Source organism: Pimephales promelas, chromosome 21 (genome assembly GCF_988280905.1).
Source record: "Pimephales promelas chromosome 21, fPimPro1.hap1.1, whole genome shotgun sequence".
Classification (NCBI taxonomy): Eukaryota; Metazoa; Chordata; class Actinopteri; order Cypriniformes; family Leuciscidae; genus Pimephales; species Pimephales promelas.
The window spans coordinates 1,332,876-1,598,772 of NC_142789.1; the positions used below are offsets into that span (position 1 = coordinate 1,332,876).

At 37.6% G+C, this 265,897-nt stretch overlaps 10 protein-coding genes, 2 long non-coding RNA genes and 1 other non-coding gene across 22 annotated transcripts; 7 read left to right on the forward strand and 6 right to left on the reverse strand.

Annotated features, from left to right (window-relative positions):
• Window positions 1-16,687: 16,687 nt before the first annotated feature.
• On the forward strand, window positions 16,688-29,196 carry LOC120467872 (actin-associated protein FAM107A). Its single transcript, XM_039656431.2, has 4 exons — window positions 16,688-16,884; window positions 22,932-23,163; window positions 28,664-28,820; window positions 28,945-29,196. The coding sequence occupies exons 1-4, from the start codon at window positions 16,818-16,820 to the stop codon at window positions 29,050-29,052; spliced, it is 564 nt and encodes a 187-aa protein (XP_039512365.1). The 5' UTR covers window positions 16,688-16,817; the 3' UTR covers window positions 29,053-29,196.
• A 6,931-nt stretch (window positions 29,197-36,127) lies between these two features.
• On the forward strand, window positions 36,128-42,346 carry LOC148969657 (uncharacterized). Of its 2 annotated transcripts, none has more exons than XM_089125225.1 (4): window positions 36,128-36,375; window positions 39,564-39,697; window positions 39,965-40,021; window positions 41,401-42,346. In XM_089125225.1, the coding sequence occupies exons 1-4, from the start codon at window positions 36,306-36,308 to the stop codon at window positions 41,440-41,442; spliced, it is 303 nt and encodes a 100-aa protein (XP_088981351.1). In that variant the 5' UTR covers window positions 36,128-36,305; the 3' UTR covers window positions 41,443-42,346. The 2 variants fall into 2 exon arrangements, with proteins under 2 accessions (XP_088981351.1, XP_088981352.1); XM_089125226.1 differs by having other exon boundaries at window positions 39,971-40,021.
• A 10,733-nt stretch (window positions 42,347-53,079) lies between these two features.
• ccdc3b (coiled-coil domain containing 3b) lies at window positions 53,080-68,323 on the forward strand. The gene is made up of 3 exons (XM_039656146.2): window positions 53,080-53,780; window positions 62,903-63,077; window positions 66,750-68,323. The coding sequence occupies exons 1-3, from the start codon at window positions 53,401-53,403 to the stop codon at window positions 67,032-67,034; spliced, it is 840 nt and encodes a 279-aa protein (XP_039512080.2). The 5' UTR covers window positions 53,080-53,400; the 3' UTR covers window positions 67,035-68,323.
• Window positions 68,324-72,913: 4,590 nt separating this feature from the next.
• Window positions 72,914-74,395, reverse strand: LOC120484840 (uncharacterized). The gene is made up of 4 exons (XR_016148599.1): window positions 74,286-74,395; window positions 74,046-74,117; window positions 73,598-73,839; window positions 72,914-73,435 (listed from the first exon to the last, which is right to left on the reverse strand). It is a non-coding gene; the product is annotated as an uncharacterized LOC120484840 (long non-coding RNA).
• A 12,265-nt stretch (window positions 74,396-86,660) lies between these two features.
• camk1b (calcium/calmodulin dependent protein kinase Ib) lies at window positions 86,661-146,412 on the reverse strand. Of its 2 annotated transcripts, XM_039656237.2 has the most exons (13): window positions 146,303-146,374; window positions 137,708-137,720; window positions 130,769-130,879; window positions 108,824-108,955; window positions 104,227-104,301; window positions 98,205-98,343; window positions 95,870-95,996; window positions 94,188-94,263; window positions 93,988-94,100; window positions 93,781-93,859; window positions 91,711-91,798; window positions 91,483-91,624; window positions 86,661-89,275 (listed from the first exon to the last, which is right to left on the reverse strand). In XM_039656237.2, the coding sequence occupies exons 2-13, from the start codon at window positions 137,716-137,718 to the stop codon at window positions 89,178-89,180; spliced, it is 1,191 nt and encodes a 396-aa protein (XP_039512171.1). In that variant the 5' UTR covers window positions 137,719-137,720; window positions 146,303-146,374; the 3' UTR covers window positions 86,661-89,177. The 2 variants fall into 2 exon arrangements, with proteins under 2 accessions (XP_039512171.1, XP_039512172.1); XM_039656238.2 differs by lacking the exon at window positions 137,708-137,720 and having other exon boundaries at window positions 146,303-146,412.
• A 1,335-nt stretch (window positions 146,413-147,747) lies between these two features.
• nek4 (NIMA-related kinase 4) lies at window positions 147,748-167,999 on the forward strand. 2 transcript variants are annotated; one of them, XM_039656396.2, is made up of 16 exons: window positions 147,748-148,020; window positions 150,701-150,967; window positions 151,047-151,244; window positions 152,746-152,853; window positions 152,982-153,136; window positions 155,772-155,901; window positions 155,983-156,504; window positions 157,843-157,896; window positions 159,677-159,823; window positions 159,956-160,090; window positions 160,925-160,991; window positions 161,629-161,738; window positions 164,161-164,237; window positions 165,443-165,624; window positions 165,795-165,928; window positions 167,573-167,999. In XM_039656396.2, the coding sequence occupies exons 1-16, from the start codon at window positions 147,934-147,936 to the stop codon at window positions 167,669-167,671; spliced, it is 2,472 nt and encodes an 823-aa protein (XP_039512330.2). In that variant the 5' UTR covers window positions 147,748-147,933; the 3' UTR covers window positions 167,672-167,999. The 2 variants fall into 2 exon arrangements, with proteins under 2 accessions (XP_039512330.2, XP_039512331.2); XM_039656397.2 differs by having other exon boundaries at window positions 161,632-161,738.
• A 626-nt stretch (window positions 168,000-168,625) lies between these two features.
• spcs1 (signal peptidase complex subunit 1) lies at window positions 168,626-170,129 on the reverse strand. 2 transcript variants are annotated; one of them, XM_039656399.2, is made up of 4 exons: window positions 169,968-170,129; window positions 169,131-169,190; window positions 168,966-169,052; window positions 168,626-168,889 (listed from the first exon to the last, which is right to left on the reverse strand). In XM_039656399.2, the coding sequence occupies exons 1-4, from the start codon at window positions 170,001-170,003 to the stop codon at window positions 168,758-168,760; spliced, it is 315 nt and encodes a 104-aa protein (XP_039512333.1). In that variant the 5' UTR covers window positions 170,004-170,129; the 3' UTR covers window positions 168,626-168,757. The 2 variants fall into 2 exon arrangements, with proteins under 2 accessions (XP_039512333.1, XP_039512332.2); XM_039656398.2 differs by having other exon boundaries at window positions 169,950-170,107.
• Window positions 170,130-171,034: 905 nt separating this feature from the next.
• On the forward strand, window positions 171,035-179,336 carry glt8d1 (glycosyltransferase 8 domain containing 1). The gene is made up of 10 exons (XM_039656173.2): window positions 171,035-171,187; window positions 171,415-171,462; window positions 173,476-173,574; window positions 173,661-173,871; window positions 174,599-174,707; window positions 174,792-174,876; window positions 176,439-176,551; window positions 176,762-176,928; window positions 177,049-177,161; window positions 178,656-179,336. The coding sequence occupies exons 2-10, from the start codon at window positions 171,447-171,449 to the stop codon at window positions 178,838-178,840; spliced, it is 1,098 nt and encodes a 365-aa protein (XP_039512107.1). The 5' UTR covers window positions 171,035-171,187; window positions 171,415-171,446; the 3' UTR covers window positions 178,841-179,336.
• Window positions 179,337-179,338: 2 nt separating this feature from the next.
• gnl3 (G protein nucleolar 3) lies at window positions 179,339-193,138 on the reverse strand. Of its 2 annotated transcripts, none has more exons than XM_039656172.2 (15): window positions 193,057-193,138; window positions 192,843-192,901; window positions 191,934-192,074; window positions 191,625-191,744; window positions 191,460-191,540; window positions 191,250-191,385; window positions 190,768-190,871; window positions 188,729-188,873; window positions 185,737-185,824; window positions 185,368-185,545; window positions 182,632-182,774; window positions 181,465-181,601; window positions 181,236-181,381; window positions 179,649-179,733; window positions 179,339-179,562 (listed from the first exon to the last, which is right to left on the reverse strand). In XM_039656172.2, exons 1-15 carry the CDS (start codon window positions 193,067-193,069, stop codon window positions 179,456-179,458), a joined length of 1,683 nt encoding a protein of 560 aa, XP_039512106.2. In that variant the 5' UTR covers window positions 193,070-193,138; the 3' UTR covers window positions 179,339-179,455. The 2 variants fall into 2 exon arrangements, with proteins under 2 accessions (XP_039512106.2, XP_039512105.2); XM_039656171.2 differs by having other exon boundaries at window positions 179,339-179,565.
• On the reverse strand, window positions 182,915-185,350 carry LOC148969658 (uncharacterized). The gene is made up of 2 exons (XR_016148416.1): window positions 184,881-185,350; window positions 182,915-183,508 (listed from the first exon to the last, which is right to left on the reverse strand). It is a non-coding gene; the product is annotated as an uncharacterized LOC148969658 (long non-coding RNA).
• pbrm1 (polybromo 1) lies at window positions 193,127-228,761 on the forward strand. Of its 5 annotated transcripts, none has more exons than XM_089124931.1 (31): window positions 193,127-193,265; window positions 193,456-193,559; window positions 195,347-195,492; window positions 195,611-195,708; window positions 196,680-196,827; window positions 198,262-198,408; window positions 198,507-198,620; window positions 198,698-198,766; window positions 198,854-198,952; window positions 199,051-199,136; window positions 199,576-199,667; window positions 201,904-202,120; window positions 202,200-202,341; window positions 203,712-203,806; window positions 204,491-204,770; window positions 206,368-206,473; window positions 208,801-209,440; window positions 209,532-209,743; window positions 211,768-211,953; window positions 212,461-212,618; window positions 212,734-212,988; window positions 215,346-215,491; window positions 216,287-216,444; window positions 217,768-217,951; window positions 218,087-218,291; window positions 220,337-220,538; window positions 222,064-222,213; window positions 224,094-224,234; window positions 225,909-225,958; window positions 226,670-226,883; window positions 228,156-228,761. In XM_089124931.1, the coding sequence occupies exons 2-31, from the start codon at window positions 193,544-193,546 to the stop codon at window positions 228,326-228,328; spliced, it is 4,929 nt and encodes a 1,642-aa protein (XP_088981057.1). In that variant the 5' UTR covers window positions 193,127-193,265; window positions 193,456-193,543; the 3' UTR covers window positions 228,329-228,761. The 5 variants fall into 5 exon arrangements, with proteins under 5 accessions (XP_088981057.1, XP_088981058.1, XP_088981060.1 ...); XM_089124932.1 differs by having other exon boundaries at window positions 198,507-198,617; XM_089124934.1 differs by lacking the exon at window positions 224,094-224,234.
• Window positions 225,547-225,628, reverse strand: trnal-uag (transfer RNA leucine (anticodon UAG)). The gene has a single exon. It is a non-coding gene; the product is annotated as a tRNA-Leu (tRNA).
• Window positions 228,762-229,836: 1,075 nt separating the features above from the next.
• On the forward strand, window positions 229,837-242,972 carry rpn1 (ribophorin I). Its single transcript, XM_039656239.2, has 10 exons — window positions 229,837-230,220; window positions 230,968-231,032; window positions 233,195-233,501; window positions 234,802-235,011; window positions 237,462-237,654; window positions 237,738-237,837; window positions 237,929-238,067; window positions 240,457-240,576; window positions 240,663-240,908; window positions 242,269-242,972. Exons 1-10 carry the CDS (start codon window positions 229,987-229,989, stop codon window positions 242,449-242,451), a joined length of 1,797 nt encoding a protein of 598 aa, XP_039512173.2. The 5' UTR covers window positions 229,837-229,986; the 3' UTR covers window positions 242,452-242,972.
• The last annotated feature ends 22,925 nt before the right edge of the window (window positions 242,973-265,897 follow it).

Here is a 265,897-nt window from a genome sequence, read left to right on the forward strand (position 1 = left end):
ATTTTTTGAGACTGTCTTGGGATGACATTCTCATCCCAAGGCGTCATATACGACGCTTTTGCCAAAGCATAGACATCCAGCGCACATGGCACCCTTTAGCATCAATATAACACGCTTCGGTTATGGTAGGTTTAGGTCTGGTGTAGGGTTAGGGTTAGACCACTAGGAGGCGCCTTCTGCCCCATATGTGTGTTGGATGTCTACGCATTGGCAAAAGCGTCGTCATCCCAACACATCTTGGGATGAGATGTGTTGACTTATGAATTTGCACATGGTTTTTGTTAAAGCACATTGAGAAAAGCACACAGACAACAACATTAAAAGCTTTATTTTCACCACAGGGGGACTTTAATATAACCTCATGCAGCGACATGCACTGTTTTGTTGTGTCTGTTAAGCGCTATTGATTTCATTAAAACTTTGCTCTGTGTTCATCCTGTTACAAGCTTTATTCCACTGGAGCGTGTGTCTCCACTGTGGCATTTCATGCATGAGTGAGATGAGACGCACCTGCACAAAGCTCACTCAATCACGAGTGAATATGCAGTCATTTGGGATACTGGTTAAAAAAATAAGTGGACCTATACTTTTTTGGTGTATAAAAGTATACTTTTAAGAATACCAGTAGCAAACTTTGAGCACTACTAGTTTACAGCTATGTTTATCGTTTGTACTGCACTTGCACTATACAAGTGCATAGTGATAGTTTACTAGTCAAATACTTTTGCAAAGTTTTTGGCTTATGAAAGTACACTTTGTAGTATACTCTCACAGTAAACTACCCCAAGTAGCCTACACTAAGTTTTCTTTGAAGGAACATGCCAACTTTTTAAGACTTTAGCTTATTCACCGTATCCCCCAGAGTTAGATTAGTCCACTCTCAGTCCTTCTCATCTCCGTACGTTTCGTAACTCTGTCTGATGCTCTCACCGCTAGCCTAGCTTAGCACAAAGACTGGAGGTAAACGGCTCCATACTGCTCCCAATAAGACACAAAATAACGCCAATATTTTCCAATTTACATGTTGTGATTTGTATAGTCACAGTGTGTACAAATAACAAGGTCACATGAGACACAAACAACCGTTTACATGCTGGGAACTATATTCTCAGAAGGCAAAGCACTGCTACTTGGGCGGAGGGATTTGCACCTGAAAAGCACCGTTGTTACGTCTGTCAACAAAACCAATGTGACTAGCTATAGCTAGTAGCGAATGTGATTGGTGATTTCGGCACTGCAAGCAAATCACACCGAAGAAGTAGTAATGACTTTGGAATATTGGCTATTTATTTATATGGTTTTTCAATTGGAAACATGAAATCTGTTTAAATAAAAGGTTACCATATGACATAACAACAGCACACTTAAAGGGATAGTTCAAACAAAAATTATCCTCCTTAACCCTTTTCTGCCGGAACTAGACGCGAAGTTGGCCGTTACCAGAAGCCAGTGATTATAGTTTATAAAGTTATAAATATGGATACTTTTCTTTAAAAAATGCATCCTTTCACTTCAGAAGGCTTTTATTAGGATGGATGGATGGATGGATGGATGGATGGATGGATGGATGGATGGATAGGTGGGTGGGTTTATGGATGGATGGGTGGGATGGATGGTTGGGTGGAGGGGGGTGAGATGGATGGGTGGATGGATGCATGGATGGATGGATGGATTGGTGGGTTTTTGGATGGATGGATGGATGGATGGATGGATGGATGGATGGGATGGGATGGGATGGGATGGGATGGATGGATGGATCGATGATGGGTGGATGGATGGATGGATGGATGGAGTGATGGATGGAGTGATGGATTGGTGGGTTTTTGGATGGATGGATGATGGATGGGTGGGTTTATGGATGGATGGATGGATGATGGATGGAGGGATGGAAGGATGGGTGGGTGGGTTTATGGATAGATGGGTGGGTGGGATAGATGGATGGATGGATGGATGGATGAATGGATGGATAGATGGGTGGGTGGGATGGATGGAGGCATGGATGCATGGATGGATAGATGGATGATTGATGAAGGGATGGATGGGTGAGTTTATGGATAGATGGGTGGGATGGATGGATGGATGGATGATGGATGGATGGATGGATGGATGGATGGATGGGTGGGTTTATGGATGGATGGATGGATGGATGATGGATGGATGGGTGGGTGGGTTTATGGATGGATGGATGGATGGATGATGGATGGATGGGTGGATGGATGGATGGGTGGGTTTATGGATGGATGGATGGATGGATGGATGATGGATGGATGGGTGGGTGGGTTTATGGATGGATGGATGGATGGATGGATAGACGGACGGACACGTTTTTTTGGGCTTCAAAATCTCAGGCTCTACTCACTCCCATTATCAAGCGTGGAAGAGCCAGGGTATTTTTAATTTAACTCAGATTGTGTTAGGCTGATAAAAGAAAGTCATATACTCATAGGATGGCTTGGGGGTGAGCACATTTCATTTTTTGGTGAACTATCGCTTTAAAATAAACACTTACATTGGTGTTTGATGTGAATGGGCCTTTATTCTATACTGGACACTGTTTGTATTATATACAGAGCATAACGCAGTAAACAGCACACTCGGTTCCAGTCCAATCGTCGCCTCTGTTTCGGCATTTTACGTGCTTTGGGTGGAAACTATTTAGCAACAATAAAGCTCGGACTGATCTTGGATGTGCATCTCTGCTCCTAAATTATAATGAGTAACAACAAAGCTGGTCTAGGATCAGGATTAATACGGCTACATCAGCCAACTCCTGAGCAGAGCACTTGCATGCGATTTCCCCACTGCTAAATGGGATGTCAAGTTGTGCTAATTCTTCCTGTGCCAGAGACCTACTGAGGAAGATTAGACCGATCAGACAAATCCTTTCCAAACGAACCAACAGTCAAGCTAAAAATAATTACACGCTCGGGGACGGTATTTAACTCTGAAATTACAGGTGTTTATATAGAAGTTATCTGAGACAGCACTGATGTTTAATACGTTCACGATTTAATAAATGGACTAAAGTAGCTTTAGTAAATGTGCACATGGTATTTATTTGCCTGTCTGTCTTCCACTCACTCAGTCATCAGTGATGTTGGACTTCTGACATCTAGTGGTGTGGATGAAGTATCACGCAAAAGCAAGTTCAGCTTCCATTGCCATCGTAATTCAATGACGGTCGTATTTGTCACCCATGATTCATTTATTCCACAATGTGATGTCATGTGATCTCAACATAACAGCCACCATGATGAGGCGACCTGCTTTATGTGATACTTTTATTGGCTACTGATATCACTAGTCTTTGATTCTTATAGCAAGTATAATTAGCCATATAAAGATTCTATTGTATTCTATTCTACTATATTCTCTGGTGTTATTGTACAAGACAGCTTGAAATCTTTTGTGAGAAGCTGTTTAAAAGTTGTATTTGTTGTGTTATTTTCCTGCTATACACCAAATATGAGCTTTTATTAATAACGGAAAGCATCAACATTACGGTAGGTTTTTGTTTTAATGTAATGTTAATTGGATCACGTGTGCGTTTGAGCATCTGTATCGATTTTGTTGTTTTGAAAAAAGAGGAATCGTAAATAGTTAACTGCTTCCGGTCGGCTGATGTCAGACCGTGAGTGTGTAGGAGAAAAGTGGGTCAGATTGGAAGTAAGATGTGTCCAGAACCCAGGAGACGAGTAACTGAACCTGTTCGGCCTCTCAAAGAAGAAGTCTCTCTCTTTCAGCATTAGCACAGGGGTCAATTCACTCCATTAAGAGAAGAAATAAGAAACAACACTTCAATTTAAAGGCTAAATTGTGGGTTGCAGGCGGAGATAGAGACTCTGGAATGCTGACGTTTGGATGAAAATGACTGCTCGGATGATTACCTTTACATTCGATTTCGGTTTCACTGAATTACATTTAGTTCTCCTTGGTTTTAATTTAATTTCCTTTCAGTTTGCTGTATGTTCTTGAGACCGAATGTATGATCAGGCATGTCAACATGCCCATTAAACTCGGTCAAATGATGGAATTTATACAAATTACATATTATAACAAATCAACTTATAAATAGTGTGGCACAGTTTAAAACATGAAATATTCTCTAGACTGTCAATTTATGGGTTATGAACATGGTATCATTTATGTTCTTTTATTGTGTTTAAAAAATCTAGACAGACGCTGAATCTAAACGTTGGTTTGACCATCTAAACATGAAAAATTCCTGCCTACAAATCAATTTTCTCTTTCATTATTTTAGTTTGACCTTAATTATTAATACTAATGTTTTCCTCCAGCACAGTTTCCTCCAACAAAGCATTGCAGCCTAGAACAAATTCTTGTTTCAAATAGTTTTTTGAGGGATATTTTTCTCATTTGCTGGAAAGAATCACTTATGGGAATCATACATTTGGCCCAGTGCAGCTGATCAAAATCCATGCTTGCATTGCACGAAAATTAGTGGTCATTAATTAAAAACTCTTTAATTGAGCTTTGTAACGGACACGTTGTGATTCATTGAGAGCTTAAAAAGCACAGCCGGATATGGCTGATTTGCTCTTTGGCATATGAAACTAAATATCTGTGTTGTACACAAATATTTGATGACACTTGACGCAGTTCAGGTTTTATTTATAACCTTTTTACATTGCATGTATGTATTGGTTTGGGCATGACGTAGGCTGTGCGTATGCACGGATCTAGTACTGTATTCCCCACCAGGTGGCACAATCGCTCCAAATGTTAAAATGCCTTTAAGTATTCCGGATCAGCATAAGACATTTAAAACTGTGGTTTACTATAAAACAACATAAGGCAAATATCTTACAAAAAAAACTTTTTAGCATATTTGTTTCACATTTAGCATTATACAGTTACACACTGTAAAAAAATATTGATGGTTTAACCTAAAAAAGTAAGTAACCTGGTTGCCTTAAAATTTTAAGTCGATTGAACTGGAAAAAGTGAGTTAATACAATGAATTAGATTAATTTAACCATCAGAAACTCAAAATAATAAGTTATCTCAACTAAATAAATTATTATAAAGTTGATTTGACAAAATAAAATATGTTGTGATAACAAATCTTGAAAATATTTTTTACAGTGTAGTATATTTATGCTCTGTCAGCATGATGTCAAGCATTTTACAAATATATGACCAGGATATTAATACGAGAAATGAGTTTAGTTTGTGAGTTGACTAGTTGATTGAAGAGTTGTCTAAAAGAGTTGACTCAAACCGTATTCACTTTATAGCCACATTTGTAATTGTGGACAAATGTGGGCACTCAGGTGCGATCCTAATTTTTATTTATTATAAATGTTATATCACTGTCTTCGATAAAGTTTTGTCTATCCATGTATGTTTTGTTTTTTTTTTTATTTATGGGAGTATTTTTGAATTTATTTACTTCAAAAAGTACCACATTTTCTATGTAAATTATGCTTATTTTTATGTTTTATTTTATTTTTTTAACTACATTAAAATATCATTCCAATAAGTTCTTAGAGCTAAAACCTAAAGATGAAGTGACTTTGCTGTCACCTGGTGTCTTATTTTGGCTTATTTTAGAATGCTCTAAATTACAATTAGTTTTTCCCATTCATTTCTATGGGTGCCCATTTTTGACCCAAATACAAGATTAAGGATTTAGTTGTTTTTTTTCACCCACTTAACATTGTAGAATTGAGTAAAAAAAAAAATGTGTGTGTTCAGGAGGCAAACTTAGGAAAAGTAGTCAAGTCTTGTACCGCTCAGATCAAGGGAAGTATTTTTAAAAAATAAATCAAAACTATTTTGCCCACATTTGTCCAGAAAACGGTTTTAGGGTTAAGGCCTGTATAATATAGATCAAACCGTTCTGGATACTGACCTCACTAATTCAGAAAGTCTCTTGTTGGTCTGCTTTTACAGTACAGATATTTTCTATATATTAGATGAACTTAATTGTTAAATTTTTTTTTTTTTTTTGTGAGTGATTGACTTGTTGTTTGTGATGTAAATTTGAGTCTTTCCATAGTCAAGTAGATAAAAGATATATTTGCATTGTTGAAAAATTCCTGCTTGGGGACATTATGGGTTGGTGTGCACAAGGACAAGTGTATGCTAGTTATATGTTAGCTGTTTAATAGAGTGGCTTCAAGCAGCCCAAGATTTATCACCAACTTGCTTTCATCTCAACGGGAAACCAGAAGATGGACTCTGATCTTGTGTAGTTTAGCAGGTCTGAGCTCCCATTAAAACACATAATGACCATTAGGGGAAGGGAAACTGTTTAACTGCGTCAGGAAAGGTCTTTAGGGATCTCTAATGTCTGTTTTATTGCAACATTTAGATTCATACAGCAGATCGGGACCATGGGAATCGCATGTCACAAACAATATTTTATCGTACATGAAATCGTTCCTTATCAGCGTTTGTCTGTGTGCGCCACCGCAGCGGGTCCCTGCAGAAGACTGGAGCGTTGATCCGTGCCCATGTTCTCCAGTAGGTCCTGTGGATAATTAGCAGGCTGTCTCTCCCCTCCGCGGCCTCCGCTAATTGTTTGTGTTGTCTGGGAAACCTGAGAAACCCTCAGCTTGAAACCAGAGCAGCAAAGCAGGGCCAAAATCTATCAAAAACACCCTTTTTGTTTTGTGGCTTATATGCGCGAGGATGCAATATCACTTTGCAGGATAAATAAAACATGAGAGATCAGAACGGGCCACAAGCAGAAAGGTCAAGCGATCACTTCGGCCAGTAACTGGACACTACAGGTGAGGCGCTGTGGCGTCCAGCCCATCTTACAGGACAATGGTGCATTCTTCAAGAGGTCACGCTTGGCTCTCCTCGAGGTTTGGTGATGCCAGATTGCTTTGGCTGTGGCCTATATTCTGTCCCTTGTGATAGACGAGAGGACAACTTTGATTTCAGAGAGGTTGATGTTTTCTTTTAGGCTACTAGATCATACTGCAGATGACTGTAAAAAATGATCATGATTTTAACGGTAAAAAAATGCTACGGGGGAAAAACTGTTAATTGGGGAACAGAAAGTTTCCATACCATGTACGGTGAATAACTGTGATCTAACCGTACATTTAATGTCATTTTACAGTTAAATACCATTAAATTTACAGTTTTGGGAAGTGAAAAAGAACAAGGAGTCACACTTCAGTTCTTAGATCAGTTATGTACATGTACGCTGATGGTGTAAATATTAGTATTAACTTTCTCGGCTTGTGGAAAAGCGGTTTATGATGAGCTTTGGTTCATCGTCATCACCACTGTGATATGTGGTTGTGATTGTATTACAATGGGACAGAACAGATATTAGTACTTCAATAGATTGGTAAATCAATATTATATCAGATTATGAAATATGTTTTTAAATGTAAATTTAAGTTAAGTCTGTAAAAGTCTGTTGTTTGTTTTTAAAGCCGTTAATGGACTAGCCCCAGCCTATATTGCTGATCTGTTGAAGCCACATATTCCCTCAAGGTCATTACGGTCTGCAAATCAGCTATTACTTGTTGTCCCTAAAACACGGCTCAAGAATGAACTGCCCCTCCATGTCAGACTAGCCTCTAGCCTTACAGTTTTAGGCCATGTCCACACTAATACGTTTTCGTTTGAAAACGTATATTTTTCTCTCCGTTTTGGCCTTCCGTCCACACTGAAACGCCGCTTTAAGTCACCAAAAACGTACGCTCTCCAAAGTGGATACATTTGAAAACGCCGTTTTCGCGTTGTAGTGTGGACAGTGAAACCGGAGGTATTTCAAAACGATGACGCAAGTTTAGTCATGTGATCCATGTAGTACCAATGTTTATCGGTATTGTGCCTATTATTCATTTTTACACTGTTGCTACAATATGTTACTTTCTATGTTACTTAATATGTGCTATTCTTCATAGCACAGTACTGCAAAGATGACAGATAATGTACTCACATTTGCAGTCCTGCGGCAAAACAGGAGAGCAGTTGCGTTTTAGACCAAATATGGTGACTGAATGCGACCTGGACGCATCCGTGATGGTGAGATATTTTGCTAAATAAAATGATCCCGTTAGAAGAATTGCGCGATAACTTTATTATTTATTTCCCCCTCTCTCAGAGCTTTTGTGAAGTTTCACGCATGCGCAGTAAAGTGAATTTAGAAGTTTCTCATCCACACTGAAACGTCAGAAAACGCCTGAAAACACTAGTGTGGACGGAGAGCGTTTTTAAACGAAAACCCCGTTTTCAAATGTATCCGGATTAATGTGGACGTAGCCTTAAATCACGTTTAAAAACACATTTCTTTTCTTTGGCTTTTAAACCATCATGAGAGCATGATGTCTTCTGTATGTTGAAACTGTATTGTTTCTAATTATTTGTATTTATTGTATTTTATTTATTTACCCTTTGTAATTGTACAGCACTTTGGTCAACCTTGTTGTATTTTTAAATGTGCTAAAGAAATAAAGCTTGATTGATTAATTAAACCTAAAAAGTTGCTACCGTATTTTTTATCATTGTAAAATATATAATATTCCAGACATAGGCTCAACCACAACTGAAACAAACAAACACACACGTAACATCCATCAAGTGAAACACAGACAAAGAATATGGGAAACACAGGGGTTTAAATACACAAGATAACAAGGACTGGAACAAGGAACAGGTGAAAGTGATTAGTAGCTATGGAGATTAATGAGGGTAACTATGGAAACAAACCAGGGACTAATGCTGAGTTCAAGTTATCTCGTATAGATCGTAATTACGAGTTGAACGCCACCACAATGTCGTAAATAGTGGGGAGCTCGGGATTTTCTTTAAGCCCCGATCTGTACGAGTCAGTGAGAAACGTTCATTCAACGTCTGTTGACGGTAAATATTTAATTGAATTTCAATGTTTACTCATTGAAATTGTAAGGCTTTTTCATTCATAAAGCAAGCTCTCTGCACAAAATATGATTGTAATATAAAAATTATACCTAATGATAAGAGTTTACATTGGCTTCAAGCTAATAAAAAAAAACATAAAAAGAAAAACACACCTGATGCGCATTCTTTGTTCTTCATTTTTTTTTTATTTGCAGAGTTAATAAACCTGTATGCTGTATTTGCGTGTAATTCATTTAAAGTAGGTACACCGCCATTTTGCTCCGACGAAACTGACTTGAATGCACCTCACGTCGTAAACACGACTTCCCACCTCGTACGTACGAACTCCCCGGGAGGACTTGAACGCAGCATAATGCTATCGGAGTGACCATAACTACATATTAAGAGTCCTCAACAAAACAGGGAAACACAAAACAGGAATTGTAACAGATATATTGTTAATACCGAAACTTGAACTATCATAATCTGCTTTTTACCCCTTAAAATGTACGTATAGCCACCATAATAATACAATAGGCACAATAGAGACTTTAAAACTAAACAACATAAAATGCACTGCAAACAATATAATTCCCAGTATGCATCACTGACAACAAAAATTAGAAGAAAAAAAGTTGTATGTCGTGTTTGCACATGGGAATGTCCTTGTACTGTTTTTTTATCATAAAATAATATGGTATTCATCATTTTTGCTTCTATAAAACATCGATTTGACTGTATTATACAGTGAAATTACATATATTGCAATGATGAATAAAATGTATTGTTTTGTTGATTCCCATTGTGTCACGTTTTGAGTTTATTTTTGTTCTGTTCTGTTCATGTCTGTGTTTCAAGGTTGTTTTAGCTTGTTCAGTCTTCCTCTGCATGTGTTCATGGTTACGGATTGGTTTATTCCTGTTCAGGTGTGTTTAGTGTTTAATTGGCCCTGCGTTTCTTTCAGTTTCTATTATTATGTTGTTCTGTTCCAAGTTCCAGAGATTCTTTAGTCCTTTGTAAAGTTTTGAGATGGTTTAATAAAAGGGGTGATGATGGCGCAGTATTTTACCGTTTTTTTTTTTTACAGGATTATATTTGCTATTTGTTCATTCACAATTTTAAAGATGGCCTGTATTGTTTAACGTTTAATTTGTTAATTTGTGTCTGAATAATCACAGTCCTACTGACACACATCGACTGGCTTAAGAACCATTTCAGCAGAGAATCAAGATATATGAAAACCAATTCCACACTTAATGGACTGAGGGGCAGTCCATAATTAAAGGAGAGCATTCAATGCCGAATAAATCCAATTCAGATCTCATTCATGCTATTAAACGGCACTCTAGCATTCACGGAACGCTGCTCCAAATATGGATTGACTCTTAGTGAGCGTATAAGCTTATTTCAACCTGATTCCATTGTTACTTGAGGAGGCTTTGCATCTTTCAGCCTCTTAGTGAGTCTTTGTTGATTATAATACTGTGTAAAGCCTCTCTCCCGATGAGAGGACACAAATCCCCTTTAAATACAAGCAAATTAATTACATCTCAATAAAGCTTCCTTCGTTTTTATATATCAGGCCCGAGAGCTCACTCAGGGGAAACACATACATGGTATTTGTGCAGGTGAATTAAAATCCTCTTTTGGTTAAGTTTGCACAGGGTGTGTAATAGACAGCTAAACAGAAATTATTGCACTGAATTTTCCCTCTAGGATGTAAGCCTGAAATGAAAGACATTTGTTCTTTGCTCAGAATGTCACTCTCTTTTATTTCACAATTTCCATGTCCTTGCTGTGAGTGATAAGACAGTGAGGCCCTTGTGAAGACACCGAGCCTGAGCAGGCTTCTCCTAGCAACTGCAGCGACAGTATCCATTCACTCGGCTCCAGGGTTCTGCTCAGGAAAGAGCCGGAAAAGAGTCCTCAGGCATTATTTGTAACTTCGGGCTGTAGAAAAGCTCGGTCAACTCAAAATTAGAAGGGGTAAATGCTACAAAACTTTTCCTTCTCAGACCAAGTGGTTTTATTGAGTATAAATACTGGGGTTGAATATGAATAGGGGAGAGCGGGGCACAACCTAACGCTTTTTGGTTTTGGCTCAATTAATTAAAAAATACTTTTTTTACACAAGCAACATACACATCTCTGCTACAAATGAACACTTAAAGTTTTTTTCTAGGACCTACCATTTTCGTACAGTTGCACTGAAAGTGACAGAAGTGCAAATGTTACAACTTGCCCCATATGCGGGGTTAATTGTAACAGACAGAGGGGTTAGTTGTAACACTTGTGTGTAACATACTACTTTATTTGTATAGTTTGATATTGTTTGTGCATCTGTATAGACAACACATTCTCATCCCAAAAAGTCATATAACTGACGTTTTGGGACGTCTTTTGACCATACGTCAATATTCGCCTTTTTAGGGCTCCCTTAAACGTCGCTAGATGGCGATCCCGGGCCGTCATACAACTGACGCTTTACCTTTAACGTCAGTTAGGTGACGGGTTAGGTTTAGGGTTAGGTTTAGGTATGGGGTAGAGTTAGGATCCCATAACCTCATCTACCAACGTTTAAGGGGGCTCTAAAAAGGCGAATATTGACGTATGGTCAAAAGACGTCCCAAAACGTCAGTTATATGACTTTTTGGGTGAGACTGTGCTGATATAGACAGATATCCATACATCCATCCCTCATCCAATCATCCTTCTATTATGGATCAATATCATGGATAGAGACATAGAAAAGGGCTGCATAGTTTTCCAATAAATAACAATAAATAAAATTATAAATATTGTAATTGCAATTAAATTACATTTGTGTGTGGCAGCTGCATGTACAATTATTATTATTATTATTATTAATAACAGTAATAATAATACAAATGAGCTTAAAATAAAAATTTAAAGGGTTTATTGCATTAATAACAGGCCATATTTTTAATAAATAAACAAGTTATCATTCATGGTACACTAAATTTGAAACATTTTAAATTCCAACATTGTTTGTGAAAGTCTAACAAAGTTAAATGTATACTCAAACCTGAAAAGTTGTGTGGCTCCGTTTTCATTTGATTATCATTGTACACTTGGAGGCTTGATTGTAACACTCTGTTACAACTAAACCTCGCTGTGCATTATTTTAAACTTAGCTAACAGTCGCTAGGAATTGCTGACATGTTTCAAAACGGTGCTATGTTTGAGCCAACAAGACAGTGATTAAGGCAATATAAAGTTAGATTTGGAAACGTATACACCCAACTCAGAAACCGAAAAAACCTATGATGAAAAAAATTACTTTCATGGTGTCAAAACACTCTTTGTCCAGTATCTTCACGAAATATAATCAAAACTTTCCGCAAATTCGCGGGAGATCGTCTTCTGGCAGCAAGAGAAAAAGAGCGGAAAGACGGCCGGCTTGATCCTGACGAACTGTGTAAACGGTCCGTGTTACATTTAACCCCGCGTTAGGTTGTGCCCCGCGCTCCCCTACTTGGTTTGGTTCTGTTTCTGTTTACCTGTTTCTTGTCATTGTAAGTTGACCTGTGTCTGAAATCCGCCCTTAAATAGGAACATTTGGTAATGCATCACAACCTGTCAGTGTCTTTGTCATGACAACTTGACATTAAATGAAGTTAAACTGTCATGTGGTTGGCTTTGACATTGGCTGTCATGAGGCATTATAACTGTCATGAATATTTTTCGTGACATCAACTAGAGTGGTACTAATTGAATTTGTCATTAAAAAGTTATACGTAATGGCTTCATGTCAAAACCAACCACCTGACAGTTTAATGTAATGTTACCCTACACTAGAACTAAACCTACCATAACCGAACAAAGCTCTGTGTGTGTTATATTGACGCTAAAAGGTGCCATGTGTGTTGAATTTAGACGAAATTTCAAAAGTGTCACTATATGACGCCCTAGGATGAGAACGCATTGGAATAAGGCAGGTGGGCTAAACAAAAAAAACTTAAAATGTTGGCATTCTCATGGCGTTCCAAAATCTGTAACATTAAATGAAAATAGATTTAGCATCGATACTTTCAAATGGCATCATTGAATTCTGGCGCATGCCAAATTTTAATGAGATGTGAGAAGAGGAAAGGTTTCAGGCTACGTTTACACAAAGCCGGGTATTTAGTGAAACGAATATTTTCCCCCTCTCCGTTTTCATCGTTCACACACCGGCATAAATACGCCGTCGACCGCCATCAGTGTCGGGATAAGGATAAAGCCATGCAAGCCAATCAGAATCCTCAGAATCGACAAGAGAGAACCTAAAACGCTGTTTCTCCCAGTTCACATGACAACACTAACCGGCGTTTTCAGAAATCTCCACTTTGGCCTGAGTTTTATCTGTGATAAAAACGGGGTTTTCGTGCCAAACCGCAGGGAAATATAAGTAAACGGGGCCTCAGTCTAAAGTCCCTTTCATGACTACTTTTAGAGGATTATGGCGTTTTTGGTGCAGCATTAACATTCTACTAAACATCTAATTTTTGTGTTCTACAGAAGGAAGAAAAAACATAAAAGTTTGGAACGACATGAGGATAAGTAAATGTTTTTTTTTTTTTGGATTAACTATTAACTATACAAAAATGATTAAACCCAGAAACCTGTGAAAACTTGTTCTGAACTTCTGCATCATTGAGCTCGGACTACAAAATCGGAGAGAGAAATAATAATGGCGGATTGCTGGAAGTGTTGGGCCGGTAGTCGATGTCCTTGTTTGGCAGTTCCGCTGCAAATACGGTGACGTTATAGTTCTGAAAAATCTGAAAAATCTGAACAGGTTGAAAAATATGACCAAAACAGAATATAAAGTAGGGATGCACCGAAATGAAAATTCTTGGCCGAAACCGAAAACCGAAAAAGAGGAAACCAAGGCCGAACACCGAAAACCGAAACACCGAAAGAAATTATGCCAATTATTAGTATCATTGCATTTATGGCTATGACTGTGTACAAACTTTACTAAAATCAAGGCATTGCAATTGCATAAATTAATATAACATTTTCAAAAAATAAATCAATTACAAATTATGCAAATATTTATTTAGCACAATGCACAGTATAAAATAAAATTCAAACTAAAATGTTTAATTTGACCCCGCTCATGTGTACACTAAATAATAATCTACTGGCCTGCAGAAAGGTTTTAAAATGAAATGTTCTCTCAAAAACAAAGCCGAGCGCAAACTTCTTCTCATCACACTAGCACCCAGTTTGCATGTCTAAATTAGTTACATTTTAAAAATTTTGCATAAAATAGCATAAAAAGCCTTTTTAAATGAACAATGGTCCATGTTTAATACAAATGTACATGAAACTTAATGAACCATGTTTAGTGAATGTAGAAAATATTTAAGAGAGCATTAATTTAGTTCTATACATGTTCCCATATACATATTTTTTTGTAATGTCACAAGTAATAATCTCAGGGTTTACTGGGTTTTACATGATTATTTTTGTATTGGTGGAGGAATACTAAAAAATAAACATTGTCATGTGTTTATCTGTCTTCTTCTCACCGATTCCTGATGGTTAGAGGAGAGTTACTTGAGTCGTCGTTTCAAGGAATAGTACAACGGAGAGCGCGTCAAGTATAAACGCCTCGACCGTTTGGAGCGGTGCACGCGCTGTTTGTGGAGACTCGCGCTGCCTTGTTTACTTTCGCCTGCCTCCGCAGTGCGAGTCTTATTTATAATTTTTAATTGTGTCATCCACCTGCACGCATTGTTTAGAGCAGATATAGGTGGATAAACAAGGTTTCCGTCTCATCGCGGGTTCAGATACACTGAAATACGTCCACACCACAGACATGTTGCTTCAGACAAGCACGTGCAGGTTGCGGTTTCTGTTTGCGTCATCACAACATTTCGGCCGTATTGTTTCGGTGATAAAAGTCTTTCGGCCGAAAACCGAAAATGCATTTTTGGGCAATTTTCGGCCGAAAATTTTCGGCGGCCGAATATTCGGTGCATCCCTAATATAAAGATATAAACGAAGCACCTGAAGAGAATAATTTCATCTCTTCTGTACTTATAAACACTCCAAATATACAACAAAATGCATTTAAGGGCTAAAAAAGTGGATTTTGCATGACATGTCCCCTTTAAGACCCGCATAGAAATGTTACTCCTTGCTAGAATTGCACGGCAAGAGAAAAGGACTGGAACAGCCGGCTTCATGTTACAAGAGCAGAAGCGCTTCCACCTTTCCTGGACTCCCATAATATATCCTAAATCAATTGGAGAAAGGAGCAAGAGAGCCAGTAATGCTGTGATTGATGAGAGCGATGTGAATATTTGTAAGCTGATAAGCCTCTTTTTTCTCTCTCTTCTCTGTCTCTCTGTCTCTCTCGCCCGACGCACGCATCAGAAGGGATACAACATTGAGCAGCAGAGTGTGAAAAGCGGAAAACACCTGAATGGAGTGGGTAAGTCTACACTCACGCGTCCTCGAGAACAATGAAAGCCCTGCAGAGGAACAATGCAATGTTGCCACGGCTCCTTCTGTTCCACACAAACGTCTTTGACCTTGTTTCTTGACACGTCACGGCTGAGTCAAAAAAGACTTCCCATGATCCATGCCTCCTGACCTAAAATAATAATAAAGGCTTTTAAATGTGTCATGTGGCCTGGAAAAGTTTGATCTAGGAGCGAAGAAAAGAAAGCACTTTACTTGAAGGGCTAAGACTAACATGACACCTTCATAATCATGACATGACATTTTTTTTTTTTTGTTGAGGTTTTGCTACGCTATCTCACGACCAATTCGTACAAGTGATTCAAAAGGGGCTAATTCGTACTAATTCATACGACCTCACTCGTACAAATTTGTACGATTTGTCTAAACCCACGTGACGGTTATGTTTAGGGGCGTGGTCAGGGGTAGGTCATTCGTACGAATTCATACGAATTGGCAAATTCGTAAAATATGTGCGATTTAGCAAATTCGTACGAGTGAGGTCGTACGAATTGTTACGAATTAGCCACCTCGTAAAATTCGTACGAATTCCCGTGAGATCGGGTTGGGTTTTATGCATGTTTCTGACAACCGTCATTAAGTGTCATATAATATATACTTAGTAGTTATTCTTTAGTAATTATTAAGTTGTTAATTAATCTGATCACAAGTATGATTATATCTGATGATTTGCAACGGCTTTGAATGACTTACCAACGAGTTAACAACACAACAAAAACAAGCCACAACAAAACAAACTAAGTACTAAGCTCATCCAATCAGAATTTAGAGTCAGAACTACAGTGTCTGTTTTTATAATATTAGTTTTGAGTCTTTTATTTTTAATAAAAATAAATCAGGGAGCGTGAAGCAGTCGCAATAGCAAAATCACAAAATATCATTTTCTTTTGGTGTGCACCAATAACACATGGCTATTTAATAGCCTATATTAAACTTCCTCATACCTCGTTTAACCATCACATATTCAAAAAATTAGTTTTAATATTATATAACTAACAAATCTCCCACAGAAGCCCTATTTCCAGTGTGAAAAAAAAACATCCCATGGATTATCAAGTTAAGATGAGCCTGATTTATGTAATCTTGAACATTGCGTGATCGTAAGATGATTCACTCTGTATGTGTGTGTGTTTTTTTACTGCCCAGTGAATGAGTTTGTGAAGTAGTTTTTGGTAGTCTAATGGTTAATGTGAGATTTAACAGAAGCGCGAGAGAGATTAAGCCCTCCACTAATCCCATTGGACTCCTCAGAGAGAGAGAGAGAGAGAGAGAGAGAGCATGTGTGTGTGAAAACTAAAGTTGGGAGGAGCAGGAGGGGCGTGTCTTTGATGCCCAGTGGTCACATGACTGTTTACACTGTGAGAGAGGACGCATGTATGTGAAGAACTGCAGAAACTCAAAAGAAACGGCCCTCACGTAAACATGTAGGATATCACACACACACACACACACACAAAGGCAACAGCAGGATGGACCAGAGAGTTGAACACAGTTTGGGCCAGCCCAGCAGACCCAGAGATGTACTTGTTAAGTCAGGTAAGACTGTGGCTGAGATTACAGGATGCTGAACTGATGATGCTGTATTCTGCAACTTTATGGGTCTATAAGATTTGCAGTATTATTACTATGTTACAACGTAGTAATACCAGATTACTTTTATATCACTGATGCATTTGTTATAATTTGAAAAAATAAAGATCTCTGCCTGCTTTAAACTAAAAATTTCTGTTTTGGGGGTTAAATGTATAATGTTTTTAAGAACAAGCTGGTGTAGTATATAAAAGACAAACTAAGAATGACACTTAAAGAAATCAACAACTTCAAAAACTCTATTAGAAATGCATCATTTGACATTTTCTGAATTGTACTTTTGTCAGCTGGTATCAGTAACATAGTTTAAGTGACAAGAAGGATCATCTTTCACAATTTTGTTGTTGTAATGTTTTACCAGCAGTATCTATCTTCCTTTATGTTTGTTTTAGCTGAAAAGCGCAAGGTCCACCGTGTATTTCTGCCTGACCGTATTCGACACCAATAAACCCAGCTTTGTGTATTTGAACAGTTATCTTAAATCATCCAGAATATCCAGCTTTTAAACAAACACGCCTTTCACCAACATATCTGGGAGGTCTATTAAGCAATTTCTATGTGAATTAAACCTCATCTTTTACACACCATAATGCCGTTCCAAATCCGTATGCTTTCTTTTCCAAATCCTTTAACATAAAAGAATATATTTTGAATACTGTTTAACTACACTAAAAAAAAATGCTGGGTTGTTTTAACTAGAGCCAGACCGATATTATCGGCCGATATTAGGCATTTTCTAAAATATCGGTATCGGCAGTTATAATGGCCGATAAATGAATATTTCAAAAATAAAATAAAAACTGACGAATCATGCTTCAACCATGTCATGAGTGTTGTCAAAAAGTGCAGGTAAAGGGGTAAGCAAGCTGACATTGCAATTATAAGGTAGCTTATAACTATAAGGCAATGTAGGGACTAATTATTAATTTATTTATCAGAACTTGTTCCTCTGTTCTGTTGTGACAATGGAAACAAGTTTATTTTTAAAATGAATATATAACTCATAAATAACTACAAATAACTAATGTTAGGGAAATCTGTTAATATTTTGTTGCGCGTTTCTGAAATAAAAAAAAATAATAATATCGGCCGATATATCGGAATATCGGATTTTAAAACCAACAAATATTTGTATCGGTATCGGCCTTCAAAATCCTTTATCGGTCTGGCTCTAGTTTTAACCCAATTTTGGGTCAAATATGGACAAACTCAAACATTGGGTTAAAAATGTAATTAAAAAATGTAACCCAATGGCTGGTTTTGTCTGTATTTGAGCCAAAATTGGGTTAAAATAACCCAGCATTTTTAGAGTGTCAGTGAGGTCCAAAACATCATTGCACCCTGATTTTTATCCAAATAAATGTTTCTGTGTTTTCTACGGAATAAAGAAATGCATGCTGAATGATCATTTTTGAGTGAACTATCCCATTCAGCTTAGCAAAAAGAGAATGATCCTTAGTCATAGAAACTCATTTTATTTACTAGATGCTTGAAATAGGTTATATTGTGCCATTGTGCTGCGGTGTTTCTTGCTGGGCACCTTTATAATGCTAATTCCCTGTCTGAGAGCTGTGCCTAAATTTTATGGCTTGCCAAGGACTAGTATTCAGCAGGGATTATGGGAAATGGCACAAACACACCCACCCATGGGAGAATGGGATCCCAGGGCATCCTCTGAGAATGCTCACGTCGCCATGACAACTGTCAGCTTTCTATTTGTATACAACCCAATGTGGGAACCAACTAACGTCTTATGTAACAGGAGATGGGATAAACAAAAATGGTATTTTGGGTGATCAACAAAGACAATACACTGAATTTGATGTGATGCAGAGGAATCTAAACTGTGCCACCAGCATTGCCTTCACGCAAAAATGAAAATTGTCCTATAATGTACTCACCCTCAAGCCATCCTGGGTGTCTATGATTTTCTTCTTTTAGCCTAACACAATCTACGTTAAATTGTAAAATATGCTCTTCTTAGCTCTATAATGGGAGTGAATAGTAACTGACGTATCCAAAAAAATTATTTTTTCCCCGAGAGCAACATAGTGTCGGCTCAGATCCGGCCCACATCTGGTACACATGGATTACTCACACATGGATTAGCACCTAAAATGTAAATACTGGCAACTAAAATGTACATATTGGCAACTGAAATGTACATCTTAGCACCTAAAATTTGCATATTAGTACCTAAAATGTACATATTAGCACCTGAAATGTACATATTAGCACCTAAAATGTACATATTAGCAGTTGAAATGTAAATATTGGCCCTTAAAATGTACATATTAGCACCTGAAATGGACATATTAGCACCTAAAATTTAAATATTGGCCCTTAAAATGTACATATTAGCCCTTAAAATGTAAATACTGGCACCTAAAATGTGCATATTAGTACCTAAAATGTACATATTAGCACCTGAAATGTACATATTAGCACCTAAAATGTACATATTAACACATAAAATGTACATGTTAGCACTTAAAATGTAAATATTAGCACGTGAAATGGACAAAAGTTTACCTTTTGAAAAGGTACAGCCCCAGTGACAGCTTTTGAACCTTTTTTCTGAGAGTGAAGGGGTTAGCATATTAGCACACATTTAATTTTAGTCGTCCTACTGAGTCACTTTTGGTTATGTTGGGTATATAAGGAAACACCTGCTAGCCACACAAACAGACACCACACAAAATCCAATTAAGCCCACAATGTATCATGCAATTCTTGGAAATAGACTCCGATCTGATCAGCAGAAGCCCTTGCCTTTCCTATGTGTGTGACTCCAGGGTTTGTGGGGGATGTTGATAAATACATTATGCCCGTAATAGAGGGATATTCACTTTCAGAGCAGACGCAGTCCACCGTCTGTTGCTCTTCACCATGTTACTGATCCCTAATCGATGAGATCAAGGACAGGCTTCCAGAGGCACAGATTATAGCAATACATTTATAGAGCTTGTGTATATGCACTTTTATCCCGACTTCTGTAAGCTCTGGATAAATACACGGAAATCATTTGTATTTCATAACCGTGAATTATGACGCAACATATCATTGAAGTGGGCCACACATATTTACTCAGTTTACTCAGTTAACGGCAGACATTGCAACACATTCATTAGCAAAAAAAGCAATATTTGCAAACACAAAACATGAAAGGAAACAAAATGAAACATATTCTGGTGAAGTTACAGGCTTTAACTCTTTAACAGATCACAAGAACTCTCACAAGACATATTTTTTGGTAACACTTTACTATAAGGTTCATTAGTTAATATTAGTTAACGTTTTATCCAACATGAACTCACAATGAGCAATACATTTGTCACTGCATTTATCTTTGTTACTGTTAGTTCATAAAAATACAGCTGTTCATTTATAAACATGTTAAAAATAGATTAATATTCATTCTTAGTTCATGTTGACTAAAGTTGTAAATGAAACCTTATTGTAAAGCGTTACCAACCCGATCTCACGACCAAGTCGTACGAATTCGACGAATGATTAAAAAGTGGCTAAATCGTAACAATTCATACGACCTCACTCGTACGAATTAGTACTATTTTGCTAAATCGTACATATTTTACGAATTGGCCGACTCATGAATTCATACGAATGACCTACCCCTGACCCCGCCCCTAAACCTAACCATCACGTGGGTTTAGACAAATCGTACAAATTTGTACGAGTGAGGTCGTACGAATTAGACACTTTTCAATCATTCGTCGAATTCGTACGAATTGGTCGTGAGATAGTGTTGGTGTTACTGATATTTTTGAGCAATAATTATGTAAATATTTACTTTTTTATTATTCCGACATAAGTCCATGTACTGTGTAGACTGTGCCAACACACTCTCTGACCAACCAGTGCTTATGGATTCATAATCCTCATAAACACAAAATATCTCTCTTAATGGATCCACATCATTCAGGATGAACAAAATAAGGTCCATATCAGTGATGTTATTCCAATGGACTGTGTGAGATTTACTTTTGGCATATTTTTAAATCATATTTTAGCCAAATTTAGTTTATCTTTTGCCATTAGGGGAAGTGAAAACAACAAATTTGAGAGCAGTTGTCAACTGTGCAATATATAAAGCTTATGCAGATCTAAACGTAGATTTTTTTTTCATTTTCTGAAAGTGTTATCATGAATGCCTGCCATGTCATAGTTTATACATGCTTATCATGCTTATCATTTATCTGAAGTGCTATGAAGTAAAGTGAAACGTATAGCACTTGGATGGTTTGTTCCCTTACAGAGAGTATGAGCAATAACAGTAGTGATAAAATAAACTGAGAATATAAGAAATAGAACACAAGAGACACAATAGTCTTAATTTACATCTTAAAGGAGTAGTTCACTTTAAAAAAAAACCTTTGCTGATAATTTACTCACCCCCGTGTCATCCAAGATGTCCATGTCTTTCTTTCTTCAGTCGAAAAGAAATTAAGGTTTTTGATGAAAACATTCCAGGATTTTCTCCATATAATGGACTTCAATGGGGACCAAACGGTTCAAGGTCCTAATGAGAGTTTCATTGCAAACTGTTCAAAGGGCACCAGACGATGAATAAGGATCTTATCGAGGGAAACGATCGCTCATTTAATAAATAAATAACAAAGTTTAAGTTTTATAAGCTCAAATGCTCGCCTTGCTCTGTTCTGTGATGCGCGTTCGTGACTCTCCTGTTCGAACTTGTTCATCAAAATGAACAAATCTCTTCCAGAGTACAGTCGTTCATTTCGTTCGTTCAATGAACCAAATGACACGAAAAAAGATTCGTTCGTTTTGATGAACGAGTTCGGACAGGAGAGTCACGAACGCGCATCACAGAACAGAACAAGGCGAGCATTTGAGCTTATAAAACTTAAACTTTGTTATTTATTTATTAAATGAGTGATAACTGAAAGTGTCTTTTGGACCTCGAACCGTTTGGTTCCCATTGAAGTCCATTATATGGAGAAAAATCCTGGAATATTTTCATCAAAAACCTTAATTTCTTTTCGACTGAAGAAAGAAAGACATGGACATCTTGGATGAAACGGGGGTGAGTAAATTATCAGCAAAAGTTGTTTTAAAAAAAAGTGAACTACTCCTTTAATTCTTATAATATAGGTTTTAAAAAAGGACGGAAAGCTTTATTTACTTGTTTGAAATAAATCTTTGGTGTAAAACTTGCTAACCTCTGAATTCCCTTCATCATCATCATCATCATCATCATCATCAGTTCACCCCGTCCTCTTCTCATGCACTCTGATTGAGAAGTGCTAAGAATTGAGCTCAGCTTTTTTAATATTGAATGGTGGAGACTGTCTCTGGTTCCTCCTCCAAGAGTAGCATTGTCCTGAGCAAGCTTCAATGCATATGACACCTGATCTGCTGTCACTTTAGCACGGATCACTGCACTTTTAATCTGTCCTATCCTGAGAGGAGTGTCTTTATGCAGGCGAGCTGGCTTGCATTATGGATCTGGGCACAAGTTTGTTCTTTACTGGTGGTGATGGATTACAAACTTGTCTGAACCAGTACCATTTAATAACCTCATACTACTCAATTTTCTTTAAGCAAAATATTTCTTTCTTTCAATATCAGGGGAACAAGAACAAAAAAAGTTTTGCATCTTTGGGGTCATTCGCATCAGTGCGTCGTCTGTGTGTGTTAGACGTCTGGTGGTGTAAAAATTCTCCAAATAGCTGGAGGAAATGAAGGTAAGGAATTTCCTCCCAAACCCAAAGGAACGAATGTCCACCTGCTACTTTCAGGAAACCTGCTTCGGCTCACATGAAGCAGAGACCAGTAGTGAATGTAAATGCTGGGTTGTGTATGCTCCACCACCCCACTTACTGCGGTTTATTATGTTCTTCTTTTGCGTCAATCTCTGCCTTTCTTCTCACAGTTAAAAGAAGTCAGGAAGGAAAACATAACTTCCTTTCAATAAAATCCTTCCTCTCCCATTGTTTTCTCTCTGTCCTCAGCCTCAGCGTACGCCGATATTCAATGGGAACAGCCTCATCAGCCGAGAACCCCGGACAGGGATCCATTCGGTTACCCTCATCGCGAGATCCCCCCATTGGCCAGTTACGCTCCTCAGCCTGATTACATGACAGTGGATGATGATCTCATCAAGCCCAAAAAGCTGATTAATCCCGTGAAAGCCTCTAAAAGCCACCAGGAGCTTCATCGGGAGTTGCTTATGAACCAAAAACGGTATGAGGATACACTAGTGTACAGTATATACACACTCATCTGCAAAATGACAAGTTATACTCATGAGGAAACAAACGTTTCTGGGGGTATACAGTAGGCAGTGTTGGGAGTAACGCATTACAAAAGTAATACATTACAGTCACATATTACTTTTTGCTGTAACGCAGTAGTGTAAGGCATTACTAATCAATTTTCAGTAATATTTTATTCGTTACATGTTCAGTGAGGCTTGTATTACAGTTGTATTACAGTGTATTGTCTGCTTTTACTTCTTAAAGGCAACAGACTATGTGAAAGTTTTAAAGCAGTCTTTTAGTGCCAGTTCAGAGCGGTCGCGTCTGTAACATTGTTTTTTCCTCATAAATGCGAACACGAAAACTAAAATAAAATGAATATTTTAAGTTCTATGGTTACTGCAGAGCCAGCCCTTCCTCGTGCGTTCCTTTGCGCAGTGTAATTACAAAAAATATATTTTGCCTCCTATTTTTTTTTGTCACGCATGAATGTGTGTCTTTTCCCTAATATTAAAAATAAAACATAGACTGATATTTGTCTAATGTCTGGAGTCCTTTAAGGAAGTAGCCTATATACGTTTCAATACATGCATTTTCTGAGAATTTTTATTTCAGGTTTTGACTGCAAATGTCATGTCCATAATGCTGGACTTCCCCAATTTTAAATAATTTATCCTCAACTAGTTTTGTGGTGTAGGTCTACATATTTTATAATGTTAACTTCAAATAATACTAATAGCCTAATTTAAAGATAAGGCAGCATTGGATCTGGACGGTAAGGAGAATAACGCTGGAGTTGGAAGAGGTGTGTCGCGATTCTGTAGGTTCGTGGATCTGAGTCGTGTGGCGAATCGCGATTTCGGTTTCATATTGCATATCGTTACAGCCCAAAAGTTAAGTTCTACTTAGTTATTTTGGTGAAAGTAACTCAAAAGTAATACATGAGTAATGTAACGCATTACAATTCTGGGACAGTAACTTTACTATTACTATTACTATTACTTTTGAGTTACTTTCACCAAAATAACTAAGTAGTACTTAACTTTTGGGCTGTAACGATATGCAATATGAAACCGAAATCGCGATTCGCCACACGATCCACGAACCTACAGAATCGCGACACACCTCTTCCAACTCCAGCGTTATTCTCCTTACCGTCCATATCCAATGCTGCCTTATCTTTAAATTAGGCTATTAGTATTATTTGAAGTTAACATTATAAAATACGTAGACCTACACCACAAAACTAGTTGAGGATAAATTACTTACAATTGGGGAAGTCCAGCATTATGGACATGACATTTGCAGTCAAAACTTGAAATAAAAATTCTCAGAAAATACATGTATTGAAACGTATATAGGCTACTTCCTTAAAGGACTCCAGACATTAGACAAATATCAGTCTATGTTTTATTTTTAATATTAGGGAAAAGACACACATTCATGCGTGACAAAAAAAAATAGGAGGCAAAATATATTTTTTGTAATTACACTGCGCAAAGGAACGCACGAGGAAGGGCTGGCTCTGCAGTAACCATAGAACTTAAAATATTCATTTTATTTTAGTTTTCGTGTTCGCATTTATGAGGAAAAAACAATGTTACAGACGCGACCGCTCTGAACTGGCACTAAAAGACTGCTTTAAAACTTTCACATAGTCTGTTGCCTTTAAGAAGTAAAAGCAGACTGTAATACAACTGTAATACAAGCCTCACTGAACATGTAACGAGTAAAATATTACTGAAAATTGATTAGTAATGCCTTACACTACTGCGTTACAGCAAAAAGTAATATGTGACTGTAATGTATTACTTTTGTAATGCGTTACTCCCAACACTGTACATAAGAACGAGCCTATGATTGAATCTGGAAATAAATTAAATTAAATCAAACAGCGTGATTTATGATTGCAAACCGCATCAAAAGTCAGATTGTGGATTGATATCGAAAAGTTCCTGAGCTGTATTCTGTCCAGCAGGTTGAATCACTGAGGCTATTTTCAATTAGCTTTTCAGGCTATCGTTTTAAAAATAGCTTCCCCAACACTTTAATAATGGAGGAGCTAAAATTCTCCAGAAGGTGGCCCTCGGGACCAGGATTGACTTTGACCAACATGTAGTACCAGTACTAATCCAGCTATCTCGTGTGCTAAGACTAATAGGAACCGATGGAGTTGCAGACAGCATGAATGGATGGCCGATTTATTGGAGGCTTTCATTACAGAGAAAAAGTCAGTGTTTGTGTGGGTACATTCATTAGTGTGTGCACTCTCTTCCACAACCAAACACTTGAAGCCACAGAGGGCTTTCTGGCACAGTGCCGTGTCGGCCATTAAGCAAGTATCTCTTAGTTACTGTTGGCACTTTTGCCTCTTTGGTGCTGAGAGACGGTCACTGTAGAGGACATGAGAAGAGAGAGAAAGGGATGGGGATCTCACATCCACACAGATAACAGTGGGCATCAAAGGTGGCACAGTGAGCGCAAGGGTGGCAGAGGAAACAGAACAGCGTCTTTTCTCAAGCCTTCTCCGGATAAGCCTTTTTATGTGCAGAGCTCTTTCCGATAAGTTAAACTAAACACTGAAATGAATCACTCAGGAGAAGTGACGCTAAAACACTAAAAGGGGAGAGAGAGATTTGGCTCGTATGTCACTAGCCATGTTTCCATCCACTTGTCAATCGAATTATCTGAAATTCGGTTAAAAAACTCATGCGGATAAAGCTGGTGAAAGTGTGTTTCCATCCAACGACTTTAAAGCGAATAAAAACCTGTACGTAATGACGTCACATGCTGTTTTGCGATCATCAAATTGGTATATCGAATTGATTTGAGACATTTTAAGGTGTTTCCATTTATTGTCGCACTGAATCGAACAACATTCAAGCAAACTTTTGCGAACTTAGACAAAACGGATCGCGCCATCTACCAAAAATGATCAATATTTCACAAGTTGAAGGCTAATAATGCTTATGTGCCAGCTGATTTCGACATATGAATGGGATAACAACCGCCTCACAATATATTATCCTGCACATATAAATCAACCAAATAAATAAATAAATCAATAATTTGACACAAAATATTGACTTAAAAACGAGTTTATTGATTTAAAAACGAGTATTGCTTCTGCTAAAGAAAATAGTCTGTTCGGTCTCTGAACTGCGTCCATGGCAACGGTGTGTTATACTAGCAGCGCCGCAGTCTGTTAGCAGCTAACTAGAAATAACAGACCAGTCAGGAGAAGTGACGCTAAAAGGGGAGAGAGAGATTTGGCTCGTATGTCACTGATAGGAAAAAAGACACCATGTATGGATCATTTCAGGAACAGGTCGATGCCAACGACCCGAGCAAAGGTTGAGCGAGTGAGTATTCCCAGCCGAGAGCCGAGACAGGGCTAAAGAGCAGCGCGAGCCGTCCGGGGGCCTGGTGTCTCTCTTGTTCTCTTCATTAAACGTCCCTTGTGTTTATTTGTTGTTGTCTTGCTGTCTCTTCAGCTTGAAGGACACCATCTAAATGAACTGGGATGCTAATTGGAACTCCCACATCTGCTGAACTCCACACACACACACACTTCCATATCCTCCTCTCAGCACCCGTGGCGCCACCTCCCTGCGGAGAGAACAAGTTCACACGTAATTTAATTATCGGTCTGTCTGTACGTGCGAGTGTGAGTGTGGCTGTGCATATGTCTGTCCTGGCACTACAGTTAATAACTATCATGTGTGTTAACAGCAGCTTGGCACCTTGAAGAAACGCTTGTGAGAGCTTAGGCCGCATTGGTCAGAAGTGATGGAAGAATCGTATTCAGCCAAGCTGCACAAACAAGCACACAGTTCTGAGGTCAGGTCAGTCAGGATGAGCTCGCTGTGAGTGGTGTTAGCCGTGACTGTGACTGAGATGGAGCGTCACTCACAACACTGGCAGCATGGAGTGTAAAACAGCAGGAAACTAATGGGTTTTCATCTGCTGTATACAGTCAAACAGCTCTACATATTTTCAAAGGCCACATTATAACAGATTTGCATAATACATTTTTTGTCCATTCACACCTTTTCTTTTATTTAAAAAGCAAACAAGTTTTTTTTAGTTGTTTATTTTAGCAAACAAGTTTTACAAAGCACACTTCTCTGATTAGTGACACTAACACATGACGATACTGCCACCTGCTGGATTACATGTGGACTGCATTAGCTAATCTATTCCATTCTCATTTTTTCCAACCTTTTTCTATTCTGTTTCTATTCGTTTTCTACTCTGTTCTTTCTTATTCTGTTTGCTCTTCTATGATCATGCATATTTGCTATATTTTTATTGTGATATTTTATGCTTATTGTAATTGTTAGTTGCTGTTTTCTATTGCTTTCTATTCTATTCCTTTCCTTTGCTCTGTTTGTTGTATTCTAATATTTGTTATTTACATTCTACTGTTGTCTATTGCTTTCTATTCTATTCTATTCTATTCCTTTCAATTGCTCTGTTTGTTGTATTCTAATCTTTGCTATTTACATTCTATGGTCTATTGCTTTCTATTCTATTCTATCTATCTATTTTATTCTATTCCTTTCAATTGCTCTGTTTGTTGTATTATAATCTTTGTTATTTACATTCTATGGTATATTGCTTTCTATTCTATTCTATTCCTTTCAATTGCTCTGTTTGCTGTATTCTTTTTTACATTCTACTGTGGTATATTGCTTTCTATTCTGTTCTATTCTATTCTATTCTATTCCTTTCGTCTGTTTGTTGCATTCTAATCTTTGTTTTTTTTTTAATATTCTTCTGTGGTATATTCCTTTCTATTATATTCTATTCCTTTCCTTTGCTCTGTTTGCTGTATTCTAATCTTTGTTTTTTACATTCTACTGTGGTATATTGTTTTTTATTCTATTCTATTATTTTCCACTCCTTTCCTTTCATCGGTTTGTTTTATTCTAATCTTTGTTTTTTATGTTCTAATGTGGACTACTTTTTTATTCTATTCCTCTGTTTGTTGTATTCTAAACTTTGTTTTCACATTCTAATTATATTCTATTTCTTTCCTCTGTTTGTTGTATTCTAATCTCTGTTTTTTTACATTCTAATGTGGTATATTTTTCTATTCTATTCATTTCTATTCTATTCTACTATTTCTTCTGTTTGTTGTATTCAAAACTTTGTTTTCACATTCTAATGCAGTCTATTCTATTCTATTCTATTCCTCTGTTTGTTGTATTCTAATCTTTGTTTTTCACATTCTACCATGTCGTTTTCTATTCTATTTTAATTTTTACTTACTTTAAAATAGTTATTATTATTATTATTTAAAATATTATTTACATTCAAAAATTATTTTATTTTATCTAATCTACTTTCCTCTGATTTCTACTGTATTATTTTCTCTTTTTTGTTCTCTTTTCGAATGTGCTCTATATTCTATTATGTTCTATTAATAATTTTTCTGTTCCGTTCTCTCTCTTTTTGTTTCTATTTTCTTCGCCACTCCTCAGAGGAATCAGTGTGGAGAGCAAGCCCGAGCTGCAGCGTGTGTTGGAGCAAAGGAAGCGAGAGCAGATGATAAAACAGAGAAAGCGGGAGGAGGAGGCCCGGAGGAAGATCTCCCCACTGGAACAGGAGCTTCTCAAGAGACAGCAGAAACTGGAGGAGGTACATCAGTTCATTCGGCTTCCTGTATATCAGAGATCTATACTAAACCCTCTTTTACAGTATATCATATTTAGCTGCAAAAATGCGCTAAATATCTGACAGATATATGTGTTTTGTGCTTTAGCTGGAGAAGGAGCAAGCAAGTGTGGAGGACAGCGCCCCAGAGTTCATCAAAGTTAAGGAGAACCTGAGACGAACGTCCTTCACAAGTTCTGGAGAGAAGGAGGTGTAGCGACACAGACTGGATCCAGATGTGTGTGTTTGTGCACAGCCAGTAACATAGAGACCTAAACACTGAGCTTCTCTACCGCCTGTCTCACACCAACAACACCTTCAGCGCTCTCTGGAGCAGGAGACCCAGACGGGACCCAGAGGACCTCCACATCTTCACTTCACGAAGAGCTCCAGAGGTTTAGAGAGACTGCGACGAGGACGAGCGTGTTGTTTTCTGCTCTGGATTGGACACCATGGGTTAAAGATGAACTGTCCAGGCTGCTTGTGTGCGTGTGTGCATGGATGGACAGCTGTGTTCTGGTTCTGTCACATTAGATAAAAAAGTGAAAACAAGATAGCCTACAAGGAGTAGTTTCAGAGTGAATAAACAGTCTATTTCTCTCTAACCGAAAGGCTGAACATTTATAAGGCGACAATTAGACGGACACATCAGTATTACTGCCAAATATTTGTTCATCGCCTCCTTTTAAACGTTGTCTCTTACACTTAACAATCAGCACTTGTCACTTTTAAATGAAAATATAACAACTACTAGTGTTTCAGCCTTCATCACTCTTGATTTTAAGCTGAGAAAAGAAACAGTTACTACAACGCTGGCTAAACTAATGATGCACCATTACATGAAGCTAACTAATTAACTGGACACACACGTCAGAGAGTTAAATGTGTGTAAAATAGAGTTGTCTTGTTTGTGCTTATTCCAGTGCCTTTGATTGAGTAATGCAATGGCCTGTCTGACTGTATGTTGCGCAGAATTTAGTTCATAATCTGGTAAGACTTTAGAATACGGTTCCTTCGTTAATGAATAACTACACAAGAACCAATGAGTAACACAATATTAACAATCTAGTAACTATTATTAACTAACCAGAAACTCTGATTAACGAACTAGTAAGTAATAGCGCACAGACAAAAGTGGTAGTTCACTATTAACTAATCAATAACTACTATTTTTTTAATACTTCCCAGAGAACTACTGAAAAAGTTTATTAACAATCTAGTAACTACTATTAACTAAAAGAAACTCTTATTAATGAATTAGTAAGTAATAGCTCACAGATGAAAGTGTTACTAGATACTTCTGTGGGAATTACTAATTATTTGGATTCGTATTATAAAGTGAAGATCATTGGAACTAACTAGTAATTACTCAAGTGTTACTAAAGGCATTTTCTAAAAGTATACTAAAGTTCACCAAAAATCTCAAACGTTTGCACAAATCATGACTAGATCATGTAGTAACACTTGAGTAATTACTAGTTAGTTCCAATGATCTTCACTTTATAATACGAATCCAAATAATTAGTAATTGCCACAGAAGTATCTACACTCTAAAAAATGCTGGGTTGTTTTAACCCAACTTTGGGTCAAATATGGACTAACCCAGCTGTTGGGTTAAATTTTTACATTACATTTTTAACCCAACATTTCAGGTTTGTCCATATTTGACCCAAAATTGGGTTAAAACAACCCAGCATTTTTTAGAGTGTAGTAACACTTTCATCTGTGAGCTATTACTTACTAATTTGTGAATAAGAGTTTCTTTTAGTTAATAGTAGTTACTAGTTATTATTAATAAACTTTTTCAGTAGTTCTCTGGGAAGTATTAAAAAAATAGTAGTTATTGATTACTTAATAGTGAACTACCACATTCGTCTGTGCGCTATTACTTACTAGTTCGTTAATCAGAGTTTCTTGTTAGTTAATAATAGTTACTAGATTGTTAATATTGTGTTACTCATTAGTTCTTGTGTAGTTATTCATTAACGAAGGAACCGTATTCTAAAGTGTTACCCATTATCTTTACAAATCATCGTTTCTTTCAAATCATCATTTACAAATGAGAAACACAAAGCACTAATGGCTGAAACATGTTCAAAGTGCTATATGTTCACTCTCAGACCACTTATTTTCTTATTTTATTTAACATAAGTCATGTTTCCATTTTATTTTAAAGTAAATTTGAAATAATATGTAATTGCTGCCTTTTCTGGCCCCTAAAGCCATTGGATAATACAACAATCAGTGTGTTGCGTTTATTTACTTCTGGAAATATACGAGTAGGCTTAATTTTCTGTAGCTTTAGCCATGACCGTTTGATTGTTATAAACAGAGAACTTACACAACAAATACAAGGTACACATGCTTTGTATAAAAACAATAAAAAACTATATATAATAATAATAAACGTACATTTTGATTTTGTGCCCCTTATTTCCTGACATTAAATAATTAGTTGGTATTCTTCCCAGCTAACAGGGAACGTTCCCAGAACATTCACTAACGTTCTTTAAAAGTTGTGTAAATGTTAGGACAAAACGTTATTAAAATAATGTTTTCGGAACGTTCATATAACGTTATTAACGTTCTTGTGAGAAAACGTTCTTAATCTTGGAACGTCTTTATCACGTTATTTGTATTTGATGAACGTTCTCATTACGTTGATAAAAAACGTTCTTAGAACAACGTTATCGGAACGTCTTTATCACGTTATTTGTGTTTGATAAACGTTCTCATAACATTCCAGCAACATTATGCTAACCTTAGGATAACGTTCTAACAACATTATGCTAACGTTCCAGCAACGTTCTGCAAACATTAAGACACCGTTCCAGCAACGTTAAGCAAACTGGACATTTCCACGTTTTTAGAACATTTTAAATTAACGTTCCCACAACCAAAATGGAACGTTAGAAAAACGTTCTCAGAACCTAACTTTGTTAGCTGGGTTGTTGGTGTTTTTGCAAAACACGTACTTGCAAAGAAAACCAATTTACATGCACCAACAAGTTAACAATAAGCTATCAAGTTCAACTCTGTTCTATTTAGATAATGCCAGCTCCGTGTGTGTGTGTGTGTGTGTGTGTTTGAACGAGCTGCTGTAAAAGTGAAGTGTCTTGATGCTACAGGAGGTCACAGGGCCCGGTTCAGGGTTATCATGCTCGGTTTCACTTTAATGGGTCCTCGGAGGAGCTCTTTTTTTTCCACTGATGGAAATTCTCCATCCAGCTTCTCGATAGCTTCTTAATTAGAGGGACAGGTAACACTATATCCCGAATCACAAGACCCTTTGTCCACAAAAACACGCTATCCCTCTCTAATCTGTTTAATCCCTAAGAATCTTCAGGATCCGATTTGTTGTGCTCTAGTAAACAAGGGCTAAATTGTTTGACGCGAGGCGGTTGTGAACCTGAACTGAACGATGGCACACCTGAACTACATGCGCCACAACATGAACTGTGTTTGAGGTGCAAATGCAAACCAGGCCGACACACAACGAATCAGTAATAAAACTGATCTGAATCCAATATATAAGCTACACATTTAGCCATTACATGTAAAAAAGGAGGAGAGCTGGTATCACACTTTCAGTGAATCTCTCAGTTTTACTTTTGAAGGATAGTTTGTTCACGCAAATCCTTAAAGTTACACAACCATTCAAAAGTTTGAGGTTTGAAGACTCTCATGCTCACCAAATTACTGTAAATATAATTACAATTTCTATTTTAATATAAGCTATATTAAAATGTAATTTATTCCTGTGAGCAAAGCTGAATTTTCAGCATCATTACGCCAATCTACAGTGTCACATGATCCTTCAGAAATCACTCTAATATGATAATCTGATCCTCAAGAAAATTTATTTGTTTTATATTGTTTGTTTGTTTTTTTAATTCTTTGATGAATTGAAAATTCAAAAGAACAGCATTTATTTGAAATATATATTTTTGTAACCATATAAATGTCTTTACTGGCACTTTTGGTCGATTTAATGCACACTTGCTGAATAAAATATACATTTCTAAAAAGAAATCTTACTGACCTACATTTTTGAAGAATATTCTGCAATTCGGCACAGCGTTTAATATGATGATTGCAATAGATGTATTAATGATTTGTTATATTAATGGTACGGAAGGAAAAAATATATATAATTTTAATTATCAGGAGAATAATCAGCGAAAAAGATTTTTCTGAATTTTTTATACAGTAGAATGAATCCCTATTTATAGTTTCTTCCCTCATGGATCATTGTGAACAGTAACAACTGGCAAAATCCATGACATTATTGCTCAGGAAAAGGATAAAGTTTTATGAACGTAATGTAATTTGTCACAAAGAATCCTTTTATTAAACAGCTTAATATCAGCGAAATATACACAATTCAAACCCAAAATGATCTATGAAACACCAAAAATGTAAAAGTTAGCATACATAAATATCACATTTTGATCAAAGGATATAATAATTGAGGAACACAAAATTCTAACATCTAAAACACGTAACGACATACACCACAATTTAGTTCAAAAATCACTCAATGGTTTTATTGTATTCATATTTGCCCAGTGGCTGTAACAAAATTTGTACTATTTAAAAACAAGCATAGGCAGAGACATTTTGAGTATAAATTTCTCTCACGTCTCACGTCTAAAATGGATGTAAAGTAGTGTAACATTCAGTGACACGTCTGAGGACAAGCTTCTTGTGTTTCTTGCCCTGTGTCCGGCAGGGACGTGCACAGGAATTTTGAGGGGCAGTTGCTCTGACCTGAAAAAAGGGTTTTTTTAAATTATTATTATTTATTTATTTATTTGAAAAGAAATAATCTGGATTGAATGGAAAAACTCGAAAAAATAAAAAACGCTTAGATTTCGGGAAAAAATACAATCCTTTTTTGCCAATCCTGACCTCCCCCTGGGGCCCTAAGCAAAATTCTGCTATGGGGCCCTCTACCTGATCTGTGATGCCGTGAGCCATGTAAACCATTTGCCATTGCCACTCAATACCGCCCAATAACAATCCTCCCTCCTTTAAACAAAACAGTCAAAGAATAAGTACAACAATATAGAACAGAATGAGGTTCAAACAAATAATATTTACTGAATAAAGCATTTTTATAGAATGTTAAGATAACAAGTGAATATTAACGTAAACATAAATAAGAAGAAAATAATAAAGCACAACCCTGAACTTTGGCTTTTGGGATTAATTTTGGGTCACTCTACAGCCTGGGTATTTTTCGGAATCAGTAGCCTATGATTTTTATTTATTTATTTATTTATTTATGCATGTTGAAGCAAATCTTGATTTATTGTTATTTACTGAGGGATTTGCATTCATATTGACCAGAATGTCCAGCTAATCATCATTTTAAATTCAATATAGCCTATAAATCAATAGTCAATCAATGTCAAATTGCCAATACATTGGTTTCTATCTTGCATAATTAGTGCAGTTGTTTAGAGTTTTTAACTACACTGAGACTAGATAATCAGTGTCTTTATAATGTGTACTTTGATTGGGAGTGCCATCATTCATGTATTGTACAGTATTTCTGGTCTCCACATTTCTGCTTGAAAAATGCGAGTTCGTGCACGCGCATATGAACGCAACACACGCGACGCGGTTATGTTTTCCGAGCTGCAGTAAACAAACACTGTTGTTGCACTTTGTCGTTTATAAAAAACAAACCGTAATAAATAATGGTATTTTACTCTCACTTTTGTCAGGCAAAAAGTGATGCAAGAGATGCACTGCCTACCCAGATAGGTTAGCAAGACCAAAAACCTTCAAACTTTGCTGACATCAAACTAGAGAGGAGAGAACACAAGTTTACCTGACTGCTGTTCCCGCAATTCACTCTCATGTTTTTCTTCTTCCTCTTTTCGTGACGAGAAGGATAGTTTCGCTTCATTTTGTCATGGACTTCGTACACATTAATTAGCGCGCGACACGAGATGGAGGCGCGGCCTGAGTAATTTGCGGTGCCTTACCATACACACCGGTCGCGTGCAGTCTATGGTCGCGTGCGGCACTGCAGCCACGTAAACAGTTTGACTTTCCCTTTCAGTGCCCGAATGGAAGTGAATGAGGCTTTGCGATTTTTATATTATTTTTTTGTCTAGGCCTACGTGAAATTCTACATCCATTGTACGATTTTTTTTTTCCTCGGAAGGGCAACCTGAGTCGAGAAGGGCATATGGGCAGTTGCCCGGGCAACCTGAGCAACCCCCCTGTGCACGTCCCTGGTGTCCGGTGTTTACCTGATAACATCTTGAGATGCAGTATTTGCCCAGTGTTGGCTAAACTGCGCTCTGGTTTATGTAAATGTCCATTCCTGCTGTGGGACGGGTTGAAGGTCGCCACCCTCTGCTGTGGGATGGGCTGAAGGTCGCCCCGACGGGCTGAAGGTCGCCCCCTCTGCTGAGGGATGGGCTGAAGGTCGCCCCCCTCTGCTGTGGGATGGGCTGAAGGTCGCCCCGACGGGCTGAAGGTCGCCCCCTCTGCTGAGGGATGGGCTGAAGGTCGCCCCGACGGGCTGAAGGTCGCCCCCTCTGCTGAGGGATGGGCTGAAGGTCGCCCCCGACGGCTGAAGGTCGCCCCCTCTGCTGAGGGATGGGCTGAAGGTCGCCCCGACGGGCTGAAGGTCGCCCCCTCTGCTGAGGGATGGGCTGAAGGTCGCCCCGACGGGCTGAAGGTCGCCCCCTCTGCTGAGGGATGGGCTGAAGGTCGCCCCGACGGGCTGAAGGTCGCCCCCTCTGCTGAGGGATGGGCTGAAGGTCGCCCCGACGGGCTGAAGGTCGCCCCCTCTGCTGAGGGATGGGCTGAAGGTCGCCCCCGACGGCTGAAGGTCGCCCCCTCTGCTGAGGGATGGGCGGAAGGTCGCCCCGACGGGCTGAAGGTCGCCCCCCTCTGCTGTGGGATGGGCTGAAGGTCGCCCCGACGGGCTGAAGGTCGCCCCCTCTGCTGAGGGATGGGCTGAAGGTCGCCCCGACGGGCTGAAGGTCGCCCCCTCTGCTGAGGGATGGGCTGAAGGTCGCCCCCGACGGCTGAAGGTCGCCCCCTCTGCTGAGGGATGGGCGGAAGGTCGCCCCGACGGGCTGAAGGTCGCCCCCTCTGCTGAGGGATGGGCGGAAGGTCGCCCCGACGGGCTGAAGGTCGCCCCCTCTGCTGAGGGATGGGCTGAAGGTCGCCCCCGACGGGCTGAAGGTCGCCCCCTCTGCTGAGGGATGGGCGGAAGGTCGCCCCGACGGGCTGAAGGTCGCCCCCTCTGCTGAGGGATGGGCGGAAGGTCGCCCCGACGGGCTGAAGGTCGCCCCCTCTGCTGTGGGATGGGCTGAAGGTCGCCCCCCTCTGCTGTGGGATGCTCTGCTGTGGGATGGGCTGAAGGTCACCCCCCTCTGCTGTGGGACGGGCTGAGTCTCAGGTAAAAGCTGCAGGATTCTGAAGCCGGAGCTGAGATGAGACATGGAGCCACACGGACAGCTGATCCCAACGCTGCTCGTCCTGATGCTTGTGACCTACATCTGCGAGGCAGGTATGGGGAACTCTTCCTTTTTATGTTTTTCATATTTTACTCTTTTTTAAGTGTTTGTTTATGAATGATAATTATCTGATGAAGAGCCACTTTGCTCAAACTTTGGTGAGAACATGAAATAAATATTTTATTTATTTTTATTTTTGGAGCTATGGTGAGCCAACTTTCCCTTTCTTTTTATTGACAGGTTTTTTATCATTAATAAAAGGTAGTTTATATATATACACTACCAGTCAAAGGTTTTGGAACAGTAATATTTGTAATGTTTTTAAAAGAAAAGGCTGCACTTACTAAAAATACAACAAATAATTATACATAATTAAATTGTAAAAAATATTTTGTAATATATAAATGTCTTTACTGTAAATATAATAAATGTCTTTACAGTAAAAATAATACATTTGTAATATATAAATGTCTTTACTGTGTTTTGATAATTTAATTCATCCTTGATGAATAAATGTATTGATTTATTTTATTTATTTACCCCCAAAAAATTAAATAAATATTCTTACTGACCCCAAACTTTTGAACGGTAGCGTTTATTGTTACAAAAACTTTCTATTTCAGATAAATGCTGTTCTTTTGAACTTTTTATTCATCAAAAAATCATGAAATAACTGTTTTCAACATCGGTAATAATGAGAAACGTTATAATGAGACATTAGAGTGATTTCTGAAGGATCATGTGACACTGAAGACTGGAGTAATGATGCCAAAAATTCAGCTTTGTTCACAGGAATAAATTACACTTTACAATGTATTCACATAGAAAACGTCTCGGTTATGGATGTAACCCCCGTTCCGTCGGATGACGACGAATGGGGTTTCGCTTAGAAAGCCTATCGACTTCGATCAATATAAAATGAGCCAATGGCAAAGAAATGCCACGGGTCTGCGGAATTTGCCTAGCGTATCTCCGCCTTAATTCGTGAGTATAGTGGAGGACGCTGGCAGCAATGCAGACAGGTTTCTTCACTGAGGAGCCAAGACTGAGGTCAGGCGATTCCTGCGAAACGTGCCCTGCGTAAATCTGAGATCCTTGTCGTGAGATTGGCATGGATGAAGGACTCCTATTTAGCACAGGAATACCAAGGTACACTGGGGACCATATCTCATAGCTTTGGAGGAAATATGCAATTATTGCCAACCCAGATGGAGAGACTTAGAGAATACACATATGACCTGAAGGATGCATATGGGGAATCACTGGGGTGTCCAGCCGCAGGTGGAAAATTTCAACCCCAGGGGTGGCAAGGTGGCTTGCCGAGGGAAAAACGCATGCTCAGAGAGGCTTACAGTGGAAAAACACATGTGGGGGTCGCTCAGGGGAGGGATCATGCACACGGGAGACACCTAGCCTAGCTCTGCAGATGTCTGTTAGCGAGGTGCCATGCGCTAGAGCCCAAGAGGATGCCACACTTCGGGTGGAGTGGGCAGTCACACCAAGGGGGCACGGTCGACTTTGCTGTTGGTATGCCAAAGCAATGGCGTCCACTATCCAGAAGGACAACCTTGCCTTTCCCTTCAGCTTCCAACCATAACAGACAAAGAGCTGGTCTGAGGTCCTGAAAAAATGCGTTCTGTCTACATAGATGCAGAGAGCAAGTACTGGACAGAGCCGTTCCAAGGCTGGGTCTGCCTCGTCCAGGGGCAGGGTTTGCAGGTTCACCACCTGGTCCCGGAAGGGAGTGGTAGGAACCTTGGGCACATATCCAGGCCGGGCTCTTGATGGAGGCCAATGCAATCAGAAGCACTGTCTTCATTGACAGGAACTTAAGCTCGACTGATTACAAAGGCTCAAAGGGAGCACTCTGCAGGGCAGTTAAGACCACTGAGAGGTCCCAAGAGGGCACGAGAGGAGGCCAAGGAGGATTCAGTCTCCTGGCTCCTCTCAGGAACCTGACGATAAGGATGTGCTTCCCTGCCGACTTACCTTCAATAAGGTCATGGTGTGCGGCGATAGTGGTGACATAGATCTTGAGGGTGGAGACTCAAGGTCCAACCCATCTTGAAGGAAGGAAAGCATGACACTGATCAAACATCTTCGGGGGTCTTCTCAATGAGAAGAGCACCAGTTGACGAAGAGGTTCCACTTTAACGCGTAGACGTGTCTCGTTGAAGACACTCTAGCAGAAGTGATGGTAGCCACCAACGCAGGTGGTACAGTACTCAAACCTGCCTCATCCCATCCAGGAGCCACACGTGGAGGTTCCAACGATCTGGACGAGGGTGCCACAGGGTGCCCCGTCCCTGAGAAAGGAGGTCCTTCCTCAGAGGAATGGGCCAAGGAGGTGCTGTCGTGAGGAGAATGTGTTCGGAGAACCAGGTCCTGGTGGGCAAATACGGCGCAACCAGAATGACTTGCTCCTCGTCCTCCCTGAACTTGTGCAGGGTCTGCGTAACAAGGCTCACTGGGGGAAATGCATATTTGCGGCCCCGAGGCCAGCTGTGCACCAGTGCATCTGTGCCGAGCGTGCCCTTTATTCAGGGAATGATACTGGCGACAGAGGAGGATGAGTGCAGTAGAGTCCGGTGACAGCGCACACTGTCATCTGGCTCTGGGACAGAGGAGAACAAGGGGTGCTCGGCTCGGAGGCGGTGCACTGTGTCGTTCGAGAACTCTGTGTGCTCAGAGATGGGAGAGTCAGTTCTTTCTGAATTAGGATTCTCCCTTAGCCCTCCACCATTTGGAAGGAGTGGCCCTGCTACCAACTCCTGAAAAGAACTGAGTCCCATTTCTAAGCGGCCCAGCTCAAGAGTGCCGCTTAACCCGGCGTATATAAGGCGTCCCCTGCGGCCTCCAGAGCCGGCCTGGGTGAACGAACGGGCGGGGTGGGAGCCACAGGAGGGCTCAGTCTGCTCATGGATGTTTGAGAACTGTTGGGCAAAGCACTCAACCGTATTTATATACAGTATTTATATTATATATATATATATATATATATATATATACCCAATACCAAGAAACTGTCCCAGACCTCACCCGTACCCCTGTCTTTTGAAATACAACATGAAAAGAAAAGTCAAGTTTTTTACTTTGTAGTACATTATAGTTAAACACACATATTTTAAAAAGTGATCTGAACTTTTGTAAGGTTTGAAAAGGAGCAGGTTGAGATGCGCCGAGTGTGTAAGACTCCCTGTGATGACCTGGTGACGTCAGTGTGTTGCTCTTTGTGTTTCAGCGCTGCTCCGGAAGTCTTCTGCTGTGGATTTCCTGAGGTCTGGGAGAGAGAAGCGTGCGGTGAGATGTCAACATGGAGGCTGTAGCTCTGAAGACAGCGAGGCAGAAGAACTACTGGAGGCCAACTCAGATTACGTGAGTGGACCACAAATGCATGGAAGAAATATCAGCCCTTTTTTTACATTATCGCCACTAAAATGTAGATATCATGTTGAATACCAGCCATTCCAAACCTTTTTATTTATATGATATTGGTGGTTAAGTGAGACAATCTTAAGAGTTTAAACCCTGTTTTACTGACAGATGTATTATGTGATGTAAGATCTGTTTAGTTGATTTTAGTTGAGAGTTGAAACTGAAAGTATACCTCATTAAAACTGCTAATCTATTTTCACTCATCAGGAGCAGGACAACTCAAAGATGTTCTCTAATGGTGGATCTCAAGTAGGGGTGCACATGGTAAGACTCCAACACTGGATGACTGGATGACTGGATGGATGGATGGATGGATGGATGGATGGATGGATGGATGGATGGATGGATGGATGGGTGCACATGGTAAGACTCCAACACCGGATGGATGGATGGGTGGATGGATGGATGGATGGATGGATGGGTGCACAAGGTAAGACTCCAACACCGGATGGATGGATGGATGGATGGATGGATGGGTGCACATGGTAAGACTCCAACACCGGATGGATGGATGGGTGGATGGATGGATGGATGGATGGATGGGTGCACATGGTAAGACTCCAACGCTGGATGGATGGAGAGAAAGAGAGGGAGGAGGGATGGAGGAATGGAGAGGGTGACATAGATATAGATGGATGGATGGATGGATGCACATGGTAAGACTCCAACACTGGATGGATGGATGGATGGTTGCACATGGTAAGACTCCAACACTGGATGACTGGATGACTGGATGGATGGATGGATGGATGGGTGCACATGGTAAGACTCCAACACCGGATAGATGGATGGGTGGATGGATGGATGGATGGATGGGTGCACATGGTAAGACTCCAACACTGGATGGATGGAGAGAAAGAGAGGGAGGAGGGATGGAGGAATTGAGAGGGTGACATAGATATAGATGGATGGATGGATGGATGCACATGGTAAGACTCCAACACTGGATGGATGGATGGATGGATGGATGGATGGATGGATGGATGGTTGCACATGGTAAGACTCCAATACTGAATGGATTGATGGATGGATGGATGGATGGATGGATGGATGGAAGAATGGAGAGAGTGACATAGATATAGATGGATGGATGGATGGATGGATGGATGGATGGATGGATGGATGCACATGGTAAGACTCCAACACTGGATGGATGGATGGATGGATGGATGGTTGCACATGGTAAGACTCCAATACTGAATGGATTGATGGATGGATGGATGGATGGATGGATGCACATGGTAAGACTCCAATACTGAATGGATTGATGGATGGATGGATGGATGGATGCACATGGTAAGACTCCAACACTGGATGGATGGATGGATGGTTGCACATGGTAAGACTCCAATACTGAATGGATTGATGGATGGATGGATGGATGGATGGATGGATGGATGAAGAGAAAGAGAGGAAGGGAGGTATGGAAAGAGTGAGACAGACAGTCTAGATGGATAGATGGATGAAAACACCACAATTCCACATACTTCATGTACTGTTCAGTATATAGGGATGATGTTCCCTGGATAAGAAACTGTTCTGTATATCCAGTGCTTGCTCACATGTCTCAGTCACTAACATGTAAAGTGAATGTAACTCAATCCATCCAGTGGAGCGTCTCAGAACTTCTCCTTTTCTCTCAGAGGCCTGACGGTGAGCCACAAGGAGAGGGATCAGGAATGTAGCCCTGCGGCTCATGGCTTCACCGGGGAAACTCATGATCGGAGACAAGCACAGGTGATTCAATGTGGAACAAAGTCAGATACTATAATAACAGCTTAGAGTGAATCGTTGTAAAAATGAGAATAGACTCCTAAAGTGTTTTTGGATGTTAGAAAGTCACGAATATTATGATTTAGTCTGAGATGGATACGTTTCTCATGTGATTCTAACATAGATGTGGCGATGCCAACTTTGGTGCTTTTTAAAGAATGCTGCTGTACAACCTGTTATTACACTATATCATGGTGCTAAATTGACATTATTCGTTCTAGAGGACAGTATTTATACGCTATACAAACATTATGATGAACCTAACACAATATAACTTCACTAAAATAATCTAAATGTTACCATGTTACTTATTAGATTACTACTTTTTTTTTCTGCTGGCCAATGGGTGGATATATTCAGTAGACTCAGATGTAAAGATTCAAAACAAGTCATGTTTCATTTCCTTTACAAAAAGGTTGCCATAATAAAAAAAATCCTCGGACTGCATAACAATTAAATGTAAATGCAATGGTATATGAATATGCTAATCATTCAGAACCATGGTATATGGGTACCAGCAGGGCATTGCCATCTAACACTATCTTGCTTAGGCCTGTGTCTCTGTTTATGTCAACTTGTCAAAACACATACAGTACTATACAATCTATATTTTTAGCCATACTGCATTTCATTTACAGTGTACTGTTGATCATAAAATCAACAAGGCTATATTTTTACCAATTTATTTTCTTAAAACTGCATCCTATTGATTTTCTCAGTGCAAATGCTATTAGACTGATAAACTGATTTATAAATATGACATATTTCCCTTTTCTGCTTTGTATTCTGGTTTTGATGTCTATCTTGCTGACATGCTAACATGAATAAAGAGCATTATCTGCATTCTTCCTGGAACATTTCATTCAGAAAAAAAATGTTAAATTAAAATATTGTTGTTGTTTTTGGGCAGGGTGATCTTCACATCATTTTTACTAAAAACCCTCAAACCCTAGGCTACAACATCCAGCTCTCAAAAGTCTAGTGAACAAATAGAGTTACTAAAATAGTTAGTAAACTAGAGTTACTAACCATGCATAACCTCATTTTATATATATACAAAATGCAAACACATACATCCATATTGTTTGCATATTATTGTGGCAAAGAATACATAATCTGACTTAAGTGAGCGAAATAAATTCTAAATTTTAGTTATTTATTTTTAATTTAATTTTTTGTAAATTAATAAAATCTGTCTAAATGAGCACTTCTACTTTGCCGAGATAATCCATACACCTCACAGGTATATATAGGCACATATCAAGATACTGATAGGACAGCAGAATTATTACACAGGTGTGCCTTAGGCTATCCACAATAAAAGGGCCCGTCCACACGAAGACGAGTTTCACTGTATACGTATAAAGTTTTTATCGTATTGATGCTTCGTCCACATGGATCCGATGTTTTGGGAGAGTGAAAGCGTTATTTTTTTTAAACCGGGTCCCAAAGTGGATTAATCTGAAAACAACACCCTTGTGGTTTTGTGTGTACAGCCAATCCGTATATTTTGTGAAACGATGACCAGAGTTGTAGTACTCGAGACTCGGACTCGTCTCGGACTCGGTCTCGAGACCATATTTTAATGGTCTTGGTCTTGTCATGGACTCGTGTCCATTTGGACTCGGAATTGACTCGTACTCGAACATTTTTTTTTTAGGACTCGGAATTATTCCCGAGTCCACTCGAGTTCAATTAAAAATATTTTTCAGGATTATTAATGTATGTTAATAAAATATTTCTTTAAATTGATTGAAACGCCCAGTGATTGGTGATTTTCTAGTGCGCAACTGCGCATGACAAATTGTAATAAAATTACTTTCAACACCACCTACTATGTGGCCTTTTTACCCTACACTGATCATATTTTTTAAAGTCTAAGTAAATTCAGTAAAAAAAAAGGATTTCTTTAAGGAAATAAGAGTAAATTAGGTAATCAACCCTCACTGGTCTCGGTCTCGACTCGGACTCGACCGTCTCTGGTCTCGGTATCGACTCGGACTCGAGTGAGGTGGTCTCGACTACAACACTGACGATGACATCACGTGTCGGACACATCATCTTTGTCTTCTTCTTCTTGGTTCGTATACAGCACACAAGGTTATGCGTATGCTCAAAGTCTTCTTCTCCATGTATAGTGTATCTCTGTGGAAGAATTACAGCGCCCCATACTGGTCTGGCATATATACTATCTCCTTCGCATAGAGTTGATCAGGTTGTTGATTGCGGCCCACTCCTCTTCAATAGAGTGACACTTGAATTCCACAGGTTGTGCAACATGCAGAGAAAAAGGGAGAAAATGGTGTAGAGGGAAGCAATATTTTCAGTTTCGATGTCTACACCTGCTCTATGGGACAAACAAGGACACTTTCTTCTACCTGAGCAGGAATGTTTAAGAACGCTGAGAGGTACACCAGAGAACCTCGGCCCACCTGACACCGCTCCTTGCGACTGTGTGTGGCGTCCCTGGTGGCAGGTTGCTAGGCGATGCCAGACATGTACACATGGTGAGGTGTCAGCTATACCGTGGGAGACCGAATGCTTCAATGATTCGAGGAACCAGAAGGCAGGAGGGCAAGCCGGGGCCACATGAACAAATTTCAGGAGGAAATGGAACACCCTGGCGCCCCACAATGAAAGAGCAATACAAACTCAGCAGAGACCATTCTATATAGCCTTCTGCCAAATCACACACATGCTGAAATGCGAGTATATCGAGTATATACTATAACAGATGGCTTATGTGAAGAAACAGAAAATATAAATGGTTTGCAAGAGTAGTTCTATGAGACAAAAAGCAATAGTCTGACATGTTAAAATAAGCCTTAAATTAAAAAAAAAAAAAAGCAAAACCTGAAATAAAAATATAATCCACCTGGATGCGATTTGCTCCTATAAATGTGTCATGAAAACATAGCTTTCCAACACACAGCTGTAAACATGTTTAAATGCTTGACAGATGTTTGTAAATCCAGCAGGCTAAAGTTCTACACTACTGTAGCATTTGTCCCTCATCTAGATTATTGCTCTTATAAATATAAAAGGTATTCTACATGCAGTCAAATTTTCGACATTTTGGAAAGTTCATACTTCACATGATTTCTGTATGGTTTGCAAGGAAAAAAAGTTTTTAAAAAAGTTAACGTTCCTGCCGCAGTGCTTAGGTCAATTGTTTCCAAGCTGAGGTCGATAGTTCACCAATAAAGTAATTTGCAGATCGTGTCAAGAAGTTGTTAGACTATATAAATAGCTGTATTCTGAACGTTTGACTCATGTACAATAATTTTCTAAATTATCTAAACAATAGATAAACAGCACATTCCTCACATTCTTTCAACTTTATTTCAGATGAACTCACAATTTCATGCATAATCCACAATCAGATCAAAATATCTTACATAGGGGTGTTTTTGCCGACCTCTTGTGGAAAAAAATAATATAACATGACATTTCATGACTCTAGCCACTAGAGGGCCTTATAGCGGCCTTACAGCTCTATATGGAGCAAATGAGCTGTTCCACTGGGCCCTGAAGTCGTTTTTTTCTTCAGTATGTATTCAAATACACAAGTTTTAGCATTTTTAGTTTGAATTTTGGGCGTTTTTAGGTTTTTCTATGTGTACTGAAGCATTCCTCGCATTCCATTCATTTCTAAGGGGGTCAAATTGAATTTAAACCACAAAACTCCTCGAACCCATTCAATGGGCTATATGCACGCATAAGTTCCGCATTTGACGTAAGGATGCTCGTCCATTTCCGGTTGTGTAGATTAAAGCGGAGGAAAACCGGAGAAAACGGGATTATGGCAGAGTCTTCAATATTTACTGTCCTCCCGTCTTTGAAACGAAACGTACATACGTTTAGATGTAATTTTATATATAGTTATGTTTATTTAATATAATTTTAAAAAGAAGCATAAACACAACGAGGGGTGTCTGTTTTATCTGTTTTTGTGACTAACGTTTCATTAGTATAACCATGGAGTATAAAATTCAATATAAATTCTCGGTATTGCATTGGACTCTATGATCGGCGGAAGTTATCGAGCATCCTTAATCCTTCACCGGAAATAACGCCGTGCATAGAGCCCATTATTTTTTTTTTTTTTTTTTTAATTTTTTTTTTTATTTTTTTTATTTTTTTTTTTTTATTGCCATATAGAATTCAAGTACAAACAATTAAGGCATAGATCAACAATCATACAGTTACATTCGTGCTGATACATCACTTAGAGAAGAAAAAATACATAGAAGAGAGAAAAGAAAAAAAGAAAAAAAAATTAATAATAAAAATAAAAAAAGGGTGAGGGTCTTATTCCAATAACCTAAACATTTCCAAAACAGAGAGAAATTTCAGGGCTTTTGAGTCCGTCATCCAAAGAAGAGATTTTACAAATAACTTCAAGTCATTCTTCCAACCATTGAAATGGGGTTTGATCTTTACAAATTTACATCTGTGAATGAAGTGTTTACCCAAAACAATCAGATTGTTTATCAAAAAATCTAAGTTTTTATCATTCAAAAGCACTCCAACTTTAATTGAGCTTACATTCAAAGGGAGAAGCGAAATCTCCTTGGATTGTATCCAACTCTGAAATGCAAGCCAAAATTCTTGTACAACTTCGCATTGAAAGAAAATATGTTCAACAGTCTCAATTTCCTTTTCACAAAATCCACACGAATTGTTTTCCCAATTGAATCTTTCATGTAAAAAGGAATTAGATGGATAAATGTCATTCAATATTTTAAATGTCACTTCTTTTGCCTTAGGAAAGATTGGGTATGATAAATACCGCCTCCGTATCCTTTTTGCCTCTTCATCACTGAAATCTTTTAGAACATATTTTCTTTTCAGTTGACCAGGGAAATAATGTTTGGATAACACATTTCTAATAAACTTATTTGTAAACTGTTTACTCTTTAACATAACTCCTTCAATACAAAGAGGTCTCATTTCTGAATGAGAGTTCGAGTACATCACAAACTGTTTAATCATCATTTTCAGGGGTGCTGGGATGGCCTTTAACACTTTATTATACTCTCTCATTGGGCACTGGAAATTGAATTTATCACAAAAATCTCTATGATTCAACAAATCACCAAAATTATCCAACAAATGTGTTAAAGCCCATATTCCTTTTTCCATCCAAGTTCCTAAAAACAAGGATTTTCTATTACACAGAATATACCTGTTGTTCCACAGAGGTGTATTATGTGGAGTAAAATTGTGTTTAAAGATTAGGTTCCAGTACAAAAGAACTTGCTGATGGAAATCAGATAATTTTACAGGGAGTTTGCTTAGATCATAGTCACACCGCAAAATAAAATCAATTCCCCCCATTTTTTGAAAAATTGCATTTGGGATGCTAAACCAAAAGGAATCATTATGACACAAAAAAGAATTTAACCATTTTAGTTTTAGTACACCATTCATCACAGAAAAATCTATGGCATTTATGCCACCCTCTTCGATACTCTTAATCATGTCATTTTTGCGGATATAATGGCATTTACTCTTCCAAATAAAATTGAAATTTATCTTATTTATTAATTTAATCATGTTATTTGAAATTTCTAGAGAAAAGGCAGGGTAAATGGCTCTTGATATACTCTCCATCTTGGCTAGAAGACCCCTGCCAAAAATTGTTAGATCCCTTTGCCGCCACGAATCCAATATTACTTTACATTTATCAATATTTTTAAGAATGTTTTCTTTTTCCCTTATATCTTTATTTCTGGTGATCATGATGCCCAAATATTTGACTTCTGATTTAACCTGTATGTTATCAATTAAGCGAGCAGGTTGGTCATGTAAAGCTAAGATTTCACATTTACTAGTGTTCAATTTAACACCTGATGCCTTTGAGAACTGACTGACTGAATCAAGCGCTCTGGAAATTTGCCTTATATCTTTTAGAAAAAGAGTCGTATCGTCCGCAAATTGACTTATTATGATGTGCTTTCCCAGGATGTTAAAGCCATCAGAATGGTTCATTTTAATCCTAATAGACAATAGTTCAGCAACCAATATAAATAATAAAGGAGAACAGTTGCAGCCTTGTCTAATTCCCCTCTTAACTGCAAACCGTGAGCATGTGCCATGCTCCAGAGATACACAGCTGTTAATATCATTGTATAGTAGACTAATTAAATTAGAGAATTTAAGTCCAAAACCAAAATGCTTTAAAGTTTCTAAAATAAAGGGGTGTTCAACTGAATCAAAAGCTTTGTAAAAATCTAAAAACACAATAAAACCATTTTCTACAAATAAATGACTGTACTCGATCAAGTCTAGTACCAATCGTATGTTATTATGGATAGATCGTCCAGCCAGAAAGCCAGACTGAGTTTCGCTTATTATTTGTGGTAGGCATTTTTTCATCCTATCTGCAATAATTCCTGATAACAACTTATAATCAATGTTAAGGAGTGTAATTGGTCTTAAATTATCTAATAATCTTTTATCTTTGCCCTGTTTAGGAATAAGTATTATTAGGCCTTGTTTCATGCTTGTCATTAAATCGTTCTTCAATATGCATTCTTGAATTGCCATAAATAATAAATGCCTGATTTCTTTCCAAAAAAATCGATAAAACTCGGCAGTGAGCCCGTCAGTACCCGGTGATTTATTCAATTTCAATTTCAAGCTCACATCATCCAATTCTTCTATTTTTAAATCAGACTCACAAAAATATTTAGACGAAACATTAATTTTGGGTATAAAGTCTTTTATTTCATTTAAAAATTTTGACGAATCTAATTGTGAATATGCAGAGGCATAAAGATTATTATAAAATGCAAAAACTGTATTTTCCATGGTTTTATTGTCCTTGCACTCTACTCCATTTATCAATAAACTTGATATTGCCTTATTTTCCTGTCTTCTCTTCTCTAAATTACTGAAATACGAGGTATTCTTTTCTCCTTCCTCGATCCACTTTGCTCGTGATCTCACAAACGCACCTTGAGCTCTTTTGCTAAACATGTCATCTAATTTACCTTGCAATAGCAATAATTTGCTTCTTTCTTCATCGTTTAATTCTGTCTTATCACAGTATTTACTGATTTCCTGAAACAGATTCACTTCCTCTCTTCTTTTCTCCCTGGCCATCTCCTTGCTAACCCTAATAGAACATTCACGAATTCTATATTTTACAAATTCCCATTTATTGCAAAAACTATCAATTGTCTCATTGTTTTCAGTTTCACTTATTAGTTCTTTTATCCTTGTACAATAATCTTTATTTCTCAACAGACTGGAATTAAATTTCCAGTAGCCTTTCTTTTTACTTATTTTATCAACTGGATTTAATTTAATTTCTACAATACAATGATCCGTTAATGGGGCTTTGGAAATCAAGATGTCTGAGACAAATTCATTAAGCGACTGATCAACGAGCCAGTAGTCAATTCTGGATTTACAGGTGTTATTAGGTTTAAACCAGGAGTATTGCTTAACTCCTGAATTTAAACTTCTCCAAATATCTATCAGGTGGTTATTATTCATAAAATCCCCAATTGTATGATTAAAGTGGTGACTGTCAAATTTAGTGGGCCATCTATCTTCCCATTCATCAGGTGACATATTCCAGTCACCCCCCATTAAAATAAAGTCTGTTGGATAAATAATTTTGAGCTCTGATAGAGTATTAGTGATATCTTCAAGCATCTGTTTATTTTGAGCAATGGTTCTATAACCATATATGTTAGCTAAAATGAAAAAATAGCCATCAATTTTTAAGACCACCATCAGCCAATGCCCTTGATTATCTGTCCTGTTTGCAATTATGTCCCCTGGAAACCTATTAAAACAAACTGCAACACCAGCAGACTTGTTGGTCCCATGACTAAACAGTATTCGATCACCCCATTGGTTAGACCAAAACTTCACATCTTCTTGGGAAGAATGAGTTTCTTGTAGTAATAGACATTGTGGTTTTCTCCCTTTACAAAATAAAAATAGTGCCTTTCGTTTGACCAAATCCTTTAGACCCCTCACGTTTAGTGAAGCAAATGAAACTGAACAATTGAACATTGCTCAAGATACTGAGAATAACTAAAAACTGTAAACAGAAAAAAAAGTAAGAACTTGCTTCAAAGCTTAAACAAAACAGTAAGAACTTACTTCAAGCTTATTAACGCTGGTTTGTAATACAAAAAAGTCCCTTGACCTTTTAACACACTCCATCTACATTTAGTGCAAGTAGATCAAACCTTCCTTTGCTTAACCAATTTGCCGACCCTCAATGAATCCGTGCGGCCCGCGGAAATAAGCACGCTTTCCATCCCGGCGAGCCTGTTCAATCTGCGGCCACAGTTTCTTCCTTGCCTCCCTGTCCTCAAGCGGAAGCATTTCGGCGAGGCGGACGCCCTTCTCTCTGCACACCAGGGAATCCTTGCATCGTCGCCATAACTCCTCTTTGACAAGTCTCCGGATAAATAAAACAACAATGTGCCTACTTCTGTTATCTTCTTTACGGCCGACTCTGTGAACAATGTCGATTGCTTCTTCGAGCTGCCGCCGTTCCATGTCGGGAGCGATCTCACTGAAGAGTTGAATGACGTCTGCTCTAACGTTCTCGTCTCTTCTTTCCGACAAACCTCTCAGTTTCAGACACCACCTCATCTTGTATCTCTCTTGTTCTCGGATTCTTTCTTTAAGTTCATCATTTTCTTTGGACAAACGCTCGTTGAACTTTTCCAGCTCGTTTATTTTCCCCTTGCATTCTTTTACCTCTTCGGCATTGAACTGCACCGCTTTAGCTAGGCTAGCAACCATGCTGCTACTCTGTTTGGCTTGCTCACGAAGTTGTGACAGTTGCTCATTAAAGTTCTTTTCCAAACTTTGAATGGCTTCCAAAATGGCCAAGTTAGATACCTCACCTTCCCGTCCCAGAGTTTTACTCTTCTTCCCGGCTGGAATCTTACTTGGAGTTGATGGCATGGAGTCTTTTCTTTTGCTGATTGTGCCAACTTCCATTGCATAGACATGGTCGGTAGACTGCTCTAGAATCTTTGCGTCCTTAGCACTCATCGTAACTTGTTTGTTTCCACTGTCTCCGTCTTTAAATATCAGTCTAGCTGGTTTGATCATACTACATTAAACTTTTAACAAATATTTGGAGTGTCTTTTATAAGATTAAAGTTAAAATTCGGGACAATTTCCTTCTGACTCTCAAAGGAGTGACTGATCAGCACGCCATCTTGCCCGGAAGTCATCCATAGAGCCCATTATTTGTGTATTCGTGGTTCATGTGCGACATGGGGGGGGGGGGGGGGGGCCTCTGATGAACACTCATTTCTCAAAATGACCCGATAAGACGAGTGGGTGGATTTTTACCATTATAGGGTGGTTACACACACTGCTGACACACATTTATGTTCAAACACCATGTAAAAGTGAATAGGTCCCATTTAAATGTTTATCTTTGCATATTGCATTATGTTTCAAATAACTTTCCTACTTAAATAATAGTTAGTAAGCCGTATAGCCTACTTGTGCAGTGAGCACAATGCTAGATTTCTAATTAAAACACAGCTACTGCTATTTTGATGAACACATGCATTTTAATAAATCAGACTTTTGGTAAAAAAGCTTTTATGAAATATTCCATGTGTTACGACGATATTTGGCTTCATTAGCATTTGGATATTTCAGAGAAGTGTGTGTAACGGTGACACACCAGCAGGTGGCAGTAAAGCTCAGGATAAACACATACACTGAAAATCATTTTATAGACACAATGAGTCATTTTCTAAATTAGATTTCTTTGCAACTGAAAACAAATGTGCTGAAACTTTGTGCACAAAATGTGAGATGACACTGATCGCTCCAGCCTGGAGCCAGAAATAAAGGCATCACAGCAGTGTGTGTATCTGCAGCTAGATCCGATGAATGAGCCGTGTGGCTGATCAAAGTCGGAGAGTCTTGGTCCAGCGTGAAAGTTAGATCTGAGCTTCAGGAATCCAAATCTCTCTTGAAGCCAACACAGACTGGATTAAACATGAACAAACGATGGACTTTATCATCTTGACACAAGAGTTACCAGTGGATTATCCAAAAACTGTTCTTTGTTTTAGTCTTTAAGCTCAATTTTTCATTTTTAGCACAAAGATTTCTTTCCATTGAAACTTTATTTCATTTAAATATGCAAGAAAGTGACTGATGGTCATCTTACCAAACATGTTCCTTTAAAGTTCAAGATGATGTCTGAAAACATAGTGAGCAGACTGTACCTTGACATTACTGCAAGAACAAGTCATTTTGACCAAACATCGCATGCATTCCTGTTAAATTAGTCATTCTATCGCTATAATCCTGTCAGTCCTCCAAGTAAAGCAACAAGAATATTTTTGGTCTAATTAGCTAAAGTGCATAATTTCGTCCAATGTTTGAGTGATTTGTTTAGTCATTATCGAGCTATGTGAATTTAATAACACCTATTTAGCGTGAAAATCGTTTGTAATGGATTTACATTTGGTAAAATGTGTTAAATTAATAGTATACTGATATTGTAATCTTACTGACTGTATGATCTGATTAGTAAATAATGACTATCTGACTATCTATCTATCTATCTATCTATCTATCTATCTATCTATCTATCTATCTACCTATCTACCTATCTATCTATCTATCTATCTATCTATCTATCTATCTATCTATCTATCTATCTATCTATATAGGCTATAGTATATAATATATATAGTAACATTTTCAGTAATTTTACTTAAATGACAATTAATAATAGGTAATCTTCATTGCAATTTTAGTGAAATTACTGAACTTAAATATACAAGCTTGATTAAAAATTTCATTCTAGAAAAAAATTTCAAACAAGCTTTTGCATCTGAACTCTTCATATATATATATCTTCAAAAAAGAATTTTTTTTTTTAATTGGTCAAATCCTTATCTGTACACACACAAAAACAGACTCAAAAGTGCCTTTTACATTAGCAGTTGTATGTAAAATTAGTATTACCCATTAAAGAAATATATTACTGATTACAAAACACCATAAACTACATTTAAAGACAACACATTTTTGCAATATGGACTTTTTGCAAATGTTTGCATGAGGAGCCATTTGATAAGACAGATGATGCAATAATGTTGGAACAAAATACACTTTAATCATCCAAATGTTCATGATTATTTGCCAATGAGGATAATCCAAAAATATTGGAGGATTATTGGCTTGGCATACACATCAGTCTGTCACTCTTTGTTTCCTCACAGCAGAGCCAAACTGGAAACAAAATGAGTTAAAGATGTGGCAACTTCATATGCATGACATACGAGCTGAGAATGTGTTTAGTCTGGTAACATTTTATAATAACTTTAACATTTAATGAATGGTTTCATGACATTTCATGGCATTACTTTTTAATCCCCAAATCATTAACATATTGAACAATTTTGAAAACATTTTCACTCTATAGCCTTGCTTGGCATTATATAATGTATAATGTGACATCAGCAGTTTATCCTGTTTCTACTGAAAAACTCAGACGACATTATGTTAATAAAACGTTTGCATTGCTTTATGCCCGCATTGCTCAGGCGCGAGATGAAAGCTGAAGTGAGTTTTCTTCTGAGCGTCACTGAAAGGCTCTCCACTAACCGCTGCGCGCAATGCACACGGCGCACATGGAAGAATGGAGAGCGATAAGACCTATAGATCAATCTAAAATCACAGAGATGCATTATTCCTACAGCAGATAAAAAACAACCCTCAAACTGTCTTTTTTATCCTTCAGTGCATTGGAGAGTTTGGATATTATTGCGTGCGTTTTACGCGGATCTGGATAAGTCTGTTTTAGAGGGGATATCCGCGCGGGATTACTATTATTATTAGAGGCAGTTTGCATGAGTAAGTTAAAGTTGCATGTCATGGGTTCTCTTCCGGCACTAATATTAGTGCTCTCCCTGAGCGCATCATGGGGATGCCAGCTGCCCCACGACTGGAGACCTCAGACGGAAGCGTGCCGCGCTGAGCTCGCGGAGATCATAGTTTTTGCCAAAGTGCTCGCCCTTCATAAGGAGTCTTACAGCGTGTACAACTACCTGCCGTGGCAGTACGACACGGATCTGTTCTTCTCCGCGGAGATCGAGCTGCTGTGCGATCAGGCATGGGGGAGCATGCTGGAGGTGCCCGCCGGCTCCAGGTTCAATGTCAGCGGGCTGGGATATTTCCCCTGCTACTCGTACAGCGTCATGGAGAACAACTCCTACTATTTCTTTTTGAGGTGAGAATGATTCAATTACGAATTTTAAATGTCAATACTGGCTCGCTTTAAAGATGCACTGACTAATGTTTTGCTAAATGAAAAAAAGAAACATTAAAAACGAAAAAAATTAAGATGACTAATATTAAGAGATAAAGACTTAAAACAAATCAGTGTTTTACATTGAGGGTCGCCCCCTCATGGGCACTGCCATACTGAGATCACATGACTAGTCATGTCATGCAACTGACTAACAATACTGATAATATGATATAGTATACAGTAATTAATTACTGTGCTAAAAGCATAAACAACAGGAATATCTAAGCAGAAAAAGTAAACAAAAAAATATGATTATATATAGCGCCAGCCCGGTCTCATCCCAAGACGTCATATAACTGACGTTTTGGGACGTCTTTTGACCATACGTCAATATTCGCCTTTTTAGGGCCCCCTTAAACGTCGGTAGATGAGGTTATGGGATCCTAACTCTACCCCATACCTAAACCTAACCCGTCACCTAACTGACGTTAAAGGTAAAGCGTCAGTTGTATGACGGCCCGGGATCGCCATCTACCGACGTTTAAGGGGGCCCTAAAAAGGCGGATATTGACGTATGGTCAAAATACGTCCCAAAACGTCAGTTATATGACTTTTTGGGATGAGACTGTGTTAATAGCGCAGTCTCATCCCAAGACGTCGTATAACTGACGTCTTGGGACGTGTTTTGACCATACGTCAACATCCGCCTTTTTAGGGTACCCTTAAACGTCGGTTAGATGAGGTTATCGGATCCTAACCCTACCCCAGACCTAAACCTACCCCGTCACCTAACCCACGTTAAAGGTAAAGCGTCAGTTGTATGACGGCCCGGGATCGTCAGTTATATGACTTTTTGGGATGAGACTGTGTTAGATTATATCAACTGTACAACAGGACTAAAGGCACTCTGGGATAAAAAGGCACATTTGATTTTTTTTCTTTTTTAAAGGGGTCATACATGCACTTTTTCAAGTTGATTGTACTGAAATGTGTGTTGGCAGTGCCTGTACACAACCATCATATAATGATAAAAATCTATCCAGTGTTTATGTTTAAATCTCCTTATATATTTTCTTCTGCCTCAAATTGAGCCGTTTGATTTCATGAAGTCACACGGTCGGAAGCCCCTCCCACGATTGTTGATTGACAGCAGCGTTTCAACACTGACCCGCCCTGAGCGAGCGGTCATCATAGTCCGTCATAAGTTTATTATTATTTCATTATTATTATTATTTCATTATTATTTCATTTGGGTGTATGTAAATGTAACTATTGTGGGAATGTGTGTAATGAGTCATCGCACATCACATCACCATCTTTATATCATTTAATGTTTGCGGCATTCAGCGTTGCGTGACAAATAAGAGTAAACAAACTAAATGAACAAAAGTTTGCATGAGCTTCAAACCCACATCTCGCTCGCTCTCAGAGCACTGGTTCTTCTGGGACACATCATGAATACTGTCTGACAGCTGTGCTCATTGTTACCCAAGAACTTGTGAATGTGTTTGCTCTTGGTTGGGTTATGTCAATGCATGGTCCACCAGACATAATCAACAAAGAATGAATATGTGCCTAACAACCCAAATGTCCCTCTATTTTCTTTCGTAATGAATGGAAAATGACTAACATTGTGTATAATGATCAAAACTTTTGTCAGACTTAATTAGCTCTGGCTTTTCTTTGTTTCTGTGTTTATAGTGAGAATGAAGTCACTCTGGCAGATGAACTTACAAAGGATGAGGTTTCTAGAACAGAAGTGGATATCCCATTCGGATAGAGAGAGATATAATATGATTATATGATTCACTATTATTGTGATTTCACTTTTTCGCAAAGACAAACACTTCAGAAGTGATTTATGTAGTAATAGCATAAGGCTTGAATCTTTTGATGACTTTTTTGCTTGCATAGATCACGCACTCAGCACGACTCGTTCACTGTGATTGCACCTCATATGCTGAATATAAACTGGTATCTCAGGATGGTAGGGGAAGACTCATAAATGCTATTAACCCCAGTGACGGGTAGGTTTAGGGACGGGGTTAGGTCATATATTATTATATACAGTAATAACGTTAAGTCAACGGCGTAAATAAACACGCTGAAAAGCGATTATGCATGTTGATAGCACGCCAAAAATGGAAATACGAATTGGCGTGTCATACACACGCAATTTCATGACAGCTGGTAATATAACCTGTTTTACCAAAGTAATCTTGCTTGTTGGGTCTATGACACTTTTTTGACACTCAGTTGTTTCTTTAATATTATTGTTTTTTAATGTGCACTTTTCATAGTATTTTATTTACCCTAAATACTAAACTTTAAATAATAATTCACACTTTTTAGATAATTTAAAAGGGAGATATAATGCCCTTTTTACAAGATGTAAAATAAATCTCTAATGTCCCCAGAGTGAGTATCTGAAGGTTTAGATCAAAATACACCACATATATTTTTATATAGCATGTTAAAAATGTCACTTTTTGAGGGTGAGCAAAAACACACCGTTTTGTGTCTGCCCCTTTAAATGCAAATGAGCTGCAGCTCCCGACACAGTGGGCGGAGCTTCAAGAGTGTGTTTGTTAGCAGCTCGGATTACCTCAGGCAGACACAGGCTAAAATGTCAGAAACTGTTTTGCCTTTTATGTTTAAACCGGAGTGAATCAAAGATGGAGAGACTAAGAAGAAGAGACAACATGTAGGACGTCTCTGAATGGTTAGTTGATGAATTTATGTTGCTGATGTGGAGTTAGCTATTTTCAATTAGCATATTCTGTCAGGAAAATCTTTAAATCGCTTGTATAAGAACTGTTGTGAGATGCACACAGAGTGACTACAACAGCTCTTCCTCTTCTCAACATGGACTGTGTTCCCGGGGGCGGGAATGTCAATTTTAGGGTTAGTGATGTCACTAAAGCGCATGTAGTTCCTACCAGCCATTTTTGTAGTCCTTAAAAAATGATTTCTTTAAAAGCAAATATCTCTCTTTGCTTTGAACTTTGAGCGTTGCAACTTTGCAGATATGCTCAAACAGCAACATTACACACGACAGTTAGAAAAGTGAAATCATGATCAACCACCCCTATTTACTGTAATGGATTAATTCATAATTTTCGTCATTTAAATTTGAAAATACACAGGTAATATGATTACATTTATACATATACAATAAATACATTACAATATGGTTCTGTATATGTATTTATTTTATATTATTTTCAAAACAGGTCACTGTGTATGAAGTCATAACCATTAACAGAAAGAGAGAGTAGCAGGTTTTCACGTTATTCTAAAATGACCTGACATTAGTTCTCTGAAAAGATTCCAACATGCATTACAACAGATGATTGCAAGTATGATCCATGTTTGTAATTATTAAAAATTACTAACATTCTTAAAACATATGTCAGCCAGTCTCAGAGACGGAGCATTTAAAACAGCCCTGAATTCCTCACACTCGACTTCAGTCCACAAAACACAGTGTCGAACTGCCTCTTCTGACCCGAGGCCAGCAGGTTATTGGTCTAATGGAGTGATAACAGGCTGTTTTGGCATTTCGTCTGGTGTTTGGGAGATCACGTTTACAGTTGTTTGTCTCCTGTTATCTGACAGAATGTTCATCAGAAAAGTATTTTTTTACTGACCTCACCCTTACATTGATTTCATTTCTCTATAACGAGTTGAGCTTGTGGAGACAGCAAGATTTCAAAAACTTAAGTTAGCCCTCAATGTCCCTCATTTCTCTTTGAGTTCACGGTAAAACCATTGGAGACATGCCCTGATGTCATTCAGTGAACAAACTCACTTAGAGTTCATTCATGAGGTCATGTTACTCTCCTGTTTCACTTCGAGTAATGCTGAAAGATTCTGTCATGCATTTGTGCTGCAGGAGAACACTGAGAACAGTCTAAATTTAAGCAATTATTCATGTAATGAACTCGCACACGCATCTCACCCATTCTGCATATTCAAACCGGCACATCATGTTTTGTTCTGACACAGAAAAAACCAATACCAGCAAATGAGGTCAAACTGAGAAGCCAAGACATTTCCAATTGTACTGTCTGATTTAAAATAGTTCAATTAGGAGTCGTTAAATTCTTAATATAGGCCATGTCACATGTCCTGCTTCCAGAACGCGGAGTAATCCAACGGTATTTCTCGATTTTCAGTATTTCAGTATTCTAAACCATCCGGGGTAGACTGACCACAGCCTATGAGGTTGTGAAACGAAGGTTTTTGCTCCCGTTGAAGCTATAAGTGTGTATGAAATCAACTTTGTTTTAAAAAAAACATGTTTTATCGAGCCCGATCTCATGAAAGTTCATATCTATAGCACGAATGTCATTTCTCGTGGCATTTATACGCCAAAAACAGTTTTCGCGTCCATATTATACGCACTTTTTGGCGTAAAATATGCACGAACTCACCCCCCCTCCCCCTAAACCTACCCCATGGTTTTTTAGTGTGTAGCATGCATGCAAAAAACATTTTTTGGCATATAAATAAAGGTATAGATGCGCATCTTCATGAGACTGTGTGGTTTTATCCGTGATCTTATGAAAGAAACTACACTATCCACAATCCTTAGCGTAGCAGCAACGTCTGCTGATTGGTGTAACTCGCTGTTACCATAGAAACGTTTACCTTACTGGAGAACGGCTAGAGCTACAGTAACCACGGCTGTTGTTGTAGTGTCCCGGGTTGCTATTGACATAGATTAAACTCTATATTGAGTTGAGAGGACCATGTTTATACTTTTATGTGCTTTTTAAAAAATATTCAGAGCTCACTATAGCATCTTAGTTTAGTTTCATTGAATGAATAAGAGCATTCAGGACAGTCTGCTTTCTTTTGGCGATCCACTTCAAAAACAACAATGTATGGTTGGAATGGCATAAGGTTAATAATGGCAATTTATTTATTTTTGGGGGAGGGCTGATCCTTTCGATCTAATGGAAAACGTCTGGTTCTGTGTTTCCCGTTACCTTGACTTGTATTCTATGTTATGGGTGTTGAAGCAGTGAACATTTCCATTCTGCTCTCTGTCGACTTCCATATTTCCATTGAAATGTTTCGAACAAGAGTCCCCATAGCCACCCTCAATTCAACTTGCCATTCAGACTTAATTCCAGAGAAACACAACTTCAAAATGGCCCACTTGTTGAGCAGACTTGGACTTTGCCTCTGTGTACATGCTCAACTTTTCTTCCCTCTCGTTTAATGTACCATATGTCATGAATCTGAGCCGTGAACCAATCAGACAGCTGGTTCCAGTTTGGCAAGACAATTCTCACCAGTCAAACCATCAAAGCCGGAGAAACTGGAGACGCTCTGCATGGAAACAATAATTAATGCAATATGGTGCACTGAACAACTACATTCAGGTTTCCTTGAGAGGCTCTCTCTTTTAATAATGGGTGGCCAGTGAATTATAAAGGTTATATCCTGAAGATGTATGAACGAAACCATCAGGAGGAACCATCTGAATGTTATTTAGGATTGGTTGTTAGCATTATGGTAGAATTTTCTGTACTGTAGGAAGAAATTTGTACATGCTTACCTTAAATGTATTTAAAAATTGAATTGCGTTGCAGCACAAACTATGCAAATTGATATGCCGTCACATGTTCACTGTAATCCACACTTTATCTAAACATTTGTAGCTCAAAACCTTTACAATAAACAGGCACTGTTATAAAGCAAGTATTCAACGCCTTGCCAGAAAAAGCATGTTTACTAAATATTTATTTCTCGCACTCATAGAGCCTCTTTTTGGATTCTCAGGAGAGCAACTCTCCGTCCTTTGGAATGTACAGAAGACCAACAGCATAAGTGTTTGCTAAAGCTGAGACTCAAGACTTAGGCATTTAGTAAAAAAAAAAAGATTCTGGAGCCCAGTGGAAATCCATCAGAGAACTCTAGTTGGATCTAGATGTTCCCAGTCTAGCAATGAGCACAGAGTTTGTAAAAGCCCCTGAGCTTCTGATGCCCCTCTAAAGAGATCCAGATGGAGGGACTCTCTGCTGTCAAGGTCCAAAGCCAATGTTTCCGTCAGGGAAAATGGGCTATAGAAGCCAGGTGGAAAACTATTCACCTCAAACCCATTTCCCTCATTGACAGCAATGGCGTTTGAAGCCAACAAACGTATGAACAAAGCTTTCATATGATTGTATATGCCTAATCATATTGCACCCCGGGGTAATGAGACGGTTCAATAAACCATTCAAAACTCTCTAACACATGCACATGCATTAACTTGTCATTTGTTTTGAGCAACTGTGTTTTCCTTTTTCCAAATGACTCCAATGGAAAAATATACATTGAAGATGATTACGTGTGCGTGCTGCAAAGCATTCACTCTTAGAAGAAAAGGTTCTATGTAGAACCTTAAAAGGTTCTATCAGCGCTATGTATTTGGAACCCCTGAAAGGTTCTATACACTCTTAAAAAAGGGTTCCTCTGGGTTCTATATAGAACCCTGGGGTTCCGTACTTGGCCAATAGAACCTTTTACCAAAAAAAATGGAGTTCCATATATGAAGCGGGGGATGGAACCATTTCTGGTTCTAAATAGAACCATTTCTTCTAAGAGTGTTGGCTTTAATTTGGATGTCTTAAAGGAGTACAAACAAAGGTCAAAAGGAGAGAAATATTCCTGTAAGCTAATGGTGGCCAAATTACACACTGCATGAAGGAGAACAAACGTTGTGAAGAGTCTGTAAAGTGAAATGTCTCATTTCCCCACATTGTGCCAATGTAACCATGTTTTTTTCATTAATATTTCTAAAAACCACACTTTGATAACAGACTGTCCTCATTTCCTCACCGCTGGGAGGTGTGTGTGTGTGTGTGTGTGTGTGTATGTGTGAAAGTTTGCTAGACTGCGGGGCGAAACAGCAAGAGACCAGCCAAAAAGCAAATCCCAAGCGCTTTAAACGCCAATCACAAGTAATGAATTCTTCACTCACATAGATAGAGATGCAAGAGAAAGAACAAAGAGGAAAGAATAGTCCACCCTATGCATACAATTACTGGGACACTTGCGCTGTATAATTAACCTCTAATTTTACTATATGTGTTTTCACTATTCACTATAGCTTTAAAGGTGATACTTTTGCTAATGCTTTAGGAAAAACAAATACAAAGGCAGCTTTAATACAAACACACACACGTAAAGAACACAAACAGAGCTGTCCCAGCATGCCCTTGCCTCCCCTATCCTCTCCTCTCCTTGGCTGTTTCCCTCTGTAAAAATATATGGGTCATTGACATTAAGTGTCCCAAGTGGTGGTGAACTATTACAACACTGAGGCCCACACAGGAGAAACAAAAATACACAAAGATTGTGCGACTTTTGTAGTATGGCATGCTTTTCTTGTTCCTTATGTTTGATACACCCTATATGGTATGAACATTGTAACAGGCCGAAAACATACATTATAAAGCCAGATTTAACATTGTTTCCCACAATGTGTGTTGCTATGTTATTGATGAGTATTCCAAGTGGTTTTGAGCATGTAGGTATTCACTAAAGTGGATGGTTACTGACTCAAATTAGTCAAAAGACTACTCTAAAGCTCCATGGTCTAACAAATGTTGGCAAGATACCAAAAAAAACATTAGGGCTATACACAAAAGACTAATGACCTAACAAGAAACACATTGAAACAATGAATCAAATGTGACACAAAAGACAAGTAACCAATAAGAAAAAAAAATGTTTATATACACTCACCTACAGTAAAGGATTCTTAGGAACACCTGTTCAATTTTGCATTAATGCAATTATCTAATCAACCAATCACATGGCAGTTGCTTCAGTGCATTTAGGGGTGTGGTCCTGGTCAAGACAATCTCCTGAACTCCAAACTGAATGTCAGAATGGGAAAGAAAGGGGATTTAAGCAATGGTTGTTGGTGTCTGAGTATTTCCCAATCTGCTCAGTTACTGGGATTTTCACACACAACCATTTCTAGGGTTTACAAAGAATGGAGTGAAAAGGGAAAAACATCCAGTATGGGTCAGTCCTGTGGGCCAAAACGCCTTGTTGATGCGAGAGGTCAGAGGAGAATGGGCCGACTGATTCAAGCTGATAGAAGAGCAACTTTGACTGAAATAACCACTCGTTACAACCGAGGTATGCAGCAAAGACACAACACACACAACCTTGAGGCGGATGGGCTACAACAGCAGAAGACCCCACCGGGTACCACTCATCTCCACTACAAATAGGAAAAAGAGGCCACAATTTGCAAGAGCTCACCAAAACTGGACAGTTGAAGACTGGAGAAATGTTGATGAGTCTCGATTTCTGATGGTAGAGTCAGAATTTGGCGTAAACAGAATGAGAACATGGATCATCATGCCTTGTTCCCACTGTGCAGGCTGGTGGTGGTGGTGTAATGGTTTTCTTGGCACACTTTAGGCCCCTTAGTGCCAATTGGGCATCGTTTAAATGCCACGGTCTACCTGAGCATTGTTTCTGACCATGTCCATCCCTTTATGGCCACCATGTCCCCATCCTCTGATGGCTACTTCCAGCAGGATAATGCACCATGTCACAAAGCTGGAATCATCTCAAATTGGTTTCTTGAACATTTCTATGAGTTGACTGTACTAAAATGGCCGCCACAGTCACCAGATCTCAACCCAATAGAGCATCTTTGGGATGTGGTGGAACGGGAGCTTCGTGCCCTGGATGTGCATCCCACAAATCTCCATCAACTGCAAGATGCTATCCTATCAATATGGGCCAACATTTCCAAAGAATGCTTTCAGCACCTTGTTGAATCAATGCCACGGAGAATTAAGGCGAAAGGGGGTCAAACACAGTATTAGGTGTTCCTAATAATCCTTTAGGTGAGTGTATATAATTGATCATTCACCCTGTAAAATCGTAAGTCAAAATGCTTGGAATACCCTTCTCAATAAACCTGAAAATGTATCATTAATTTCCATAGTACAGATTGTGTGGGAAGAATTTAACATTTAGGGTGAGCAGTTCAAATCATTTGTTCAAATCATATTTTAATCATATTCCACGCATGATGATTATTTGTCATATGATGTTGTGTGTGTTGCGTTTCTTCTCAGGATGGACGAAAACTACAGTATCATTCCTCACGGAGTCAACTTCCAGGACCCCATCTTCCCTGACACGCCGGACAACCACCGCATGTTTGCCAGCTTGTTCCAGTTCTCCAACTGCACCGCTGGCACACAGGTTCACACGTACACCCCGGACTGGGAGGTCCAGGAAGACAACCGAGTGAGCTACTTTTAATATATTAAAATAATAAGAGAATCTAACAAGTAAAAGATTCATTTATGCCAAAGTATTGTAGAGGTCCATTGGACGCACAGACTATTACTTCAATAACAAAAGATTTGCAACCAACCCATGAAAAACCTGTTATAGACAGAAAATTACACTTTATTTTGATAGTACAGTTTAGACATTCTTGTACTAACTATAAGTAACTTTGCAGCTACCAGTCTTTAGCGTATTAGACTATCTGCTTAATATCTGAAAATAGCCCTTTATTTTGATGCTTGTATATTGCTTATTCAGGTCTTTTGCATGTCTGTTTGTGGTTCTCTTGGCTTGTGAAAGGATCAGGGTCTCAGTTTTTGTGGTTATTGTATTCTGAAATTATAATTCAACATTTCAGTGGAAGATGTGCCTAAACATCAGCTATAGTCTGCCAGAGGATCCAGCAAGAATTAGTAGGCAACTTATCCGACAAAACCTATATTTTTGGTCCAAGTCTCAAGGGAAGTAAGATAAATGATTGCTGGGATATTAACATTCCTCTCTGGACATCCTTTCTTCTTTAGTTTTTCACTTGGGAGAACATGTCTTGTATAATGTTGATGGGATGTTTAAACTCTAAACCAGAGGTTCTCAGGCTTAAATTGCAACTCCACATTGGGTTGTGGGAGATTTCTACATGTTATTAATGGCATATTGTTTAAAGTTGAGCATAATCTTTATAGAGAATCTTTAAAAGAGTTTTGAAGCTGTTTACTAGTTTGCACAAGTTTAATAGACAAACATAAATGCACGATAATCCGAAAACAATGGCGACATCGACAAAGAGAACAGCAACAAAGACCGACAAACAAAAACTGAAGCACAGAGGTTTAAATGGACTGGTTAACAAGGGGCTAATGAGGGACAGGTGTTGGTGACTGATGTCATGGGAGCTAATGAGGGTAACTATGGAGACAAAGGTATAAGCAGAGCCCGTCTAACAAAGAGCCTTGGCACTTCCGATTAGCCCCGTTGTGTATCACTTTGGTTGCAGTTCCATTAGAATTCCACTGGAGGTGATCGCGGGCGAGAGCAGAATGAATGGGAGTCTATGGGGCTAAACGGCTAAATGTGTCTCTTTCACCTGATTTCACAGATTTGAACAGATTTTTAGAACAGATAAGTGAACTTAAAAATGCAATTTTCAGCTGAGTGTAATTTCTTGGCCCTCCCTTTTGAATAGGGGTGTCACGATTCTCCAAATCCTCGATTTTTATCAATCGGCCAATCAGGATGCTCTCTTCATTATGTGCTTTATGCCCATTTCACACATACTCTGTGTGCAGTGCGTATGTTGCGGTGTGTACGGTACAGGAGCAGCACGCGCTATAGTGCTTTCACATAAGCTGCATCTGCTGTGCGTAACTGATTACTTAGGTAACATTGTTAATGTTGAATGTTGCGAGATTCGACTATTTATTATTGCAACATGGCATCATGACTTTTGCGTAAACATACACGCCACTTTCAAGTCAAGTGGCGTGTTATCTATACGCATTTTGAGCTATACGCGGCGTGTATGTCTACGCCGTTAAATGTCTGAGTGAAACGAAGCAAAATCGCGATATTTTTTGTTCCTAGGATAGTAGGGGAAGACTCATAAATGCAATTAACCCCAGTGACGGCGGGTAAGTTTAGGGATGGGGTTGGGCTAGGTCAGAGATTTACATAAACAGTACTGTAACATTAAGTCAACGGCGTTCATAAACACGATAGCACGCCAAAAATGGAAATACGAATCGGCGTGTCATACATACACCATTTCATGAGAACAGTCGGATTATAAAACTAAGTCCAATCAGCAATAAAACAGCTCTGCAGTAAACAGTGTCTTCTTCATTCATGGTTTGTTCTCGTCCGATAGCGTCAGTGCAATATTAATATACTGTGGAACACAACAGGGGAAATTTAAAAGAATATTCTGGCCTCTTTTTCAATACAATTAAGTACATTCATTCTACTATTTTATTTTAAATAATTTTTTTCCTTTTACATTAGAATGGCATGCATGTTGTGTGTAATCATCCAAGCAGTCCTGGCTGCATTTTATGTCCTGGATCATTCCCCATATGTCTGTGAGAGCAGTCAACAAAAGATTGATCCCCATAGGAACTGAACGTAGCACCCAATGGAAATCAACCCTGTCTTTTTTAGTTCACAATCATGTAAAGAAACGGTTTTTTTTAGACAACATTTACATTGGCCAATGACCTCAGTACTTTCATATGACCTCTATTTAGTTTCCTAAATATATTCCACATTGACGACAGTCTTTACATGTTTATATCAAGCAAATCTACGATCACATCTGACCTACACGCAGGTTCAGATCCAAGCATGATGGTTAGATCTATCCAGGAAATCCACACTTACAGAAAAGGCCCAGCTGTGACTAATTTTCAGATGTAAAATCTTTTTCAGGACTCAAGACTCAGGAACACATGTGAGAGGCAAGAATCAAATGCTTTGCTTTCCCCATGGATTATGAAGTTACCGTTGCGTATCAAGAACAACAAATGTTACCAAAATGAGTTTCAGCTGCTTTGATTTCCAACAAATAGTCAGAGCCTGATTAAAATACAGCCAAATTAATCATATTTTGCATTGCATGCTCATCCCAAGGCGTCATATTCTGACGCTTTTGCCAGTGCGTAGACATCCAGCGCACATGGCACCCTTTAGAGTCAATATGAAGCTCAGAGGTTTAAATAGACTGGTTAACAAGGGGCTAACGAGTGACAGGTGTTGGTGACTGATGTCATGGGCACTAATGAAGGTAACTATGGTGACAAACAAGGTATAATGGTGCGTTCTATTATACCCAACGAACCGACTCGGACCTCGGATTTCACGTCACGTCCACACTTATTATGTTTTGCGTGTCCGAGTCAGAGAAAAAAATGGACGCCACCCGGAAAGGTAGCACTGGCCGAGTAACAGGCACTAACATTAAATAAAATATATATTATGACTACACCTTATCAAAACGCAGACATTTGAACTCGAAAATGTTCACTTTATTTAATGTTTTTCATGTTAATCTTCTGTTAGCAATGCTAGCAACGTTAGTAATTGCACTCACAACAACCGATTCCCATACCTACAGGGGACGCAGTAATGCGAGTGATTATAATTGTCATTTAAAATACCAAAGCGGTTCAAAAACAATGAAAACAATTCATTCTTACGAGTCACAGGGCGATATAACACGCTTTGGTTATGGTAGGTTTAGGTCTGGTGTAGGGTTAGGGTTAGACCACTAGGAGGCGCCTTCTGGCCCATATATACCTGCGTCTCATGTTGACGCTAAAGGGTGCCATCCATGTGTGTCGGATGTAGACGCATTGGCAAGTATATGACGCCTTGGGATGAGAACGGGCTGGATGTACAGTAAGGACTTTACGCCAAGCTGTACTTAAAAAAGAGCACCAAATGGCTGTAAATGAAATATTAAATAGCTGTTCTGAATGGTTGTGATTTTGATTAGTGCAACACTTGCTTGAGTTTTCCACAAAAGACTCGATCTGCTTTTGAAGTTTATTTTAGACCATGTTTATAAGTATAGGAGCCAAACAGATGCTTTATGTATTTTGTACTGTTTACTTCAATCTGTTTACTTTCCTTTAGCTATGGTGCTCCAATGTGCAGAAGGCCTTATTTGAGGAGGAAGAGAAAGTCAAAAACCTCTCTCAAAAAGTGAAAATCCTGGAAAAGGCCAACAATCACCTGAGAGACAAGGTGAAGAACATGAAACGTCTCTTGAGGCAGGCCAAACGAGAGACCAAAGAGCCCGTTCAAAGCTTCAAACAGCTTCACGAAGCCGAACCAGAGTCGGCCCATCCACAGCAGGACACCGCCCAGGACCAGAAGCCCACTCTCGGGAAAATCCTGACCAGAAAACTGAAGAATTAAGAGCCGTTCCTGCACTGAAGGAACGTTGATTGAAAGGATGGTGTATTGGCAGACCTAGGCTAATGAAAGGGATCTATGAAGATAGCATAGCCTTCAAAACGTTCTCATCTGCAACGAACTGTGGATTATCCTTCAAAATGGAAAAACAAATAAATCCATCTTGCAAAGAGGCTAGTTAAATTGTTCGGTATCACTTTACTTGAAGGGGTGTGCATAAGACTAACATGACACCATCATGACATGACATATGTTATGAATATGAAGGAAGTTTTATGCACAACTGTCATTAAGTGTCATTCGCTCAGTTATGACATTTTGAGTGCAAATATGACGTTGTTTGAGATGTCTTTGTTATGAACCAATACATCATAACCTGTCAGTGTCTTTGTCATGAACCTCACAAACCCTACTTCATATTCAATACATCGTGAAGGTGTCATGTCAGTCTTATGAACACCCCTTCAAGGTAAGTGTCACCAATTGTTCTTTAATGACTTCAGAAGGTTTAAAACAACTTTCTTCATATAATAAGGCTACGTTCACTGCAGGCAAAAGTGCCAATATCCATTTTTTTTGGTTTTGTTGCTCATATGCCACTCAGATCTGATTTCTCTCTCTCTCTCTCTCTCAATATATAAACCACCACTGATCTTTTCAATTCTGATTTGTCTGAACACATCACCTTAAACATGAACATATAAACGTCGACTTTTGTACCTCTGTGTTGACTTGAGCATGATAGTGTGCTGTGCGCCGTCTTTATCCTTCTTTTGCACATGCGGGTCAGGACCGTACGAGGTTTAGGCCAGTTATCATCCAATCATAATCGAAAATAATGTTTTTGTGAAAGCAAATTTGGTCTTCCTCATGCCTAGATGCAGATGTCATCGTGAATCGGGCAGAGCGAATCTTGTGAATTTATTTGGCCAAGTGTTTGTATGGAAATTATTTTTGGTATAGTGAAGCAGCATCGACTTTCAGTTCACAAAACGTCACCCTTACGCATTACTCTACAAGTCTTTCCGCTGAGAAACATCCATCTAGACACAAAATCTGGTTGTGTTCAGAAGTTCCATATTTGACCATTTATGTCTAAAATATAATCCTAAGAGTCAACACACATCACAAATCTCCTTGTTTAGGATCAGCTTTCCATTTTCCACATAAGTTTTTATTTTTTATGAGTTTACTAATTGCAAACAGGGTGCTGAGCACCTGATATATATAACCTTTAGGCTACTCAGTGAAGCTAAAGTCCGAATGTTCTCCATTTAAGGAACCGTTTACTTTTTAAAAATGGTGTTTTAGTAAAATAATACCACATTCACATGTATTCCAATGAGTAATTCAATAAACGTCACATTTCCCTAAATGTTAGTCCTTTTTTTATGTTTCTTTTATATGCAATGAATCTTGTGGTGAGCAGGACTTCTCGCATCTCTCACGGAGAAGCGGAAGCATAAAAGGGAGCGACGGAGTGGATGATCGAGAGAGGAAAAGGCCTGCTTTTGTTTGTATTTTATATTTTATTTTGGTAAGCCAGCAGTCGTCCGCGAGGGTCTGCTGGCCGATATGTTTTATTTGGGTATAGCCAGGAGTGCCTCATCGTACTTTGTTTGTTTATTTCATTTAAATAAAGCTTTATTTTGATTGATATCCGGTTCCTGCCTCCTTCTTCCCAGAACCTTGTTACACTAATGATATCATAAAAAGCAATGTTTGTGTTTGTCTTTAAAGGAGTAGTTCACTTTAAAAAAAACAACTTTTGCTGATGTCAAGATGTCCATGTCTTTCTTTCTTCAGTCGAAAAGAAATTAAGGTTTTTGATAAAAAACATTCCAGGATTTTTCTCCATATAATGGACTTCAATGGGGACCAAACAGTTCAAGGTCCAAAAGAGAGTTTCATTGCAAACTGTTCAAAGGGCTTTAAATGATTCCAGACGATGAGGAAGGGTCTCGTCAAGTGAAACGACCCCTCATTTAAAAAAACAAAAAAAACAACAAAGTTTAAGTTTTATAAGCTCAAATGCTCGCCTTGCTCTGTTCTGTGATGCGCGTTCGTGACTCTCCTGTTCGAACTCGTTTATCAAAATGAACGAATCTTTTCCTGGGTCAATTTGTTCATTTCGTTCATTGAATGAAACAAATGACACAAAAAAGGATTCGGTCATTTTGATAAACGAGTTCGAACAGGAGAGTCACGAACGCGCATCACAGAACAGAGCAAGGCGAGCATTTGAGCTTATAAAACTTAAGCTTTGTTGTTGGTTTTTTGTAATGAGCGATCGTTTCACTAGATAAGACCCTTATTCATCGTCTGGTGTCGTATAAAGTCCTTTGAACAGTTTGCACTGAAAGTGTCTTTTGGACCTTGAACCGTTTGGTTCCCATTGAAGTCCATTTTATGGAGAAAATCCTGGAATGTTTTCATCAAAAACCTTAATTTCTTTTCGACTGAAGAAAGAAAGACATGGACATCTTGGATGACATGGGGGTGAGTGAGTAAATTATCAGCAAAAGTTTATTGAAAAGTGAACTACTCCTTTTGGTGTAGTTTTTGTTCCAATGAAGCGCTCTCGAATTCAAACATCTCCAGGGCCCGACTGGGACCAAAATTCGGCCCTGGCGTTTGTGGTTTTCTCCGGCCCAACTAATTGATGACGTTAAAAAAACGTCCCCAGAATCTGAACATTTTTCCCACTGAGACACACCATACAAGCAGCAATGACTTTCACACTGTAGTCTAGGCATACACGACACGTCATGATATAAGACTGAGGCGCATAGACTCAGTGGTGGAATGTAACTAAGTACAAATACTTTGTTACTTTACTTAAGAACATTTTTCACTTTACTTAAGTAGAATAAATAGTGCATAGTTTTTCACTTTTACTTCGTTACATTTTGCAGAAATTATTATACTTTCTACTCCACTACATTTCTACAACTTCTGTTACATTTTCATTACATTTTCTGATCAGTTTTTCCCCTGCCAAAACGTACAGACAGTCCGTTCGTCTCACCAGTGACGTTTGGTTGCCATCTATATTTAAATAAATAATATATATATATATATATATATATATATATATATATATATGAAGAGTTCAGATGCAAAAGCCTCTAAATGCCATTTGAAATTTTCTTCTAAAATGACCATTTTTATCAAGCTTGTATATTTAAGTTCAGTAATTTCACTTAAATGACAATTAATAGGTAATCTTCATTGCCATTTAAGTGAAATTACTGAACTTATACAAGCTTGATAAAAATGATCATTTTAGAAGAAAATTTCAAATGGTACTTAGAGGCTTTTGCATCTGAACTCTTCATATATATATATATATATATCATTTATTTATTTACATTTTATTTATTTAATATACAAAAAATACATTTCATTGGTACAGAACTATTTTCATAGGCGCGACAACAAAAATATTATTTTAATGTGTGTAAATCGTGTAATATGCGTGTATATAAAAGTAAGAATGGAAAATAATAGACCAGAAATATAATGACAAAAATGTTTAAATATAGCCTATACCTATAAATTAATGTATGTGACACAAAAAGGCTGTTTATTATTTTGGCCAGTAAAAAAATATGCTTGGCTGGTGGATTTTTTCATCTACCAGTCCCCGTGGCAGGTGAGCCAAAAAGTTTATTTTGGACCCTCACAGCACACACAGCATGGCACAGCGGCCAAAAACACGTGCACACGAGCATGGCACAGAGGCCAAAAACACGCGCACACGAGCATGGCACAGCGGCCAAAAACACGCGTACACGAGCATGGCACAGCGGCCCGACCCACACAACACAACTGTTTAATAAAGAAAAAAAGACCATGACCAAACCACAATAGAATACAGTATTTTTCGCACTATAATCCGGTGTGCCCTATATGAAAAATGTTCTAAAATAAATAAAAATATAATCCGCATCGGATTATAATGCGCACCTTCAACGAATGGCCTAATTTATAACATTTTTTCGCCTTATAGTGCGGAAAATACGGGTATGATAAAAAAAAAAGCATGACCTACCTTATTGCATCAGCGCGCTCTTCTCCGCTAACGTTACCCTTTCAATGACGCAATCCGTGTCCAAAGAAACCAGAATCTCTTTTTCGATTGCCATCAACATAAAGGCTTCAAGATGCTCCTGTGACGCTGTGCTCCTTAATCGATTCTTGTTTAATTTTAACGTGGAAAAGCTTAGCTCACATGCAACTTGTGTCACAGACAGCTTTAACAGAAACTTGTATCCAAGTCCGATTAGATGGTAAGACTCAGTGCAGGTACCTTTGTAGGACATAATAACAACAGATGGGACATTTTCTGCAAGATTGGCAGGTTTTGTTCACAACATCCCATTCTTCATCTGGAGTCGGCTCATCATCTCCATCCTCAGTACTCATCTTGGTCAGATACTCTTCGCGCACAGACACCTTCAGCTTGTCCCAGTGCATACAGCCAGGTTTAGTAGTTCACCCTGTAAGGCCTCAGGAGTTGCTCTGCTATCGTCTCTGATCAGTTTGGCGCTCAGGGCATTGAGTGCGCCTGCAGGTACACCGTTACATTTCAAGTCATTGAAATTCTGGGGATCAAGCAGGGCGAAATCTGTGTATAGTTCTCAGTTTTTAGCAAAACGTCGGGAAATAGTCTACTTTCAATGATGGTATCCAGAATGACATTGTGCACTTGTACCTCATACTTGCTGTCAGCATCTGATATGGCTGTGTCATCACATAACTCGCCTGGCATCTTTTTTCTCTTCTTTAGTCTCCGGTTTGGCAGCGCATGTTCCAACTCTGCGTCTGTCTCACGCATTTAATTCCCCATTGGCCCATTTCACAAATGCGTCTGTTGCTGTCTTTACCCTCTTAAAATCCCTTGCATATTTTTTCAGATTGTCTTGTGTGCTTGTGACAAAGCGATGGGCCGTGAGTAAATCCATTCCAATAGTTTGCAAATACTTGGAAAGTGGAGTTGTTTGTTGGAAGATGCGTAAAAAACGTCTGAGCAGTGAGGATGGTTTGGTATTTCAGCAGAGCCTCTGCATAACCGTCGGCCTTCGCACAGTCGGCTTCATGTTGTCTTTCTCGCTCAGGGCCTTGAGTGTAACAACAAGATCAATGTAAAGACGTCCTTCTGGATCCCCAAACTTCCTAAACACTTTTGTAAGCGCAGAATCTTTGGCCCACCATCGGGTTTCAACCATGTTCAACCCTGATTCGGCGGAGCACTCCACTAGGTGAAACACTTGCTTCGTTTAGCCGTAGTCACGTGACGCAGCAGGTGTTTTGAATCACGCTTCGGATCAGTGTTTCGAATCATCTGAGCTTCGGGATCTCGCAAAGCTTCGAAACGTGTTTCGCGTCAGCCATCCCTAAAAATATCCCGTATTTTTATGCTCTGACTCAAAACACGCAACTGTGTCTCGGCCCAAAACAATAGAAAATCACACCGACCCTTCCCAGATAGCAAATTGGCCTTGGGCCGGATCTGGCTTAATTTCGGCTGAGATTTTGGCCCACATACCGCATGGAATTACGGGCCAAGGTTGGCCCAAGTGCTGTTTGCCGTAAGTCAACCAGATCAAAGCCGTGAGCAAACCAAAACTTGCCCAGAGCTTTGCAGTGTACCCAGATATTACCCAGAACTGGGCCAAAACAACGCCGTACTCCCCATATGTCAGCCAGACAAAAGCCAAACTGCCACCACCTTTAGGCCAGAACTCAGCCACATCTTATCCAGAAGCTGCAGAAAACAGCCATAACTGGGCCAATATTATACCAGAGTCCCCAAAACTGAACCAGAAATTATTCCTGTGTAAAACAAGGTATAATAAAAAAAAATGACACTACAGAAATGCAAAGAACAATATTTTATTGAGAAGGGAAGAAAATCTCAGCCAGATAAAAGGATAAACAACAAAATACAAGCCAATACTAGAGTAAGACAAAACAAAATATAACTATAATTCACATTACAAGAATAATAAAAAGACAGCAATAAATTAAAATGTTACAAAAATGTGTATGTGGCATTCTTAAATAATGAGATACAAAAATTAACAAAAATATGTTGGCCGAGAGATCTCAAAGTCCTGCAACAGAAGAAAACATGCAAACAAGAAAAACACCAGCAAGTCAAGACATCAGTTTCACAACACACATGCTGCAAATACAATGCAAACAATAAATAATAATAAAAATAAAACAATGAACACCATTGTCGAGTAGATATTTGTTGGTCGGACATTTGGAGAGCATTTATGTATTTGGTTGTGTTTTAGCACATGTGATAAAGATGTTCTTATTTTACAGGGTTTTTTTTCTGTTTGCATCCATTTTCTTCTGTTGCAGAATGTTGAGACCTCTCAGCCACCGTACTAAAAAGCAACAGAAACCAAGCAATACATTAAATTCATACAAACAGTAAAGCAAAAGTGTAAATGTGTCATGCATGCCACACCACCACTGCTATGACACATGCTATAGTATCCTTACACTAACAGTAAATATATGATGAAAAATACTAAATGAAATCTTACATCTTATTAAAAATACTAAATGAAATCTTAGATCTTATTAATCGGTCATCACTTGAGAGGCTTTTTCTCTGTGGTCTGGGTGTTTCATGATGCCATGGTGACTGTATTGCCTGTCTGTGAGACTGTAAAGTTAAATCCTGTTGCCTGCGATGTTCTGTGAGGTCTTGTGAACTTCTCTACTTGCCATGGCTGCAGTAGCCTCCTCATCGGGGTCATTTTCATCCATTAGTCGCCTGTTTCATCTTTAGGAAAGGTAAATTTTTTTAATGATTACTAAATTTGATTAAGAAAGTGTGGTATGGTCATGTAAAGACTATTCAGTGACAAATTCCCTTTTTGCAATTCAAAAAGAAATGTGCATTATAATGTGTTAAACTGCACAAATATATAAGGACCTGTAAGAAAGGTCTATGTTAATGAATTAACGTTAAAAAATAATCAATCTTACTTTATTTTCCGTTTTGGTGGCCTCAGAAAGATCAGCTGTTGTTCAGCAAGAAGCAGCTTCCGATGTTCTTCACTATAATGTTAATTTTCAATGAAAAACAGAATTCAAACATCAATTCTATTTCCTCTCCAACATAAAAGCAAATAAAATCCAACCACACAAACCCCCCAAAAATCGTATCTAGTAATGCGCTATAGATTAAAATCCACGTGTTAAGATAGTAAAAAACTATAAACTTACCTTGATCATGTATTAAAACTTCAAAAGATAAAACCAACACAGCGTGATTGTCGAAGTTAGAACAACTAACTTAGTTATTTGAATTTTACCGCGACTGCGTTGAGTTGCTAAATAGCTGCTACGCAACTTCCGGATCCTCTGGTAGGCGGGATGGTGTCACTGGGTGCATTCTGGGAAAAGTAGTCTTTTTTGCAAAGCGGATTTAACACTGTACATGTAAATCAACTACAATTTCCATGATGCTTTGCAAACCAGATTGTGTCAGCAGCCACAGACGTCGCATCGACTGCCGCGTGGTTTGCTCACACTGCTCTAAAAACACGCAAGTTTCCCGGAGATTTTTAAAAACAGAACCACGTTTTATTTAACCGATTTCAATGGTTTACGTGGAGAACATAAATGTTTCTTCTCCAAATACTTACTATAGGCTATGTATAGGCTATTTTATGGAGATTATATAATTTTTTTATTGAGGAATTGTGAAAACTCAAAGCATGGGTGGTTTTTGCTTCAAAAAATCATAGTTTAACCATGGGTTTTTGTAGTACATCTGTAGGCTACCTAATAAATTCCCCAAAAAGTGAATGTGTGTGTGTGTGTGTGTGTGTGTGTGTGTGTGTGTGTGTGTGTGTGTGTGTGTGTGTGTGTGTGGCATATTGATTACCATTTGGATAACCACAAAGTACTCTTTCAGTTCCATTCAATCTTTTGTCTATGCTGCAGACTGAACCCTTTGTCTTCAGTCATTTTGCAAACATCTTTTTTTTCCATTCTGCAATCTGCACATTATCACCTCCTTAACCCCCCCATTAAAATAATCTTGCCAATAGAATAATCAAGGCTTCTTTCCTTAAAACCTGCCTACTTATGTGTAAAAGAGAACTATTTGAATACATATCTATATGTATTTTTAACTAGGTCTATAACAAACTTATTTCATTTTATTATTTTTAACAAAATTAACCCTATTTATGAGGTTGGCTGCATTATAATTATGTCTAAAATATGAACCAATTTAACACCACATCTTACACGGCTATTTTACAGTACAGCACTTTCATGAGGTCTGTTATTTGCTCAGCCAACCAAAACCCAACCAGATCTCAGCCAAAAATTTCCTTATTCTGGCAGACCGAACTCAAGCCAAAGCTTAGCCAAACAGATACAATTTGATTTGTTTCTTTTGGTTAGCCAGACTCCAGCCAGAGCTTAGCCTAGTACTGTTTGACACAAGAGTGTGAAAAAAACAGTGCCAGAATTAAGCCAGAAGTGCCGAATATAAGCCAGACTCGGCCCAGACTTTGTTGCTATCTGGGTTCTGGCATGTGCCAGAATTGCCAGATGGCCAATCCGGGCCTGAACATCTCCCCACCTTAAATGTAAAATATCATAAAAATCATAATTTGATCACTTTGCCATTTAGGCTACATTAATAATGATGACCATTGGCATCTTTAGCAGAATCCGCAGCGTCTGGTTTTCTGATTCTTGTATTCTGGTCGGCAGTCCAAGGTGAATGTAAACAGTAAAGTGTTTTTATAGCGTTCACTCATAGTACAAGCGGTCAAGTATGGGCTATAACATGAACTACAGGCAGAAAGTACATACATTAATGCAGGTTGTGTTTGAGATTAGAAAGTTTAATTGGTTAGAAGAAGGGATGATATATTGCATCCAGAGTAGAAAATTGAATTCAGTCTTGGCGTACGCCGCTCTCTAGTTGGTATTTATAAAAAGCAAACTTGACGGTAAAATGTGCGGTCCTTCACGCAAGCTCTGACCCAGGTGTACTTGCACAAAAACGGGTGAAATGAGAAATGGCAACACCGTCGGCAGTTGGAAAAAAACAAGTGAAAGTGTGTTAAACTGTTGACGGTTGTGTAAAATAAATGGCAATACTGCCTCTCATAAATAACACGAAGACTTCACAAAGCAAGTCTTACAATTAACAGCCTACACGAACACCTGTTTGATCGATCTACAGAAATGCAAATTAACACATATTTCCAAAAAGAAAGAAATATGTTCTTCAATAATATTGGCATACAATTCATCCTCATAAATACGATGGTAAACAGAACGAAATAATGTACAAAACTGATATTCTCGCCAATATGTCCGTCTAACGGAGCAGATAGCAATTAGATAGTCAGTCAGATAGATAATTAGGGAGATATATAGATAGATCGATAGATAGATGTAGGCCTATTATTTGTCCACTGCGAAAGTTGTTTTCATCGTAAAAATATCTTCATCAGCTACGGAATCATGGTATTCATGCATATGCCTTTAGTTTGTTTTATTTTTGATAAAATAACGTATGACGTATGTCTCAACCATTGAGAAAGCTGCAAGAAATTACATTTGCGCTTAACTAGGCTATTTCCCATTTAGATTATAACCGACATCCGTTGCTTGTCAGATGCTGAATTAAATGGATGTAGAAAATGCCCCATCACAATGCATATTGACGCACAATGGCTATCGCGCTCTTAACAGATGTGGCGATTAAATGGAATGGATTCGGAGTGAACGCGTCATCCTCACAACAAAATGTGTGGAAAAATATATTATTTATTCAAGAATTCCCTCATTGTGCAGTTTATTTCAGGACAGTCTTGATTTCGCCCAACTCCTTGGCCACCTCTCTACTTGAATTAATGACTAGACGCTTTTTTGCCTCGACTTTGATCTTTTTTATTTCAGCCACAGTCCGAGGTTGTGAGGCGACAGCATTTACGGCGTCTGCAACCTTCTGCCACTCAAGTGCCTTTTTGGCATTAGTAATGCCCACACTGTGCCCTCCAAACAACATTTTTCTCCTCTTTTCCACCTCGCCAACGATAACTTCTACTTCACATTGAGTGAAGTTACGTGTTTTTTTTATTTCCTCTCTGTGTTTAACATGATTTCGCAATCGATGAATATTAACTTGTGGGCATTTCACGGACTATTTATGGGCAACTATGGGCGTGACGGGAATTCGTACGAATTTTACGAGGTGGCTAATTCGTAACAATTCATACGACCTCAGTCGTACAAATTAGTACGATTTTTGCTAAATCGTACATATTTTACGAATTGGCCAATTCGTATGAATTCGTACGAATGACCTACCCCTGACCCCGCCCCTAAACATAACCGTCACGTGGGTTTAGACAAATCGCATGAATTCGCACGAGTGAGGTCGTACGAATTAGTACGAATTAGCCACTTTTTAATCACTCGTACGAATTCGTACGAATTGGTCGTGAGATAGGGTAGGCGTGACATGAAGCCGCAAAAGCTGCGCTACATTTAGGATTGTGATTTATGAAGGGGAAAATGCGTAGGATGTGCGTGCGCACGGGTTTTATAAATCCGAATATTTCTGTGCGTACGCCAATTCTGACGCAAATCCTACGCAAAGTTTTATAAGGCTCTGAGGCCTGAGAAATACATCCTTCTTCCCCTCATGTCACGTCGGAGGAATGTGAAGCCCTTGGAGGAACAATGTTTCCAAACACGTACACACATTAGCCAAATCCCTGACTCAGACATGCAATAAAAATCAGTTTTAGACCTTAAAATAGGCAGAACTCTACTGAGGATATATACCCGAAGGGATCATAAAGGCAGTCTGGGTTTCTCCTCGAGCTTGACCTAGTGATCATTTACGACTTATGCAAAGTATAAAGTACAAAGCGAAAATGTTCCTCAGATCCCAATCTCTTCTCTTAAAATTTTTCCAAACATATTCGACAAAAAATCGTACACTTTATCGTGGAATTTTCTTGGCAGACCAATTGCTTGAGTCATTTTTCTCAATACAATTTACAAGAGATTCAAACTCAATCATTTCCACATGCGTGTGACTGTTCCTGATTGGGGGAGAAGGTAAGGTTGTGAATTTAACATTGAGCAACTGAGCCGTAATTAACTGTAGTGTGTTCTTTTTATATTTAAAAGTGATATTGTGGTGAAGTGCGACAGACATTTATAGTTTTTTATGTGCGTTCAAACCAACAAGACAGAACTGGCATTATTTACCAGAGGCAGAAATTGACTCTTTCCAAAGCATGTTCATCTACATACTACATCACAGTAGTGCCTCACCCTGCAAGAATCTGTCATTACTCCATGAACACACTCCAGAGAAGATATACATACACTGCGTTTTAAACATAAATCATTTTCTCGGCCAAGCTGCAGACCAGATGTCTAGACAATATGCTGTGCTGCAGTGATTTTCACACTACGTGACTTTACTTTCGTTGATATTTTCAGCACAATGCTTTACATTTGATTCAGAAATTTGAGATTTCCTTGATTTCACTAGAACGCCACATGATATCAGATTTCCAACATGGAACCTTTCATAGAAATATACAAATTTCTGCTGAGATTGTGTTACAGTAAATTGCAAATGTGCAAGCAATGTCTCCGCCATAAGAATAGCAATGTACAGTGAGACATTAGTTTGCATACATTGTTTACTGCATATCTATTTTGACATGCCATATTTTTATCCTGTGCTAATGAGTGACAGCTGTAAATACGCTGTAAAAAATATTGATGGTTTAACTTAAGTAAGTAACCTGGTTGCCTTAAAATTTTAAATTCATTGAATTGGAAAAAGTGAGTTAATGCAATGCAGCATGCAGGAGATTAATTTAACCATCAGAAACGCAAAATTATATGTTATCTGAACTAAATAAATTATTTAAGTTGATTTTACAAAAGAAAAAATGTTATGATTACTACACTGTAAAAAAATATTGTTGGTTTAACTTAAAAAAGTAAGTAACTTTTAAGTCGATTAAACTGGAAAAAGTGAGTTAATATAATGAAGGATATTAATTTAACCATCAGAAACTCAAAATAATAAGTTATCTCAACTAAATAAATGATTATAAAGTTGATTTGACAAAAGAAAATATGTTGTGATAACAAATCTTGAAAATATGTTTTAACATTCGATCTTCTCCAGAGCGCATAAACAAATAGAATTATATATCATACTCATTAAATTATTAAAATACAACCACATGGAGTACAATAATTGTACTATAGTAAAATAAAAAATAGTAACATTGACAACATACCACTTGGCATGTTTTATGTGACGTGATAGTTTCCACACTAATGCTGGGTTATTTTAACCCAATTTTGGGTCATACTGTATATGGACAAACCCAATTGTTGGATTAAAAAAATGCAATTTATAAATTAACCCAAGAGCTGGGTTTTTCCATATTTGACCCAAAATTGTGTTCAAATAACCCAGCATTTTTGAAATGCAACTACATGGAGTACAATAATCGTACTATAGTAAAATAACAAATAGTAACATTGACAACACTTGGCATGTTTTATGTGACGTGTAGACCAATTTAGCAAGTTTCCACACTGATATACTCTAAAAAAAATTCTGGGTTGGTTTAACCCAATTTTGGGTCAAATATGGACAGACCCAGCCATTGGGTTACATTTAAATTAAATTAAAATTTGTTAATAAATACAATAAATTGCATTTTTAATCAAATGTTTGGGTTTTTCCATATTTGACCCAAAATTGAGTTAAAACAACCCAGCATTTTTTAGAGTGTAGCTCAGTCTTCTACAAATAGAAGGTTACTTGCCTTGCATTTTTCACAAGGTCACAATTTTGCAGATTTTGCAGACAATTCAGAGCCACCGAATGACAAATACGAAAAACGCATAGGAAAATCCCGGACTCGGCGCGCGAGGGCCTCAAGTCAAACGCCATTTAACCCACATATCAGACGATTTTGAAGTTGAAGGAAATAGTTTTTCACCGTACTCTACCTTTTATTAACCAGAACACACGTGACCTTTAAACGTGATTAAGTAACGCGTGGCACATCACATAGCTAGTGCAAGATGAGCATTTGTGGTTAAAAAGTATATAAATGTTTAGATGAGACTGGGATCGTGTAGAGTCTGCAATTTGGACCTTCAAATCGTTGGACCCCATTGAACTCCACCATATACAAATCCTGGAACGTTTCCTCAAACCGTAACTTTTTTTCGACTGAAGAAAGAAAGAAAGACATGAACATCTTATTCTTAGATGACGTGGGGTAAATAAATTATCAGAAAATTTTTATTTCCGAAGTGAACTACTCCTTTAAGCAGAAGTTTAATTGTTATTTTTTTTTTAAGAAGTTGTTGAAGTTTTGCGCCTTGACTATACAGAGACTGAAATACCACACAGAGCAAGACTTCATCTGGGTAGTTAAAGTTAAAAAAAGAAATCCCTCAACCCAAGAGAAAACAAAACAACACGACTGCCAAGAAAAGCAGTGGAAAAGGATGCATTTTAAACACAGAGCCACGGGCATAACAAAGGAAGAGACGGCACTCGCATAATTAAAGAGTAAATGAAGGGGTGGACCAGTGCCAGGACATTCTGCCCAGTTGCCGATGGAAAAAGAGCAAACCCGCTAGATTAGCCTGTTGCACATGTGATTAGCCAATGGTATGTGGGTGTTTGCAAAATCCAGTTTATAGACACAGCCTTCCAAGCATGTTTTATGGCCCACAACATCTCAGACATGCTGGCAATCATACAGGCTCTGAGAGCTGATGTGTTCAACAGTTCAGTCGTAGGTTTCTCATCCCAGAATTTCCCCAGAGATTATTCAGTTCATCTATTTAACAGAAGCAAATGTAAATTGAACAATTCTATCTCAAACCAGCGACAGGCAGACTTAATGAACTTAATGAACTTAATGAACAGAACTGCTGACGTGAAGTCATCTGTTGATACAGCGAATGTGTGCGTCACCAGGTTTCTTCATTAACCGGACACCAGGATGATTTAGAAAACCATCGAAAAAAACAAAACAAAAAACACAATCTATGTCATTGGTCTGCCAAAAAATGCTTAAGATCCCAACCCGATCTTGTTTCTTCAGTCATGACTGACTGAGCTTCTCGGTTTGGAAACCAAATCGGGTATGGTGCAAAAAATGTTGGATTTAAAATATTAAAATTCGATCTTTTTAACCCACAAAATTGATTCTTTGGTTTATTGTTGGAGATATATGAGCCAAAGTGACCCACTGTCTGTTCAACTTTCTCAAAATTGGTATTGCCAGCAGCCATGCCTCTCTGCTGGGGAAGGGAAAATTCATAGACAGTATAAGAAGTGGACAGAGGCATCTCATTGGATCTCCACTGAGACAAGTGAAGCCCGTTTTTTGGCGATTTTTTAGCACTTCCGTCCCTGACGCGCAGACTCAAACAGACTCAAACAGAGCTTGACGACGTAGATGTGACGTGAGCGACCCTTCTGTCTTCTAGTGGCTGTGGCATGAGAAATCTGAATCATTCCCTTCCGAAACATGCAGAGGTGGAGAGTGTGAGTAGGATCTGTCCATGAGATAGGAGAAGGATAGGTATTCTGATTAATTATTTAGTCATTTTGCCTCCACGTTTCCCCGATTGCGCGCGAGCTTCTCCTCCTGTCCATACGGTAATCTCTCTACTGTGCGACAGAGAGTCGCGTGGGTATGACGCAATCGTTAGCCTACTTTCACTAAAACTGCTTCTACGGGGCCATAACACAAGCTAGGTAATGTAGCATTATATACATTGTCGTGTTTCTTTAGAAATAAATAAAGGACAAATGGGGTCTTCAAACGCCTCAGATGTAAAGTTATTCGCTGTCAAAGTGACGCCAAAATGAATGGGAGTCAATGGAAATGCTAACGCAAGTGAAGTTGGACGGACGGATGGATGGATGGCATATTTTTGAGTAAAAATACAAAATATCTGGAATCACCAATCACCACAACACCACTGATAACAGTCCAGCAAGGTTTCTCTTATCCTCGAAAGGATCTCACTGCTAACAGAAACAAGAAATTCAGAGATTTTCCCGAGTCTGGTGAGCTGTAACCTCTGAATCGAGGCCACTGGTCTTTTGTGTTAGACAACTATCACCTCCATGCTGATGGATTTGGTAACCACACAGACTCTTGATGACTGACGCACACACAATGTGCTGCTGTTGAAAGGTAAGTCCGCTATTAATTCTGGAAACATTCATTACATTGTAGTCTCTGACACGGCTGCATGTTTCTCTATGATACACACAGTGAAGACAGAGGACTATGGAAACTATCCAGAAATACCCGTATACTCCTTTATTCGGTGATGAACATCTGCGAAATGTAGTTACAACATATTCATATCTGAATACAGTCTTTTGGTTGGTGGTGGGGGTGGCTGTATATGTTGCTTAGAAGTTGCTAAGATTATCTCAATGGTTGCTAGGGTGCTGATGGCACCATTGCTAGGGTGAACGGTTTAGCCAAATGAACGGTGTTTGCTCCCCTGATCACAACAGACGTGACGTGTGGAATACTGTCCCAGTTCTGCTTTTCACAGCTTCAAGCCCTTGCACACTTCCTCCGCTAAGTGCACTTTCAACAAGTGTCCACTTCGAGGAAGGCCTTAGGGCGTGGTGTGGGGCCAATGAGGAGCACCCCCAGTTCAGTTCATAGAGCTCTCCACAGTTCCCACAGCTCTCGGCCCACCCTAATCACACCACAGTAATGTTACTAAAACTTCCTCGAACTCGATTTCTGCCAGAGTCCGTCAGATTCGTTTCCATCGGCTGTGGAGGTGCAGATGACAACTCCCATGAATCCACAATCAATCACGGCGTCATCAAACTACGCCTTTGTTTTGATTAAGTGACTCTAAAACGTATTTATTGTGCCTTTTGCTCATTAGCATGCATTACTAGGATGCTGGCTGTTTATAAGTACTTATAAAGCACATATTAGACTATATTCTACATCCCCTAATCCTTCTTGATACCTATACTTTTGCTGATAATTTACTCACCCGCATGTCATCCAAGATGTCCATGTCTTTCTTTCTTCAGTTGAAAAGATATTGAGGTTTTTGATGAAAACATTCCAGGATTTTTCTCCATATAATGGACTTCAATGGGGTCCAAACGGTTCAAGGTCCAAGTGACACTTTCAGTGCAAACTGTTCAAAGGGCTTTAAACGATTCCAGACGATGAATAAGGGTCTTATCAAGCGAAACGATCGCTTATTTAATAAATAAATAACAAAGTTTAAGTTTTATAAGCTTAAATGCTCACCTTGCTCTGTTCTGTGATGAGCGTTCGTGACTCTCCTGTTCGAACTCGTTCATCAAAATGTTAGTCAATTCATTCATTTCGTTCGTTGAATCAACCAAATGACACGAAAAAAGAGAGTCACAAACGCGCATCACAGAACAGAGCAAGGTGAGCATTTGAGCTTATAAAACTTAATTTAATTATTAAATGAGCGATGGTTTCGCTTGATAAGACCCTTATTCATCGTCTGGAATCGTTTAAAGCTCTTTGAACAGTTTGCACTGAAAGTGTCACTTGGACCTTAAACCGTCACCGTGTGGTTCCCATTGAAGTTCATTATATGGAGAAAAATGCTGGAATGTTTTCATCAAAAACCTTAATTTCTTTTCGACTGAAGAAAGAAAGACATGGACATCTTGGATGACATGGGGGTGAGTAAATTATCAGCAAAAGTTTTTTTTAAAAGTGAACTACTCCTTTAACAACTTACCAACTACCGTACTAAGTAAAATTAAGCAGAAACTAGGAGTTTCTTGAGGCAAAAGTGGTAGTTGGACCTTGATCTAAAATGTGACCATACATATTTATTTATAATAATCTTTATTTATACTCTTTGATGACAATAGTTGTTTCTTGCCGAGGAAGAATAAAACCACGTGTTCCTGTGCAGTGGTTGGAGAGATGGAAGAAGTGTCTCCAGTTCTTAGTTTGGCCATCAGCTTAATCACACAACAGTTTAGTGGTCAGGTCGAACAGGAAAATGAGGCTTCATTGCTTTAAAAAGCAGCGTAGGGAATTTGGGCGCAAAACAAGGGGAAACTGCATGAGGGGGTTTTTGTTGAATAACTTGGTTTGCTTTTGATAAGAAAGGCGATGCAATGGGGAAAGGTCCCAAAATCTGACAACAAAAATATAGAACAAAGAGGATGGCAATCTTTTCCATAGCTCTTGAAAAAGCGTGTGATATACGACCATTACAGGGTGGTCTCCATTCAGACAACGAGGGCCCCTCTTGCCTTTGTAAAAAAAAAAATGAAGATAAGCGTTTACGCAGAGGTCTGATAGCCTGTCAGAAAACACTGGTTGCAGTCTCTGGGGTCGACACCAAGCAGGGAGCGGGAATGAGTAGACTGGAAGAAATGAGGCAGAACGGTTTTCATCACCCTCCAGCAGGAGGTGTTGGCAGACACGAGCTGGAACAGACCCGCTGGTGTGAGGCGGTGAACTCTGTGTCCTAACTTTCTATCATATATTTTAGGGGGGGAAAAAACAAATACTGAACTGATTGATCCTTGAATCTCATTGCTACTGTAGAGGGTCACTACACAGTGGCCGGATGTCATTGAAAACCTGTTTTGTTTTTCTTCATTGAGTGCCCCTTTATTTGATTTAGTTTCCCAGTGTGTCTCATTGGTTTATTCCCGTCACCTGCGACTCAATTAATTTGTTAAAGCCCGTACACACCACCGAATAGGCTTTATGCACAACTTACTTCCGCATTCTCTGTAAAACAGGTCGCATCGCTTCCGGTCCAGGTCTTTTGTATGTGCTTCATGAAATTTTTTGCGGTTTATTTACTCAAGATAACTTAAAAGGACGGAGCGAGCAAAGATTAGCATAACAAATATCCCTCACATGTGCAGATTGATATTTTTGTTTTATATTTTTTATTCTTCACACAGTAACGTTTAGATATTTAAACGGAATAAAACGCCAATAACAAAGTGAACTAGTTAGGTTAGCTGATTACCTTAAATATCCATCGTAGTCAGTTCTTACGGCCGTTAACACTTTCTCTGACAAGCGGATGCGATGATACCCGGTTTCCGGTTTGGTCACGTGACGCACGGCATAAAGCCTATTCGCGTTATTCCTCAATGTTTTTCAACGCGTTTTTTGTGTTCACACCCACGCGATTTTCGCTGACGATGAGCCGAGTGAACATGCAAATTCATTCCCTGACATTAGATGGCGCCAACCATTTCACAAGATGTAAACAACACTGGTCCAGCTAGAAGCAATTCCTGTTTCAGTTTTTTAACACTACATAAAAGCTGGGATAAAATACAACCAACAGAACATTTAAAACTCAATAAAAAAGTTAAACAAACATCTTTAAGATGTTTTCTTTACATGTGAAATAAAGAAAACAGTTACAAACTGAAACAGGAAGTGTTTCTGGACCAGTGTTGTTGTTTACATCTTGTGAAATGGTCTATACCACTCCAGTACCACATCAGTTCTCATTTATCAAGATGTTTGTAGTCGCTGTCGCGTTTGTCATATAGTTCTTTCTAATACCAATGAGATCAGAAACTCTACATTCATCTTGCCTTGCATCTTCCTGGCTATGTGTAGACGGCGACACTACTTGGCGTAGATCTTCTTCGCCGTTGCATATGTGTGTGCTCGGCAAGACCGTTTTGTGTTTCAGCGCTCGTTTGACTCGTTCATCAAAATGAACAAATCTTTTTTCGTGTCATTTGGTTCATTCAACGAACAAAATGAACAAATTGACTCGGAAAAAGATTTGTTCATTTTGATGAACAGGAGAGTCACAAACGTGCGTCACAGAACAGAGCAAGGCGAGCATTTGAGCTTATAAAACTTAAACTCTGTTTTTTTTAAATGAGCGATCGTTTTGCTTGATAAGACCCTTATTCATCGTCTGGAATCGTTTAAAGCCTTTTGAACACTTCGCAGTTTGCACTGAAACTGTCTTTTGGACCTTGAACCGTTTGGACCCCATTGAAGTCCATTATATGAAGAAAATCCTGGAATGTTTTCATCAAAAACCTTAATTTCTTTTCAACTGAAGAAAGAAAGACGTGGACATCTTGGATGACATGGGGGTGAGTAAATTATCAGCAAAAGTTTTTTTAAAAGTGAACTACTCCTTTAAGGGTATACATATTCATAAAGCTTTTATTTCAGGCAACCTTTAAAATAGCATCCGAGTAACATTAGAAACACAATAAATATATATGACATTTATTCATTTTAAATATGTTAGCTTAGGTGTACAAATAACACATACAGACACACAGTATAGAAATTGCATGTATTAAGTGATTTTTATATAACATGTCTGGCGTTCTGCACAAGCCAAGATCTCCCGAGAATTTCCACTGTGGTTCAGGAAATACTAAACCCCCAAAATCCCACTTTAAAAACATGCTTGAGTAGGACTATTACCATAACCTGCTATTATTCACTTCTATCCTTCTCGTTCTCATGTATTCAACACGCTAGATAGCACACAGAAACAGTGCATAGACAAGGAAAGTTTAATCCACTTTACAGGTACAAATGTTTGAAAAATACAAATCATTGGCGTCAATATCGAGCAGTACTCCATTACAAATACAGTAAATATCTATGATGCACTGCATCCATACAAGTAGTGTCTCAAACAGCTTTTACAAAAAAGGCTAAACACAGAATGTATATTCTGATGGTCATACATATTTAGACAACAGACTGTCATTAATATTTTAGTTCAGCTCAATTCAAAGACTATTCAATTTAAACACATTAACTTGGTTTAGAAATGTTTAGAAAGAGAAATGACTTTTGTTTTACAGAGTCAAGCCCTTGAAATTAAATTGCATAATTACTATGGTTTGCAAATATATTTTAGGGGTGTTAGGGGCACTTTTTGCTGATTGTAAATCCAATATTGTTGCTATCCTGAGTTGGTACATTTTCACACCGTTCATTCCCAAGATACTGTCGAAAACACTGTCCAAATGTCTGCAGAAAGCATTCAGAAGCAGAGAGGTATCTATCAACTCTTTATCAAGAATGACATCACCATACTCTTACTATATGTGCAATGACGCTATCGTTTCAAATCTAATTTTGACTCATCATTAAAACTTCAAATTAAATTATAGGGGCGTTGTACATAATGTGCAGTATTCCACGGCGAACATAGTTGTTTTATGACAATCATGACCCCGTCTTTTTTTTTTAGGTTTACATCGATCTTAAACTTCAATTTCTTGCACTTTACATTTAACAATAGCATATTAATCTGTGTATTTACAATAATCTTTTTATTTATGTATGTACATAAATCACCACAACATGCTTAAATCATTTGCTTCTGACTATATCAACATATATTTATATTTATGGTAAATCCTCATTTCCACGGTCTCAACCACAGTTACTATGCAATATTATCTGTGCAGAATACAATCATACATATATTTTTGAAAACGCCACAGCTTGTAAAGGGCTGATCAATATAGGAAGTCTGCGCAAGCAACACATCACATGACAGGGTGTTTTGACTTCACGTTTTGTACTTTTTTTAAAAAACTCCTTCTTCACCACACATCGAAAATAAATCCAGAAAGCAGATACAGATTGTTATAATTGTTCATTTTTCAAAAGGGTTTTATATCAAATGTTTTTATATTAGTGCCTTGAAAGATGTTCAGCACCAGAATGAATATTTTAACCCTTCCAACAACCAAAGAGTTTATGAAACAAATCACACATGATATCTGTATGTAATTTCATAATATCAATAAATCCAAAACATTCGGTATCGTTTGAGAATTTAGCACTATATATTGTATTCATCCATTTTTGAAAATGGTCCTATTCCCTAAAAACAAAAACTCTTCCAATGCATTATACAAAACCAGTCAAACATCTGGAGAATCCAATTATGTGACTTTTATGAAACAGCTTTTCCATCTAATGTTATTTTTTTTTTCTTTTACTTCTGGATGGGAGTGAATGGAAACAAACAAAACAATAAAATTGGAGTCAAGTCACACATTCATGCCATTTAATGGAGGTTACTTTCATACAGGTTCCAACATTTTCAAATATAGTTATATAATTTGCCTCGTAGTGACACGTTTTCTTGTAAAACAACCATTTAATATATCAAAATTCTCTGATTTCTACTATATACCTCTAAATATTTCCTCCCCTGAGTACTGTTAATGTTGTAATAGAAAGGGGTTTACAAACAAATGAAACAGAAGCTGTGCCGTATTTACAGGATTAAACATAAGCGTCCACCGACAGTGCATAGCTCAGTATATATGCCTTGCGGGTGAATAAACGTGTACAGCTTCCAACATTCCCAACTAAAAGATGAATAAAACATGTTTAAACAAATAAAACATTGATACTGAATCCATGAAGGCACCACAGAAGACGCTCTTAAACATACTGACGATGAACTCATGATTGCTTGAGTAGACGTAGTGTGTAAAAACAGAAAATGAATCATTTACACGTGTCGACCTAAAATCTGTTTGTACCTTAGTTGAAAAGAAGGAATATAAAACATTTAAGGTGTGAATTTGAATTAGCATAACCCAACGCCAAAATCCTCCATCGAATAAAAGGTTGCGGGATCTAAAATTGATGTGTGTTACTCTAGGCCACGTCCCAAGAGCGTGCATTTTCAATGAAAAGAGAAACAGGCCTGCATACTTTTAGTTTAGGAAAAGAAAAATGAAAGTAGCCTAGTCGGCGTTGCTTTAAAAAGTGAGTTAAAACACTGTCCGATCTCCATCCAGCTCCCACAAAAGCATACATTACCCATGAAGCGCCTGTGGCAATCTTCTCGTCTCGTTTCTTTCGGGAGAATCCCTCCATTGGAATAGTAGTGACCACATTCCCACCTGGGTTCGTTACACTGCAGCGCCTCCAAGTGGATGCTGGAGCTCTGTGTGTTCCTGGCCAGACTGGGGGTGTGGCCGGACTCCAGTGGAAAGACAGGACAGTCAGTCATTGGTTACTGCAGGATGATTGACACTCAGACCCGACTAGTGGGATGGACGTGGTAGGTGCAGTTCTGGATGTCGTTCCCTTCTCCGACACCCTCGGAGCAGACGCTGTTTTCCCTCCGCAGGGCTGGGAGAGAGACACAGAGAGAGAGCTTAGCCATCATAAGTAACTGACAAAACTAACAATTTTAAATTTTTCATCCCAATTCCTCCTAAAAAAGATAAAAAATCATCCTCATTACTACAAAAATGAATTATATATTATTTAAATGGTCAAATATTTACAGATTATGGTTGTATGTGGTGTACTTTATTTAGTTTATGCTAATTTAAATAAAAAAAATGGTTTGATTTTGGATACTGTATTCTTCTAACGAGAGATATATTTTAATACAATAAGAATAATAAAAATGAGACGTGTATTTTTTAGTGCGAATCGCAATAAATCGATTCTAAAATAAAAATTTGTGTTTATATATGTGTGTATTTAAAGTATATATATGTATGAGGGGCCGTACAAGCCAAAATGCATTCTTCTACTCTCTCTCTCACACACACACACACACACATACATTCTCCTTTCACATACATTACCAAACTAGAGCCAGACCGATATATCGGCAGACCGATATTATCGGCCGATATTAGGCATTTTCCAAACTATCGGTATCGGCAGTTATAATGGCTGATAAATGAATATTTCACAAATAAAATAAAAACGGACGAAACACGCTTGAACCATGTCATGAGTGTTGGAGTTGTATAGTTTGTCCACCAGAGGGCGCTCTACACCGTTCCTGTTGGCAACACTCGTTAAGTTGGTCACGATACATACATTGCTTGAATAACAATTAAAAGAACATCCTCATCAGTTCTCTTAACTCAAATAAGCATAACAAAATTTGTGACTATCATCTCCAGTTTATCCAAAAATAAATAAATAAATAAAATATCGGTCGATATATCGGAATATCGGATTTTAAAAACCAAAAATATTTGTATCGGTCTTCAAAATCCTTTATCGGTCGGGCTCTATCCCACACACATACATACATTTCTACTCTCACACACACATTCTCCTTTCACATACATTACCACACTAGAGCCAGACCGATATATCAGCAGACCGATATTATCGGATGATATTAGGCATTTTCCAAACTATCGGTATCAGCAGTTATAATGGCTGATAAATAAATATTTCAAAAATACAATAAAAACGGACGAAACACGCTTGAACCATGTCATGAGTGTTGGAGTTGTATAGTTTGTCCACCAGAGGGCGCTCTACACCGTTCCTGTTGGCAACACTCGTTAAGTTGGTCACGATACATACATTGCTTGAATAACAATTAAAAGAACATGCCCATCAGTTCTCTTAACTCAAATAAGCATGACAAAATTTGTGACTAATCATCTCCAGTTTATCCAAAAATAAATAAATAAAGAAAATATCGGCCGATATATCGGATTTTAAAACCCAAAAATATTTGTATCGGCATCGGCCTTCAAAATCTTTTATCGGTCGGGCTCTATCCCACACACATACATACATTTCTACTCTCACACACACTCATACATTCACATACATACATTTCTAATGTGAAAGGAAAATAGTGTTTAATTATATTTAATTAAAAATAGTTTAAAACAGAATGCAAAAAAAAAATCAATGGGTACCAAGTTCAGACTGTGTAAATATGTGGTTTACTTCATTATGACTGGCAGTTTATGATAGTGTCTGAATGAATGAAAGAGTCTGCAAAAACACAAGAAAAAAAAATATCTTGCAGCAACATATGGAAAAAAAGAACTATCGGAACCGTGAACTTAGTTCTAAATTCAACTAGTTTTTTATTTTTTAAATTTTTTTATTTATTTAGAAAAGGGACCGTGTACATTAATAAACATTCTTAAATGTAAATGTACCCAAATTAGCCCAAAGGCTAGTTTTCATTGGTAGTCCCTTTGCCAGATGCTATTAGGCTCTTAACTAGAAAAAAAAGAGTTAAAAATTACAGCAATACAACAGTCATAAAACTAGAAGTATACAAAAAGACAATGTATATACAGACACAATTAAACCAAAAAAAAAAAAAAAAAGAAATTAAAAATAATTTAATTAAGTATGAAAGAATAGGTCTATAATAAAATTAATAATAAGGTTAGTAATAATAATAATAATAATAGAGGAGCAGCGTTAATGTTCACAGTGTTGGTTATGTAGAAGCCATTTCTTAAAATTAAGCTTCATGTGTTCATAAGCTTCATAAGTTCATGTGGAAAGTGACCTTCCCCAACACTGACGACAGGAAATGTAAATGTGATGCTGACCGCTCTCGTCCTCGTCCCCCTCGGGCAGCAGCAGGCGTCCGTGGCACGGGCTGGGCAGGGTGGACTGCATCTGGCCCTCCTGACTGGTTCCCAGCTGCAGCCGGCGCATGTGGCGAACTACAGCTGTGGCATTAAACGCTTGCTGTGAACGATAACAAGAGAAACATCAGAAAACCAGTACAGTATATAAAACACAAAGTCCTTCCACTCTCATCTGCACTGATTTACCTTCCACTTGCTTTTGGCAAAGTTCTTCTTGATTTGGGCACTGACAGATTCATGGATGTTCTTATCCAACGCCGTGTCTCCAGCAATCCTGAAGCACAAAACACATTTACGTTCAAGTTTCCTTTGTTAAGTTTCCAATGATGTGTGCCAATAGAGGCAAAGTATCTTTTTGAGTAGCAAATCTGTTGTCTTAAAGGAGTAGTTCACTTTTAAAAAAAAAACTTTTGCTGATAATTTACTCACCCCCGTGTCATCCAAGATGTCCATGTCTTTCTTTCCTCAGTCGAACAGAAATTAAGGTTTTTGATGAAAACATCCATATAATGGACTTCAATGGGGTCCAAACGGTTCAAGGTTCAAATGAGAGTTTCAGTACAAACTACAAACTGTTCAAAGGGCTTTAAACGATCCCAGAAGATGAATAAGGGTCTTATCAAGCGAAACGATCGCTCATTTAATTAATAAATTAAAAAGTTTAAGTTTTATAAGCACAAATGCTCGCCTTGCTCTGTTCTGTGATGCACGTTCGTGACTCTCCTGTTCGAACTCGTTCATCAAAGTGAACGAATGACTTTTTGAGTCATTTGGTTGATTCAACAAACTGAAAATGAATGAAATGACTCAAAAAAAGATTCGTTCATTTTGATGAACGAGTTTGAACAGGAGAGTCACGAACGCGCATCACAGAAGGCGAGCATTTCAGCTTATAAAACGTAAATTTGGTTATTTATTTTTTAAATGAGCGATCGTTTCGCTTGATAAGACCCTTATTCATCGTCTGGAATCGTTTAAAGCCTTTGAACAGTTTGCACTGAAACTGTCTTTTGGACCTTGAACCGTTTGGACCCCATTTAAGTCCATTATATGGAGAAAATCCAGTAAAAGTGAACTACTCCTTTAATGCAACGGTTCACCCAAAACGCAAAGCTATGTTATTTTATATTCCCACTTTTGTTCCAAAGTTGTAATGTTTGCTTTCTCACTACAGTTGAACTCTTATGAAGTTACAGTAGATAGTCAACTAAAATGCCTACAAAAAAAATAAAATATTCAGGCCCGCAATTCAATTTCGTTCACTTTACTTAAACATATCTAATTAGCAGTAATACGTAGTTATATTTAATAAGTCAAACATCAAATATATATCAATAGTATCATATAACAACTTAATTCAATCGTGTTCAATCAACCTAATATATTTAAAACTGAACTTTACTTAATTCGTTTGTGTTAAAACTATACCATTGTTATATATAACGTTCCTCTTTTCTAAGTCTAGCTAAATTGAGTTGATCAAACTTAAATAATTTTAATAGATGACACTATGTTAGACTCATTAATTATAAATATGTTGAAAATTTCAAAAATTAAATGCGTCATATATCTATGAGGGGCGGGGGCCAAAATTTCAATCACAATTTATTGAAAATCAAAATCTATTTTACACAGCTCTCAAATGTGTACGCAAACGTCATAATGACATGATAAGTGAAAACCAATGGCGTTCGACATCATTGATCACAGTCCAGGCTCAGCAACTTTTCATGCGTATTAGAATATATTAACGAGATGTTAAAGCTGTAGCAGATTTTCATTGAATAACGGCATCAAATTACAATATATAAGGCATAATGCATAATTTTGCAATGTTATTTTTTTATATACAGCCTCAAACTATTCAATGAAATACTAGCAACATCTCTACTCTGATGACGTGTAACATGACGTGTTCTTTATGGTTCTACAGCATAAACAACACTCAAAATATTCCTTTTTTGTTTCATAAAAGAAGGTTATATGGTTTTAGAATGACACAAGTGTGAATAAATGATGCTTATGGACAAGCTCGACATCATCTGTGACGGGGAAAGGTTCTCATTGTGATCCGTTGACAGATGTATGAAAGGTTCATGACGATGTCTGATTGCCTTTTCATTCAGTAAAACCACAATAGTGGAAACTGTAATAGTTATGGCAATAAAAATCTGTATGTAAGCGATATTTTTTTTTTAAATTGCTATATGAGAGACTGTAAAAGATTTACAGTATAATTGCTGTAGATTCTCATACCACGGGTGCTGAAGAGCCTGTTCACACGTGTAACGCTGGTTGGGATCTTTTTCCATTAAATGCACAATAAAATCTTTGGCTGAGAAAAAGAGCACATTGTTAAAGTTAAGAACATGACATAACCGTTTCCATAATGTCATTGAGAAACAAAGAAAGAAAGACTCTCCAAATATATTTGACAGCCATTAAAGAACATTAACAAAGTACCCGAGTCAGAGATATCATCCCAGTATGGCGAATCAAACTCGTACTCCGCCTTCAGGATCTGCTCGAAGAGCTTGGCATCATTCTCATCGTAAAATGGCGGATAGCCACATAAACTGAAAAAAAAAAAAAACGGACAGATGGTGAGCCCAGTCAAAACCAGTTCAGGTACAACACTGGAGCGGCAGTATAGTGGCACTCACAGGATGTAAGCGATGACCCCGATTGACCAGCAGTCCACCGCTTTACTGTACGGCTTCTGTGCCAGAACCTCAGGAGCTGAAGATCACGGTGAACACGATCAAACATCAATTCACACACGTATCAGGAGGCTTTACAACTGACTATTCGTGACAAATAAGTCGCTAAACTTGAGAATACTGGTTGTGGTTGCACACATTTTTAGATTGTTGTTGATTGCCGTCATCCATGTATAGCTGGCAAAGATATTTACACCCAAGTTTCACTTCTCACCTTTTCTGTATAAATAACCACATCTAATCTCCCCGACACACACAGGAGATTCTTTAGAAATTGAGAGCCCATGGAACCAGTTTCAACCAGTTCTTTCTAAAGCTTTGAAAACTTCCTAGAGAGCGTGCAGGTATAGCAGATGTTCTTACATGTTATAAAATCATATTGATGTTAGACCATAGACACCTGGAACGATGATGCAGAGGCTCATGATTGGGTGTTATCAGTCATGATATGTCCTTCCCTGATTCGTCAACCACCCATCACATGACCCGTCCCCAAATCTGAGGAATAGTCAATCCGTTTCCTGTTTACACCGGCACGCGCATGCCCAGTGTTGCTGAATGGTCACGTGATTCGCGTTTTCAGTCGTTTTACTACTAAGGAGTAGTTCACTTTTGAAAAAAACTTTTGCTGATAATTTACTCGCCCCCATGTCATCCAAGATGTCCATGTCTTTCTTTCTACAGTGGAAAAGAAATGAAGGTTTTTAATGAAAACATTCCAGGATTTTCTCCATATAATGGACTTCAATGGGGACCAAACGGTTCAAGGTCCAAAAGACAGTTTCAGCACAAACTGTTCAAAGGGCTTTAAATGACACCAGACGATGAATAAGGGTCTTATCAAGTGAAACGATCGCTCATTTAATAAATAAATAACAAAGTTTAAGTTAACTGAACGAGTTCGAACAGGAGAATCACGAACGCGCATCACAAAACAGAGCAAGGCAAGCATTTGATCTTAAAAAACGTAAACTTTGCTATTTTTTTAAAAAATGAGCGATCGTTTCGCTTGATAAGACCCTTATTTATCGTCTGGAATCGTTTAAAGCCCTTTGAACAAGTTTGCAGTTTGTACCGAAAGTTTGTTTTGGACCTTGAACCGTTTGGTTCCCATTGAAGTCCATTATATGGAGAAAAATCCTGGAACGTTTTCATCAAAAACCTTAATTTCTTTTCGACTGAAGAAAGAAAGACGTGGACATCTTGGATGACATGGGGGCGAGTAAATTATCAGCAAAAGTTTTTTGAAAAGTGAACTACTCCTTTAATGTGGACGGAGATCAATTCTGACACGCAGATAAAACACTGGTGTGGACGGAGATCGTTTCCGTTTTAATTCTCCGTTTTTTAAACGAAAGTGGACGGGGCCTTAAAGGGGATGTGATATGACGCTCTGATTGGTTTGTTTCCCGTTACGCCCAAGCTACACCTATGAATAATGAAGCTACTTCAGACCAACCCCTTTTAGATTAGCGTCGAGTGCAAGAGTCATTTAGCAACAGCGCCACAAAGTTACTTGATACTTGCGTTTCAGATCGTTAAAAAAGGGCCCAAAGTGTTCAGATCCTTCATCCAGATACATACACCATACTTTCTGCATATTTGCATATGGAGGCGTGTCTTACCTACATATCCAGGAGTGCCACATGCTGTGCTCATCACACTATCCGAACCCTCGATCTTTGACAGGCCAAAATCGCTGATCATGATCTTGGAGTCTTCATCCATACTGTAGTACAGCAGGTTCTCTGGCTGAAAACACACACACAGAAAATGTAATATGGATCAGACACACACACTGTTTGTATTCAAATTAAGAATCACATTGAACATCCTTCACTGCACTGGTTATAAACACAAACTTTGCATAACAACTGACACAACTCGTGTTAACTGTATGTCCAACAGGATATGGCAAGCCGCTTTAACTTTTATTCATTTCCAGGGTATGAATTGTTGATATCAACAATTGAATTCTTGATATCAACAATTTAATTGTTGATATCTGTAATTGTATTTTCACTAGTGAAATTGCCAGTCAAAATAAATTGTTGATATCAAGAATTGTTTTTTTTTTTTACGAGCAGAAATATCAATTTGATTTAAATAATTACATTGTTACTGGTAAAAATGCGAATTCCTGATATCAATAATTAAATTGTCGCTTGTTGAAATGTCTATTCTTGATATCAACAATTCAATTGGTACTAATAAAAATGCTAATTTTTGATATCTGAAAATGCATTTCTGATTTCAATATTTCGGATATGTAAATGGCTTTCTTACTAGTAACAATCACATTCATGATATCAGAAATTAACATTGTCACTAGTAAAAATTGAATTATTGATATCAAAAATGATCATTGTTACTAGTAGCAATTAAATTGTGTATATCAAGAATAGACATTTCAACTAGTAACAATTGAATTCTTGATATCAAAAATAAAGGTTTTTACTAGTAATAATTGTATTTCTGATATGTGAAATAGTAAGAAATAAATTCTTGATATCACCAATTGGTTTTGAAGGTCAGCCTATGGTGACATTTCACTAGTGAAAATACAATTGTTGATATCAAGAATTCATATCCTGGAAATGAATAAAAGTTAAAACGGCTTGCCATAACAGGAACCATGAAGGAAAGTAGCTGGTTAGAACAATTGGATGATAATAACTATATGTTGCAAAATTTTAAGGGTTGATGAACACCTTTAAAATAGTAAATTTGCTTCTTGTGGACAATGTATATGAGCAAAACTCATTAAAAAAGTGTTTTTAATGCTTTTATTCAACAAGGATGTATTCAATTGGCTAAAAGTCACAGAAATGTTTCTTGAGCATCAAATCAGAATATTACAGTGATTTCTGAAGGATCATGTGACACTGAAGACTGGAGTAATGATGCTTAAAAATACAGCTTTACATTTTAAAATGTATTACAATAAAAATAAAAAAACAGATTTCACAGGTTGGTTTATTGTATTTCTGATCAAATAAATGTAGCCTAGGTGAACATAAGAGACTTCTTTCCGAAACATTAAATATATATACATATATATATATATATATATATTACTGACTCCTGAACTTAACAGTAGTTGTAATTTTATATAAAAATATATATATATATATATATATATATATATATATATATATATATATATATATATATATATATATATAAAAATATATTTCTTCATGGTTGCTAGGGTGTTCAGGTGGTTGCTATGAGGATGCTATGGGGTTCAGGGTGATTTTGATGGATATCTACTTGCCAAATTCCCAAGATATGGCTTGAGTCACTCATAATAAATACATTATTTGGGGGTTACACTAGCTGGACTCAAACTCGCATCTCCCACATGAGATCCAGGATTCAATGTGAATGAGCCAAGCACTAGGCCACAGCACTGACCTAAATGACATTTCTTAAAGGGATACTCCACATTTTTTTTTGGAAATAGGCTCATTTTACCACTCCCCCAGAGTTAAACAGTCGAGTTTTACCGTTTTCGAATCCATTCAGACGATTTTCTGATATTTAGAAGAATATCAGTAACCAGACAGTTTCTGGTCTCATTGTAGGAAAAAAATATACTTTGGATATCAGTGAGACCAGAAACTGTCTGGTGACTGACATTCTTCTAAAAAAATCAGAAAATCGGCTGAATGGATTTGAAAACGGTACAACTCGACTGTTTAACTCTGGGGGAGTGGTAAAATGAGCCTATTTCCAAAAAAGTGGAGTGTCCCTTTACAGATCCTTCCTTTTGAACTTGAAAAATGGGACCCGAGACATTGATTGATCCATTTACCTAGAACTACTTTCCTGTTCTCTGGGGGCAAAGACCCAACTATTAATATCAAGAGCACTATCAAGGACTCCTGAATGAAGTGATGAAGCTGGATGGGAACTTTTTGAAACTGGCACTGAGTCGTAGACCGACTGCCGCCTCACCTTCAGGTCTCTGTGCACGATGCCCATGTCGTGCAGGTATTTCACAGCGTCCAGGATCTGCTGGATCAGCTTACTGGCGTCTTTCTCAGTGTAAAATCCTTTTTCCACAATCCTGTCGAAGAGTTCGCCACCGGACACTCTGCCAATGGAAAAACAGAGAGATGCTTGCAAAGCCGTCTTTCACACACACCAACGCACATGCTCACTTGTCTCTGTTTTTTTCCCCGAGACAGACTGGCGCACAGCAGGATCCCAGCACAACCACACGGTGATGCTGTAGCGCATCGTCACCACCAGGGGAAGCTGTTTTACTCAGTTTACGTTGAAAGACTATTCATCTCTCTCTCTCTGACACATTAACTCGCTCAATCTCATAGTGGTGAACTTCACAAGATAACTCATTAAAAGTGCTGTAGTAAGAGGTCGATTTCATTCCTCAGAAGTGGTGACACTACCTATACTAACAGATGTACAGATGTATGATTATTCTCTCGCACTACAAATATATTATGGTAATATCATATAAGTTTGGACATGCTTTGCAAGAGCAAGTAAACTGCACAGTATTTGAATATGCCAGTTAGTGGTCATCCAGTATGTGATACCATCATTATAAAATGGTGCCACTGTAGTACTATTTGTAAGGATGATCTAGGTCAGGGGTCGGCAAGTAAAATATGTTTCACACTAGATCGCAGGCCAGAACATAGTCAATGTATAATTTAAGAAATAAATTGATGAAAAATGCAACTAGAATAGCCCGTGATAGACTGTTACAGTAGTTGGACAGTCATTAAAAAAAGCCACATTTGTGTGGTGGTGTCCGGGTTTTTTAACTGGATACATTAAAGGAGTAGTTCACTATTCAAAAAACTTTAGCTGATAATTTACTCACCCCCCGTGTCATCCAAGATTTCCATGTCTTTCTTTCTTCAGTCGAAAAGAATTAAGGTTTTTGATGAAAACGTTCCAGGATTTTTCTCCATATAATGGACTTCAATGGGGTCCAAACGGTTCAAAGGGCTTTAAACGACACCAGACGATGAATAAGGGTCTTATCAAGCGAAACGATCGCTCATTTAATAAATAAATAACTCAGTTTAAGTTTTATAACTGTTTATAACTCTGTTCTGTGATGAGCGTTCGTGACTCTCCTGTTCGAACTCGTTCATCAAAATGAACGAATCTTTTCCCGAGTCATCTCGTTGAATGAACCAAATGACATGAACAAAGATTCGTTCATTTTGATGAACGAGTTCAAAAAGGAGAGTCACAAACGCGCCTCACAGAACAGAGCAAAGCGAGCGTTTGTGCTTATAAAACTTAAACTTTGTTATTTATTTATTAATTGAGCGATCGATTCGCTTGATAAGACCCTTATTCATCATCTGGAATCGTTTAAAGTCCTTTGAAACTCTCATTTGGACCTTGAACCGTTTGGACCCCATTGAAGTCCATTATATGGAGAAAAATCCTGGAATGTTTTCATCAAAAACCTTAATTTCTTTTCGACTGATGAAAGAAAGACGTGGACATCTTGGATGACATGGGGGTGAGTAAATTATCAGGAATAGTTTTTTTTAAAAGTGAACTACTCCTTTAAACGCTGAGTTTCGGTTCATTTATGAGAACGCAATCTCACCGGCACCTCCATGTATACTTTTGGTATTTTTGGTACACTTTATGTTAGTATTTATAGTAATTAATATAATTTAGCCTTATATATATAGCAATGAGAATGTTTTGTTTGTATAGTAATAAAAATCTGAAGTTTTTCACATTATGGTGATGAAAATTGGGGTTGAATTGTGCTTAAATGTCATGAAAATAATTTCACAATGCAATCGATTTCACTAGTCCTGAAATAATTGTATAATTTCTTTAGATTTTGGGGTGAGATTCACCCACTTGTGTATTGTGCGTTTCCTCCTAACTTCTCAGCACAAGCATTGTGGTTACAGTGACACTTTATTCAGAGCGAGTGTGTTGTCTGTTTGTGTGTGTGGGATGAAGGCAATGCTGAGGGTGGGATTTCATAGTCTGTGGTATTTGAAGCATCAAGACTGTGGGTGCTATCACACACACACAGTTAATATCTCGCGGAGTTGAAAGCCTTGGCAAGCTTGGAGTCCTGCTGTCTGCATGCAGAGCTGCCATCACCCGGAAAATCCCACAATGAACATCTCTCGCATCCTTTTCTGTCAGTCTTGATCTCTCTGTTAACACAGCTGTAGTGGAGAGCGACCCTTTGCTGTGTTTCTCTCTCCATCTTTTGTCACCCGTGATATAATCTGTCTGTCCTCTCTATATACACATCTAACTCTCTCTCTCTCTACTGACATTTGGGACGGTAGGAGTGAAGGCGCAGGTGTGAGCATATTTCCCCGGCTCCGTTCAGCGTGTGCGTGTGGTTGTTTAGCCTTTTCCTTGATTTCTCAGTGGACAAGACAATAGCGAAGCGCTCTGGCACACGAGTAATTAAAACAGGTTGACGGTATGAGGGGGCGAGAGAGAGAGAGAGCCGAGGGGGGACACACAGAGTCATCCATTACTTGCTCCTCTGTATCTCTACGGGGCCTGTTAAAGACACACGATAGATTCTAGTATTGTGTCGTGTGTCTCCTGTGGGTTCGTAGATGAAGTGTGTCATTATTTCAACGTTAAAGGGATAGTTCACTTTGAAATTAATTTTTGGTATGTTTTAGCGGTAACACTTTACAATAAGGTTCATTAGTTAACATTAGCAAATGCATGAACTAACGATGAGCAATGCATTAGTTACAGTGTTTATTAATCTTTGTTAATGTTAGTTAATACAAATACAGCTGTTCATTGTGCGTTCATGTTAGTTCACAGTCCATTAACTAATGTTAACCTTTGATTTTAATAACGTATTAGTAAATGTTGGAATTAATATTAACTAAGATTAATAAATGCTGAAGAAGTATTGTTCAATGTTACACTCTAAAAAATGCTGGGTTGTTTTAACCCAACTTTGGGTCAAATATGGAATAACCCAGCTGTTGGGTTAATTTTTTACATTACATTTTTAACCCAACATTTAGGGTTTGTCCATATTTGACCCAAAATTGGGTTAAAACAACCCAGCATTTTTTAGAGTGTAACTAATGTAGTTAACTAATGTTAACTAATGAACCTTATTGTAAAGTGTTACCGTTTTATCTTACCTCAAGGGCATCCAAGATGTAGGTGTCTTTGTTTCCACAATATTTTCAATTTTGATATTTTTAGGTCAAACAGTTCTTGTCTGTCAGTCAGATTTGTTCATTTTGATGAACGAGTTTGAACAGGAGAGTCACAAACGCGGATCACAGAACAGAGCAAGGCGAGCATTTGTGCTTATAAAACGTATTTAAAAAAAAATAAAAAATGTAAATGAGCGATGGTTTCGCTAGATAAGACCCTTATTCATCGTCTGGAATCGTTTAAAGTCCTTTGAAGCTGCACTGAAACTCTCATTTGGACTTTGAGCCGTTTGGACCCCATTGAAGTCCATTATATGGAGAAAATCCTGGAATGTTTTCATCAAAAACCTTAATTTCTTTTCGACCGACAAACAAAGACGTGGCCATCTTGGATGACATGGGGGTGAGTAAATTATCAGCAAAAGTTTTTTTTAAAAGTGATCTACTCCTTTAAGCTGTAAGTTACGGCGTTGTACAGAAAAAATGCACCCCAACCAGACACAGCAACTCTGGCTCAACCAACAGAATGTGGCTAATTGTTTAATCAACCAATGGCAGATCGAGGGAGTTTTCAGTAGAAATAGTTTAACAATCATTACTTTTGTGATTCCATTTAATGAGGCAAGAGGGGGAATTGCACACCTCACCTTTAAACTGACCAGTGTAGGTATATCTCCATGTATGGTAAGTCTAAGTGTGGTCTATCAGTAGATCTTGAGTTCAGAGGAAATGACAGCACACTTTTTGCACTATTACTGTGACTCGCTCTTGAAACGCAACTTTGAAGATGTCATAAACCTGCTCTATCTTTGTGGAATGTGGTTTTGCTGGCTGAAAGTGTCTTTACATCCTGATAGCAATCACTAACTTAAAGGAGTAGTTCACTTTTAAAAAAACTTTTGCTGATAATTTACTCACCCCCGTGTCATCCAAGATGTCCATGTCTTTCTTTCTTCAGTCGAAAAGAAATTAAGGTTTTTGATGAAAACATTCCAGGATTTTTCTCCATATAATGGACTTCAATGGGGACCAAACGGTTCAAGGTCCAAATGAGAGTTTCAGTGCAAACTGTTCAAAGGGCTTTAAACAATTCCAGATGATGAATAAGGGTCTTATCAAGCGAAACGATCGCTCATTTAATAAATAAATAACAAAATTTACTTTTTATAAGCACAAATCTCAAGTCAATTCGTTCGTTTCGTTCGATGAATGACTCGGAAAAAGATTTGTTCATTTTGATGAACGAGTGCGAACAGGAGAGTCACAAACGTGCGTCACAGAACAGAGCAAGGCGAGCATTTGAGCTTATAAAACTTAAACTTTATTTTATTTTTTTTAAATGAGCGATCGTTTCGCTTGATAAGACCCTTATTCATCGTCTGGCATCGTTTAACCCTTATGCTGCATTAGGGGCATTTTTGGTCTTTTGCAGTTTAATTTCTTTGACCATTTTGGCTGTTTTAATGCAAATGGTATGAAATTTGGCAAAATTGTGACTTTTTGGATACATGTAAAAAGTGTGATCCCATTTTGCAAAATATGTATAACACACACTGTGTAGATCAAATAGTAACACTCAGCACCATAAAGACCAAAAATGGCCCATTGAAACCCATTAAAACTGAGGCTGTCAGTAATACATGAAACATGATTTTTGCACAAACATCCTTTCATTTTGAAGCAAAAGCATTATATTTGCATTATATAGTGTATTCCACCAGATGACGTCACTACATATTTATTCCCTATGGGTGGAAATGCACCTTATTTTAGGCAATAGGCAATGTTTAATAGGTGGCCATTTTTGGTCTCTAACGCGCTAAGTGGGATTTTTTGCAAAGCGGGACTGTGATAATCCAAATCTAAAGTTTTCTCTTTGCATTTAGTTTATTGAAAATAATTGAATTTTTGTGTTTTTTCCTCTTATACAAATCGATGGTTTCGCAAACAAAACTGGTAATTAAAGAAATCCTGAAATTGAATACATTTTTGGTAGTTATGATGAGGACTGATGCTGGTTAAAAGATTTAACTTGGTAAAAGTGGAAAATAATAATAATATATAATATTTTAGGCAATGTTTAATATGTGGCCATTTTTGGTCCTTAATGCACTCAACGGTGTTAAAAATCTAATGCAGCACAAGGGTTAAAGCCCTTTGAACAGTTTGCACTGAAACTCTCATTTGGACCTTGAACCGTTTGGACCCCATTGAAGTCCATTATATGGAGAAAATCCTGGAATGTTCAATAAAAATGTTTGCTACAGATGCGAATAACGCAGAAAATCGAACAATGTAGGCAAGCACACAAATGTGATGATGTCAAAGCTAAACCAGTATATTGCAATCATAGCAGTTTCCGCTGATGTCGTTACAGTGTCTCCTTTGGCTGAGAATGTAACATTTACTTACACTGTGTTATAGAGGAGACATATCCTAGAATACAATTAGAACACATGTATAATACAAAAATGTGTTCATATACTCATGTAGAGAATATTCTGGGTCTAAATGTCTACATTTATGTATGGTAGCAATACGAATAAATGTCTGTTCTATACTTTTACATTTTTACAAATGCTTTAAAATACAGCTTTTGGCCTGCATTTAGATTCATTCACCATACAAGCTCAACTTAGAGAGCCTTTAAGTCACGGAAATGAGTGAGTTTGAGATAAGGAGCTAAAAACGGCATCCAGCACATGGCAGCTGCACTAGATAATGGCTGAATTGTTCGCAGGTCGGCTCATGCACTCTGTGGAAAGCTGGAAATATGGGACAACAGCAAACGTTCAAATAAAAGATCAATCACTCACAGTTGCATGACAAGGTAGAGGTGCGATTTACACTCGTAGATGTCCTCCAGGGAAACTATGTTGGCATGTTTAATCCTGAGAGCAAGAGAAAGATGGGGGGAAAAACACGTCAATCCAGAGATAAGGCAAAACATCTAGGCACCATCATATATAACTTTACACAGGAAAGGTTAGATAGTGACTTCATCACACTAAAGTCATGGAGCATTTTTTGTGCTGTCGACGTGAAATATTCCTTCAAGGCTCGAAACCATCTGTTTGGGTTGAGCCGAAAGTGTCAAACGCATGCTTTGTTAATTAGAGCTTCGCAGTCGATCTCCATGAAAGCTGATCTCTCCTGGTCCAGACCAATCTCTGCCACAATGTTCTATACCGTTAAACTGATCCAGAGATGCGTCATAAATATTTACCAAGGGGACCTGGAATCAGGTTACTAGTTGTCTATAGCCTGAGATGCAATGTAAATATGAAACCAGGTCTGAGTGCATTGAATCCTGAAAAAGAGAGTGAGAGGAAAACCAGACAGAGGGGGAGGGAGAGAGTTTCATCAAGTGTCTCATGCCTATTACAAACATACTGTAGGACATGTTACTAACAACAACATAATGTGACATTTGCAGAGCAGCTGGCACAGCGAGACACTCGTAGCGAGAAGGCAACAGGCACATCTCACAAACGCATGGAGGAAAGGGGTTCATCTTTAATTTCACTCTAAACAAAGCTGGGTTGTTTTGACCCAGAATTGGGTAAAATATGGACAAACCCAAATGTTGGGTTAAAAATGTCATTTAAAACTTTAACTTTAACTTTCAACTGTACATTTTTTTAATTACATTTTTAAACCCAACATTTGGGTTTGTCCATATTTGACCCAAATTTGGGTTGAAATAACCCAGCACTTTTTTAGATCAGCGGCCTTCAGTGGTTCTACATTCTAAAAAAAAATGCTGGGTTGTTTTAACCCAATTTTGAAAAACTCAAACATTGGGTTAAAAATGTCATTTAAAAATGTAACCCAATGGCTGGGCTCGTCCATATTTGACCCAAAGTTGGGTTAAAACAACCCAACATTTTTATTAGAGGAATTTTATATTTTATTCCAGGAATTTCAAAACATTATTCAAAAAGATTTACAATCCACCAAAGCTACAAGACTAATCACAATATCACAAACTTTCATTTTTGAGCGAAAAATAATACAAAAGAGCTAAACTTATTATTATGATTAAGGAAAAAGGTACTAAACTACTCATTTGGGAATTACGGAATTGAATCAGAAATGACTTTTTTTTTTTCATTAACCCTTTGGGGTCCTTGAGATGTTCTGACATGCCTTGACATTTGTGCTTATAAACATATTAATGGCACAGGTGAAATTACACTCTATTTAGCACAAACAAGACTACCATAATATGTGAGCAACATGTATGTACATGTTTGTATTTTTGAGAGAATATTGTTTATGCGTGGTTATTGAACAAACTAATAATTTCGAATTTCTTTCACTCTACATATGTCATCTAGTATAATTGAAACGATTGGCTATGAGCTACGTACAGGTACCCTGGGAAAACCCAGACAACTTCCGGAAAATGTAGATTTGCTCTGAAAGTTACTCTAGCAAACAGCTCATTCAAGCCCATTTCCAATCCGTCGAAATCGAGGTACCAATCAGAAACGTGGGGTGGGCTTTACACGATGACTTGCACGATGAATAGTAGCCTAAATTACAAAGATGGATGCCGCCGTCGAACATCACTCGTTGGAATCAGCTATCGCGTCTGTTTTAAGCGATTTGAACGTTTCCTTTTTGTTAAAAACCGAGCAAATAACAACACTCGGAGATGTTTCTCATCCGCTCTGCATACGTCATCTCCTTCATCGCTCTGATTGGTTTTAGGTCTATCCTCGACGTCTGTTGGCGACGCCCCTCTGGAAACGAAATGAACTCAGTTATAACTAGGCTTGGGTATCGTTTGAATTTGAACGATTCCGATTCCGATTCCTTGTTTCGATTCCGGTTCCTAACGATTCTCGATTCCGATTCTTTTAAGAGGCAGGGTCAAAAAAGTTTAGCTAACCTTGCTAACCAACGCTCTTTCTGAAGGAAAAAATCCATTCTGAAAGAAATACTCCTTCAGTAAAAATACTCCTTTTGTCACAAATTTTGCATTTTGCCGAGATTTCGTTACTTTTAGAAAAGTGAAGCCACACTTTGGATCTCCGACGTAAGGTACTCATGTTCGACTCGCGCGGTTATGCCAACACTTCCGGTAGACGCTTCTTCGTTGGTGTTGTTCAGCGGTTTCTTCTTCCGCTCGGCGGACTGTGAATATCGAAACTAGGAATCGAAATTTTAACTTTTGAACGATTCCGGGAAAAACGAAAAGTTAGTCCCGATTCCAATCGATACTCGATTCTCGATACCCAACCCTAGTTACAACCGAGAATGGTCATGTTTTAACCAGGCTAGACATTCGTAGCACCCAATAAACGGCTCTGGGTATTCGTAAACCACGCCTCAAATTTGAACATGTCGTTCCCAGGCTACGTTAGTCAGGCTACGCCACAGCTGGAATCCACCCATATTTGAAGGGATGGGGGTGTTGATGCGTATTATATGTATCCATATATGAAGATGTTTATTTTACGCATTTTACGTGGTTCCATAGGTACAAGACGTCATCATCATCGTACTCAATCCCAAATCTGTCTGACACAAGTTTCATCTTTGTTTGATGCCGATTCGGGGAAGTCCAAATAAACGAATGGCATAATATGAAGTAAACTCTCAGTGAACACTGGAGAATCAGAACGCAGCTTGTGACATATTGAACAGACTGTACTTCCCTCCCACACAGCCTTGAGTTCATTCAAATTAAATATGCCGTCTATTCTGACTAAGGTCTATGAGGGGGAGGATTTTGTGTTAGTCTAGTGCATAACAAAGAAGAGTTGATGTATCAACTACTGTCACGCATCTTCCTCCGTGACCCCTGACCCTCAGTGTTCACTGCCCCCACAACAGCCAACAGTCCAGGGGATTTTCATTGACTTACAGAAGGACTGCGTGAGTGTGTGTGCGACATGCGGGGGCTCTAATTGAGCCGAACGGTGGAATCCCACACACCTTCCCACTGGCAATCCGACACGACAGAGGCACCTGAATGAGTCACTGAGGATCTCTTCCACTCATTCTCATTCTTTCTCTCCCTTCAGCAACATGTACGCTCACCCACTCCCCTTCCCTCCGTTCTGGTGGCCTCGCCTTTGCCTCCTTCACCACTCCGACCCACACAACTGTGGGCAGGCACGACTCCACAACAAGAGGATTATTGTTAATGAATACTATTGCTATTATAAATGACCAGTGTTGGGAAGGTTAGGACTTTCTATATGAACTATGAAGTTCAGTTCACAAATTTTAAAATGAACTAGTTCAGTTTATAGTCAGGGATGTAGTGTACGCTAAACGCACGTAAACGCCGCTTACGCCCACTATGCCTTAAAGGGTTAGTTCACCCAAAAATGAAAATTAAGTCATTAATTACTCACTGTAAGCGAGTGTACCAACCCCGTAAGACCTTCGTTCGTCTCCGGAACACAAATGAAGATATTTTTGATTAAATTTGAGAGCTGTATAACTACCACATTGGCTCCTAAGGGACTGCCTCTTGACGGCCCAGAAAGTCAATGAAGAAAATGTTTAAATATCCCAAGTGACTACCGTGGCTCAACTATATGTTTATCAAGCGACGCGAATACTTTTTGTGCCAAAAAACAAACAAAAATAACGAGTTTATTCGACTATTCCTTTTCTTCCTTGTAGGCCAGAAACGAGACTTCCTTAGATTTCCACGACGCATGCGCGAGAATTGCGATCTCCTTACACTACTTCAGTTCAGTTCTCGCGCATGCGTCGTGGAAATCTAAGGAAGTCTCGCTTTCTCCAGTGAACAAGAGCCTGCTAGCTTAGCTTCCAAACAAAGATGGCCGACACTATGTGTTCATTCTGTGAGTGAGATCGCCCTCTATTGGCGGGTTGAGGACATGCGGGACAGACCCGAATACTGACTGTAGTCTTTAGCCTCTGGACAAAACATCCTCAGATGACGCAAAATGACGATTTTTGTGTCATCGGAGGATTTTTTTTCCAAACAAAAAAATACATAAATCTCTCGTCTCAGGGGGATATGAGGGTGGAAAGCACGGTAATTCGTAGTTTAAATCTAAGGCCATTTCACTGGTGCCAGCAGCATTGTTGAGAAATGTGTCTTCCTCATTCACACGTTGCCTCAAATATCTCTGTGAACGTTGTGCCTCTTTGGCTGTGGTAACCCAGGCAACCCAGCCACTAAAAATAGCGTCGGCTGCTCCGGCTTCAGTCATTCCCACAGAGCTTTATGATTCCAGCAGTTTAAACATGAGATTTTTAACACACACTTGCAGTCCGCTCTCCCTGAGATAACATGTCTGTTACATATTAGATGAACATGGACTTTACAACAGTGTTCATACAGCTAGGGTGTGATATTTAATGTGTGTGTGTGTCATATACATCTGTAAGTGAACTAAAACATCTGTTTCAATGACTCACTTGTGGAGCACAGCGATCTCATTTTCAATGCTGTTTTCTTTCCCCTCCAGAGCTTTTTTCGCGATGCACTTAATCGCCACTAGTTTTCTCGTCCTCTTCTCCTCTGCGAGCACCACCTCAGAGAAAGCCCCTCTGTAAGACAAAATCCAAATAACCAATCAGAATACAATAAAACCAGGCGTCAACAGACCATTAGGGTTCCATCAAAATCCTGTATATACACAAAATATTTAGACCATAAATAGCATATGCATTTCATAGCATTTCTAACTACATAAATGAACGTTAAATAATGATCTGAGTATGTAATTGTTAGTTTGTAAAATTAAAAATTGTTAGTTTGTGTTAGTCAATACTGTAAAGTGTTACCAAGATTTTTGATAATTGAAATATATATCCATATTGCATTACATTTAAAAATGTTAAAACACATTAAACTTAAACATTTTAAATGTTTCACTGACAACTAACTGAAATAGATAAGTTAAAGTACCAAAATTGTGTCAAAAAGTTAATCGCATCCAAAATAAAAGTTTGTGTTTACATAATATATGTGGGTGCACTGTGTATAATTATATATATATATATATATATATATATATACACACACATATGCTTGTATATATTTAAGAAACATTTTCATGAATATTTCATGAATATAATTTCACTTAAATGGCAATGAAGATTACCTATTATTTGTCATTTAAGTGAAATTACTGAACTTAAATATACAAGCTTGATAAAAATGGTCATTTTAGAAGAAAATTTCAAATTTCAATTGGCATTTAGAGGCTTTTGCATCTGAACTCTTCCTATATATAAATATATTAATTATACACAGAGCACCCACATATATTATGTAAACACAGACTTTTATTTTGGATGTGATTAATCGTTTGACAGCCCTAATATTTATATGAAGTGTCTTAAACTATTATGTAATAACATTTCAATTAATCATTTGATACAATTAATTTATTGTGTACATACATATTTTTATATTAAACTTTAACCCACCTTTAAATCTAAGCATACCATCAAACCTGTCCCTATCCTTACCCGTATTACACCTCAATAGCAGCACAAGTGTTTTTCAATACAACACAATAAGTACATTGTGCCTAATTAGTGCATTTAGTTAAATACAATATAAAGTGTGACCACTAAAACTGAAATAAAGCTACATATGAATATATATTAAAAATCAACACAATTCTTAAAACTAAAAAAAAGAAAAGAAAATGTTAAAAAGCTCATTCAAAATATTACTATAATACTAGCCTATATACATAGCACTAAAATATCATTAGTTCCTGGGTCAGAAATAGTTGGCAGCCACTAACTAAAACAACAACAAAATTCCTAAGTTTGCTGGGAGGAGTAACATCATGCTGGGACAGCGCTCCTGTCATTTCACTAGTAATCTGATCGACAAATACAGTGCAAGTCACAGATGGGACGAATGTTGACATGCTCAAACAGACGTGTCTTAACAAGAGCTAACCACACACACAAGGGCATAATGGCAAGCAATAAAAGCTCTTCCATGTAAATTTGAGTTCTTATCTCCAACTGTGAACGTGACAACAATATTTAGTTTCTGAGGCCCTGCCCATTGGTTCAAATGATCACTGCACATTAAGCATCCACTATAGTGAAAGCAGGGAAACAGGAAGCAGATGTAACAGACTTCCTGTGAAGGGAAAACAGCACCGGCAGCGAGCTCTCTAGAAGAGATTAAAGGGAGAGTTCACCCAAAAATGAAAACTTTGTCATCATTTAATCATCCTCATGTTATTCCAAACTTGGTTAATCTTCGAAACAGTCATTTAAAGAGGATTATGTCCAGGTAATCAAACTTAAGAAGGTCCAAACAGGTCATAAAACAAAATGTTTTAACCGTGAAGAGATACGCTCACTTTATATGATGAATAGATTTCAGGTTCAGGTTTTTAGTTCAGGTTTTGTCCCGATCCAAACCGATGACATTACAGGATTTTGACGGCCGATACCGATACAATATTTTTGGGTTTTAAAATCCGATATATCGGCCGATATTTTTTTTATTTATTAATTATTGTTGGATTTCACAGACGTGTAAAAGAAAAGCTAACTTTACTGCACAAGACACGTTTAATACTTTTTCTCTATGTCTAAATGTTCACTCCTCGCAAGTATAACTTACATTTTACAATGCAGGGACTGTAACTAGAGATATGCGAGTTATAAATACAGTAATCATTACTTTATTTAGGCAGAAAAAGTTCATTGTGGTTTCCAAGCTCATTAGCGGTCTTCCACTGATGATAGTGGCATTAGCAAGTCTATGATGAGCCATAATTTAGCAATAGATGACATCATACTGCAAAATGTAAAACATACATTTTCAATATAACAGGCCAAGGAGAGATGATTGAAGTATGTTTCGTCCGTTTTTATTTTATTTTTTAAATATTATTCATTTATCGGCCATTATAACTGCCGATACCGATATTATGGAAAATGCCTAATATCGGTCTGGCTCTAATTTAAACCCCAACTAAGCAATAAAAAATGTATTTACAGAGTGTTGATTCAACTTCAGTTGTTCACAGAGAAACATCACGAACATGATCTGTGATCAGGCCTAAACGCTCAGATTTCATCAGCAAACCAGCCCGCCTGTTCAATATTTGAGAATGGAATGAAGATTATGAGCAAACTCATTATTAAACAGGATGTGATTATCGCTCCTCAGCGGCACAGATCCGGCCAGGCAACCTTATCCCCGAGGACAAACACTGATATGATGCATAGTTAAGCCTGCGCACGTACATGTGTCCTCAGCACATGACCAGAGGACAGGGGACGACTGTGGGCTAAACCGCTGACGCTGAGGACACACAACTGAACATGGCACACAGATATTGGCATGACAAGCGTAAAACAGCAAACAGTGCATATGTCGGACCTCATGTGACCTCATCAAACTCAATGTGGTTTGACAACTGGATGCACACGACGAACACATGCAGAAAGGCTAAAATTTGTTTAAAATGAACACTCGCCAAACGCAAAATGAGAGTTAAATTCGGTGTTGGTGAGTATATGAGTCAATTGCCATTTGGCCAGTAACAATTTTATGAATTCTAACAATAGAAAATCAAACAGTTATTATCAGTTTTAATTAGAGCCCGACCGATAAAGGCCCGATACCGATACAAATATTTTTCGGTTTTACAATCCGATATTCCGATATATCGGCCGATATTTTATTTATTTATTTATTTCACAAATTAAGTCACAAATGTTGTTATGCTTATTTGAGTTAAGAGAACTGATGGGGATGTTCTTTTAATTGTTATTCAAGCAATGTATGTATCGTGACCAACTCAACGAGTGTTGCCAACAGGAACGATGTAGAGCGCCCTCTGGTGGACAAACTATACAACTCCAACACTCATGACATGGTTCAAGTGTTTTTCAGCCATTTTTATTTTATTTTTGAAATATTCATTTATCGGCCATTATAACTGCCGATACCGATAGTTTGGAAAACGCCTAATATCGGCCGATAATATCGGTCTGGCTCTAGTTTTAGTGCCCATAACTAGGGCTTGGTGATTTTTTACGTTTTTTTTTTTTGATGAATTTGAATTTAATGTTTTTCCACGTTTTTATTATTTTTAAATCGGTTCATGTTACAATTAGACATGTTGACAATTTAGCTATGATAACAGTTAAGACAAGAAAATGATCCGACCACATGATGAACACGTCGGTTCACTGAGAAATGCGTTATTGCTTTGAAAAAAATAAGAGACGGGCGAGTTTAACTTTTTTTAACTTGACTGCCATGTTTTTCGAATGCAGTTTCAAAGACAGTTTCTAGACGCAACGAGTGCAACAAGGAAAATATAGGGATGCACGATATATCGGCAACCATATCGGTATCAGCCGATATATGTTCATTTTAAAAGTTATTGTTATCGGCCCAATAAGAAAATTTGGCCAATATATTAAAGCCGATAAATTATGTATTATTTCCTTCAGCTGAGACTCAGATGCACACTGTTCAACATGATGGTTTTGAATTGCTTGAAATCACTTTAAAAAAGGAAAATACAGTAAAGTGCAACATGTGCAGCGCAAGCCTGTCATATCGGCTACATAAAATTACAAATGAGAACGTTATACTGTAAATGTGTGTTTGAGACATGGTGAGATTTGTAATCAAAATGTACATAAAAATTTGGATTTAGATTTATCGGCCGATATATCGGTTATCAGCTTTCAAATATAAAGAATTATCGGTTCTCGGACTCGGCCAAAATGTTCATATCAGTGCATAGTAAAATAGCGCATTGGAACATAAAAACCTGTAAAGAGCTACTACTGTATGTTTGGTATATATGTTTGTATGATGGTGACAGGCTGAAATCTGCTGTTATTTTTAGTTTTTACGAAGAATTTGAAGTTAATGATAGCCTATTACTGCTGTTATTTGTTGTTATTACATTTTGGCTACGAAATACTTTCCGTTTTTACATTTTTTATTTACTTCTGAGTATGTTTAAGACACATTTGTACAATATTTGCCTTAATATTTCTAGGGCTGTGCACATTAATCGCGATTAATCGCACCCAAAATAAAAGTTTGTGTTTACATAATATATGTGTGTGTGGTGTGTACAATTATTTTGTATGCATGTATATATTTAAGAAAAATGTGTTATTAATATATCAAATATTTATATTTATGTATAATATTAATTGTGTATAAATATATTTCTTAAATCTATACATGCATGTGTATGTATTTATATATACAAAATAATTATACACACCACACACACATATACTTTCATTTTGGAAGCGACTAATCGCGATTAATCGTTTCACAGCCCTAAATATTTCGTGCATATTTTATTCATTTCCAGCATGTTGATCAGGTCGTGGTTAATAAAGAGAATGTCACTTGAATCATATTGAAGTTACGATTTGAAGTTGTCTAGTTAAAGATTAAAAGAATCGAAATCGCGATTCAGTCGTTCTGAAAAAAAAAAAATCGAGATTTTATTTTTGGGGCATATCGCCTAGACATAGCATGAAAATAATTATCACCTCATCGGAATTATCAATTATTATTTAGTGTGTTGCCTGCTATACAGTTTCTAGGTAGGTGGTTGTGCGCTGATCTGGGTTGCGAGGAGATTGCTTAACCTTAAGTATGATTATTAGTGATCCTCGTCTTCAGTTCAGAGCCGGGGAACTGGGGCAAAGCAGCACATTCCTCTCCGGTCAGTGACACAAGAGGACGGCCATCTGCTGGACCAGGGGATGTGGACTAGATTAAAACACAGGCCTGTCTGTTGTGGCTTCCTCATTATACTTCCCCAAATACAAAGAGGACAGAGAGAGGGACGCTGGGGCAGAGATGGACTCCACAACATGATCTGGAATCATAACATTATGCTTGAAAGAATGCCATTTTGTTTGGCTTTAAACCTACAGATGGATAAGTATTTGCAGTATTGGGAAAAAGTGATTGTGTTTACGACTCCATGACATGTTTATTGACCAATGTACCATCTGACATATCAATTTTGTTTTATCAACATTCATAAACGATTGCTCTGAAAGATTGTATGTTGTTGTGACTGTTTATGAAAAGTTATAAAGTCTAAAAAAAAATGTCATTTGATGTCATTTTAATGCTAAACCCATTTCGTGATTGGCTGTCAGCTGCGGAAAAATAATCCAGTTTATTTGAGTCATTTGTTCAGCAAGCTCGTCACACTGCATGTTTCGGAGTACCATTAGGAACAATCATTGACATCGTGATAATGTCAATAATACTGTCACATTCTCAATCCTTTCTCGTTTCTTTCCCTCCATTAAGCACTCTTTCCCATTAACATGCTTTCTATTTCTCTCTCCTTCTTTCTCATACCATTAAAAACACACTTTTGCTTGGTTTGGCCGCTGGAGAAATTGTGGTTTCCCTGAGAGGAAACAAGAGGTCAGGACTCGCTCAGCGACTTCCAGTCTGTGTTACGCGACTCGCACATCTCACTGCAGACGAGAAAGCCTTCTCGGAAACACATTTTAAAGAGATAGTTCAATAACAAATGCAACCAGATCATGGAGACCAATCATTTTTTTAACCAATTATTTGAAAAAAGATTATCACAAGGTTATCATATGGCTAATTGTGAAACATTCTTCTGGATACTTCATGGAAATGTAATGGCCCTTCATGTTCGTCACTTAGGGTTGAAAAGAAAGCACATCCTGTTTAGATGAATATGCAAAATATATGTGATTTCCTCTCAATAACACAAATGACAGCGTGAGAAAACAGCGGTTAAGAAAGCATCTGATCTGTTTATTTCAATATCACTTTATACAACAAATTGCTTTATCCACAAGTTTCCTACGCCCCATGAGGCCTTGCGCCAAAAGTGGGCGCGACTTCTGGTTGGAAGTAAACAAAGCGCGACTCGACATGCTTGACACTCGTTCATTCAACAGTTGACAGTCATTCAAGTTATAGCGATCCAAACTAGCTAACGATGTGGGAACAAAACCTCAACCAAATTAAAAAAAGTGAAATAACAATGCCTTTACCCTCCGCAGTAGTTGATTGGAAGTATTATTAATAATCAATACTCATCAAGGCATGGTGACAGACAGTTGTGTGAGATGACAAACAATTAAAATAAAAAATACACACTTAGTCATTGTGCTTTGAGTTTATTCAAAATTATAAATGAATAACATTAACTGGCACATTTGGTATTCTGTCACCACAGGCTTTGATCCTGAGTTTAGGTGTAACATCAGTAGCGAACAGCCAATCACATGCTGATAGAGTTTATAGAATATTAAGAATTTAAACAAATGTACACAGGAAGATTCGTCGTCTTTTGGGAGGTGATGGAAACTAACGTTACAGTCGTTGGCAGGATCACTCTGATTTCGTTTTCAGCTTATGTTCAAAACAATCCCGTTTAAGCCAGTGAATTAGTTTAGTCCGGTTATAAATACAGCCGCGAACAGCACATGTTGCCCCTGAGCTCCGTAACGACATCTCTCATAAAGATTTGCGTCTTTAAATAGTAAAATAATTCTCCGAAAAACAGCTAGCCTCTTCGCTAACTAACACACAAAACACCATTGGAATGCTACTTCCGCCGCCTCACCGGAAGTTTCACCCACTTTATTTTTTACAGGAGCGCCCCTCGCAAACTTGAGGATAGCAAGTAGCTTTTCCAAATTAAACATGAAAAAACGTGTCAGTGTCATTACATTTAGAATTATAACTTACATTTTTACTAGAGCCCGACCGATTAAGGATTTTGAAGGCCGATACCGATACAAATATTTGTTGGTTTTAAAATCCGATATTCCGATATATCGGCCGATATTTACTTATTTTTGTTTTTTCAGAAACGCGCAATAAAACTTTAAAAGATTTCCCTAACATTAGTTATTTATGAGTTTTAACTAAAATAATATGATAATGAATTTTAAAAAGAAACTTGTATCTTTTAGTGTCACAACATCAAAATTAGTGCTGTCAAACGATTAAAATATGTAATAGCGATTAATCGCATTGTTAACTCGCGATTAATCGCAATTAATCACACATTTTGAAGTCTCTTGATTTCTTTTTGTCCCTTTATTTTTTCTCATTTTAATGCTCTTATCAACATGGAAAAGTGGATCGGCTTGCACTGTATTGATTTATTGGTCTGCCGTGAACGTTCATCAACCAATCAGATTCAAGTAGTATAATTGAGGTAAACAAATTACACGGCGGTGTGACATTCTTTAGAAAACTATTAATTCAATCTAATTATAATACCACAAACAATTAACTAATTCATTTCTCAAGAGAGCGACACCACTTGACATCTTGCTTCCCGAGGCAGTGCTCAGCCTAAATTCAGTTTGGCGCAGGTCCCACAGACTCGACACGGACCCGCCATTTCTGCGGACTGCATTACGTAACATTACCCAAAATAAACAACAAGCAGGTGAAGCTCATGTGCTGGAGGCCAGACCGAGCCTGTGTGTGAATCCAGTCAGACCGATGCAATATATCTCAGTTTAACTCAGGCTACCCTTAATAGCTGATCTGAGAACAGCATTGTATCATAAGATGGATTTGGACTGATCAGGCTGATCCAAAACATGCCATATTATTTTAATTATTAACACAAATTATTTACAGTACAGTACAGTAGGGACTTCCTGCATAAACATGTTTGCTTGCAAAATGCATTGATTCTTAACCTGATGAACTAGAGGTCAAATGTTATTTTTTAATGTTCGATTACAATACCAAACACTGTATTTTTATATTTACTAGAATTATTTATATTTTCATTAAATATTAGATTTTGTTTAACAAATGGCGTGTTTCTCTGTCCACACCATAAAAGAATGTAGCATTTTAAATCGTAGCGAGATTTTATATTTACTAAAAAAATATTTCTATTTTTCATTGAATGGTTAAAAAATTGTTTTTTTTTAAATGTATGTTACTGTAGCATTTTGAATTATCTTTATGTTTATATTTTCAGTGTACGTTTTAGTCAATTTGTTGTGCGCTTTTGTCATTTTTATTAGTTTTGTTTATTAAAATATTTCTATTTAGCCTAAATTTATTTAATTTCAGTTTTAGTCATTTTAGTAACTATTTGAGTCATTTTTTTCAGGTTTTGTCGAATATTTATATTTTATTTTATTTCAGCTTCATCTCATTCAGCTTTATATTTTTATGATTTTATATATAATAATCATTTCACAAGATTTCAGAAACTTCCTGTTTCAGTTTTTTAACACTACATAAAAGCTGGGATAAAATACAACCAACAGAACATATAAAACTGAATCAAAAAGTTAAACAAACTTCTTTAAGATGTTTTCTTTACATGCGAAATAAAGAAAACGGTTACAAACTGAAACAGGAAGTGTTTCTGGACCAGTGTCGTTTACATCTTGTGAAATGGTCTATATATATATACAGTATATGCATACATACTGTGTGTACATATATGCACACATATATGTATATATATGTGTGCATATATTTATATTTACATGTATATATATATGTGTATATGTACACAGTATATATGTATACATATATGTACACACAGGATGAGAACAGTTCCACTCGGCGTGTGATTCAGAGAAGAGCACTTATAGCGTGGTCGATCAGGGTCACACACACACACACACACACACACACAGCAGCAGCACTGATTGATCTCCTGGGATATTTCCGTTTCCAAAACAGGAGTTGTGACCTCACACCTGGCCGTCGGCCGAGCCCGGAGGATAGCCGGCAGACAACACCACTCAACACCAACACACACTATCTGTGATGACTAGACTACGAGACACACTAACAGCCCATTCCAAACGTTATTCACACACTGTGGAGAGAGAACACTATTAGTACAGAGGTTCACTTCCACATGACCTTTAATGAGGTGATCGTCCCAATGAGAAAACGTCACTTATTTGATATTGTTTTTTTTTTTTTATGCTACGAAATTTCGTTTTATTATAACATGATGTGAGTCGTGATACCTTGCAAATGTCTAATCTCAAAAATATTTAGAATTTTTGACATTTTCAGGTTTTTATAAACCACATTTGTTTTATTTACAACAGCCAATCCAAAAAAAAAAAAAAAATTACTATTATTATAATTTTGTGTAACTTTATTTAACTTTAAGTCGTAATGACCTCTCCGTACAAACAGGCACATTTATTCTCTTCCAAAAAGCTACCTTTCACTGTAAACTATTATTTTCATGATTTGTCATCACAACTTTTTATCTTTTGTCAATTCAACTTAGCTACGTGGTTCAGATAACATAATATTTTGAGCTAAACCAATCTCCTTCATAGTATAAACTGCATTACAGTGCTTTTCTATCGTTTCCTATGTAAATATGCGATAGATTGACGTGTTTAAAAACTGCGCGTGCACTTTGCACATGTGTTCTAAGTGAATTATTATTATTTTCAAGCGTCTCTAGACTTTGTTTTTTCATACTTCTTAAAATAGGGGCCTAAAACACAAGAGTAGTGGGTTGGATGTGCATGACTAATATGGAGAACACACTTCAGTCTCTCGTCACATGCAGTGAGAAAAACATCCTTCCTGTGAAAGTATGACTTCATCAACAGCTCCTCACCTTCAAGAGTTCATCAGCTTGTGTACGACGGGCACGCCAGAGGAAGAGGAAGTGGGGGGAGGGGCTGATGATGCAACGACTGATGGGGGGGGGGGGGGATTAACCTTTCATAAACACGGCAGAAGACACACCTCGGTTGTGTTTGTGGGTGTTATATGCGTGCGTGTGTGTGTGTGTGTGCAAAAGGATTGGTGATTGAATAATATATGCACAGGGACACCTCATGGTGTTTACCAGCCTGGTAGAAACACCTGCTCTCCCACACACACACACACACTTTTAGTTACCGTTCACACCTCCACTAGCACATAACAAACAATTAAAACCCAGACAGTACAATCCGTTTTTGAACAAAAGTAAATAACAAAGTGTTCATGCGACACACACAATCGCAGACTTAAAGGGATAATTCACCCAAAAATGAAAATTAGCTCATGATTTACTCACTCTTAAGTCATCATAGGTGTATATTACTTTCTTCTTTCAGACGAATACAATCTGAGTTATATTAAAAAATGTCTTGGCTCTCCTATATAAGTATAAAGCACAACTTATGACCTCATGGTAGGGAGGCACCGATATAAAAATATTGGCCGATAACCGATAATTCTTTATATTTGAAAGCCGATAACCGATATATCGGCCGATAAACTTAAATCCAAAATTTTTATCTAATTTTGAGAGCCTGATTACAAAAACAAAAGTCTCACAATGTCCGAAGCGCACAATTATAATGATGTTCTCGGTCGATATGACAGATTTGCGTTGCACATGTTGTCCCGGACCATATTTTCATTTTTTTGAAGAGATTTCAATCATATTTCAAGAATTTCAAAAACATAAACAGTTCTCAACAAGTGTCTCAGCTGAAGGGAATAATACATTATTTATCGGCTTTAATATATCAGCCACTTTTTCTTACCAGGCCGATAACGATAACATTAAAAATGAGCATATATCGGCCGATATCAATATCGTGCAACTTTACTTTATAAAGTTTTAAATATTGATATTTTTCTAGCACAAATGCATCGCTTTGCTTCAGAAGGCCTTTATTAACCCCCGAGACGCGTGGAGTATTTTTATGATGGATGGATGCACTTTGATGGACTTTATAAGCTTATATTATAAATTTACATTATAAAATTATATAACTCTTTTTGTCTGAAAGAAGAATGTCATAATCTGTATTTAAAATGGGTCATTTATGTAGAAGAATTGTGAAATTATTTTTAAATTTGGAGCTTTCTAGCTTTTCTAAATGTATTTTTGGCTTATGTGGATGAAAGACAACAACTCCCACAATGCACTTGCTTCGCTGCCCTAGGAGGCCACGCCTTCCGGTAACACAGCGCAGTCGTTAAACAGCAAGTCTAGGCTACTAGTGATGAGTCTGCCCGAAAACGTGTTTCGAGATCGCCCAAAATGTTTGAGATTGGGCTTTTACGTTCTACAGTCGCCATTCGTCGTGTTTCTAATGGCGAGCGGGACGAGTGAGGGTCATATACACCTAAGAAGGCTTAAGGGTGAGTAAATCATGGGCTAATATTCATTTTTGGGTGACCTATACCTTTAATCTCCTCTCTCCTTACAGAGAAAAACAAACATCAAATGTCCACTAATACCAAGCATGTGGTTTTCCCTTTAAATATTTGCGCTGCCACCTAAACTGCTCTGACAACAGTCTGGAGGACAACCAACACTCACACCAGCCTGTCACTGCATCTGCTAATAAGCAGCTAATGGAAATTCAACATGCCCTAGTCTGCTTCACATCAATGAAAGGAACCATTAAATCGCTATGGCAACTCAGCCGTGATTTGGTTCAGCTCAGTGCCTATTCTGAGGGATTATGGGTTCTTCATAATCAAATCAAGTATACCTGGAGGAAACGCTGCCTCATCATCACTGGGTCTCCCAGAACCCAAACGTTCTGCGGATGTTAAACAGGATAATGTTACGGTATAGCAGAACCAGGCGAAAACTAGCATCGTTATCACTATTGCTCGTACAGTGTAAGGAATCCCCTAACGAAGTACATCTTTGATCACAGAAAAATGTTGTATAATTATATCATATAGATCAGCATTGTTATTGGTAATTAAAGCTGAAACTTATATTGTAATAAAAATATTAAAAATTATTTAAAAACTGATTTAACGAAAATGTTGCCAAGGTAGATTAAGTGAAATGAAATAAGTTGAAAATTGATAAAACTAAAACTGAAATGCATATAAATTAAAGCTAATTATTAAAATCTTATAAAAACTAAAACTAAAATATTAAGCACATAAAAAATTGCTAAAACTTAAACATATATATATATATATATATATATATATATATATATATATATATACACACACTGTAAAAATGAATATGCTTTATCTAATCAATAAAATTGTGGCAACAGATTACAAGCAATATTATTTATTAAATTGAACAAATTAGAATTGAGTAATAGTTAATCAAATTAACATTCTAATTAATTCTAATTTGTACAATTTAATTAATAATATTGCTTGTAATATGTTGCCACAATTTTATTGATTAGATAAAGTATATTATTTTTTTCAGTGTATATATAAAGCAGCTAATTCAGAATATTAATAATCATACAGTAAAAATAGTACTAAAACAGCACTGGTTTTCTTTTTCTTTTTTGTGGACTCTTAAAAGCATGAACAAACAAGAAATGGACTTTTCCTCTGCTATAGACCATAAAATAGTTAATAATATAATAATAAAATCTTATATGACGATCTGAGTATTTATATTTCACGATAACGATATACATCACTAGTTATTTTTGCTTTAAATAAAGTCAAGATTTTTGATACCATTGAAATTTCATAATTCTTATAACCCTTTCAATGTATAAACAGTGATAAAGAAAGAGCAAAGAAAACAAACTACTATAGAGAGCAATGACAAGTGAAATAGACCAACCGGAAAAACTAAGGAATACTACACAATTTGTATAAAATAATCAAATTTATGAAAACAAAACAAATGCATAGCCTTATAAATTAAATATATATTTAAGTTGCAAAAGTTATTAAGTCAAGAGAAGTGAGAGATTTTCTCTTTTTTTATGTTGTTGTTTGATTAACATCGATAACGACAGCAGGTTTATAAGGCTACTGTCACTTTAAGACCGAATGCACGGATCCAATATACTCATGCATTTTCTTTCTGTTTTTACTGTGTTTACTTGCAAATACATGGTCACTTTGACACATACTTTAACCGTTTAACCAGCTGACAAACTCCTCAGGGTTATTAATGTCTGCCGCGCACACACACACACACACACACACACACACACACACACACACACACACACCCCTATAGTAAGTAATACTAATATAACACTGCTAAATTTACAGCAACATTTCCTGTAGCTAAGGCAATACAGATGGTACCAGTGATCCCAAGGACATTGGTTTAACGTCCAAAGAAAGCATACAATTATTATTTACTTTTTAATTAGAAAGTAATGAATAAATTGAATATTCTTTCATTGAATGATCAGTTTTCAGGAGGGTTTAATGCACTTCTGACGATGGACAGCAGCTGAATGGACCTCCATACACCTGTGTGTGTGTCCCGGGCAGAACGAGCGCGAGTCATGCTATTGGACGCATGTGTCTTCCTGAGAAACCCCAAATGCAGCCTTGCTAGTCCAGAGGCGCATAAAGCGAAGCAGATCTCGCACAAATGTGCTGACCCGACAGAACTGCTGACCGGCCCGCGCTCTTACTGTCCATCAATCACTGAGACGAGAGTATGAGAGAGCACGGGTCAGCGGCAACAGCAGAAGCGGGCACAGGCGATCCATTCTCCCAATTGATTTTAGATTATTCCAGTGCTTTTAAACCACCCACAAACCGCCAGCCCCCGCAAAGCACGCTGGGAAGTGTCATAGTTCGCACAGTGCCACTAATAAGGTTGGGATCTGTTGTGGAGCAGAATTAAATGCAAAAAAAGAAAAAAACACACAAAGTCAAAAACATTAGGCTATCGTAAAGCAGGTGAAAATCGAAATTTTTTTAGATTACTGTTTAAAAGTTTGGGGTCATATATATGTCGATATATCTATTGGAATGATATATATATTTTCTCAGTTGAATATATATAAATTAGGGCTGTGCAAAAATTAATTGCGATTAATCGCATCCAAAATAAAAGTCTGTGTTAACATAATATATTTGAGCTGTATATAATTATTTTGTATATATAAATACACCCACATGCATGTATATATTTAAGAAAATGGGTTATTCATATATAAAATATTTATATTTATATAATATAGATTATGTATTTATATATACAGAATTTAAGAGCAAACAATTCTTAAATATATACATGCATGCATAGGTATTTATATACAAAATTATTATATACAGCACACACAAATATATTATGTAAACAAAGTCTTTTATTTTGGATGCGATTAATCGCAATTAATTTTTGCACAGCACACCTAATATATATATATATATATATATGAAGAGCTCTTTTCCAAAACGCGTTAAACGACATTTTTAAAAAAAATGAGTTTGTCGTGTCATTCTGCTGCGGACAGAACCCTTTCACTGCTCTATCAACGTTTCATGCCGAATCGCTATATTTCCCTGTTTAAAATGTACTGCAAGATACAGTTTCTTCCCAAGCCGCGATAAGCACCAGCCCTGTTTTTAGCCTAAACACGATAAATCCTCAAATTCAATGAGCGCTCTACACAATCCAGCACGGCGGCACTCTGAACAGAGGTTTATTATGTTCATTCATTCCTCAAAATGAGTCCTAGTTTTCTAGTCGACTAGTAGTAGATCATTTAAGCCATTTTGTATTATCAGTAATCACATTTATTGATTTAATTAAATGGGAGAGAAACCATATGAGCGTTTTTAATTGCATATTCCGCATCTCAACGTATGCATAAAGCTTGCCACAAAGAACCGGCAATATAATGATTATGCATGAAACATTTGAATTGTTTATTAATAAACTAGTGTTTTCTGTCAGTGTCAGCAACAAAGATAAAGTTGATGATGCTTACTCGCCATCTTCGCAGTGAACGCGCATAGAAAAACGCATACTTCGAATTAGCCTACATACGCAGAGAGTTGCCAATTTATTTTAGTTTTTAATTGTTTTGTTTAAAAGTAGATATTTAAAGCTTTCTGTAGCTTAGTTCTCAGGCCTGTGTGAGGCAAGCATCGCGGTGTTTCGGTTCATATTATGAGACGCGCTCCGCTTCACCTGCGCGCCTCTGTGTCCTGATTATATTGTCTGATATTTACTTCTAATGTATTAATCCAGTCAATTTGTCGATGAAACATTTATTAAAATGAAGATACAATTTATATGAAACGAAATTTACAAGCTTTCTACAAAACAAAACTTAATAAGTGGTCAAAATCATGTCTGACGCACTCCAAATATTTTCCGATATTGGGCAGCTTTTGAATTTTGATCCTATCTCATCTCATGCGGTTCCCTTTTCATAGCCTACTCAACATAGATGAAATAATAAAAATAAGTAATGTAATATTATTAAAAACAAATGTGAAATGTTTATTTTTTTTTTATTATTTTTTTTTTTAACTTATATTTAAGCGTCATGCTGCTCCGCTTTGCTCACATGTTATGTAGCCTGTGTGTGTGTGTGCATGTGCTGGAGGGGTGCCCATCCCTTTTTTGAATATCGTTATCATATATTGATCATTTTTAATAATTCGTTTTTTCATGCATATGTTGAAATTGGTATTAATAATTTGTTTTTTTTCATGCATATGTTGAAATTGGTACTATTTGTTTGAGGTTTATTTCGATTTATAGCGTTTTGGAAAAAAATAAAATTAACTTTTAAATTATCATTAACAATATTGTTGTTTGATTTAATAATTATTGTTCAAAATGTTCAGACTGAACCAATAAAACATTTAAACAGGATAATTTGAATATTCACAAAATGTGTGGGTCTAGGTAAAAAATGTAGTTTTCCTGAAAACTATTGAAATGGATTTATAGCGTTTTGGAAAAGAGCTCTTCATATTAAGTTACAAAATATATATGTGTGTAGCAAAAAATGTTTCTTAGTGATTTTCTGAAGGATCATGTGACAGAAGACTGGAGTAATGATGCTTAAAATTCAGTTTTGCATCATAGTAATAAATGACATTTAAATCAAAATGACATAGAAAGAACACAGCTATTTTAAATAGTAATAATATTTCACAATAGTTTTATCAAATAAATGCAGCCTTAATTGGTGAGTAAAAGAGACTTTAAAAAAAGTACAGACCCCAAACTATTGAAGAGTAGTATTAATTTAATTTATTAATTGAAGAGTAGTATTTAATTGAATGTTTTATTGACAAAAGCCACAGCTAGGGATCTGACTATCATAGAGACTCTTTTAGACCCTATAAGCATTTGCTCTCACCACCTATTCTATTTTAGGCTGTTATATAAATATGTCCAGCACAGCATCCTGACACATAAAAATGCTGTGCAAATAAATATTTTTATTAGTGGTACAAAAACTGCCAACCCTAAACTATTAACCAAAAATAGCTCTGGATACTGGCCAGCGGCTCTCTCTCTTAGTTAATAAACTCAGTTTTACTTCCTATATACACCTTCTATTATTTAAACATTGTTTTAAAATCTTTGGGTTTTCAGGTTTCAAAGAAAAAGCCAAATGTAAAAGATACACAACAAATACACAAATGTAAAATAGAGATCATATTGCATTCTAATTTGATGATTTTCTGCAAAAAAAAAAAAAAAAAAAACGAATCTTATTATTATCATCAATTTTGAGCAGTTGTGCTGCTTAGTTTTTTTTTTTTTTGTTTGTTGTTTTTTTTCTTCCTGGAAACCATAATATTCGTAATTTAAGCAGTAAAATACTGGAATCCAAGCTGACATTTTCTTACCGAAAGTTTTCTTTACATTGTGTTTTTTTTTTTTGCCCGTAAATCATAAAAGATTGCCACCATATTTTTCACGGTAAAATACTGGCAACCGCAGCTGCCGGTATTTTACCGTAAATTTCACAGTTTTTTTTTTAACAGAGTGTACACTATCATTAAAATTTAACAAAATAAAATACATTAATACTCAGCAAAAAGACGCATTAAAAGTGCATAATCTTATAAAATATTTATGTTTAAAAATAAATGCTGTTTTTCATCAAAGAATCCTGAAACAAAAACTCCTTTCAACAGATAATATAGGAACCATTGATAATAATAACCATTCAGTATTCATAAAAATAGTAATTGAGCAGCAAATCATCATATTAGAGAGATTTCTGAAGGATTATGTGAGTAATGATGCCTAAATTCAGCTTTGATCACAGGAATAAATTACATTTTAAAACAAAACTGATTAGAAAACAGGTCTTTTAAATTGTACATTAATATTTGTACTTCACTTTTAATCAAATAAAGGCAGCCTTGTAACTGTAAATGTAACTAAATCTCTATTTGAATAACACACATGCACACTGACACAAATGTAAGTCTAATGTACATATGCGAAGCAATTATGTGTACTTATGGAAGATTACCCAACCCTCTTAACGACATCCTCAGAAAACAGTCTGTTTAATCTGAAAGAGTGTCCACAGGAGTCACTCTGTCAAACATTTACTAAAGGAAGTTATTATGGTGTTGATAAACGGAGTTTGCAGAATAACTGCATGAGAGCGGGGCACGAGGGATTGGGTGGAGGAGGTGAAGAAGCATGACCGCTTTTAGCTCCGAGTTCAACAACAACTGTTAAAACAACAAGCGCCCAAAAGCTAAATACACAGTGTGTTGCTCGTGGATACAAGCAGATCAAACAACAAACACCACTTTCGTGAGAATCGAAATACTTTAGGAATACGTAAGATATCTGTAATGTGCTGAAATATATCTGTAACGTCTCGTATCACAACGCAACATGCGTCCTGTTTGATCAGAATCGAGTGCTCAAATAATATGGTTTTTATTGCTGTTGCATTGCTGTAGTCTGCTTCGTCCAAGAATCATCCTCAAGTCGGACTAAGGAATATACATTGTAGTTGATATGCCTTTCAAGAAGGGTTACATCGAGGTGGAGACACTCTGAAACAAAGCACGTAAATGAGGATACTGTCATGTATCGATGCTAATCCAGTCAGCCTGATTGTATCACCCATACCTTAGAGCTTAAAGGGTTAATTCACCCAAAAATGAAAATGATGTCATTAATGACTCTCCCTCATGTCGTTCATCTTCAGAACACAGTTTAAGATATTTCCGAGAGCTTCATTGGAAATGTGTGTACGGTATGCTGTCCTTGTCCAGAAAGGAAATAAAGACATCATCAAAGTAGGTCATGTGACATCAGTGGGTTAGTTACAATGTTTTGAAGCACCGAAAATACATTTTGCTCCAAAAATAACAAAAACTGCGACTTTATTCAGCATTGTGTTGTCTTCCGGTTCTGTTGTGGATCCGCGTTTGAGGGCGTGGCTTAGCCAAAGGTCAATTACATTGTACGGACACCTTAAAATTTCCGCAAACATTATATGTGCCACTGTGCTACTGCAGAATCTGGAAAATATCCAAATAAAAACCTATGAATGATGAATAGACTCAACTGAACCATGAACTTCAGGCTGACTGAATGCACCTTAAGATGCTGTGTTTTAGCTGGCCATTACCGTTCATAAATTTAGCTTAACAACCTTGGTTTATTACTTGTCCGAAATGGCCTTCCAGTTTGATCCAGATAAGTCATAAGTTGTATTGTACAGTAGTCGCTTTGGTTTTTCAAAGATGCATCGACTTACATTTCCAGAGTCTCTCACCTACTCAATTAATCATTAGCGGTTTTAATGAAGCACATTACCAGTTTGACATCGTATCGACATGTTCTTCAGTTTATGAACTAGATTTTATGAGGCTGGCTGAGTGTATGTTTAAAGAGTTTGTTTAGGTTGATGAGGTTTTATGAGGATCAGTGTAACATCCCATCCAGCGCAGTCAAGCAGAGCATCACGACTGGACAAAATGCCCCCAAAAATCTTTTCCACTAGACTGAACATTGAGGCTCTCGATCCTTACACATTTACTCGGCAGATTATTAATAGAAAATAAAAACTTTGTTTCCATAGCAACAGTTATAGTCCATATGGAAAGTGTCTCCTCCTGTTGCCAAGACAACCAACCCACGACGAGCTCGCAGTTGAACGATGTAGAGAGCTGTTGATCTTTCCCCAAACAAGCCTGGACAACACACCAAACTGACCTTAAGAATAGAGTTTAGCCGATACTGAGACTGAAATCTCGAGAAAGAGAAACACAGACTTAGTTTAACATTGGATTGGATTCTGGAACTGTTTAAAACATAATGTCTCATTAAACCTAGAGAGAAAACCAGACCATCCTAAAACTCTCCGTCCCAATCCGTTCCTGCAGACATGATGTCACTGAAGATCCCATTAACACTGAATCCAGGCCTAGGACATGGGCTCTGAGTATTCCCACTCAGAGGCCAAAGGTCATCTCACACATCAAAAATCTAAGCAAGCCCCCGCTATAGCCCTAACAATAGCCACCTTTAAACCAGCTCTGAGTAAAGCGTGTGGAACAGAGTTTCCGGACATGTTGATGTTATGCCGGTCAAATATCGCCTTTTAATTAGTCAAGTTAAGAGAAATCTCTCAGCTCTCATTAAAAAGATTTTCATTTGTGTTCAGAAGAAGAACGAAAGTCTTGTGGGTTTGAATTTACATAAGGATAAGAAATGAATGACAGCATTTTAATTTGTGGGTGATCTATCCCTTTAATAAAATAGTTTAAGAGCCAAAACAATAAGGAGGATCAATGGATAACCAGTCCAGAAAGCATCTTTGTAGTAACATGCACTCAACGCACAACGGCCTGGCCAGTTTCATAAAGACGTGTGAGAAGTTGTGGGAATTGTTGCTCCCTGTTGAAATCTGCATATCTGGTTTGTTTTAAAGAGCTATATTCTACATTAGTGTTAGTAGGGGTGTGTATCTTCCAGCTAACAGGGAACGTTCTCAGAACATTGGATAACGTTCTCTGAAAGTTATCAAAAACGTTCTTGCTGTAACTTTATTATAACGTTGTGCCAACGTTATATTACATTGATAAACGTTCTAAAGACGTTAGCATTAAAACGTTATCCTCAGGTTGTTATTGGAACGTTTTAAAAACGTTTTTATAACCAAGAAATAACGTTAATACAATGTTTATATAACGGGAGAATTGAACGTTCTAATAACGTTTTCAAAAACGTTCTTATAACCAAGAAATAACGTTAATACAACGTTTAAAAAAATGGACGTTTTGAACGTTCTAATAACGTTTTCAAAAACGTTCTTATAACCAAGAAATAACGTTAATACAACGTTTAAAAAAATGGACGTTTTGAACGTTCTAATAACGTTTTCAAAAACGTTCTTATAACCAAGAAATAACGTTGAAACAACGTCTAAAAAACTGGACGTTTTGAACGTTCCTAGAACATTCAGAAATAACGTTTTTATAACGTTATGAAAACATTCTTAGAACCTAAAATTGTTAGCTGGGGATTCACTGGTTTTCAATTTCAGGGAGGATTTTTTGCAAATTTAGAAAGACTCAATCCAATTTACAATGAGATTTGATTTGATTTTGATTGAGTCAGTAAACTAAACCAAATATTTCAATAATAATACTAAATTCCTCAAGGTCTCATATGCAGATAAAGAAAAAAAAAAACGCTATATTCTAAGACCCCTTTAAATTATTTCGGTTTGCCCAAATAAACAATAATACAGTATTTTATCCTATAGAAATTAAATCACAATTTACAAATCCTTTGATTTTCGAATCCAAACCCGATAGCAAGTACATGTAGTTCATCAACATTAATCAGTATTTTTTTTGTGTGTATTTTCAATCGATTCTTTGACCCAAACTATTTACGATTTAAAAATCCATGTTTCAAGATCGATGATTATACATCGGCAGGAAAAAAAAAAAGTATATATCGTTATACCCCTAATTTACAGAAATAGTTTTCGTGAAGGTTTCTTACACCAAAACCTTTGAAATGAAAAGCCTATTTTTGCTACTGTACCTTTAAGACGTAAAAGATCTCGCTTCCCAGATAGCAAACTGACATTGAATCAACGTGGAAATATGACATCGAAACAACGTTGATCTGACATTGTTTTGCTCATCGAATTAACGTTGAACCAACGTCAGACGCGTCAGTCTTTCAAAACTAACGGAAAATCAACTTGAAATCAACGCGTTGTTTCAACGTTATGAAAGCAAACCAATTTTCGATTTTATTTACCTTTGAAGAATGCCGCGTCTGACGTTGGTTCAACGTTAATTCGATGAGCAAATCAACGTTGTTTCAATGTCATGAGAGACGTCGTTTCCACGTTGATTCAATGTCAGTTTGCTGTCTGGGTTATTTCCACATACATTATACTCTGATTCATCAGAATAGGCCAAGTCACTAAACACTTAATGTTCCCAATTAAAAATCCATTAAAAGCTTGACTTCCTAAACAAACATCATGAACATGCACTTGGAATCAAAGGGAAGTGCCACGCCCACAAAAAGATCCTCAGCCCAAAACTGCAGCATAAATATGATTAATGCCAAGAAGAAACGACGAATGCAAACATCAGCGGGATCTGCTGAGTTGGGAGGAAAATGTTCTTATACTTACGTTCCCAAAACATCTTTGAAGTCATAGATTTCCTTGATGTGCGATGTTTTCTTTTTCCAAGAGTGTCCATCCTCTCCCAATGGCATTTTGCTGCGGTCAATGATGGAAAAACTGAGAGAGGAAGAGGAAACCATTCAATTACTATACAATAAATGCTATGCTAAAGATACTACCTGACTGATCTTCCTTTAAACCTTTAGGGCCGTATAGGGCTGTTCGCTTGGACCTTGCCCTCACCATGTGGAAATCTTCAGGCTTAAATGACTTGTGGTATAATTTATGAGAGTCACATGAAGACCTTTTATGAATTAAGACCTTTTACTATGTGTCAGTTATGATTCCTATTGAGACACACACGAGTTCACCCCAGCTGTCAGTTTTTCCTTGAGCATTTCAAAGCAAGAGTCTGAAAACACACTACCAATATCTCAACTATCAGCCAGCTTCATTTAACTCAGGCTTCAATAAGACATGAGAATGTAAATCGAGTCAGACGCAGATACTTAAAGAATCTTGCAACGCCTGTTTGTCCACATGGGTTTATCTTCACAGAGAAAGTGCTTTTTATGGTTGTTCATTTGTACAAAGATGAAAGTTTGTCGCTTAGTTGCTTAAGCATGGTGGACATAATGAATTATTAAGTCTAACATATTCTCATGACCATGTCTTTATTTTAGAGCCCGACCGATAAAGGATTTTGAAGGCCGATACCGATACAAATATTTTGGGGTTTTAAAATCCGATATATCGGCCGATATTTTTTTTATTAAATATTGTTGGATTTCACTCGTGTGTGAAAGAAAAGCTAACTTTTCTGCAAAAGATCCGTTTAATACTTTTTCTCTATGTCTAAATGTTCACTCTTTGCAAGTATAACTTACATTTTACAATGCAGGGACTGTAACTAGAGATATGCTAGTTATAAATACAGTTATCATTACTTTATTTAGGCAGAAAAAGTTCATTGTGGTTTCCAAGCTCATTAGCGGTCTTCCACTGATGATAGTCGCATTAGCTAGCTTTGTGGTTAGCTAGTCTATGATGAGCCATAATTTAGCAATAGATGACATCATACTGCAAATTGTAAAACATACATTTTCAATATAACAGGCCAAGTAGAGATGATTAAAGCGAGTTTCGTCCGTTTTTATTTTATTTTTTAAATATTCATTTATCGGCCATTATAACTGCCGATACCGATATTATGGAAAATGCCTAATATCGGCCGATATATCGGTCTGGCTCTACTTTATTTAAGACTTACTTAACATAAGTTATTTAACTTGTTCTATACCTGATCAAAGCTTCCACCAGAACAAAAAAGGCTCTTTCCATGTCATAATGGTGTTGAGCGAATCAATTGGTGAACCAATTCATTCGTTTATTCGTAAAGAGAGCCATTTATTTAATTCCTGAATGAATCAGCTGTTTGAAGGAATCGAATGATTGAGTAAAAACTCAATGGTCCCTATCTTGCATCCGACGCAATGTAGCATCAGGCAAAAGTGTTTGTTTTTTTTTGCTATTTCAGCCTGACGCAATTATCATTTTCACGTCCTGCACCACATTGTTTAAATAGCAAATAGAGAGCCTAACTGTACGTTCACACCGCCGCCGACTTGAGCGTCAAAGAAGCTCTGGCCGCACTGTCAAGGACGCTTGTCAAAAAGCACGGGGAAGCTTGTTGACGCTTTGAACGCTCTGACGTTGTAGGGAGAATAAGTGTCACAACATGAAATGTAATAAACAGAAAAAAACAAGCAATATATTGAAGAAACCTTTTTTAATGACAGCATTTTTATAACCGTTTTGGTCACGTTTGGTCGGGAAGAAATAGTTAGCTATTGTTATTATTATTTGTGCTCAAATCGGAGTCACATGAGCAAATTAACTGCATTCCCGCTATAAAACGAGCGTTCGTAAATATTTCAAAGAAAAGCTGCGCTCATGCGGTCCCTATAAGCAAACAACGTCATGTCATAAATGATACCAAACCAGCGGGAATCACAGCAACGGCGATTATTAGCTTCTCTTCCATTTTCTCGGAACTAATGTTTTGGTACGAACGAAAGTTTACATTGTGTGTTTCTCCGGAATCAGCCGGCGCAAAGGACGTCTATATTCCCATTGGTTGCTGGCGCTTTGCCACTGAACCACTGAACTTTGCCACAGCTCATTACCATAAAGTTGAGCTTCTTTCAACTTTCTGATTGGCGCTCAAAACGGCCAAAACGCAACGCTGAGGAATTTGACGCTCCTTGCAGCTGAGAGAAGCCAGCTTCCATTGAAAATGAATGACTTTCGGCCGCTTTGGAAGCTCAAGTCGGCGGCGGTGTGAACGTACGGTAAGCCCCTCCCCTCTGCTTCCGGATCATGGGACCTTATTTCGGGAAAAAATATGTATGATAGTCAATGGCGAGAGACAACTTATCTTTTTATTCGTCTGAACTGTGCCCTGAATTACACATGTGATGTTTGTCAATTTAAAATATGATTTTGAAAGTCAATAAAGTCGCAGTTTGTCATGAAACAGAAGAGTAACATTTAGTTTTATGTGAAAATCGCTCAATGAACTACAAAATGTTCGTTCAATAAAATATGTTCAATATCCAGCTTTAATTTACAATATTACACTGGAAAGATAAAGTGTAACAGTTCAGTACAAGTTAGAAATATGGCTTTCATAAAAATGTGTAAATTGTGTAACTTTGCAAATATTTAAATCCCGTTTAGTTTTGCCATTTGATTTTCAACGGTACGCTTTACAAGTGACCAAACACAGCTTTGGTGAATGTTACTTTCACTCCAAACAGCCTCAGGGACATTCGAAGATCAATACCAAAATAACATTTACGCAGCTTTGCTCATTCGGTGGCCCTGTAAGTCTTCAGCAATCACTTTCAGGGTAAACTCTGTTGTGTGTAATTTAGACAGTCAGTACAAAAGCATTTCTTCATGCTAAGAGTTGCCACCATCAATCCACCCCACTATACATGCCCCTAATAGACCCCTTTTGCGCCGACGTCACAGTTACGTCACGGCGCTAACTGGAGGCAAAACAAAGTGAAAACTGGAGGCGTTTAAATGAGATTTCACTATTTTTTCCTTTGCAATCCGCTGTAAAAGTATGAAAAAGGACAACATATATGGCACATTTATTTTTTTTAAATTTAATTTACGATCTTCCATTAACAATTCACTGGAATGCACGAAGAATCTCTCGTTATTCTCCTCAAATCCTCACGTCTATTTCCAGGTTTGTTTTTTATGGGTAAATGCAATTTATAATCTGTCAAAACTACGAAAATCACTTTGATATAGTGTCACGTAATGCCGATGAACATTTTTGATTGAGGCTTTTTATACATATTTGCCAACTACAGTGATGTTTAACCAAAGACTCTGGCTATTTTTGGTCTGTTGAAAGTACCTTGTTGATTCTTTTACGCTTTTAAATTTCATTTTAATGTTCGATGGTTGAAGGGTGAGTCGATTATTGTCATCTCGTTGTGACACAGTTTTACCATATGGTATTCATAGAGCGAGCCTTTCACTGATTGTTTACATCTCAATGGAAGTTACACCCATAATTCGCGCAAAGTGTCATGGGGCGTAGGAATAAGGTGTATTCATTCCAGTGAAATAAAATAAAATGCACAAAACGTGTCCCTGCTTGATATAGACTGTAACCACTGATGAACATATTCAGTTTTGATGAGAGAGAAAAAAACGTAGAACCTGTAACCTCTGACACGCTTGACAAAAGGGTGGGTACTATGCGAGTACCCACAGCTCAAGATTAATTCATCCACGCTGTTACAAAGAGCGTTTTAGAAAATCTTTTTTTCCAACTGCAATTAGATTTTACAATCAGTGCTATATAAGATGATGCAGATGATGGTCATATTTATAATCATGGTCATAATGCTTTGAAAAATTGATATTTGAGTACAACACCTGTTGTTGTTGTGTATGTTGTTGCTATGTTTTTATTTTATTTTTATTGTATTTATGTGCTGCTGTGACATATACATTTCCCCCCTGGGATTAATAAAGTAAATCAAATCAAAATCAAATCAAATCAAAAAGATCTCCCACTAGACCATTAAAGAACTCAGACAAAACTTGCGGATCGCTGCATTTATTTGCGTCACGTCTGAAATGCGCGCATCAGTGTTGGAGAAGCTACTCTGAAACTGTAGTTTGACAAGCTACTCGTAAAGTTAAAGTAGTTAAACTTGAGTTTGAAAAAATTAGTTTGTAATCTAACAAGAAGAAGAATATCCTTGCATCGCGCTGATTCGCGCAGGCTCGACAAACGAAAACTTTTGCTCGCGCTTCACCGCTACTTGCTACAGGAAAAGCTACACTGTTTAAAAAGCAACTGAGCTACCGCCAAGCTACCGAAAAAATGTAGTTAAGTTAGTAGCGTCGCTACTTGTAGTTAACTACTCCCCAACACTGGTCTTCATGCTATGTTGTTGTTGATGTGTGTGACGTAGTTGCCAAAAAGCATGTCGTGATTCTCGCGAGATTTGTCGGGGGCGATCCTCTCAAACTGTTTTTTCCAGCGGCGTCCCGCCGAGCTTTACTACCAGAATGATTCGCCCTACTATGAGTTTGTTTACAACACGAGGGAGAGTCATTACTGACACAGTTTACATTTTGGGGTGAACTATCCCTTTAAGGAGATGGTCCAAATCTTGTTACCTAATGCCAACCGTAATCATCTGCTGTGCTGTTTTCGGCGACGTGGTCTAGTGTATTCTTTTTATGTGATGACAATGTTTCCATGGGAACCCGGTGATCCGCGGTGTGTCTGGATCCAAATGGCAGGCTAACAGAGCAGCTGCACTGGGATCTCAGGTGGTTTAGGCATTCAGTTTGGGTAAACACGCTAAACTGTTTGAATGTTTGTGTTTAGGGAAGGCTGTCTCACCAGTAAACCTCTGTGTTAATTGATTCTTAATCGGGAGACAGTGCATTTCCTCTTTCCTAAAACAGAAGTTGTGCAAAACTGTAGAAATATGTTGAGCAATGTCACATTGCTATGTTAGACATCTCAACATATCTAAATCTGTACATATAATAATGTTCCGGGTTCAGTAAGAGAATAGGCCAGCACCTTATTACAAATGTCAATGACATGAAGCTCATTTTTATCTCGATCCATAATTATAGTCAAAAGTACATTAACATGCAACAAATTATATGATGCAAATGTTTTTCATTTCTGAATAGAAATTTTGAAAAGGTATAGACTAGAGTGATAATATAACACTAAGCTGACATGAAGTAGATGAAGGACATACACCTTGTTAAAAGAAAGAAAATGTTTGGTCTTTTATTTTTTTTAGTGAAGCAAATATTTGAAAAACCGTGTTTCCCCCGCCAAATCATGCAATGGGAAATGTGGTGTGACCAACGTGCAAAAACATGCAGGAAATGAAAAAGTAAAACAGAAAATGATGTAATAGAGACGAGGACACCCTATGGGCAATAGTTCTCCTAAATATCTGATCATTTGACCTTTATAGTGCAAAATAAGTTAGGTTTGCATAGGCTACAACCCCTCAAAAAACATAATGATATTTATGAAATAATAATTCATGATAAAATACACACACTTTAAAAACTGATGGGTTGTTTCAACCCAAATTTGGGTCAAATATGGACAAACTCAATCGTTTAAATGTTTAACCCAACGGTTGGGTTTCTCCATATTTGACATCATGTATTCAAAATGTGACGATACGTTATTTTTTTTATACACTCTAAAAAACGCTGGGATGTTTCAACCCAAATTTGGGTAAAATATGGACAAACCCAAAGGTTAGGTTAAAAATCCAACATAAATAAAACATTTTTACAGGGATTAAAATTTGAAATTACATTTTTAACCCAACATTTGGATTTGTCCATATTTATTATTACAGCATTGTTTAAAACCACCATCTCTTTTTCTTTTCTTCTAGAAAATTCTGACCCAAAAACAAAACAAAACAAAAACTCTGTTTTATCCGCACAGACACGGATCAGATGTAAACTAATCATCATAAATATCATCATGTTTTGAGTTTGTGGTATACTTGAAGTCATTGCATAACTAAATAGACTCAATAAAAATTGATTTCACAAAGTACATTACCGTAATAATTGAAATCCGAATTGGTTTATAAATGGTGCAATAACACTTTTGCTTTAACATTCATCAAATAATTGGATCCTTTTATTGTGGAAGACTTTGGTCTAATCAAAACCAAGAAATCCGATAGGCTACCAACATTTAAATGGGCTATAGTGTATAAATGAATGATCGTCCCAAAGACGCACTCAAACAAAGGTACGAGTACATCTGTAATCAAATGCGTATCACAAAGGAGAATTTAACCAAATATGTTTCTTTTTAAAACCGCACTGGTATACTTCCTTAAAACTTCTGCATTACAGACAGATGGCAAGCTCAAAACAGCAAAGAAGGAGTGCAGGAATTAAACGTGATGACGCCTAACATGTGCACATGCAAAAGAGACGGACGGGAGACATTCAATTCCCTCGATTGACAAACTTATTTTCTCGTTGAGAATCACCAGAGCATCCAGTCACATGACTGAGTTACAGGCATCCAATTCAAAGGCATCCAAAATCTCAGGCGAGAAGTTTTAAGAGTCGTATACACATCACTTGCATCATGACAAAGGCCCGGTAGGTATTTTAGATCTCTACACATGCAGGACCAGCAGTAAAGGGGTTTCAGTTCATCGTTTGTTAGTGAGGAACCACATAAAGGTCAGGAAATAGATATAAGCTATAAACTAACCCACGTACAAAGGAGAAGAATCATAAGGCAAGCTTGAACAGACACATCCATACAACTCTACCATCTCTAGATCATCATGCAGCATTCATAATGTTTTGAGTTCAGATGGAGATACTCACTGGTTTCCCATGGCTGCTCAGAAGAGGACAAAAGAGATACAGGGTGACAAGCTAAACCTTCAGTGGGTCATCACATCACATTCGTGCTGACAGAGCCTGTCACGGACGCTCATGACCACAAACTGAGCTTCCCCTTTTAAGGTGAGCTATCTAACCACACCATAACTCAAACTCAGGAAGTATAGAGCTTATATACACATGGGGGTAGCCGAAGCGAGCTTTCTCTCGCCCTGAAAAGGGCCTCCGCTGCAGGATGTGCAACACCAGGCTTTCTGTTTATAAGGTTTCAAAACCTACAGTGAGAAATTAAACCAATTGACATACTCCTGAAACTTGGGGAAGATTATGTGTGTGGAATATGCAGGTATGCAGTGTAGAAGCGTATTGCATTCACTTGAAGAAAAAAAAATCTACACTCTAAACAATGCTGGGTTGTTTTAACCCAACTTTGGGTCAAATATGGACAAACCCAACATTTGGGTTGGTCCATGTTTGACCCAAAATTGTAACACTCTTCAAAAATGCTCGGTTGTTTTAACCCAATTTTGGTTCGAATATGGACAAACCCAGCCATTGGGTTACATTTTTCAATAACATTTTTAACCCAACATTTGGGTTTGTCAATATTTGACCCAAAATTGTAACACTCTTAAAAAATGCTGGGTTGTTTTAACCCAATTTTGGTTCGAATATGGACAAACCCAGCCATTGGGTTACATTTTTAAATTACATTTTTAACCCAACATTTGGGTTTGTCAATATTTGACCCAAAATTGTAACACTCTTAAAAAATGCTGGGTTGTTTTAACCCAATTTTGGTTCGAATATGGACAAACCCAGCCATTGGGTTACATTTTTAAATTACATTTTTAACCCAACATTTGGGTTTGTCCATATTTGACCCAAATTTGTAACACTCTAAAAAATGCTGGGTTGTTTTAACCCAATTTTGGTTCAAATATGGACAAACCCAGACATTGGGTTACATTTTTCAATAACATTTTTAACCCAGCATTTGGGTTTGTCCATATTTGACCCAAAATTGTAACACTCTAAAAAATGCTGGGTTGTTTTAACCCAATTTTGGTTCAAATATGGACAAACCCAGCCATTGGGTTACATTTTTCAATTACATTTTTAACCCAATGTTTGGGTTTGTCCATATTTGACCCAAAATTGTAACACTCTAAAAAATGCTGGGTTGTTTTAACCCAATTTCGGTTCAAATATGGACAAACCCAGACATTGGGTTACATTTTTCAATAACATTTTTAACCCAACATTTGGGTTTGTCAATATTTGTCCCAAAATTGTAACACTCTTAAAAAAAGCTGGGTTGTTTTAACCCAATTTTGGTTCAAATATGGACAAACCCAGCCATTGGGTTACATTTTTCAATAACATTTTTAACCCAACATTTGGGTTGGTCCATATTTGACCCAAAATTGTAACACTCTAAAAAATGCTGGGTTGTTTTAACCCAATTTTGGTTCAAATATGGACAAACCCAGCCATTGGGTTACATTTTTCAATTACATTTTTAACCCAATGTTTGGGTTTGTCCATATTTGACCCAAAATTGTAACACTCTAAAAAATGATGGGTTGTTTTAACCCAATTTTGGGTTAAATATGGACAAACTCAAACATTGGGTTAAAAATGTAATTTAAAAATGTAACCCAATGGCTGAGTTTGTCCATATTTGAACCAAAATTGGGTTAAAACAACCCAGCATTTTTTAGAGTGTTACAATTTTGGGTCAAATATGGACAAACCCTATTGAAAACAATTGAAGCGGCCTTAGCCTCTGGACAAAACATCCTCCGATGACGCAAAATGACGTTTTTTTGCGTCATCGGAGGATTTTATTTCCAGACAAAAAATACATAAATCTCTCGACTGGATATGAGGGTGGAAAGCACGGAAATTCAAAAATACTACAGGTTTTCTACTAATACTAATGCTAAATCCTGAAGTATCCCTTTAATTACAGCACCATCACGACTAGAGCCCGACCGATAAAGGATTTTGAAGGCCGATACTGATACAAATATCTGTTGGTATTAAAATCCGATATTCCGATATATCGGCCGATATATATTTTTTCCAGAAACACGCAACAAAACATTAACAGATTTCCCTAACATTAGTAGTTACTATTTGTAGTTATTTATGTGTTTTATTAACTAAAATAATATGATAATGCATTTTAAAAAGAAACTTGTTTCTTTTATTGTCACAACAGAACAGACTGATGATAGTGGCATTAGCTAGCTTTGTGGTTAGCTAGTCTATGATTAGGGTTGGGTATCGTTTGTATTTGAACAATTCTGATTCCGATTGCGATTCCTTGTTTCGATTCCGGTTCCCAACGATTCTCGATTCCGATTCTTTTAAGAGGCAGGGTCAAAAAAGTTTAGCTAACCTTGCTAACCAACGGCCTTTCTGAAAGAAATAATCCTTTCTGAAGGAAATACTCCTTCTGTAAAAATACTCCTTTTTGTCACAAATTTTGCATTTTGCCGAGATTTCGTTATTTTTAGAAAAGTGAAGCCACACTTTGGATCGCCAACGTAAGGCACTCATGTTCGACTCGCGCGGTTATGCCAACACTTCCGGTAGACGCTTCTTCGTTGGTGTTGTTCAGCTGTTTCTTCTTCCGCTCGGCGGACTGTGAATATCGAAACTAGGAATCGAAATTTTAACTTTTAAACGATTCCGGGAAAAACGAAAAGTTAGTCTCGGTTCCAATCGATAGTCGATTCTCGATACCCAACCCTATCTATAATGAGTCATAATTTAGCAATGGATTACGTCATACTGAAAATTGTAAAACATACATTTTCAATATAACAGGGCAAGTAGAGATGATACGTCTCATTGCAATAACTGTCACGCGCTAGTAAAGAAATACTTCAGTCACATGGTCAAAAGTTAAAAGGACAGACAGTCAACTACACTGTAACAACGTAACATAATTATTATTATTATAATAAAAATTTAACAGCAGCAAAACTGGACATGATAGTCACAAATTTTGTCATGTTTATTTGAGAACTGATGGGCATGTTCTTTTAATTGTTATTCAAGCAACGAATGTCTCGTGACCAACTCAACGAGTGTTGCCAACAGGGACGGTGTAGAGTGCCCTCTGGTGGACAAACTATACAACTCCGTGTTTCGTTCGTTTTTATTTTATTTTTGAAATATTCATTTATCGGCCATTATAACTGCCGATACCGATGCCTAATATCGGCCGATAATATCGGCCTGCCGATATATCGGTCTGGCTCTAATCACGACTAGCTATGTATATTTTTTTTGCTCCCGTAGGCTTCCACTGACACACGGCACCCTCAGCACGACACTAAAGGGAAGTGAATGCGATGTGAAAGCACAGGGAAGTTAAGCAGCCACTTTGTAACTGTTTCAGAACACTTAAAACGCATGACTTTATTTCCTCCTACAGCCTAGTACAGAACTGCAATGCAAACGAAGGCTTTGCAAAGAGGAAGACTAACCAGCCCTAACATTCAAGCGTCTATCTGCACATCACGATCACATTCTGGCTGTCACAACCGCTGATAAAGACTACATCTAGTCTAGTACAGCAACTGCTCAAACAATAGACTGTTATTGACTACATGCGATATCATTCATTGCTAAAACCGACGGGCTGTCTGAAGCGAGGGAATCAAACAGTCAAAGCGCTTTAATAATGTCAGGATTGGCTGTGCTGAGTGGCAAAGAGGACGAAATAGCACAAGAATGCTGAAAGAAATGCTAACAGACTGAAAGAGAACGAGCACACATGTGGAAGCACTTGAACGACTGGTTAAAAGAAACAGATGCTATGTTGAGATAAGATAACAGTGATGAAACCAAAATATTACGCCATTTCAGACTATTAGAAGCTAAGTTTGTCCTTGTATGGTCAGAAACTGAGCAGTTTTGTGGTTTCAAATATTTGTCATGTAATACAGTTTTATTTCCCTTTTCTTCTAAATTAATTTTTATTGGGATGAGCAACACATTCGTGGTCACATATCGGCTGATAATGTTTAAATGCTTAATATTTGTACGTTATTATTGTCTGTCGCATAAAAAAAGTATGTTATATATTAGAAGAGTTGCACTGTAAAAATGAATATGCTTTATCGAAATTAGAATTGAGTGATAATTAATCAAATTAATTCCTTAAAAGTTAACCATTTAAAATGAGTAAAACTTACAACAACAACCAAAAAAACATAAATTTAAGTCACCATTATGGTGATCGGCAGTGGCGGCTGGTGAAAATTATTGTAGGGGGGGCTGAATAAGAGGGGGGTCTGGGGGTTCCCCCCCAGAAAATTTTGAAATTAGTAGATGTGATTTCCTGCATTCTGGTGCATTTTAGGCCTTAGGCCATGCCCTTACCTATACCAATAAAATAACTTAAACCAGTCAATACCAATGGTCAAATAATACAATAATAATAATAACAACAGTTTGACAGTTAATGATAATGAACAAGTTGCATGTTTATTATGCTCTGTGTGCTGACAGAAAAAGTGCAAACGCATAATATTGATAAATTATAATATAATAATAATTATAATACCTATAGGTAATACAAAAAAAATAATAGGTAATACAACAATCTAGTTTAATCAACCCCCAGCTGTAGACTACATATTTTTGACAAATTGACAATTGGATAATGGATAACAATGTGTTGATACTAGAGAAAGAGAGAGAGAAAAGGCTCTGAAAGAGAGGTTGGGACAACGTTCTTGATTGTAACACCCAAGTATGAGAAGAAAGTTGATTTTAACTAGTATGAAACACAGTAATCTAGCTCAGAACTTAAAAACATCAAAAACAAAGCAAACACACAGGTATTAATATTCCTATAACTATTTTAATATCAAATGTGTGTGAAACAGTGTTTGTGTGAGTGAGTGAGTGAGTGAGTGAGTGAGTGACAGAGCGACTAACTTTACATTATTTCCACTCGACGTCACTGGCGCTGCCATTCTGCTCTCATCTGAGGTAAAAAAATGTCCCGTGGTGCGCGTGCACAGTGCACTCCCCTAATCTGATACTGCGGGCGATATTTTCAGCGCCCCCAAACCATAAAATTTGACGGCGCTGATTGGCGAAATATAAACTTTTTTGCATAGCAACCGGGGAACCATTGGCTTAAATTCCAGCACTGTGGGGCTGAGCGAACTGGCGCCCTGACAAGACAGCCTATTGGCTATACTACTACACCAACATGATAAAAGTAACGAAAGTGAATGCAAATATCATTCTGGTGAGTTCAAAACACTTTTCAAAGTAAAACCATTATTAGCATATAATTAACAAAGATTATTTTTCAAAATGATAAATTATAATATATATTAAAAAAACAGACAGACAGGTCGGAGGGAGGGCGGCGCCCCAGCGCCCTCTATGGGCGAGCCGCCCCTGGTGATCGGTATTTGTTTTAAAATGACGGTTTTGTCCTTCAGTGATTCAGCTTGTTAACATCAGGTGTCTTCAATGTTGGCAATATAATATAAATAGTTCTTAATTAATCTTTGACGTCTGTCTGTTATTCAGATATTTTTGTTACATTTTTGGGTGTAAACTTTACTCATTTTAAATGGTTAACTTTTAAGGAATTAATTTGAATAATTATTACTTGATTCTAATTTGTTAAATTTAATTAATAATATTGCTTGTAATCTGTAGCCACAATTGTATTGATTAGATAAAGCATATCAATTTTTACAGTGTGGTTCAAATAGACTAAATTATGTCAAATATTTTTGGGGGCGAAAAAACGACTTTTTGTAAGGTTAAGATTTCCAAATAAAAGAGGTTGTACATACATGCTTTGATATAATTTGAAGTCTTGGGCATTATGGTGTTGGTGAGGCTTTTGTTTTGAAATATTTACATCAAAATGCTTCTTTATCGTGTATTTATTTTCGTCGGCCGGAGCACCTGCAGTTCCTCACAGTGAGTGGCAAAAAGACTGAGCGGCTGTATGTGTGTTCAGCGTGAATGCCGCGAAAAACAAACACAACACATACAGTATAAAGTGGAAAAGAGCTTTGCGATTGACTCTACAACTAGATTTGACAGAAAATCGGAGGTATGTTTTTACAGACTGCTAGAAAGAGGAGCAAATAGATCGCTGCAATTCACAGAAACAACTGGACTCCAGTCAGCGAAAGGTGGATTTGAAGTTATCATTTTGTGTCAATATGCTGAATTTAGCTGTAAAACTATACCCATATATTTAGTATTGTTATTAACAACTCATCAATTAAATATTTATCATTCCATATTCTGCATTATTGGATGTTTTTGAATAAACACTGACTTAAAAAACAAACTAAAGTTTTAGGGCTGGACGATGATGATATAGGCTATATAACACTGATATAAGTGATCACATGGATTTAGACCGACCTATATTGTATTTATATACAGCCTTCACAGGTAAATTTGCTTTATGTTTAGTCTATATTGCTTTTATTTCCCTGGTGTTGAAATCAGGCAAACATAAATGTCAGGCAACACGATTTCTAGCTGCATGTCGATATCCATGGATCACTGGATCTTTAGTAAGTTGTAAGGAACACTATATTGAGTCCAACATTTAGTTTAAATTGATGAAGTTGTTTGTTTTAGTCGCATTTTCGCAGTTTCCCCTATTAAATCCAGTCACGCAGCAGATCTTTTGCCACTCAGGGTTGTTCCGGCGGGAAAGTGACATCAATGCATTCTCTCTATACTAAGTTGTAGATGGTTGCCAGGGTGTTGCTAGGTGGTTACTTAATGGTGCATATCTTTAGAAATGGCTTTGATTTCTGTTTATAGTCTTTGGGATTTACATTTCTTAGAAAAATGTTAGCATATCATTCATCAAAAAGCCACAAAAAACAAAACAAAAAAAACAAACAAACAAACAATTAAAAGTTTGGGTCGAAAATGTTTTTTTTAAGTCTCTTCTGCTCACCATGGCTGCATTTATTTGATAAAAAATACAGTAAAAACAGTAATATTGTGAAATATTATTCCAATTTCAAAGAACTGTTTTCTATTAGAATATATTCAAAAAATGTAATTTATTCCTGTGATCAAAGCTGCATTTTCATCATCATTATACTCCAGTCTTCAGTGTCACATTCCTGGCTGCATGTCAATATCCATGGATCACTGGATCTTTAGTAAGTTGTAAGGAACACTATATTGAGTCCAACATTTAGTTTAAATTGATAAAATTGTTCGTTTTAGTCGCATTTTCGCAGTTTCCCCTATTAAATCCAGTCACGCAGCAGATCTTTTGCCACTCGGTTAGGCTGAGGGGGGTTGTTCCGGCGGGAAAGTGACGTCAACGCATTCCCTGATTGGTTATGATATCAACCAAAGTTCCATATCGATTCATCCCTAATATTTTTGCATCTCTCTGACCTACCGAATGGAACAGGCCATGTTTGCTATGTCCAATGTGAAGAGATAAAGCACTGTGCTGTGATCGTTTTTCAGACAACAGTCTGACAAGTTCACTCAACAATTCGTGCAAAATGTGCAATTTAAACTGTTCAACTCAGACTGAAAAGATAAGGGATCCTCTTTAAAATAACTTCAATTGCTTATTTCTCCCACTGAGATTCTTCAAGTGCGGTGAGAGAAACAAATAAAATATAATCATGTTCCATTTTACACTTATTGCTATCATTAGTTAGCCTAGTATTCTGATATTAGGAATAAAGCATTGTTCACAAACCGAAAGCATGTGTCAACTATTGCAGGTGTTGATAGATTTAATAGTCACATTAACAGTTATGAAAACTATTACCGCAACATGGAATGACATGGACTGTCAGGAAATCAGCTAACAACAAAGCCTGCTGGCTGATAAACGCAAACGCAAACGATAATTTTATATTTTAATTTAATATTCATTTGTCTGACGTCAGAATTCTGCGGAAGTTCATTTTAATATATATATATATATATATATATATATATATATATATATATATATATATATATATGCTATATATGCAACACTATTGTATTGCATACTCTGCAAGTTTAAAACTCAAAATATATCCCCATTGGGGATATATTTTGAGTTTTAAACTTGCAGAGTATGCAATACAATAGTAAAATCGTTTTGATGGCTCATATGACAACTTAAAACATTTATTGTTTCTGTTCTCCATCCTTTGGTTTTCTTAAAGCAGTTATCTGTCAAAGTTTCAGAATGTTCAAAGACTTCGAGTGGTAAACCACATCCACCCTGTGAATGAGTGAGATAACTCATCATCATCAGCTCTAATGCAACACTGTAAGCTCTTAATCTGGTGGACCAGCCTGCATTGGCGAAGTGCAGAGTTATTATTAATGTGCATCATCATCATTACTAATAATATTAAAAGTTTAATGCACATTGTGAACATGCATGCATGCATACATTACATGACATCAATACATAAAACCAGCATTACAGGCTACTAAAAAGGAAAGCGAAAAAAAACAGCAGCAGTTATCCATCACGCACAGCTGTCCTGAACATTTCGTGTAAAATAGAAAGTTAAATGTGTGTACCTGTGCTGTGTGTCGGAGAGGTGTGAGGCGCGTCTCCTGCTGTACTGTGGACGCGTTTGCGCTCGCGCTCGAGATCTGACTGACTGCTGGTTCCTCGCGCTGACCCAGTCTCAGTGCGCGCCTGACGTCACAGCTCTGCGCCAATCAGAGGACAGAGATCGCTGAATCAGGTAATGGAGGCGGGGTTGGGTCTGTCTGACTCGCTGTTCCCAGAATTTGATCTGGAATTATCTAATATCCTTATTCCCTGGAGCTCAGGATGTGCTGATGGGGACGTTTGTTTAAGAAAATCTCTCCTGATGTCTCTCGATGTCTTGATATAAGTGAATATGTAGCCTATATATATAGGTAATACACATAAATATGCACTGTGTAGTGCATTTCAAAGTAATTTAATCACATTTCCCTTGAAAAAAGTAAAGTTTGCTATTTATTTTTAAAAAAGTCAAGTTTACTATTTATTTATGGTTACTATATATTTTTCAGAAATGTAGTTACTTTTTTATAATTGCATTAAATGCTGTATAGACTGTAGGCTTTAGAACAAAACAATGGTGGATTTAATGTGTAACGTCTGATGTTAAAATGTTTGTATCTTCTCCCTTTGAAGACTTTGGTCAGTTCAAGGATAACTTATGAAATTTTACATCGTTTATTTGAAAGAATTAAAAGAGCAGTTTCATGTCTATCCTTGTATTGTTCAACTGGTCAATGATGATATGGGATTTAGAGAGAAAGAAGAAACAAGTGATGCAAATATATATATATATATATATATATATATATATATATATATATTGATGATATCCCATATCATCAAATATGTACCATGAAGGTACCAATATGCACCCTTTAGGTACAAAAGTGTACCTTTTGAAAAGGTACCGCCCCAGTGACAGCTTTCGTACCTTTTTTTCTGATATATAAAATGTGTAGAGTATAAAGGCTATAAAAGCTATGAAAAGGCTTGGATAGTAAATCCTTTACTAGGATATTCAAAATGTGACTTAACAATTGATGTTCCTTTATTCACCGCTTGAATTTTAATATATATATATATATATATATTGTATAACTTTGTTGTTTGTTCAACTGTCAGATGGTTGTACTTGTCTTCTCTTGACCCAACGAATGTGTCCAGTAATGCATGAATAAAAACATTCCGCCACCTACTGGTAAAACTTATGTTTACCTTTGCTTATACTTTATTTCTACTACTTTAAACTTCATATTTGCAATATGTGGAAGACAAAATAAGTATAATATGAATCGTAATTACATATATAGCCTATATATAACGACAAATATGCAATGCACATCATTTAAAATGTTTAATATTATTGTACAAGTTCTCTAATCGTCTTTGTCACGTGTCGCTGAGCCTCTAGAGGGCGCTGTGTTGAAACTGAACACACATTAAACCGGAGTGTGTAGAGTTAACGCGGAGTGTGTTGCCTGGTGACGCCGAAGCCGAGTTCGCTGTTTCCTGCAACCTCTGTCACCCGAAACAAGTTTCAAACAGACAAATCACCGTCGATGCATTGAGGATAACGCGCTCACTTTACACGCACTCCTGTGGAGGGGCTTAAACACTCGCTATGTGATACAGAGAGCATCTCCGGAAGAGGATCATGGACAGTTACTTGTTCGTTCGAGTTGTGGGGAAGGGGAGCTACGGAGAGGTGAACCTGGTCAGACACAAATCAGACCGTAAACAGGTACGGGAACGGGAAAGAGTCACCGAATCACAACACACATCTTAGTTCATATCAGATTGTGTTGTTGTTGTTGTTGTTTTCACTGCTGAGAGTTATAGCCTCTTCCATAATGTCTAATTATTGAATTTACAGATTTTAAGAAAAAGTGTAGGAATTCTGTACTATTGTATGATGCATTAGTTAACACAAACTAACAATTAACAACACTTCGACATCATTCATTTATCTTAGTTAATGTTAATTTGCCAATACATGATTAAAATCAAATGTTGTGTTAGCATTGGTTGATGCACTGTGAACTAACATGAACAAAACTGTTAACTAACATTAACAAAGATTAATTAATACTGGAACGATACTGTCATTTTTTAACAAATGTATTGCTCATTATTAATTCAGGTTAAAAATGTATTAACTAATGGTAACAAATGAGACCTTATTGTAAATTGTTACCAAAATTCCTTGCATGCAACACTTATATATATATATATATATATATATATATATAACAGGCAAATTATGAGCCTATAGGATAATCCTATCAGAGTGATCATAAATATGTATGAAAAATATGAATCAGATCAATCTGTTAAGCATATAGGCCTAAAGCAATGTTTTAAGTGTTCTTATTGTTTGACTAATAATTGCTATAAAGGCAGTTGACATCCCGCTTTGTATAATGATCTAAAACTATTTGAAACAATTTTTGAACAGCATTTTTTCTTGTAAATTAAGTTTAAATTAAAATTTGATTTACTCTTTAATTAATTTTCATACATACCGTTTTTGTGATTGTTTAATTACTTATTTATTGTTGTTGTTTGTCAAGCAGGACTATTTAAAGTCGACATAAAACAAAAGTTTTCTTGCCTATTTTGACGATTATCTGCTTCTTCAGCGAGATCAAATGTGGGCGGGGCTTGATTATGTACATTGGGAATTGATTGGGTGGTTGTGGCTTGCTATTGGTGGATCTCATGTGAGTGACAGGTTGTCTCTGCAAGAGGGAGGTGAAGATATTTATATTAAAGATTATGAGGGAAAATCCAAAATGTATGTAAAAAAATCGTCATGGATAAATCATTTATAATAAGTACTGCAATGTTCCATAAAGAATAGGAATTGTCAATTTTGATTTCATGGTGACTTTAAATATACTCACAAAAATGATTAAAGTTGGTGAAAACCTTAATACATATACTTTCCTTTATACAAACTGAAAATAATGGAGATTTGGAAAATATGATTGCTGATATGTTTCATTCCTTCTTTGCACAACAAACTTTAAATTGTCTTCCTGAAGGGATAGTTCACTCCAAAACGATGTACTTACCCTCAAGTTGTTCCAACCCTGTATGAGTTTCTTTCTTCTGATGAACACAAAGGAAGATATTTTGAAGAATGTCAGGAGCGAGACAGTTGATGATGGACCCCATTGACGTCCATAGCAGGAAAAAAGAATACTATGGACGTCAATGGGGTCCATTTATTTACTGACATTCTGAACAGGGATAGTTCACCCAAACATGCAAACTCTGTCAGTAATGACTTTCCCTCATGTTATTCAACCCCGTAAGACTTTCGTTCATCTTCGGAACACAAATGAAGATATTTGTGATTAAATCTGAGTGCTGGATCACTCCTCCATAGGCTTCTTAAGGGATCGAAACTGGCCAGCCGAAAAGTTATGAAAGACATAAAATAGTCCGAGTGACGACAGCTGCTCAAACTGAAAGGAGTAGTTCACTTTTCAAAAAGCTTTTGCTGATAATTTACTCGCCCTCGTGTCATCCAAGATGTCCATGTCTTTCTTTCTTCAGTCGAAAAGAAATTAAGGTTTTTGATGAAAAACATTCCAGGATTTTCTCCATATAATGGACTTCAGTGGGAACCAAACGGTTCAAGGTCCAAAAGACACTTTCGGTACAAACTTCAAACTGTTCAAAGGGCTTTAAACGATTCCAGACGATGAGTGAGGGTCTCATCAAGCAAAACGTTATTAATAATTAATAAATAAATAACAAAGTTTACGTTTTATAAGCTCAAATGCTCGCCTTGCTCTGTTCCGTGATGCGCGTTCGTGACTCTCCTGTTCGAACTCGTTCATCAAAATGAACAAATCTTTTTCTGAGTCAATTCGTTTGTTTCGTTATTTGAATGAACCAAATGACTCGGAAAAAGATTTGTTCATTTTGATGAACGAGTTCGAACAGGAGAGTCACGAACGCGCATCACAGAACAGAGCAAGGCGAGCATTTGAGCTTATAAAACTTAAACTTTGTTATTTATTTATTAATTGAGCGATCGTTTCACTTGATAAGACCCTTATTCACCGTCTGGAATAGTTTAAAGCCCTTTGAAGCTGCACTGAAACTGTCTTTTGGACCTTGAACCGTTTGGTCCCCATTGAAGTCCATAATATGGAGAAAATCCTGGAATGTTTTCATCAAAAACCTTAATTTCTTTTCGACTGAAGAAAGAAAGACATGGACATCTTGGATGACACGGGGGCGAGTAAATTATCAGCAAAAGTTTTTTTCAAAAGTGAACTACTCCTTTAAGAAGCCCATGGAGGAGTGATCCAGCTCTCAGATTTAATTTGAAGTGAACTAATCCTTTAAAATGTAGACATTTTCCATAGGATTCATGTCTTATGTGCCAAGTTGTCTGGTTTTGGCAGTATGTGATCAAGAAGCTGAACCTGAGAACATCCTCCAGACGTGAACGGCGAGCCGCGGAGCAAGAGGCACAGCTCCTCTCTCAGCTCAAGCATCCCAACATAGTCACATACCGGGAATCGTGGGAAGGCGAGGACTGCCAGCTGTACATCGTGATGGGTTTCTGTGAGGGAGGAGATCTGTACCACAGACTCAAGCTGCAGAAGGGAGAACTGCTGCCCGAGAGACAGGTGGTGGAGTGGTTTGTTCAGATAGCCATGGCCCTTCAGGTACGTCCATATCCATCAGTCTGGCCAATCGAAGTTTCAGCTGAATAATAAAGCCTTTGCCTTTTTTTAATATCCGTAGTATTTACACGAGAAGCACATCCTGCATCGAGATCTGAAAACACAGAATATTTTCTTGACCAAAACCAATATAATCAAAGTGGGCGATCTGGGCATCGCACGAGTCTTGGAGAACCAGAACGACATGGCCAGCACTCTGATCGGCACACCGTACTACATGAGTCCAGAACTCTTCTCCAACAAACCTTACAACTACAAGGTACGGCATGCTCACAATGACCGCTAGTGCAACGATCAAAAGTGGCGTTGTGTTATCACTTTTTAACGCAAAAGTGTGTGAAATTTGATGTAGTATGCACTCCAGGCGGCTAGGTGGCGATGTGAAGCACTGCCACACAACAACACCAAGTCCGCGCGCCTGCGTACAAACTTCACTGTCCATTTCCTTAAATGTATACATGCATGTGTGTGTATATATATACACAATAATTATACACAGCACACACGCATATATTGTTGTGTAAACACAAACTTTCATTTTGGATGCGATTAATGGCAATTAATAATTGCTCAGCCCTAATTTATATATATATATATATATATATATATATATACTGTATATAAAATATATATGAAGAGTTCAGATGCAAAAGCCTCTAAATGCCATTTGAAATTTTCTTCTTTAATGATGATTTTTTATCAAACTTGTATATTTAAGTTCAGTGATTTCACTTAAATGGCAATGATAATTACCTATTAATTGTTATTTAAGTGAAATTACTGAACTTAAATATACAATTTTGATAAAAAATCATCATTAAAGAAGAAAATTTCAAATGGCATTTAGAGGCTTTTGCATCTGAACTCTTCATATATAGACAATAATTATACACAGCACACACGCATATATTGTTGTGTAAACACAAACTTTCATTTTGGATGCGATTAATGGCAATTAATAATTGCTCAGCCCTAATTTATATATATATATACTGTATATAAAATATATATACTATACTTCAAAAGTTTGGGTCAGTAAGATTTGTTTTAAAGAAATTATTAATATTATTCTGCAAGGATGCATTCAGTTTATCAAAAGTTAAAGTAGACTTTTACATTGTTACAAAACATTTCTATTTCAAATATGTTTGATGTTTTGTAATATATTTTTATTTTAGAATCCTGAAAATAGTTGATTACGGTTTTCACAAAAACAATATGAAGCAGCACCACTGTTTTAACATTCATAATAATCAGAAATATTTATTAAGCTCTAAATCCTCATATTAGAGTGATTTCTGAAGGATCATGTGACACTGAAGACTGGAGTAATGATGCTGAAAAATCAGCTTTACATCATAAAATAAAGAAATAGAAAACATTTCACAATTGTAATAATATTTCACAATATTACAGTTTTTATTTTATCAAATAAATGCAGTCTTGGTGAGCATGAGACACTTTTGTTAAAAGCATATACAATCTAACCAAACCCATACTTTTGAAATTGTTATATAAAATATAATTTGATATGTAAAACATTACATAATGTTATGGAGAATTGGCTTTAAAAAAAAAAGTAAAATATCAAACATAAAATGTCTGAGGATTTCTTCATTTTTAAGACAGAAATCTCAACGCTCCTAAAATAGCTTCTTTTTTTATTTATTTATTTATTTATTTTTTCACCCAAATGTTGTGTTTAAGACGAATCATTATGTCTGTTCATTTCAGTTATGTGTGTTTGTGTGTGTTTGCAGTCAGACATATGGGCTCTGGGATGTTGTGTGTACGAGATGGCGACTCTAAAACACGCCTTCAACGCAAAAGACATGAACTCTCTCGTCTATCGGATCGTCGAAGGGAAGGTAGAGGATTATATTCCTCGTCTGTTTCACAATATTTGCGTCAGAGCTTTCCGTTCATATCCTTACTCATTTCATCCCTCCTCATATTATATTAACAGTATTATTAATTATTCATTTTTAATATTCAGCTGCCCCAGATGCCGAGTAAGTACGACCCCCAGCTGGGAGACCTGATAAAGCGGATGCTGTGTAAGAGACCAGAGGACAGGCCGGACGTCAAACACATCCTCCGACAGCCGTATATCAAACACCAGATCTCCATGTTCCTGGAGGCCACTAAAGAGTACGTGCTTATTCCAACACAAGTCGCATTAATAGATTTCAATAGGTTTGCAACAAACAAATACTGTCCGATACGGGATGGGCAACGATTAATCGCGATTAATCGCATCCAAAATAAAAGTTTGTGTTTACGTAATATATGTGTGTGTGGTGTGTATAATTATTTTCTATTATATTTGTATACACACACATGCATGTATATATTTAAGAAATATTTGCAAGTATATACTTTATATATATTTATACATAATTATTAATACTATGTATAAATATAAATATTTGATATATTAAGAACACATTTTTCTTAACCCTTATGCTGCATTAGGGACATTTTTGGTCTTTTGCAGTTTAATTTCTTTGACCATTTTGGCTGTTTTAATGCAAATGGTATGAAATTTGGCAAAATTGTGACTTTTTGGATACATGTAAAAAATGTGATCCCATTTTGCAAAATATGTATAACACACACTGTGTAGATCAAATAGTAACACTCAGCACCATAAAGACCAAAAATGGCCCATTGAAACCCATTAAATCTGAGGCTGTCAGTAATACATGAAACATGATTTTTGCACAAACATCCTTTCATTTTGAAGCAAAAGCATTATATTTGCATTATATAGTGTATTCCACCAGATGACGTCACTACATATTTATTCCCTATGGGTGGAAATGCACCTTATTTTAGGCAATAGGCAATGTTTAATAGGTGGCCATTTTTGGTCTCTAACGCGCTAAGTGGGATTTTTTTTGCAAAGCGGGACTGTGATAATCCAAATCTAAAGTTTTCTCTTTGCATTTAGTTAATTGAACATAATTGAATTTTTGTGTTTTTTCCTCTTATACAAATCGATGGTTTCGCAAACAAAACTGGTAATTAAAGAAATCCTGAAATTGAATACATTTTTGGTAGTTATGATGAGGACTGATGCTGGTTAAAAGATTTAACTTGGTAAAAGTGGAAAATAATAATAATATATAATATTTTAGGCAATGTTTAATATGTGGCCATTTTTGGTCCTTAATGCACTCAACGGTGTTAAAAATCTAATGCAGCACAAGGGTTAAATATATACATGCATGTGTTAGTATTTATATATACAAAATAATTATACACACCACACACACATATATCATGTAAACACAAACTTTTATTTTGGATGCGATTAATCGCGATTAATCGTTGCCAATCCCTACTCTCTTTTTTTAGTCTTTTGTTATTGCGCAACAGACATTATACCATCTGTAATATTGGCCTTTTTCATGCTGTAGCCAAGCTATAAATTGCCTTATAAAAATCAGCGGCTGATACAACGGTACATCTCTAGTTGTAACGGTACACAAAGATGACGCTTCGGTACATACCTTGGCTTTGAGGTCACAGTTCGGTATGTTTTTGGTACAGGAGGGGGAAAAAACTAACTTTTTTCTATTTTTTTTAATCAATATCGCTGCAGTTTATGCTGATGCTGTAATTGGCGCGAGAGATTTGAAGTGCTTTTACTTGTTGATGCTAATATGCAAATATTTTAGCATACGGTTAGGATTATTGGGCTCTCGTCATCTTTTTGACACGCATGCTCTCCGGCACTTGTTCATTGAAGTCTGCACATTTAAAGTTAAATTCTGACTAGCTTTCTGTCAGGAAAATCCTTTATGAGACATTGAAAAACTTGGATTAAGTGAGTATATACATCTGTAAGATGAAAGCCATGTAGGTTTATGATTTAATTGAAAGTGCTTAATTTAAAGCATTTCTCATCATGTTTAAGACCGGTTGGATTGTGCACTTGTTGGGGAGCAACTCACTCGGTGTGCTTCATTAATTTTCAGATGTGTTGCGACCAGTGTTGGGTGTAATTAATTACTAAGTAATTAGTTACTGTAATTTAATTACTTTTCCCTTGAAAATGTAAAGTAAGGGATTACTCTTCATTTTCCTGTAATTTAATTACAGTTACTTCTGATGTAATTGAGGTAAATACTTTGTATGGATCAATCCGATCTCACAGCGATTCGTATGCATTTTATGAGGCGTCTAAATCGTATGACCGCACTCGTACAAATTCGTATGAATTATTGTAAAATATGTATGAAAAAAGTGTGAAATGTCATGAGATCAGACATAAAACAATAGTGGGTTTAACATCAAAATGTACTGTCTGATGTTAAAAAGTCTGTTTTTATAATATAACCTTCTCCTTGGTCAGTTTAAGGATAATTCATGCAATTTTATTGTATTTATTTGAAAGAATTAACAGATTCATGTCTATCCTTGTATTATTCAGCTGGTTGAGATTGATATGGGATTTTGAAAGTAATTAGTAATTAAAAGTAATTAAATACTTTTTAAAGAGAGTAATTAGTACAGTAATCTAATTGCACTGTTGAAGAGGTAATTAGTAACTAGTAATTAACTACTTTTTTCGAGTAACTTACCCAACACTGGTTGCGACATCAAAATATATTGATTTAAACGATATTGATCCACAAAAGGAGCAAAATCAGAGTTTAAAATTACGTTCCGCACACAGAGCAGTGATTAAAACAACATGTTGGTTCACGTGTACAAGTTATAATAAGTGTACCTTTCCACCCCTTGTTTACAATGTTCTGTCCTGTTACTGATCTAACAGGAAAACTGCCAAATCACGGAAAAATGCAACGAACAGCAAACCCAGTGCCGGATCAGATGGCTCGACCAAACCAAATCATGAAGTCCAGCCTCAGTGTTTGAACTCTGAGTCAAAGACCAGAAGAAGAAAGGTAGGATGAAGCGGCTGATTTTTAAGACCCTGTGTGTGGACATGATCTCAGTTCATCTGTTTTGTTTTCCACATTTCATAGGTTGAAGAAAATAACTTGAACCGACAACAACTCTGTAACGGTGCAGTGGAAAATGTGGTTCCTGACCCACCCTTGCCCCCCAAATCTCCCAATCGGGACATTCTTAACTCAACAGGCCAATCTTTAACCACTATTAGCGATATTGACATTGAAATCCAATCCCAGAAACAAAGAAAAGCCAAGCCACCACAGCCAAAGCCCAGCAGCCATCAAAACCACAAGCCTCCATCTGTGAGCATGAAGAAAGAGACACAGCCTCGGGAACAAGAGTCGGAGGAGAAGATGTCATTGAGATCTGAAAGCTCAAACACTCCCAAACCTGCAGATCGAACCAAAAACAAGGCTCTCGAAGCAAGTATGGATCTCAAAGACGACACCATGAAGCTCCTGCAGGACCTCCCGTACGAGCCCCCTGAACTACATCTCAGTGCTGAGAGAAAGCCCGACAGCCGAAGAAGCTCAGCTGATGATGCCTGTGTCATACAGGATGGTCCCGCGGGAAGTTCAACTGAGGAGAGCGAGGTACGTCACTGTGATGGATCCAATCAAAGCTTCTGATAGGTTTGCTTAAAGGACAAGTTCAGTATTTAAAGCCCTGTTTTAAGTTTACTTTAAAAAAAAACTTTTGCTGATAATTTACTCACCCCCCCCGTGTCATCCAAGATGTCCATGTCTTTCTTTCGTCAGTCGAAAAGAAATTAAGGTTTTTGATGAAAACATTCCAGGATTTTCTCCATATAATGGACTTCAATGGGGTCCAAACGGTTCAAGGTCCAAATGAGAGTTTCAGTGCAGCTTTAAAGGGATTTAAACGATTCCAGATGATGAATAAGGGTCTTATCAAGTGAAACGATCACTCATTTAATAAATAAATAATAAAGTTTAAGTTTTATAAGCTCAAATGCTCGCCTTGCTCTGTTCTGTGATGCGCGTTCGTGACTCTCCTGTTCGAACTCGTTCATCAAAATGAACAAATCTTTTACTGAGTCAACTTGTTCATTTCGTTCGTTGAATGAACCAAATGATTCGGAAAAAGATTCGTTCATTTTGATGAACGAGTTCGAACAGGAGAGTCACGAACGCGCATCACAGAACAGAGCAAGGCGAGCATTTGAGCTTATAAAACTTAAACTTTGTTATTTATTTTTTAAATGAGCGATCGTTTCGCTTGATAAGACCCTTATTCATCGTCTGGAATTGTTTAAAGCCCTTTGAACAGTTTGCACTGAAACTGTCTTTTGGACTTTGAATCGTTTTGACCCTATTGAAGTCCATTATATGGAGAAAATCCTGGAATGTTTTCATCAAAAACCTTAATTTCTTTTCGACTGAAGAAAGAAAGACATGGACATCTTGGATGACACGGGGGTGAGTAAATTATCAGCAAAAGTTTTTTTTAAAGTGAACTCCTCCTTTAAAGTCCCTCTTATATTGATGGACTTTAATATGTTTTTATGATCTGTGCTTAAAGAAAGATTCACAATGAAAGGGGTAATGGACCAAACATGTTTTAACTCTGTCATTATTCACTCACTCTCTCATGTCATTCCAAACCTGTATGACTTTCTTTCTTGTGTGGAACGTAAAAGGAGATATTTTTAAAAAATGTCTGTTTTTGTCCATACTATGGAAGTCAATGGTCACCAAAACTGTTTGGTCACCAATCATGTTCTTCGAAATGTTCCACACAAGAAAGAAAGTCGTACAGGTTTGGACCAACATCAGGGTGAGTAGAAGATCAGTTTTCAGGAACTATCCCTTTCATTTATTTGACTGATTGATTTGATTGATTGATCGATTGATCGATTGATTGATTGATTGATTAATTAATTGATGTATTTTGTGTCCTTCACATTGCAGGGAAGTTTAGACTCCACAGAGAAACTACTCAAGCCTGTTCCTGTCATTTTAATGGTAAAACACTGTCCAACTTTCTTTCTTTCTTTCTTTCTTTCTTTCTTTCTTTCTTTCTTTCTTTCTTTCTTTCTAATACTTTTATTTAAAGATATTTATGAAAATGTATATTGTAAAATGTATACTTGAAATACATGTATATAGTTATATTAATATTACATAAATATTGGTATATAATGGTAAATAATGGTAACACTTTACAATTAGGTTCATTAGTTAACTAAAATGAACTAACAAATGAACAGTACTTCTTCAGCATGCATTAATCTTACCAATACATTATTACATTTATCAATACATTATTAAAAACCAAAGGTTGTGTTTGTTAACATTAGTTAATGCACTGTGAACAAACAATGAACAGCTGGATATTTACAAATACAGTAACAAATGCATTGCTCATTGTCAGTTAATGTTAGTTAATACATTTACTAATGTTAACTAATGAACTTTATTTTAAAGTGTTACCTTATTAATAGTACAAATATTTACTTTAACCCTCTGGGGTTGTTCGGCCCAAATGGTCCCGAAGAATTCAAATACATTTTTTTTTGAAATCACAGCTTCATCGGAATGATCCGAAATTTGGTTAATTTGTTGGTATTTGGTATTTGAACACCCAAAAAAATTGGGGACAGGATGTGAATAGTCTCAGTGGTTGTAAAAAAAATAGTCACACTTGGGGTGTTCGGGTCCAAATGGACTTGCATGGAAAATGAATGGGAAATTGGCAAAAATGTGAAAATACTGAGCTTTTTTGTGCGTACAATCTACAAATCAGCCACGATCTTGAAAAAAAAGCACACAACAGTGAAGGGGTGAATTTATAAAACATCAAGAGTGCAAAACAGACACATCCAGACACACACACAAACACACTTTTATACACAAACACACCAAAAATTCAGATTTTACATGTGTTTTGCATTTTTAAAATGCTCAGTTTGTCCACCAGATGGCACCCATCTCATTTCAAAAATTGCTTTTATGAGGCCTAGGCTTGACTCTAAAATGAAATTCAGCTTTAAAAAAAAAAAAAATCTATATTTTTTCTATTACGTTCAATGGGGGGAAATTTTGTCATAATTTTTGCATTAGTACTAATTATATATATATATTTTTTTTAAATTTTCTCAAAACACCAAAAAAGAAAAGAAAAAATATAAAAAAAAAAAACGAGTAAAAAAAAAAAAATCATGTTTTTTTTTTTTTTTTTTTTTAAATATGAATCGCACCCTTTGGGTCCATTTGGGCCCGAACACCCCGAGTGTGACTCTGAAACGAACAACCCCAGAGGGTTAAACCCATCCCTAATAGTAAAACACTTGAAGGATTTTTCTAGCAATATAAGGAAAGTGCTGTTGAACAACCAGTTGTGCCAGCATAGATAATTATGTATGTAAATATGACTTTTAGTGAGGTTTTATTGATGGTTGAAATAGAGAATGATGAATGAATGAATTGATAGATAGTTGTTTTTGAGTGACTAATTATAACATTTTATATTGTATATTTTGTACCTGCTCGGGGACTGCAGATGGAAACTAGCTTAAGCTAAATCTGGTGCAAAGCATCTTTAATTAATGTTTTTTTTGCACATTGTCCCTGTTGAAATAAATAAATAAATGAAATGAAATGAAATGAAATTTTGATGGTGATTGAAATACAGACTTTTTGTGCAAATCATTGATTAATTAATTGTGGTTGCTGCTGTTGTGTATTACAAAAATATTTCTAATCCTTTAAATAATATTTAAACATTACTGGTAATAACATTTAGGAGCCATGCATTTCCGAGTCCACGGCGCTCTCGGAGGAAAGCAGAGCCGCTCTTCCTCCTCCTTCCTCTTCCTCCGAACCGTCCCTGTCACGTCAGCGCCGGCAGAGGAAGAAGGACACGTCTCTGCAAGAACACAACACTCATCAAGTGAGAAGCTTGAGAATTGGAAATCTACTATTTTATAACTTATAAAGAATTACTACAAGCCAGAATGAATTAACATTCTCTTTTTATATTGTGTGTCGCTGATCTTACTCACTAAAACCTCTGTGTGTTCAGGTCAAAGCCGTGCCCAGACCTCTGCCGCCTCTTCCTGAAGATATCCCATCAGTAAACCGTGCACAGGAAGTCCAGAGTAACTCTGAGAACAACAGGCCTACCGATCTCTCATCCAGGAACGCTCCAGAACAGCAGGTTGTAACGTTTCCACACTCTCTGATTTTTAGTTTGGTTTGGTTTCTTTAATGCTGGGGTGCCAGACAGGGTTTCTGTCAATAATTTAGTTCAGTTTGCAAAAACGTTCTTGTGCAGTCTGGTTTGTCTTTCACAAAACCCCTCACTTATTTGAGAAAATAATTGCCATACAATAATCACATAAACACTCTTAAATAGACCCCTGCATTCAATATGACAGACAACTCAAAGTCATTCAAATATGTATTTTAGCAAATCACAACACCGTTCCAAGTGTCTCAAATGGCTTTTTTAGTTTGAGTAGGAAGAAAAAAACAAAACAAAACAAAACAAAAGTTTGTTTCGATCACAGAGGTTACAAAAAAAAAATGAGCTCAAGTCCCAAGATCAGCAGTAATTCCAACAGTCCAGTTCATATAGTTCAATAATCCACAAAGTTAATAAGGGAAAAAATATATATAAATACATTTCCCCAATCAAAAACAGTCAACAGTCAAAACAGTCATCCAGAACCGGCCTAGTGTACTCACGAATCCTTCTTACTTGAAAAATCCGCTCCACGTTTTACATCATTTTTGTGTTTTTTATAACCTCTGTGGTGGAACAAACTTTTGAACTGGGTTTTATTTTGTTTTTTTTTCTTCCTACTCAAACTAAAAAAGCCATTTGAGACACTTGGAACTGTGTTGTGGTTTGCTAATATATTTGAGTGGATTAAGGTGAACTGTAAACTACAGTATATCCATGTGGAGAGTGCTTGTGTGGCTTCATGTATCTTTTAAACAATTTGTTTGAATCTGTGAGTTTGTTGTTAATAAAAATCCCTACTTACAGAATCGCCCACTGTCTGCTCGGGAAAGGAGAAGACTGAAGCAATTACAGGAGAACTCCAGACAGCAAGGTTTGTGAAAATGTTTAAAAAACAATAACAATATGAATGGAAAAATTACTGCAAAAGTAGACCAAAAGCTTGTTCACGTGCACTCCATATTCCCTTGGCACACTGAGTCTGAAATTCGGAAAATTTTAGCATGTTAAAAAATAAATACGTCAATCACATTTGCACACTGCCTCCAAAAACGTTCATCCATCAAAAAAAAAAAAAAAATCTAATGGGGTTCGTTTTTCTTTGTTTTTCGCAACCGTAGCGAGCAGTTGTTCAGAGCCACCGAATCAGAAATACGACTTTTTAGGACTTTGTCTTGTAAATGCTAATTGTCTTGTCCACTTCAGTGATGTATGCTAAGCTATGCTAAAAGCGGTACCGCCAGACCCGGAGATCGGCTGAATGGATTCAATAACGGTAAAACGCAACGGTTTAACTCTGGGGGAGTTGTAAAATGAGCGTATTTCCAAAAAAAGTGGAGTATCCCTTTAAGAACAGTATTGGCGGATCAAAGCCAGACGTTTCTGCACGTGTCCATTAGCATGCATGAGCACCATGATCAAAGCCCACAGGTGCTGCATACATGAATTCAGATAAAAGGAGATTTAGTACAGTTTAATGAGAATGATTCCTTCTTTTCTTTTCTTTGAAGCAGTGTCCGCTGTCAGAAGGGCATCTTGTGACGTCCCCTCATTAGACCGTAAGCAGACAGATGAGCTACACTACCCGAGACCTGCCAGCACAACCTTGGAAACAAAAAAGGTACGTCTAATGTTTCGTCCTCGACTCAGAACGGTCGTTCAAACACCATACACTTCATACTTGCAGTGTAAGAGCATTTAGACAGAAGCAGAGTCCTTGCTTAACCCTCAGGTGCTCTTCGGTCATTTCTGACCGAAACATTTTCTGTTTTGAAATTTTTAAAATCACAGCTTCATCAGAATGCTATGAAACTTGGTGACTTCTATGGCATTATGTATGTGAACACAAAAAAAAAATTGAGGTCATGATCCGAGCATGCTAAGTGGTGTTAAAAAAAAATAGTCATGCTTGTGGGCTTTGGTCAAAAATGACCGACCCATAGGAAATGAATGGGAAATCGACAAAAAAAAAATAATTCTCTGAATTTTTGTATGTACAATCGACAAATCGGCCACAATTTTTAAAAAAAGTACACCACAGGAAAGGGGTGACACTCTACAACATCTAGAGTGCAAAACAGACAAACCCACCCACACACACACACATACAAACACACTTTTATACACATACACACCAATAAATTTTGATTACAAAAAGTATGTTTTGAATTTTTAAAAATCACAGCTTCATCGGAATGTTACGAAACTTTGTGAGTTTTATGGCATTGGGTATGTGAACACACAAAAAATTGAGGTCATGATCTGAGCATGCTAAGTGGTGTTAAAAAAAATAGTCACACTTGTGGTCTTTGGTCAAAAATGACCCCCATAGGAAATGAATGGGAAATTGTAAAAAAAAAAAAAAAGAAAAAAAAAATATGAATTTTTTATTTTGTCAATTTTTTTTAATAAGAAATAGTTTTTGAAATTGTTTCAACTATATATTCAAATCCACCAACAACAACAACAACAAAAAAAATGTGTTCATAAACAGCTGGGGAATTCACATGCCTCTCCATAGAGAGCTGTACATCCCATCTAGTGGTCACACCATGATTCTATGCCTTTTCTCTATACTGTAACCAGATGGTGCTAATTTTCTTCAAAAATTCTTCCTAGACTCTATATTAAACTAAAATACTGCATTAATATTTAAAAAAAAAAAATATATATATATATAGAAAAATATATATATTTTTCCATGGCAAAAATAAACAATAAATATTGCATAAATATTAATAAATTCAATTAAATTGTCTCAAAATACCAAATTAAAAAGAATAAATATTATAGAACAAAAATAAATTGCATTGGTTTTATTGGGATGGAGAAAGTTTCATTTTTAGGTGTCCGGTCACTTTTGACCGGAAAGATAACAAGTGTGACTCCGAAACGAAGAGCACCTGAGGGTTAAAGGCATAGTTCACCCAAAAATCAAAATCCTGCCGTTGCCACTCTTTCTTCTGTGGGACATTTAGATATTTTGGAAAAAAGTGTATTTTTTCATGCAGTGGTTCCCAAAATTCTTCATATGATCTTATATCAGATCTTCTATATAAGAAGTTCATACAGGTCTGGAACAACATGAGGGTGAGTAAATGATGACAAAAGTTTCATTTTGTGATGAACTATCCCTTTAAATTTCACATGTAATAAAACCTGTTTCATCTTGACATTAAATAAGTATACTCTATGAGCGGTTCTGGTTCCCAAACATTTTCGCGTCACACTACTGAGGAATTTAACATCCTTCTGCGTAACCTCTCTCTTTCACTCTTCCACTGCAGTCACTCCTTTTCCGTTAAGGGACAATAGAGAAATATGCAGTGATGGTAAAAATGAAGTGATACTTTTACATATTAAACTACAACCACCAATAGGTCTTAATGAGTGAGTCAAGTCATTCAGTAAAGAAGCAAATCGCTGTAATTATGAACGAATCATTGAATCATTGACTCACGATTCATTCAAAACCACAGATTCGTTCATGAAAAACAACTGTATTCAGTTCTGCTGTGACTTGGTTGAAATTTTGGAAATTTGGGAAAAATTGCATTCTTTCTCGTATAATAGATTATAAACATTAAAAACCAGAACTCGCACACAGTATGTTTTTGTATTGAAGAGAGTTTGAGTCTTAAAGCCTGTGTCTATAATTGGCTCTGTGCTAAAAGTGCTAAATCCTCACTTTTACAAACTGCAGTGATGTAGTGTTATTTGCTAAGGCCTCAGTCTCTGCACGCAGCCGTATGCTCGCTACTTGTGTGGATGCAGTCCGTTTTGACCGCAAAACTTGAGGTAATTTGATTGGATGGCATGTTATTTGACCTTTTACAGCATTTTGCCTGTTATAAATCTATAAATACATGCTCAGTTTTAGTGTTATTTTAAGGTTTCTTCACGTTAGCCTCTGTCACCTTACGTACCCCTCTGCTCTATGACATCATCTCAATGTTACACATCATCACCTTAGAATCCAAGATCTCAGCTGGTTGGTCTAAAGGGATCTGACTTGGACAGTTTTGGTTGTCTTTGTGTCTCAGGAGAGGAAGTCTGATGAAGACGAGTGTAGTTCCTCCACCAGCTCCACTGAACGCTCAGAGGGGGACTACAGAGAACGGTAAGACCTCACACTAATTTGAACACACACTAATACTGTGTTTGACCCTCTTTCGCCTTAATTCTCTGTGGCATTGATTCAACAAGGTGCTGAACGCATTCTTTAGAAATGTTGGCCCATATTGATAGGATAGCATCTTGCAGTTGATGGAGATTTGTGGGATGCACATCCAGGGCACGAAGCTCCCGTTCCTCTACATCCCAAAGATGCTCTACTGGGTTGAGATCTGGTGACTGTGGCGGCCATTTTAGTACAGTCAACTCATTGACATGTTCAAGAAACCAATTTGAAATGATTCCAGCTTTGTGACATGGTGCATTATCCTGCTGGAAGTAGCCATCAGAGGATGGGGACATGGTGGCCATAAAGGGATGGACATGGTCAGAAACAATGCTCAGGTAGGCCATGGCATTTAAACGATGCCCAATTGGCACTAAGGGGCTTTAAGTGTGCCAAGAAAACCATTACACCACCACCACCAGCCTGCACAGTGGGAACAAGGCATGATGATCCATGATCTCAATCTGTTTACACCAAATTCTGACTCTACCAACAGAAATCGAGACTTATCAGACCAGGCAACATTTCTCCAGTCTTCAACTGTCCAGTTTTGGTGAGCTCTTGCAAATTGTCGCCTCTTTTTCCTATTTGTAGTGGAGATGAGTGGTACCCGGTGGGGTCTTCTGCTGTTGTAGCCCATCCGCCTCAAGGTTGTGTGTGTTGTGTCTTTGCTGCATACCTCGGTTGTAACGAGTGGTTATTTCAGTCAAAGTTGCTCTTCTATCAGCTTGAATCAGTCGACCTCTGACCTCTCGCATCAACAAGGCGTTTTCGCCCACAGGACTGACCCATACTGGATGTTTTTCCCTTTTCACTCCATTCTTTGTAAACCCTAGAAATGGTTGTGTGTGAAAATCCCAGTAACTGAGCAGATTGTGAAATACTCAGACACCAACAACCATTGCTTAAATCCCCTTTCTTTCCCATTCTGACATTCAGTTTGGAGTTCAGGAGATTGTCTTGACCAGGACCACACCCCTAAATGCACTGAAGCAACCGCCATGTGATTGGTTGATTAGATAATTGCATTAATGAGAAATTGAACAGGTGTTCCTAATAATCCTTTAGGTGTTCTTCGCATTGTTTACTGCCTGTAACAGTGAGTGACTAAAGGCCAATTTTTTTTAAAATTATGTTTTATACAGAAAGTGTGAGACCAGTGAGATGCAAGACTTGGTTCAAATGATGACTCAGACATTACACATGGATGCCAGAGATGTATCCCTGCCTGAGTTCAAACTAAACAGGAAGTACAGGGACACCCTGATGCTTCATGGGAAATCCAGAGAGGGGCAGGGGGATTTCCAAATTAGTGGCTTCCCATTAGGTAACTAAGTTTTTTTTTTTTTTTCCCAGTAACATTCACAGCATATCTTTAAATTCCTTTAAAACAGAAAATTGCAAATGTTAAATATTTTTTGAACAAATGTGAATCGAGTAATTCTTCATTGATTAGTACAGTACACTAGTCTGATATTCCTAATGTTCTGTATGTAGATGACAGCACGGGTCCAGCGAAGGTCAGGAGAGTGATGGAGCACTTGCGGACAGATGTGGTGAAAGCACTCGGTGTGAAGCTGTTGGACAGAGTCCTGGACGTCATGCAGGAAGAGGATGAAGTTAAGAGAGAGGTAAGTTAGCTAAAGTCCTTGAGCTTTAGAAAGACATCAGAATCAATACGCCATTGAAAATGATGTCTACAAACAAATCATGATTCAGTATTTTTCATAATCAGTATTTTTGATACAGTGCAGGAACAACTGAGACCACACGTACACAAAAATTACACTCTGGGGGGCCTTAAGATTACATTTCATGCATGATATTTAATCATATTTATAAAACTGCATTATAGCTCAAGTCTGCTTAAAAATTAAGTTTGTGTATGTGTAAGTGGTTTGGGGAATCATTTATGAATACTAATTCACAAATTGATGTGAGAATGCACATATTGTGAGTTAAACAAATTTCTTGTGCATATAAATCTTAATTATCCATGCAAATAGTGCATGAGACCCATTGATGTTAGAGTACTGGTTACCCTTTATTTTCCTGTTCATATTATCCCTGTAAAGCTGCCCCAACTAAAGCACACACTAATCACCATAATGGTGACTTAAAAATATGACTTTTCTCCTTTTTATCTTCAGTAATGCCCAATCATCACTCAATTAATCACTTAATTATCTCATTAACTTTTATCACTGGAGTTTTTGCTGTGTTCCTTTTAGGAGAACATTCTGGGAACCAAAATAAAACTACCCGCTGAAAACATTATTAGAACTTTGTGGTAACAAAACATTTCTAGCTGGGGCTTCGAAACAATCTGTATTGTAGGTGTTTACTAAAGGGGATGTATTTAAAACAGTTTGCTAAATGGATTGTAATTTTAAAAGACATAAATAGTAGGGCTGGGTAATAAATATCGATTTCTCGATATTAATCGATTCTCATTTTTACGAACCGATATCGATTCTTAAATCTCAAGAATCGATTAGTCATCCTGTTTCATTTGAATGTATGGGACATTGTATCGCGGCTGCGCGCATCCAAAAAATCGCAATAATCTTTGTCCTTTGTTACTAAACAAAGTCTCAATTTTCAAATTACGTCTATTTTCTTTAGAAATTCAAAAACATAAATAGCGTTTTGGCGCTGTGGCTTGAGCAGCAGCGCTAATCTCTCTCTCGGCTCAATAATACCAGTCACAGCACGAAATAAACATGAATGAGCATCTGAAAGTGTGTTAAAGATAGAGTACAACTTATCCAAATCCGTTCATGTCACATTGATTCGCTCAATCTGCGTTTCATCCGTGGAAAGACGTCAGTTAAACAGCTTGTAATCAATGTCATGTATCGTCATATTTACCTCAGAAAACCCGTTAGTCCACACTCGTTAGTGTTCTTCAATATTTAATGCATATTTGAATAAATCTGGCAAGTTTTTTTTTTTTATGACAGCCACCATTTAAATGTTTATATTTCATATAATCTTCTTATTATAAAAAGAAATAAAAGTGTAATTTAAGTGTTCGTAAAACTACAAAACAGTTCATTATTACCTTCATATTAGGCTAATGAAGCCTATAGGCTACAACTAGACTCCCATAGTTTACAGATTTGATTCCCGTGAGAAAAATTGCCATTTATTGTAACTGATATCCAAAATAATCGATATTTAATCGAAATCGAATCGAATTGTGAAATTTGTCTCAATACCCAGCCCTAATAAATAGAAGTTAGACTGTTATTTCTATTCTTTTTTCTATCCAGCATTTACTGCATGAGCAAATGGGGGAGGAGAAATACAAGCGGTACGCGGTAAAAGTGCGACAGCTGAAGTTCTTTGAGGACGTCGCGTTCAAAGATTGAGCCAGATCAGATGCGCACGAGGATCGCTAGCGAAACACCGATGATGGGCACTTCACTGAAGCCTCCTATCAACAATCACTGTTACTTTTGTAAATATATTGTGATAAAACTGAGCTTAACACTAGATCTGCAACAAAGCTATGTTATTATGCACCCTCTAAATTTCACAAAAGCATTATTTTATATTGGAAATGTGAACCTATGCTATGGTGATAGCAATCTTGAATTTAATAGCAAGACGTTGGAAATAGTTTAATAGTTCTATTTTCTGGACTGTATATTTATGATGAATAATGTAATGATTTTTAATAAATGACATTTTCAGGAATGCTGTTTCCTCTTTTTGCATCAACCCTAAAACCGTATTCTGGACAAATGTGGGCAAAATAATTTTGATTTATTTTTAAAAAATACTTCTCTTGATCTGAGCGGTGCAAGACTTGGCTACTTTTCCTAAGTTTGCCTCCTGAACACACACACAAAAATTTTTTTGACTCAATTCTACAATGTTAAGTGGGTAACTAAATCTTGTATTTGGGTAAAAAATGGGCACCCATAGAAATGAATTGGAAAAACTGTAATTTAGAGCATTCTAAAATAAGGCAAAATAAGACCCCAGGTGACGGCAAAGTCACTTCATCTTTAGGTTTGAGCTCTAAGAACTTATTGGAATGATATTTTAATGTAGTTAAAAAAAATCAAACATAAAAATAAGCATAATTTACATAGAAAATATGGTAGTTTTTGAAGTAAATAAATTCAAAAATACCCCCAAAATATAAAAACACCATAAATGGATAGACAAAACTTTATCGAAGACAGTGATATAACATTTATAATAAATAAAAATTAGGATCACACACCTGAGTGCCGACATTTATCCACAATTACAGGATTATGGGCTATAAAGTGAATACGGTTTGAGGGCTACAAAAAAAAAAAGTTTCACACAAATAAACCAAACAATGTTCTTTATTACACATATTGAATGTTGAAACGATGACAAAAATGGATGAGTTTTCATATAGATTGTTTGTTTCTACTGTATATCTATATGGCTTTGCAGTGCCAAAACGCTGCCGGGAATCACTTGTGCTTCTTCTTCTTCTGACTCGGATTCTCCTGAGGTTTGTCACGGTTCTCTCCCGATGTCTCGGGCACGGCCGGCTGCCAGCTCAGAGGGTTTCTTCTGTACATCGGCCAGGGAGGCAGGGTGAGCTGGAGAACAGGACAGCCATAATTACACACCAGGATTGCAGACACTTTACTTTAAGCAAACAGAAGTCTGACATACCAGACAGGATACTGTGAATCCAGCCAACATTATGTAAACCGTCCACCCAAACTGCTGAATAAATAATCCATAGACGAAGCCGATCACCTGCGAAATAAAAGACGTGAGGCGGAGGAGAAATGACAATGTTGTGATGGACTTCAAGGCGCTTCCAGTGTTACTTACCGCTGACACCAGAATGATTCCTTGGAAAATTTGCTCTGCAAGTTTTTGTCCCTTATAGTCCTGCAAATAACCAGTGTGAATATATGAATACTTGTGTTTATGTGATGAATTATACACAAGCAAGCCATCAGGAATGTGTTGCATTAGAAACGTTAGACATGTAGATTATAATGCACAAGCCACTTTCTCTTGGAATAGGTTATGCAATAAATAGGCTACTATTAAGATATTTAAAAAATATATATATTATAGTGTAAATAAATACTTGGACACATTTCGACCGCAAAATACACCCAATATATATTTAACGAATATTATCTACTACATCAACAATTGAAGAGTTCAGATGCAAAAGCCTCTAAGTGCCATTTGAAATTTTCTTCTAAAATGATCATTTTTATCAAGCTTGTATATTTAAGTTCAATAATTTCACTTAAATGGCAATGAAGATTACCTATTAATTGTCTTTTAAGTGAAATTACTGAACTTAAATATACAAGCTTGATAAAAATGGTCATTTTAGAAGAAAATTTCAAATGGCATTTAGAGGCTTTTGCATCTGAACTCTTCAATTACTGTCAATCTATCACCTGACTCCCACAGCTGAATTAGATTTAAACATTTAATGCATAGCTTTCGTTCTAATACAAGCACTAGCTAACTGGTGTCACTTGTGCTTATTACAGCAGCAAAACTAAAGTTTTATTTTATATAATTTAATATTGACACAGGACCGTCGCTAATGCGTTAGCTGCTAACAACATATGTCAGTGTTTCAAAACACCACTGAACTCACAATATAAACACGCGCATGCTTACCATCACAGGAGGGCTTACCATGTGTGTCGGAATGGATTTAAACATTGAAAGCATTTTGAAATAACAAAATAAAGCTGCTAGATAATTTTATTCAGAAGAGAGTGATAGTTAGTTTGGTTTCCCGTTTGAACGTGTGTACGTAGAGATCCGCAGGACCCCTTCAAAACATCGACCGGATAAAATACCTCCATTCTGCACAGATCAGAGAAAAATACCTCTTGTGATCTCTCGGTGCAGATGTGGCTTAAATAATAAGACGGTAAGCTTTTAACGCTGTCTCAGTGGAGTTCTAAATTAAAAGAAGAAATATGTATTTTTAATCAGGCAGTGTTCCAGACGCCAATTTCAGACCATTTATGGTCAAGGGCGTGTTGAAGTACGTCATCACCCGCTGGAACGATCGGATCTGTAATTCATATTAGAGAACGTAAGGATTTTGATTCATCTCAATGATTAGGATCTTTTGTATCATTACATTTCGTTCTGAATAGTTCTTTGATTTTGTTAAGTGGTCAAAACAATTGTAAGTGATTTGTAATGAATTGTGAATCTGCGGTTGCGTTGTTTCACCAGAAGATAGCAAAAAGTAAATTATTTTTTAATTCATTATTTACTTTAAACGCACAGAGTCATGGACGAAACGAGTCTTGTTATGTTTTATTAAGATTTGCATTAACAAATCTATCATATTTTCATTTCGTTTGGTCAACTGCTGCCTTTGCCGTATTAAGCGATTCAGTTTCTTGGAAGATGTCTTGTTCGGTGATTTAGATTCCGTTTCAAATGGCTTTATTGACATGGCAAAAAAATATTTCCGTTGCCGAAGCATTAATAATATTAAATTAAATACACATTTACACAAAGGAATGAAACTGGCGCTCTGATCAGACTCTAATCATCGACTCGTTCTGTGAACTGAAGGGGGCGTGTTCGTTCAATGGGTCAAGCCAATTAAGTGCTTCTTTACAGACCGCACTCGAATGCTATTGGCTCTCGCTGCAATCTGTCTTGGAGGAGTCAGCGCATCGAGACTGATTCGTTCACTTAAATGATTCGTTCAAAACACCAGACTCGACTCAGGCTGTTGCGCTCTAGTCTATCCTGATACTATATAACCTGTGAAAGGTCTTTTCGGCTCTGGTGTGTTTAGTGCTGGACTGAAGGGTAACTGGACTTGTTGATGTTGAGTTGGCGTTTTGGATGAAGAGCCGAAGAGAGTCCAGACGATATAATAAAAGGTATAATTAGTCCACACCTGCAAAACAAGGCTTTATGTTTGAGCAGTTTTGGACTACATGGACTTTTCTAAAATGCATTTTGTTTGAATTGGCAGGGATTTCTTTACTTGTATGATTTAATTCGTAACGTTCTTGTGTTCTAATAATCCGCTTTAACCTGATGTTAAATACATATTTCTGACTGTTTTCTTTCCTGCTCACTCATATTAGTGCTTGTTTATATTCAGAATTCAAACTCAAGTGCTTTTGTTCCAGTGCCATGACTGTACGCAGGGGTGAGTATATTCGAAAATATATATTAATATTTATATATATATTCTAGTCATTCTAGATTTGGGGGTACATTTCGACTCTCCCAGATAAACCTTCTTTTATTAAAAAAAAATGAATCAGTTTTGAATTATAACACAAATTATATTGAACTATCTTTAAAATAATGCTTTATGTATATTTAGGGAAAAAATGAATTGGAAATATTAACTAAATGACTCCCACTCCATCTATTATTGACTGTCTCTGCCTCCTGCATTCATACATTCAACTTCAATTATCATGAAACAGTTGTCTAATTTTCAAATTATTTTTTGTGTTTACTCTATTAAGTTATATAAACAATTACAAATAATACAGAAAAGATATATTCTATACAATTGAATTAATAAAAAAATAGATTTTGTGTCTGTCCCTATGTTCTGGTTGCCTCTAGTATAAAAAAAAAAAACCCCTCCAAAGCATTTGTAGAAAAAGCATGTGAATTGCACCAAGGGATGTCACTTTCTCTGGTGGGAAATTCTGAAACGCAGTGATGTCAGTCATTATTATTCTCTCATAATTTGTACAAAATGTTTAGGATACACCAATAGTAGATTACGTATTTGTCAAATCTATTATTGTGATATTGCAGTGAATCTCTCATTTACTTAAAAAAACGATAATATGGCGAAAACCCATAAAATTATATTTAGATATGCCATGTAGTATCTGGTTTGAGGTAAAGCACAAAATGGTGGAACATGTCAGCTCCATTATCGTCAGCTCTGTTATCGTCAACTCTGTTTCTGTTATGGTCAACTCGGTTATCGTCAACTCTGTTTCTGCTATCGTCAACTCTGCTATTGTCAACTCTGCTATCGACAAATCTGCTATCGTCAACCCCATTTTTGTTATCGTCAACTCTGTTTCTGTTATCAACTCTGTTATCCTCAACTCTGTTTTTTGCTATCGTCAACTCCGTTTCTGTTATCTTCAACTCCATTTCTGTTATCATCAACTCCGTTTCTGTTATCAACTCTGTTATCCTCAACTCTGTTTCTGTTATCGTCAACTCCGTTTCTGTTATCTTCAACTCCATTTCTGTTATCGTCAACTCTGTTTCTGTTATCAACTGTTATCCTCAACTCTGTTTCTGTTATCGTCAACTCCGTTTCTGTTATCTTCAACTCCATTTCTGTTATCATCAACTCCGTTTCTGTTATCATCAACTGTTATCGTCAACTGTTTCTGTTATCAACTCTGCTATCGTCAACTCTGTTTCTGTTATCGTCAACTCTGTTTCTGCTATTGTCAACTCTGTTATCGTCAACTCTGTTATCGTCAACTGTTTCTGTTATCATCAACTCAGTTATTGCCAACTCTGTTATCAACCCTATTTCTGTTATGGTCAACTCTGCTGTCGTCAATTCTGCTATCGTCAACTCTGCTATCGTCAACACTGCTATCGTCCACTCTGTTATTGTCAACTCTGTTTCTGTTATCGTCAACTCTGTTAACGTCTACTCTGTTTCTGTTATCGTCAGCTCTGCTATTGTCAGCTCTGTTATCGTCAACTCTGTTTCTGTTATCGTCAGCTCTGCTATTGTCAACGCTGTTATCGTCAACTCTGTTTCTGTTATTGTCAACTCTGTTTCTGCTAGCGTCAGCTCTGTTATCATCAACTCTGTTTCTGTTATCGCCAACTCTGTTTCTGTTATTGTCAACTCTGTTTCTGCTAGCGTCAGCTCTGTTATCGTCAACTCTGTTTCTGTTATCGTCAACTCTGTTTCTGTTACCGTCAGCTCTGCTATTGTCAACGCTGTTATCGTCAACTCTGTTTCTGTTATTGTCAACTCTGTTTCTGCTAGCGTCAGCTCTGTTATCATCAACTCTGTTTCTGTTATCGCCAACTCTGTTTCTGTTACTGTCAACTGTTATCATAAACCCAATTTGTCTTTGTCCTGGTATTACATACCAGGTTTTAAGCATTGCTTTCTTCAAACTTTATCATTTAACATATACCCTCTCTTTTCCAGTGAATGTGGTTATTCTTGTGCTGCTCGCCATCGCCTTTTTGATTATTTTGCATCGAAATCTGCTAAATCTCAATGATTTCCTGAAGCAAGAGAATCCAGGTATGAAGATGCTGATGTTGGTAAAGTTAAACAGTTTTTGTCTCCCTGAAATGCAGCAGCTCACTGATCTTCCTTTGTGTTTGCAGACACAGTGGCCGGGATGGTCCTGCCCTTTGAGACGGACCTCCTGTCGGGTCATAAGGTCATCAGAACAGGAGATGAGATCCCAGTGCTCATCACCGCTCCAGAGGAGAGACTGGGAGCCGCTGTCACCGCCATGAACAGCATCTACCGCAACAGCAAAGCTAATGTAGTGTTCAACATAGTGACTCTAAATGAGTCTGTGGTTCATCTCAGGTACACCTTATATCGCTTTACTACGGTTTATTAAACCAGGGGTTTTCAAACGGGTCCGCGAGGGAGTGCTTTGGGGTCCATTAAAAGGTTTACAGAAAAATACAGTACCGGTCAAAAGTTTGGAAACATTACTATGTTTTTGAAAGAAGTCTCTTATGCTCATTGCTTATCAAGTCTGCATTTATTTGATCAAATATACTTGATCATATAATTATAATTAAAGTAAATATAGTTTAAAATATAATTTAATTCTGTGACGCAAAGCTGAATTTTCAGCATCATTTCTACTCGGTCTTCAGTGACGCATGATAGTTTGGAAATCATTCTAATATGCTGGTTTATTATCACTGTTGGAAATGCGGCTTAATATTTAAGTCAAAAAAAAATATTTATTCATCAATTAATCCTGAAAAACTTATCAAAGGTTCAAAAAAAATATTGAAAATATAACCAAGTATGAAATCAGAATCCTAGAATGATTTCTGAAGGATCATGTGACGCTGAAGACTGGACCACGTGAGCGTTTACACCACAAAAGCAATCCGCTTAAATGTGTTTTCGATACCTCTGAAAGTGTTCAATGCGTTTTAGCCCCGTTTACTCTCGTGATCTGATTGACCAAAACGCCAAATCTTAATACCAGGCGTAAAAAGATTGAAAACCCCTGTATCAAACTATATTGTGTTTCATAACCTGTGCTGTGATCATTTGATCATTCTCATTCCAGGACCTGGTTGAGTAAGACTGACTTGAAACATAAAATTATCATTTTTGATCCGAAGATCCTGGCAGGGAAAGTTTCCACTGACCCTCAGAAGGTGGAGGCCGTGAAGCCGGTAATCAAGTGCCAGTACTTCTGTTTGAGTAGAAGTGTAAATGCCAGTTATATATCATAACTGTATATGTGTTTTATTTTTCAGTTGACCTTCGCCAGATTCTACATGCCAGTTTTCTTGCCAGATGCAGAGAAAGCAATTTACCTAGATGATGATGTAATTGTGCAAGGTGAAGTGCATAGTTTTATCATTTTTAAAGACCCCAGAATTCACATATTGTCCACACAGGCATAGCCAAATATCACAATATTGCCCATCATTACCTATATAAATAAATTGAATTAGTAATTATGTCCACAACAAAATTTGAAGGCTCCCTCCCTGCTAAATTTACAGATATTAAAAGTGCCCATAGATTAAAATATGTAACTAAAATGTATTACATTTAAAGATTTGTAAAAAAAAAAAAAAAAAAAAAGTTCAAATTGATTCAAATATGATTTACACTCACCTAACCCAAATTATTAGGAACACCTGTTCAATTTCTCGTTAATGCAATTATCTAATCAACCAATCACATGGCAGTTGCTTCAGTGCATTTAGGGGTCAAGACAATCTCCTGAACTCCAAACTGAATGTCAGAATGGGAAAGAAAGGGGATTTAAGCAATTTTGAGTCTGAGTATTTCCCAATCTGCTCAGTTACTGGGATTTTCACACACAACCATTTCTAGGATTTACAAAGAATGGAGTGAAAAGGGAAAACATCCAGTATGGGTCAGTCCTGTGGGCCAAAACGCCTTGTTGATGCTCGAGGTCAGAGGTCGACTGATTCAAGCTGATAGAAGAGCAACTTTGACTGAAATAACCACTCGTTACAACAGAGGTATGCAGCAAAGACACAACACACACAACCTTGAGGCGGATGGGCTACAACAGCAGAAGACCCCACCGGGTACCACTCATCTCCACTACAAATAGGAAAAAGAGGCGACAATTTGCAAGAGCTCATGGAAACTGGACAGTTGAAGACTGGAGAAATGTTGCCTGGTCTGATGAGTCTCGATTTCTGTTGGTAGAGTCAGAATTTGGCGTAAACAGAATGAGAACATGGATCATCATGCCTTGTTCCCACTGTGCAGGCTGGTGATGGTGGTGTAATGGTTTTCTTGGCACACTTAAAGCCCCTTAGTGCCAATTGGGCATCGTTTAAATGCCACGGCCTACCTGAGCATTGTTTCTGACCATGTCCATCCCTTTATGGCCACCATGTCCCCATCCTCTGATGGCTACTTCCAGCAGGATAATGCACCATGTCACAAAGCTGGAATCATTTCAAATTGGTTTCTTGAACATGACAATGAGTTGACTGTACCAATATGGCCGCCACAGTCACCAGATCTCAACCCAATAGAGCATCTTTGGGATGTGGTGGAACGGGAGCTTCATCCCACAAATCTCCATCAACTGCAAGATGCTATCCTATCAATATGGGCCAACATTTCTAAAGAATGCGTTCAGCACCTTGTTGAATCAATGCCACGGAGAATTAAGGCGAAAGGGGGTCAAACACAGTATTAGTGTGCGTTCCTAATAATCCTTTAGGTGAGTGTATTTGTCACATTGGAAATGAAAGGTAAAGTTCATTGTATTCATTGTATTGATAAGTTCATTATCTCAGAGTTACACATACAGAAAGTGTGTGTATATATACAGTACACATTGCAGCGGTATGGTACTGTGTGATTTTGATTAAAGTACAGCAATAAGTGCTAATTGTATTCTTCTCTAGGGGACATTCGGGAGCTTTTTGACACCAGTCTTAAGTTTGGACACGCAGCGGCGTTCTCCGAGGACTGCGACTCGGCCTCCTCTAAAGGCATGGTCCGAGGAGCTGGAAATCAGGTGAGATTATTCTGATCGAAACTGCCTCGATTAGCAGTGGGATGACAAAAAGACAGAGGAATATGAAACTACAGGATATATAAACCATTTTATTTTCTATATTGTGGTATAAAATTATTCATACCATCCAATCCCCAATTCAAAAAAGTTTTGCTGAACACGTATTCCATTTATTTACATGGATTTGCTCATTTGTTTTGCCTGCTACAGAACAGCTATATTGGTTTTCTGGACTTCAAAAAAGAGGCGATCAAGAAGCTCGGGATGAGAGCAAACACTTGCTCGTTCAATCCTGGAGTCTTTGTGGCCAATTTAACCGAGTGGAAGCAGCAGAATATCACCAGCCAGCTCGAGTTCTGGATGGAGCACAATGCGAAGTGAGTATTACTTGTGTTCTGCTTTATTATATATATGTATCCAGTGTTTAATCTGTTCAGATCATCTAAGACGTCTCGGTCCAGGGCCGTTAATGCTGTTCTGTGGTCATTTTGCTTTAGAGAGGATCTTTACAGTAAGACTTTAGCGGACAGCATCACAACACCACCTATGCTCATCGTCTTCTACAAGCACCACTCGAACATCGATCCCATGTGGCACGTCCGACATCTCGGTAAGGAAGTCGTCGAGGCTCAGGCCCCATCGTAGGAGTCTTAGCTTAGCCCTAAAACCGTATTCTGGACAAATGTGGGCAGAATAGTTTTGATTTATTTTTAATAAATACTTCCCTTGATCTGAGCGGTACAAGACTTGGCTACTTTTCCTAAGTTTGCCTCCTGAACACAATTTTTTTTTTTTTTTTTGTTAAGTGGGTGAAAAAAACAACTCCTTAATCTTGTATTTGGGTCAAAAATGGGCACCCATAGAAATGAATGGAAAAAAACTGTAATTTAGAGCAGTCTAAAATAAGCCAAAATAAGACACCAGGTGACGGCAAAGTCACTTCATCTTTAGGTTTTAGCTCTAAGAACTTATTGGAATGATATTTTAATGTAGTTAAAAAATTAAAAAAAGTAAAACATAAAAATAAGCATAATTTACATAGAAAATATGGTAGTTTTTGAAGTAAATAAATTGAAAAATACCCCCAAAATAAAAATAAAAACACCATAAATGGATAGACAACTTTATCGAAGACAGTGATATAACATTTATAATAGCGCTGTGCAAAAATTAATTGCAATTAATCGCATCCAAAATAAAAGTCTGTGTTTCCATAATATATTTGTGTGTGCTGTATATAATTATTTTGTATATATAAATAGACACACATGCATGTATATATTTAAGAAAATGTGTTATTCATATATAAAATATTTATACTCATATAATATAGATTATGTATTTATGTATATATACAGAATTTAAGCGCAAATAATTATTAAATATATACATGCATTCATAGGTATTTATATATACAGCACACACAAATATATTATGTAAACACAGACTTTTATTTTGGATGCGATTAATCGCAATTAATTTTTGCACAGCCCTAATTTATAATAAATAAAAATTAGTATCACACCTGAGTGCCCACATTTGTCCACAATTACAGGATTAAGGGCTAGAAAGTGAGTACGGTTTGAGGACTACGAGCGATTCGGGACTGATTCTCTGAGTAAGGAAAAGAAAAAAGAAAAAATCAAACTTTCGTCTTAGTGAGGAGGCGGGGTTGACCCCGTTGCTATGTATGACACAATCTTTTGAAGGCTGTGATTGGTTGGTTGTCCAAGAAGGAAAAATGGTTAAGTATAGGGTCTATTCTAAACCTTCACTTTGAAATTACATGCATAATTTTTCTTGTTTGACCATTCTCACACATAATATACGTGTATATAAATCTTTTTTTTTTATTTACCATGCTGTTAATTTGCTATAAGGTTTTTGATTGGCTTCACAAGGCCATCCTGGCCGGTTGTCAATTTATAGCATCTTATTAACTCGCTGTCATCCATCGTCTGCAACACATTTCTTCTTCGTCTTTCTGCCATTTCTCCTCTAAAGAAACTCTTAAAAGTCCTCGTCGTTGACCTTAAGACCTCTTTTAAGGGATTTCTGAATCTTAGTCATCAATAGTTTTTAATTTTGATCTTTACGTTTGTAGGTGCGACAGGAGCGGGGAATCGGTATTCAGCTCAGTTTGTGAAGGCTGCTAAACTTCTCCATTGGAACGGACATTATAAACCGTGGGGAAGGGTCTCCTCTTTTTCTGACATTTGGGACAAATGGTACATTCCAGATCCCACAGGTAAATTCCACACAATCCGGAGACACGCCGAGGAAAAATAGACCAAAAAGTGCTTTGTGAAGGGACCGCGTCAGACAATTGGCTTTGTTCAGTGGATTTCTGGACCTTCGTAATGTTCTTTCAAGAAACCCAGTTACTGGGACCAACAGCAAAGCGATTCAACACCAGTCAATGCACTACCTCCAATTATAAAGTAATAACACTAAAACATTTATGGAAGAGCTTTTACATTTTGTATATACATCATCCATGCAAGGGTCTAGATTTTGCTTGTTTTTTAAATGTCATAATCCTGAATATTTTGAGGTGGAATTGTAGACCCACTGTTTTTTTGTTACAAAATTCCCATTTCATGATCAATATTTTAGTCTGTTTCAGGGCTTACGACACAAACCTGTAACTATTAACATTTCAGATTTTCTCTGACACTACACAAACCACTTTTCCCTTCTGTTAAGTGTTATATTTCTGTTTTTTTCATCATGCTAATTTGTACACAACGGATAAAGTGTTATAATAAAGTACTGACTAAAGGTCTGTTCAATATACAATATAACCATTTATTTAGTCAAACAAGCTATAATGCACATTTTAATATGAATGAATACATACAGATGCACTACATTTCACAATCTGATTCCTCCGTCCATGAAATTTTACACAAAATCGGTGTTGAAATCGTACGCGTCGTCATCGTTGTTGTGCTGCATTGAAGTCAGGTCGACGTTGACAAACTTCACTTTAGTTTCTCTAGTTGGCTCGTCTACTGAAGATAAACAACAAAACAACTGATAGACAGAAGACATCGAAAGAAAGAGAACGTTTATTGGTGTAAATCACTAAACATACCTTCTCTCTTTTGCGTTGATTCCTGAATCTGCGTCTCCATCTTTGGAATGGGGATTTCAGCCTCAGGATTAAACGTGGCCAGCATCTGTGTACCATAATTTTTATTTTTTTTAATAAACGGTTGACTTAATTCGTAAAAAAAATAGCTGCATTTAACTCAAGACACTACGGAAGCGTATTGCATTCACTTGGAAACAAAATCTACTGTTTTTCTGAATTAATGAGTTTATTATCTCAGAATTACGAGACAATTTTTCAATCATCTCAGAGCAAAAACTTTTTTACATGGAAAAATGTTTCGTAATTCTGGGATTAACTCGTTAATTCAGAAACACAGAGCAAAAACTTTTTTAAAATGAAAAATTCTCAGATAAATCAGATAATTAACTCGTTAATTCAGAAAAACAGAGCAAAAACTTTTTTTACATGAAAAATTGTTTCGTAATTCTGTTTTTCTGAATTAACGAGTACAAATTACGAGACAATTTATCATGTAAAGTTTTTGCTCTGATTTTCTGAATTAACAAGTAAATTATCTCAGAATTACAAGACAATTTTTCCATGTAAAAAAGTTGATCTTTTTCTGAATGAACAACTTTATTATCTCAAATTACAAGACAATTTTTCATGTAAAAAGTTTTTGCTCTGTTATTCTGAATAAACGAGTAATTTATCTCAAAATTACGAAACAATTTTTCATATAAAAAAGTTTTTGCTGTTTTTCTGAATTAACGAGTAAATCATCTCAGAATTAGGAAACAATTTTCAATGTAAAAAGTTTTTGCTCTGTTATTCTGAATTAACGAGTAATTTATCTCAAAATTACGAAACAATTTTTCATATAAAAAACGTTTTTGCTCTTTTTCTAAATTATCGAGTAAATTCTCAGAATTACGAGACATTTTTTCATATAAAAATAGTTTTTGCTTTTTTCTGAATTAACGAATAAATTCTCAGAATTACGGGACAATTTTTCATATAAAAAACGTTTTTGCTCTTTTTCTGAATTATCAAGTAAATTATCTCAGAATAACGAGTAAATTCTCAGAAAAACAAGTAAATTATCTCAGAATTACGAAACAATTTCATATAAAAATAGTTTTTGCTTTTTTCTGAATTATCGAGTAAATTCTCAGAATTACGAGACATTTTTTCATATAAAAATAGTTTTTGATTTTTTCTGAATTAACGAATAAATTCTCAGAATTACGGGACAATTTTTCATGTAAAGTTTTTGCTCCGTTTTTATGAATTAACGAGTAAATTATCTCAGAATTACGAGACAATTTTTCATGTAAAAAAGTTTTCTCCATGAAAAATGATCTTGTAATTCTGATATACTTAACTCATTAATTCAGAAAAACAGAGTTGATTTTTTTTCTTCAAGTGAATGCAATACGCTTCCGTAAGACAATTGTTCTGAGAAACAATAAGATTCATCTCAGATATGGTTTGTGAATATAGGATCTACAGTTGTAAGAGAGAGATCAGAGTTGGATTAAAAGGTCATCAAGGACTTCTGTGAAGAGTAAACTCATCATTTCTCAAGGTCTCTGACGACAGAAGTGCGTCGCTCATGTGAAGTACCTCGTCTGTGCTGACGGCCATGTCCGTCTCCTCGGTCACCGTCGTAGTTATCGTCTCTTTAGGCAGCTCGCTAACGTCCAGCACGCCAGCAGTGGGGCCTTTAGAGCTGAAGTGTATACTGCTCGCTAGATTAGGGAACCGCACACCTGAGGACAAGTACATTTCATTTATGTTTTGCTTCATAAAATATCAAGGGTTATATTCTGATTTGTTCAATGAACTGATGTACCATTGATAACATTCTGGTTGCCCTCCCTCACCATGTCCATGTTCAGACCTGACCGCAGTTCAGTCACAATGGCATGAGAGAGGTACGAGGGGAGGTCCTGTCGCTCTGGAGCTCTGCTGTGGTAACTCAGTTTAGCTCTAAAACACACAACATAATGCTTAGGAGGACTGCGGATTCGACTTAGAAAGAAAATGGGTTTCATGGGTATTCAGAGTTGTGTACAGTGTTAAAGAGATGGATTCTCATGCTAGACATGGCCAAAGTTTAACCTTCAAATGGCCTTTGTTTCCCGTTTACACTTCTGGGCTATATAAATTGAGTAATTGTACAAAAAATATACATTATTTGTTTTGTTTACTTCTCATCTATTCATTAATGCTGTATTTTTGGAGATATAAAGTACTTTTGTATCCATATACCACACAATTCCTCAACTACACCATTAGCTTGCATATGAAATATTTTAAATATTTTTTATGATACATTGCATTTATGCTCTAGTACCAGGCCTTCATTTCTGTGTAAAAATTTTCAGATTTATGCCGGATTTTTTCAAGGTCCAAACTCTCATTTGGACCTTGAAACGTTTGGACCCCATTGAAGTCCATTATATGGGAAAAATCCAGGAATGTTTATCAAAAACCTTAATTTCTTTTCAACTGAAGAAATAAAGACATGGACATCTTGGATGACATGGGGGTGAGTAAATTATCAGCAAACTTTTTTTTTTTTAGTGAACTACTCCTTTAAAGCTACACTGTGTGATTTTTACCCCCATCTAGTGGTGAAAAGGTATATGACCATCCAGTGAATATTAGTTTCTGTTCCTCTCAATTAACTCCTACGGTGGCCAATGTAGTTCAAGATTAACATGGCTTCCAGTTCGACCTCGTCCATGAGTGTTAACTCAAACGTAAACTCAAAAGGCGAAGCTTGAATTAACGGGTATGTCCCTCTTTGGCTAATGTACTTTCAAGATGGAGGGGCAACATGGCGACCGACATTAGAAATGCTTACCCGTATGTATTTTCAATGGCATATTATACACTCACAAGAATACTTTATTACTTCTAAATATACATTAATGAGTACATATATTTTTGGAAGAACTAAGAATAAACTAAAAGAGTTACAGCTTTAAGAATGAAGTGCGATGAATAAACTGACCCCGTCCAATCGTTGAGGAACGTCGTGGCTGCCAGCTCTGTGTTGGGAATGCCGCCTTTCTGCAGGAAACCGCGTTTCTTGGCTAATGTGGTCAAGAACTCCAAGGAGTTTCTGTAGTTTGGGACATTATACTGCAGCATTATCTGAAAGAAACACGTGAAACGAGGTTTGCAATGCTGTATGTGGTTAAAAAGAAAAATGCAGTAATTCACCCCTCAAAAAGGATTTCCACTGTTAAAAGTTTTGCATCAGGTCGACCAATTCATCGGTTTTTCCGGATATATCTAGGTTATAGCTAATAAAACACATATTTGACCTGTAGCCTAATATTTTAATGTTTAAATTATTTTCTGTAGAAGTTCTCATTTTAATAGATTTATTTAATTTGGCACATTTCAGTTCAGCACTTGGATACTGGACTAAAAACAAACATAACGCTCCATTTTAAAAAATACCGTTTAAATAAACGGTTATCAAACCTAAATATCGGTATCGGTAAAATCCACTATCGGTCGACCTCTACTGTGTGTTCACACCGGACGCCAATAGCGCGTCAAATTCACGTCTACCGCGTCTAGTTTGACTCTTGACCACTTTGTGTTAATTCGCCAAACTGACGGACGTAAAAATTGATGCGCGTCAGAATCGAAATCCGTTGGCGGCCATCTTTTTTATGTCGATCGAGCATTCATGGAGAGAGTCACTGCTCTGTGTTTGCTCTGGAGAGCAGAACAGCGGCGTGGGGATCATCGTCGCCGTATTTGTGTCCACCGGACCCTTCGGAGGCGAACCGTTTGACGAGTTCCACCGTTTGACGAGTTCCACCGTTTGACGAGTTTCACCGTTTGACGAGTTCCACCGTTTTTACGAGTTTCACCTAGGGGTGGGCGATATGGAAAAAATATCATATCACGATTTTTTTAGGAAAATCACGATCACGATTTTTTATCACGATTCTTGGTTTTAATAAGTTGGTTTTAATATTTTGCAAGTGGCTGTTCATTACAGCCAAACTAATGTCCTTATGTTAAAAACAAAGCCTTAGGTAACAAAATAAAAAAGAAAGGCATACATTTAGGCCAGTGGCGAAGATAAAAATCTTTGTCATTATTTTCTTTGTTATTAAAAAAATAAGACAAGATAAACATTACACAAATTAATATTCAAATTAAATAAATAGTGCTTTATTTTTCAGATGCAGTAGGTGTATTTAGCAGTAGCATTGAAGAAAGTAATTAAATTGAACAAATATGAAATTAAAACACTACAGAGACTTCACTGAATAAATTGATTCTTATTAAAGCTACTATTAAAGTTCTCAGTCAGTGAGTGATTTTCTCCTTGTGTTTTTTTTTTTTTTCTTTTACTAAAGAGATAGTTCCCTCAAAAATGAAAATGGTCTTAATTTACTCTCTCAAGATGTTTTAAACCCGAATAAGTTTCTTTCTTCTGTTGAAAATAAAAGTTATTTTGAATAATGTGGGTAACCGAACAGTTGCTGGTCCCCCTATAGTTTTTTTATTGGTTCTCTCCTGGAAGTTAATGGGGACCAGCAACTGTTTAGTTACCCACATAAAAAAAAATCGTTCTTTTGTGTTCAGCACAAGAAAGAAATTAATACAGGTTTGTAACAACATTAGAGTGAGTAAATAATTACAGATTATTATTATTATTATTATTATTTTTTTTTTTTTGGTGAACTATCCCTTTAAGGACGTGCGGCAGTACTATTTATTCCTGTTGCTTTTAGACCAGCACGCGACGCGTTTAATATAGACGCATATTACACCAGATATTCTCTCAAATGTTTGCTTTCACTTTAGACATAGCCTGTTTATGTAAACATTGTGTGTATTTTACAGTATTAGCATAATAAGATTCGAAAGATAACTTAGTCCAGTATTCAGGCGCTGTTTACAGTCTTCTAGTTCCTGTGATTGTCGTAGATAATTTATGCGGTCAGGAAAGCGCACGCTAGAACAGCGCATCAGCGCGTGAATTAAACGTTTAACCGGCAAGGCTTATGCAAATAATGAACTTTTGTGAATTGCAGTGTACCGTACCTGTTCATTAACGTGTGATCACGTGTAGGCTGCGTCGCGTTATACAGTTCAGAGACGGAGGCGCCAGAACTGAACTGATAGAATGCACTGTAACACGATACTACGATATTTCTTCAAAAGCAGATCGTGGAGACATTTTAATCGTCCACGATTAAAAATCGTCATATCGCACACCCCTAGTTTCACCGTTTGACGAGTTTCACCGTTTGACGAGTTCCACCGTTTGACGAGTTCCACCGTTTGACGAGTTTCACCGTTTGACGAGTTTCACCGTTTGACGAGTTCCACCGTTTTTACGAGTTTCACCGTTTGACGAGTTTCACCGTTTGACGAGTTTCACCGTTTGACGAGTTCCACCGTTTGCTCGCTCCAGGTGCTGCGCTGGATGACGGTCGCTGTCTTCCGCCTGTCCCGCGGCCAGTTTGATGACCTGTTGTCCCGCATCGGAGCGAGGATCACCCTCGCCCTCATCCATCTGTCATTTATTTTTGTTTTGATGATAAATAGAGCCAGCCTCAAAGTTATTAACCTGTCCTGTGATTTTTTTTTTTCCAGCTCTCCATTGAAACAAATGTGATTGTGTCCCTTTGTCAGTGTGAGACACAGCTTAAGAGAGAGGACACATTCTCGTTCTCGAGTCATTAATATTTGATCTCCTACTGTGGTTTCTTACATGCTGCTGATTGCACTGTTTGAGTAAAGCGCGTACGGCCTCCAGAGGACTCTCCTCCTTCTCCTCCACCTGGAGGCTCCTGAGGGCCAGCACGTCTCCGGGGTTACCGGGGGCCGCCACAATCCCCGGGCTGTCAATCATCTTCACACTTTTAGTAATGTGCACTTCCTGCATACATCTATAGAGGAGGGGAAGAATATCATTGAGGTTGGTATGTTGTTGAGGCTCAATGCCTTGCAGCAGAAATGCATTTTGGGAAATGAAGCTCAGTGTTGGATTGATTGAAGACTTCATGTGGTGGTCAGTTCATCACAGTTCATCATGCTTCAAATTCACATTTACTAGGACACTAAAATAATGAAGCTTTACCTGGTCAATCCTCTCTGTAGGCCAACATGACAGGCTCGCATCTCTTTCAGACTGTTGATGATGCTGCTCTTTCCCACGTTAGGGAAACCTGGAACAAGGTCAAGATAAAAAAATATTAAAGAAACACTAAGCAGTTTAATTCATGATGATGGAATGAGATCACTGTGGTGCATACAAATTAGGGCTGGGTAAAACATATCGATTCCTCAATTTTAATCCATTCTCGTTTAAATCAAGAATCGATTAGGCTAGTCATCCTGTTTTCAGCTGATGAAGGACTGGAACATTGTGGCGCTCATCTAGGGCCCTATGAAATCCGTTTTATTTTTCACAAATTCCGTTTTTTCAGTTTTAATTTTTGGGAATTCATATTTTTTTCCCCTCGACTTATTTTAATCGTAAAAAGAGTGTGCTTTTAAAGTTAATGATTAAAATGTATGCAAATAAAATAGGAATGACCTTAAAGAGTAACTAACAATAAACCAACTTTTTTAGTTAATGATCTGTAAGAATGGATCTTCATTAATAGCAGTCATTGATTCGAGTAACTTTTGACATTTGAGTATAAAGTGTTTTATTTCTACAATATATGGTGTAAAAACGTCTCAGTGCTGCCCTCTTCAGGTTGAACGGTGGCTACTGCAGTTGAAAGCGGTTCTTCGTGACGTACGCAGGTTTCAGCTCACCACGCGAGCTACGCCCTTGGCAGTATAAAAACCAGCTTGTGTCGTCAAAACCACTGTAGGGAGTCAGGAGTTGGAATTGTGAGTATTGAAAACGACCAGGATTGAGTGTTTTAGCATCTATTTCATCCCCTCTATCTCCGCCCACTTTTTCAGCATTTTTCAAATATTGCCAGTGGGTGGAGTCAGGCTCTGACCAGCCATGCGTTCCATTCGACCGTAAGTGGACTGCGAAGTGGACTTCACAGGGTATTTCGCCATCTTAAGTGAGATTCCAATTCGAAGGGAACGAACATTTTCAGTTCGAAGGGCACTGCAAACGGCATAGGGAATAAGGGAACATTGGTACATCACTTCACAGGAAGTCAGTGAAGTCCACTTCAACTGATATACCGTGTTCAGGGAGTAGGGAGCAGTGAACACTGCGTAGGGACCCTGTCGAATGGAACGCACCTCAGGGGTTTAGTTACCCTTTAATGTTTAACTCAGTAACCCTTTCAGGACAAATACAGCATGATGCAACATAACTAGGGTTGGGTATCGTTTGAATTTGAACGATTCTGATTCTGATTCCGATTCCTTGTTTCGATTCCGATTCCTAACGATTCTCGATTCTGATTCTTTTAAGAGGCAGGGTCAAAGTTTAGCTAACCTTGCTAACCAATGGCCTTTCTGAAGGAAATAATCCTTTCTGAAGGAAATACTCCTTTTGTAAAAATACTCCTTTTGTTACAAATTTTGCATTTTGCAGAGATTTCGTTATTTTTAGAAAAGTGAAGCCACACTTTGGATCGCGGACGTAAGGTACTCATGTTCGCATGGTTATGCCAACACTTCCGGTAGACGCTTCTTCGTTGGTGTTGTTCAGCGGTTTCTTCTTCCGCTCGGCGGACTGTGAATATCGAAACTAGGAATCGAAATTTTAACTTTTGAACGATTTCGGGAAAAACGAAAAGTTAGTCTCGGTTCCAATCGATACTCGATTCTCGATACCCAACCCTGAACATAACACTGCGCTCTTTAAGTAACCACAAAATATGGTTGCGAGCTTTAAATTATATTAGTTTATATAAGTTCGTTTCTCTCTCGCCCAGTGTCGCTCACGGAGTTCGCTTCGAACGGTGTGCACGTTGTGTGTGTGTGTTTGTGTGTGTGTGTGTGTGTGTGTGTGAGAGAGAGACGCGCGAGTCATAGAGAGGTGGAGGGAGAGCTGGGAAAGGAATTACGACTGAGACAATACGCTGCAAGTTTTAAATAGTTAAAAAAAAAATGCAATATGTGACGAAACGCAATATGTGGTGGCGAATTAGTCAATGTTTGGGAAACACTACATAAGTCACGTGCGAACTGCTCGGCTCGGCACTGACGGCTCATAGCATTGAGTTTCTTTTTTGTCAACGAAATCAGAGCCGTTTCGCCATGCATTCATTGTTTTGATTGTCATTGTAGCTGAAATGGCGGGAGACGCCCATTTTTGCTTTCCCCGATCTGCATTTTCACCAGACATACGTTCTTCTCGCTCACAAAAACAGAATTTCAAACCAAATATTAACACGTTAACACTAGATTCCGCGTTAATGTGCCAAATCGCGGAAATCATAGGGCGCTATTCATCCAATCCAATAAATTTCAATAATCCTTGTGCTTTGTTACTATCGATATGAAACCATCTCAAATTTCTAATTACATCCATTTTCTTACGAATTCCAGACCGTTTTGGCGGACGCTCGGGCGTAGCTCAAGAGAAGCACATGATCTCCTCTTCCCCCTTAATAATACCAGTTACAACGTGAAAAACATGAATGAGCATCTGAAAGTGTGCTAAAAGATAGACTACAACTTATCGAAATCTGTATCATGTCACATGGAAACTACGTCAGTAAAACAACGTCATATTTACCTCAGAAAAACCATATCCAGTGACCATAAACTCGTTAATCAGCGAGAAAAATTAACTCTAGAGAGGAGCATTTTTCTAAATATATGCACCATGCTACATATTCATTATAATTTTTAATGTATGTTTGAATAAATCTGGCTAGTTTTTATGACAGCCACGATTTAAATGTTTATTTCATATAACTTCATTATTATAAAAATAAATAAGTGTAATTTAAGTGTTTGTATACAAATCAGTCTATATTTACCAATGTTATAGCAGGCTACAGCATTAGTTAAGAGATTTGTTTTCCTTGAGAAAAATTGCCATGTATTGTACCTGATCTCCAAAATAATCAAGATTGCATCAAAATCGAATTGTGAAATTTGTGTCGATACCCAGCCCTAATACAGATGACAAGTCGTCTTACCGACAACGCCAACTTTAAGCATGGTCTCGCCATCTTTCTCTTTAGCCAAGTCAGAAAGCGTCTGTAGGAGACAGTCCCGTCCGAAACATGAAGCCGCTCTGCTGTGATCCAGAACCGCATTAGTTCCTCTCTGCTTCTTCTGGGACTGTGAAATGGAGATTACGAAGTGACTTAAGCAAACAATGATGTGGTCTCTCTGCTCACCGATCAAAATAGGCTTTGGCGGGACACAAATGTGCTTTAGCGGCCAGTAAAAGCGGACGATCTGACGGGTTTTAGAAGATTAAATACAGTGGTGTGAATACGTTTGGACACCCATGCTAAAGTTGCCTAAAAAGAGGAATAAAAAAATCATCTTTTGGATGTTGATCTTAATGCCTTAATTAGAAAAATTAGGAAAACTCCAACCTTTAAGGACACAAATTTTCTTTGTGAATGAATAATGCATCATAAATAAATAAATGTTTTTCCTTAAAATACAGGGTGCATAAGTCAGGGCACCCCTATGTTAAATTCCCATAGAGTCAGGCAGATTTTTATTTTTAAAAGCCAGTTATTTTATGGATCCAGGATAATATGCATCCTGATAAAGTTCCCTTGGCCTTTGGGATTAAAATATCCCCACATCATCACACACACCTTCCACCACACTTATAGATTGGCATGGGGTACTTTCCACAAGATCATGAGAGATGAGAGAACTGAAGTAAAACCATGCCAATCTCTAGGTGTGGTGGAAGGTGTGTGATGATGTGGGGATATTTTAATCCCAAAGGCCAAGGGAACTTTATCAGGATGCATATTATCCTGGATCCATGAAATAACTGGCTTTTAAAAATAAAAATCTGCCTGACTCTATGGGAATTTAACATAGAGGTGCCGTGATTAATGCACCCTGTATTTTAAGGAAAAACATTTATTTATTTATGATACATTATTCATTCACAAAGAAAATTTGTGTCCTCATTTTTCTAATTAAGGCATTAAGATCAATATCCAAAAGATGATTTTTTATTCCTCTTTTTAGGCAACTTTAGCATGGGTGTCCAAACTTATTCACACCACTGTATAACCCGAAACAGAGCCGGCCTCTATTTACCCAAACCTGCAGCCACAACAGGCGTGTAAAAGAGACACGCGTCTATTCGGGACTCGGCTATTATGTAAGGGTTAATGCCCTCCGAGGTGGTGGTTTAAGTCCATTAAAACCTGACAATGGACACCTCGTCGGGCATTAACCCGCTTATACCATGGTCACTTGCCAAATAAAACATTTTTAAAACATTAGCTGCTAGTTTATATTTTAATTAGGCTAAATCTCGTTTTTACAAATAATAACTCGCCTGGTTTATTTAGCAACCGGAGATATTTATAGTCCGAACCCTTCAGGTTCAAAAATGCATTTTGTTTTTTCATGAAACACAAAGGTAGGCGTAGTTATTTTTTTTTATTACACATAAAACAATTAATCAAACAGGCTCCTTAGGCTTGAAACGCTGTACTCTCCTCCTGCCTTGGTTGTCTGGACTGCTGCGTAAAACTGTAATTTACTTTGCGACGTTTCTCCGTTTTATTTACATTTTTTCTTTCTTCAGCAGCATCCCATCAGTCATCGAAGTTGTCATATTCTCCATAAATGTTAAAAGAAATAACGAAGTCGCTCATTGTTGTATTAGTATTCTATGTAATATCTAAATAACGTTTTGATGGAGCAAATTGTTAACGGATACTTTGACTGCCTGTTGCTATGGTTACTCACAGCTGTTGTAGGCAGCGCATTTATTTCTATTTATTCATTTCGAATGGTAAACAGGCAGTTTCACCAGAACTACTTTACTAGGTGTCCTCGATCACTTTTTAACGGACACCCTGCAGCCAATCAGAATCGAGTATTCACCTTGACCGTGGTATAATAGAAGTTTTACGGTATTGTGAGAAAATGAAACCGTTCTTTGACGCATGTAAACCTGATGTAGGAGACTTTAAATCAGCATAATAGGGGCACTTTAACGAATGCTGTGCATTATGGAAACACATACCACAGTTCTGTCCTTTAGTTGCATGGATGCTTTGAAGAGAAAAGTTGGACACTCAGCATCAAGATACCCAAGCCATTTCTCAAGTTTATCTTTAGGAACAAGATCTAAAAAGTAAAGAGAGACTTTAGTAACGTTTCCATCATACTTCACCCAAAAATGAACATTATGTCATTAATGACCTCATGTCGAGATCCACAACACAATGCTGAATAAAGTCGTAGTTTTTGTTATTTTTGGACTAAAATGTATTTTCGATGCTTCAAAACATTGATGTCACATGACTACTTTGACGTCTTTATTTCCTTTCTGGACAAGGACAGTATACCGTACACACATTTCCAATGAAGCTCTCGGACTAAATCTAACATATCTCAAACTGTGTTCTGGAGACGAACGACATGAGGGAGAGTCATTAATGACATCATTTTCATTTTTGGGTCAACTAACCCTTTAAGTGTATGGCAATCCAGACTGCTCTCTACCTATTTTGTTCAATACGAACAAGAGTTTTTTCTTTCCCTCGTGTTTGAGGACGGTTTCCTCCAGCTGAGGACAGCGGCAGCCCAGAGGATCTCTCGCGTCCAAAACCTCCACGATCACGTCAGATGCCTCAATAACCTGCGCAAGAATTCAATCCTGTGTAAGATCAACCTTGTCAGTCTGTTACTCTGGATATCAGTTTGTTAACTTGCCTTGTTCAGCTCGCAGCATTTGAATGTTTTAGCGCTTTTCTCTTTCGCTACCGCAGCTCTTGCTTCTCTAACTTTGGTCCCCTGCAAACAATCGATAAAATTTGAGTTAGTGAAGCTGGAGTCAGTGATTTACTTCATTAGTAAATGCAGCAACACTCTTCTTACCTTTTTAGCTTTCTTGGCTGCAGGTTCGACTCCGGCACTGGCAGCTTCTTTACCCTCTTTCCTCTTTGCAGCTCGCTCTTGCTTCTTTACAATCTTGTTTTGCTCTTTCAGAGCTTCAAGCTTCAAGAACAACATAATTAATACTTGGATAAATGTTCCACCTTTGATTGTAATGAAATTGCTGTATATAAATTCTGTTACCAAACAAACCCAACTATGTGTGTAAATACACATATAGACATATGCTTCAGTAATTGATACTTTGACTATTAGTTTGGAAAAATGAACTGGTTTTAGTAACGATCTTACCTCCTGTTTTCTCTGCTCGGCTTCTCGAAGCACCTCCTCTTTAAACGGTGCACTGTTTGGTACTCCAACATCTTTCTTCGGCTTTCGGCTTATCCCCGTCTTCTTCGCCGCTTTCTTTAATTTACGGTTATGCTCCCGAACCTAGCAATGGAGAAATACAAAAAAGAAAAAATGGCAAGTGTCCAAATGTGCAATAATAATAAGATTTCAAAAAAAAAAAAGCCTTGTCATGTGTTTGTCCTTTGGACAAGTAAACCGGACGTTCAATTGTATATAAAAGGTTACTTGTCTATATTCTCATCAGCTTTTACTTGCTTAAATAAACATATTTGTAAATTTGAAAATGATTCCCAGCGCACTTCTTTTCCAGTTAGGCTCCTCTGGATGATGCATTAATATGTATACTGTTATTAACTTACCAGTTCATAATAAATGAGCCATGTTTGCGGATGTGCCACCCTAACTTTTAAAAAATATACAAATAGCTGAACAAAAGTGGTTCAATTATCTTAACAGTTTTAAACTACTGATATTTCTAAAATATTTATATAAAAGATTTCAAACCTAAAATGATGCCATAGCTCATGTTTTTTTTTTTTTATCATGACACCATTTTAAATCGTTTTCTTGTTTTATTTTTTTTACCACCAGACATTTTGAGGGGTTCAAGAAGAAAACAAAACATAAAACAACCAGTATTATTTAAAAGTATTAAAAATTAATTCAAACTAAAGAGGTTTAAAGAATACAGCAGTTAATTTATTAATTTATCAAATTATTTCAAAAGGAAACCTGGACACAAAAATATGCATGTCATGTCATTGACCCATATATGTATAGATATATATGGCTGTAAGTTACAAAAGCCCATTTTACTTATGTAATGTACATGTAGAGTTGAAATCTTACCTTCTTCTGTATTTTGAAGCGTTTGGCGCATGATACGCGTTTGCTTGCCTTCTTCAACTCTACAAAAGACACGTGTGTTCCGTCAGTGTTTGACTACGTATTTACTATAGTTTATTACATCCTTTTTGCAAACAACGGGTTAATATAATGATTTACGTTGCGTTTATATACTTAAAGTACGTAAATAATAATATTTCTGAAAGTATATACTCACTCGGCCTCTTCATGTCTGTCTCTGCTCCAGCACGCGCTCCTCTAGTACACGACGCAGCGGCACGTGTCTACTCCTCACTTCCGCTTCCGCTCTCGCGCTGTAAATGGTTAATTTTTTTCCCTCAGTATCTTAATAAATCACTCAGCCTCCTTTTTGAATGTGTGTCAGTCCTCAGACAGCTCTCAGAGACAGCTGAGCAGACACGGACGGTAAGGCCTGCACCTCGCGCGCTCTGTGTATTGTTTGCAAAATCTGCCGTTCGTGCTATAATAAAGCGCGAGCATCATCACGCAGAGTGTTGCATGGCCCAGTGCGTGCGTGCGTGCGTGTGTGTGTGTGTGTGTGTCTGTCTTTGTTTTTATCCGCCTGTCCTGATGCATGTGTCCAACATGTCTGCAGACACATAACGGTCCCACCTTCACCATCATCATCATCGTCATCATCATCGCTCTGCTGAAGTGGCCGTGATCATCAGACGTGATAATAAATGCATCTGATCACAGGTTCACGCATTGTCTCATAGCTGCACATCACTCATGCTATTGTAATAACAGCATAATAAACACAGAAGACGTGCTCTATTGATGTGCAGCTTCTTGTGTTGTTCTATATCTGCATACTTTCAAAAGTGTGGACATCTTTGAATGTTTAGACGTATCAGCTTCCACTAACTCTGTTTGTAAGCTGGTATTAACAAGCATTACTGTACCTTAGGATGACTGCTTATTGTCTACTATACCAACAATGATCTATTAATTGGATTAAATGTTTATTTAATTAGGGCTGTAAAATCGATTAATCACATCTTAACATAAAAGTCTGTGTAAACATAATATATTTATAATGATACTGTATGTGTGTGTATACACGCACTGAATTATATATTTAATATAAATACTGGGCTGTCAAGCGATTAATCGCATCCAAAATAAAAGTTTGTGTTTACGTAATATATGTGGCTCGGGTGCACTGTGTATAATTATTTTGTATATATATAAATAAATACAAACACATGTATATTTTAGAAAAAAAAATAGTTATATTTATAAAATATTTATATTTATATATAATATTAATTCTATATAAATCTATATACAGTATATATATGTATATATATATATATATATATATATATATGGTAATTATACACAGTGCACCCACATATATTATGTAAACACAACACAACTTTTATTTTGGATGCGATTAATCGTTTGACAGCCATATATTAATATACACACACACACACACACACACACATCGATTTTACAGCCCAACTTGTAATACATGCACTGATTTGAAAAAAAATTCCCTTATTTTCCACATATATATTCAGTTATAAAGATGAATGGAAAAATATTTATAAATAATTCGTGTTAGAAGCTATCAGATTCTTTCTGGCATTTTGCTTATTTTTTATTTTATTTATTTCTGGTGGTGACTAATACTAGTTGCTATTTTCTTTGTAGCAATAATATATATATATATATGAAGAGTTCAGATGCAAAAGCCTCTAAATGCCATTTGAAATTTTCTTCTTGAATGATGATTTTTATCAAACTTGTATATTTAAGTTCAGTAATTTCACTTAAATAACAATAAATAGGTAATTATCATTGCCATTTAATTGAAATTACTGAACTTAAATATACAAGTTTGATAAAAATCATCATTAAAGAAGAAAATTTCAAATGGCATTTAGAGGCTTTTGCATCTGAACTCTTCATATATATATATATATATATATATATATATATATATATGCAAGATATTTTTATAAACACAACACTGGCAAATGGATGTCAACACATAATTCTGCTAGTAAATAACTAATATTACTATATTGGGGGATTACTTTTAATTCATGACAAAGCCAATGACAAATCTTCGTGGCCATTAAATACAATATTAAATTTAATTTGAAAATATTCGTTTACTGACTCTTTACCACGATAAGCATAGTTTCCACCAAAATTTCAGTCACTACAATTATTGTTACTATTATGAAATATTTCTAAAGTCATATCTGATCTCATTCTAACAGAGTTTTCAGAATCTTTTATTTTGATAAGTGTTGGTATATATTTTATTAGTAGTAATTGTGTGACTATAACATTTTGGTGGAATCAATGGTTTGCTCTTCATAATTCTCACATAATTCTGTTAGTATTAAATTAGTAGTGCAACTACTTTACTTCAACACACACATATATATATATATATATATATATATATATATTTAATGAGCATTCAGTTTGATCTTTAATAAGCTAACTATTTGACTTTTTTCTAGCGTTTACAATGGGCTCTAAGCGACGGAGAGCCACGTCTCCATCCAGCAGCGTGAGCGGAGGAGACTTCGAGGACAGCCAGACAACATCTATACCATCAACCAGCCGGAAGAGGAGAAGAACCACAAACATCCCCACTGTCGACCCTGTGAGCTTCACGTCTTTAATATCTCTGACATCAGTAACTGCAGTGCTTATTGATGATCATTTTATGTAAATATTATTGCTTTAGGATTAGTGTAGTGTGACATCTGTTTTCCTCACAGATCGCTGTGTGTCATGAGCTGTACAACACTATCAGAGACTATAAGGATGATCAGGGCAGGATGCTGTGTGAACTCTTCATCAGAGCACCAAAGAGAAGGTCAGTCACACACGAGAGATCCAGCCAGTCATGGATATCGAAAACTTAAAGGGACAGTTCACCCCAAAATGAAAACTCTGTCAGTAATGACTCTCCCTTATGTTGTTCAACCCCGTAAGACTTTCGTTCATCTTCAGAACACAAATTAAGATATTAATTACACTGTGAAATCTAGGGATGGGTATCGTTAAGGTTTTATCGGTATTGCTACTCTCACCGATACCGCTTATCGATCCGGTACTTTAACGGTATTCTTATCGGTTCTTTTTGGTGTTTTTTTATTATTTTTTTAAGAATTTAGAACATAATTAAACTTTATATTTTGAAATGTAAAATAGAAAAAGCAAAACGAAGAAAAATATCTTTTTGTTATGCAGCAGTGTGCAGGCTTTTTTTGTTTATACAAAAAGGACACATAAGAAAAAAAAACAAGTACAAACACAAGAATACAATTAATCAAACAAATTATATACAAAGTGCTTTAATTTCAGGAAGGTCTACTAACACATCTTTTCAGGTAATTGTTTCTGTCTGAAAAGAAACCTAGTAATCAAATATAAAATAGCACTGTATAGTTTATCATTGATAGAATAATGTTTATTAAATCTAAAGTTACTCATTTAAAAGCTGTGAGTGATTTTCTCTGCCTTTTGTTGTTTGATTTGCATTAATGGCTGAATCGTCAGCACGTTTAGGCTATTAGACTGCTGCCCCTTTAAGACCGAGAGCAAATCTAATCGGTAACTGAAGCACCATCATTTTCTCCCTATTATTTACGTCCATTTAAGACATAATTGTGTTTAACGATGTCTTTCATAACTTTTGGGCCGGCCAGAAGCCTATGGAGGAGTGATCCAGCTCTTAATCTTAAATTTGTGTCCCGAAGATGAACGAAAGTCTTACGGGGTCATTACTGACAGAGTAACAGTTTTAACATCACAATGGATAAGACATGCTACGCGTCCCTACAGGAACCAGCCGGATTACTATGATGTGGTGTCGCAGCCCATCGACATGATGAAGATCCAGCAGAAGCTGAAGATGGAGGAGTATGATGATGTTGAGCAGCTCACAGCCGACTTTCAGCTCCTATTCAACAACGCCAAGACGTACTACAAAGTGTGTATATGTCATACGCTAGCAGTCAAATGTCTAAGTCATTTCGATTTCTTAATGTTTTTTTAAGTCTCGTGCTCACCAAAGCTGCATCAATGTAATACAAACTGGTAACACTTTACAATAACGTTCATTAATTAACTTTATTCAGCATTTGTTAATCTTTGCTAATGTTAATTTCAACATTTACAAAGACTTTATTAAAATCTTGTTAACATTAGCTAATGCACTGTGATGAACAAACACTGAACAGCTTTATTTGTATTAACTTACATTAACAAAGATTAATAAAAACTGTATCAAATGTATTGCCCATGGTTAGTTCATGTTACATTAACTAATGTTTAATAAATGAACCTTATTGTGACGTATTACCTAAAAACGTATATTATTACTTATGTTATATTATTACAACTTAAAATAACTGTTTTAATATATTTAAATATTTAATATAGTGTCACATGATCCTTCAGAAATTATTCTAATAGGCTGATTTGCTGAATCCTAATTATTATTCATGTATTATTATCATAATATCAGTGTAAAACAGTGGTGCTGATTCATATTTTTGTGCAAACCGTGATATGTTTTTATGATTGTTTGTCGAATAGCAAGTTCACAATAACAGCATTTATTTGAAATAGAAAGCTTTTGTGACATTACAAACATCGTTACTGTCACTCTTGATCAATTTAACGCGTCATTGCTGAATAAAAATATTATTTCTTAATATATATATATATATAAATTTCTTAAAAAAGAAAACTCACAGCCCAAACTTGCAAACTTGTTCCTCAAAAATATTGATAATGAGAAACATTGATAACTATAATAATGTTTCTAGATCATCAGATCGTCATATTAGAGTGATTTCTGAAGGATCATGTGACACTAAAGACTGGAGTAATCATGCTGAAAATTCAGTTTTGATCACAGGAATAATTTACACTTTACTATATATTTACGTTTTTTATTTTTTTATTTTATTCTAATCATATATCTGTACTTTTATCAATTTTACAATCTTAATTTAAACTTTTGACCAGGAGTGTATGTGAAGAGTTCAGATGCAAAAGCCTCTAAATGCCATTTGAAATTTTCTTCTAAAATGACATTTTTTATCAAGCTTGTATATTTAAGTTCAGTAATTTCACTTAAATGACAATGAAGATTACCTATTAATTGTTATTTAAGTGAAATTACTGAACTTAAATATACAAGCTTGATAAAAATGATCATTTTAGAAGAAAATTTCAAATGGCATTTAGAGGCTTTTGCATCTGAACTCTTCATATATAAAATATATTTGTATATCGTTTTAATTATTGTGCCATGAATAGGTTTGACGGTATGAGATTGAAATATCGATGCATTTCTTGATCTACTAAATCATTTAAATAATTCACAAATGGCAAAAAATTAACTCTTCCTGTGCAGCCAGACACTCCGGAGTGCAGAGCGGCTTGCAAACTCTGGGATCTGTACATTCGCACCAAAAACGAGTTTGTGCAGCGAGGAGACTACGATGAAGATGATGACGATGACGACACACAGGAAACCCCTGGAGGGGCCACCGAGGAGGAGGTCAGAGGTCGCAGATCTTGACTGTCGTGTTGTATCTGTCACCAGGCATCAGATGAGTTTTACTAGTGTTCTGCTTTGTTTTTGTTTTGTTTGTACAGTCTGTCTCAAGCCTTAAGGAAGTTCTAGGCCAGCTTCTGGATGCTGTGCTGACGTACACAGAACATGGGCGTCTCATCAGCGAACTTTTCCAGAGACTTCCCTCTAAAGTGGTAGTTGTCTCAGTTTCATTTGAGGACATGCACAAACATATTATATATTATTAATGAAATATTTAAACATTCTCTTTCAGCAATATCCAGATTATTATGCTATTATTAAAGAACCAATAGATCTGAAGATCGTTGCACACCGAATACAGGTATCTTATTATTATGATCATATTCTATTACAGCTTATCACCATTTATTATGGATTTACACTGAAGTTTGTGTCTTTTTTCCCTCAGATGTGCTACTATAAAAGTGTAAACCATATGGCTAAAGACATTGACTTGTTAGTCAAAAATGCCAAAACCTACAATGAACCCGGATCACAAGTGTTTAAAGTAATGTGTCACTGAAATTCTGTTTACATTTGTATACAATTTATATCATATTAGCATTTTGTAATAATGTAATATAATGTAAATTCATGAATTTTTAGGATGCAAACACCATCAAAAAGGTCTTTGCGCAGAGAAAACTGGAGCTCGAGCATGCAGAACCGGTTAAAAGTAGCATCAGGATCAGGTAAGTTATGTACATATTGTCATAACACATTTTATTAGTTAGTTATTTTAGCCTAAGTATGTAAAATAGAATAGAATTATTGAATTGTATCAAATATATTAGTTTTCAGCATCAGGATGAGGTAAATTATGGATTGCATTTTATGGATTACAAATCATGGATTACATTTTAAGATTATAAAAGTTTAGTTTAACAACATGCCGCATTTATTTAACTTTTGGCAATATAATATTTGCATTTGTGTAATTTTACAATTGCACCATTTTAGTAAAAATGAGAAAGGATCATTGTGTTACCATGTTTTTTAAGGTTTGTAACATAGTGTTATGTACCCAGTCTAATGTGTGGGTTTTAAATGAATGAATCATTTTTATCTACAAACTAAAACATAGATATTCTGTGAAGTTTGACTTGTTTTTGCACTGGTGTTTGTGAACAGGAACAGAAGGTTTGCACAAGGAGACAGACTCTCCTCCATCACCACTGCTCTACAGTACGGCTCAGAGAGTGAAGAGGATGCCATGCTAACTGGTAATAGACAGAGCTGAGCATCAATAGATTATGTTCGAATTTTTCTTATATACTGTATTACGGAAGAGGATTAGGGCCAAGCAATTACAAAAAAAAAAATAAAACCATCTCGAGATTAAAGTCATTATAATGTGAAATTATTCTCGTTAATAATATAATATAACTCGTTAAATTTCGAGAAAAAAAGTCGAAATACAATCTTGAGAATAAACTCATTGAATATCGAGAATAAAGTCGTTGTGTTGCGAGAAAAAACTCGTTAAATTTGGAGAAAAAAGTCGAAACACAATCTTGAGAATATACTCATTAAATATCGAGAATAAAGTTGTTGTGTTGCGACAAAAAAAAACTCGTTAAATATCGAGAATAAAGTCGTTGTGTTGCGAGAAAAAAAACTTGTTAAATTTGGAGAAAAAAGTCGCAATAATCGTGAGAAAAAAACTCATTAAATTTGTGAGAATAAAGTCGTTGTGTTGCAAGAAAAAAACTCGTTAAATATCAAGAATAAAATCGTTGTGTTGCAAGAAAAAAAACTCGTTAAATTTGGAGAAAAAACTCGAAATAATCGAGAGAAAAAACTCATTAAATTTGTGAGAATAAAGTCGTTGTGTTGCCAGAAAAAAAACTCGTTAAATTTTGAGAAAAAAGTCTAAATAATCGCGAGAAAAAACTCATTAAATTTCGAGAATAAAGTCGTTGTGTTGCGAGGAAAAAAAACTTGTTAAATTTGGAGAAAAAAAGTTGAAATAATCGTGAGAAAAAAAATCATTAAATATCGATAATAAAGTCGTTGTGTTGCGAGAAAAAAACCTCATTAAATTTGGAGAAAAAAAGTCGAAATAATCGTGAGAAAAAACTCATTAAATTTCGAGAATAAAGTCGTTGCGTTGCGAGAAAAAAAGTCGAAATGAAATGTAGAGAATAACGCATCCGATCAGTGTTCACTGATAGAGGACATGGCAGAGCTGGATCACTAGCTATATTTGAGACTTTATTTCAGTAACAAAGAAATACTATCAACTTTAGCAGTAATGTATTGCATTAAAAGTGCCCCTGAATTTGCCTGTGCAGAACTTTACTGATAAAAGACGTTTGAACTGTCGCTTGAACAACGAACAGCGCTGGCCCAAATGCTCTCTGGCATATGGAAAGCTATGATCAATTAAAACCGTACGTATCGCATTGCCATTAATGGCTGTATGGTTACAGTTGTTACATTCTGTGGATGGAGGCGACCCTAAAGTAATAGCCAGTTAGCGTCTTCATAAAACAGTTAGCCTTTGACAGAGAGAAAAAAAAGCCGAAAATGTATTGTGCCGTGCATAGACCTGAATGAAGAAGGATAGGCTGCGTCCGAAGTCGCGTACTATGTGAGTAGGTACTATATTTAAATAAGAACGTACTTCGCGACCGTTAAAAAAGTACGTTCTTCTATATAGTCTGAATACGGGTAGTATGAATAAGTCCGGATGCGCCATGTTGTTGTCGCGTGACATACGCTGTCACAACAGTGCGAAAATTTAAAGAGCCCATTCCAGCGACGGCACCAACGTCGCGCTGTTTTTAGTTCTGCTTTCTGTTTTCATCTGCGTTTTTACGTCGTCCGAACCGACAATCGAGAGGAGGCGTCGGTCAGCTGCTCGCGGATCACGCCTTTTGCCGAATTTCTCAAATAAAATTTATTTACCTAATAAATTTGACCTCATAAAACACACACACAACCCCTATGAACAATGACAGAAGTTGATTTTTGGCAAGGAAAAAGCCATTTATTTGCTTAAAATTTAGTAAATTTAATACATTTATTAAAGTTTTTCATTTATTTTCTACGGTTTCCGCGCGCATTTTCAAATATAACGACAACAACTCCTCTCCCGTGTCATTTTGAGATAGTAAAGTGTCCGTCACATGCGCACTTCAGATTTCGGACATACTACTCTGCTCGCGTACTGTTTTTCGCAAACTATATAGTAGGGAGGTATTCGATTTGGGACGCAGTCATATTGATATTTAATATTTTAATATAGGCCTATTTTCTGTCCAATGTTTGTTATTATTTAAATTTATTCGCTTTTTTTTAATTCAAATTCAATTATTGAATTTAAAACAACTATTTTAAAATAAGATTTTTTTTCAGTGCATCCAGAATTTTAGGTTTCGGCCCAAATTTGTCATTTCAGTGCATCTCTACTATATACTAATCGGATGACTGTTTCCATGTTTTCCATGTTCCAAGGCTCTGTTCATTACGATGAAGGCGAGTCAGAGGGCGAGAGCCTGCACTCCAGCATGGACGTGTGCAACCCCATCTTCCAGATGTATGAGGCCGTGCGGAGCGGCAGAAACAGCCAGGGACAGCTCCTAGCCGAGCCCTTCTTTCAGCTGCCCTCCAGGAAAGACCTGCCCAACTACTTCCATCAGATCAGCCATCCGATCTCCCTCCAGCAGATAAGGTGCAGTCGGACAGCAGCGTCGCCGCACGCTCCTCGGTTTTGAACGGAGGATGACAACATGTATGTTATCTCTCCTCAGGAGTAAGATGAAGAACAATGAGTATGAAAGTGTGGAACAGATATATACAGACCTCAACCTGATGTTTGAGAACGCGAAACGCTACAACGCTCCCAACTCGCAAATCTACAAGCGCGTGCTGAAGTTGCAGCAGATATTGCAGGTAATATAATAATGTTATAAATTACTGTGAATTACAGTGACTCAATAGGCAGTGCAGTTACAAACTTTGCCACGCACATGACATGCAGAATAAAAGATAGATATTAGTCAGGGAGCTAAAGTCTCAAAAATGGGTTGAAGCTCAAAAATGGGTTGATTATTTATTGGTTGGTTGTTCCAAACTCATAAAAATTACTAAGATCATGTGTGTGTGTGTTTGTAAGTGAGCCATGATGCTAAATATTCAGCTTGTTTTTAAGAATTTTGAGAATAGTCTAAAATTCTATTGAAATTCTGAGCCTGTTGATCGCCAACTAGTAGTGAAATCATCACAGATGCATTGATTTTGTTTGGATTTTTATAATTTTTTCTGTGTAATGAGTATAGTGTTTGGTGAAAAGAATTGCATATTGCCTGATGTCATAACTTAAGGGAATAGTTGATTGCCAATGAAGTAAAGATGAAAATAGTGTAAAATAAGTGAAAAAAACGCCTGTTTTTTGCATTAAATTGATGCGAAATCATGTAGAAATGTGTTTTATGAATTATTTTTTCAGTGGATGTTGTCCGCACATGTGTTCTGTGTATCTGGAATGCATTTATTGAGAACCTACCCAACCCACTGAGGATTTGATGAAAAAAATAATTTTTCTGATAAATAAAGGGTGCATACACTAAAATGGCCACAATTTTTTTTCCGGCAGAGCAGATCCTCTAATTATTTGTTCTTAGGGTCAAAGTTAACAGAAAAAACACAAATAAAAAGTATGGCAGACCATGTCAGGTTCAATCCATTTTATAGAGCTTTTGAGACTTTGGCTCCCCGACTATATTGTAGCCATTAATTAAGAATTCACTCCCTTGAAATGACCACAGTTTAACTAAAATGATTAATTCTTTCTTAAACAATATCTATTTTTTTTCCCATAATATCATGTGTGGCGTTTGTACATTTATACTGTGAAAAATATCTAAAAATAAAATATTTTATTATTAAATATAATATTCATTTATAATGTAATAATATTTATTTGTATGTAACCTTCTCTGTGATAAACCTTAATAAATCTTGTCTGTTTGCAGGTCTTTTTTGTTGTTTAACAGTTAATTGTTGAAGTTACAATAATATGTGGAATTTCACATGTTTAGCTAGTTTTCATAATGTAGAATCTGTTTGTTTATATGATAGACTAAATATAATAAACCAGGAAACTAGATGAAGAAAATGAAGCCATGCATATGAGTTGACATTCTCCTAAATCGTGATAATCTAGCAGTCCCAAATGAACCTTCAATGTTCCACCAATGTGTGGCATCCAGAAAGAATCCATTCTGTCTTCACTTTATGTTTATGTATACGCGTGTCTTCAGATGAAGAGGAAGGAACTGACGAGGAGAGATGATGAAGATGGTGACAGTATGCTCTCATCCACGCTCTCTGACGGTGGCAGCATCAAGCGCAAAAGGTATAGTATATATTTGGTAGAGCCAGACCGATATATCGGCCGTCCGATATTAGGCATTTTCCATAATATCGGTATCGGCAGTTATAATGGCCGATAAATGAATATTTAAAAAATAAAATAAAAACAGATGAAACACGCTTCAATCATCTCTCCTTGGCCTGTTATATTGAAAATGTATGTTGTAAAACTTGCAGTATGATGTCATCTATTGCTAAATTATGGCTCATCATAGACTAGCTAACCACACAGCTAGCTAATGCCGCTATCATCAGTGGAAGACCGCTAATGAGCTTGGAAACCACAATGAACTTTTTCTGCCTAAATAAAGTAATGATTACTGTATTTATAACTAGCATATCTCTAGTTACAGTCCCTGCATTGTAAAATGTAAGCTATACTTGCGAGGAGTGAACATTTAGACATAGAGAAAAAGTATCAAACGTGTCTTGTGCAGATAAGTTAGCTTTTCTTTTACACGTGTGTGAAATCCAACAATATTTAATAAAAAAAAATATATCGGCCGATATATCGGATTTTAAAACCCAAAAATATTTGTATCGTATCGGCCTTCAAAATCCTTTATCGGTCGGGCTCTAATATTTGGCCCTTATGGCACTACATAGTTAACTACATAGTGCATAGGGCATCATTTGGGACATCCACGCTTTGCATCACCTCTTGCAGCCATAAGAAGAACACAAAGAAAAACCGCATGAAGGCTCTGTACGCTGCCGTGGCCGAGGCTCGGGAGATGGGCACAGGACGGAGACTCTGCGACCTCTTCATGGTCAAGCCGTCAAAAAAAGACTACCCAGACTATTACAAGATCATACTGGAACCAATGGACCTGAGGACCGTCGACCACAACATCCGCTCTGACAGATACCCCAGTGAGGACTCCATGATGGAGGACATGAAGCTGATGTTCCGTAATGCACGTCACTACAATGAAGAAGGCTCTCAAGTGAGTCTAAGGGTTACTAATAAGCTTGGAGCATGGGTGTCCAATCCTGTTCCTGGAGATCTACCTTCCACCTGTTGTGAACTTATTTATTCTAGACTGTTGGAAACCCAGAAGCAAAGACTGTATCTTTTAATAGTCTGCTTCGTCCAAGAATCTTACCCAAGTCTGACTAAGGAATTTAGACCTCTTTTCAGTTGGTAAACATGGTGACGTTTTTATGTGGGCGGAGCTTAGGTGGAGGCAGAACGATCCCTCTGGCCGCTTCACTAATGCTAGTTAGCAAGTTTTATTAGCTTGTTTTTTAACAATGACTGGAGAAAATCAGATTTTATCTTAATGTGTAAGGTCACTCACTGTCCAGGACCGCGATTGTTATTTCCAAAAGTTATCTATAACGGACGGAACCAGATTGGCCGACCCGTAGCCGCCTACACGCTCACTCAATACATCGATCTGACAGGATTAACGTACGTTACCTCGGTTGAGTGGCCGGACTTCTACACCTACCTTATAGAGAAACCGATCGTAAAGAGAAACTGAGGGCATATAAAGCTTTAGATGCCTATATGGTCCTGTACAAGACTCGTGCGTATGATCCGCAGTTCTGCCGAGCCAGCGCCGAGACCACGACAATGTAAAGAGTGTCAATACGGTGCGATTTTAATCATGTGAATATTTTCTAGAAATAAAAAATCCAGATACTGCATATTCATTTTTCATTGATACTTGCACCAAACAACACAACAAGATGAAATTTAATAATAATAAAAGTAATTTAAGCTCCTTATTATGTAGCCGAATCTGTGCTGGTTTGCATTGGCCGCCTCCAGTTTTCACTTTGTTTTGCCTCCAGCTAGCGCCGTGACGTAACTGTGACATCGGCGCAAAAGGGGTCTATACATTGTAGTGGATATACCTTTCAAGAAGGGTTACATAGAGGTGGAGACACTCTGAAACAAAGCATGTAAAATAGGTTTACAGGTTTAGGAACCTGCGACTGAGAGTGTTACCAATCCTGTCATGTTCAAAAATAACAAAAACTGCGACTTTATTCAGCATTATGTTGTCTTCCGGTTGTGTTGTGGATCTGTGTTCAGTGCCACTGGTGACGTAAGATGCGGCAACGTGTGTGTGGTGCGTCCGTGTATTCGGGTTTAAATAAAAATGCAAGTGTTCCTCTGTGTGGAAATCCTTAGACATGTTTGTGAAGATTGTTTTCTACAGCGTGCGTCTCCCTCAGACTGTAACCGAAGCTCAGCCGAAGCTCAGTTTTTGTTATTTTTGGACTAAAATGTATTTTCGATGCTTCGAAACATTCTAACTAACCCACTGACGTCACGTGGACTACTCAATCTGGCCAAGGTTGGGGTTGATCGATGTACGCCGAGTTTGAGTGTCGTTCCAGACATTATATCTAAGAACGAGGTGGGGAAAATCTGGAACACAGTCGTAGATCTCCAGGAAGAGGATTGGGGACCGCTGGTCTCGAGTAAATGAGCATGAAAATGAGCTTTCTTAAGAATTTCATTGTTGTAGGGATTATAATACTAAATGCTCAGTATGTTCATGACTAGCTTGTTATTTGGTTTGACTCTAGGTTTACAATGACGCCAACGTTCTGGAGAAGATATTAAGAGAAAAACGAAGGGAACTTGGACCACCGCCGGATGACGAGGATATCGTTTCACCCAAGCTGAAAATTAGTATGTTTAGTTTTTTATCAGGAATATTTTATCAGAAAAATCACGATTTTTTTTTCGGCAAATCGTGAAGGCTGTTTTGAACCTACATGCATGTTTGTCAGACACTCTTTGTTGGACATTCATCAATTCAAGCAGAACGAGTCAGAAAATGCAGTATTTTTAAGTTGGAAGTGTGTCATTTTTACACCACTCGGAATTCCTAAAACTAAATTCTCAAACTTTCCTACTTTCTGCATCTTTTGCAAATACATTTTTAAATTTCCAATTATGCATTTACCAGACTTTTTTTATCCAAAGCGACCTACAGAAAAAGAACAAAGCATTCATCTCAGAACCAATAATCATTGTTGTACACAGTTTCATGTCTTTTTAAAGTCCCCCTCTTGTTAATAATTTTATCCCTTAAGGCAAGACATTACATTTTTAAATATTAGATATCACCATGGAACTTCCTCAGTTTATTACTTACAACTGAGGACGTTTTTTTTTACTTTTACTAAGTTTTTAAAATTTGTATGTTTATTAATGCAAATTAGGCATTATCTCATTAAATATGTGCAATTTTGCATATATTTTGGTAGATCTGAACATATGAAAAAGCCAGGTGCAAAATTCTTTTTTCATTTTGTTTACACACAAGATGAAAAAAAAAGTTCAGAGGGATTTCAGGATGTATGCTTTCATTACCTAGGAAATCTAAGTACACTTTCGACATGTTTTTTTTTTTATTAAAACGTCACATAAATCAGGCCAGGAATGATTTAGTAACAAATCCCTCTGAAAAGAATCTTCAGAATACTGGGAAGTGAATAACTGGAGAGTTTGGTGTACATATGTGCTACATAGGCTGACTGGAGAATGACAAAAAACTCATTTTGAGAAAAAGACATTTAAAGATTCAAGTAGGGAATTTAATACATTTCTATTGGAAAAAAATTCTCAAAACAGAGTAAATGCTCAGGCCCTTAGTAATAATAATATATTTCAGGCTCATGAAAACTGATTATTTAATAACATGGCAGGCATATAAGGCCTACAACTGCAGTAACTCAATGAGTTAACATTGGCAGAGTACACCACGTGATGCTTCTCAGAGAATCACGTCAGCGGAAACCAGCAGTAGCCAATGAGAGTTCGTCATTAGCTTTAAATCACTCTTTGGACATTCACGATTACTGATAGAAAGGAAATGCCCATATTTGGGTTGCACAGCGTTGTACAGGAGATTCAGAGCTTTTCAGCGATACCTCTCATGACTGACTTCAGTAAACACACAGAGCGAGCGGCGTGACGCGCTGGAATGCTAACTTAGTAAATTCGGGAGAAATTTACTGCCGCAAGTAAACTAAATGTAATAAAATAAACATCTTAATGTATATTTTCAAAATTTTCTTAATAGCAGCTTGAAAGAACACATATTGAAGCCCAAAATCTCAACTGATCACTGCATGAAAAATTTACGTTTTTGCCTGCTGTGTCTCGCTTTAAAACTCTTTGAAAAAAAAATTGAATGTAACTCTACACCTTTGCCTCATTTAGGATACGCAGTTCTATGAATATGCAAATGAGCCCCGCCTCCACTCACTCACTCAGCTCAGAGATCCGCTGGTTGACGATCACACGTTGATCTGATTGGTTACAAGGTCGTTTGTGTTACGTCAGAAACACCAGCGATTTCAATCCGTGTTTTTGAGAATTTGAATATTAAAAACACCACATAGGCATACAAACAACATTTAAAGCTTGATTTTTACCTTAACTTTAAAGTCCCTATGAAATCAAAATTGACCATACTTACTTTGTTTGCCTAAATTGTTTGTTTTGTGGTGAACAATTCACACATGCAAGTCAATCCACACCAAAAAAAATTTTGTCTTCGTAATCTTTAATCAAATTTTGAAAATGCCCCTCCCCTCTGCATTGGAGGACCTTGCCCGATGACGTAGGCTTTACGGTTTGGGTGTCTCCTTAACATCCATAACCACACCCCTCCAACTGACAGCTACTGTGTGTTTGCGAGCGCCGAGCGAGCATTGATTGACAGCGTGTGTAAACTTGCGTCATCATCCATTTCAGAATGAAACACCCATTTTTCTAGATCCAATCAGGTGCTAGTTGGAAAAAAAGCCACGCCCACTATTTTGACTCATTTAGTATTCCGTTTCTCTCTGAAATACGTCACAACACTGGAGAAAAGTCGTTTGCAACTTCCGGTTCACGGGGACTTTAACATTAAAACACTTCTGAATTTAAGCTCTCAGGAGTTATGGATTTGACCAGTCCTCTTAGGAGAAGCCGTGACTGACCACCACGTTCTGTCTTTCCAGGGAAGAGTGGCATCTCTCCTAAAAAGTCCAAGTACCTGACCCCTCTCCAGCAGAAACTCAACGAGCTCTACGAGGCGGTGAAGAACTACACTGACAAGCGTGGACGCCGCCTCAGCACCATCTTCCTCCGCCTCCCGTCCCGCGCTGAGCTTCCAGACTACTATGTGGCCATCAAGAAACCCATAGACATGGAGAAGGTCAAGAGCCACATGCTGGCCAACAAGTACCAGGATGTTGACGCTCTGGTGGAAGATCTAGTCTTGATGTTCAACAACGCCTGCACTTATAACGAACCTGAATCGCTGATCTACAAAGATGCATTGGTGCTTCACAAAGTGCTTTTGGAGACGCGGAGAGACTTGGAGGGCGGCGACGACGCGCATGTCCCAGATGTTGCACGGCTCATCCAGGAGCTCATCCGCAATCTCTTCGTCTCGGTGCTTGGCCACCAGGATGATGAGGGGCGCTGCTACAGCGACTCCCTGGCGGAGATCCCGGCGGTCGATCCGAACCACTCCGATAAGACTCCACTGAACTTTGAGATCATCAGAGCTAACGTGGACAAGGGCCGTTACAGGAGGCTAGATGTCTTCCAGGACCATATGTTTGAAGTTTTGGAGAAAGCCAGGCGTCTGCACAGGTGATGCTCTTCATGTGCTCGGGGTTTGTGTATCTGGAGAGGTAAAGAGTTGGTTTGCACGATACCAAATGTTTGAATTGTGTCGCCGCAGGACGGACTCTGAGATCTTCGAGGACTCCGTGGAGCTCCAGCAGTTCTTCATCCGGATCAGAGATGAGCTGTGTAAGAACGGAGAGATTCTGCTGACGCCCGCCCTCAGTTACACCACGAAACACCTGCACAGCGACGTGGAGAAAGAGAAGAAAGAGAAGCTGCCGAAAGAGTACGAAGAGGATAAACTCAAGAGAGAAGAAGAGAAAAAAGGTACTGCTCCGCTAGCATTCAGTTGTATGTATTCAGAAACACATCATATAATGCAATACTTTTGTGATAAACATGTTTTTAATTTCTGAATTCAAGTTGTTTTTTTTTTTAATTAAAGGAGTTGTTCACTTTAAAAAAAAACTTTGCTGATAATTTACTCACACCCGTGTCATCCAAGATGTTCATGTCTTTCTTTCTTCAGTCGAAAAGAAATTAAGGTTTTTGATGAAAACATTTCAGGATTTTCTCCATATAATGGACTTCAATGGGGTCCAATATGAACAGATCTTTTTCTTGTCATTTGGTTCATTTAACGAACGAAATGAACGAATTGACTTGGAAAAAGATTTGTTCATTTTGATGAACGAGTTCGAACAGGAGAGTCACGAACGCGCATCACAGAACAGAGCAAGGCGAGCATTTGAGCTTATAAAACTTAAACTTTTTTTTTTTTAAATGAGCGATCGATTCGCTTGATAAGACCCTTATTCATCGTCTGGAATCGTTTAAAGCCCTTTGAAGCTGCACTGAAACTGTCTTTTGGACCTTGAACCGTTTGGACCCCATTGAAGTCCATTATATGGAGAAAATCCTGGAATGTTTTCATCAAAAACCTTAATTTCTTTTCGACTGAAGAAAGAAAGACGTGGACATCTTGGATGACATGGGGGTGAGTAAATTATCAGCAAAAGTTTTTTGAAAAGTGAACTACTCCTTTAAGTGAAATACTTATATACATTTAGTACTTTTTGCTTAGTGCTAGCGTTTACATAAAAAAGTACTTATACAGTATATATATAAACATTTACATTTATATATACTGGTTATATATAATATTATGCATAATCTGCCAAATCAAGGTCAATAAAATATGAGATAAATATTATCTCACATATTTTTATTATTCTGTCTTTAAATTCAGAAATATTTATGAATTCATATTTCTTTTTTTGGGAAAAAAAATTACCTTGAAAAAATAGGCATGTTTTTCATTTCTGAATTCAGATTCATTTTTTGAATTCAAGCGAAATCCTTCAATTCAAGTGAAATATTTATCAATTAATATTTCATGATATAAAAAAAAACAAATTCTTTCCTTAAAAAGGGTATTTTTTGATAATAATGACGTGCACAGTACACTCAAATGTTTTAAGGAAAATATGTAATTAATTTATACTTGATGTTTACACCACATTTTTCGTCACTTTGATAAAAAATGTGGTACAGTTAAAAATGTTTTTTTCAGAGCCATATTACCTACATGAAAAAAGAGTACATTTCTAAGAGCTTGTATTAAAATGGATACAAATTTTTTTATTTTTTTTTTAGTTTTTTTAATGTATCTTTATCTTAGAAACTCTTATTTACCATTGACCCATTTACACAAGTGACATTTTGTAACCACTAGAGCCCGACCGATAAAGGATTTTGAAGGCCGATACCGAAACAAATATTTTTGAGTTTTAAAATCCGATATTCCGATATATCGGCCGATATTTTATTTATTTTTATTTTTTTTTAAACTGGAGATGATTAGTCACAAATTTTGTCATGCTTATTTGAGTTAAGAGAACTGATGGGAATGTTCTTTTAATTGTTATTCAAGCAATGTATGTATCGTGACCAACTCAACGAGTGTTGCCAACAGGAACGGTGTAGAGCGCCCTCTGGTGGACAAACTATACAACTCCAACACTCATGACATGGTTCAAGTGTGTTTCGTCCATTTTTTTTGTATTTTTGAAATATTCATTTATCGGCCATTATAACTGCCGATACCGATAGTTTGGAAAACGCCTAATATCGGCCGATCATATCGGCCTGCCGATATATCGGTCTGGCTCTAGTAACCATAAACCATAAGTCTTTATTAACCATCACAATTTTGGTAGTGTCTCCTTTATTCCACACACACAAAACACTGATTTAGGGGAGTTCTCTCCTGTGATCAAACACACTTTTTGCTCCCTAAACTGTGCACTGGTGCCGACGGCTGTTATTAATGTGTTGACACTGATCTCCAGAGGCTGAGAAGAGCGAGGACACAGCCGGTGGCGGATGGCAGGGAGTCCTTCAGCGCAACTACAGCCAGGACTGCAGCTTCAAGGACAACATGTACCATGTGGGAGACTACGTCTATGTGGAGCCCACAGAACCGAACCTGCAGCCGCACATCGTCTGCATAGAGCGCCTCTGGCAGGATGATGCCGGTACTACACCCATAAACCATTACATAGATATGCTGTCATGCATATTATGTTCATAACACTATTGATTGAGAATATACATTACTGATAAGATTTGGGGAACAGTTTCAATTTTTGAAAAATGAAAGAAATTGATATTCAGCAAGACAAATTTTCAAATAAAAGCTGTTCTTTTTAACTTTCTATTCATCAAGGAATCTAGAAAAAAAATGTATCATGGTTTCTAGAAAAATAAAAAAGCAGTACGATAATGATAATGATAGGAAATTATTCTGAGCAGCACATCAGCATATTAGAGTGATTTCTGAAGGATCATGTGACACTGAGACTGGAGTAATGATGCATCAGCTTTGCCATTACATGAATACATTTCATTTAAAAATGTTTTGAAATAGAAAAGTGTTATTTGAAGTATTTCACAATATTATTGTTTTTACTTGCAGCCTTTAAAAATGTTACCAACCCCAAACATGTGTAGCTCTTGTCTAACTATGTGTATGTATCATGAAGGAGAGAACTGGCTTTATGGCTGCTGGTTCTACAGACCCAACGAAACATTTCACCTCGCAACACGCAAATTTCTGGAGAAAGAAGTTTTCAAAAGCGACTATTTCAACAAAATTCCAGTCAATAAAATAATGGGCAAATGTGTCGTCATGTTTGTGAAGGTAATATCACTCAGCGATGAGTCAAAATACATTTTTGCATTAATACTAAGCTTTAAAATGATAAATGATGAATGACATGTGACAAAATGACATGATAAATCTGCTCTGACTTCAGGAGTATTTCAAGCTTCAGCCTGACAGCTTCCGACCTGAAGACGTTTTTGTCTGCGAGTCTCGTTATTCTGCCAAGACCAAGTCCTTCAAAAAGATCAAGATGTGGACGATGCCCCTGAGCTCGGTGAAGTTCGTCATTCGTGAAGTGACCTTGCCTGTGGTCCGGGTGGCCTCCATGTTTGCACCCAAACAGGACAGTGAAAAGCCTCCTGAGGTGCTAGAGGATGGGAAAGCTGTACCATCTATCATCGATAAGGTAAGACGTACACTGCCACGCCGAAAAAATGCATTCATCGAATTAAATACACGATCTTGACCAAAAATGAATTCACCTCTTGATGGAAATAAATGTATTGACAATGTAAAGAAACACCTTGAGTGAATTTAAGCTCTGGATTCAGGAGCCGATTCATGTGTGGATATTATTCTTCATGCTCACAACCATTCTTTCACAATCTGAGCCTGATGAATCTTGACATTGTCATCCTGGAGTATTGCCACGGTTGTTTTTTTTTTTTTTTTGGAAATAGGCTCATTTTACAACTCCCCCAGAGTTAAACTGTTGAGTTTTACCGTTTTTGAATCAATTCAGAATCTCCGGTTCTGGCGGCACCACCTTTAGCATAGCTTAGTAGAGCCAGACCGATATATCGGCCGTCCGATATTAGGCATTTTCCATAACATCGGTATCGGCAGTTATAATGGCCGATAAATGAATATTTCAAAAATAAAATAAAAACGGACGAAACACACTTCAATCATCTCTCCTTGGCCTGTTATATTGAAAATGTATGTTTTACAATTTGCAGTATGATCATCAGTATGCATCATAGACTAGCTAACCACAAAGCTAGCTAATGCCACTATCATCAGTGGAAGACCGCTAACGTTAACATTAATGAGCTTGGAAACCACAATGAACGTTTTCTGCCTAAATAAAGTAATGATTACTGTATTTATAACTAGCGTATCTCTAGTTACAGTCCCTGCATTGTAAAATGTAAGCTATACTTGCGAGGAGTGAACATTTAGACATAGAGAAAAAGTATCAAACGTGTCTTGTGCAGAAAAGTTAGCTTTTCTTTTACACGTGTGTGAAATCCAACAATATTTAATAAAAAAAAAATTGTTTAAAAAAATTAATAAAATTATGAATTAATAAAAAAATTAATTAATAAAATTAATAATTAAAAAAAATATCAGCCGATATATTGGAATATCGGATTTTAAAACCCAAAAATATTTGTATCGGTATCGGCCTTCAAAATCCTTAGCATACATCATTGAAGTGCACAAGCTATTAGCATTTCTAAAAAAAAAAAAAATGACCACATAGTTTCAATATTTTTCCTGTTTAAAACTTGACTCTTCTATAGTTACATCGTGCACTAAGACCGACGGAAAATGTAAAGTTGTGATTTTCTAGGCTGATATGGCTAGGAACTATACTCTCATTCCTGCGTAATAATCACGACGCTTTACTGCCGTACGCTGAGTGCAGCCGGCGTTAATGATATGACGCAGCGCCTGAAAGTAGTCGATGTAACTACAGAAGAGTCCAGTTTTAAATAGGAAAAATATTGAAATACTTTGATCATTTTCTTTTGAGAAATGCTAATGGTCTTGTCCACTTCAATGATGTATGCTAAGCTATGCTAAAAGTGGTACCGCCAGTAACGGAGATCAGCTGAATGGATTCAATAACTAGGGTGACCACCCGTCCCAACACAGCATTTTCACCCCTTGTCCTGCACGTCGCATATTGAGGAAATGTCCCGCATTTTCGTCAGTCTCATATTAAGAAATCGTGCATGCGTTCTTTTGCCTTTTTAAGAAAGCATTTTACTTATTACTTTTTCTGCATAGTTTTCAGCGCTTCGTCATTAGTAACGTACAAAAACAACAGCTGTGTTTTATATTACTATCCAATGGTTGAAAAGAAAGGAGTAAACACGGTCACTGCTAGGTTGTGACGGCTGTCAATCAAAATGTGGACCGTTGATTCGTTTAATATGTTCCCTGTCGGAAAACAAATGGATAATTCGGTACATTTATTTAACGGAATTTATCTGTTATTGTTGTTTTAATTCACATCTTTTCTAAAAATATGAACGTTTTTGGTTTTGGTTTTTAACATATTCTTAATATATAAGACTGTCTATCTAATTTCATGTTGTTTTATATTTTATTTGTTCATTGCTTATTTTGTTGGACTTCAGAACTGTTTCTAAAATATTTATCTACATGATTCCTGCTGCTTTGGGCTCAGTGATGTTCAATTTAAATGACATGTAAAATAAAGATTTTTTTTTTTTTCTGGACGGGACTAAAGATCAGCTGAAAGGCACTACATAAATGTTTTTATATAGATATTTTTGAACAGTTTCAGGGTGTTTTACTGGGCGTTGTAAAATGAGCCTATTTCCAAAAAAAGCGGAGAGTATCCCTTTAAGAAATGAAAAGCTACACACTCCATCAATTAGGGTTAGAAGAACTGTCAATTTGCCTTTTTAAATCCAAACAACAACTCTTTTTGGGTAGTGGCAGTGTATATTGACTGATATTGAATATATCTTTGACACATGCTGCCTGCCCATCACTCTGTGTCCTCAGGAGAGGGAGGATGTGACCCTGGAGGTCAGTAACGGCGAGCCAGGCTGCCAGTACTACGAGCAGCTCTGCTACAACGACATGTGGCTGAAAGTGGGAGACTGCGTGTACATCCGCTCCCACGGGCTCGTACGCAACCGCGTGGGCAGGTAGGGTACCAACGACGAAACAAAAAAGGAGATATTTAGCAAAATATTCATGCTGCTCTTTTCCATACAAGTCAAGTATATTTATATAGCGCTTTTCACAATGTAGATTGCATCAAAGCAGCTTCACAGTATCAATCAAAATATAAGAACAATGTTCGTTTCTTAGTGGAAAAACATCCACGTTTGGTAGAGCTGATCAAGGGTTTAACTGATTGGTTCATTAATTTGAATATCCCCAATGAAATCAATTGGGAACGGACTAGCCTGGTAATACCCAACTCTGCCATGGGGGCATCGGGGGCGCTAAAATGTAAAAAATTAAAAAATAAAACAAACACTCTTTTTCTTCGGCTTCGTACCACCATATCTGCGGCCGTTTTTAATTTTATCCAGGCAATTGAGAAAAGGGTTTGAGTTTTGAAAAATGAACATTTTGATCATTGGTTATGAGTTTTGTGTTAGGGATGGGACTATAAACCACGATAAAATGTACTGACGGTTAGTATTATCGTTTCAAATTTAAAACCGTGTTTGATTATCGCGATTTTAATAACTCAATGGTGTGAAAAATGACATCAAGGTTCTGGAAATAGTAACAAAGTGATTGTAAAATACTGTAAACGGACTGTTTAATGTTGCATTGCAATCCTTGGTTATTTTATTTCTGTGTACTTATAGCTACAGATGCTAAATCCCATCTGCCCCTTCCTAAGATGTCGATAATAACAAGACCAGCAAACTTGGATTCATGACAGTGTGTCTTGATGATATATAAATGATTTTGTCTTGTAATAGAATAGAGAAGATGTGGGTGCGAGACGGAGCTGCCTATTTTTTCGGGCCCATCTTCATCCATCCCGAGGAGACCGAGCATGAACCAACTAAGATGTTCTACAAGAAGGAGGTCTTCCTCAGTAACCTGGAAGAGGCCTGCCCTATGACCTGTGTTGGAGGTAACAGTATTTGGGCTGGTCCCGAAGTTAAGTTAACCCTCAGGTGCTCTTCGTTTCGGAGTCACACTTGTTATCTTCCTTAAGTGACCGGACACCTAAAAATGAAATTTCCTCCATCCCAGTAGAACCAATGCAATTTATTTTTGTTCTATAATATTTATTCTTTGTAATTTAGTATTTTGAGACAATTTGATTGAATTTATTAATATGTATGCAATATTTATTGTCTATTTTTGCCATGGAAAAATATATATATATTTTCTATATATATATATATATATATATATATATATATATATATTTTTTTTTTTTCAAAAAAATATTAATGCAGTATTTCAGTTTAATATAGAGTCTAGGCCTTCAGGAAAAAATATTTTTTGAAGAAAATTAGCACCATCTGGTTACATTATAGAGAAAAAGCGTAGAATCATGTTGTAACCACTAGATGGCATGTGCAGCTCTCTATGGAGAGGCATGTGAATTCCCCAGCTGTTTATGAACACATTTTTTTTTTTTGGTGGATTTGAATAAATAGTTGAAACAATCTCAAAAACGATTTTTGATAACAATAAAAAATATTAAAAAAATAAATAAATACATAAAAATTTGTCATTTTTTTGTTTTTGTCATTTTCCCATTCATTTCCTATGGGGGTCATTTTTGACCTATTTTTTTAAGACCACTTAGCATGCTCAGATCATGACCTCAAAATTTTTGTGTGTTCACATACATAATGCCATAAAAGTCACCAAGTTTCGTAACATTCTGATGAAGCTGTGATTTTTAAAAATTCAAAACACACTTTTTGTAATCAAAATTTATTGGTGTGTATGTGTATAAAAGTGTGTTTGTATGTGTGGGTGGGTTTGTCTGTTTTGCACTCTAGATGTTGTAGAGTGTCACCCCTTTCCTGCGGTGTACTTTTTTTTAGAATTGTGGCCGATTTGTAGATTGCACGTACAAAAATTCAGATAATTTTTTTGTTGTTGTCAATTTCCCATTCATTTCCTATGGGTCGGTCATTTTTGACCGAAGACAACAAGTGTGACTATTTTTTTTATGACCACTTAGCATGCTCGGATCATGACCTCAATTTTTTTTTTGTATTCACATACCCAATGCCATAAAAGTCACCAAGTTTCATAGCATTCCCATGAAGCTGTGATTTTTAGAAATTCAGAAGAGCACCTGAGGGTTAAGAGTGCTTTCAAATATATTGAGTACATTGAAAGGACTATTATTACATGAAGTGATATGTTAGTGTCCCGGGTTAAATCTTATCACCATGTCTTCTCCCTCATCTGGAGTGTTTTTTGTCCTCAGGGAAGTGTACAGTGTCTTCTTTCAAAGATTTCCTGTCATGCCGGCCAACTGAAATGCCGGAGGAGGATGTGTTGCTGTGTGAGAGCCGCTACATCGAGAGCGAGAAGCAAATGAAGAAGTTTAAAGGGCTGAAGCGTTTCTCTCTGTCTGCCAAAGTAGTCGAGGACGAAATCTATTACTTTCGGTCAGTTGCTTCAGTAATCCCAAGAAAAATAAAAACTTGATTTACTTAGAAAACAGACTTGTGTGTAGCGGTGGGGTGGCTCGTTTCACTCCCAACTTTGAAAATTGAAGTCGTGCTTTTGGTTATGTCCGTCAGAAAGCTCATCGTGCCTCAGAAGGAGCCGTCTCCACTGCTCGATAAGAAGATCGAAGAGTTGGAGGCCAAGTTTGCGGACATGACGGATGAAGAGCTGGAGGATCTGGGTGATGATGATGGAGACGGTTCTGACGCTCACTGCATGCCTCAGCTTCAGACTCAGCTGACCGGTGACATGGACATGCTGCATTATGCCCCCCCGCAGGTCTGCAGGCTCTGACCATTGTTTGTGCTTGTGCAAGAGCTATACTGCCCTACAAAGACAAAGTGCAGTAACTACGCAAACAAAGAAATGGAGAAAAAGGCCTTTAAAGTTTTTATACCAGCCAGTCAAACATGTTATGGGTAGATTATGTGGTAATGCATCTCAGAAACGGGACATAATTTAACCCAGATATTTTTTTTTTCACAAGACAGAACACATGTCATAAAGCCCATTACAAGTCTTAACTCATTTTTGACCAAATGTGTAGTTACTGCGCTTTGCCTTTGTAGGGCAGTATAGGAATAGCAGTAGGTGATTTAAACCACTGATCTCAGAAGGGGCTTTTCGTAGAAGTCGTCATAGTATTATCTACTGTATTGTCTGATAATCAAGTCACCTTTATTTATCACAGCTTCGCGGTGATAAAATGGAAATAATACGACAAAGTTTGTTTCTAGTCAAAGATTTATATTTTTAGGTCATATAATGGAGGTCTATGGTCACCACCTCAAAGAGCATGCACAGAGAAGTCCAAATTAAACATGATTTAATGACTCGTAAATGTAAGTACACACTGATGGCCTAAGACACGAAACGAGCGGTTTGTGTGAGAAAACAGAACAGTATTTATATCGTTTTACCTCTTGTAACCACAGGCACTTTGAAGTACTCTGAGGCCACGGGCACAAGCGCTGGAAGTGATCCTCGCGTGTGTACGTCACTCATTGTTTACACAGAGATTTGGGAAGTGTTACCTTTCACTGTGAAGATCTAAACATATTTAGATATACAGGAAATCCCAATGGAAATCCCATAATTTTTTTCACAACCGCGCGAGAGATCACTTCCAGCGCTTGTGCAGACCGAAGCGCCCGCGCCCTCAGATCACTTGGACCTGGCTGTGATTACAACAGGTAAAAACGATATACTGTTGGTTTTCTCACACAAACCGCTCGTTTCGTGTCTTAGGCCATCAGTGTGTACTTACATTCACGAGTCATTAAATCATGTTTAATTTGCATGCTCTTTGAGGTGGTGACCATAGACCTCCATTATATGACTGATAGACAACAACGGTTTGATCTAAAAATATCAAAATTAAAACGACTGCGGAAACTAAGACACCTACATCTTGGATGCCCTTGAGGTAAGATAAAACACACCAAAAATTAACTTCAAAGTGAACTAAGTAAGGCAGATTAATAATATTGTTGAATATTAAATGTTCCAACAGTGGAAAATCGCATTCATGATGATTTATGGTGATTTTATTTTCGTTAGACCTTTGTCTACATTGACGCTGATGCATTGAAGTGGACGGGCTCCCCTGTTCCAAGATGGCGGCTCTATTGACGCATTCGTTCTAATGAAATGCCGTAACCATGTGACTCGGGCAGCATTAGAAGTCAAATTGGATCGAAACATTAAGAGAATTTGTCCATTTCCATCTGTTTGGAAGTGTGAGTAATCACGCCGGTTTGGAGACGAGATGTCGAGGATCAGTGCCGATGGCTGTCGTGTCGATGAGGCCGGCACTTTGGGATGAGTCGGGATGGGTCCAGGCGCAGGTCCACCATTGAGGGTCCCTCGGGATAAAGTTAAATAGAGAGACTAAAATTAGCGTAGACGCCATCCTTCTTATGATGTACCAAGTACATCAGGATTTACGGGACGTGTTCCCAGTTCCGGCTGATCCAAACTATGCTTAAGGAAGTCTAGTGTGTTATGTGTATGCTAGGTTAAAGAGATGTGTTTTTAGTCTAGATTTGAACTGACAGAGTGTGTCTGCTCGATTTTGATATTCTAGGTATTATCAACTGGCTGTAATTTCGAGATCGCGATTTCGAGATTTCGAATTTTGAAGTTCTGTAGAAAGTTGCTATCAATTAAAGCTGTCCAGTTACATCGAATCTTGCTAATCATATTGAAGCGAGTGATTTTGGTATTTTTGTATGTGACTTGAATCTAAAGTACTGTAGCACGAGTAGCCTTATTCATCCTGTCTCATGCCGAGACTAGATTATCAGCATCTGATTATCCCACAGTCCACACCGAAGTCCATTAAGGGTTTGTCGAAGAAGGAGGGGGCAAAAAGGAAGATCAACATGAGTGGGTACATCCTCTTCAGCAGTGAAATGAGAGCTGTCATCAAGGCCCAGCACCCTGACTTCTCTTTTGGAGAACTCAGTCGACTGGTGGGCACCGAGTGGAGGAACCTGGAGGCCACTAAGAAAGCGGAGTACGAAGGTAAAGTGCCTGGAAACCATGGATACGCTTAGGCCGTGTGTCCACTAAAGCTGAAAACGCTAGCCGCTCTGCTGTGTGTTTTTTTACGTTGGGACGTTTCATTGCTATGATGCAGAATATCAGTTTACTTGTAAATGATTTCGCAGGAAAAAAAAATGATTTCGCAAATAATTTGTTTCATACTAAAAAAAAAATATTTTCCATCCATTTTGTTCGGTTACAAACAGGTGGTTCGCTTTATTTTCAACACAGTTGCACACGCTCATTCCCGAGTGTGTCTAGCAATGGTACTTCTACATGTATGTACAATGTAGGTAGAGCCCGACCGATAAAGGATTTTGAAGGCCGATACCGTTACAAATATTTTTGGGTTTTAAAATTCGATATATCGGCCGATATTTTATTTATATATAACTTTCACACAACTCAACCTCAGTGATGTCATGAGCTCCAGCCAATCAGAGCAAGGTCGGGTAAATCTTATTTTATCTTTTATTGCATTTTTTTCTCAGAGCAAATCATCACGCAAACAGTTTGCAGCACTAGTTTCTGTCTGACGTCCATTTTCGCGTGTTGTGTTCCTCTCTTCTTCGCTGGGTATTGGCGCACGTGCCGTTTTGCGTCATTTCCGGTTCGTCTTATCGCGCTATTTTTCGTGACAAAAAGTTGTTTGTAGACAAGATAGAATCGTTGGTTGTCAAGTAGAGCCCGACCGATAAAGGATTTTGAAGGCCGATACCGATACAAATGTTTTTGGGTTTTAAAATCCGATATATCGGCCGATATTTTACTTATTTATTTGAAACTGGACATGATAGTCACAAACGTTGTCATGCTTATTTGAGTTAAGAGAACTGATGCGGATGTTCTTTTAATTGTTATTCAAGCAATGTATGTATCGTGACCAACTCAACGAGTGTTGCCAACAGGAACGGTGTAGAGCGCCCTCTGGTGGACAAACTATACAACTCCAACACTCATGACATGGTTCAAGCGTGTTTCGTCCGTTTTTATTTTATTTTTGAAATATTAATTTATCTGCCATTATAACTGCCGATACCGATAGTTTGGAAAACGCCTAATATCGGCCGATAATATCGGTCTGCCGATATATCGGTCTGGCTCTATTGTCAAGTGCGTCACCTCGTGTTGTGGATCAATCACGTTGTGTCGTGTGGTGTGAACAGCTCAACAACTTGAACACTCCTGATTTCACAGAGAGCAAGTCATGTAGTGTGAACCGCACAGTTCAGCCCGACGTTTTAAAATCATGTAGTGTGAACAAGGCTTTACACAAAGTTGAAGATTTTTCAACTCTAGGCGACCAGTAAAAAACGTGAAAAAACTGCTCAGCACCTCGTTTAAAAAACGCGACGCTCCCATTGAAAACAATTGAAAACAAACGCCAGCCGCGTGAAAAAAAAACACGCGTGTGGGGTGGACACACGGCCTTATGCACGGGATACAATGTCTTCAGGTTTTCCATGAAACATCAAATTGTTTTATCCTTTTGTCGTCGTTTCAGAGCGGGCAGCTAAAGTAGCGGAGCAGCAGGAGCGGGAAAGAGCCGCGCAGAACTCCCCGAGAGCAGGTACCCCAGTAGGGGCGCTAATGGGGCTAGTGCCCCCCCCGACCCCCATGGGGATGCTTAGCCACAGCATGACGCCTATGGCAGGTAACCCCTCTCAGGTGTGGTGGACACACAGAGCTGCAATACGAAGCCTAACTGCTAACACACTCATCTCCGGTGCCATCTTCAGCATGTCTGTGATTTCAAAACTAACGTCTGATATCTTCCATTACTGCATGAACTGTAACGATCATGAAACTTTACTACCCCTTTTTCATTGGAATGGTGTTCTTTTCTCAGAAATGATCCGTTTCCACTGACTTGAGAGCTGAATAATGACCAAACGGGTTGTTTATCCCAAAAATATTCACTTGTAGCATTTAAAATGGTTTTAGTTTCAATTGAATTAATTTATATACTGTAGAATAGTACAGATAATAAATAATATACTAATTTAATATATTAGCCTAATAATATCAGCCTAAATTAAAAGTTTAGTGCTATGTGATGGATTACAAAAATAAAAAGGCTAGTGTTGCTTTTGTTGACTAAAACTATTTTTTTAAAAGTGGCAGATAACCGAATTTAAGCAGAAATCAAAAAATGAATAATAGATAAACACTTCCCATTTAAAAACTGAGTAAAAAAAATGAATTAAAAATAAAGTTAAATAGAAATTATTTTTAAAAATAGCAAAAACTTGATGACTATATGACTTTAACTTAAAGGTACTTTTGATGTAAAATATCCAAAAACCACTAGGCCAATGTTATATATTTTGTTTAGTTGATTACTTAAAATATCCCAAATGTTTCCAACTATTTGTAAATCGTGAGAAAATTGCGATTTTTAACCCAGCCTAAATTAAAAGTTTAGTGCTATGAGATTGAATTAATTTATATACTGTAGAATAGTACAGATAATAAATAATATACTAATTTAATATATTAGCCTAATAATATCAGCCTAAATTAAAAGTTTAGTGCTATGTGATGGATTACAAAAATAAAAACGCTAGTGTTGCTTTTGTTGACTAAAACTATTTTTTTAAAAGTGGCAGATAACCGAATTTAAGCAGAAATTAAAAAATGAATAATAGATAAACACTTCCCATTTAAAAAAATGTATGTAAAAAACTGAGTAAAAAAAATGAATTAAAAATAAATTTAAATAGAAATTATTTTTAAAAATAGCAAAAACTTGATGACTAAATGACTTTAACTTAAAGGTACTTTTGATGTAAAATATCCAAAAACCACTAGGCCAATGTTATATATTTTGTTTAGTTGATTACTTAAAATATCCCAAATGTTTCCAACTATTTGTAAATCGTGAGAAAATTGCGATTTTTAACCCAGCCTAAATGAAAAGTTTAGTGCTATGAGATTGAATTAATTTATATACTGTAGAATAGTACAGATAATAAATAATATACTAATTTAATATATTAGCCTAATAATATCAGCCTAAATTAAAAGTTTAGTGCTATGAGATGGATTACAAAAATAAAATTATAACTGCCGATACCGATAGTTTGGAAAAATGCCTAATATCGGCCGATAATATCGGTCTGCCGATATATCGGTCTGGCTCTAGTTGTACCTTTAAATATGAAGTGAAAATATGAAAGTAAAAGATAATTCAAAATAATATTAATAAATACTAAAATAGCTGCTGGAGTAGCTTTGCAGCTCAACTTCATTGGAGAAGACCGAAGCTGTTCAACTAAGTGGCTTCCATTGCAAGTCCCAGTCCCAGCAGCCATTGCAAAGATGATTTATCAGGCCTTCTTCAGTGGAAACGGGTGGATACGGGCCACGGGCCTCTGGCGGGGTGTGTGTGTGTGTGTGTTTCACGTTTCATCATGAAATCAGCTTACATGCTCTAATTGTAGTTTCATTTACATGTAGTGCATGAATTCATTCTCATAACTGCATGATATACTGATGCATGCGTGTGTTGTTTCGCCACCTTCCTCTTCCAAGGAAAAGGCATGCTGGGTAGTTACAGGCCACCCATGCTGCCCTTTCAGGGGCCTGTCGACGGCATGATTAACATGGCCGGCATGCCTCTACATCCCATACCTCTCCACTTCCCGTGGGGAAAGCCTGGCATGCCGTATCTGGGTAAGGACCACTTCACAGCCACACATCCCACTCGCAGTTGCTTCCTGTCTGCCTCTCCAGTCCTAACAAGAGGGGCTACCTGTACCATAGAGCAAACTCACCCTCATGTCTTTCTTTCTTTGTGGGAACACTTTATAGCAAGGTCCCATTTGTTAACTGCACTGAAATAAAAACTTGTGTCTGTTAGTAAGTATTATTTAAAGCTACACTGTGTGATTTTTACCCCCATCTAGTGGTGAAAAGGTATATGACCATCCAGTGAATATTAGTTTCTGTTCCTTTCAATTAACTCCTACGGTGGCCAATGTAGTCCATGATTAACATGGCTTCCAGTTCGGCCTCGTCCATGAGTGTTAACTCAAACGTAAACGCTTGAATTAACGGGTATGTCCCTCTTTGGTTAATGTACTTTCAAGATGGAGGGGCAACATGGCGACCGACATTAGAAACCCTTACCCGTATGTATTTCCAATGACATATTAAACACTCACGAGAATAATTTATGACTTGAACGAAGTAAATATACGTTAATGAGCACATATATTTTGAAAGAACTAAGTGTTTTTAGCTAAGAATAAACTAAAAGAGTTACACAGTGTAGCTTTAAAGAACAAGTATTTAAGCCCTGTTTTAAGATCGTTTCTGATGAAATAGAACGGTTAAGATTGAAATTTGGACACATGGTGCTGTTCAGCGGTTTCTGTGGTAAAACGCATTGAACTTTAGTTTACAAAGACGTGAAAATCACTGAAATGCTCACACAAAAATCGTTGCAAAAGATGCTTTCCAACAGGTTTATCGTAGTGTTTGTCCAAATCAAGTCAAAAACTACGATAAAACCTGTTCTCAGTACAGCAACGTGTCCAAATTTCAATCTTAAGCGTTCTATTTAATCAGAAATTATCTTAAAACATGGCTTTATGTGTAAAATACCCAACCTGTCCTTTAATGGACCTGAACCATGAACAGTTACAATATTAAAGAAGTAGTTCGCTCTTAAAAAAACTTTTGTTGATAATTTACTCACCCCCCATGTCATCCAAGATGTCCATGTCTTTATTTCTTCAGTGGAAAAGAAATGAAGGTTTTTGAGGAAAACATTCCAGGATTTTTCTCCATATAATGGACTTCAATGGGGTCCAAACGGTTCAAGGTCCAAATGAGAGTTTCAGTGCAAACTGTTCAAAGGAGAGGACTCGCTAGGTCACACGACAAAGCCAATGATATATCGGATCCAGATAACATTCAAACAACACACACACACATTTATTCTTTAACTCTCAAACCTTTAGGCCACAAAACATACTGTATTTGGCAGCGGTGGGATTCGAACCCACGCCTCCAGAGAGACTGGAGCCTAAATCCAGCGCCTTAGACCGCTCGGCCACGCTACCCCTCCTGAGCAGGGATTCATTATCCAATCAAAATCTGTTCGCTTTATTACACAAATTAGATGCACTTCTTTCATTGTATATTTTTTGGAGCTTGACAGTCCCTGGACCCTCACTATATGATCAGCGTGAACATTTCTCTCAGTTTCTCCTTTTGCTTGATTTGAGATATGTCTTAATTTCTGTGGATTATGCCTGAACAGAACGGATAACCATGAACAGAGGGTATCAGAGGACTTTGAAAGTCTCTTATTCTCAGTGTATGCTGATCCCTCTCTCACAGGAATGAATGGAGTGGCCCCGGGTTCAACAGGAAGTGCTTATGGGACTCAGGTAATGCTGATTTTGAAGGGTTTCGTGTTTATCCCTTATATATTAATTCTAAATGTTGATGCAATTTATCTCTGGCAACAAAAACAACAACAACGGTTGGATTAACCCTAAAACCATACTCTGGAAAAATGTGGGAAAAATAGTTTATTTTATTTTTTTTAAATACTTACCTTGATCTGAGCGGTGCAAGACTTGGCTACTTTTCCTAAATTTGCCTTCTGAACACACACAATTTTTTTTACTCAATTCTACAATGTTAAGTGGCTGAAAAAAGCAACTCCTTAATCTTGTATTTGGGTCAAAAATGGGCATAGAAATGAATGGGAAAAACTGTAATTCAGAGCAATCTAAAATAAGACACCAGGTGACAGAAGTCACTTCATCTTTAGGTTTGAGCTCTAAGAACTTATTGGAATGATATTTTAATGTAGTTAAAAAAATCAAACATAAAAATAAGCATAATTTACTTAGAAAATATGGTACTTTTTGAAATAAATAAATTCAAAAATACCCCCAAAATAAAAATGGATAGACAAAACTTTATCGAAGACAGTGATATAACATTTATAATAAATAAAAATTAGGATCACACACCTGAGTGCCCACATTTGTCCACAATTACAGGATTAAGGGCTATAAAGTGAATACGGTTTGAGGGCTACAAGGAATCATGTCTGCGCTTGGAGTCGTTCTGAATCTGTGTTTCTGTAGATGGGTGTGATGAACTCAGGCCTACAGGCTCCGCCCCCCTACCCGGGACAGGGGCAGGCTGGGACGCCCTCTCTACAGCAGCCGTCCACACCCATATTCGTGTCTCCTCCACCCAAACCCCAGCGCCTGCTGCACTCAGAGGCTTACCTGAGGTATATTGAAGGACTCAGTGCTGAGTCCACCACTGTCAGCAAGTGGGACCAAACACTCTCCGGTGAGTAAGAATGCAGATTTACATCATGTTCAATGCAGATACTGAGACAGCCAGGTGATGTAACACTTTACAATAAACATTAGTTAACTACATGAGTTAAAGGGTTAGTTGACCCAATTATGAAAATGATTCAAGAGCAGTGTGATAATATTAGTTAATGCACTGTGAACTAACATGATCATGAAAGCTTAAAGGTTAATAAATTCTGTGAAAATATATTGCCCATTGTTAGTTCATATTAGTTAATGCATTAACTAAAAAATATGAATTACATTTTGCATAAAGAAAATACAAAATATGAGTGAGATTTACCCAACCATTATTCAAGTATCTTATGCTTACCAAAAGCTAGGTATTTGAGCATAAATACAGTTAAAAATACATATAATTTTTAGGGCTGTCAAACGATTAATCGCATCCAAAGTAAAAGTTTTTGTTTGCATATTATATGTTGGTGCACTGTGTATAATTATTTTATATATAAACACACACACATGCTTGTATATATTTAAGAAATATTTTCATGTATATAGATTTATATATAGTTTACTTTATATTATATAAATATAAATATTTTATATATAAATAATATTTTTTTCTTAAATACACATGCATGTGTGTGTATTTATATATAAATACAAAATAATTATATACAGTGCACCCACATATATTATGTAAACGTAAACTATTATTTTGGATGCGATTAATCGCGATTAATCGTTTGACAGCCCTAATAATTTTATAAGATATGACGGCAGTTTAAAATGACTTGTTTTCTATTTTATTATATTTTAAAGTGTAATTTATATTGCTGTGAATTTTCAGCATCATTACTCCAGTCTTCAGTGTCACATGATCCTTCAGAAATCACTCTGTTTTTCTTTTTTTCTTATTATTATCTTTTTTTTTCTTATTATTATCAATGTTGAAAACAGTTGAGCTGCTTCATATTTTTGTTTGATGAATATTCAACATTTTGATGAATAAAAAGTTTGAAGAACAGAATTTGTTTGAAATAGAAATCTTTAGTAACAAATGCTTTCAATCTCCTGAACTTTTAAATGATAGAGTATGTTACACAATATTTATATTAGATAATCATTAATAATATTAGAAAAAATGTGTATTATCAACTGACTTAACAAGTCTGTCATTAATTTCTGAAATCTTAAACCAGCCATATGATGAGTGTGTGTGTGTGTGTGTGTGTGTGTGTGTGTGTGTGTGTGTGTGTGTGTGTGTGTGTGTGTGTGTGTGTGTGTTCGACCCCAGCTCGCAGGAAAGATGTGCGGCTCACAAAAGAGCAGGAGAGCCGTCTGCCCTCTCATTGGCTGAAGAGCAAGGGCGCTCACAAGACCATGGCTGACGCTCTGTGGCGACTTCGGGACCTGATGCTGCGAGACACACTGAACATTCAACAAACGTACAACATCCAAAACATCTGAAGCATTCCTCTTCATCAGTCTTACACCGTGAGACCAGCTGTTCTTAGTGTGTTCATGTGGTGATCGAATGACGTTCTGTTTAGGGGTGTGTAATGCTAAATATCGTCTGTTGGCTGCGTTAGTGTTGATGTTTCTTAATAGCACTTTCAATCGGCTCATTTTGTATGTTGACTATTAAATGTTCTTAGACCAATTTAAACATTTTCATAAAATGTTGAACTTTAAAGTGTTTGTTCGTTGTAATTTGAGAGGCGAATAAGTTAGGATTGTTCTGAAAGAATGTAGAAATGGCCGTTTTTGGGTCTTGGTTCGTGAAATGGTTTGACAAGAAGTTAACAGGCCTATTTTTCATATCATCCCAGTTGTATCAGCTAAAATCATTTTGGAATGGACACTATCTGTCTATTGTTTCAATAAACTAACAGTGACAAAACTACTGGACATAATTGCTTTTGTATGGTAAGGCAAAATAACCATTTTTATAATTTACTCTGGTAAATCTCTCTCTCTCAGTGTTACTCTATGTCTTATCTATAGTTTACTAAATCACTTTTCTAGTTTAATATTTTTTTTTTTATATATATATATTCCTGTAATACCAAAGCTGAGTTTTCTGCTGTCACATGATTCTTCATAAATCATTATATTATGCTGATTTGGTGCACTGGAAACACTTATTATTTACATTAAAAAACAGCATTTTTAGAAATATAAACCATTTGCAACATCTTTACTGTCATTTTGCATCATATCTTCTTGAACTATATAATGAAAAGTGACAGTAAAGACATGATACAACATTCATTACTGTGCTGCCTCAGTGAAAGTTTAGTTTTTATTGAGAACATTATTTAAAAAAAAAAAGGAAACGGTCACAATGTAGAAAAAGTAAAGAGAAGAGCCTTTTTGTTTATTTTATTTTTTGCCCCGGTGAATTTTTTTTTTTTTTTTTTTTTTTTATTAAACCTTTATTTACGAGATACAGAAATGAACATTTAAAAGCCAAACAAAGAAAGAGATGTACAGGGACTGATAGGTAATACATCACATTTGAATTTAGGGATGGGGGGGTTATCGATTAGAAACAATTCTACCCATAAAACCTATTATGAAGAATTGTTAAGAAATAAAGAAATTATAAAGAAATAAAGAAATATTTTTTTTTTTTAAAAAAACAGAAAAAATATACAAAAACACCCAATATTGAGCATACATTCAAGATTTTTGTAGCCTTTTTGTTACAAGAGGTAGATAAGGATTTGATATAGATCTTAACATCATTTTGATTTGGTATCATTTGGTAACTTTCATAGTTTTAATATTTAAGTTACAAAGAAAAAATATTCTCATATTGCTTCTCAAAAATCAAAACCCCAAACAAAACATACTTGAAATAAAGCAAAAGTCTTTATAGTTTACAATAAACTGGCAAATGTCTTGCCAAAGTTTTCTTGTATGATCACAATGCCAAAAGCCGCGGTGAAAGGTGGGTTCATTGTCCGCCATGTTGGTGACGTCACTCGTGAGGGAATGAATGAAGCGTCATCCTTCAGGAGCACCTTTTGCAGCGCGAGGCCTCACTGCATGCGCAAACACGTCACAAGATAGGACTTATTACATGTATTAACCTCCAAATCATAACATATAAACGCAAGACAATGTGGAGCGCCGGAGCGGTGAGTTTAGTGCTGATCTCGAGCCTGTTCTGCGCGTCGGTCAGCGCGGACGGGCTCGTGAACGAGGACGTGAAGCGCACACTGGATCTGAGCACTCATCTCGGGAAGATCACAGCCGAGATTCAGCTCGCGAACCACGGAGCGTCGCGAGCGCACAGTTTCACGCTCGCGCTGGAGCCCGAGCTCGCGCCGCATCTGGCCTTCATCGGTGCATCTGTGAGTAAATCATATAACTTTAGTAATAAATCTGCAAGCAGGCAGGAGTGGGTGATGCTGAAGGGGAGCTCCTTGCGAGCTATCACTTAAGATCCACTGGCTCTCTTTTAATTCTAACTTATTCATTTCGGACTGTTACATGCTTTTTAAATTATATCTGGAACTTATTTTTGCCATAGAGACAATAGGGAGTGCAACTTTTCATAGATAAGTGTTACTGTAGCCTAAGCTAGCTGCATGATTCCGCTTGATTTGTACATTTGCACATATTTTTGGCACATTTAATATTAGTTAATGTAGTTAATATGTAAAGTTCATTCAAATAATTAATTCAAATGAATTAAGGTGTAATGCACATGGCATTATTGAGGTGTTATATCTAGGAGTTAGCATTAGCTGTGGTTGTGCAGCGCACTTCCGCTTTGCTCTGTCAGTGCCAGCGTGACACGTACGTTCCGGAAACAGCGTTCACTTCCGTGCTGGAGCCCTACACCAGTATTATACAAAAAACATGAATCCAGCGTCATTTGGTTTTCTTCTCTTAATAAAAACGTGTTTCTCCTGCTTAAATGTGTATATAAGCTGCTATGAGTTTGACAGACGGCTCATTTGCATTTATTTGGCTTTGATCTGTGTTCGTTTTAAGCTTCAGACTTTATGGTCATGAGTTTTCCCTGTTTTTTCTTCCTTTAGACTGCATGTTAAGACGTTTCTGGTTATAACAGAAGGTTTTTGTATCTTCACCAGGTAAAGGGAGAGGAAGATGAGGATGAAAGCCTAGAGCTGAAAGAGAAAACTATCGATGGACAAAGGTAAACACTGGGAGAAAGTATTAAAGTCGTGTGAAACAAAAGTTGCGATCATCATTTCTTCACTGTTGTGACGAATACCGCTTCTCGAGCAAGAAAAATAAAAATGTTTGTGTCTTTTTGACCATGGGAAATTGATCGGATGGTTGAGGTCTGCTATTGGTGGATCTCATGTGAGTGACAGGTTGCCCCGCCCCTCGCATCAGTAAATGCATCGTCAGTGAAGAGAAGTCACTGAAGAGGGAGGGGAAGTTATTTTGATTAAAGAATATGAGGGCACTTGAATTTCGTTTATAATAACTACTGCAGTAAGTGTTGTCAGTTTTTATTTTGTGGTGACAAAATCAGATTTAATTTAGGGCTGCTCAATAATTGTTAAATTAATTGTTCTGCTCAAATTATAATTTAGTAGTAATCACAGTTGTTCTTATTTAAGAAAGATTTTAGTTTTACATTTCGTCTGAAACATTCCAATTTCATGTGGTCACGTATAAAATTCAGTTCATATGTCAGATGATTGCCTTTTTTTTAGCTCTGATTTGGTCATTACTTTTTTCTATTTGGTGTCTTAAGCAGGACTTTTATTTTGAAATTGTATACATAAGTTGATATATTTAGAATTAATATTGAGGAATGCTTCTTAAAGTTTTACCATTTTTCATCATTTAGAAAGTAGCAGTCGACTGATCGTTTTTTTTATGATCATTATAAAAAAGTACAGGTGTTGTATCCTGTATAAAAAATGCATGTAGTCTGTGCATGACCGTCCATCCATGCAGAAGATTCAAGCTTTGTGAATTGGGTGTCACTGAACACGCATAAGCGAGCAATTTCAAACAGTGTATTATAGTGTGTGTATTATATGTAGTATTAGCATTGCCTGGTCTTTAAGAAAATATGATTCCCAGTGCACACAGACTTATTAGATTACTAAGTATTGTTGGATAGTGTAAAGTAAACCTTTTAAATTTTCTTATTTAACAATTTCTTTATTTCTGAAAATGTCATAATAGCACTACAGAACTAAGAAATCTATTTGTTTTGCAGATTATTTTGTCAAATTCAAATGATTTTTAACTAAAAAATATTATATTTTGTAAATATTATGTAAAGTAGATAGCAAGCTAATTAAATTGTCTGATATATATATATATATATATATATATGAAGAGTTCAGATGCAAAAGCCTCTAAATGCAATTTGAAATTTTCTTCTTTAATGATGATTTTTATCAAACTTGTATATTTAAGTTCAGTAATTTCACTTAAATAACAATTAATAGGTAATCTTCATTGCCATTTAAGTGAAATCACTGAACTTAAATATACAAGCTTAATAAAAATGATCATTCTAGAAGAAAATTTCAAATGGCACTTAGAGGCTTTTGCATCTGAACTCTTCATATATATTTTTTTTTTTTTATTAGTGGCCATCATACAACCTATATCAGTCAAACACTACAGCAACTCTCATAAGCTAAAACGGTGAAATTTGTCACATCAATCCCAAATTATGTCTGTGATTTTCTTTTTTAAACCGATATAGTCAAAATGCATGTTTGGATCAGTTTGCTTGCAGAGTTTGTTGAAGCAATAGCACAAGTGGCTTCATAAAGAACTCAAACGTGCAATATTGCACTTGAATTTGCACAGAATATCGTATTAGACATCTTTAAACTCCTGTTGGTTTTCAGGTCATCAACACTGCAGTGCAGAAGCGGTTGCCAGGTTGGAAAGATAAAGTATTACACTGGGTGGTTTGGGGATTTAAACTGATATCTGGCAACCCACACACAAAACCTTGTTACCAATGCGATTAATTAATGAAAAAGTTTTCAGGATACATAACCTCAGATGATTATGTAGTAGTAGTATTCTTTATTCAGACTCATGGTCCATCAGTAAAAAATAAATAAATACAAATACACAACACAGAGTTACAAATGTTATGCTTATTCGAGAGAAGCAATAATGTGATTAATCTTGTAACCCTAATTGGAATCCAGTTTTAAAATGCAAATTGATGTGGTTTGAAGATGCATTAAATTTAGCTTTTTAGACTACAAACCTGTGAGAGAATGTGAAGTTGTGGTGTGAGCTCCTCTAGACATGTTCCTCTTCTTGGAGGTCAGCATTGACCTGATCTTGTTTGCTCCTCTCCCGCAGTGGTAAATTCTTCGAGGCCCAGTTGCCGTCTCCTCTCGCTCCGGGGGCGAAGCTGCGGGTGAAGGTCGAGAGCGTGTTCAGTCACGTGCTGAAGCCTTTCCCCACCCAGATCACCCAGGCCGAGCGACAGCTGGTGGTCTTCCAGGGGAACCACTACCTGTTCTCCCCGTACCCCACCCGCTCCCAGACCACCCGTGTGCGCCTGGCCTCCAAGACCGTGGAGTCCTACACCAAACTGGGCAACCCCAGCAAGAGCGACGAGACCATCGAGTACGGGCCGTTCAAAGATGTTCCTCCCTTCAGCCAGGTAACTCAACAATGTTAACTCAGGTTAAGGTTAACATCCCATCAGCCTTGATGGCTACTAATGCAGCATCTGGTCAACAAAAGAATCATTTTAAAATGACAACCTGTTGTGTATTGTACACTTTCATTGTCAAAGTTTTAAATCTGCATCTGATATATTCTGCTCTGAGCAGGCTAGTGTAGCGTAATGCGTCAAACACCACGGGGCATCCGTGATAGTACGAGAGCGGCCTCTAGAGGCCAAATAAAAACTGTGTGATGACAGCGGACAACGGTGTGGATTATTGCTGATAACCATAGTCCACATATCAGTTATTGGTTGCTAAAATGATAAACACTACCGGTCAAAAGTTTTAGGTCAGTACGTTTTTTTATGTTTTTAAATGAAGTCTCTTCTGCTCACCAAGGCTGCTTTATTTGATGAAAAAAAAAAGTAATACTTTGAAATATTATGACAATTTAAAATTACTGTTTTCTATTTTAATATATTTTAAAATGTAATTTTAAAGCTGAATTTTCAACATCATTATTACTGTTGCTGATTTCACATCAGTTTTCAGTGTCACATGATCCTTCAGAAATCATTCTAATATGCTGATTTTATGCTTATTTTCAATGTTAAACAGTCGTGTACCATTTTTTCCCCCAAAATTACATGATGAATAGAAAGTTCAAAAGAACAGCATTTATTTAAAATATACTCTTTTCTAACATTATAAATGTCTTTACTGTAACTTTTGATCAATTTAACTCATCCTTGATGAATAAAAGTGTTTTCTAATTTCTTTCCCCCCCAAAAAAAAAATTAATTCTTACTGACCCCGAACTTTTGAATGGTAGTGATTAATGTTACAAAAGCTTTCCATTTCAGATCAATTCTGTTCTTTTGAACTTTCTATTCATCAAAGAATCCTGAAATAAAAATGTAAGAAACTGTTTTTAACATGGATAATAATCGTAAATGTTTCTTGAGCATCATATTATAATAATTTCAGTAGGATCATGTGACACTGCAGACTGGAGTAATGATGCTTTGATCACAGGAATAAATTACACTTCACTATATATTCACATTGAAAACTGCTGTTTTAAATTGTAATAATATTTCTCAATATTACTGTTTTTTTTTTTGTTTTGTTTTTTTTTATCAAATAATTGCAGCCTTGGTGAGCAGAAGAGACTTCTTTTAAAAACCATAAAAAAATCTTACCGATCTGAAACATTTGACCGGTAGTGTATGTGTGTGTGGACGTTTACTTTGAGCAGCAGTGTTTAACCTTCTGAAATCGGCTGGTCTGTAGGATGCCATGAAGATCCACTATGAGAACAACACACCCTTCCTCACCATCAGCAGCATCACTCGGACCATCGAGGTCTCCCACTGGGGCAACATCGCCGTGGAGGAAACCGTCGACCTGAGACACACCGGGGCCTACCTGAAGGGGCCGTTCTCCCGCTACGACTACCAGAGACAGTCTGACAGCGGCATTTCCTCGGTCAAATCTTTCAAGGTGTCTCATCTATCTACTTTTTTAAACTCTTTAAAGGGACATTTCTCCCATCTAGTGGTTATTGTTTTTTGCATTCAAGCGGATAGCTTATTCAAATGCGTGTTGCATCTATGCTATGACAGGATCTTCTGATAACACTTCGCCGAGTTTTCCTTCGGGTGAACAGGTTGCAAGAACGATATTAAAATATATTCTTATTGAACGTTACAAATGCTATTATAGTTTTTCAAGATGGCGGATCTACATGGAAGCCTCCGTGGACTTACCCATCCCATGTATATAAAGATAATAAATGCTTCGTTTACAAGGATAAGTCCGATAATTGGCAGAGGTGTTTGTACACCATTGTGGACATATTTATGAATAAAAATAGTGATTTTAGATAATAAAATACCTAAAAAAGTACACAATGTCCCTTTATAGAATTTCGCAAAATGACAGCTGGGTTAACATAATGGCTCTGCCTCAGCTGACGTTTGCGTTGCTATAGGCAACTCGAAAAACTCTATTTTGGTCAGGGGTATGAAATATAAATTATATTTGACTTTGCATTGAACATTTTAGTTTTCATATTTTAGAGTCTAGATATGCATGAAAGAGTGCCTCTTAAGGCGAGACACTACAGGTTAATAGAGAATTATTTTTTTTTAAATAATCGATATCACCATGAAACTTCCTCAGTTTATTACTTGCACAAGTATATAAAAAATGTATTAATTTTTTTTTTAATTTGTATGTTTAATTATGCAAATTAGGCATTATCTCATTAAATATACTCAATTTTGCATATATTTTTGGTAGATAAATCTGAAAGACGGGTGCAAAATTTTTTTTTCGTTTTGTTTACACACAAGATTTCAGGATATGTGCTTTCTTTACCTTGGAAATCAAAATATACTGTCCATAGCCTTTAAAAATCATATTTTTTTTTTTAAATGTCACATAAATCAGGCCAGGAAAGATTTATTAATAAATCCCTCTGAAAATATATTCAGAATACTGGGAAGTGAATAACTGGAGAGTTTGGTGTACATATGTGCTTCATAGGCTGAGATATTTCTACTGGAGAATGACAAACTCATTTTGAGAAAAAGCCATTTAAAGATTTAAGTAGGGAATTGAATACATTTCTATTGGAAAAAAAATGCTCAAAAACAGAGTAAATGCTCAGGCCCTTAGTAATAATAATATATTTCAAGCTCATGAAAACTGATTATTTAATAACATGGCAGGCATATAAGGCCTACAACTGCAGTAACTCAATGAATTAACATTGGCAGAGTACACCACGTGATGCGTCTCAGCGAAACCAGCAGTAGCCAATGAGATTTCGTCATTGGCTTTAAATCACTCTTTGGACATTGACGATTGGTTACTGATAGAAAGGAAATGCCCATATTTGGGTTACACAATGTTGTACAGGAGATTCAGAGCTTTACAGAGATACCGCTCATGACTGACTTCAGTAAACAGACGGAACATGGCGTGACGCGCTGGAATGCTAACTTGGTATATTCGGGAGGAATTTACTGCCGCAAGTAAACTAAATGTAATAAAATAAACATCTTAAAGGAGTAGTTCACTTTACAAAAAAAACTTTTGGTGATAATCGAAAAGAAATTAGGGTTTTTGATGAAAACATTCCAGGATATTTCTCCATATAATGGACTTTACTGGGAACCAAACGGTTCAAGGTCCAAAAAACAGTTTCAGTGCAGCTTCAAAAGGCTTTAAACGACACCAGACGATGAATAAGGATCTTATCAAGCGAAACGATCACTCATTTAATAAATAAAAAACAAAGTTTAAGTTTTATAAGCTCAAATGCTCGCCTTGCTCTGTTCTGTGATGCGCGTTCGTGACTCTCCTGTTCGAACTCGTTCATCAAAATGAACAAATCTTTTTTCCGAGTCATTTGGTTCATTCAACGAACGAATTGACTCGGAAAAAGATTTGTTTGTATTTGTGCTTATAAAACTTAAACTTAGTTTTTTTTTTTTTGTTTTTTTTTTTTAAATGAGTGTTTTCGCTTGAAATGACCCTTATTCATCGTCTGGAATCGTTTAAAGCCCTTTGAAGCTGCACTGAATCTGTCTTTTGGACCTTAAACTGTTTGGTTCCCATTGAAGTCCATTATATGGAGAAAAATCCTGGAATGTTTTCATCAAAAACCTTAATTTCTTTTCAAATGGAGAAAGAAAGACATGGACATCTTGGATGACACGGGGGTGAGTAAATTATCAGCAAAAGTTTTTTCAAAAGTGAACTCCTCCTTTAAAAGTATATTTTCAACTTTTTCTTTTTAGCAGCTTGAAAGAGCACGTATTGGAGTAAACTAGGCCAAAATCTCTAAACTGACAAAAATAAAGACTGTTAAAATGATATTTAGACCGGTTGAAGTCGAGGACATATTGGTTTGCTGTTCTTCAACTTGTGTTTGTGTCCCGCAGACCATCCTCCCAGCCTCGGCTCAGGACGTGTACTACCGCGACGAGATCGGGAACATCTCCACCTCTCACCTCCAAGTTCTAGATGATTCCGTAGAGGTGGAAATCCGTCCCCGTTTCCCGCTGTTCGGTGGCTGGAAAACACATTACATGATTGGTTATAATCTTCCCAGCTATGAATATCTCTACAATCTGGGTGTGTGTCTGGTTTATCAAGATTGGAAACATTTTCTGTTAATTTAAAGTAATTATGTAGTTACGAACCCGTTTGTTCTTTAGGAGACCAGTATGCCCTGAAGATGCGTCTGGTGGATCATGTCTATGATGATCAGGTGATTGACCAGCTGACTGTGAAACTGATCCTTCCTGAAGGAGCCAGGTGAGCCTCAATCAACAAAGTTTCAAAATATGTAATACTCAATTCCTTTAAAAATGTTGACGATAGATTAACTGGTACTTTGTTGGTCCAGAAATGTCCACATGGACACCCCGTACCCCATCACCCGCAGTCAGGACGAGCTGCATTACACTTACCTGGACACCTTTGGCAGACCTGTGCTGGTGGCCACCAAGAGCAATCTGGTGGAGCAGCACATTCAGGACGTCGTGGTAATCTCAGACTTCCAGAGGAGACCAGCGGGGTCATCTTAAAGGGATAGTTCACCCCAAAAATGAAAACTGTCAGTAATGATGTTGTTCAACCCCGTAAGACTTTCGTTCATCTTCATGTAGTGTAGAAGCGCTGAACCCAGAAGCGCTGAACCCAGAAGCGCTGCCCTGTTACACTACCTGAAATCTCACGGCCCACAGAGAAGGAAATGAATAGTTGAATAAAGTCGTTATTTTTGTTTGTATTCTCGTCGCTTGATAATCTTAAGGTTGAGCCGCTGTCGTCACTCTGACTATTTTAACGACGTCTTTCATAACTTTTGGGCCGGCCAGAAGCCTATGGAGGAGTGATCCAGCTCTCAGATTTAATCTCAGATATCTTTCTCCATAAAACTCCATGTAAAAGCCAGAAACTAAGCTTTTTTTGTGCACAGGACTGTCTAAAGGGTTAATGGTGCCACCTGGTTAACAGTAAAAATGACAAATTTGACCTCTTCCCAACAGGGAAAACCACCAACAATCAAAAATGTATGATTTTATGGTGTCATGGCTTTGCAATCAACAAATGTGGTTATAATGGAAGTCAATGGGGCAAAAACTGCCACAAACTGTAAATGAGGGAGAAAAAGTTCAAATCTGATGCTGCACAAAAACAATGCATCCAAATCAATGTTGTTTCTAATCTTTGACATGTCCAAGACTAAAAAAAACCCAGCCACAATCATATTTTGTATTGAAAATAAGGCATTTTGTGTGCACCCCCCCCCCCCCCAATCAGTGACATCATTTATGATTTTGAAAATTAAAGCGTTAAAATCCTGATTTTTATTTTTATTTTTTTTAACATTTAGTAGTTTTGATCAGGACTAAGGTTGATTAATAGATTTATGCAAATAAAATTTGAAAAAAATATTTATCTGAAACATTTCTACAGCAGTTTAAAGTAGTTTTCAGCCACGAACAGAATGAAAGGGTAGTGAATTTGAACAATGCACAAGGGTTAATTTGTGTTCTGAAGATGAACGAAAGTCTTGCGGGGTTGAACAACATGAGGGAGAGTCATTACTGACAGAGTTTGCATGTTTTGGGTGAACTAACCCTTTAAAGGGTGTTTAGTCTCTTGCAAGGAAGGTTCCTCCTGTCCTATCATCTTATCCTGATGCATTGCTTAGAAAATATGAGCTGAACATTTTAGTTTTCAGATTTTAGAGTCTGGTCTAGATATGCATGGAAGACTAAGAGTGCTTCTTAAAATAAAAGAAAGTTTCTAATTTAAAAATTAGTAAAGACCTTAAAAGATGTAAAGCTTAATGTTAAATGCAACTGGCAAATGGATCAAGCAATCTGTAAATTGCGATTTAAATGTAACAAATGCCACATTTAACTAGAATTATAAATAAGAATTAGGTTTTAAATTCATTCACTTATCTTTTTTACACTTATATTTTTCAATCAACACTTTTTTTACATTTAAGCTCAAGAAAAATGTGAAATAAATGTTCTTAAATTTCTTGAATATTTTTTTTCTTTTAGTTTCCTTCTACATAGTGTAATATAAAGCTATTAAAAAACATTATATCAATCAAACTACAGTATTGTTTTTGATATTTGTATTGAGTTTACAAAAGCGAATATTTCTAAAGAAAAACTGAGCAGTTGCAACATTAACCCTAAAACCGTACTCTGGATAAATGTGGGCAAAATAGTTTATTTATTTTTAAAAAATACTTCCCTTGATCTGAGCGGTGCAAGACTTGGCTACTTTTCCTAAGTTTGCCTCCTGAACACACACATTTTTTTTTACTCAATTCTACAATGTTAAGTGGCTGAAAAAAACCTTCCTTAATCTTGTATTTGGGTCAAAAATGGGCATAGAAATGAATGGGAAAAACTGTAATTTAGAGCAATCTAAAATAAGACACCAGGTGACAGCAAAGTCACTTCATCTTTAGGTTTTAGCTCTAAGAATTTATTGGAATGATATTTTAATGTAGTTAATAAATAAAACATAAAAATAAGCATAATTTACATAGAAAATATGGAACTTTTTGAAGCAAATAAAGTCAAAAACACCCCCAAAATAAAAAATAAAAACACCATAAATGGATAAACAAAACTTTATCGAAGACAGTGATATAAGATTTATAATAAATACAAATTAGGATCACACCTGAGTGCCACATTTGTCCACAATTACAGGATTAAGGGCTGTAAAGTGAGTACGGTTTGAGGGCTACACATGGTTATTTTGCTGTTAGTTCTTACTCTGCGCTCTAAAGTACAGGTGCATCTGCTCAGCAAACCTTTCGTCAAAACGTTTGCACGGTGTCATGAATGTCTTGTGGAGACGGTGACCTCACAAGTGTGCCTGTGCTAATCCTGTGTTTAGGTTCACTACAACTTCAACAAGATCCTGATGCTGCAGGAGCCGCTGTTGGTGGTGGGAGCGTTCTACATCCTGTTTTTCACCGTCATCATCTACGTGCGCCTCGACTTCTCCATCACCAAGGTGCGTCTGGAGCACACGGTACTGTGTGAGTGACTGAAGGTGTCAGATTGTCATCTAAGTGTCTGTGTCCTCCTCTCCTGTGTCAGGATCCTGCCGCTGAGGTGCGGATGAAGGTGGCGTCCATCACCGAGCAGGTCTTGACTCTGGTCAACAAGCGTCTCGGTCTGTACCGCCACATGGATGAAGTGGTGAACCGCTACAAGCAGTCCCGGGACACCGGAGCCCTAAACAGCGGCCGCAAGACTCTCGAGGCCGAACACCGCACCCTCACCGGCGACATCACGGCTTTACAAGCCCGTCTCAAGGCGGAGGGCTCCGATCTGGCTGAAAAAGTACGTCTCCTCAGAAACACCATCTGTTATCTCGTTTGCAAATGCAAACTCTGTGTTCTGAAGATGAACAAAAGTCTTACGGGGTCATTACTGATAAATAAAGATATCTGAGAGCTGGATCACTCCTCCATAGGCTTCTTGAGGGATCGAAACTGGCCGGCCCAAAAGTTATGAAAGACGTCGTTAAAATAGTCCGAGTGACGACAGCGGCTCAACCTTAAGATTATCAAGCGACTAAAATACTTTCTGTGCGCAAAAAACAAACCAAAATAACGACTGCGTGTGACGTGCAACTAGTTATGGGGGAAAAAAGCAATTCTTAGATGTATCGCGATGCGGACCATTCACAAATCGATTCAGATTTTTTTTTTTTTTTAGTATATATATATTTTTAAATATAGGGCTGTTTATAATACCATAATATTGACGGAACACAAAAGAGGCAACTCTGAACGCCGGAAGTGCAGTGGCCGGATGTCTGTGGCGTGCACATACAGAGACGCGAAATCCAAACACCCTCCGCCTTAAAGGAGTAATTCACTTTCAAAAAACACTTTTGCTGATAATTTACTCACCCCCATGTCATTCAAGATGTCTATGTCTTTCTTTCTTCAGTCGAAAAGAAATTAAGGTTTTTGATGAAAACATTCCAGGATTTTCTCCATATAATGGACTTCAATGGGGTCCAAATGGTTCCAACAGTTTCAGTGCAAACTGTTCAAAGGGCTTTAAACAATTCCAGACGGTGAATAAGGGTCTTATCAAGCGAATCGATCGCTCATTTAATAAATAAATAACAAAGTTTAAGTTTTATAAGCTCAAATGGTCGCCTTGCTCTGTTCTGTGATGCGCGTTCGTGACTCTCCTGTTCGAACTCGTTCATCAAAATGAACGAATCTTTTTTCGAGTCATGACTTGAAGGGTCCTTGATAAGACCCTTATTCATCATCTGGAATCGTTTAAAGTCCTTTGAAACTCTCATTTGGACCTTGAACCGTTTGGACCCCATTGAAGTCCATTATATGGAGAAAATCCTGGAATGTTTTCATCAAAAACCTTAATTTCTTTTCGACTGAAGAACGAAAGACATGGACATCTTGGATGACATGGGGGTGAGTAAATTATCAGCAAAAGTTTTTTTAAAAGTGAACTACTCCTTTAAGTTCATCGAGTGACGAGAATACTTTTTGTGCACAAAAAATAGCAAAATAACGACTTTATTCAACTATTAATCAAAAATATATTCATTTGTGTTCTAAAGATGAACGAAAGTCTTACGGTGTCATTAATGACAGAGTTTGTGTGTTTGGGTGAACTATCTCTTTAAGTCGGCCCTAACCCGTTCCTCCTCCGTCTGCAGGTTGGTGAGATACAGAAGCTGGACGGCCAGTTGAAGGATCTGGTGTGCCGGTCCTGTCAGGAAGCTGAGCGGCTGGTGGCCGGAAAGGTGAAGAAGGACGCCTACATCGACTCGGATAAAACGCTGGCGGGCAAGAGGCAAGAGCTGGTCAGCCGCATCGACAGCCTTCTGGACGCCTTGTAAACGCATCACACACGCGCACACACACACACACACACACACACACACCGGACTGGCAGATCAACTGTACACTCGCATACAAGATGCAGCATTCTGTGAACATCACGTCGGTGCCTTTGCAGGAAGTTTGAGTGATTTTTGCAGGATGTGTGTGTTTTGTGTGTGTGGTTGTAGAAGAGGGTTTTGTTTGTTTCAATTTGCTGAATGTCAGATGCAGTCTTCGTTATTTGCAGTTTTTGGAGTCGGATTTGGATTTAAATGATCATCATTGCACTTATTGTTTCCAAAAAAAATAGAGATAGAGAGAAAATGATCGTCCAAAAAAACAAGTATGGAACATAAGATGCTGAAAAGCTTGACGCGGATATGCTCATGTTTGGAAATTTTCTATTTTTCTCATTTTTGTATGATTTTCTGTTATTGTAAGTGACATACTTCAGTTCCACAGTGAATGAAATTTGTGATTTTTGTATGTCACGGGAAACATTTTCAGTCCGTAAATAAACAAGGTGTTTAAAACCGGACCGGTGGTCTGATTGATTTGATTATATAAGAGGCTTTGCAAAGTAAAGCAGTTCTATTTTAAAATGTTCAGGCAATTAGGCTCCAGTCATTAATTCATTCATCTAAAATAACTTTAAACTCTGTCAAGGTCTTGGTTTCCATAAATCTCTTTTTTTTTTTCCCTGAATAAAAATATAATTTTTTTTTTGTTTTTTTTTTGGGGGGAGGTAGAAAAATAAATTGAATATTTTGCCATTTAAAATTTCAAGAAGTTTTTTTTTTACCTTGTCATTTTAATGGTGGTTAGTGTGTTATCAATATAAGACCGTTCTTTAGATATTGATTTTTAAAAGACATTGCTGGAAATTGATTTTCTAATTGAATTGTACTGTGAAATAAACCCTTTTTGACAGAAGACTGCCAGTCACCAATCAGATCTGTTTCCAAGTTATGATGATATAGTATATTTGTGTGGGTGTGTATATTTTGTTCAAGTGCCCAGGTGTTTAAAAAGTTTTAACTGTATCAGAATTATACAGATTAAAATTATGAGCCAGCCAAAAAGAAGTCTAACAATTTAGCGTATATACTTTGATAAAAAAATGACAGCTGTTTGAGTTATTTTTTGGCGTCAAAATCTCTAATTCCTTTACTGTACTGAAAGGCTAGTCTGTCTACTACTTTATTACTTTAACGCTTAAGGGTGATTATATGATTAGGGGTACATTTCAAGTCCATGTGTTATATTTATCATTTGTACTGAATATTCACCTCAAGCAATGATCACTTTTATATTTGGGCACATTTCTCTTTATTTCATGCAGAAAAGTAAACCAGTTCCATAAGTTAATTAGGAGAAAATGTATATGCTGCACTGGAAATTGCAGTTTTTGTGCCGTCCGACTTGCTAAAAGTAAACTTTCCCTTTCAAATTAACACTACAATACATTATTTTCATCTTTATTTGTTAAAAAATAATCATTAAAACAAGGCAAATGTATTCTAAAAACAAATTCACTCGTTTATATCTATTGTTATATTATATCTTGTGTACTTACTTTAGATATTATATATACATTACAAAAATGCAGAGAAAATGTTTAAAAACACGAGTTGATCAGGGTACATGTGGGGACACTCAAAATTTCCACCCAAAAAAAAAAAAAAACGACAGTGGTGCCACTGTCGTTTTTTTTGGGGGGGGGGTCGAAATTTTGAGTTTGTCTGATCCTCTTTAAACTCTGGATTCTGATAGAGGGCCTTGGGACTTAGACCTGAGTGCAAAAATGGAGGCTCTAGACCCTTCCAGAGCTGAGATATGGACATCCCACATAGCATTTATGCCATTATAAATATCTCAATATCTCAGCTCTGGAAGGGTCTAGAGCCTCCATTTTTGCACTCAGGTCTAAGTCCCATCGCCCTCTATCAGAATCCAGAGTTTCAAGAAGATTGGAGAAACTAAAAATTTCGGTACCCCTGTCGTTTTTTTTTTTTTGTTGTTGTTTGTTTTGTTTTTTGTGCGAAAAAATAAGTTTCTCTGATCTTCTTGAAACTCTGGATTCTGATAGAGGGCCATGGGACTTAGACCTGAGTGCAAAAAAAAAAAAAAAAACATACAAAAAGAGGGAAAAAGGAGTATCAACAGTGGAAGCTCCAGTGGCTCAGTGGTTTGAGTGTTGCTTCATCATGTGGAGGATTTGGGTTCAAATCCCACCCTTTGCATTAAAATGCTTTATCTTGAACGGTTTTGTCCAAATAAAAAAGACATGGCCCCAAAATAAAGACAAGTAAAAGTGGAAGCTCCAGTGGCTCAGTGGTTTGAGCGTTGCTCCCTCATGTTGAGGATTTGGGTTCAAATCCCACTCCTTCCTTTGGGGTGGTGAGTGGCCTCTAGGGGCCCTCTCAGACCTCAGAACCCCAAGTTTCTGGGAACCTTCCTTCGGAAGTGACCCCTTTCCTGTTGGGCCCCATATCTCGGCCCATGGGGGCGCTAGGGCCCGTTGGAGAGGGCTCCTAGGGACGCTACTTTGACCCGAGTTTGGGCCCATGGCCCTCTATAAGAATCCAGAGTTTCAAGAAGTTTGAAAAAACTTATTTTTTCGCACCAGAAAAAAAAAAAACGACAGGGTTTTTTTTTTTTTTTAACCACTGTGGGTTTTTTTTTTTTTTGGGGGGGGGGGGGTCGAAATTTTCAGTTTCTGCAATCTTCTTGAAACTCTGGATTCTGATAGAGGGCCATGGGACTTAGACCTGAAAGCAAAAATGGAGGCTCTAGACCCTTCCAGGGCTGAGATATGGACATCCCACGTAGCATTTATGCCATTATAAATATCTCAGCTCTGGAAGGGTCTAGACGAGCCTCCATTTTTGCACTCAGGTCAAAGTCTCGTGGCCCTCTATCATAATCCAGAGTTTCAAGAAGATTGGAGAAACGTATTTTTTCGCCCGAAAACGAAAAAAAAAAAAACGAAAGGGGTAACACTGTCGTTTTTTGGGTCGAAATTTTGAATTTCGATATCTCAGCTCAGGAAGGGTCTAAAGCCTCCATTTTTGCACTCAGGTCAAAGTCTCGTGACCTTCTATCATAATCCAGAGTTTTGAGAAGATTGGAGAAACTTAATTTTTCGCCCAAAAAAAAAAAACGTAAGGGGTACCACTGTCGTTTTTTTTTCGGGCCGAATTTTTGAGTTTCGATATCTCAGCTCTGGAAGGGGCTAGAGCCTCCATTTTTGCACTCAGGTCTAAGTCTCATGGCCCTCTATCAGAATTTGGGAAGATTGGAGAAACTTAATTTTTCGCCCAAAAAAAAAAACGTAAGGGGTACCACTGTCGTTTTTTTTTCGGGCCGAATTTTTGAGTTTCGATATCTCAGCTCTGGAAGGGGCTAGAGCCTCCATTTTTGCACTCAGGTCTAAGTCTCATGGCCCTCTATCAGAATTTGGGAAGATTGGAGAAACTTAATTTTTCGCCCAAAAAAAAAAACGTAAGGGGTACCACTGTCGTTTTTTTTTTCGGGCCGAATTTTTGAGTTTCGATATCTCAGCTCTGGAAGGGGCTAGAGCCTCCATTTTTGCACTCAGGTCAAAGTCTCATGGCCCTCTATCAGAATTTGGGAAGATTGGAGAAACTTAATTTTTCGCCCAAAAAAAAAAACGTAAGGGGTACCACTGTCGTTTTTTTTTTTTTTCGGGTCAAATTTTTGAGTTTCGATATCTCAGCTCTGGAAGGGGCTAGAGCCTCCATTTTTGCACTCAGGTCTAAGTCTCATGGCCCTCTATCAGAATTTGGGAAGATTGGAGAAACTTAATTTTTCGCCCAAAAAAAAAACGTAAGGGGTACCACTGTCGTTATTTTTTCGGGCCGAATTTTTGAGTTTCGATATCTCAGCTCTGGAAGGGGCTAGAGCCTCCATTTTTGCACTCAGGTCTAAGTCTCATGGCCCTCTATCAGAATTTGGGAAGATTGGAGAAACTTAATTTTTCGCCCAAAAAAAAAACGTAAGGGGTACCACTGTCGTTTTTTTTTTTTCGGGTCAAATTTTTGAGTTTCGATATCTCAGCTCTGGAAGGGGCTAGAGCCTCCATTTTTGCACTCAGGTCTAAGTCTCATGGCCCTCTATCAGAATTTGGGAAGATTGGAGAAACTTAATTTTTCGCCCAAAAAAAAAAACGTAAGGGGTACCACTGTCGTTTTTTTTTCGGGCCGAATTTTTGAGTTTCGATATCTCAGCTCTGGAAGGGGCTAGAGCCTCCATTTTTGCACTCAGGTCTAAGTCTCATGGCCCTCTATCAGAATTTGGGAAGATTGGAGAAACTTAATTTTTCGCCCAAAAAAAAAAAACGTAAGGGGTACCACTGTCGTTTTTTTTTTCGGGCCGAATTTTTGAGTTTCGATATCTCAGCTCTGGAAGGGGCTAGAGCCTCCATTTTTGCACTCAGGTCTAAGTCTCATGGCCCTCTATCAGAATTTGGGAAGATTGGAGAAACTTAATTTTTCGCCCAAAAAAAAAAACGTAAGGGGTACCACTGTCGTTTTTTTTTTCGGGCCGAATTTTTGAGTTTCGATATCTCAGCTCTGGAAGGGGCTAGAGCCTCCATTTTTGCACTCAGGTCTAAGTCTCATGGCCCTCTATCAGAATTTGGGAAGATTGGAGAAACTTAATTTTTCGCCCAAAAAAAAAAACGTAAGGGGTACCACTGTCGTTTTTTTTTTCGGGCCGAATTTTTGAGTTTCGATATCTCAGCTCTGGAAGGGGCTAGAGCCTCCATTTTTGCACTCAGGTCAAAGTCTCATGGCCCTCTATCAGAATTTGGGAAGATTGGAGAAACTTAATTTTTCGCCCAAAAAAAAAAACGTAAGGGGTACCACTGTCGTTTTTTTTTTTTCGGGTCAAATTTTTGAGTTTCGATATCTCAGCTCTGGAAGGGGCTAGAGCCTCCATTTTTGCACTCAGGTCTAAGTCTCATGGCCCTCTATCAGAATTTGGGAAGATTGGAGAAACTTAATTTTTCGCCCAAAAAAAAAACGTAAGGGGTACCACTGTCGTTTTTTTTTCGGGCCGAATTTTTGAGTTTCGATATCTCAGCTCTGAAAGGGGCTAGAGCCTCCATTTTTGCACTCAGGTCTAAGTCTCATGGCCCTCTATCAGAATTTGGGAAGATTGGAGAAACTTAATTTTTCGCCCAAAAAAAAAAACGTAAGGGGTACCACTGTCGTTTTTTTTTCGGGCCGAATTTTTGAGTTTCGATATCTCAGCTCTGGAAGGGGCTAGAGCCTCCATTTTTGCACTCAGGTCTAAGTCTCATGGCCCTCTATCAGAATTTGGGATGATTGGAGAAACTTAATTTTTCGCCCAAAAAAAAAACGTAAGGGGTACCACTGTCGTTTTTTTTTCGGGCCGAATTTTTGAGTTTCGATATCTCAGCTCTGGAAGGGGCTAGAGCCTCCATTTTTGCACTCAGGTCTAAGTCTCATGGCCCTCTATCAGAATTTGGGAAGATTGGAGAAACTTAATTTTTCGCCCAAAAAAAAAACGTAAGGGGTACCACTGTCGTTTTTTTTTTCGGGCCGAATTTTTGAGTTTCGATATCTCAGCTCTGGAAGGGGCTAGAGCCTCCATTTTTGCACTCAGGTCTAAGTCTCATGGCCCTCTATCAGAATTTGGGAAGATTGGAGAAACTTAATTTTTCGCCCAAAAAAAAAACGTAAGGGGTACCACTGTCGTTTTTTTTTTTCGGGTCAAATTTTTGAGTTTCGATATCTCAGCTCTGGAAGGGGCTAGAGCCTCCATTTTTGCACTCAGGTCTAAGTCTCATGGCCCTCTATCAGAATTTGGGAAGATTGGAGAAACTTAATTTTTCGCCCAAAAAAAAAAACGTAAGGGGTACCACTGTCGTTTTTTTTTTCGGGCCGAATTTTTGAGTTTCGATATCTCAGCTCTGGAAGGGGCTAGAGCCTCCATTTTTGCACTCAGGTCTAAGTCTCATGGCCCTCTATCAGAATTTGGGAAGATTGTAGAAACTTAATTTTTCGCCCAAAAAAAAAACGTAAGGGGTACCACTGTCGTTTTTTTTTCGGGCCGAATTTTTGAGTTTCGATATCTCAGCTCTGGAAGGGGCTAGAGCCTCCATTTTTGCACTCAGGTCTAAGTCTCATGGCCCTCTATCAGAATTTGGGAAGATTGGAGAAACTTAATTTTTCGCCCAAAAAAAAAACGTAAGGGGTACCACTGTCGTTTTTTTTTTCGGGCCGAATTTTTGAGTTTCGATATCTCAGCTCTGGAAGGGGCTAGAGCCTCCATTTTTGCACTCAGGTCTAAGTCTCATGGCCCTCTATCAGAATTTGGGAAGATTGGAGAAACTTAATTTTTCGCCCAAAAAAAAAACGTAAGGGGTACCACTGTCGTTTTTTTTTTTCGGGTCAAATTTTTGAGTTTCGAAATCTCAGCTCTGGAAGGGGCTAGAGCCTCCATTTTTGCACTCAGGTCTAAGTCTCATGGCCCTCTATCAGAATTTGGGAAGATTGGAGAAACTTAATTTTCCGCCCAAAAAAAAAACGTAAGGGGTACCACTGTCGTTTTTTTTTTCGGGCCGAATTTTTGAGTTTCGATATCTCAGCTCTGGAAGGGGCTAGAGCCTCAATTTTTGCACTCAGGTCTAAGTCTCATGGCCCTCTATCAGAATTTGGGAAGATTGGAGAAACTTAATTTTTCGCCCAAAAAAAAAACGTAAGGGGTACCACTGTCGTTTTTTTTTTGGGCCGAATTTTTGAGTTTCGATATCTCAGCTCTGGAAGGGGCTAGAGCCTCCATTTTTGCACTCAGGTCTAAGTCTCATGGCCCTCTATCAGAATTTGAGAAGATTGGAGAAACTTAATTTTTCGCCCAAAAAAAAAACGTAAGGGGTACCACTGTCGTTTTTTTTTTTTCGGGTCAAATTTTTGAGTTTCGATATCTCAGCTCTGGAAGGGTCTAGAGCCTCCATTTTTGCACTCAGGTCTAAGTCTCATGGCCCTCTATCAGAATTTGGGAAGATTGGAGAAACTTAATTTTTCGCCCAAAAAAAAAACGTAAGGGGTACCACTGTCGTTTTTTTTTCGGGCCGAATTTTTGAGTTTCGATATCTCAGCTCTGGAAGGGGCTAGAGCCTCCATTTTTGCACTCAGGTCTAAGTCTCATGGCCCTCTATCAGAATTTGGGAAGATTGGAGAAACTTAATTTTTCGCCCAAAAAAAAAACGTAAGGGGTACCACTGTCGTTTTTTTTTTTCGGGCCGAATTTTTGAGTTTCGATATCTCAGCTCTGGAAGGGGCTAGAGCCTCCATTTTTGCACTCAGGTCTAAGTCTCATGGCCCTCTATCAGAATTTGGGAAGATTGGAGAAACTTAATTTTTCGCCCAAAAAAAAAACGTAAGGGGTACCACTGTCGTTTTTTTTTTTCGGGCCGAATTTTTGAGTTTCGATATCTCAGCTCTGGAAGGGGCTAGAGCCTCCATTTTTGCACTCAGGTCTAAGTCTCATGGCCCTCTATCAGAATTTGGGAAGATTGGAGAAACTTAATTTTTCGCCCAAAAAAAAAACGTAAGGGGTACCACTGTCGTTTTTTTTTTCGGGCCGAATTTTTGAGTTTCGATATCTCAGCTCTGGAAGGGGCTAGAGCCTCCATTTTTGCACTCAGGTCTAAGTCTCATGGCCCTCTATCAGAATTTGGGAAGATTGGAGAAACTTAATTTTTCGCCCAAAAAAAAAACGTAAGGGGTACCACTGTCGTTTTTTTTTCGGGCCGAATTTTTGAGTTTCGATATCTCAGCTCTGGAAGGGGCTAGAGCCTCCATTTTTGCACTCAGGTCTAAGTCTCATGGCCCTCTATCAGAATTTGGGAAGATTGGAGAAACTTAATTTTTCGCCCAAAAAAAAAACGTAAGGGGTACCACTGTCGTTTTTTTTTTCGGGCCGAATTTTTGAGTTTCGATATCTCAGCTCTGGAAGGGGCTAGAGCCTCCATTTTTGCACTCAGGTCTAAGTCTCATGGCCCTCTATCAGAATTTGGGAAGATTGGAGAAACTTAATTTTTCGCCCAAAAAAAAAACGTAAGGGGTACCACTGTCGTTTTTTTTTTCGGGCCGAATTTTTGAGTTTCGATATCTCAGCTCTGGAAGGGGCTAGAGCCTCCATTTTTGCACTCAGGTCTAAGTCTCATGGCCCTCTATCAGAATTTGGGAAGATTGGAGAAACTTAATTTTTCGCCCAAAAAAAAAACGTAAGGGGTACCACTGTCGTTTTTTTTTCGGGCCGAATTTTTGAGTTTCGATATCTCAGCTCTGGAAGGGGCTAGAGCCTCCATTTTTGCACTCAGGTCTAAGTCTCATGGCCCTCTATCAGAATTTGGGAAGATTGGAGAAACTTAATTTTTCGCCCAAAAAAAAAACGTAAGGGGTACCACTGTCGTTTTTTTTTTCGGGACGAATTTTTGAGTTTCGATATCTCAGCTCTGGAAGGGGCTAGAGCCTCCATTTTTGCACTCAGGTCTAAGTCTCATGGCCCTCTATCAGAATTTGGGAAGATTGGAGAAACTTAATTTTTCGCCCAAAAAAAAAAACGTAAGGGGTACCACTGTCGTTTTTTTTTCGGGCCGAATTTTTGAGTTTCGATATCTCAGCTCTGGAAGGGGCTAGAGCCTCCATTTTTGCACTCAGGTCTAAGTCTCATGGCCCTCTATCAGAATTTGGGAAGATTGGAGAAACTTAATTTTTCGCCCAAAAAAAAAACGTAAGGGGTACCACTGTCGTTTTTTTTTTTCGGGCCGAATTTTTGAGTTTCGATATCTCAGCTCTGGAAGGGGCTAGAGCCTCCATTTTTGCACTCAGGTCTAAGTCTCATGGCCCTCTATCAGAATTTGGGAAGATTGGAGAAACTTAATTTTTCGCCCAAAAAAAAAACGTAAGGGGTACCACTGTCGTTTTTTTTTTCGGGCCGAATTTTTGAGTTTCGATATCTCAGCTCTGGAAGGGGCTAGAGCCTCCATTTTTGCACTCAGGTCTAAGTCTCATGGCCCTCTATCAGAATTTGGGAAGATTGTAGAAACTTAATTTTTCGCCCAAAAAAAAAACGTAAGGGGTACCACTGTCGTTTTTTTTTTCGGGCCGAATTTTTGAGTTTCGATATCTCAGCTCTGGAAGGGGCTAGAGCCTCCATTTTTGCACTCAGGTCTAAGTCTCATGGCCCTCTATCAGAATTTGGGAAGATTGTAGAAACTTAATTTTTCGCCCAAAAAAAAAACGTAAGGGGTACCACTGTCGTTTTTTTTTTCGGGCCGAATTTTTGAGTTTCGATATCTCAGCTCTGGAAGGGGCTAGAGCCTCCATTTTTGCACTCAGGTCTAAGTCTCATGGCCCTCTATCAGAATTTGGGAAGATTGGAGAAACTTAATTTTTCGCCCAAAAAAAAAACGTAAGGGGTACCACTGTCGTTTTTTTTTCGGGCCGAATTTTTGAGTTTCGATATCTCAGCTCTGGAAGGGGCTAGAGCCTCCATTTTTGCACTCAGGTCTAAGTCTCATGGCCCTCTATCAGAATTTGGGAAGATTGGAGAAACTTAATTTTTCGCCCAAAAAAAAAAACGTAAGGGGTACCACTGTCGTTTTTTTTTCGGGCCGAATTTTTGAGTTTCGATATCTCAGCTCTGGAAGGGGCTAGAGCCTCCATTTTTGCACTCAGGTCTAAGTCTCATGGCCCTCTATCAGAACTTGGGAAGATTGGAGAAACTTAATTTTTCGCCCAAAAAAAAAACGTAAGGGGTACCACTGTCGTTTTTTTTTTCGGGCCGAATTTTTGAGTTTCGATATCTCAGCTCTGGAAGGGGCTAGAGCCTCCATTTTTGCACTCAGGTCTAAGTCTCATGGCCCTCTATCAGAATTTGGGAAGATTGGAGAAACTTAATTTTTCGCCCAAAAAAAAAACGTAAGTGGTACCACTGTCGTTTTTTTTTCGGGCCGAATTTTTGAGTTTCGATATCTCAGCTCTGGAAGGGGCTAGAGCCTCCATTTTTGCACTCAGGTCTAAGTCTCATGGCCCTCTATCAGAATTTGGGAAGATTGGAGAAACTTAATTTTTCGCCCAAAAAAAAAACGTAAGGGGTACCACTGTCGTTTTTTTTTTTCGGGTCGAATTTTTGAGTTTCGATATCTCAGCTCTGGAAGGGGCTAGAGCCTCCATTTTTGCACTCAGGTCTAAGTCTCATGGCCCTCTATCAGAATTTGGGAAGATTGGAGAAACTTAATTTTTCGCCCAAAAAAAAAAACGTAAGGGGTACCACTGTCGTTTTTTTTTCGGGCCGAATTTTTGAGTTTCGATATCTCAGCTCTGGAAGGGGCTAGAGCCTCCATTTTTGCACTCAGGTCTAAGTCTCATGGCCCTCTATCAGAATTTGTGAAGATTGGAGAAACTTAATTTTTCGCCCAAAAAAAAACGTAAGGGGTACCACTGTCGTTTTTTTTTTTCGGGCCGAATTTTTGAGTTTCGATATCTCAGCTCTGGAAGGGGCTAGAGCCTCCATTTTTGCACTCAGGTCTAAGTCTCATGGCCCTCTATCAGAATTTGGGAAGATTGGAGAAACTTAATTTTTCGCCCAAAAAAAAAACATAAGGGGTACCACTGTCGTTTTTTTTTTTTCGGGTCAAATTTTTGAGTTTCGATATCTCAGCTCTGGAAGGGGCTAGAGCCTCCATTTTTGCACTCAGGTCTAAGTCTCATGGCCCTCTATCAGAATTTGGGAAGATTGGAGAAACTTAATTTTTCGCCCAAAAAAAAAAACGTAAGGGGTACCACTGTCGTTTTTTTTTTCGGGCCGAATTTTTGAGTTTCGATATCTCAGCTCTGGAAGGGGCTAGAGCCTCCATTTTTGCACTCAGGTCTAAGTCTCATGGCCCTCTATCAGAATTTGGGAAGATTGGAGAAACTTAATATTTCGCCCAAAAAAAAAACGTAAGGGGTACCACTGTCGTTTTTTTTTCGGGCCGAATTTTTGAGTTTCGATATCTCAGCTCTGGAAGGGGCTAGAGCCTCCATTTTTGCACTCAGGTCTAAGTCTCATGGCCCTCTATCAGAATTTGGGAAGATTGGAGAAACTTAATTTTTTGCCCAAAAAAAAACGTAAGGGGTACCACTGTCGTTTTTTTTTTTCGGGTCAAATTTTTGAGTTTCGATATCTCAGCTCTGGAAGGGGCTAGAGACTCCATTTTTGCACTCAGGTCTAAGTCTCATGGCCCTCTATCAGAATTTGGGAAGATTGGAGAAACTTAATTTTTCGCCCAAAAAAAAAACGTAAGGGGTACCACTGTCGTTTTTTTTTCGGGCCGAATTTTTGAGTTTCGATATCTCAGCTCTGGAAGGGGCTAGAGCCTCCATTTTTGCACTCAGGTCTAAGTCTCATGGCCCTCTATCAGAATTTGGGAAGATTGGAGAAACTTAATTTTTCGCCCAAAAAAAAAACGTAAGGGGTACCACTGTCGTTTTTTTTTTCGGGCCGAATTTTTGAGTTTCGATATCTCAGCTCTGGAAGGGGCTAGAGCCTCCATTTTTGCACTCAGGTCTAAGTCTCATGGCCCTCTATCAGAATTTGGGAAGATTGGAGAAACTAAATTTTTCGCCCAAAAAAAAAAACGTAAGGGGTACCACTGTCGTTTTTTTTTCGGGCCGAATTTTTGAGTTTCGATATCTCAGCTCTGGAAGGGGCTAGAGCCTCCATTTTTGCACTCAGGTCTAAGTCTCATGGCCCTCTATCAGAATTTGGGAAGATTGGAGAAACTTAATTTTTCGCCCAAAAAAAAAACGTAAGGGGTACCACTGTCGTTTTTTTTTTCGGGCCGAATTTTTGAGTTTCGATATCTCAGCTCTGGAAGGGGCTAGAGCCTCCATTTTTGCACTCAGGTCTAAGTCTCATGGCCCTCTATCAGAATTTGGGAAGATTGGAGAAACTTAATTTTTCGCCCAAAAAAAAAACGTAAGGGGTACCACTGTCGTTTTTTTTTCGGGCCGAATTTTTGAGTTTCGATATCTCAGCTCTGGAAGGGGCTAGAGCCTCCATTTTTGCACTCAGGTCTAAGTCTCATGGCCCTCTATCAGATTTTGGGAAGATTGGAGAAACTTAATTTTTCGCCCAAAAAAAAAACGTAAGGGGTACCACTGTCGTTTTTTTTTTTCGGGTCAAATTTTTGAGTTTCGATATCTCAGCTCTGGAAGGGGCTAGAGCCTCCATTTTTGCACTCAGGTCTAAGTCTCATGGCCCTCTATCAGAATTTGGGAAGATTGGAGAAACTTAATTTTTCGCCCAAAAAAAAAAACGTAAGGGGTACCACTGTCGTTTTTTTTTCGGGCCGAATTTTTGAGTTTCGATATCTCAGCTCTGAAAGGGGCTAGAGCCTCCATTTTTGCACTCAGGTCTAAGTCTCATGGCCCTCTATCAGAATTTGGGAAGATTGGAGAAACTTAATTTTTCGCCCCAAAAAAAAACGTAAGGGGTACCACTGTCGTTTTTTTTTCGGGCCGAATTTGTGAGTTTCGATATCTCAGCTCTGGAAGGGGCTAGAGCCTCCATTTTTGCACTCAGGTCTAAGTCTCATGGCCCTCTATCAGAATTTGGGAAGATTGGAGAAACTTAATTTTTCGCCCAAAAAAAAAACGTAAGGGGTACCACTGTCGTTTTTTTTTTCGGGCCGAATTTTTGAGTTTCGATATCTCAGCTCTGGAAGGGGCTAGAGCCTCCATTTTTGCACTCAGGTCTAAGTCTCGTGGCCCTCTATCAGAATTTGGGAAGATTGGAGAAACTTAATTTTTCGCCCAAAAAAAAAACGTAAGGGGTACCACTGTCGTTTTTTTTTTTCGGGCCGAATTTTTGAGTTTCGATATCTCAGCTCTGGAAGGGGCTAGAGCCTCCATTTTTGCACTCAGGTCTAAGTCTCATGGCCCTCTATCAGAATTTGGGAAGATTGGAGAAACTTAATTTTTCGCCCAAAAAAAAAACGTAAGGGGTACCACTGTCGTTTTTTTTTTTCGGGCCGAATTTTTGAGTTTCGATATCTCAGCTCTGGAAGGGGCTAGAGCCTCCATTTTTGCACTCAGGTCTAAGTCTCGTGGCCCTCTATCAGAATTTGGGAAGATTGGAGAAACTTAATTTTTCGCCCAAAAAAAAAACGTAAGGGGTACCACTGTCGTTTTTTTTTTTCGGGCCGAATTTTTGAGTTTCGATATCTCAGCTCTGGAAGGGGCTAGAGCCTCCATTTTTGCACTCAGGTCTAAGTCTCATGGCCCTCTATCAGAATTTGGGAAGATTGGAGAAACTTAATTTTTCGCCCAAAAAAAAAACGTAAGGGGTACCACTGTCGTTTTTTTTTTTCGGGCCGAATTTTTGAGTTTCGATATCTCAGCTCTGGAAGGGGCTAGAGCCTCCATTTTTGCACTCAGGTCTAAGTCTCATGGCCCTCTATCAGAATTTGGGAAGATTGGAGAAACTTAATTTTTCGCCCAAAAAAAAAAAACGTAAGGGGTACCACTGTCGTTTTTTTTTTCGGGCCGAATTTTTGAGTTTCGATATCTCAGCTCTGGAAGGGGCTAGAGCCTCCATTTTTGCACTCAGGTCTAAGTCTCATGGCCCTCTATCAGAATTTGGGAAGATTGGAGAAACTTAATTTTTCGCCCAAAAAAAAAACGTAAGGGGTACCACTGTCGTTTTTTTTTTCGGGCCGAATTTTTGAGTTTCGATATCTCAGCTCTGGAAGGGGCTAGAGCCTCCATTTTTGCACTCAAGTCTAAGTCTCATGGCCCTCTATCAGAATTTGGGAAGATTGGAGAAACTTAATTTTTCGCCCAAAAAAAAAACGTAAGGGGTACCACTGTCGTTTTTTTTTCGGGCCGAATTTTTGAGTTTCGATATCTCAGCTCTGGAAGGGGCTAGAGCCTCCATTTTTGCACTCAGGTCTAAGTCTCATGGCCCTCTATCAGAATTTGGGAAGATTGGAGAAACTTAATTTTTCGCCCAAAAAAAAAACGTAAGGGGTACCACTGTCGTTTTTTTTTCGGGACGAATTTTTGAGTTTCGATATCTCAGCTCTGGAAGGGGCTAGAGCCTCCATTTTTGCACTCAGGTCTAAGTCTCATGGCCCTCTATCAGAATTTGGGAAGATTGGAGAAACTTAATTTTTCGCCCAAAAAAAAAACGTAAGGGGTACCACTGTCGTTTTTTTTTCGGGCCGAATTTTTGAGTTTCGATATCTCAGCTCTGGAAGGGGCTAGAGCCTCCATTTTTGCACTCAGGTCTAAGTCTCATGGCCCTCTATCAGAATTTGGGAAGATTGGAGAAACTTAATTTTTCGCCCAAAAAAAAAACGTAAGGGGTACCACTGTCGTTTTTTTTTTCGGGACGAATTTTTGAGTTTCGATATCTCAGCTCTGGAAGGGGCTAGAGCCTCCATTTTTGCACTCAGGTCTAAGTCTCATGGCCCTCTATCAGAATTTGGGAAGATTGGAGAAACTTAATTTTTCGCCCAAAAAAAAAAACGTAAGGGGTACCACTGTCGTTTTTTTTTCGGGTCGAATTTTTGAGTTTCGATATCTCAGCTCTGGAAGGGGCTAGAGCCTCCATTTTTGCACTCAGGTCTAAGTCTCATGGCCCTCTATCAGAATTTGGGAAGATTGGAGAAACTTAATTTTTCGCCCAAAAAAAAAAACGTAAGGGGTACCACTGTCGTTTTTTTTTTCGGGCCGAATTTTTGAGTTTCGATATCTCAGCTCTGGAAGGGGCTAGAGCCTCCATTTTTGCACTCAGGTCTAAGTCTCATGGCCCTCTATCAGAATTTGGGAAGATTGGAGAAACTTAATTTTTCGCCCAAAAAAAAAACGTAAGGGGTACCACTGTCGTTTTTTTTTCGGGCCGATTTTTGAGTTTCGATATCTCAGCTCTGGAAGGGGCTAGAGCCTCCATTTTTGCACTCAGGTCTAAGTCTCATGGCCCTCTATCAGAATTTGGGAAGATTGGAGAAACTTAATTTTTCGCCCAAAAAAAAAAACGTAAGGGGTACCACTGTCGTTTTTTTTTCGGGCCGAATTTTTGAGTTTCGATATCTCAGCTCTGGAAGGGGCTAGAGCCTCCATTTTTGCACTCAGGTCTAAGTCTCATGGCCCTCTATCAGAATTTGGGAAGATTGGAGAAACTTAATTTTTCGCCCAAAAAAAAAACGTAAGGGGTACCACTGTCGTTTTTTTTTCGGGCCGAATTTTTGAGTTTCGATATCTCAGCTCTGGAAGGGGCTAGAGCCTCCATTTTTGCACTCAGGTCTAAGTCTCATGGCCCTCTATCAGAATTTGGGAAGATTGGAGAAACTTAATTTTTCGCCCAAAAAAAAAAACGTAAGGGGTACCACTGTCGTTTTTTTTTCGGGCCGAATTTTTGAGTTTCGATATCTCAGCTCTGGAAGGGGCTAGAGCCTCCATTTTTGCACTCAGGTCTAAGTCTCATGGCCCTCTATCAGAATTTGGGAAGATTGGAGAAACTTAATTTTTCGCCCAAAAAAAAAAACGTAAGGGGTACCACTGTCGTTTTTTTTTCGGGCCGAATTTTTGAGTTTCGATATCTCAGCTCTGGAAGGGGCTAGAGCCTCCATTTTTGCACTCAGGTCTAAGTCTCATGGCCCTCTATCAGAATTTGGGAAGATTGGAGAAACTTAATTTTTCGCCCAAAAAAAAAAACGTAAGGGGTACCACTGTCGTTTTTTTTTCGGGCCGAATTTTTGAGTTTCGATATCTCAGCTCTGGAAGGGGCTAGAGCCTCCATTTTTGCACTCAGGTCTAAGTCTCATGGCCCTCTATCAGAATTTGGGAAGATTGGAGAAACTTAATTTTTCGCCCAAAAAAAAAAACGTAAGGGGTACCACTGTCGTTTTTTTTTCGGGCCGAATTTTTGAGTTTCGATATCTCAGCTCTGGAAGGGGCTAGAGCCTCCATTTTTGCACTCAGGTCTAAGTCTCATGGCCCTCTATCAGAATTTGGGAAGATTGGAGAAACTTAATTTTTCGCCCAAAAAAAAAAACGTAAGGGGTACCACTGTCGTTTTTTTTTCGGGCCGAATTTTTGAGTTTCGATATCTCAGCTCTGGAAGGGGCTAGAGCCTCCATTTTTGCACTCAGGTCTAAGTCTCATGGCCCTCTATCAGAATTTGGGAAGATTGGAGAAACTTAATTTTTCGCCCAAAAAAAAAAACGTAAGGGGTACCACTGTCGTTTTTTTTTCGGGCCGAATTTTTGAGTTTCGATATCTCAGCTCTGGAAGGGGCTAGAGCCTCCATTTTTGCACTCAGGTCTAAGTCTCATGGCCCTCTATCAGAATTTGGGAAGATTGGAGAAACTTAATTTTTCGCCCAAAAAAAAAAACGTAAGGGGTACCACTGTCGTTTTTTTTTCGGGCCGAATTTTTGAGTTTCGATATCTCAGCTCTGGAAGGGGCTAGAGCCTCCATTTTTGCACTCAGGTCTAAGTCTCATGGCCCTCTATCAGAATTTGGGAAGATTGGAGAAACTTAATTTTTCGCCCAAAAAAAAAAACGTAAGGGGTACCACTGTCGTTTTTTTTTCGGGCCGAATTTTTGAGTTTCGATATCTCAGCTCTGGAAGGGGCTAGAGCCTCCATTTTTGCACTCAGGTCTAAGTCTCATGGCCCTCTATCAGAATTTGGGAAGATTGGAGAAACTTAATTTTTCGCCCAAAAAAAAAAACGTAAGGGGTACCACTGTCGTTTTTTTTTCGGGCCGAATTTTTGAGTTTCGATATCTCAGCTCTGGAAGGGGCTAGAGCCTCCATTTTTGCACTCAGGTCTAAGTCTCATGGCCCTCTATCAGAATTTGGGAAGATTGGAGAAACTTAATTTTTCGCCCAAAAAAAAAAACGTAAGGGGTACCACTGTCGTTTTTTTTTCGGGCCGAATTTTTGAGTTTCGATATCTCAGCTCTGGAAGGGGCTAGAGCCTCCATTTTTGCACTCAGGTCTAAGTCTCATGGCCCTCTATCAGAATTTGGGAAGATTGGAGAAACTTAATTTTTCGCCCAAAAAAAAAAACGTAAGGGGTACCACTGTCGTTTTTTTTTCGGGCCGAATTTTTGAGTTTCGATATCTCAGCTCTGGAAGGGGCTAGAGCCTCCATTTTTGCACTCAGGTCTAAGTCTCATGGCCCTCTATCAGAATTTGGGAAGATTGGAGAAACTTAATTTTTCGCCCAAAAAAAAAAACGTAAGGGGTACCACTGTCGTTTTTTTTTCGGGCCGAATTTTTGAGTTTCGATATCTCAGCTCTGGAAGGGGCTAGAGCCTCCATTTTTGCACTCAGGTCTAAGTCTCATGGCCCTCTATCAGAATTTGGGAAGATTGGAGAAACTTAATTTTTCGCCCAAAAAAAAAAACGTAAGGGGTACCACTGTCGTTTTTTTTTCGGGCCGAATTTTTGAGTTTCGATATCTCAGCTCTGGAAGGGGCTAGAGCCTCCATTTTTGCACTCAGGTCTAAGTCTCATGGCCCTCTATCAGAATTTGGGAAGATTGGAGAAACTTAATTTTTCGCCCAAAAAAAAAAACGTAAGGGGTACCACTGTCGTTTTTTTTTCGGGCCGAATTTTTGAGTTTCGATATCTCAGCTCTGGAAGGGGCTAGAGCCTCCATTTTTGCACTCAGGTCTAAGTCTCATGGCCCTCTATCAGAATTTGGGAAGATTGGAGAAACTTAATTTTTCGCCCAAAAAAAAAAACGTAAGGGGTACCACTGTCGTTTTTTTTTCGGGCCGAATTTTTGAGTTTCGATATCTCAGCTCTGGAAGGGGCTAGAGCCTCCATTTTTGCACTCAGGTCTAAGTCTCATGGCCCTCTATCAGAATTTGGGAAGATTGGAGAAACTTAATTTTTCGCCCAAAAAAAAAAACGTAAGGGGTACCACTGTCGTTTTTTTTTCGGGCCGAATTTTTGAGTTTCGATATCTCAGCTCTGGAAGGGGCTAGAGCCTCCATTTTTGCACTCAGGTCTAAGTCTCATGGCCCTCTATCAGAATTTGGGAAGATTGGAGAAACTTAATTTTTCGCCCAAAAAAAAAAACGTAAGGGGTACCACTGTCGTTTTTTTTTCGGGCCGAATTTTTGAGTTTCGATATCTCAGCTCTGGAAGGGGCTAGAGCCTCCATTTTTGCACTCAGGTCTAAGTCTCATGGCCCTCTATCAGAATTTGGGAAGATTGGAGAAACTTAATTTTTCGCCCAAAAAAAAAAACGTAAGGGGTACCACTGTCGTTTTTTTTTCGGGCCGAATTTTTGAGTTTCGATATCTCAGCTCTGGAAGGGGCTAGAGCCTCCATTTTTGCACTCAGGTCTAAGTCTCATGGCCCTCTATCAGAATTTGGGAAGATTGGAGAAACTTAATTTTTCGCCCAAAAAAAAAAACGTAAGGGGTACCACTGTCGTTTTTTTTTCGGGCCGAATTTTTGAGTTTCGATATCTCAGCTCTGGAAGGGGCTAGAGCCTCCATTTTTGCACTCAGGTCTAAGTCTCATGGCCCTCTATCAGAATTTGGGAAGATTGGAGAAACTTAATTTTTCGCCCAAAAAAAAAAACGTAAGGGGTACCACTGTCGTTTTTTTTTCGGGCCGAATTTTTGAGTTTCGATATCTCAGCTCTGGAAGGGGCTAGAGCCTCCATTTTTGCACTCAGGTCTAAGTCTCATGGCCCTCTATCAGAATTTGGGAAGATTGGAGAAACTTAATTTTTCGCCCAAAAAAAAAAACGTAAGGGGTACCACTGTCGTTTTTTTTTCGGGCCGAATTTTTGAGTTTCGATATCTCAGCTCTGGAAGGGGCTAGAGCCTCCATTTTTGCACTCAGGTCTAAGTCTCATGGCCCTCTATCAGAATTTGGGAAGATTGGAGAAACTTAATTTTTCGCCCAAAAAAAAAAACGTAAGGGGTACCACTGTCGTTTTTTTTTCGGGCCGAATTTTTGAGTTTCGATATCTCAGCTCTGGAAGGGGCTAGAGCCTCCATTTTTGCACTCAGGTCTAAGTCTCATGGCCCTCTATCAGAATTTGGGAAGATTGGAGAAACTTAATTTTTCGCCCAAAAAAAAAAACGTAAGGGGTACCACTGTCGTTTTTTTTTCGGGCCGAATTTTTGAGTTTCGATATCTCAGCTCTGGAAGGGGCTAGAGCCTCCATTTTTGCACTCAGGTCTAAGTCTCATGGCCCTCTATCAGAATTTGGGAAGATTGGAGAAACTTAATTTTTCGCCCAAAAAAAAAAACGTAAGGGGTACCACTGTCGTTTTTTTTTCGGGCCGAATTTTTGAGTTTCGATATCTCAGCTCTGGAAGGGGCTAGAGCCTCCATTTTTGCACTCAGGTCTAAGTCTCATGGCCCTCTATCAGAATTTGGGAAGATTGGAGAAACTTAATTTTTCGCCCAAAAAAAAAAACGTAAGGGGTACCACTGTCGTTTTTTTTTCGGGCCGAATTTTTGAGTTTCGATATCTCAGCTCTGGAAGGGGCTAGAGCCTCCATTTTTGCACTCAGGTCTAAGTCTCATGGCCCTCTATCAGAATTTGGGAAGATTGGAGAAACTTAATTTTTCGCCCAAAAAAAAAAACGTAAGGGGTACCACTGTCGTTTTTTTTTCGGGCCGAATTTTTGAGTTTCGATATCTCAGCTCTGGAAGGGGCTAGAGCCTCCATTTTTGCACTCAGGTCTAAGTCTCATGGCCCTCTATCAGAATTTGGGAAGATTGGAGAAACTTAATTTTTCGCCCAAAAAAAAAAACGTAAGGGGTACCACTGTTTTTTTTTCGGGCCGAATTTTTGAGTTTCGATATCTCAGCTCTGGAAGGGGCTAGAGCCTCCATTTTTGCACTCAGGTCTAAGTCTCATGGCCCTCTATCAGAATTTGGGAAGATTGGAGAAACTTAATTTTTCGCCCAAAAAAAAAAACGTAAGGGGTACCACTGTCGTTTTTTTTTCGGGCCGAATTTTTGAGTTTCGATATCTCAGCTCTGGAAGGGGCTAGAGCCTCCATTTTTGCACTCAGGTCTAAGTCTCATGGCCCTCTATCAGAATTTGGGAAGATTGGAGAAACTTAATTTTTCGCCCAAAAAAAAAAACGTAAGGGGTACCACTGTCGTTTTTTTTTCGGGCCGAATTTTTGAGTTTCGATATCTCAGCTCTGGAAGGGGCTAGAGCCTCCATTTTTGCACTCAGGTCTAAGTCTCATGGCCCTCTATCAGAATTTGGGAAGATTGGAGAAACTTAATTTTTCGCCCAAAAAAAAAAACGTAAGGGGTACCACTGTCGTTTTTTTTTCGGGCCGAATTTTTGAGTTTCGATATCTCAGCTCTGGAAGGGGCTAGAGCCTCCATTTTTGCACTCAGGTCTAAGTCTCATGGCCCTCTATCAGAATTTGGGAAGATTGGAGAAACTTAATTTTTCGCCCAAAAAAAAAAACGTAAGGGGTACCACTGTCGTTTTTTTTTCGGGCCGAATTTTTGAGTTTCGATATCTCAGCTCTGGAAGGGGCTAGAGCCTCCATTTTTGCACTCAGGTCTAAGTCTCATGGCCCTCTATCAGAATTTGGGAAGATTGGAGAAACTTAATTTTTCGCCCAAAAAAAAAAACGTAAGGGGTACCACTGTCGTTTTTTTTTCGGGCCGAATTTTTGAGTTTCGATATCTCAGCTCTGGAAGGGGCTAGAGCCTCCATTTTTGCACTCAGGTCTAAGTCTCATGGCCCTCTATCAGAATTTGGGAAGATTGGAGAAACTTAATTTTTCGCCCAAAAAAAAAAACGTAAGGGGTACCACTGTCGTTTTTTTTTCGGGCCGAATTTTTGAGTTTCGATATCTCAGCTCTGGAAGGGGCTAGAGCCTCCATTTTTGCACTCAGGTCTAAGTCTCATGGCCCTCTATCAGAATTTGGGAAGATTGGAGAAACTTAATTTTTCGCCCAAAAAAAAAAACGTAAGGGGTACCACTGTCGTTTTTTTTTCGGGCCGAATTTTTGAGTTTCGATATCTCAGCTCTGGAAGGGGCTAGAGCCTCCATTTTTGCACTCAGGTCTAAGTCTCATGGCCCTCTATCAGAATTTGGGAAGATTGGAGAAACTTAATTTTTCGCCCAAAAAAAAAAACGTAAGGGGTACCACTGTCGTTTTTTTTTCGGGCCGAATTTTTGAGTTTCGATATCTCAGCTCTGGAAGGGGCTAGAGCCTCCATTTTTGCACTCAGGTCTAAGTCTCATGGCCCTCTATCAGAATTTGGGAAGATTGGAGAAACTTAATTTTTCGCCCAAAAAAAAAAACGTAAGGGGTACCACTGTCGTTTTTTTTTCGGGCCGAATTTTTGAGTTTCGATATCTCAGCTCTGGAAGGGGCTAGAGCCTCCATTTTTGCACTCAGGTCTAAGTCTCATGGCCCTCTATCAGAATTTGGGAAGATTGGAGAAACTTAATTTTTCGCCCAAAAAAAAAAACGTAAGGGGTACCACTGTCGTTTTTTTTTCGGGCCGAATTTTTGAGTTTCGATATCTCAGCTCTGGAAGGGGCTAGAGCCTCCATTTTTGCACTCAGGTCTAAGTCTCATGGCCCTCTATCAGAATTTGGGAAGATTGGAGAAACTTAATTTTTCGCCCAAAAAAAAAAACGTAAGGGGTACCACTGTCGTTTTTTTTTCGGGCCGAATTTTTGAGTTTCGATATCTCAGCTCTGGAAGGGGCTAGAGCCTCCATTTTTGCACTCAGGTCTAAGTCTCATGGCCCTCTATCAGAATTTGGGAAGATTGGAGAAACTTAATTTTTCGCCCAAAAAAAAAAACGTAAGGGGTACCACTGTCGTTTTTTTTTCGGGCCGAATTTTTGAGTTTCGATATCTCAGCTCTGGAAGGGGCTAGAGCCTCCATTTTTGCACTCAGGTCTAAGTCTCATGGCCCTCTATCAGAATTTGGGAAGATTGGAGAAACTTAATTTTTCGCCCAAAAAAAAAAACGTAAGGGGTACCACTGTCGTTTTTTTTTCGGGCCGAATTTTTGAGTTTCGATATCTCAGCTCTGGAAGGGGCTAGAGCCTCCATTTTTGCACTCAGGTCTAAGTCTCATGGCCCTCTATCAGAATTTGGGAAGATTGGAGAAACTTAATTTTTCGCCCAAAAAAAAAAACGTAAGGGGTACCACTGTCGTTTTTTTTTCGGGCCGAATTTTTGAGTTTCGATATCTCAGCTCTGGAAGGGGCTAGAGCCTCCATTTTTGCACTCAGGTCTAAGTCTCATGGCCCTCTATCAGAATTTGGGAAGATTGGAGAAACTTAATTTTTCGCCCAAAAAAAAAAACGTAAGGGGTACCACTGTCGTTTTTTTTTCGGGCCGAATTTTTGAGTTTCGATATCTCAGCTCTGGAAGGGGCTAGAGCCTCCATTTTTGCACTCAGGTCTAAGTCTCATGGCCCTCTATCAGAATTTGGGAAGATTGGAGAAACTTAATTTTTCGCCCAAAAAAAAAAACGTAAGGGGTACCACTGTCGTTTTTTTTTCGGGCCGAATTTTTGAGTTTCGATATCTCAGCTCTGGAAGGGGCTAGAGCCTCCATTTTTGCACTCAGGTCTAAGTCTCATGGCCCTCTATCAGAATTTGGGAAGATTGGAGAAACTTAATTTTTCGCCCAAAAAAAAAAACGTAAGGGGTACCACTGTCGTTTTTTTTTCGGGCCGAATTTTTGAGTTTCGATATCTCAGCTCTGGAAGGGGCTAGAGCCTCCATTTTTGCACTCAGGTCTAAGTCTCATGGCCCTCTATCAGAATTTGGGAAGATTGGAGAAACTTAATTTTTCGCCCAAAAAAAAAAACGTAAGGGGTACCACTGTCGTTTTTTTTTCGGGCCGAATTTTTGAGTTTCGATATCTCAGCTCTGGAAGGGGCTAGAGCCTCCATTTTTGCACTCAGGTCTAAGTCTCATGGCCCTCTATCAGAATTTGGGAAGATTGGAGAAACTTAATTTTTCGCCCAAAAAAAAAAACGTAAGGGGTACCACTGTCGTTTTTTTTTCGGGCCGAATTTTTGAGTTTCGATATCTCAGCTCTGGAAGGGGCTAGAGCCTCCATTTTTGCACTCAGGTCTAAGTCTCATGGCCCTCTATCAGAATTTGGGAAGATTGGAGAAACTTAATTTTTCGCCCAAAAAAAAAAACGTAAGGGGTACCACTGTCGTTTTTTTTTCGGGCCGAATTTTTGAGTTTCGATATCTCAGCTCTGGAAGGGGCTAGAGCCTCCATTTTTGCACTCAGGTCTAAGTCTCATGGCCCTCTATCAGAATTTGGGAAGATTGGAGAAACTTAATTTTTCGCCCAAAAAAAAAAACGTAAGGGGTACCACTGTCGTTTTTTTTTCGGGCCGAATTTTTGAGTTTCGATATCTC

What these genes read in the sequence shown, in the direction of transcription:
- LOC120467872 (XM_039656431.2), top strand. Translation starts at nt 16,818, where the DNA reads ATGGACCAGAGAGTTGAACACAGTTTGGGCCAGCCCAGCAGACCCAGA. An exon ending in AGATGTACTTGTTAAGTCAG is followed by an intron (nt 16,885 to 22,931) that starts GTAAGACTGTGG and finishes CTCTGTCCTCAG; the next exon opens with CCTCAGCGTACGCCGATATT. An exon ending in GACAGCAGAAACTGGAGGAG is followed by an intron (nt 28,821 to 28,944) that starts GTACATCAGTTC and finishes TTTGTGCTTTAG; the next exon opens with CTGGAGAAGGAGCAAGCAAG.
- LOC148969657 (XM_089125225.1), top strand. Translation starts at nt 36,306, where the DNA reads ATGGAGCCACACGGACAGCTGATCCCAACGCTGCTCGTCCTGATGCTT. An exon ending in TGGAGGCCAACTCAGATTAC is followed by an intron (nt 39,698 to 39,964) that starts GTGAGTGGACCA and finishes TTCACTCATCAG; the next exon opens with GAGCAGGACAACTCAAAGAT. An exon ending in CTCAAGTAGGGGTGCACATG is followed by an intron (nt 40,022 to 41,400) that starts GTAAGACTCCAA and finishes CTTTTCTCTCAG; the next exon opens with AGGCCTGACGGTGAGCCACA.
- ccdc3b (XM_039656146.2), top strand. Translation starts at nt 53,401, where the DNA reads ATGAGTAAGTTAAAGTTGCATGTCATGGGTTCTCTTCCGGCACTAATA. An exon ending in TCCTACTATTTCTTTTTGAG is followed by an intron (nt 53,781 to 62,902) that starts GTGAGAATGATT and finishes GTTTCTTCTCAG; the next exon opens with GATGGACGAAAACTACAGTA. An exon ending in AGGTCCAGGAAGACAACCGA is followed by an intron (nt 63,078 to 66,749) that starts GTGAGCTACTTT and finishes ACTTTCCTTTAG; the next exon opens with CTATGGTGCTCCAATGTGCA.
- camk1b (XM_039656237.2), bottom strand. An exon ending in TCGTGCACAGAGACCTGAAG is followed by an intron (nt 95,997 to 98,204) that starts GTGAGGCGGCAG and finishes GTGTGTTTTCAG; the next exon opens with CCAGAGAACCTGCTGTACTA. An exon ending in GGGGGACGAGGACGAGAGCG is followed by an intron (nt 89,276 to 91,482) that starts GTCAGCATCACA and finishes TCTCTCTCCCAG; the next exon opens with CCCTGCGGAGGGAAAACAGC.
- nek4 (XM_039656396.2), top strand. Translation starts at nt 147,934, where the DNA reads ATGGACAGTTACTTGTTCGTTCGAGTTGTGGGGAAGGGGAGCTACGGA. An exon ending in TTCCTGGAGGCCACTAAAGA is followed by an intron (nt 153,137 to 155,771) that starts GTACGTGCTTAT and finishes CTGATCTAACAG; the next exon opens with GAAAACTGCCAAATCACGGA. An exon ending in GAGGGGGACTACAGAGAACG is followed by an intron (nt 164,238 to 165,442) that starts GTAAGACCTCAC and finishes TGTTTTATACAG; the next exon opens with AAAGTGTGAGACCAGTGAGA.
- spcs1 (XM_039656398.2), bottom strand. Translation starts at nt 170,003, where the DNA reads ATGCTTTCAATGTTTAAATCCATTCCGACACACATGGTAAGCCCTCCT. An exon ending in TGGTAAGCCCTCCTGTGATG is followed by an intron (nt 169,191 to 169,949) that starts GTAAGCATGCGC and finishes GGTTATTTGCAG; the next exon opens with GACTATAAGGGACAAAAACT. An exon ending in GATTCACAGTATCCTGTCTG is followed by an intron (nt 168,890 to 168,965) that starts GTATGTCAGACT and finishes CCTGTTCTCCAG; the next exon opens with CTCACCCTGCCTCCCTGGCC.
- glt8d1 (XM_039656173.2), top strand. An exon ending in GAGTCTGTGGTTCATCTCAG is followed by an intron (nt 173,872 to 174,598) that starts GTACACCTTATA and finishes TTCTCATTCCAG; the next exon opens with GACCTGGTTGAGTAAGACTG. An exon ending in GTGGCACGTCCGACATCTCG is followed by an intron (nt 177,162 to 178,655) that starts GTAAGGAAGTCG and finishes TTACGTTTGTAG; the next exon opens with GTGCGACAGGAGCGGGGAAT.
- gnl3 (XM_039656171.2), bottom strand. An exon ending in GCTTAAAGTTGGCGTTGTCG is followed by an intron (nt 185,825 to 188,728) that starts GTAAGACGACTT and finishes ACCTTGTTCCAG; the next exon opens with GTTTCCCTAACGTGGGAAAG. An exon ending in TGGCCGTCAGCACAGACGAG is followed by an intron (nt 179,734 to 181,235) that starts GTACTTCACATG and finishes TATGGTACACAG; the next exon opens with ATGCTGGCCACGTTTAATCC.
- pbrm1 (XM_089124931.1), top strand. An exon ending in ATCAGAGCACCAAAGAGAAG is followed by an intron (nt 195,709 to 196,679) that starts GTCAGTCACACA and finishes GCGTCCCTACAG; the next exon opens with GAACCAGCCGGATTACTATG. An exon ending in GAGAGAAGAAGAGAAAAAAG is followed by an intron (nt 209,744 to 211,767) that starts GTACTGCTCCGC and finishes ACTGATCTCCAG; the next exon opens with AGGCTGAGAAGAGCGAGGAC.
- rpn1 (XM_039656239.2), top strand. Translation starts at nt 229,987, where the DNA reads ATGTGGAGCGCCGGAGCGGTGAGTTTAGTGCTGATCTCGAGCCTGTTC. An exon ending in TGGCCTTCATCGGTGCATCT is followed by an intron (nt 230,221 to 230,967) that starts GTGAGTAAATCA and finishes TATCTTCACCAG; the next exon opens with GTAAAGGGAGAGGAAGATGA. An exon ending in TCGACTTCTCCATCACCAAG is followed by an intron (nt 240,577 to 240,662) that starts GTGCGTCTGGAG and finishes CTCCTGTGTCAG; the next exon opens with GATCCTGCCGCTGAGGTGCG.